Source organism: Musca domestica, unplaced genomic scaffold, assembly GCF_030504385.1.
Source record: "Musca domestica strain aabys unplaced genomic scaffold, Musca_domestica.polishedcontigs.V.1.1 57, whole genome shotgun sequence".
Lineage (NCBI taxonomy): Eukaryota > Metazoa > Arthropoda > Insecta > Diptera > Muscidae > Musca > Musca domestica.
In genome coordinates this window covers 4,220,556-4,471,266 of record NW_026712358.1, presented here as the reverse complement: position 1 = coordinate 4,471,266, position 250,711 = coordinate 4,220,556, and the positions used below count along the sequence as shown (strand labels likewise).

The window sequence follows — 250,711 nt, the reverse complement described above, 5'->3', positions numbered from 1 at the left end:
TTCTAAAGAGGAAAAATAGGTTATTTTAAATGGCCATAACTCCTTAAATATTGACATTTCGTGGTTTTAGCATGTTTTTAATTGCGAGTTTTTGCTAAAGAGAAAAATATGGTGTATTTAAAATGGCCATACTCCTTAATATTTTTACATTTCGGGGTTTTTAGCATGTTTTTAATTGCAGTTTTTCTAAAGAGGAAAATAGGGTATTTTAAAATGGCCATAACTCCTTAAATATTGACATTTCGGGGTTTTTAGCATGTTTTAAATTGCAATTTTCTAAAGAGGAAAAATAGGTATTTTAAATGGCAATAACTCCTTAAATATTGACATTTCGGGGGTTTTTAGCATGTTTTTATTGCAGTTTCTTAAAGAGGAAAAATAGGGTTTTAAAATGACCATAACCAAAGACATAGAGGTTAAAGATGGGACAAGACAGAGTCAAGATATGGCAACCCTGTGAAATACCTCTGTGTTATGATATCGTAACAACATAGTTAGCAATGTTAGCGATTAAAACTGCTTAGGCAATATGCAATTAACTGGGAAAGTCTATGGAGTAAAATTTTGAACCCAATTTTTGGATTTTTCAAATTTTTGTTTGTCTTATATTTCTATAAATGGGTTTTTTATATTAACATGGTCCTGTCCTAAGCTGTTTATCTGGATAGTAAGACACAACCATTTGCTCAAATGCATTTTGTCTAGTCTTTACCATTTTAGGTCTTTTGCCATAACTCCTTAATTTTGACATTTCGGGGTTTTTAGCATGTTTTAAATTGCAGTTTCTTAAAGAGGAAAAAATATGGTATTTTAAAATGGCCATAACTCCTTAAATATGACATTTCGGGGTTTTTAGCATGTTTTAAATTGCAGTTTCTTAAAGTGGAAAAATATGGTATTTTAAAATGGCCATAACTCCTTTAATTTTGACATTTCGGGTTTTTTTGGCATGTTTTAAATTGCAGTTTCTTAAAGAGGAAAAATAGGGTATTTTAAAATGGCCATAACTCCTTAAATATTGACATTTCGGGGTTTTTAGCATGTTTTAAATTGCAGTTTCTTAAAGTGGAAAAATATGGTATTTTAAAATGGCCATAACTCCTTTAATTTTGACATTTCGGGTTTTTTGGCATGTTTTAAATTGCAGTTTCTTAAAGAGGAAAATATGGTATTTTAAAATGGCCATAACTCCTTAAATATTGACATTTCGGGGTTTTTAGCATGTTTTAAATTGCAGGTTCTTAAAGAGGAAAAATAGGGTATTTTAAAATGGCCATAACTTCTTTAATTTTGACATTTCGGGGTTTTTAGCATTTTAAATTGCAGTTTCTTAAAGTGGAAAAATATGGTATTTTAAAATGGCCATAACTCCTTTAATTTTGACATTTCGGGTTTTTTAGCATGTTTTAAATTGCAGTTTCTTAAAGAGGAAAAATAGGGTATTTTAAAATGGCCATAACTCCTTAAATATTGACATTCGGGGTTTTTAGCATGTTTTAAATTGCAGTTTCTTAAAGAGAAAATAGGGTATTTTAAAATGGCCATAACTCCTTAAATATTGACATTTCGGGGTTTTTAGCATGTTTTAAATTGCAGTTTCTTAAAGTGGAAAAATATGGTATTTTAAAATGGCCATAACTCCTTTAATTTTGACATTTCGGGTTTTTTGGCATGTTTTAAATTGCAGTTTCTTAAAGAAAGGAAAATAGGTATTTTAAAATGGCCATAACTCCTTAAATATTGACATTTCGGGGTTTTTAGCATGTTTTAAATTGCAGTTTTTTAAAGTGGAAAAATATGGTATTTTAAAATGGCCATAACTCCTTAATTTTGACATTTCGGGTTTTTTGGCATGTTTTAAATTGCAGTTTCTTAAAGAGGAAAAATAGGGTATTTAAAATGGCCATAACTCCTTAAATATTGACATTTCGGGGTTTTTAGCATGTTTTAAATTGCAGTTTCTTAATGTGGAAAAATATGGTATTTTAAAATGGCCATAACTCCTTTAATTTTGGCATTTCGGGTTTTTTGCATGTTTTAAATTGCAGTTTCTTAAAGAGGAAAAATAGGGTATTTTAAAATGGCCATAACTCCTTAAATATTGACATTTCGGGGTTTTAGCATGTTTTAAATTGCAGTTTCTTAAAGTGGAAAAATATGGTATTTTAAATGGCCATAACTCCTTTAATTTTGACATTTCGGGTTTTTTGGCATGTTTTAAATTGCAGTTTCTTAAAGAGGAAAAATAGGGTATTTTAAAATGGCCATAACTCCTTAAATATTGACATTTCGGGGTTTTTAGCATGTTTTAAATTGCAGGTTCTTAAAGAGGAAAAATAGGGTATTTTAAAATGGCCATAACTCCTTTAATTTTGACATTTCGGGTTTTTAGCATGTTTTAAATGCAGTTTCTAAAGAGGAAAAATAGGGTATTTTAAAATGGCCCATAACTCCTTTAATTTGACATTTCGGGTTTTTTGGCATGTTTTAAATTGCAGTTTCTTAAAGAGGAAAAATAGGGTATTTTAAAATGGCCATAACTCCTTAAATATGACATTTCGGGGTTTTAGCATGTTTTAAATTGCAGTTTCTTTAAGAGGAAAATAGGGTATTTAAAATGGCCATAACTCCTTTAATTTTGACATTTCGGGTTTTTTTGGCATGTTTTAAATTGCAGTTTCTTAAAGAGGAAAAATATGGTATTTTAAAATGGCCATAACTCCTTAAATATTGACATTTCGGGGTTTTTTAGCATGTTTTAAATTGCAGGTTCTTAAAGAGGAAAAATAGAGTATTTTAAAATGGCCATAACTCCTTTAATTTTGACATTTCGGGGTTTTTAGCATGTTTTAAATTGCAGGTTCTTAAAGAGAAAAATAGAGTATTTTAAAATGGCCATAACTCCTTTAATTTTGACATTTCGGGTTTTTAGCATGTTTTAAATTGCAGTTTCTTAAGAGGAAAAATAGGGTATTTTAAAATGGCCATAAACTCCTTTAACTTTGACATTTCGGGTTTTTTTTGGCATGTTTTTAAATTGCAGTTTCTTAAAGAGGAAAAATAGGGTATTTTAATATGGCCATAACTCCTTTAATTTTGACATTTCGGGGGTTTTTAGCATGTTTTAAATTGCAGTTTCTTAAAGAGGAAAAATAGGGTATTTTAAAATGGCCATAACTCCTTTAATTTTGACATTTCGGGTTTTTTTTGGCATGTTTTAAATTGCAGTTTCTTAAAGAGGAAAAATAGGGTATTTTAAAATGGCCCATAACTCCTTTAATTTTGACATTTCGGGGTTTTTAGCATGTTTTAAATTGCAGTTTCTTAAAGAGGAAAAAATAGGGTATTTTTAAAATGGCCATAACTCCTTTAATTTTGACATTTCGGGTTTTTGGCATGTTTTAAATTGCAGTTTCTTAAGAGGAAAAATAGGGTATTTTAAATGGCCATAACTCCTTAAATATTGACATTTCGGGGTTTTTTAGCATGTTTTAATTGCAGTTTCTTAAAGTGGAAAAATATGGTATTTTTAAAATGGCCATAACTCCTTTAATTTTGACATTTCGGGTTTTTTGGCATGTTTTAAATTGCAGTTTCTTAAGAGGAAAAATAGGGTATTTTAAATGGCCATAACTCCTTAAATATTGACATTTCGGGGGTTTTTTAGCATGTTTTAAATTGCAGTTTCTTAAAGAGGAAAAATAGGGTATTTTAAAATGGCCATAAACTCCTTAAATATTGACATTTCGGGGTTTTTAGCATGTTTTAAATTTGCAGTTTCTTAAAGAGGAAAAATAGGGTATTTTAAAATGGCCATAACTCCTTTAATTTTGACATTTCGGGTTTTTTTGGCATGTTTTAAATTGCAGTTTCTTAAAGAGGAAAAATAGGGTATTTTAAAATGGCCATAACTCCTTTAATTTTGACATTCGGGTTTTTTTGGCATGTTTTTAAATTGCAGTTTCTTAAAGAGGAAAAATAGGGTATTTTAAAATGGCCATAACTCCTTAAATATTGACATTTCGGGGTTTTTTAGCATGTTTTAAATTGCAGTTTCTTAAAGTGGAAAAATCTGGTATTTTAAAATGGCCATAACTCCTTTAATTTTGACATTTCGGGTTTTTTTGGCATGTTTTAAATTGCAGTTTCTTAAAGAGGAAAAATAGGGTATTTTAAAATGGCCATAACTCCTTAAATATTGACATTTCGGGTTTTTAGCATGTTTTAAATTGCAGTTTCTTAAAGAGGAAAAATAGGGTATTTTAAAATGGCCATACTCCTTAAATATTGACATTTCGGGGTTTTTAGCATGTTTTAAATTGCAGTTTCCTTAAAGAGGAAAAATAGGGTATTTTAAAATGGCCATAACTCCTTTAATTTTGACATTTCGGGTTTTTTGGCATGTTTTAAATTGCAGTTTCTTAAAGAGGAAAAATAGGGTATTTTAAAAGGCCATAACTCCTTAAATATTGACATTTCGGGGGTTTTAGCATGTTTTAAATTGCAGTTTCTTAAAGAGGAAAAATAGGGTATTTTAAAATGGCCATAACTCCTTTAATTTGACATTTTCGGGTTTTTTTGCATGTTTTAAATTGCAGTTTCTTAAAGAGGAAAAATATGGTATTTTAAATGGCCATAACTCCTTTAAATATTGACATTTCGGGGTTTTAGCATGTTTTAAATTGCAGTTTCTTTAAAGAGGGAAAAATAGGGTATTTTAAAATGGCCATAACTCCTTAAATATTGACATTTCGGGGTTTTTAGCATGTTTTAAATTGCAGTTTTTTCTAAAGAGGAAAAATAGGGTATTTTAAAATGGCCATAACTCCTTAAATATTGACATTCGGGGTTTTTAGCATGTTTTAAATATGCAGTTTTAATGAGGAAAAATAGGGTATTTTTAAAATGGCCATAACTAGCCTTAAATATTGACATTTCGGGGTTTTTAGGCATGTTTTAAATTGCAGTTTCTTAAATAGGAAAAATAGGATATTTTAAAATTGGCCATAACTCCATAAATATTGACATTTCGGGGTTTTTTAGCATGTTTTAAGTTGCAGTTTTCTAATGAGGAACAAGGGGGTATTTTAAAATGGCCATAACTCCTAATATTGACATTCGGGGTTTTTTAGCATGTTTTAAATTGCAGTTTTCTAAAGAGGAAAACAATAGGGTATTTTACAATGGCCATAACTCCTTAAATATTGACATTTCGGGGTTTTAGCATGTTTTAAATTGCAGTTTCTTAAAGAGGAAAAAATAGGGTATTTTAAATGGCCATAACTCCTTAAATATTGACCATTTCGGGGTTTTTTAGCTTGTTTTAAATTGCAGTTTTCTAAAGAGGAAAAATAGGGTATTTTAAAATGGCCATAACTCCTTAAATATTGACATTTCGGGGTTTTTAGCATGTTTACAAATTGCAGTTTTCTAAAGAGGAAAAATAGGGGTATTTTAAATGGCCATAACTCCTTAAATATTGACATTTCGGGGTTTTTTAGCATGTTTTTAAATTGCAGTTTCTAAAGAGGACAAATAGGTATTTTAAATGGCCCATAACTCCTTAAATATTGACATTTCGGGTTTTTTACCATGTTTTAAATTGCAGTTTCTTAAAGAGGAAAAATAGGGTTTTTAAAAATGGCCATAACTCCTTAAATATTGACCTTTCGGGGTCTTTTGCCTGTTCCCAAATATTCAAATTTTTGCCAGAATATTAGTTTGTAGATACCGAATAGAGGAGGAAAAACACATTTTTTTTTATATTTATTTTATTCGATTTATTATTTCCTTTACAATGCTATATAGGTATTAACTATTAATTGTTTATATATTTCCTAATTTATACAAGAATACCTATTTGGAGTTAAAAATAAAGTCTAGCATGAAATAGATAATAAAAGTTCTTAATTAATTTCAAGAAAATCTAGGTTTTAGCAAGTCATGTATTTATTTTAATTTATATGGAATTTATTCAGAATATATATATTTTTTAATATATGATAAAATTATTTGCTTTTATATTTTTTTATTTTCTTTTCTGTTATTGAAATATGTTATATATTCGTTATATAAGGCTTTACATAAATATACATGCTTATATAATATTTTTACTTTTTTCAAATTTTTATTTCGTTATTCTAAATTATTTACAAATGACGTAGTTCCATAAATAAATGAAACATGGTTTTAATTAATGATACTTAAATTAATTGGAAATACAATATGCCAAAATGATCGACGGATATCTTCAAGGGAAAATAGATGCGAAAGAGCCGGATATTTTTTCGGATTTAATGATAATTTTGGTTATTCAAAATTTTGACCCTTTGTGGGAAGGTACCAGAAGAATGGTCCCGATCTCTACATCTTATAACAGATCTTGTATTGATGGAGATATCCTAAGTCTGAATAAAATCGGATCTTAATTTCACGTTTTATGAGCCTCATGGATATTCAACAATTTGACCTCTTTGTGGGTGACGGTACCAGAAGGAGTGGGACCATAATGTCCCATGTTCTCAGCTGATCTTGTGTTAGTAAAAACAATGGTTTGTCTGAAATTTATAGGAGACCTGATGCTTATTGCGGAGTTTATGATAGTTTTGGTTATTCAAACTTTTAACCCTTTGTGGGGAGGTACCAGAAGGAATAGTGCGATCTCTACCATATTTATAACAGATCTTGTATGATGGAAATATTTAGATATCCCAAGGAATCGGAATCATAATTATGGACTTCATGGATATTCAAAATTTACCCTTTGTGGGGGAGGTACCAGAAGTAGTTGACCGATATATCCCATATTTACAGCAGATCTTGTCTTAGTCAAGATAATGGGATGTATGAAAAATTAAGAGAACCGGATGCTTATTTCGAATTTATGATCGTTTTGTTTATCCAAAAGTTTGACCCTTTGTGGGGAAGGTACCAGAAGGAATGGTTCGATCTCTACTGTCTTTATAACAGATCTTGAATTGATGGAAATATTCAGATATCCCCAGCTTGAAAGGGAATCGGTTCTCAATTTTACGATTTATGAGCTTCTTGTGGGGGACGTACATGATGGAGTGGACCGATATATCGCATCTTCACAGCATGAGTTATTAAAAATATTGTGATGTGTGTAATTTGAAGACGATGGGATACTTACATCACATTTTATAAGATTTATAATTATTCAAAATTTTGACCCTTTGTGGGGGAAGTACTTGATGGAGTGAACCGATACTGTCAATTTTCGCACCTGATCTAGCATTGATGCAAATACTAGGATTTGCAAAGTTGGAGCAAAATTTAATTATGCTTTCCCTTTCTGTGCAGTAAAATATTTCCTTTGAAATTTCGCCCTGGGGGAGGTACCAGAAGGAGTGGACCGATATTTCCATCTCCGAACTTGATCTAAGTTTAATAACAATATTCCGATGCACGAAGTTTGGACTAAAACGAATACTTCCTTCGAGACATCGGACGGACATCGCTAGATCGACAAAAAATGTCCTGAATTGGATTTTGTCAAAGAGGCCTATTGCCTAAAATCGTTATTTCGATGAGGCACGTTTTGCCCGTACTAAATGATACCCTTCGTAGCCATATGGCTGAGGGTATAGAAAGTCTCCAACGTTTTTAAACATCATTTTGAAAAAAATAGTTTTGTTTTGATGTGCCCAATTGTTTTTAGGATCTCTAGATCGGATATTAATTTTAAATTTATTTTTTAGAGATTTGACTTTGACGATTGTTTTAAATTTATCCACCACAGTATGGAGGGATGTTAAGTTGTCCTTCTGTTTGTAATATCTCTAGATAAACATAAAGTATCTATAGATTTTAGCTATATTTTTCAACAAAATTATCTTAAACATGGTTTTGTGATTTTAAATTGGCACACCATCGCAGGCAGATATGGGATGTAAAGGTCCACGTTTTCCTATAACCCCATCACTTGATATTCGGATTTTTAAAATTATAGCGACATTTTTCAATGAAATGGTTTTTGCAATTACCAGGACCTTACAAATCGTGGAGAGTATTAAAGTTCAGACCCGGCAAACTTAGCTGTTTTTTTATTTGTTTCAAATAGAAAATTTAAAATTTTTGACAATATAATTCTCTTTTGTGGCATCAATTCGAATTTGTTGGTATATCAGCAGGTCAAAAATGTATTTGAAAACTCTAAACTAAAACTAAGCTTCTACTATTTTTTCAATATTTATATATGTATATTATTATATTATTTGGGTATATATTGTATTTATAAAATTTTATGAAGAACTAATGGGAAATTTAAAAAGAATTGGTCATTTTAGATTTTTTTATAGTTATTATATACAAGCAATTCAAAGTCGATTTTAAAACGTCTCAAATTTTTCGACCACCACTTTTATATTTTTGCGGAATCATGGAGAAAAGTATAAATTTCAAACATCAATAAGTCCATGACTTCTTTAACTTCCCTCGTAGCCATATGAAAGAAATGCAACATTGCTACCAACAATCATATTTAAGTCGATTACTGTTAAATTTTAACACAGTTCCGTCATTGTGGAATTGATATATACTCTTCTTCTCAATACAAGGTAAAAGAATACGTATTATACTCATTACTATTCTAACTCCACCATAAGCAATTTGGTAATTTAAAACTCCTCGGAATCTTAAATACCCTCAGTTTTTGTTATTATGCCCCATTGGTGCAGTTCCAGGGAGCCTCCTTAGGCGACGAATTCGACGATATTTGAGTGGGTGTGGTTGGTGGCGACAATTGGCTAGCTGTATGCATTTGTTGTTGTTGCTGCTGTTGTTGTTGATGCGTCTGATGCGAACTTTGATGCGATTGATATGTTGTTGGTGCGTTGTGGTGCTATGACTCGAAGGCGGCGATGTCGATGACGACTGATGATGATCCATCAGCGATGGCATCATATTGGCCACCAGACCATTCATGGTGCTCTGAGTCATATCCTGGGCTTCGTTCTTTAGTCGGACATTTGCCGCAGCTACAGCTGCAGCATGATGATGCTGGGCATGGGCATTGCTAAGAGAGCTGTGATGGAATGAGAGCGGTGGTAAGTGAAGTCCAGGGAATGCTAGACCGGCAGCTGCAGCGGCGTGTAAAGATTGCAGTAAGGCAGCCGAATGCTCTTGGGCTTTGCGTCGCAATTCGGCCACCGAAGATGAGCGTGGATCACAATGCTATGGGCCGAATGGGGTGGTGATTCGGGAGAGCTGTTCGTTGAAGAGCAAGAGACGTTTATGGAGCTTCCGGGAGCACCGGATCCTGTGTGATGCGGTTTTTAGGGGACAGCAGGCGCAGAGGCCGGGGAATGAGGGGACGCCTGGAAAGAAAAAAAATACACAACAAAATTAAAGATTAATTAATTACATAATTTTGGATATATAAAGAGGCAGCTTTTCAATTATTAACATTTGTGAAAAAAAAAAATTAAAAAAGTTCGGTTATTGAAATTTGTAACAATATATTCTAACTATGCCAAGAACTACTTTTAAGTTTGGGTATATAAGGAAAATTTCAAGTCCAAATCTGACTTTTGGTATGACTAGCATTTAGATTTTTCATAAATCCTCATATGCGTAATATGCACTCAGCAACAATTATATATGGTACCAGATATCAGACACAGCTCAGAAATAAGTGCCTAAAATTTTGTCAAGATCGGTTCAGATTTAGACATAGCTCCACATATATCTTTATCCGATTTCAGGTTAATTGTGCACCAAATAGCCAATATCAGTTCAAATGACCTGAATTTTGGCATATCCGACCGAATTCAATCTAGAAGCAAGTACAGTAAATTTGAAAAATCCGCTCAAATATAGCTATAGCTCCCATGTATATGTTTCATCAGATTAGGTGTTAAAGTCCCTCACACTCACTCCACAACAAGGATATTTGATATCGGACATAAGTTACAGCTCGAAAATACCTCTGCCAAATTTTATCGAGATCGATTCAGATTTTTATATACCCTCGATTTGAAGGTTATTGTTCACCATACATGTAATATCAGCCTAAATCTGATACATATTTTCATATTCACTTTTATATTTTTATATAATCCTTATCGAAGTCATATCATGCACTATACAGCAATGCTATTTGGTACAAAAGCCTCCGTCAAATTTGTTGAAAATCGATTCAGAGTTGGATATAATTCCCAAATTGTGACTCTAAAGCCATGATACGCATAGTCGGCCGCCCGACATTCGACCATTCCTGTTTACTGTTTTTATACCCTGAGCCATATGGCTAGAGAGGGTATATATCATTTGATACGGTCAAAAGGTGCCTAGACGAAATGAAGGTTTTAGACCCTAGGTCTCTTTAGACCAAATCCGTTTCAGGACATTTGGAGTCGATCTAGCGCTGTCTGTCTGGCTGGCTAGTGCGCAAGATAACTCTCGAAGGGCGTATGCGAACTTGGTACATCGTAATACTTAGATCGAGTTCGGAGATGGGCAATATCGGTCCACTCCTTCTGGTACCTCCTCCACAAAGGATCGCAATTTTCAAAAAATATATTTTCTGCACAGAAAGAGAAACGATTATTCGATTTTGCTCCAACTTGGCAAATCTTAATATTTGCGTCTGTGCAATGTCAGGTGCGAAAATGGACAACATCGGCCCATTCCTTCTAGTACCTCCCCCCAAAAGGTCGAAATATTGAATATCCACGAAGCTCATAAAACGCGAAAGTAACATTCGATTCCATTTAGAATTGGCCCATCTGAATATTTCCATTAACAAAAGATCTGTTGTAAAGATGATAGAGATCGGACCATTTCATCTGGTACCACCCCCACGAAAGCTTAACGTTTTGAATAACCAAACTCCGAAATAAGCACCAGGTTCTCTTTATATTTTACACATTCCATTATTTTTACTAACACAAGATCTGCTGTGAAAATGGGATATATCGATCCACTCCTTCTGGTACCTCCCCCACAAAGGGTCAAAATTTTGAATATCCATGAAGCTCATATAACGCGAAATTAACATCCGATTCCATTCAGGTTTGGTACATCTCAATATTTCCATCAAAACAAGAACTGTTGTAAAGATGGTAAAGATCGGACCATTTCTTCTGGTACCCCCCTATAAAGGTTCAACATTTTGAATAACCAAAACGATTATAAAATCCGAAATAAGCATACGGTTCTCTTCATTTTTGACACATACCGTTAGTTCTACTAATACAACATCTGTTGTGAAGATGATAATATCTGCGAACTCTTCTGGTACCTCACCCACAAAGGCTCACAATTTTCAATAACTTGCGAAACAAGTCAGCGATTCTATATCTAAATACTTCTATCAACCAGAAACCTGATATGAACATGGAATTTATCGGAATTTATGATTTCGCATAAAATTGGATATAAATATTCGATTTTCTTGTAATGTTGCCCATACCAATATTTTTTTCTGTACGCACATTTTAACATTTTCTACAAATTATTATATATCTCATATCAAGTGAAGGAAGTGACCAAAATAGTCCAAACCTGCCACGTGGCCAAAATAGTCCAAACCCTGCCTTATTAGGGTACTCCTTAAGACGGTTCATTTAAGAGGAGTTATGGTGTTCAAAATATTTCAACCGTCACACATTTCAATACCAAAAGGACTGGGTATAGTTGTGGAAATAGGTTGCCATTTTTGCAAGGAATTCGAGGAATATATATCAATTAAAATTCATTCTATAATGCTCGGGAACATTATGGAAGGGCTTATCCAAAATTTAGATTTTTCCGGTAACAACATTCACTTCTTGTTTCATTCCAACTGACATTAACCCTTTCAGTGTTTTTGTCAAATATATTTGACATTTAAAAGTACTCTCTTTCTTTGCCATTTTTGTTTTTCTTACGAACCGTTATTTTTGATATTTTTTAATAACAGACACGTTCGCTATTTAAAAATATTGCAGTTCTATTCTATTAGTTTCGTTTTCGAATTTCTGAGCACATTTTAGTAAATTAGTACGGAATTTCAGATTTTTATCTCGACAAAAATTTTCATTGACACTGAAAGGGCTTAGAAAAATTCCTACCACATGTTCTTCCGTCTGTCTAGCTAGCTAATTTAACTAAAAGCTTTAAAAATCAAAGGCTGTCAATTAGAATTTGTATCGGCAGCCTGTGCCTGGTTGTTGGGGGGAAGTGGGTTTGGGAAAGCCCTATGCGAGAGAAAAAAAAAGAAATCAATCGATAAAGCTTTTCTTTTGACGACATTAATTGCATTTGATGTCGTGGAAAGTTATCTATCCACTTTGATTGAGTTCGTTTGTCCCTGAGTGTGGTAGACAGACTGCCTCTTTGGCTGACTGGTTGGCTGGCAGGCAGGTTGTTTGTCTATTTCGAAATGCATAACTGATTGACAAATTTTACCAATCTGGGGTTTTCCATCATCCAACCGACGACGATGATGATGCTGCTGCTGATGACGATGATGAAATTTTAATAAAATCATTTTTCCCCTGCCGCTCTTTCCCCCCCATTCCTTTTTCTTCTATCATCCAAAAAGGCTGCATGTTGTGCCTAGTTGTTAGTCCTTGTTAGAGGGATTTTTTTGGCTTATATCCGTTCTACATGTCGTTTGTTCTAGTGGTCTGTATGTAAGTCGGGGTGTGTGTGCGTTTGTTGGTTGAAATGAAAAATCAAAACCATATCAAATTTCCATAGAACAACAATTATTACCTTTCAAACCGGGAAACAGTGGCTGCTGTGAAAATTGAGAGCTCAACGAGGCCAAATGTGGTGGCAAGAACAGCGATGGAGCATGATTGGCCCGTGCTGCGGCGGCGGCAGCGGCTGCTGCTGAGGCACTGCTGGCAAGGGATGTTGGTGGTGGCGGTACTTCATTTAAAACCGGTCGGAAACCACAATTACTGGAAAAAAGGAGAGAGAAAAAAATGAAATGATTTAAGTAAACCTTTTAAGTGTAGCATGTGTAGCTTTTTATACCCTACATCACAAGGTGGTCTGGGTATTATTCTTTGTGCATTTGTTTGTAACAGGCAAAAGGAAACGAGATAGACCCATAGTTCCTTTTGATGATCTGCATAGAATCACATTCTGAGTTGATTTATGCATGTCCGTCCATCCGTCTGTCCATGTATTTTTGTGAAAGAAGTACAGTTCGCATTTATTACCCGATCCAAATGAAATTTTGCACAGATCATTTGTTTGGCCCAAGGACGAACCCTATTGAAATTGGAGATAATCGGTAATAATTTAGATATAGCTCCCATATATATCTTCGTCCGATTTGCCTTTTATTGTGCACCAAACGTGTAATATCAGCCCGTATAGTATGAAATGTTGCACATACAACCAAATTAGGCCTGCAAATAAGTATGTCAATTTGATCGAAATCGGTTTAGATATAGCTATAGCTCCCATATATATTGTTCATCCGATTTGTTATTTTTGTCCTCCGCAGCCGTTATATTCACTCCGTAACAGCAATATTTGGGGAAATATATTAAATACATCTCAGAATCACCTTTGCTAAATTTTATCGAGATCGGTCCGGATTTGGATATATCTCCCACATATAAAATCGTCCGATTTACCTTTTATTGTGCACCAAACGTCTAATTTTGCCCAAATGGGATAAAATTTCGCACTTAAGACCGAATTGAGTCTAGAAGCTAGTATGTCAAATTTGGTGAAGATCGGTTCAGATATAGCTATAGCTCCCATATATATTGTTCATCCGATTTGTTGTAATTGTTACCCACAGCCGTAATATGCACTCCGTAACAACGATATTCAGGGTAATACAGCTCAGAAATATCTTTGCCAAATTTAATCAAGATCGGTCCGGATATAGCTCCCATATATATCAAATGGGCAATACAAGTCCGAACTTAAAAGATACAAATGCTTCGGCATATTTAGTCTTTTGAACTTTACTTTTTACTTTACTGGTTTGAATTTAAAAATGCAGGAGGAATATTATTTTATTTTCAAATATAAACTCACACAACCCATACCAAATATCAATTTTGAGGCCAATCAAAAAGTTCAAATTTTGCAAAAAAAGTGTACGATTTTTAGATTCCGGTGATGGGTCATATTTGAGAAAATATTCTCAAATTAAATAAATCTTCCCCGTATCGTTCCTCTTCATAACTTTATTAAAAAATTTCGAGAATTAATTAAATTTTGATTTTCAATAATTGAATGAAAAAATACAAATCACCAAACTCTTTTCAATGAATTCCATTCCTCCTGTGTCCCTCCCCTTTCTTCATCATTGCATAATTTCCCAAATAGGCCTAAATAATTCCATTAAAACTCTGTAATTCATCCATCATCTTCATTGATTTGCGCTTGAGAATATTTTCTTTTCTATCTGTTAATGGATATTACAACAGCTCATAACCCGCATAAAGCAACAACACAAACAACAATAACTTTTTCCATTGTTTCACATTTTTTATTTAAAAAATACTGAAAATAAAAAAACCCAATCCAAATCGTGTCAATTATAATGTTTCCAATTAAACAATTAAAGACACCCGTTCTTGTGAATTGGAAACTGGGCAGCAGGGTTTTGCATGCAAAGCAAACATTATGAAAAAACAACAACAGCAAGGAGAGGGGGATCCTTCTTACCACCATGTATGGATGATGGTAATCCCATATCATAGTTTTTTTGTTGTTATTATTTTTTGTTGCTATAATATGCTGCAATGGGGAGCTGTGTAGTTCAGCATTTCCCTTTGCAAGCCAAGCTGTTGGGTGTTCACTTCACTTTGGTTCGCTTTCAGTGTGACATGCCTCCCATAAATATCATTTGTCGCTCTGGTTCGGTCGTCCAAGTCGTTTTGTGTGTCTCTTAATTAATTCTTAATTGAAGAGAATTAAAATATTTTTACTGTCTAATTGTATTTATTAATAAACATATCGTTCATCGGTCATGCATAATCATTCTGTTGGGGGGACTATGGTGACGATGATGCTATGAAGCAACTCTTGTTCTTTTACATGATGGCAAGTGGCGTAGTAATAAAGAACTGAGTGAAAGGGGGAGTAATTGTGAAAAACCACGCCCTAGCCCGTTCAAGCCCTTTTGGCATTTTAAAAAAAAAATCTTTAAAGTTCGCATTTTCCCGGTATTTAATTACGAAATTTATGTTACTCCTTCAAATTGTTGAATTTAGTTGTTGCAAAATAATCAGGCTTAATCCCATTATTGTTGTTTTTATAAAAACAACGTTTGTTTATTGGTGGAGAAAGACAGCAATGTTACCAGGGGTAAGGCGGGGAATACCTAGGTTTCGGAAAGAGCCACCAATCCTCATCAGTTCCCTTGTTTTTTGTCCGGGATATTCCCCCCAGAAGTTATTTTAAAAATAACTACTAGACAAAATCTGTCTCCACTAACAAACAAAGGGCGTTTTTTTTTATAAAAACAACAATAATGGAATTAAGCCTGACTATTAGACAACAACATAATACTACGGTTTACCGAACAAATATGTCAACACTGCTCTATTTTTGAGTTTATGTCCTTAAAGACGCATAAATTTTTTTTTTTTAGATTGAAGGTTCTTTAATAAATCTAAAAGATCCACGAAATAAGGTCTTAAGGATATTAAAAAAATGTTTTAAAAATTAATAATTTAGGTGTTCATTAAAAATTCGATTTAGGACCTTTGCTGTTTGAAGAGATTTTTAAAAATTCACTGAAGAAGGTTAAAAGAATATCGGAAAATAAAAATCAGAATTATAAAAATAAAACACTGATGTTTTCAATTGACCTTAAGCCAACATAAAGTTAATAAAAATTCTTACAAAATAAAGATGTAAGACCCTGAGGCTAGTAAAAAATGTTTAAAAAACCAAATTTGATCCTCCTTAAGGAATTCATTAACAATTCGAATTCAAATACACAGTCTCAAAAAATACCAATCTTTATCCTCTTTGACCTTAGATTAAAAAATTACTATAATCGTCCTATAATAATTTGTTCAAACTCTACTTCAAAGTAAGTTAAAAGCGAATGTTAACCGTTCTGTTCCTACCTCAAATACCCGAATTTTAGAAATCCAGGATATCAGAGAATATGTACCAACCCTCCTACCCGAAAATGTCGATTGTCTCTTCTTTAATATAAATATCATAACACAATTCATCTTAAACTTATGAAGATAGTAACTCTATTAAAGAAAATACTGTTTACAAAAAACTGAGCTCAGCTAGAGTTATTGAAATTCCAAAAAGTGCAAGAACTTACACCGCAACAGAAAGAAAATAGACTCAAAAGAGGTAAAGAGTTTCTTCCCTTGGTTGAAAGTGGTGAACCACTGAATTTGGTTTCTCCGATGAGAAAATATTCGTTGTCCAGCTGTTTGTAAACAAACAAAATTATCGTGTTTACTTGCCAAAGAGGCCAGGTGAAAATGTGCACCTTTGGTTGGCCACCAGAACTCAAACGCCGGCCATGGTGATGGTGTGGGCCGCCATAACAGCCGATGGTCGCTCTCCGTATTAATCGACCGTGGCATCAGAATAAATGCCGAATATTATCGCGAAAATATTATGGAGGGTGTATTAAAGCCTTGGGCATGCAAACATTTTGGCCGCAGACCTTGGACATTTCAACAGGACTCAGCAGCATCGCACTCAGCACGCGCCTCCCAAGAGTGGTTACAAAATGAGGTTCCTCGCTTCATTTCCAGCGCACAATGGCCACCAAAATCTCCGGATACCAATTTGTTGGACTATTGTGTCTGGAGTATTTTGGAAAGCACTAAAAAATACCAAAGTGTCGATCACCTCAAGCAAGCGCTTCGCCGGGAATGGGCCAAAATGCCGCAGAGCAACATTCGGGCAGCGTGTGACGGTTTCATTGGCCATTTGAAGGCCATAATTCGTGCCAAAGGTGACCAATTCGAACAAATCTAACTTAATCTAAAGTTTGAAACTATTTCCGACATTTTTTGCTCTCTTTCCTACACTTTATACTAAATTTAGTACGATTTGTAACTTTTCGGACATTATATAGCACGCATTTCTAGAAACATCCCATTGTCCCTTTACAAAATTTCATAATTGCACCACTATTCCTAACCTCCATACCGAAGACAGTACTTTTCGTACAATTTAAAGAACGTTTTTTTTTCAAATCCGCCTTTCTATCTAAAAGCTCATAGTGATCCTTTTAGAAAAATTAACAATTTCCTACACTTTATACCCAAACTGTTCGGACACTATATGGAACGCATTTCAAAACCCAAACCATTATCTAAATCCTTCACATTCGTAGCGGATCCTTTACACAAAAAATCATAATTCCACAGTTATTTGCACACTCTATGCTAAAATTAGTACTTTTCGTGCACCGCACATCCTTACAAAGAGATACGGGGTCATAGTGACCCTCGGATCAAAATATCTACAACTCGAACTCTTTTACTACACATTTCCAAAAACTCCCCATTTCCTAAATCCTTATCACTCTTACTGGATCCTTACCGCTTAATTTGATATCCTTACATCTCCATTTCTACATTCTATACCGGATTTTATACTTATAGTATACTGTACAGTACGCAAAATGCACAACAGTACCAAAACTCACAACTCGAGTTTTTTTAACACTTTGTTCCAAATCTAGTAATATTTAGTAGAATATAGTTCGCATTGCCAAATCTACCTGCTTATCATAGTGATCGAAAAATATCGAAAATTAATTTGGACAATACTCGAAACCCATATGACATTTATAAAAAGCTTCACATTAAAACGTCAACCAAACCTCAAAAAATGCTATACTAATCCCCCTTAAATCACGTTGCAGATTTTCGCGTTTTTCTGTTAAGGAAATAAAAAAAAAACTCAAATAAATTTGTAATACTTCAGGAAACATTTAAGCCGCAAATGTAAATTTCATTTCGCGTAAATTCCACGGATTTCAAATGAAAGACACACATTTTCCGTCAACATTTCATTTCATTCAGTTTTTGTGTCCTCTTCTTTTTTTTTGATGGGTGATATTTCGTTTTCTTGTTGATTGCCTTGGCCACAGCATTGAAATACTTCGCGGTGGAAATTTTTTCCCTGCTGCTGAAAGTTATCATCATTTATCTTTCAAATGGAATTATAAAAAAAAAACAGGAGAGTTGTTGTCTTTCTCGCTGGCAGTTTCAATTTGGGGTATTTGGTTATGCAAGTGGCCGAAAGAGAATAACAAATGAAGTTTTGACTTGGAAAAAATGGTAATAGAAATAAAAAAGAAAAAATTGGTGGCCGACTTAAATTTTTGGGAAAGAAATTTAGTTATCTTTTTTTAATTTTAATAAAATTTTTATTTCAAATGACCATATGGAGCTGACTTCTATCTGTATTTTGTTATTTTTTATTGCATCCCCTTTTCTTACTTTTATTGTGCAATTTTAGATCTACCCTATCCAAGTCTCTACATTTAGACAATATAATTGCATTTGCCAGGAATTTAGATTTTCTGTCTCATAGAATCTCCTCTGTTTTTATTTCTGCTTCTATCCATTCTCTCCCAATGGCTGTCTCGTTGTGTGCATTTTTTTGCATTTTATATTGCCTTAAGTAAAAATCCGAGAAGGGTGGATGGCAGTTGGGGGGAAGGGGGCCTTACAAATGGTTGCATTTTCTCGAGACTTGAGAGTAAAAACGAAAATGTTATTTGCCTCTAATTAAGCACTCATCCTTTGGTTGTAATTAAATTTTCCCATGTGCACATTCACCATCATCCTCATCGTCGTCAGTAGCATCGTCATCATGGAGTATCATGGCCCATGGAGCAACATCACTGCATAGATAGCCTGCCTGAAACACAAAAACAAGTATCCTTGTCGCCATACTCGTGCCATATGCCAGAGCTTCTAAGCACACACACACACAGAGAGTCATGCAGGCAGTCAGTCCGCCAGCCAGCCAGCCAATGTCAGATAAAAACGTCTAATTTTTGCCTTAGGCCCAAAGTCAGTTGCACTCAAAACTTGAGTATTTTACTTTATAGACATAACATGCAATCACCATGTGTGTGGGAGTAAGTAAATGGTTGTGTGTGTAATGGGGGAGATAGTATTTGAGATTTTTTTTATGGAATTATACAATTTAAGAAATACTCTACAATAGTACCTAGGAAGATTTTCCAGAAAAATTTGAAAATGAGGAGCTTGAAATGAAAATGGAAACCAAGGGCAAAATTCAATTACGAGACATTTCTACTTTTGCCTTGTGAAAAAATGACGAATTGTGATTAATGAATGTGTCTAATAAGCGAAAGTCGACCTATGTTGGCAATAATAAATTAACATAAAATCGTTTCCTTTTCTTTAGCTCATTTTTTGGGAGTGTTGGCTGGTTCATAGCCGTCATTTCCCGTCCATCTCTTAAATCCCGTGTTGTAATATTTGACGTATGTTGGATCTCCCAAATTTGAAATTTTGGTCAAGGTCGCAGCCTTCGAATATACTTACTTTAAAGGAACTATACCTATGTGTAGGCATTTATATCTCATTTAATACCATGGTGGATGGTTTAAAAATTATACAGGATATTGTAAAAATCTTATCGATCTTAGTTCTGAAACATTTGTGACGCCCAAATAAGCCTAAAAACAACATTGCAAGGTGACATCGACGAAATATCTTTCACATTATCGTAGGTTGAAAAATAATTAGTTATTGCGAAGCTGTTTTTGAAGCAAATGACCTTATTGCACTCATTACCCAGTAATATATCTTAGGAAGTAAGTGCTTACCAAAGTGTTTTTGGCTTAATGGTGTAGTAGGAAATATGTTGTTGTCATAAAGTCTAGATGCCAATCAAGCTCCAATTTGCTCGAAAGCAGAAGTGCTCGTTTCTTACGAGGGTGAGATGAAAAAACTGCAACCTACTTCACACTGCTATCATTTCTAAGGCAATCGCCCGACAGCTATTAAAATTATTCCAGTGATAGCCCATTATATTGTTTACAAGCGTACAAAAGCATTTTGGTGAGAATTTTGCGGAAAAAAAAATGTATTCGTGATGGAATTTAAGTGTTATAGTGTGATTTCTTTATATTTGGCTGGAAAACTACAACTGGCTATCGTTAGAGCATTTCAGCATTTAAAGGTAAATAAATCTTTTGTGTCTCGTACCATCGCTCGTTACCGTGATACCGGTAGCGTAGCCCGACGTCAAGGAAGTGGACGGAAGAAAACAGCAACATCAACAGAAATGGTTCGAAAAGAAAAGAAGCGACCGAAAAATGGCTCGTAACCTGAACATATCGTAATTTTCCTTTCGCAAATATTGAAAAATGAGCTCGGGGTAATGCCATTGAAAGTCCAAAATGGGCAAGAACTTACAACACAACAGAAAGAAAATAGACTCAAAAGAGCTAAAGAGTTGCTTCGCTTGACCGAAAGTGGTGAACTGCCGAATTTGGGTTTCTCCGATGAGAAAACATTCGTTGTCCAGCAGTTTGTAAACAAACAAAATGTTCGTGTTTACTTGCCAAAGAGTTCAGCTGAAAATGTGCACCTCGGCCGATTGTCGCATAACAGCCGATGGTCGCTCACCGCTCGTGTTAATCGACCGTGGCATCAGAATAAATGCCGAATATTATCGCAAAAATATTCTGGAGGGTGTACGAGGGCCTTGGGCACGCAAACACTTTGGCCGTAGACCTTGGATATTCCAATAGGATTCAGCACCATCGCACTCAGCAGGCGCCACCCAAGAGTAGTTACAAAATTAGGTTCCTCGCTTCATTTCTAGCGCACAATGCCCACAAAATCTCCGGACACCAATCTGTTATACTATTGTGTCTAGAGTATTTTGAAAAGCAAGGTTGGCACTAAGAAATACCAAAGTGTAGATCACCTCAAGCAAGCGTTTTGCCTGGAATGGTACAAAATACCGCAGAGCAACATTCGGGCAGCGTGTGACGGTTTCATTGGCCGTTTGAAGGCCATAATTCGTGCCTAAGGTGAACAATTCGAACAAGTCTAAACTTATTCTAAAATTTGACGCTATTTTCGAAATTTTTTGCTTTCATTCGTTTGACTTTGTTGCAGTTTTTTTATCTCACCCTGTATATAACCTCATACAACTGTTCCGCCTGACATTAGTATAATGAAAGTTTTGGCCACATTTATCAAAGAAGTTTGCTATATTTTTGGTATTTGATGTTCTCATTGAGTAAGTTATCACCTTTCAAAAATGTTTGAAATCTGATCCACGCCCTCGTTAGAAGCAGTAAGTGTGGGCCTGGTATAGGCCCAATATAACTGCACCGCCCCTTGCTTTGGCAAGGATTTGACCACGTTTTCCTATCGCAATAGAAGTGCTGCTCCTTAGGATGTACGGAAGCTATTTTTGGTTGTCGGTGATTTTTTAGCATTCTTGTGTGAATTACATGAAGCCCACAAAGCATTTTTCTTATTAAGAAGCAATAGGTCTTCTGATATGATGATATTTTTCTAGGCCCCTACCGAAACTTCTATTGAAAGGATATAATGTTTATTACAGATTAAGGTCTATAAAGGTGGTCTCACATTAAGCGCACGATTTTCTTATATGAGAGGTCCGGCATTATCTATGCTTTTGAATTCCATCTTCGTGAAGAGCAAAATTATGGAAATGTTGAAATTACTTTATTCTGTCACTCTAGTGTCTATAGACAAAGGGTTAGTTGCCGAGGAGGATTAAAAAAAACATTTTTTTGTGTTCTTTTATCCCTACTTTTAAATGAAATCACATTCTAAAATTCACACAAGCTCTTTGTTAAAACAATTAAATTGAATTTCATAAAATTAACAATTCATTTCGCTGCCTGCACGTGTAAGACCCCAACGGAGGTTTGGAGTGGTAATCATTTTGATTTTCATCATTCCCTTAATATGTTGTCTCATTACAACAATTTCAGAATGATTCAATTTACAATTAAGGAGGCTCCATCAAAACCCCGAACAAATAAAAATAAATCTCCAAACTCATTACAGCCAACTTTGTTTTCTGCTCCAACATCTGATGCCCGAACGGCCGACCGACCAAGTGAGTGAGTGCGTTTCATTTCGTTTGTAACTGCTGTGCCGTTCGGATGCCGACATCGAAATTTTTAATAACCAAATTAAGCCAATATTTAATTATTCATTAAGTAATTAACAGAAAAAGCAGTCAATGGCGGCGCATCAGGACGACAGAGTGGCGTTGAAATGTAGGAACTTTTCTGAAAAAAGCAGAACTTTTATTTCTCGCCACCACCCACACTGAACGCCGTGGAGGAGTAAAAGAGAGCAGCAGGGACAGTATAAATATGCGTAAAGAATGTTGGATTTATGTTCTCGGCTGTGTGTGGGTGGGAGGGAGAGAGAGAGAGAGAGAGCAGGCGAACAAGTGAGTAGCAAGTGTGAATGGTGGGTCGTTGATGTTTTCAGCCATGAATATTCCATGAATTTCAACAAACGGAAATTAAATTTAACTCCCCTCAAACACGTAGCCACATACATGTGTGTGTGCGAGTGGGTGTATCAGTAATTCATATATTTTCCTCCTTCCTTTCCCCCTCGCCACTCCGCCAGCTTCCATTTCATTTGGCTGATTAACCATGTACTTGGCCTAAAGGCATTGCGGCGGTATATTTTTTAATTCTTTTTCCAAATGTTATTTTTTGTGCTATGTTGACGTTTGTTTGAGTTTTAATTTATTTTTTCCATCGTCCCATCGTTGGCTTGCCAAATAAAAAAATCTTTTTGCCAAAGTTTCGGCTTATTAGGAAAGTTATTGTGTGAAAATTTTTAATTTTGTTAATTAATTTGAAAAATAATGTTTTTTTTTTCAAAATAACTTTTTTTTTGGTGAAATACTTTTATTTCACAAAAGTTTGGTGTTGATTGCATTTGATTTATGATGTTGACATTTTTCAGAACGGCGGATGTTAACACAGTAATCTAGGACTGGAGAAGAGACAAAATTCCAGAAAGAAGACATTCTTAGGGGTTTCATTGCGAAAACAGGATTTGGAAAAAGTGGACTGTTTTTAAGATAAATTCGGCAATTTCGACATATGTTGTTTAAAAAAAGATTTAATATTTTAATTCTATGGCACATTTTCAAGAGAGAAATTCTCTCAACTTAGTTCTTAGAAGATTTAAGATTTTCTATCTCCTGAATATTCGCATGTTTTGAGCGAAAGCTAGAGAAATTGCCCACTATTCATTGTTTTCTTTTTGGGCAAAAGGATGAATATACATATTTTTTTAATTTTACAATTTATTGAGACCCAAACACTCCTCGGTCGGGATTTTTTTTCAAGACATTTGGAGTCAATATAGCCATGTCCATCCCTTTGTCAGCCTAGAGTATCAGCTTTAGTTCACACTTGCTACAATAATATTTTATTAATATTTTTACCCAACTTAGATTGAGTTCGAAAGCGTTCAAAATTGGTCCTCTACTTCAGTACCTCCCCACCAAAAATGAAAACTAAAATTAATTATAAAGCTCACATAGAGTGTAGGAAGCATTGAATTTGGGTTTAACTCCTTTAAATAATAATAAGTCTCATAATATGCTCTCTCACCACAAAAGGGCTAATTTTTCAAAAGATAACAGAATTTGCAATGGAAAACGAGGAAAGCATTCGATTTTCTTAAATATTTGCTCATCGTAATATTTATTTTAGATTTAGGTTTTTTTTTTTGTAGTTATAGTATTTTGCTGTTGTTTAAGAAACTGCTAAAACCAAAGTTCCTAAAGGCTCGCTCAGGTTCAAAAATAGAGCAAAATTTACTCGTTTTCGAGCAAGAGCGCTTCTGCGAATAAAAAACCCGAATATGTTTTATTCTTTTATGCAACTCTAATAAGAGCGAGTAGACTTTGATTGAGAAAAAATCCGCTCGAAGGCCAAGAGGTCATCCCTAAAAAGACAAAGATATACTCTTTAGAAAACCAAGAGGTCTTCTCCATGGAAGACCCTGAGTTCTTCCCAATAGAAGTCCCTTAGGTCGCCATAGAAGACCCAGGGGTCTTCCCCATAGACGACACTTATGTCTTTTCCAGAAAAAGATCCTAAGATCTTCTCCATAGAAGACCATGAGATCTTCTCCCTAGAAGACCCTGAGATCTTCTCCATAGAAGACCCTGAGATCTTCGCCATAGAAGACCCTTTTTATCGTAGAAGACCCCGAGATTAATCCCCAAAATACTCCAGAATAGAGGCAAAAGAGATCTTCTCACATGGAAGGCCCCAAGTTCTTCCCTCAAAGAAGTCTAGTCTCATAGAAAACTTTGAAGTCTCATCTTGAGGACTGGCGATGTGTTCTGTTGTAAAAGACCCGAATTTCATTTATCATAAAAGATAAAATAAGAGGATAAAGTCAACTCTCGTAGAAGACTTTCAGGATCAAGTTTCACTTTTCTCAAAGAATGAAGAATTCATATAAAACTCTTACTCTTCTCACACTCCCGTTCGCGAGTAAAAACAAGCAAATCTGTGCTCTTGTTCTACCACCAAGTCTGGTTTTGTTTTTATATCTAGAGCCACAAAACAAACTACCAATTAAGTTGAAAAATGGGACTAAAATCGGGCGGTAATTTCGAAAACTGGATCTATATTAAACACTTGCGAGGATATGTTCTATAAATTAAATTTTTTTTCAAATTCTTTCCAATTAGGCTGGAGGATGGGAAAAATACCTTCAAACTATTTAAAACGCCCGATTCCGCTATAAATGGTCTAGTCCGAATGAAAAGTGATATTAAAAACAGATTTTCCAAAGCACTTCTTACAATAGTGTGCCCTATGTCCTGATTTTAACAAACCGACGGACAAACAAGGCTAAATTGCCATGTAATTATATTTCGATTAAGAATATATACTTAAGAGTTCTCAGATGAATATTTTGATATGCAAACGGAATGACAAATGTAATATACCCCATCCTAAAACGGCATGAAGAAGCTCCCATAGCGAAATCGAAAGATCTCTTCCATTATTTTTATAGATATTTTGAGGTGATTTATTTAAACCCCTAATTTTTTCCTGTCCTTGTCTATGAATAGATTTAATTCAATACATGTATTTATACATACATTATTGAGGAATCCTTATTCCAAATATTAAAAGTTCCGCCAAATTTAAAACTGAATATATAACTAAATGTTCAGCCCACTTTCGTTTTTTTTTTTATTTCATGTAAAATATCAATTTATACTTAAAAAGTCACAAAACTAAATAGTTTTATTATTTAAATTAATTCCTGGCAAACAAATGATTTATTTGACAGCCGTCAAAATATAATTTACATACAGACATATGGACATATGACTGTATTAGGAACAATTTTTTTTCTTTTTTTTTCCGAATACAATTTGATAAATTATCCCATCAGAAATATTACAGACACAATATCATTGCCAATAGAAATATTGGGGGGAGGGATCTCCCCCTCAGTCTGACTCTGCTTGACATTCATTGAGTGTTTGTGGTTTGCTTTCGTCTCTTTTACTTTTTTGGCAAAATGCTACATTTTTCTCCGTCTTTGTGTCCTTTTTGCCGAGTCGAGTCATTAAATTTAGCAGCATCATTTTGTCATGATTGGATGGCAATTTTGTTTGTTTCGTTTTCCTGCCTACAACTATAACAACAATGGATCACAGCGTTTGTTTTTTGCCTTTTGGCTACGCATCTCCGGTCGCAGGCTGACGCCTGTCGTTTTGTTCTCATTTTTTTTTCGGTTTGGTTTTATTTTTTTGGAAGCAATGTCCTGCCGTGTTTTGGCTATTATGACGAGTTTTTTAGTGGCTTCTGGTGTGTGTGTGGGTCTTCCTGTTGGTTGACTGGATGGCTCGGACACCCCACTGTGCAGCCCAAAGGCGTTAAGTTGGTAATATATTTTGGGTTGTGTCGCCAACAACATCACAAACCATACGCATCACATCCGATTTGTTTGTATATCGTTAATGAATTGTCGTGTCAACCATCGAACCATGCATCTCCATTCAGCCATCCATCCATATGTACATATTTAGCCATGGACAATTTAATTCGTTATTTGCAAAAAAAAAAAAAAAAATGCTCAAATGTGTGGAAGTGTGTGTGTTGCTTCATTTCCATTTGAATAACAATTCTGTTACAATTTCGATTTGAGAGCGATAACTGCCGACGGGGGGGTTGTAAAATTGGGTGTTATCATTGCTTATTGATGAGGAGGATTTGTTTGTCATTAAGTAAGTGATTTCGTCCTCTCCCCCCTCTCCACTAATACGACTAGGGGTAATGTTATTACGTTTTTGGAATGTTCTATCTAGACCTATCGTTCTTTTAAGATTTATATGAAGCTATAACTTTGGAATAAAAAAATATTAAAAAGTAGGTAGAATATTTCAAGTAGGGATACAGATAGATATATGATCCAAAATATAGATATGAGATCAAATATATGATCAAAATCTGCTATTTTTGATTCAAAAAAATTATTTTTTTTTTTTGGAATCCAAAGTTGATTAAAATTGGTTTCGTGTTTCAATTCAATCATAGTCTAAATAATGAATACACGGAGGGACGAATTTTTATTTTCACACCAGAGGGCGCCACAACAGTTAAGGGCATTAAAGCCGCAATCAGCCTATATGATAGATAATTATCATTTTTCAAGAATTTCTTTCGTTTGTATGAAAATTTGTCGATGTTCTCATGTATTGTTTAGTTTATAATCGTCGATTTAACCATGTCCGTCTGTCTGTCTGTCTGTTCTAATCACGCTATCTTTCGAAAGAAATTGAGATAGAAGGCTAACATTTTACACACATGTTTATTTTTCTAGAAGGCAGGTTAAGTTCGTAAATGGGCCATGTAGGTCCATGTTTTCATATAGCCTCCATATAACGATACCTCCCGATATTCGGTATTTTGATGATTTTAGCGACATTATTCACCGGAATTGTTTCAAATTTGGTATTTGAAGTTCGAAATGGATGCTACAACCTAAGACAGAAAATTATCTGTGCAGGTCCACGTCTTCGTATAACCCCCATATAACGGTACCTTCGAATATTCGGTATTTTTGGTTTTAGCGTCATTATTCACCGAAGTAGTTTCAAATTACGTATTTAGAGTTCGTAATGGGAGCTACAGTCTGTGACAGAAAATTCTCTATGCAGGTTCAGGTCTTCGTATAGGCCCCATATATCAGTACCTCCCTATATTCGGTATTTTGACGATTTTAGGTACAATACTCACCGAAATTGTTTGAGATTTGAAGTATTTGAAGTTCGTAATGGATGCTACAACCTGTGACAAAAAATTGTCTATGCAGGTCCAGGTCTTCGTATAGCTCCGATACAACAGTACCTCCCTATATTCGATATTTTTTGATGATTTTTGGCTACATTATTCAAGTTTCGAATTTGAATATGACAATGGCTTATGACAAACAAAGCCTCTGTAGGTCCACATCGTATAGACCCCAATATAACGGCTATATTCGGTATTTTATAGCTTTTTAACAGAATTTTACACGGATTTTATTATTTTAAAATTTCCAAATTATTTCCAAATGGTTTGGGGTATTCAAAGTTCGGCCTGGCCGAACTTACTTAACTTGTTTAATTTGAATTTTTTTACTCTTCTAAAAATGTTCTCTGAAAAATCAAATCTAAGTCGAATAAGATTTATAGATTTTTTGACACTTAATCGTAGCATTAAAATGCGATCAAATATCGAAAATAAAAAAAAATCATTACGATAAATCGATTATGCGAGTATCAACTTCGATTTTTATGCTTTTTAATATAAAAATCGATTAACATAAAGTCGAATTTTGTATCTCTATATTATTTGAATTATAGCCTTTATATTGGATTTTTTTCTTAGTGACACACATGGGAATTTTTTATTGTTTTCCAGAGTGCCGAGTTTCGAAATTGGTCCAACAGACTTTGAAATAAAGATTTTTCTTTTTATTATTATTATTATTATTATTATTATTATTATTATTATTACTATTATTATTATTATAATTCTTATTATTATTATTACTATTATTATTATTACTATTATTATTATTACTACTACTATTATGCCAATATTATTTCGATTATACCCCTTTAATTCTGATTCTCTCATAAACACGACCAAATTACAAAATTGTTGTAATTTTTGTAAATTATTTTAGCAGCCCTCCTTCATTTAATGAATTTCTTCCTTTTTCAATTTTCTGCACAAAAGAAAGCTTCAGAACAATTTCTAATGAAGTTTCAAGAGCTAGTTAAACAAAGACATTAAACACAGCAAACGTTATTCCTTCCGTCGTTGTCCCCACCCCTTGCTTCCACACCCTCGCTCCATTGTAATGATGGCAAATAAATTTACAATAATGACCGACACTTTTAAGGATCAAAAACTGCACAAATAAATTCCTGAGAACCCTAATAGGCAAAAGGTACATTGGTGGCTGGATTTTAACATTGCAACACAAGCTAATTGTTGTTCTTGCTGCTGCTGCAAAACATGGTATCATTACAACACTTAACAATGTTTGTTTACAACAACAACAGCGGCGCAATGAATGAATACCACCCCAAAACCAGGCAAAGCCACCCAGAGAGAAAAAAAGGGAATTTCAAAAGAAAAACTGTAGCGAAATGTTCAACACCAACCAACCCACCAAACAATCAACGACTGAGTTAATAATGACATCCCTAAAAGTATGCAATGTCCAACAGCGCAACAAAGTAACAGCATTTGCTTTTGTAAACGTTACCGGTAATTATTTGAAAAGCATGAGGTGTGTGTGTGCGTGAGTGAATGTATGTGAGTAAGTGGGTTGTAAGTGATTCTCTTTGTTTGGGGGTAAATATTTGTTGTTGTTACTGATTTGCTTTGGTTTCTTCAACTTAAATTGAAATGAATCAATGTCACCCCACTTGAAGTGTATCATAATCGCCCTCACTCACACACACACCCATTGAATTAGTCTGATATCATTGTAAGAGTGTGGGATTATTGAGTATGAGTACCACTCTTAAGAGTTGTTGTTAATCGTTTTAAATTTTATTGTATGAGAGTTGTTATATTTATTGACTGTTTCAAATCAAATGAAAAATAGGGTGGTAAATTTACGGAAATTTGTTAATAACTTAAAAAATTATAATGGGTCATTTTATTTTGTAATTATTTGGTACTGAAATTGCAATTATTTGCAACAAATCATTTGAGCGCCAATTAGTTGTTGACAAAGCATAATGAACCAACTATAAAGAATTAGGACCTTGTTTATGGATGTATGTTGAAAGGAAATGAGTGCGAAAAAAGCACAGATTATTATAGTAAAAAAAAGCTTTATCACGTCATGTTCAAATATCAAAGATCTACGACAAACATAATTAACATAATTAAGTTATTTCAGAATTGTATGCTAATCACGAATATAAAAATTTAATGGGGACTCCGACAATATTTGGAGGTATTACAAGCGGATTGACAAATTTAATATATACGATTATTTCCTCAGGCTGGCTCCAATTTTTCTGTTCCCAAATTTATAAATTGGGCAACCTTTTAAGGAATTGGATCTAAGTGGGAAGTTTTATGGGTACGCAATTCAAATTGAAAGCTTTTTTGTTGTTGACTTAGAGACTCAGGTTTGTTCAGCTGAGCCTCTCAATCCAAACTATGACTGTATCAATTCATAGCATTTGTATCGGTACCAATATAACAGAGCTTCTGGTGGCCTAACCAGGTTTTCTCTCTTGCCTATTTGACTTTATGCTTCCAATGTAATATCCCTGACTCCTTAGTCTTTAATAATCCTACCACGAGGCTTTTTACGCTCAGTTAGAAATATCGCCATTTCTCAGTGGAATTTTGTCATAATTTGGGTCCTACTTTAGAAGTCCTCTGTGGATAAAATATTTAGAAGTTTTCTATGGTAAAAGGTTATATTACGGATAGAAGAGCCTCTAGAGATTATTTATAGGTAAAACGGCTATAAATGTTTCCAGGGATAGTAGAGCATTCAAAGATTTTTAACGGAAGGAATACTATTTATCGATGGAAGATCCGGATAAGGTTTTATTGGTAGAAGATCCTTTTATATTGCTCTATAGATAGAAGACCATTTAGAGATTTTTTATTGATATGATCCCAGCTAGAGGTCTTCCAGTGTTAAAATACCTTTAGAAAGTCCTTTGTGTATAGAACACCCTAAAGGCAATGTTTAGGGATAGAAAAACCACTGGACCTGTTCCAAATATAAAACCCTTTTTAATGTCTTCTATGAATAGAAGACTCCGTAAAAGGTGTTTACCTTTTTATATCCTCAGCAGTATGGCTACATACACGGCCAAAACTCGCCTCTGCATAGGTCTCTTTTGACCAAATCCGTTTTAGGACATTTGGAGTCTATCTAGGACTGTCCGTCCGTCTGTCTGCGAGGCTGGGGCGTACGTTAACTCTCGAAGAGGCGGCATCCAATTTGATCCAAACTTGGTACATCGTATTATTATTTTCAAACTTAAATCGAGTTCGTAGATGGGCGATATCGGTCCACTCTGGTACCTTCCCCAAAAAGTCACAATTTTTAAGAAAAAAATTTACCGCACAGAACAAGAAAAAATCATCGGATTTTGTTCAAACTTTACAAATCCAAATATTTGTATCAGTGCTATGTCAGGTGCGAAAACGTGAAATTTCGATCCACTCCATCACACAAAGGGTCAAAATTTCTCTTCCAATTTCACACTTTCCATTATTTTTCATTCCTTACAAGATCTGGTGTGATCACTCCTTCTGGTACCACCCGCAGAAATGACTCAAATTTTTGAATAGCTGTCAAGCTCATAATAGGGGTATCCGATTACTTTCAAAGATATATTATATCGGTCCACTCCTACTGGTATCTCCTCCACAAAAAAATCAAAATTTTGAATAACCATTAAGATTATAAAACTCAAAATAAGCATCCGATACATTCTAATATTACCAGTGACACAATATATGTCGTGAAGATGGAATATATCGGCCCACTGCTCCGGGTACCTCCGGCACATCGGATCAATTTTTTGAAGGACAAAACGCTCATATTTGCGAAAAAAAGCATTCGATTTCCCTCCAAATTTCACACTTCCCAATGATCGGTCCGCCCCTTCTGGTACCTCCCCCACATTTATATCAGACATAGGTCAGATACGAAATGGACAACATTGGCCCACTTCTTTAGAACCACCTCCATAAAGGGTCAACAGCACAAGTCAAAATATTTTTAAATAAACGAATAGTGGCAAAACCGACAGATACTCTTTAACTTGTTTTCGGTACCATTTAGTATTTTGCTCATTTAAGATCGGATTTCCAACTCTTGTTTTAAACTTTAACTCATACGAAGCTATGGACGTTACAATACACGGTAAAAATTGTTCTTCAAAGCAATATTAAGCCGTCTTTATAAACGATTTCATATTGTTCTTATAGAGTCTGGTTTTCAAACCTATAGAGAAGTTTCTCATATAAATATCTTCCACCGCAGTGCACCCAAAAATTACCCAATACTCTTCTCCCCAAATTGATTTATCAAAATTCCTGTGAATTGTTCCAAAAATCTTCGCAGCGGTGATTTTTGCCCAGACATAATTGTGGACTCGTTGTGTAAATGGTGGGCACACGTTCGCATTGTGTTCTTTGTTTCCTTCTTTTGTCGCAAAAATAAAAAAAAAACACGACAACAAAAACGACATGAAATCTATTGTCGTCCTGTGCGCGTGTGCACCCCGGCGTTGGACCATGTTTGTTTTGCCAACAAAGTCACCGAGTGTTAAAAAGTCTTTAAACGGATAACGTTCTTAGTTTTAGCGGAAACATCACTCTCGCCGGATACATTAAGAGTTTCGTAGCGACTGCTGCCGCCGCTGCTGGGTTTGTCGAAATGTAATGAGGCCTGAATTGTTTGGTCACGTGTTTCACATTAACGAACAGATAATCATTTTATTGATCCCCTTTCTCCCACCCACCCCCCACTCTCGCTTTATTCCATTCTATTTTCTACTTACGTTTCATTGTTATTGCCACCACTGCCATTTCCTCCGCTGGCATTTGTTCCTGCTGCCGCTGCGGCCATCATGGCATTGTTGCTACTGCTACTGCCGAATGAGCCAAAGATGTGAGTACCGAAATGATGATTCGATGCCGCTGTATTTAGAGTTGTCGTTGTTGTTGGTGCCGTTGAGGAGGCACTTGAACGTGTGGCCAATGATATTGGGCCTCCCACCTCAATGGGTGAATCGGTATTGCGTGAATTTGAAGGACTATTTGTGGGATTGCGTGGCGTTCGAGCCCCAGGTGAGGGTGACCCGGCACTAATGGATCCAATCGATTGGGAGCCAGAATGGCCGCTGTTCATGTGATTCGAGGACAAGGGGCGTTCATTGTCCGAATCAGCTCCTGTGCCATGGGGACTGTGTGACGACCCTGGTCCCGGGCTGTGGGAGCGAGGATGTGGCTCGTCGTCATCCATTTCACCGGTTATGTCCGGCGATGATTCGCGGCTGTCATGGAGCTGGAAATATTTAAAGAAATATTAGGAATGTAAGTTACTTCTTGGAGGGGATAGTTCCCTAGTTCTTGAATTTCCCTCCTGAGTTCATTCTTTAAAATATTCCTGAGAGATGTTGCCCTCATATGATATTTCAGATATTCACCCCTTTCGATATTGATTTGCCTCCCTTTAATATTCAATATTTAGCCCCTGAATTGTGATTTTCAAACACCAGTTTTTATTTTTTCTTTCACATATCCTTTTCCCAAGGCAATTATCCCCTTCCCTTTAGTGCCCATCAATTTTCCGCTACACATTTGCATTATTGTTGCAATGCGTATAGCTATCATCAATTGTTGTTGTTGTTGCTTTTTTATTTCCTATTGTTGTATTATATTTTTATTTACCTTATCCAATGAAACACTGCTGCAGTCGCCATTTTCACGCTTGCGTTGTTCATCCTTGAGGCGTTCCGCTTTACGCCATTTGGCACGGCGATTTTGAAACCAAACCTAAAATCGAAAAAAATGTTTTATTTGTTGATGGGTTAGCAAACAGACAAATTAGTTATTAAACAAAAAAAAGATGTTGTAATATTTTTCTTTTATTGAATGAAGAGTGGCCATTCTCGAAATCTAGTTAAATAATATCTCTTGTTCGTCCTTTTCGTATGTTTACTTTTCGGTAGCAGAGAAAGCCACAAATTGAGAAACAAAATTACAATTGTTTTCATTGCCTGACTGCCCCCGAGGCAAATAATAATTTTGTAGTCGTCATAAATTGAAAAAGTTTTTCGAGAATTTCATTTATTGTTCGAGTATGCGGAACAAAAAAGGATGCTGAGAACCTAAGGGAAAAATGTATTTCATGCTTGAATGAAATTAGTTACAACAGAGTGCTAGGGAAGAGGGGCTAGGAATGTGGCAGAGTTTAGAACGTGGTTTCTATAAAATGGAACTTTATGTCGTCCGGCCTTTATACACCATTTGAAAACTTCAATTATACCCAAATCAAAAATTCCTAAGAATCCTAAAGAGATAACATTACAGGGTGGATGGTCACGATTTGTTTATACTAAATATTTTCCCAAGTATTTCTACCGGCTACGAACCAAAAATTCCAAGTTCTGACTTATCACTTGAAATATTTTAATAAGGACCCTAAAGTAAAAATAACTGGAGAATGTCGTTAATAAGTTAACATGGTTCCATTCCAAAGGCCTGGATCTACACAAAAATATGTTTTCTACCATTTAAGATTTCCAATAATCAAATTTGGGTTGGGCCAGGACCTTTACAAATCCCAAAATCGGCCGTTCCAGCAAAATGGATCTTATGTTGGAATGAAAACCGATATGAAAAAATGTTCGTAGATAGAATTTAAATTCCATGAGAATCCAAGTTGCCAAATGATAGACAGAGTTCAAAAAAAAAATGTTCTCGTTTTCTAGCGAGTCAAAAATACTTGGGAACAGTAGTGCTCGAGTACGAGTTTTGCAAGAATGTTACTCGCCACTATTTTTTTTTTGTAAGAGCGCTCGCGAGTGCTCCTGTTTGAAAAAAAAAATCCGAAATGAGAGTAAAATCGACAGAAAAAAGGTACTTGGTCAGGTTCAGATGTTGCTGGGGACAGAGATTGTGAAGAAAACTAAGGAGAGAAAAACGTCAAAAGCAAAATATTGCAAGAGGCCGGATGTGTACAAAGCAACTGCAACTGCACTATCATGTGCATTATTTGTTGTAGTTCATTTTACCGCTTGGTGTTGGAAAAGTTATAGAATCTGATTTGAAGCGAATTTCACTCCTAAAACCATAAAAGCGTACTCGCTTTTATCGGAGTAGAATAAAAAACTGAGGATACTTCAGTTCTTTGCTTTACTCGCAGGATTCCTCCCGCTCAATTTCGAGGGAATTTTGCTTTTCTTTTTTTTTCTCTCTTCACGAATTCGAGCGAGGATTTTAGAGCTCTGGACAATTTTTTTTTTTTTTTGATAATTAGAGCTTATGCCTTCGAAGTATGGAATATGAGAAGCTATCGCGAATTGGCAAATAATGGTCCTGTTCTAGGAAATAATGTATTAAGGGCTTATATCGTCTTTAAACCTGAAACGCCAAATTAAAACTGATGTGTTTAGAAAATATATCTAAAATAAGAGGTCTATACCGGTTTGTAATCCAACATAAAATGCAAATACCAGCTCATTCGAGAACCTGGGAAAATATTCTTTACAAGTCCATTGTTGCATGTAATGGGGTATCCCATTGAATACTACACTGAGGGAAAAATCCCGTTGCGAAATCAAGCACGTATGTTGTCATTTTCGCAACGACCCGTTGTTATATTTTTCAACAACGGCTGTTGGTGAATTGTGCACGAACGTGCTCAAATTGACACCGAGACGTGGTCAACTTTCGGTACCAACAACAGCCGTGCTTAATTTGTCCATTTGTAATATTGGTAATTGCAGCCGATTACACACGAGTAAAAAATGACAACGGTGGTGCATGATTCACACACGGTCGTTGTCAATATGACACCGGTCGTGTATGAATTATGCACCACCACCTGCATAATGATGCACCACCGTTGTTACTTTGTACACCGACGTGCATGAATCGTACACGATCGTTGCCATTTTAGCAACTACCGTGTATGAATCATGCACCACCGTTGTCATTTTTTTTACTCGTGTGCAATCGGCTGCATATTTACCATTTTTTCCGTGTTATTGAAAGAGAAAGGACGCATTGTGCAAAAAATTTATTGAAAATGAATAATAATTCGCAAGATCCTCAAAATATCATTGGTGAGTTGTTAGAAATCGATGGCAATATTGTTGTGGTTCGCGATACAAACCATTGCAGCAGTCAAGATGCGGAAAACAATGAGGACGATTATATGTTAAGGGAGTTCTTAAAAGGAATAAATATGGAGTCGCTTTTTGAACAATTAAAAGGTAAGTAAATAAAAATGAATTTTTCAGTTAATCAGTGTAATTAACAAAGAATTTTCTTTTTTGTTCTTTTAGCATCACATGTAACATTTCGCAGCTTGCAGTACTTGAAAAAAGAAGATTTAAAGGAAGCAGTGCCACCATTGGGACTGCGTGTTGAATTCAGAGAAAAGCTCTTTGCTTGGAAAAAACGAAAGGTACGTATTATTTGTTTTACAGAGTTGAACTCAGTATTAATATTGTCATAACAATAGCTCGGGATTGATGACGAAACTATGTCAGTTCCATCTAAAATAGGTGAATGGTGGAAACGCAACGAGACACCTGCAAGTACTCCTGGTACTCCCGACACTACAGGTTCGAACTGCTCAAAAGCCAAAGGAATTTTGTCAGAGGTAAGGTAAGAGTAATATTTGTGTAAGCATAGTTAATGTAGTTTTTTTATTTAATATAGGATCTAACGGAATTGTTAACACATACCTCGAAGGGGAAACTAGCGCTTGAATGTAGTAGCGTTAATAAGAAATTAAGTGACGAGCAAAGAGATGATATAATTAATATAATTATTGAAGATATTTTAACCAACAATGTTACTCTTTACACTCAAGACTATATGCGCATATTGGATGAAATTTGTTCCGTTTTTCCTCTTGAAAACGAAATGAGGGTAAGATTAACAATATAAACAACGTATCTGATTATGTAGTTTCTTAACTTATAATATGTCTTTATTTTTAGGATTATTATTACATTTCAAGAAAAGGAAAGAACAACGCAAGCGGAAAACTTTATGCCAAGTATAGAAACAAGAAGTCCAAAAGAATAAAGCTTTTGATTTCCGAGCCTAGCACAAGCAAAGCAGCAACTCACACATCTCCTAATTTTTGTAACAAAGATGTTCCCGAAATTGATGAATCAGTTGAAAATTCATTGAAAGCTTCCTTACTAAGAGAATGTAATGATTGGGGATCGATCTGCGAAAAATGGAAAAGATCTTTTAACATACGGCAAAGAGATATAAAAAATTTAAGTAGCCATACATTTCTCCTTGAATGGACGAAGTTGTCCGATGCAAGAGCTTCAGAATTGGTAAGTAGCCATGAGCTATTTATTTGTATATGGATACTAATGTTTCGTTTTAGGTCAACATTGATTTCGATATTATGTATCCACAGAAAGGCAATCTTCTACTTTCTAAATGGGACCAATTTAAGAAAAAAATTTACAATTATTATGGGAAAAATATTCATAACGAACATTGCAAACAACTCTTCGCAAATGTTTTGACGGCAAGCAGCATAGGTAAATTTTAATTCCTGATTTATCATAAACATTAAAAGTAATATTTATTTTATATTTCGGTTGCAGATGCTCAAGATTATATATACGCAATACTGTTGAATTCAGTTTTACCATCACCTGCTAGGTTTAAATGTGGAAACGGTAAATTACGAAAAAAAGTAACAATAGCTGATTCGCAGAAAAGTTTCGTACTGCGACTACCGACAATTAACGATTATAAAAGGCAAATTGATACAGTCACTGAAAAGTATTACAATGCTGGATTAACTATACAGCCATTTATAATTGTGGAGGGTTTGTCCGATTTCAATATAAAAGGTTTTTATGTTTTTTTTAACCACAATTTGTTAAAATTTCAATCGTTCCTCGAATGTTTAGATACATGTTTTAAAATTTTTCATGCACTTTCTTTAAAATATCCAAATGCCTGCCAAATTCCATGGATTTTTATCCAAAAATATTTTTATGAAATTAATACTGTATATGATATAAAATCAGTTAATTTGACTTCACTTATTAATTTCTGCAACAATAATTAAAGTACAATTCAAAATGTATATTTGCTTTCGTTGCCGTAAGCATTTTGATAAGGCAAATCTTTTAATAGCTCATTTGAAAACAGACCATTTAATGTCCACTAAATTTTTAAAAGTACAATGCGTTCAGGACAACTGTAAGCAAACATTTACAAAATTTACGTCATTCAGAATTCATTTAGAAAAACTTCACAAGAATCACACAAAAGCTCCACCAATGGTTAAAGCCATTAATGTGCCAGTTGAAATGTCATCATCAAAAGAAAATGATTATACAAACAGTGAAACTGTTATTAACAACAATACAATAGAAAAGGATTTAAATGTTTTGAAAAAGAAAACCTTATATCTGTCTTTACAATTACATGGTCAAAGCTATATGCCTAGAAATCATGTTATAGAAATACAACATTCTGTTTCAATTCTGCTTTCATCCATTTCATGTACAATTGAAAAATATATAACTGATCATCCAAATTATGAAGACTTAAGGTACTTACTAAACTTTTGTAAAAATCCTTTCGAAGAAACTAGAACGGAATATAGACTTTTAAAAATTTTAAAAGAACTAAACTTTTATGATGATCCAAAGGTTTATGTAATTAGCAATCAAGTCTCGGAAATTGTTATCAGCGGAAATCCCAGTTTAGGTCCAAAGTTATCCAATATTTATATAATGCCACTGAAATTCATGATAAGTGCCCTTTTTAAAATTCCAAATCTCTTAGATTTGACATTAGAAAACTCCAAAAAATTCCTAAATTCACCTGTTTTACAAAATTTTACAAACGGTGAGTTATATAAAACTAAATTATTAAAATATCAGTACAATTTAGTTATTCCCTATGTCCTTTACATGGATGATTTTCAAATTAATAATCCTCTTGGAACCCATACATTTTCCATATGTGGTTGTTATATTAGCTTTCCTTCAATGCCACAGCACTTGTTGTCAAAACTTGATTATATATTAACTGCTGCGTTTATACCATCAAAGGATTTAAAAGAACGTGGAAATGAAGTTTCATTTCACAATCTTGTAGAAGAGTTAAAAATTCTAGAAGAAGGGGTTGAAATTTGTGTTCAACAAAGTGTTCAGAAGGTGCATTTTATTTTAGGTGTAATTATTGGAGATAATTTAGCAGTTAATAGTATTTTAGGCTACGTGCAATCATTTAACTCTAAAAGATTTTGCCGGGTATGTAGAAGAAAAAAGTCCCAAATGCAATTCGACGCAATTCAGCATTTAGATAGTTTAAGAAACCAAGAGAATTACAACTCAAATGTATTGGAAAATAATTTTCAAGAAACAGGTATTAAAAACAAGTGTATCTTCGAATCTTTACCAAATTTTAACGTCACTGAAAATTTTTGTTTTGATATTATGCATGACATTTTCGAGGGCATATGTGTCTACGATATGTCTAATGTAATTCTCGGGCTGATTCAAGAAAATATTGTTACGTTAGATTGTATTAACAGCAGAAAATCTTTATTCCAATTTGGAGAAATTGAAGTGGGAAATAAATCTGGACCACTAGATTTATGTAGATTGAAAAACTATAACTTAAAAATGACAGCTAGTGAAACTATGTGTTTTACTAATTTTTTACCTTTAATGGTAGGCGATTTAATTCCTTTCTCCAACGATCACTGGAAAGTTTTTATAATATTATTACAAATAATCGATTTACTTTTAAGACCAAGTTATATAGAAGACGATTTAATAAAATTGGAAGAATTAATTAGAGATCACCATTCACTTTATATAACATTATACGGTTCGTTAAAACCGAAACACCACTTTCTTGTCCACTATCCCACAGCTATCCGAAAATGTGGTCCCCTTAAATATCTCTGGAGCATGAGATTCGAAGCTAAACACAAGGAAGCAAAAGCCTATTTAGGAAATACTACATCAAGAGTAAATCCCTGTCGTTCATTATCTATTAAGTCTGGATTGAAATTTTCCAATTTTTTATTAAAACACGAAGATAACTTAGAACCAAATGTTATCATTAATACGCATACCATCGAAGATTTGGCAAAAGAGGAATATTGTTACAAAAAAAGTAAGCCAGTTTTAAATTACCAAAATTGCAAAGTGTCTGATGACATTTTTTTAAGGGAACTAGGTATAAAAAAAACTATTATTTAGCAACAAATAATGCCGCAATTGAACTTTTCAAAATTAAACATTTAATAATTGAAAATGAAAATGTTTACATTTTATGTAACCAAGTAAAAGTTAAAAACTTTGATTACCATTTACAATCGTATGAAGTTGGTTCTCTGAATGAGGATACAATTTTTTTAATACCAATTTTAGATTTTATTACTTACCCATTTCACTTATATCCTATGAATAATGGAAAAGTTTATTTCAGATTTAAGTTAATTTAATTTGTTTCTATACATTGAATATATGTAATTCGAATTGTTTTGTTAAATCAAATATGTATTTATATTGAATTTATGTAATTGGTTTCGTTCAATAAAATACTTTTCAAAAAATGTCGTTTCTTCTACTAAGGGTATAAAATGGAAAAGGAACGGATATCAAAAAATGACCACCATTGATTTCAATCTGACAACGGGCGTTGACAATCCGACAACGGAGCGTTGACAATCTGACAACGAAGCGTTGACGATCTGACAACGAAGCGTTGACAATCTGACAACGGGGCGTGCTCGAAATGACCACGTATGTGCTCATTTCATGCACATCTGTTGTTGAAATCGTTGCCAAAATCTCGGTGTCAAAATGACAACAGCGTGCTCATTTTGACACCAAACGTGGTTGATACACTATCATACACGGATGTGGTCATTTCATACACGGATGTTGTCATTTTTTCTCTGGGTGTACCCTCCAAACAAATGAACTAAAAATAAATTATTAATGAATAACCAAAGGACCTCACAGAGCTTTTTCTCCCTAGAAGTCCTCCAGGAGACCTCTATTTCTTCCCTTAAAATACCTCTAAATGGTCCAAAGAAGAATTAGAAAGGATACTCTATCCATCTCTTCAAGTCTTCAAGATGTTTTCAGTGCACAGAAGACCCTTTCAAACTCTTCCATAGATTATATAGAGATATTTTGAGGTAGGAAATAGAGGTCAACCGGAGGTCTCTATTTATTTCTTTAAAATATTTCTAAATTGTCCAAAGAAGAATTTGAAAGGATCCTCTATCCATGGAAGAACTTCTCAAGTCTACAAGAGGTTTTCAGTGGATAGAAGATTCAAATTCTTCTATGAATTAATTAGAAACATTTTGAGGTAAAAAATAGAGGTCTCCTGGAGGTCTTCTAAAGACAAAAACAATAGAACAAAAGCCTTTTTGATGGGGTTATGTGAGTAGAATGTTTGGACCAGGACCAGATCTTCTATGAAAAGAAGGCACTTTAAGGAATTTCATGGATTAAAGATCATTTAGACAATTTTTATGAAAAACCCCTGCTAAAAGTTTTTTGTTTTATGGATGAAATACTTTTAAGAAGTCCTTTGTGGAAGGTGTTCTATCCACAGAGGACTTCTTAAAGGTGTTTCATCCATAAAAAAACTTTTAGGCGTCTTTTAATAGTAGACCCACTAGATGTGTTCCATGATTAGCACATTATTTTTAATGAATAGAAGACTTTTTTGTTTGTTTTATTTTAGATGTCCCTCTTGAGATCTTTTGTATCCGGAAGAGGCTGGAGACAATTTTACTTTTTTTGGAGAGAAGACCTTTTCTATGGTTTCTTATATGTAGAAGACATATCTTTTTTTAGGCAAATCCTTTTGACACCTTCAGTTTTTTAGAAGTTTTTCATAGATAGATTATATATTTTGTATTTAAAGAACATCTCCCTGCGGCCTTCTAATGTTGTTATATTTTTCAAAAGACCTCTTCGAATGAAAGACAAGAGAAAAGAGATTTGTAGATATAGAAGACCCTATGAAACGAAGTTTTTATTGAGAGCTTCGGCGGATAAGTCGCAAGGTCTTCTTCTCTTTTGATATATACAATTATTTTAAGGGTCGAATTTTGGTAGAGTTGTAATTTTCGAAGTTTTAGTATTTTGTAATTTCCGTTGTATTCTTGTCTTTACGAGAATAAGATGAGTGGCAGGAAATATTATAATCATTTCCATAATTAAGATTTTCTCTAACAAACTAAAACAATTTCATTATGTACTCTGTCGTTAAACAAAGCAAATTGCAATTTGATGTGCGAATGTAAAATTTTACATATATACACACATAGATGAGAGTTACTCTGGCTTAGTGTTGTTAAAAGAAAATTCAATTTCGTTCTTGTGATTTGTAAAGTTTTCCATTTTATTGTAGATTAAGGGCAATTTGTGCACCATAGCATTTCCTCTTTCCCGACGCAATTTACCTAAGAGTATCGAAAAGTAATCACACACACTCTCTACTAAACTATAAATACACATCCATACGTATATGAAGTCATGTGGTGAGTGTATGTTAGTGCAAATCTAGTTTTTCGTTTTCTACATCACATCCCACATCCCTTCTCCCCCTTGACTAATGAGACAATTAGCTTTACGATTTACGATTTTATGCATGACAATATGATAAATTATCTTCCGTTTTTATTTTCCTTCTTCATCTACTTGGTCTCCGTTCAAATCTTGTGTCTGTGCTACCATAGCTGATGTGTTCGTTTTTTTTTGGTATCCTGTTTTTCTTGTCGATTTTGTTCGTTTTTCGGTTCTTGTTCTGTTTCCGTTTCCTGTAGACATGTTTCTTTAACATGATGATGGGCTGTTGGCTGTCTGATGATGATGGTGTGGATAAATTTTTGTCTAGTAAATTATGAGGAAAAATCAACTAAGATCTGAGAGTAGAAAATTAGTTTTTGGGATATGCGAGGAGGGAAAGAAACTATCAAATGATAGTAAAATTGATTGCAAATTTGTTTTAGTAATTTGCTCATAATGTAGTCTAATTATATAAAGAAGGGGGGAGGGGGGGGGGGGGGGGGGGGGGGGGGGGGGGGGGGGTTGTTATTGGTAGGATTTCTGACAAGATATTTAAAAGCAGATAGAGAATATCAGATGCGAAAATATCTCCTTAGTAAAAGGAAATTTATAAGGCAGAGTAAAAAATGTGTGAAGCATCTGCAATGCTTTGAAATATTCGTCAGAAACCGCAAAAAGTATATATAAGGGTACCTCCAGATTTTCAGTACTTCTAAGGTTTCTACCACAATTTCCAACCAAATCAGTTGATACTTGACAATTGGGGTTCTGGGCATGCCTTTTCTCTTCCTGCAAAAAAATATTCGCTCCAGGTCCACTAATTGGTACAACCACAATATAACGGTACCTCTAGTTTTTCGTTATTTTGACGATTTCTAACCAAATCAACTTAAACTTGACATTTCGGGTTTTGAAAGGTCTGTTATTTTCCTGCACAAAGAGGTCCACTAATTCGTAGAGCCCTCATATAACGGCACCTGAGGTTTCTCGAAGGGTTTTTTCACAATTTCCAAATAGATGATTATATAGATTTCGCTATTTGTGTTATTTTTATTTTAATTAAAACAGATTTATATTCTAATTTAGCACATTCTACTCTTCATTATTTCACTTTACTTTGAGAAACAAAGTGGTGGAGAGTATAAATGTTCGGCCCCGCTGAACTTAAAGCAGTTTTTACTTGTTTTCCTTTTAGAATATATAATTACGCTTTTTTATCCGAACATCAAAGTTCGTTCCCTAATTCTCTGAAGTTCACTGCTCAATTATTTGTGTTGAATCATCGGGAAGTGACTCTCAGTATTTAAAAATTTCCGCGGTTGTATGGAATTGTTCGAATCTTTAATGCAAAAAAATATGGTCCATTTCACCCGCTAAATATTATCCCATGACCATCCAAAATCGTAGGCTTTCTGGCTTTTTCTAAACTCTAATTGCACGAAAAATAACACTCCGATTGATCTTTAGTTTTGACATATAGAATGACTACAAAATCATCAATAAATCTGATGTTGGTCCATATTATCCTTTTGATATTTTGCCATTATCTCCACCAACAATAGACTCTTCTCTTCTGAACTTAATCCTATCTCCGTTCAAAATTTCGTGGAACGGACCACAATTGGGACTTGTAGCGTAATAAAAAAAAAAATAATATGGACAGACGGACAAATAGACACACAAAGAGCTAGGTCGACTGAGCTCGGTGAGATGGGAAGATAGATATATAACATCGTGGGTCCAGAACAAATATTTAGAGGTGTTACAAACTTTTTGGGTGAATAAAACTTATATTACCCCAACAAACAGTTTTTTGGACATTAAAATTGTATTATATTTTTTTTTTGAAGATAGTTCGATTTTTAATGGAATTTGAGCAAAATGTCATCCAATAGTGACACTAATGCAAATTTTCCCTATTTTAGCTTTAGCAGTTTCTTCTGGGCTTAGGTGTACGTAAAATGTTAAAAGTAACAAGTAAAAAAGCAGCAAGTTCGGCCAGGTCGAACTTTGAATATCTTCCACCATTTGGAAGAAATTGGGAAATTATCAAAAAAAAAAAAAAAAAAACTAGTTAAAAAGCAGTAAGTTCGGCCGGTCGAACTTTGAATACCCTCCACCATTAGAACGAATTTGGAAATTTCGAAAAAATAAAAACCGTTAAACATTCTGTTAAATTTTAAAAATACAGAATATAGCCGTTATATTGGGATTTATACGACGTGGAACTACAGTGTTGTCATATGCCATTACCATTTTCAAATTCGAAACTTGAATAAACGGTGAATAATGTAGCTAAAATCATGAAAAACCCGTAAGTAGGGAGATACCGTAACATCGGAGCTATTCGAAGACCTGGACTTGCATAGACAATTTTCTGTTATAGTCTGTATTGTATCTAAAATCGTCAAAATACCGAATATAGGGAGGCAGTTATATGTGGGGCCTATACAAAGTTTTGGACCTGCATAGACAACTTTCTGTCATAGGCTGAAGTATCCATTACGAACTTCAAATATAAAATTTGAAACAATTTCGGTGAATAATGCGCTAAAATCATCAAAATACCGAATATCGGGAGGTACCGTTATATGGGGGCTATACGAAGACGTGGACCTGCACAGACAATTATCTGTCTTAGGATGTAGTATCCCTTTGGAATTTCAAATACCAAATTTGTGAATAATGTCGAAATACCGAATATCGGGAGGTACCGTTATGTGGGACCTATATAGGAGCGTGGACCTGCACAGTCAATTTTCTGTCTTTCCTTTGGAACTTCAAATATCAAATAATTCCGGTGAATAATGCCGCTAAAATCATGAAAAAACCGAATAAAGGGAGGTACAATTATATGGGGGTTATGCGATGAAGTAGACCTGCACAGACAATTTTTTGTCATAGGCTGTAGTATCCATTACGAACTTCAAGTACCAAATTAAAATAAATGTCGATAAATCATCAAAATACCGAATATTGGGAGGTACCGTTATATGGGGACTATACGAAGACGTGGACCTGTCCTGACAATTTTCTATCTTAAATTGTAGTATCTCTTTGGAATTTCAAAAGCCAAATTTTCCGACGAATATTGTCGCTAAAATCATTAAAATACCGAATATCGGGAGGAACCGTTATCTGGGGGCTATATGAAAACGTGGACCTACATGGCCCATTGACGAACTTAACCTGCCTACTGGCAAAAAAAAAAAACATGTCTGCGAAGTTGTAGTCTTCTATCTCGATTCGTTCGAAGGATAGAGTGATTACAACAGACAGACGGACATCGCTAAATCGACATAGAATTTTACGCTGATCAAGCATGTATATAATTTGTTTGGTCTTACATGAGTATTTCGAGGAGTTACAAAGGGAATGACAAAATTAATATACCCTCCATAGTATGGTGGAGGATATAAAAAACTTTGGAATATACTGTTAAAATCATCAAAATACCGAATATAGTCTATACGAAGGCTGCACGGTAAGGGGTGGACCAATATAGCTCATTTTCAGTACCAAAAGTCCTGCAGACCAAACACACATCTGCGTAATATTTTATCAACCTACTTGAATTATTTCGAAAGCTAGAGTGAATTCCACAGACGGACAGGCAGACAGGTGGACGGAAATCGTTAAATCGACATAGGATTTTATGATGATCAAGAATATACACACTTTGTGGGGTCTAAAATGTATTCTTCGAGGTGTTACAAACGGAATGGCAAACTCAATATACTATCCTGGAGGTTATAATATATTACTATAACAATAAAAAAAAATACTTTTCGTATTTCAATAAAATTCCGAAATAATACTTTTTTATTTCAAATAAAAAAATAAATTGGAATGGGTGTTTATATTGCAATTCTATTAGAGGTTGTAATATTGGGGCAATCAACATGAATCATCTGCATATATTAAACAAAAAAGCCAGCAACAACAGCAACATATGACTTGAAGTGTTCCAGCCATCGTCCTCCATTGCCAGACCTGACTGACGACTGGCTGTTCATGTGGAAGTATTTCAATTCAATTGTTCGCCTTAAGCATGAAATGGTTGGCAGCTCAATTTGAAGCAGCCATGGCAGCAGTAGCTCCAACAATAAAGAAAATATCCATAAAAGGGCTTTATTATGCTCTTGTTTTTATAGAATAATGCAATCAAGTTGAGACCCTCTACAGTTGAAGCTCCCTAGATCACACACACACACACACAGCAGTAACTAATACATATACACAATGGATATACCTCCCCAAAATTTTTGGAGTGGAAGAGGAAAGGTTTCTCAAAAACAGAAACAAAACTTCCATACTTTTGTTATACGTGTATGTGTGTGTGCGTATATTTTTTTAATCACGTTTTCTCCTCCAGACTCTCAGTTTCTCTTTTTTGTAAAAATAAATTTAGTTTCCCTGTAGTTGTAACAATTTTTTGTTCCTTTTTTTCTGTTGTACACTCTATTTAAACGTCCTGGTGTGGGTGGCTTTATGTGTGTGTTTGTGTGGTTAAGTTCCCCTTTGGTTGTAACGCCCACCTATATTTTATCTCCTCTCCCGTCGTTTTTGGTCTTGTTTTGTCTGTTCTCCATAGAATGAATATCCTTTCAGGTTTCCTTTTTTTTTACTTTTGTATTTTGAATAATACATAGAGCCATGATGTCTGTGTATGTGTGTGTGTATATAGATTTTACTACCCCAACACAGATACATTTCTATTTTTTGGGGGTTGTTTGCCCGTTGTGCCGCGCATGATTCTCCCCCATTCGGTCGAGTTGTGAGAGTAAATTCAATGGAGTTTTTTTTTGTTTTTAGCCCCAAGGCTCCATTGTTGTGTGTTGGGGTTTTTTTATTTTTCTTCTTTCGGGTTTTTTAATGGCAATTTTCTTTCTCTGTGTCGTTTGGGAGGGGGGAGGTTGGATTGTGGAATGGGGGGGGGGGTGAAATGGCATTTTGTGTTGCCTTTGGGAGTCATCGATTTCAATTTGGTTAGTTAGTTACTTACAAAATGAAATAATCTTATAAATTACGTTTTATATTCTTATCTTCTTTTTTTTCGGAATAGATTTTCCTCGATTAGATACCGAAAAATGTTACTTCTCCTCCCTCCTTCTCCTCCCCTAACATCTGAGAATACCTCTAAGGGATTGTTGGATTTGCTGCCATTGCTCCGGTTTTTTGTTGTTGTTGTTGTTGTTATTAATTTTGTGGCAAAGTTGATTGGGTAATTTTGTTTAAGTTTTAATGACTGTAATTTTGTTTCTTCTTTGTCTTCTCCATCTTCTGCTGCTGCTGCTTTTGTTGAACTTTGTGGTTCAATGTGTAAACGAAAGGATACGTTGTAATTGAAAGGATAATCAATGAAATATGAAAGTAATTCAATGAAGGGGTTTTTTCTCTTTTCGGTTATAAATGATGAGAGATGATGATGATGGTAAAGATGTGAGTTTTTGAGAATTGTGTTGGGAGGGATAAATCGAGAATTTTAATTAAACATTTAAACATTTATTTGGATGGGATTTTATTTATGAAACTCTACGAAACCACAAAATTTGAGAGTGACTTGAGCTGACTGACCTATTACAGTGTAATATTAACAAACCAGCTTCTGCATTACCAGGAGATTGAAAATTACTTATATCTCAACCAATCAAAATAATAAAATGCTGCAAGATTTATGTGATAAATCGGTCCATGTTTTGGTAAAGCCTCCATATAACGGTTCAACCAGATGTATAGGTATTTTGCATGTTAGTAACATTACTTCGGCAGACTTATAGACTTATAATTTTAATTTGAAGATCTCATTGAAACGTGATTTTTGTACAAAACATGTTAAGAAGAATCAGTCAGTTTTTTCCCTCAGCCTTCATAATCATAACATTCAAACTGTTGACCCTTCATGGAACAAGGAGGGGGGGGGGGGGGTGTTCCGAAGGAGTGAGCCAATATTTTCCATTTCGTATCTAACCTAAGTGAGATATAAATATTACGACGTCTCAGATTGACTTCTTACATCCCTTTTTATGAGATGTGTTATGTTTTTTGATAAATGTTGAAAATCGAACATTTTTTTCAGTTTCAGGCGAAAAAATTATAATCAAAATGTTAAACTTTTGAGGAGAAGCTACCGGAAGATGTGGGCCGATAGATTCCATATTCACATAAGATCTCTAGTTTGGAGAGATATTTAGATGTTCTAAGCAGGAAAAGAATCGCTGACTTTTTTCGCTAGTTATGAAGGGGAGATACCAGAAAGAGAGGCTGATATCTACCATCTTCTCACCAGATATTTTGTTAGTATGTGTGAAGAGAACCGGATGCTTATTTCGGATTTTATCAGATACCTTCTTCGAGGGTTTTCGTGTGCATCAGCCAACCAGATAGATGGACGAATGGAGCGACGGACAGACACCGCTATATCGATTCCAAATATCCAAAATTCGTCCAAAGAGACCGTTATTTCGATGAGAAAAATTTTGAAATGAAAAAACTGCAGCCAACTTCAGACTGCTGTCATTTCTAAGCCACTTATCCGACAGCTGTTAAAATTATTCCAGTGACAGCTCATTATATTGTTTACAAGCGTACAAGGCATTTTGGTGAGAATTTTCCAGAAAAAAGTTATTCGCCAAGGAATTCATGCGTGATAGTGTGATTTCTTTATATTTTGCTGGAAAACCACAAGTCGCTATCGTTCCAGCATTTAAATGTGAATGAACCTTTTGTGTCTCGTATCGTAGCTCGTTACCGTGATACTGGTAGCGTAGCCCGGCACCAAGGGAGTGGCCGGAAGAAAACAGCAACATCAGCAGAAATGGTTCGAAAAGTAAAGAATTGACTTGATCGAAACCCGTGACGCAGTGGCTGAAAAATGGCTCGTGAGCTGAACATATCGCAATATCCCATTCGGCAAATATTGAAAACTGAGATAATGGGAGAGATAAGATGAGGGATAAAGCCATTGAAATTCCAAAAACTGCAAGAACAGAAAGAAAATAGGCTCAAAATAGCTAAAGGGTTGCTTCGCTTGGCCGAGAGTTTTGAACTGCCGAATTTGGTTTTCTCCGTGTCCGATGAGAAAGCATTCGTTGTCAAAGAGGTCAGCTGAAATTTTGCACCTCCGGTTGGCCACCAGAACTCAAACGCCGGCCATGGTGATGGTGTGGGCCGCAATAACAGTCGATGGCCGCTCTCCGCTCGTATTAATCGACCATGGCATTAAAATAAATGCCGAATATTATTTTATATTATATTATAATATTATATATATTATAATATTCTGGAGGGAGACCTTGGACATTCCAACAGGACAGCACCATCGCACTCAGCATGCGCAACCCAAAAAAGGTTAACAAATGAGGTTCCTCGCTTCACTTCCAGTGCACAATGGCCACCACCAATCCGGATACCAAGCCGTTGGACTATTGTGTCTGGAGTATTTTGGAAAGCAAGGTTGGCACTAAAAAATACCAAAGTATCGATCACCTCAAGCAAGAGCTTCGCCGTGAATGGGCCAAAATACCGCAGAGCAACATTCGGGTGACGTGTGACGGTTTCATTGACCGTTTGAAGGCCATAATTCGTGTCAAAGGTGACCAATTCGACCAAATCTAAACTTATTCTAAAATTTGATGCTATTTCCGACATTTTTTGCTTTCATTCAATAAAATTAAAAAATAAAATGTAAAAATTATGGCGTTTGACTTTGTTGCAGTTTTATTATCTCACCCTGGATATGTATCCATCATGTCATTATATGTGGCCTCTATGAAGACGTGACCTACATAGACAATTTTCCGCCGTAGGTTGCAGTACCCATTTTGTGCTTCACATACGAAATACATGAAGACTTGAACCTTCATTCGCCAATTTTTGTCATAGGCTGTTGAATTCATTAAAAAAATTTGAAACAATTACGAATATCGGGTAGAGGTTGAAGTACTCAGAAGGAACTCCAATTGTAGAATTTTAGACAATTCCATTAAAAAATGTGACTAAATTCATCAAAATACCGAATATCGGGGAGTGCCGCAAGGTGGACCTATATAGCCAATTTTCAATACCAAAAGTCCTGCAAACCTAACACACATGTGAATAAATTTGATCAACCTACTTCACTTTGTTCGGAAGCTATCGTGACGTTTATTTTTTATTTTCCAAGTCTTTTCCGATGTCGATCAAATAATGACATTGGAGAGAACAATTTTTCTGAACATTTACATTTTGCACACAAGTCTTATTTAATTATGCCAGGTTTTTCATGGAAAAATTACCAATATCTTGAGTCAAAAATTGTAACATATCTACTGCACAGATTATTGGAATTTTATATTTTTGTATAAGACTTCTATGGAATTGTATGTTCATATATGGCCTCAATGACTCGTTCTATACATCAAAATTTTCGAAATGATAGTTTCAATACTCGAAGAAGAGTCCTTTGTAACAGAAATGATACACATTGCGGTTATTCTTTGAAAATCTGCAATTAATACACATTAGAAGTTTACCTGCAGAAGAATACGAGGCTTAATCAATCTTCAAGTATTATTTCGACAAATGATAGTTATTTACCCATCTGTTGACATCCCAACCCTCAACTGGTTAATAATTAGACCTCTTATAACATAATTTGCCATTGTCATCAAATCTATAATTTTCCATTCTATACACCAAAAAAACTACTACTTTTCCTAACACCACCCCCTCCTCCCACTTTCCTCTCCCTGGTCGTTCATCCAACACCATAATTCAGGATAATACCCTAATAAACAAACGGATCATTAAACAATTTGTCAAATAACAATCATTGAAATCAGGCATGACTGGCAGCAGAAGCAGCAACAACAAAACAGAAAATATGTTACAACAACTACCACTAACCACAAACACCATACAGACCAGAAGACGGAATTCCTTGAGGCCTTCTAAGGCTATCATAGGAAAAAAATGTTTCAAGTCCTTTTCACCCGACGTTAAGTGAAAAAATAATAGTTGCTGCCTTCCCCAAGAACTTAATATTCATGAAACCAATAGCACGGCCTGAGGCCACACAGCAGAGGGAAAAAGGGGTTTGTCTGTAAGAGTAAACACACCCAGTAGCTGGTGCATGGCTGGCTGTTTGATTTTTGCTCCTTAGACTGGTTGTAAAATTTCTATTTTGTTTTTGCTGCACAAAACGGGAGAAAGTTGTGCCATTCCAACCCATTTGCTGTTTGGTCTGGCAGATTTGGATAATTGCATTTGGTGGAGTAATCCTTTAATGCCCTCTGTTGTGCTACTGTGCAGCGTACTACTGCTAGGCAAAAGGATGCCGATGTCGATGATGTTTCTTTTTTGTTCTTCCGAAACATGTTCATTTGATAAATACCCGAAGAAGGGGTGTCACAACTACCCCGCAATGAGTGTTTGTGGTTAGCCCATAACCCATACCACAGAGAGCCCGAAACGCCCAAGGCCATGCCAAGAAGGGTAATCGAGCTAAAGAGTTTGTGTTGTTGGCCGAAAATAAGCTTAGCATTAACACATCTGTTCTATTCACTCAACAATGCTGCCGAGCAGCTACGCACATTTGCCACTTTTGACACAGTGGCAAGCCGGACAAAAAATGAAAAAAAAAAGTTTGAAGTGTTTGTTTTTTTAAACGTTTCCTTAACACAAGACCCCTTCGATCTGGCCCTTAGAATAATCAGTTGTTTATTCATCATTGTAATAACATATTCACCCTCTCTCAAATTTTGTTTTGTTTTTGGTATTTTTTTGGTGTTCAATCCGCCTTTGTAATAATGTTGCACATTTGTAAACAGCAGCGATGATGACGAGGATGATTTGGCTGCGCTTCAATGCATTTGCAGCTCATTTTGCTGGAGGTGATATCGCTCTATTTGCTTTCCATATGCCATGAATTTTGAACAAATTGAAGACTTGTTATCGATAAGAGGTCCTTTCAATTGTTGGAGAATATGAAAATTTGAATTTGAATGAAAATATTTTATTTCGAATTTCCAGAAAGCGACGATGACTTGAAAGCATTGGCCAACTTGATTTTGAAAAAAGGAAGAATATGGTTGAACATAAATTATTAATTAATTTCTGAATTTTATTATAATTCCGAAATTCAATTTAATACAAAAAAAAAAAATTAATAAAAAATAAAAGTTTTCGTAAAATTTTTAAATAACGTGGCATTTTCTACCCCTTTCACGCGAAAAGTGATGCTCAAGTCAAGTTTTATGACATTAGCCACACTCCATCTCACTTAGTGCAATGTATACCTTTTTAGTACCAAAAGGGACAACTTTTTTGGTCAAATTATGTGGAATACCTAATCTTAGTTAGAGAAAAATAACATACAAATAAGTTAAAAATTATCAGTTTTGCCGACAATTGTATAACCTCAACCAATGTTCGAAGATTTAAATATATTTTGACTTCTGTTATGATTATTCGAATTGTTGACCCTCTATGGAGTCGGTTCCGAAAGAATGGTCCAATATTGTCCATTTCATATGGGACTTCAAAAAATATGATAAAAATATTGCGACGTGCCAGGTTTGGACTAAATCGACTACTTGCTTTACTTTATTTGAAATATGTGATAAATTTTAGAAAATATTGAAATGTGCGTGAGGTACCATACCCAGTGAATTGAAGTATTCCATTTTCACATTTCCTCTAACACATATACAAATTCTGGTATAGGCAAAATTACAAGAAAATCTAACATTTCACGAAATTAAAAAATTCCGGCTTTCTAGTTGAGAGAAATTTTTAGATATAGTAAGTTGTAAAGAATCGCTGACTTGTTTCGCAATTATGACAGATAAAAGTATTGAAAATTGTGACCCTTTGTGGTGAGTGAGATGCCAGAGGGGATTCTCAGGTATGTATCATCTTCACAACAGATCTTGTGTTAGCAAAAATGTTTGTTTTGTTATGTCGCTTTCTTTGATCGTTTTATTTTTCAAAATCTTGAACCCTATGTGGGAGAGGTACCAGAAGAAATGGTCCGATCTCTAAAAATGTTTACCCTTGTGGGGTAGGTACCAGAAGGAGTGGACCGATATATCCCATCTTCAGAGTAGATCTTGTGTTAGTAAAAAAAATGTGATGTGTGAAATGCGAAGAGAACCGGATGCTTATTTCGGATTTTATGATCGTTTTGGTGGAGGTACCAGAAGGAATGGTCCGATCTCTATCATTTTTATAAGAGATTTAGTTCTGATAGATATATATTGAGATGTGCCAAGTCTGAATGGAATTGAAGGTTAGTTTCGCTTTTTATGAGCTTCATAAATATTGACAATTTTTACCCTCTGTGGGGGAGGTACATGGTGAAGTGAACCGATATTTTCCATTTTCGCACCTAATTTAGCACTATGCTAACATTAGAATTTGCAAATGTTTACCAAAATCGGATCATCCTTTCTCTTTCTGTGCAGTATTTTTTTGTAATTTCGTCCATTTGTGGGGGAGGTACCAGAAAAAGTGGACCAATATTGCCCATCTCCGAACTCGATCTAAGTTTGATAATAATATTACGATGTACTAAGTTTGGACCAAATCAGATACTCCCTTCGAGAGTTGTCGTACACACCTGCCAGACAGACAGACGGACGGACGGACATAGCTAGATTGACTTCAAATTTCTTGAAACAGATTTGGTCCAAATAGACTTAGGGTCTGAAACCGCTATTTCGACTAGACACTTTTGACCGTATCAAATGATTTATACGCTTTCTAGCCATATGGCTGAGGGTATAAATATTCAAAATGTTGACCCTGTTGTGAGGAAAATACCAGAAGGAGTGGACCGATGTTACCCAACTCCGAGTTTGGACCAAATCTGATACTCTCTTCGAGAGTTTTCTTGTGAACAAGCCAGCCAGACAGACAGACGGTCGGACACCCCTAGAACGACTCCAAATGTTCTAAAATGGATTGGGTCCAAAGAGACCTAGGGTCTAAAACCGTCATTTTGGTTTATATTTTTGGTCGTATTGGTAGTATATACCCTCTGTATCCAAAAGGCTGGGGGTATAAAAATACAATGATTTCGGCTCACACCTATAATATGCAGCACTTTATAGTACCTTTTCGTACAAATTACATATAAAAGATAAATTTATTGAAATTTCTGAAACTCTAGCTCCTTTGCGCTTTTAGCTCTTTTTGTACCTGAAAAAGTTTTTGTCAATCGGATGCCGTAGGACTTTTTATCATCGTTAACAAGGACTATATTCTAAAATTAAGAATTCAGGACCTATTACTTTTGTAATTAGTACCTTTAAGTGTAATTTTCCAAAAACTCGACCTAAGCTCTTTAAATAAAATTGTGGTGTTATGATACAACTTTTTCATCCCTCCACACCAGAAGTTGTACTTAATGCAATTCGTACCAAATTTGTAGTGTTTGTAGTGTACCAAAAATGTAAGATTTCTTAAAGCATCTTTGTATAAAATAGACAAAACTGCACACAAAATTTTAGAACTCGGGCTTCGACTGAAAAATCGTAGTACTTTTTAGTACCCTTTCGTACGAGTCCCTTACAATTCTGCCATTCCTTAAAACTCTTCCACGCACCAGCATCAACCTACACCCGAAATTTCCCCTATCTAGCACTTAAAGTAGCGTTTTCATTACATTTTATGGGATTCGGGTCATTTATGTGCACTCCGCATCAGAGGTAACCTTCATGCCATTTTTTAGAATTCTTCTTCGCATATCCGAATCTACAGAAAAGAAGTTCAGAATTCTGGCACTCAAAATACCACAATTAGTACCCCTAAAAGTTATCGTACTATTTGGGATCTAGTGCTTTTAAGCACTTTTTTATACATCATTTTAACCACTTCTTACCAAAAGTGATTCTTAACCAAATTTCAGAATTTAAGATATATCTTTAACCTTTTGTATCAAAAGTGTACGAGTTTTTTGAAACAATTTAGAGAAAACTACTAACTAAATTTAAGAATTTTGTCTTTGATAGTACTATATAGCATTTTTTGGTACCTATGAGTACGAATCTCTAAGAGTAACACCTTATGGTGTACTCCGTATCGATAGTGATTTATGCGAAATCTTAAGATTCTGTTCAAAAAGCACAGATGTATAGTAGCAAAATCACATATTTTAGTACTTGTTGGTACATTTTAGTACGCATTTTCACAAACCTAGTCTTATTTCGAATTAACACACGAATTCACGTGCGAAACTTCAAGATTTTCGGCCACTCCAATTTTTCTTTTGTCCTTTCCCTTCTCTAGAAGCATTCCTTTCTAAATTTTAAATTTCGCATGTTCCTCGCTAAATATCATTCATAATATCCCCTGTTTTATTCCCTTTGTTCGTCAATATAACGTTACGTACAATTCCCTGTGGGAGTATAAACTCCAAGGTCTTCTAATATTCCATTTTTTTTTCCATTTTCCCGACCGTTAAGCTTTATTTGATTATATTTTATGAAAATTTACATTCTTAGATTATTTTAAATGACATATCATAACCAACACCCTGCTGCAGAAGAAATGCCTGCCACATTTGAGCAACAGTTCTCAAAACAACCCAAATATTTGGTGGCATGTTCGAAACAAATCCTTTGAGATTTCTTAAAATATTTTACAACCGAATCGAACATACACCAGTTACACATGACAGTTCACACACACAGTGACACACACTCGGGCAAAGGATAACCCATGTCTTGGTGGGAAAGCTCTCTGGGAGAGGTGTGGGAACATAAACTTTAATGTAATTGTTAACAATAATTTTGACACTTGATACTTTGAATTTAATTTGGATTTAACTGCGAATGTCAATTTTCATCCTTCGAACACGTGTTGCTGTCAGGTGGTTGGCAGGATTCTGAAATGGGACTGACTGTCGTCTACAACGACAAGTGCCAAGAAATTCGCTGGCTCGAGTCACTCTCGATTTTCAAGGAATTTTTGTTTAAGAAATAATATTCTGTTTTTTATGAATCCCCCATCTGGGATATACAGTCGACGTCTTTCCTTTGTTTTCTCCGAAATCCAACAATTATTTGTAATGGAATTTTATTTTCCTTTTTGACTGGCCATTTTGACATTATGCAATTATTGTACATTAAACTTGAGTCAATCTACCATTTACACTTCATCCTTGGACAGGCCACAGTCATGTTGGTCAAGCAAATCGCTGTAAATAGAGCATTTTATGAGCTGACATTTGGATGTTTTTTTTTTGGTTCTTCTTTGTTTTGGTCCTTTTTCACAATTTCTGACACAAAACGAGTGCCGACGTCCTTCGGCCCAAAACCAACAAATGATGGTATAACTGCCAAATTGTTGTTGTTGCCATATTCCCTCACGCAAAAAAGATTGACAAGGGTGTTCCACGTATGCCCGACTTCTTTTGTTCGCATTTTCCTCGACAACAAAAGTCAAGTGAGTTGTTGGGAAATAATTTGTGGCAGCCGTGCTTTGCGGGGGTTGGGTTGTGGCATCACTGAAATCATGAAAATTGTTTTGTGCGCTCTACGACTCGTTCGGAACTTGTTGGGAAGTTTTGTAATGTAATTTATGGCTAAACGTCTGTCTGAAATTTGATAGCAGGTATCATGTGTTTGTTCACTTTTCCATTTTTTTCAGCTATGTCAATTTCGGGCTTTCAATTACTCACTTTTCTTTGGCTTAGGAATCCACCCACCAATTTTAAAAATATTATTTTTAAAAGGATTATATGCGGAAGTTTCAAATTTGAGCAATTATTGTTGCGAATTTAGCTTTTGTGGTTTTATAAAAGAACCTTGGATTCGAATATTTGATATTGGGATTAAGCGTTTTTCCATCCTTAAATAAGGTATGAATTGCGAGTAATGATTTGTGTTTAAACTTTCTAAGCTATTTGAATAATAAATCATACAAAATTCAGTTTATTCCGGTAATGTATAAAAAATTGGATCCTAAAATAATTTTATGGAGAAGAAGAAGAAGAAGCACAACTATAATATAATTATTAATTCTGTCCTACAATTATGAAACAGCAATGAATGGGACTCCCTTTCTCGGGAAATTCAGGTTCTCAGAAGCAAAGATTTTCTTGTAAGATTTATTATTTACGGCAGAATATTTTAAAATCAAAAGAAGTAGGAGTGATACCCTACAACACTACAATATGTTTAAAGCCTCCTTATGTCAAAATCAAATTTGAAAGATTTCGCTTTTGAAATGATGTCATAGAGCCCAGCCCAGATGTTACCTTTAGCTTTTTGACTAGGGGCAATATTGTAATATTGTAATATTGTGTAATATTTGCGCACACTCCGTCGTGTTGTTAGATATTCAAAACTATTTCACACGAAGGTTGTAGTCCATTTTTCAACAAAATATAATCCAATGCTTATCCAAAACTCTAGACTTCTGCCCTGTCCTAAATACTAACCTCATGAAATATTCCGTGTCGATTGGTTTTTATGTCTGATCTATAAAGCGACTTATTTTTTGGTCCATTTGAACCCCTAAAATATGTACATCTTCTAAAACAAGAGTCTTTAATTCTAACTCAAACCCTACCCCATGCAAAATTTCGTGAGAATCGGACGATAATTGCGATCTGTATATAAAATAATAAAGCAAAAAAAAAAGTGACAAAAAATATTCTCTTTTTTACTGTCAATTTCTTTTTTATTTTCTGGCAAGAGACCATTCCAAATTGATAAGAATTGTGAAAATCAGTCCAGCGGTTCTTGTTATTAGCAGAATAACTAAGATATATTTATTTTATATATACAGGGTGAGATAAACAAAAACTACAACAAAGTCAAATGCCATAATTTTTATATATTTTTTTAAAACTTTAATAAATAAAAAGCAAAAAAAAGTCGGAAATAGCATCAAATAATAGAATAAGTTTTTATTTGTTCGAATTGGTCACCTTTGGCACGAATTATGGCCTTCAAACGGCCAATGAAACCGTCACACGTTGTCCGAATGTTGTTCTGCGTTACTTTGGCCCATTCCCGGCGAAGCGCTTGCTTGAGGTGATCGACACTTTGATATTTTTTAGTGCCAACCTTGCTTTCCAAAATGCTCCAGACACAATAGTCCAACGGATTGGTACCCGGAGATTTTGGTGGCCATTGTGCGCTGGAAATGAAGCGAGGAACCTCATTTTGTAACCATTCTTAGGTGGCGCGTGCTGAGTACGATGGTGCTGAGTCCTGTTGGAATGTCCAAGGTCTGCGGCAAAAATGTTTGCGTGCCGACGGCTTTAATACACCCCTCAGAATATTTTCGCCTTAATATTCGGCATTTATTGTCATGCCACGGTCGAACAACACGAGCGGAGAGCGACCATTGGCTGTCATGGTGGTCCACACCTTCATCATAGCCGGCGCTTGAGTTTTGGTGGCCAACCGAAGGTGCACATTTTCAGCTGACCTCTTTGGCAAGTAAAAACGATCATTTTGTTTCTTTACAAACTACTGGACAACGAATGTTTTTTCATCGGATAAACCAAATTCGGCAGTTCACCACTTTCGGCCAAGCGAAGCTACTTTTTAGCTCTTTTGAGTCTATTTTCTTTTTGTTGCGGTGTAAGTTCTTGCACTTTTTGGAATTTCAATGGCTTTACCCCGAGCTCATTTTTCAATATTTGCCGAATGGAATATTGCGATATGTTCAGCTCACGAGCGATTTTTCGGCCTCTCCGACGCGGGTTTCGATCAAGTCGCTTCTTTACTTTTCGAACCATTTCTCTGTTCCATTTCCTCCGTCCACTTCCTTGACGTCGGGCTACGTTACCAGTATCACGGTAACGAGCGAAGGTAGGAGACACAAAAGATTTATTCACATTTAAATGCTGGAGTGCTCTTACGATAGTCACTTGTGGTTTTCCAGCCAAATCACGCTTAAATTCCATCACGAATAACTTTTTTTCTGGAAAATTCTCACCAAAATGCTTTTGTGCGCGTATAAAAAATATACGAAGCTGTCACTGGAATAATTTTAACAGCTGTCGGACGAGTTGCTTAGAAATGACAGCAGTCTGAAGTTGGTTGCAGTTTATTCATCTCACCCTGTACATAGAAATACAACAAGGGTATGAATAAAACTTCAAGGGTGCTGGGCGTGTATAATCTGCTAGATTTTGAGTGAATTTTGCTCCTACTCAAGAATGAGGAAAACATGCGCACCCCTATTCAAGCGACATCGAAAAATTGAGTTTTGCTCCATTTTCTTTCTGCTCTTAGAAGAGCTCCCTCTGTAGAATGCAAGTGAGTTGAACACTTTGTATAAATTTGGGCGAGTTTTTCGGAGATCTGAGTAAAACCCTTCAAAAATACCTGAAATCTATGACTTATTCAAACGGGGCCCAATATCACACATACCAAATTAAGGACAATTTCGTTAAAAAAGATCTAAAATCGACCAGTACTATAATATGCTATAGAAAAATGGACCGATGTTTCCAATTTTTTATAAAGTTTTTCGGTACCTTGACTCTAATTGACCTCTATATGAGGTATATAGTTATATGTAGCATTCAAATGGGAAGCTAAGACCTAGCTCAGTGATGTCTGTTTAGTTCAAATATGAACTTCACTTGACTGCAGAACATCAATAGTATTGCTCTCCATCTTAGCTTTCCACCTTCGCTTAGATGCAAGGGTAATTACAACAGAAGAGCGGCCACACCTAAATCGACTTAAAATGTTACCCTAATTTTTTTTATTAGTTACTCAGATTGGAACACCCCAATACGCCTTCGGTGTTACAGTAGAGAGAATAAAAATAACATCAATTGTAAAATTTGAATTTGAAAACTAAAGAGAACCCCACTTGTAACTCTTCAAAGAACCTCTCCAAGTGGGGTGTTTCTGGCTAATGAGAAGAAAAACCATTTTCTTTCATTTCTTCAACAACACGACGACATACCACAATTCTCTAATTGTTAGTCCTTTGTCACAATTATAGCTATGTAATTATAGTAAATATTATACACTCACACACATACACAGAGACATCCTTCCCATATATGTGTGTGAGTGTGTGTCCACACTCCAACACACAATGAGCCACTTATCACTTGATGTTTTGAATCCAAGTACAAATAATTGTGCCGGAAATAGACTTAAAATCCACCACTAGAGAACCCTAATAGCTTTAGAGACAACAACAACAACAACAACAACAACAACGACGACGACGACGTCACCAGCTATAAAAGGATGAGAAAAGCAACGTAAATAAACTGCTTAACGCATTCTAACACGGATGTTTTAAGTGCTTCCAAAAGAGAGAAGAACAGAGGACAAAGTAAAGCAAAACACACATCGAAATGGCTGTAAGACTTGGCGAAGGATAATGGCTGGCTGTGAAGGCGTAAGAATTTTGTAGCTCGTTAACACGACAATGTTGGCAATTAAATGTAACATTTGTGTAAACATGTTTCGCAGATAATTCTTTTGAATTCGTATGTGTGTTGTGCTGTTTTTCATAATTGTTAATGGGGCACAGTGGTTTGTGATGTGATGTCCGTTGGAAATGCAATTTTCGAATTTCGAAAAAAGGAAATTTGTGCTAAATTGTGCTAGGTTTGTGCTGAGATATTCGAAGAAAGATTTTTTTATTTCGAAAAAAATTTGAGAGAATTGCATGTTTCCAATTTCGAAAAAATTAAAGTTGTGCTGAGTCGTATTCGGTTTGTGCCCATTTGTACCGTTAAAATTTTTACAATATCTCTTACCAATTTCGAAAGAAAACGACAATTTCGAAAGTATGTCAGAATTGCAATTTTCGAATTTCGAAAAAAATAAAGTTGTGCTGGGTCGTGCTTGATTTGTGCTAACTTGTGCCGTTTATTTTTTCTCAATATCTTCAACCGTTTTCAAGATATGGCAATTTCGAAAAAAACAGTATTTTTCAGAAAAAGTGCTGTAATTTTTGTAAAAATTCAAATATCGAGATGCGGTAAATTGTGCTGAGTTGTGCTCACTTAGCACAATTTTTCGTCCATGCATAACGAATTCCCACATCTACTCGTTACTCGCTAAAAATTAAAAAAATGTATAACTTTTGTAATATTTCGCCCATGCATGGAAAATTTGTATTTCCACTCGTTACTAGTTAAACTTGGAAAAAAACATATATAACGAAAAATTGCTAGTAACGAGAAATATAAATTATTTTTTTTTTCGAAATTCGAAAATTGCAATTCTGACATACTTTCGAAATTGTCGTTTTTTTTCGAAATTGGTAAGAGATATCGAAAAAATGTTAACGGCACAAATGGGCACAAGCCGAATACGACTCAGCACAACTTTAATTTTTTCGAAATTCGAAACATGCAATTCTCTCAGATTTTTTTGAAATAAAAAATCTTTCTTCGAATATCTCAGAAATTTTTTCGAATTTCGAAAAAAAAAATTCGGCACAATTGAGCACAAACCTAGCACAATTCAGCACAACTTTCCTTTTTTCAAAATTCGAAAATTGCAATTCCAACGGACACCACTTTGGTTTGTGTGAAATTATCCTTTGAAATTCTAATGAATCTCAAACGGCATAGGGGTATACTCGTCCTCCAAAACCACTGTAAAATGTTATTTGTATACCCTCCACCATACTATGGATTCCGTTTGTAACTTTGTCATTCCGTTTGTAACTCCTCGAAACACTCATGTCGGACCCAACAAAGTATTTAATTCTTGATCAGCGTAAAATTCTAAGTCGATTTAGCGATGTCCGTCTGGCTGTCTGTTGTAATCAAGATATCTATCGAACAAATTGAGATAGAAGGCTAAAATTTTGCACACATTTTTATTTTGCCAGTAGGCAGGGCAGGTTCGTAAATGGGTCATGTACGTCAACGTTTTCATATAGCCCCCATACCGATATTCGGTATTTAGATGATTTTAGCGAATTTATTCACCGGAATTGTCTCAAATTTGGTATTTAAAAGTTCGAAATGGATACTACAGCCGTATACAGAAAATTGTCTGAGCAGGTCCACGTCTTCGTATAGCCCCCCTATAACGGTACCTCCCAATATTCGCTATTTTGATGATTTTAGCGTCATTATTCGCCGGAGTAGTTTCAAAGTACGTATTAAGAGTTCGTAATGGGAACTACAGTCTGTGACAGAAAATTGTCTATGCAGGTCCAGGTCTTCGTATAGGCCTCATATATCAGTACCTGCCTATAATCGGTCTTTTGACGATTTTAGGTACAATACTCACAGAAATTGTTTGATATGTCGTATTTGAAGTTCGTAATGTATGCTACAGCCTATGACAGAAAATTGTCTATGCTGGTCCAGATCTTCGCACAGCTCCGATATAACCATACCTCCCTATATACGATATTTTGATGATTTTAGCTACATTATTTACCGTTTATTTCAAGTTCCGAATTTGAATTTGGTAATGACTTATGACAAACAATGCCTGTGTGGGTCCACGTCGTATACAACCCTCCATATTCGACGGACCCATCTGGCAACGCCATAACTTTTGACAGAGATGTCACATCGCTTAATGACATACCGCGTTTGAAGCATCAGTCAAGGAGATTTTTACCATGAACCAATACATGCGCTCTGAAATAGCTGAAATTTACATTCAACAGAAGAAATCAATTGCGAAAACTCAACGTGCTTTTTTATTTCATTAAAAAATGTGGGAAGTGCGCCTTCTAAGAACACCATTAAACGTTTATACGAACAATTTTCGACTGGTAAGGCTCTTTCTAATCCGAAGAGGCCATATAAAAGTCGACCAAGGCGATCGGCCGATAATATCGCTGCCGTACGAGCCAGTGTTGAGAGGTCCCCAAGAACATCCCAAAAACGCCGTTCTCAGCAGTTGGGCATGGCTCGGTCCACTTTACAACGGATTATTCGCATTGATTTGCATTTGTTCCCGTACAAAATTCAATTGACGCAAAGAATGCTGCCTGCGGACAAGCCTCGTCGATTGGAATGGGCCCAAAGAGTTATGGGTCCGTTGAATATGGGCAACCCTGTAGACACCAATATAACGGCTATATTCGGTATTTTTAAAGTTTTAACAGAATTTTTTTGAGGATTTTATTTCCAAATTCGTTCCAAATGGTGGAGGGTATTCAAAGTTCGGCCCGGCCGAACTTACAGCTTTTATACTTGTTCATAATTGGTAATAGGACACAGTGGTTTGTGTGCAATTATCCTTTGACATCCTAATGAATCTTAAACGCCATCTGGGCATTCTCGTCCTCCAGAACCACTGTAAAATGTTATTATTTTTTCCGTTGTCATTGAAAAAACATAAAAAGGATAATTTGTTTTTGCAATTTCGTTGTCGCTGTTGTTGTTGTGCGAACACATCCAACTAAAGAACCGCTAATGAACGCTTTGCCAGCAATGCACTACTGAGGAAATAACGTGCTAAAGAGCTTTCCGTCAAAATGCTCGTCTCGAGAAAAATAAAAACAGGAACCCTAGATTATGTCGAAGTAGTGCATCCTTTTTTTCTCGAGTAGTGTACATGTGCATGTGTAGGTGTGTATGTGTGTGTGTGGGGCACTTGTAGTGGGCACGTAATGCCGCTGCTTCAAACATTTTGTGTTAATTGCATTTCTCTGCCTCCATTCGTTTCTCTTTTTTTTTGCCGTTCCGCTGAACATAAAAATAGACAGAAAACAAGAAACCTCGACCACTTTAACAAGTTTAACGAAAGAGTGAGGAAAAAATGGAAGATTTTTTTCTTTCTGTTTTAGCTTCAATATGATTTGTTTGCCATGACGTTATTGCAAACCTTGAGAATGGGTAGCTGACTTCATGTGTCTCTGTGTATGTCCGGCCACGTAGGTGTATTATAGGCTGATGAAGAAATCTAGTCGCCGCTCATTTGCAAATGTCCAATAAATTTTAATAAGCATAATTTTACAAAATGTTTTACGCGAATAATAAACAAATTAGCCAAAGCTTAGCAGAATTAGAAACCAAAAAAACGTATCATTCTAAATTCGGCTTGGCCGGACTTGATTGTTGGGGCTGCTCACTTAAAATTTTGAATTTTCTGAAAATTGAAATTTACATCTTTTATTATTTCGCGTTTGTGCGTTTGTGTATCTCTTTCAGATCTCTTCTAATGGAAATTTAAGGCCGGCATCGGATTACTGTGAGCATGAAAACGGGGAAAAAAATTAAATGAAGATACCTTTGTTTTAATGAGGTGTTTTGTCAGACATTGACGTAACGTCTGATCTGCATACGTTTAAGCCAAATGGCCACAATTGGCCATTGGTCGAGTAATGTGAGGTGAGTGAATTTTCTTTATTGGCTTCTGAGGTCTGATACAATGTCATTTACCACAAGAGTGTTATAAATGTATACATCTTAGAGATCAGATTTCTTAGTAAATAGCGAAAATAATATTTTTTTAAATAATATTCAAATTTTTAATAAGATTAGACTTATGTCCAATTGATACATATTAATGTGACAAAAAATTGACCTCAAAATTAAAAGATATAAAATACCCAGGACAAGCAATAGCCTGCTACTTCGTTAGCGAAATGTCCACCCTAAAATTATAGATTCGTTCCAAGAAGTACAGGGTTTTGTATACTATTCAAGTCCTTTTTCGGTTTACCTTTTACACGAAAAAATTCTTAAAAAAAAAACAATTTTCTTGCCAAAACTATTTCAACGTCTTTATATGTAAACCCAAGACATCAACACAGATCTTAATATCAAATTGCGGGATACCAGCTCTATACATTCACTCAATACCAAATTTTGTAACATTTAGTACTATTCGTATAAATTTCGTATCCTTGGAAATGATTTCCACATCACAATGCTACACACCAATAGTTGTCGCAATATAACATTTCACGGTTTCTGTCCTATCCCTTCACCCCATTTCAAACTTAGCTCCATTTTAGTAAACTTAGTACCATTTAGTACTATTTTAGAACGCATTTCCAAACCACCGCCAAATCTCAAAAACAGATACACATAATAATACAAATATGAAATTTCAGAATTGTATATCTATCCGTTCGCCCAATACTAAATTTAGTACCATTCAGGTTTTGTACAATACCTCCATATGCCTAGGCTACACACGAACAGCGGCTCTAATACAATACCAAATTGTAGCAAATATAGAACTATTAAATAATTTTCGTGCGCTTGTAGTACAGTAGTACCAAAACCACTTCCATATTTCAATCCCACATGCCAACATAGACCTAACTATTAAATTTCGGGATTGCAGCCCTATCCCTTCACCCAATACCAAATTTAGTACCATTTAGTACTTTTCATACAAATAAAGGACGCATTTCCAAATCACCGCTACATCTCAAAATCAGATACCATCAATACCCCAATGCCAAATATAGTACCATTCCGCACTTTTCGTACAATTATAGTACATATTTCCGAAACCTTATGTTCAGGCTACACACATTAATACCGACCCTAATATCAAATTTCCGAATTTCAAGCACTATCTCTCCACGCAATACCCAATTGTACCAAGTATTGTACTATTAAGTACTTTTCGTGCACTTGTAGTACACATTTCCAAAACCACCTCCATATCTCAATCCCAAATGCCAACAGAAACCTCAATACCATATTTTGGGATTCCAAATCTGTCCCTTCTCCCAATATCCAATTTAGTACCACTTAGTACTTTTCGTACAAATATTAAACGTATTTCCAAACCACCGCCAAATCTCAAATACAGATACCATCAGTAATCTAAATATCAAATTTAAGAATTTTATATCTATCCCTTCACCCGTTTCCAAATAAAGTACCATTTGGTACTTTTCATAAAATTTTAATACACGTTTCTGAAACCGCCTCCATATCTCCAGGCTTCACTTGAACAGCACCTTAATACAAAATTACAGACTTCAAGCACTATCTTTTCACCCAATGGTACAATTTGGTACCATTAAGAACTTTTCGTGCACTTTTAGTACGTATTTCCAAAACCACATTTCAAAAACTACCTTTATCACAATTTCAGATACCAACAGAGACCTCAATATCAAACTTATTTTCTAACATTGATTTTCATACCAAATTTTAGGTTTCTAGCTCTATCCGTTCACATAATACCAAATGGTATATATGTATATATATACAATTCTAGAAGTTTATAACAATTTTAGACTTTTCCTAACCTTAGCGTTTGATTTTTTAAAAACCAAATTCCAAATTTCAGAATTCTAGCTCATTCCGTTTGCCCAAAACAAAATTTTACATTTGAAGTATTTTCCGCACCCTTTTGTTACGAATTTTCAAAACATCAGACTTATCACACGACTACTAACCAAGACCTATCCTCGAGCAGAATTTCAAGATTCTAGTCTGATCCTTTTCGTCTGAGAGCTGATTCTAGATGACTCAGTAAGTCAGTCAGTTCTTTTACTACTCTTTTGAATGTGCAGATCAAGCGTTACTCATATGTACACTTTCGTACCCATTTTGGGCGAAAGATATCTTATATCGTTTTATAATACCCAAGCTGATCTCTTACGAAATTTCAGAAGTCTAGGTCTAATTGTTCTTGTTAGGTATTTTAGTAGTTCTTGTGTCTTTTAGTAAAATGCTCTGAACCAGTTCTGCAACACGACTTTATTTGTCATTGACTAACCTACATACGTACAAGATTTCTAGTACTTTCAGTACTTTTCGAACATTTTTAAAACCAAATTTTTAAGACCCGTTTATTAGGTCGACCCATTCTTATAATAACCATATGAACACTTTTGTATCCTTTTATTCTTACGCCATTTGGTTTTCCATAGAGGGTCCCGGCTCTCACCTATGACTGAATACTAATGATTCAAATTTTTTTTGTAACATTTTACGAATTCTAAAAACTATTGTTTACCAATCTTCATACAAAAATTTCGAGTTGTTGCTCTTTCCATTGACCTTATACCAATGGTAAGATACTTAGTACGTTTTAGTACTTTTTTCATGTCTTTTTAAGTAAAAATTTCCAAAATTCGAAGTAATGTTAACCCTGCATCATTTTATCCAAACTCTAAGTACCTTTTACAACTTTCCGAAGCTTAGTACAAATTCCGAAAAAAATAGTTTTATGGTAAGTAATATTAAGTACATTTTGTACTGTTCGCACACTTTAGTACAAATTTCCAATAAAATTTTAAAATATAATTTTGTATTTCATGGACTATCCTAGCACTGAATTTATTACGATCAATACAATTTGCACATTTTTTTTGGTACCCTTTAGTACATTTCGTACATAATACATAAAATTTTAAGATTCCTGCTTTAGCTGTCTTCAGATGATCCTTCGCAATTATTCCATAGCTCTACAATGGATAATAGACCTTCTTTAGGCTTTCTATGGAGAGAAGGTTTCTAAATTTTGAAAGACCAAAAAAATTTTTAGAGGCTTTGGAAGAACTTTCCTTTAAGGATCTTCTATTGAGAAGAGTCTCTTTGAAGGTCTTTTGTAAGCAGAGCACATTTTAAGGGCCTATTTTTGTCCTTTATGGGCTTCAGAGATTGACGAAAAATTGCAGATATTTTATAGACAAAATCCAATTAAGGGGTTTTTATAAAGGCAGATGGATTTTAAAGGGACCTCTTCAGATAAAATTCCCTTGTTTCATAGACAGACCACCTCAGAAGAGACCTGAAACGACATTTTGTATATCTGGGACAATTTGGATAGATTATAGACAGAACACCCATTTTTTGTTATTTTTTTTTTTTTCTATCGGAGTCCTTAAGTAAATCTTTTGTATATAGAAGACCCTGGAAGATCTTCTGAAAAAACCCCTTTTTAGGTTGGTTGCGAACGTAAAAACCTTCAGGCCATTAATAAACCAAATTTTGTATGCATCACCACTCTTTCAAAATATCCTCTTTATTTGTTTGCTTTTTTTTTTTGAAATTCAATTTCAATAAAAATTTCCTTTCTCCTTTTAAAATATTAGCTTTTCGATTTAATTGCATCTACAACAACAAATACATTTTCTTTTTGTTGTTTTATTGCTTTAAATAATAAATAAATTGCATGAAATTTGAAAAATAAAAATGGAGAGCATTTTTATTTTTTCTTAAAAGAACAACTTTCATAAATCATCATCGTCTCAGCATTTATAATGGACGAGTTGAGACGCCAACGCCGAGGTGTAGCAGCAGCAACAGAAACATTAACAAAATTGAATATTCTTCAAAATACCGGAGACCGAGTTTGAATAAAAAAAAAAACTGAAAAATCCTTTTGATCAGAATGCATGACATATTTTAAAATAAAGAAGAAAAGAAGACTGAGATGGAAAAAACGAGACTCCAATCCATTTATGAGTCCTACAAAAGGACATGCAGAATAATAATAACAACAAAAACTGGCAAAACGGGATGTCTGTGTGTGGGGGAGTGAATGTGGTGGGCAGACAAAACGAAAGGGTCGTTATGCTTGATGGCAATATGAATGCATAATCCGAGTGGTCCACAAGCAACCAAAAAAAGTGAACAAATGAAATTTGATACAATTTTAGAATTCTTAACAAAATAAATGTTGCAAATGTATTTGGATTTTATTTTGATTTTTTTTATCACTCAGCCCCTCCTCTTTTTGAAGTATTTTCTTCTACTTTAAACTAATCCTTAAACATTTTGTGGCGGCCGGAAAGTACTCAATAATAATTTACTTTAAAAATATTATTTTTATGTGATCAAGTCATCTTTGATTTTGTATTTTTCTTTTTTCGTCAAGTTAGCCTTGACTTTCAGTTTTTGGTATTTGGTGACAACAAAATAATTTTTACATTTTCTAGAGAGTTCTATTTTGTCTTTTGGAAATTAAACATTAATTTTTTAAAAAAAATTAAATTGTTGTGGTTTTATTCATACCAACGCACAACAAATTGGTGACCCCGGACAAAAAATAAGAACAGCCAATTGAACGGAAATCAGACCTACTAATGGCAACCACCGCTACAAATTCTGGACCATCAATGGAAGTTTCGCGAGTAGCTGTGAAAGCTCCACCATTTTGGCGTTCAGACCCGCTGCTTTGGTTTAAACAAATGGAATCGCAATTCATTATGGCTGGTATTACGCAAGATTCCACAAAATTCCATACCATTGTCGCATCTATTGAAAGCAGTATTTTGGAGAAGGTATCAAACATCATCGTCGATCCTCCTGCGGAAAACATGTACGACAAGCTTAAGGAAAAACTTATTAGCAGTTTTTCGGATTCAGAGGAGAAGCGTCTCAAGAAGCTTTTGACTAACGTTGAACTTGGAGACAAGAAGCCTTCAGAGTTATTATCCGAAATGCGGTCTTTGTCTCAAGGTAAGGTTTCAAACGACATTTTGAAGCAGTTGTGGATGCAACGTCTTCCTTCACAAATGAAGGCGATATTGTCAGTTAGTGAAGATAGTCTTGACAAATTATCAACGATGGCCGATAAGATTGCGGATAGCAGTGAATCGGATGTGTGCAGCTTTTATCCATCGAGCACTCGTTTAGAGGAAATTGAGAAGAAATTGCAAACGCTCTGCACGCAGATAAATTCCTTCAGGAAGTCAAGAAGCCGTAGCAAGTCATCATCATCAAGGAATAGACGGTCAAATTCCGGAAGCAAATCAAAACCTTATTGTTGGTATCATTTCAAATTTGGGGAGAAAGCCAGAAAATGTCTTGCTCCATGCAATTATAAGCCTCCAACTTCGGAAAACTGAATGGTGCACCATCTTTGGTGACGGATGAGTGTACCCCAGATATATGTCGCCTGTTTGTTCGAGACATTAAATCGAAACCAGGTATTTAGTAGATACAGGGGCAGATTTAACGGTATATCCTGTGTCGCAATCCATGCGAAATCAACCTCCCAGTCAGCTTGTTTTGTATGCCGCAAACCAAACTCCGATTAGGACATATGGTACAAAAACCCTTTCCATAGATTTGGGAATGAATCGATTGTTTAAATGGAACTTCGTAATTGCTGATGTACAAAAACCTATTATTGGATCAGATTTTTTGGGGAAATATGGACTACTTATCGATATTAAGAATAATACTCTTATAGACCCCCACACCAATTGGAAATGTAATGGTGCTATAGCAAGTGTACAGGATTCCGCTATTAAATGCATTTCGAGATCATCTCAATATACGTCATTGCTGCGAGAATTTAACGACTTAACAAAGATTAATTTCAAATCTAGAGCAAAACATTCAGTTAAGCATCATATCGAAACTACGAAAGGTCCACCCGTTTTCAGCAAACCCAGACGTCTTCCACCTGAAAAACTACAAATTGTGAAGAAAGAATTCGAGGAAATGATTCGTCTTGGTATTTGTCGTCCATCAAATAGCAGTTGGGCTAGTCCGCTACATATGGTGAAGAAATCCAATGGTGAGTGGCGTCCATGCGGTGACTACCGTGGTTTAAATGCTCGCACCGTCCCAGACCGATACGCAGTTCCACATATTCATGATTTTGGTGCATTGCTGGATGGTAAGACAATTTTTAGCAAAATTGATTTGGTTAAAGCTTACCACCATATACCAGTGGAAGAAGAAGATATAAAAAAGACAGCAGTAGCAACACCGATTGGAAATTTGAATTTACTAGGATGGCATTTGGATAGTGCAACGCTGCACAAACATTCCAACGATTTATGCACGAGGTATGTAGAGACTTAGAATTCGTTTACGTTTATATAGACGACATTCTCGTGGCATCAGTAAGTGCGGAAGAACATCAAAATCATCTTAGAAGATTATTCGAGAAACTGCGCCAATATGGTTTAACTATCAACATCGATAAAAGTGTTTTTGGAGTTGCGGAATTGGAATTTCTTGGGTATCTCGTAACAAAAGAAGGGTTAAGACCTCTTCCTAGCAGAGTTCAGGTAATACAAGCATATAAGAGACCCAGCACTGTCAAAGATCTTCGTCGTTTTCTGGGTATGATAAACTTCTACAGACGATTTCTACCAGGTGCTGCAAAGTCGCAGGCAATTTTACATAGCATTTACAACGCCAATGTGAAGAACGATAACAGCGATATAACGTGGACTGAGGAACGGACACAAGCTTTCGAAAATTGCAAGAAAGAGTTGGCAGACGCAACATTATTATCCTATCCATGCGAAAATGCACCAACATCAGTTTGTGTCGACGCTTCCGATTTTGCCATGGGTGGTGTCCTACAACAGTATGTTAGTGGTGAGTGGAAGCCACTAGGATTTTTTTCTAAGAAATTGTCGCCTGCTCAAGCTAAATACAGTGCATATGACCGTGAATTGCTGGCAATATATTCCACTTTGAAGCATTTCCAGTATTTCTTGGAAGGTCGTCAGTTCTGCATTTTTACGGACCACAAACCTATAACATACGCTTTTAAACAGCGTCCGGAAAAGGCATCTCCACGACAACTTCGACATCTGGATTACATTGGGCAGTTCACAACAGATATACGCCATATCAGTGGTAAAAATAATGTGGTGGCCGATACATTGTCGCGTGTGCAAACAATCAGAACGCCCCATTGCATTGACTTTAAAGGACTAGCAAAAGAGCAACAATCCGATGAAGAATTGCAATCAATATTAAACGGCAAAATGTCCGGTCTACAGCTAAAACTTATGAAGAATGAAGGATTTGAGATTTACTGTGATGTATCAGGCTCTACCATCAGACCTTACGTAACACCATCATTTCGAAAGTTAGTTTTTGATACTATTCACGGATTGTCACACCCTGGAGTTAAAGGTACAGTCAATTTAATTCGGTCACGTTACATCTGGAAGTCATTAAAGAAGGATGTGAGCGAATGGGCTAGAAGTTGTATCGAGTGCCAGCGATCCAAAGTTCACCGTCATACGAAAAGTGAGTATGGTGAATTCAAACCACCAACTCAACGTTTCAAGCACATCCACATAGATATTGTTGGACCATTGACGCCATGTCAAGGTTATCGATATCTCTTAACTTGTATTGACAGGTACACGAAATGGGCAGAAGCAATTCCTCTGGCAGACATTAGGGCTGAAACAGTAGCCTCAGCTTTTGTCAGTCTATGGATTTCACGATTTGGTGTGCCATTGGAAATTATTTCGGATCAAGGTAAACAATTTGAGAGCAGATTATTCAGGCAACTTGCGAAATTATGCGGATCAAGAGTGAAACACACAACACCTTATCATCCTCAGACAAATGGATTGGTAGAACGATGGCACAGAACTTTAAAATCAGCTATAAGATGTACAAATAGTAATGACTGGGTAGGTGCACTACCGCTCATCCTACTCGGGTTACGAACCCGAATTATCACCGATACTGATGTATCTCCTGCTGAAATGGTTTATGGAAGTAGTTTAGCTTTGCCTGGAGAACTTATTATTGACACACAGCAGCTTTCAGATGAATCTGATTGGATAACATTATTCCGGAACAAGATGAATAGTACAAAGCCAGTAGTTACAGGATGTTACAGTAGTAACAAAATTTACATCAACAATCAACTGAAAACATGTCAATATGTTTTTCTAAGGTATGATGCAGTGAAGAAACCGTTACAACCACCATACACAGGCCCACATAAAGTTGTTTCAAGGAACGGAAAAATTTTCAAGATTCTTGTTGAAGGAAAAGAGAAAGTAGTTTCTATTGACAGATTGAAACCGTGTATATTATCTAATGAATTCAACAATCAAGGACAAAATCCAAAATCTGTAACAAAGAAAGTTCGTTTCGCTGAATGACAACGCTGGAGGGGGAGTACTGTGGCGGCCGGAAAGTACTCAATAATAATTTACTTTAAAAATATTATTTTTATGTGATCAAGTCATCTTTGATTTTGTATTTTTCTTTTTTCGTCAAGTTAGCCTTGACTTTCAGTTTTTGGTATTTGGTGACAACAAAATAATTTTTACATTTTCTAGAGAGTTCTATTTTGTCTTTTGGAAATTAAACATTAATTTTTTAAAAAAAATTAAATTGTTGTGGTTTTATTCATACCAACGCACAACAATTTCATGCAACTCATATTTCTTTTGCCTTCTTCATTCGCTTTTCTTTTGCTTTGAATTACTAACAAAATATCCTTTGTGGTTCATATTCTCTAGCTCTCACTCACCTGTACACGAGCTTCCGTAAGATTAATTTTCATTGCCAAATCTTCACGTGTGAAAACATCCGGATAATGAGTTTGGGCAAATGCAGTCTCAAGTTCCTCCAACTGCAACAACAATAGCAAAAAAGAAAAACAAAGAAACACCGATTTAAGTGAAGTCAAGTGTCGTGGAGAAACTTTTCAGCTTTAAAAGACCGTAAAAATATTTTCACATCAATTACCTGTTGCAGTGTAAACGTTGTACGATTTCGCCGTTGTTTACGACGCACAAAAGTTTCATCATGTATGGCAGGATGATACGAATAGCTGGTGTCTGTAACAAAGGTGAGAAAAATTTCGAAAATTAGAAATCATCAGAGGAAGAAAGTTTTTAAGCGTTTTTAGATTTTTTAAAGGATTCAATGTATTGGGGTGGAATTTAAAAAAAGTTTATATATATTTTTTTTCTAAAATATGTATGAAAATGGTTTCGACATCCTGGAACAATTTTTGGTTTTTAAAAATTTTCCTAAATATTCTTCTATTGAAAAAAGTTAAAAGATTTCAGTCGGTTTTCCGACAGTTGTATACCCTCAACCAAAGCCCGTTTACATAAATATTTATTTTAATAATCATCAAAGCCCAGACGAAACGACTGAAGCTAGAATCCTGAAATTTCGGGTGACGGTCACTATTGGCTCGAGACTGCATTTTTTTTTTTTGGGCTTCCATTGTATTTTACGAAGCAGTAGAGCTAGAACTCTTAAATTTGGAATCAGGGTCACTGTGAAGTTTATGATTGATGTACCAAAGGGTTTTTGGAAATTCGCACCATAAGTGAACGAAAAGTACTAAAATGTACTACATTTGGTACAATTTCGTATCATGTGAACGGTTAGATATAAAAATGGAATGGGAATCAAGTTTGAGGAGTAGAGTTGATATAAGGAGGTAGTTGTGGAAGTGTGTACCTTTGTATACAAAAAGTACTCAACGGTACTAAATTGAGTACAATTTGAATTTTGCGGAGAGTAGAAGGAAGTTTTCGAAATTTGTACTTATGTGCATGAAAAGTACTAAATGATCTAAATTTGGTGCAATTTTGATTTGGGCGAAGAATTCTATTGTATTTTTGAACTGAGGAAAGAGTAGTTTTGGAAATTCGTACTTAGGTGTTCTAAATGGTACTAAATTTGGAAAATTTAAAATTTGGTTTTGAAGAAGAGCTCGGATTAAAGCCATTGAAATTCCAAAAAGTGCAAGAACTTACACCGCAATAGAAAGAAAATAGACTCAAAAGAGCTAAAGAGTTGCTTCAATTGACCGAAAGTGGTGAACTGCCGAATTTGGTTTTCTCTGTCTCCGATGAGAAAACACTCTTTGTCCTGCGGTTTGTAAACAATCAAAATGATCGAGTTTACTTGCCAAAGAGGTCAGCTGAAAATGTGCACCTTCGGTTGGCCACCATAACTCAAGCACCGGCCATGGTGGTGATGTGGGCTCTCTACTCGTATTAATCGACGGTGACATCAGAATAATTCCGAATATTATCGCTAAAATATTCTGGAGGGTGTTTTAAAACCCTGGGCACGCAAACATTTTGGCGCAGACCTTGGACATTCCAACAGGACTCAGCACCATCGCACTCAGCGCACACCACCCAAGAATGGTTACAAAATGAGGTTTCTCGCTTCATTTCTAGCGCACAATGGTCACCAAAATCTCCGGATACCAATCCGTTGGACTATTGTGTCTGGAGTATTTTGGAAAGCTAAAGACACTAAAAAATACCAAAGTGTCGATCACCTCAAGCAAGCGCTTCGCCGGGAATGGCCAAAACACCGCAGAGAAACATTCGGGCAGTGTGTGGCGGTTTCATTGGCCGTTTGAAGGCCATATTTCGTGCCAAAGGTGACAAATTCGAACAAATCTTAACTTATATTAAAATTTGATGCTATTTCCGATATTTTTTGCTTTCATTCAATAAAATTTAAAGAAGGAAATATATAACAATTATGGCGTTTGACTTTGTTGCTGTTTTTTATCACACCCTGCAATGTTACCATGTGCTAAGTTTCAACCAAATTGGGTACTCCCTTCAAGAGTTATCGAACATACCAGCCAGTCAGCCAGACAGACGGACGGACGGACACCCCTAGATCTACTCCAAATGTTCGAAAAGGATATAGAGTCAAAAACCCTTATTGTTATGAGGCACGATTTAGTTATATGTCTAAGGGTATAAAAAAAACCTCAGTCCTTGCACCTGACACCTCATGTCCTTAAACCGACTTTTTTCTGTGGAAAAAATACCTCATCTTCATTTTGGGATTTTTTTTTTACAAAAATTGTTCTCAGGAATTGAGGAATTGTTTTGGTATCGGTTTTTAATGCCAACTATTTTCTATAGAAAAATCTTTCCATTTTTTTCTGTAGGAAAAAATACCTTATTTGTGTGAAGTCTGAATTTTTCTATAAAAAACATTGCAATTTCTGAGGCCGGAGGTTTTTTTTATAGTAAAGAAAAATCGTTCTCCCATTTTTGTTTCATTAATTGTGTATAAATAACTTGATAACTTGTTGTTTTATTTACAAATAATTAAATCATCACTGCTTTTGAACGCACTCCCACACACACATACACCTACATAAAAAAAATACAAACTCCGTCCATCAACTGTAACAAAATTTCATATCCTTATTTGCTCATTGTACATAATCTCCGAGTTACCCGGGGTAAATATGGCCGGTGTAATGATGGTAATGAGTGGCCAGCAAACACTCGCATTGGATGATGGCCGGTGATGACCTTAGGCTTTCATTACCAACCTTAAACACAATTAAAAATGTATATTTTTCACCTCCCACCAGGACGACGGGGTAGACAGACCACCAGGTTATGGACATTAGCAACAGCTCGAATTTTTATTTGGATTCGTTGTGGGGGTTGGGGGATGGTTAAACCACCTTCCAATAACCTTCCACAAGAGAAGGAAAAAAAGTGTTAACATTTATATTTCATCACCAGCATCATCGTCATTATAAATTTTGTGCTCTCGTTGAACTTCTCCCCGGCTCGTGCCACTCGTGCTGGCAAATTTCGGACTCTATGCGAAATTAATTTTCAATTTGTTTTAAATAAATAATGAGTTACAAATTGCAAAATTTAATTTTAATTTTCTCTGCTTTTTGGAAGGCTGCAGATGTTTTCACAATCCAATATGGCCAACACTTGTTTGGCCTGGTTTCAGAGGAAGCTGAAAAGAGAGTGTGTGTGTGTGAGAGAGAGAGGCAACCAATGGGGCCGGGGCCGTAAGTCAAGCATAAATGAGTGGCCCAGAAGTGAAGGCATGTGTTTTTGTTTTTCTTCCTCGGTCACTTGTTACCAAAAAGGTCCAACTGCTTCCCCACAGTCTTCTGTGGCCTCTACTGGCTACCATTCTGCTCTTGTCCTGATGATTACAAGGAAGCTAATGTTGTTTGTGTTCTTTTGTAATTTTCTGTTAAACATAATCCGATTAGAGATTTTATACATTTACAAACTCACACACACACACTCTCCATGTGGAGCTGTTGATATTTTATTTCGTTTTTATTTTGTGTTGGTTTGAGTAGCGAGGAAAAAAGTTCAAGCTGTTGTCCCACTTAGCAAGCATTGGCTATATTTCTGCCATGGCGGATTTCCATTAAAAACATACTTTTAACTCCTTTCCTCGCTCGGCCTCTTCGAGTAGAGCTGCCGCCTCTGTCCGCCTTTGTCCCCAGGGAATCCCTAATGCGCAGTAATACTGTTAGCTGCCAACAGCTACTTGTGTTGCTGTTGTTGTTGTTCTACGACTTTTTGCCAAATGAATGAGTTTGAGCAACCGAAAGCTCCGAAGAAAGCCAGTCGTGTGTGAAGACATAGCAAATGTAGCTATGCCTAAAACATGGCTACGGACCCAGATGCTGACTTAACTGTCAACTGCTGGCATTTCTCTTCGACTCTCTGGGCCTATTTCTCCCCTCCCTTTTTCTCCATTCTTTTTTATGCCATTCATTCATACAAATTGTGTTTTAAGTTCATCTTCACTTCATGTCTTTATTAATATTTAATGAAACAATTAATATTTCACAATTTCAGTTTGAGTTTTGTTTTGAGTCTGTGTGTGTATGTGTATGTGCTCTCAATCCAAATGGATTCAAAGATGGGGTTAAAGGGAGGTTTCACATACATATTTCTTTTTATAAAGTATAATTTGATATACCCTCACATTGAAGAGTGTAGTACTTATTAAATTAAATACAAAAAAATGTATTTTTTGCTTTACTAACCCTTAATTTCCTTGAGGTTTCGAGACTCGTTCCATACTCTTTAAATAAAAAGTTTCGTTATTATGGGCTCCAATCGAAAATATTTCACTTCTTTATTTTTTTTCGCTAACATTGTTTTGCCAAAACTATCATGGTCCTTCGTGGGTTTTCAGTGGCTTAAATGACCAACTAATGTACTGAGATGGCAACCTGAAGTAGTTTTAAGAGCGGCGTTATGACTGATCTAAGTACCTCTTCAATGCAGGCCATATTGGCGATTTATATCTAACCACAGGCTGATTTATCGTGTTATGAGAAGTCAGCCAGGTGTCTTTGTCTTCAGCCCAAATAATGTCGGCATGAGACTAGAGAACATTGAGGACATTTTTTTAGTGAAAGTCACAGCTTTGACTCCAACAGGTTTCCGGATGAGATTTTCAGAAGTTATGGGTAATTGGTTGCCGGAATTCTTTGCCCGTCGTCCTGCATATACTCATCTTCACATTCCATGGAGATTTGCATAAATCTCGCATCAAATAATGCTGCAATTTTGGTATGGACTTCTAGAAAATTCCTTTTTCTTCTAATAAATATATATTCAAGGAAGGCCCCGACTCCAGGTTGGTACAAAGGTACAAATACGTGTGACCTCTATACAGTTAAATATCCTTGGATTCAAAAAAGTAGAGGGACAACAGTACTAAAGACAGCTTTCCACAGATATCCACGAAACTCTTATTCCAGAATTCCACATGTGACAGGCGCCCAAGCAAATAATTAAACCAGTGAACAAAGTCTTAAAGTCGGGCGGGGTCGACTTTATGATACCCTACACCACTTTGCTAATTTAGTAGAGCTCCGCATAACAATTAAAAGTTTTTATGGGAGAATTCAATCATACACGCTATGATTATAATTACAATTTAAAGTTCAAAGGACTAAATATGCCGAAGCATTTGTATCTTTTAAATTCGGACTTGTATTGCCCATTTGGTGCACAATTAATTCGAAATCGGATAAAAATATATATGGGAGCTATATCCAAATCGGTACCGATCTCGATAAAATTTGGCAAAGATATTTTTGAGCTGTATTTGATATATATTTCCCTGAATATCGTTGTTGCGGAGTGCATATTACGGTTGTGGGTAACAAATATAACAAATCGGATGAACAGTATATATGGGAGCTATAGCTATATCTGAACCGATCTTCACCAAATTTGACATACTAGCTTCTAGACTCAATTTGATAGTAAGTGCCAAATTTCATCATATTGGGGCTAATATTAAACGTTTGGTGCACAATAAAAGGCAAATCGAAAGAAGATATATATGGGAGCTATATTCAAATCTGAACCGATCTCGATAAAATTTAGCAAATGTATTTCTGAGCTGTATTTGATGTATTTCCTCAAATATTTTTGTTACAGAGTACATATTACGGCTGCGGAGGACAAAAATAATAAATCGGATGAACAAGATATATTGGAGTTATAGATATATCTGAACCGATTTCGATCAAATTTGGCATACTTATTTTCAGGCCTAATTTGGTTGTATGTGCAAAATTCCATACTATTCGGGCTGATATTACACGTTTGGTGCACAATAAAAGGCAATTCGGACGAAGATATATATTTCAATAGGGTTCGTCCTTGGGCCAAACAAATGATTTGTGCAAAATTTCATCTGGATCGGGTAATAAATACAAACTGTACTTTGTTCACAAAAATACATGGATAAATCGACTCAGAATGTGATTCTATGCAGATCATCAAAAGGAACTATGGATCTATCTCGTTCCCTTTTGCCTGTTACAAACAAATGCACAAAGACATAATACCCTGACTTCCATGTGGTCTTGGGTATAAAAAAAGAAAGACGTCATATCTTGGACATCTAATGAGGAACCGAAAATTCAAGCTGCTCCAAACCATAATCGGTTAAACGATAGAAGGGAAGCCATCCAGATGACGGAAAGAAACATCATGGATTGGCAATATCCTAAAATGGAGCGGCATTGGAAATTTCTCATTCCCACTGAGTCAATCCAGAAATAGAGAAGCTTTTATGGAGATCAGAAATAATATATTAATATACCTTTAAAATTGTAACAAATGATGATATATAATTGTATTGGTCGCTTATATTCGGAAATCGAATAGGCAAATAAAGAAGAGAAGTGCTCGGAATTCATTGCTTAACTCCCTTCATATTCTCATTTTCAAATTCCAAGAATATTTGCATCATGAAATTCTGCTTCTTTGGTGAGGAGTTCTAAACCTAAGAAATATATATTCGAGGGGATGCCCCGATTTTAGGATCGTTCAATGGTACGAGTACTTGCGACCGTTAAGAGTCTTTGGATTCCAGAAAAGTGGGAGGTACGTGAGACATAATCCCACTTTGTGGAGGACTTTCGGTATCCACCGCTATCATGGAACCTCTTATTCAACCATTCCACTTGCGAGTGGCGCCCAAGCAAATAATTTTAAAAACGAATGTTTCAAATTTGACCTATAGAGTAGAGAACTCGAACTTTCTCGGGTGGCATAGGGACGATTTACAATGTCATATGCTACATTCTTCTACGACATGACCAGATCTGCTTAAGTAGTCGACTAAATTGTGAGGATAAGCTTTAAAATGCTGTTGTTTTACTCTCTGTGGTACCGCTGACGAAATCCAAGTTGATGTTCGGTTTTCAGTACTGAGGTTTGAATCATTGGCAGGAACCTCCTTTAAATTAGTTAGAATTATATTGAAACTATCTTGGTATACTCTACTCCCCGGTTCATGATTCCCAGTCCATGACGGTAAAAATCTGATATCGCACTGTCACCCTTGAAATGCTTAATAATCTAAAGGTTAAAATACGCGGTACTTTTTCGATTCAGTCGCCGTTAACCGTTGCAGAAAAAAAGTACTCAGTGCAATTATAATTTTCCCAGGATTCTAGAGCGATTGCGATTGCCCCCCAACTTTCTCATATCGGTCACAATGCTAAATAATTTCACTCTCGCGTCTCTGCTTAAAATTTCGGTCTATCTTCGGGTATTTCATCATAGCAAAATAATTTTTGCGATGGCTCGTAGTTTGGTATTATATGAATAGTATCTGGTATTATACTGGCGAGAGTACATCCGCTCGAAATAGAGTAGGGAGTAAAACTTGTCCGAATTCGAGCATTGCAGTACACTTTAGAGTATAAATAGAAATCAAGTTTTATACCACTCGGTGGGTTGGTTTGCTTCTCGAATGGAAGTACATTTTGCTTGTAAATCAGAAACCCGTAAATCAGAAAAAAAAAATAGTTTTTCTACTCGATTTCACTTTAAGAGTAAGTTCTTTCTCTATTACGAGCATTACCCACTACCACTCTATTTTTAAAACATGAGTACTCGCAAACAACTAAGAGTGGTTTTTACTCTCGGGTAAAATCTAACTATTCGAAACTTTGATTCTATGAGACTACTGCTATATAATTCGGGCTTAACACAACCCTTGTAGACGCTATTCCACGATACGAGTTGCACCACAAAAAACGAGGGCTCGTTTAGATTACCAAACCTTTAAAAGATTCTGTACTTTACAGAGTTCACTCCTAATTAGCATCGGCTCCTTAATTTAATCCTTTACCGGCCGACATTTACAGGTAGCAATTAAATACTGAACTGGACTGGCTGACATGCTACTCACTTGTATTTTTAGCTCCCTATTTATATATGAAAGTTTTGGGAATTTTAATCCAGATAATTCTACGATATTCCAACGGAATGACAATTACGTTTATTTGCATGTAAACAACAAAGACAATAGTAGTTATAATTACGAGTGTGTGAGGCCGGGAAGAGAGTCGTACAATTATGTTCTCTCAATTTTGTTAATGATTCAGAGAATGAAGAGAATTACTCTCAGTGAAGTCACGCGATGCCGCATATACCTGGCCCTGTTAGTTGTTGCTAGAAACTAATCTCAGAAAAAAGTTACTACTGCGAATCAGACGATGTTTCAACCGAAATTCTTTTGACATTGTCTCGCAAACGAATCTGAGTTTATTAAATCGCACTGAGGCAGACCTGTTGTGGATGACGTTTTGACATTTTAAACAAGACCGGAAGGTTTGTTCGATTCTCGGACCATAAGATTACGGAGAATATAAAAAACATACATATGTTTACTGGGGTGGCAGTCACTGGACATACTTGTTCTGCAATGAAATTCTACTTTTCTTGTATTCTTTTCCTCGGATAGCCACAGGAAAAGATATAATTTTTTATTATAACATATTTTTATATTTATCTTTAATTTCAATCAAAATTATCATCATTACCATAAAGTGTAATGTCATCCTGAAAACTCCCCTTTTCCCACAAAATTTTACCCACAAAAGTCGTTATCATCAATAACGGAGGATTACTGTGGACTTAAGACGAATGGGAAAATGGAACTTTACTGCAGCCACTGGCTAATGGAGTTATCATTGATGTTATCGTTGATCCAGCATTAAGACGATGTTATTTCTGATAATGATGCCAATGATGATTTCTGAGTGATTATCATTGATAGCATCGGCTACGGCAAGAGCAACAACTGCAAGAAGGTGTTGAAAAGGGAAGAACAATGCCTACACAACAAACCACCCACCACCCATTCACACACAACAAAAACAAGAGGAAACTCAAGTTTTCCTAGCCCATCTCTGACTCTCCTGTTCTGCCAAGACAAGACCGAGAACAACAAAAGCCGAAAACGTAAAGAAATCCTTTAATGATGGTTTTACCATTAAACCAACTGTCTGAAAATTGAATTATCTGTGAATTATGTGCTTCCTGCAATGACTAACGAACGAATTTCGTTGGGGGTGGTGGGGTTGGGTAGCTGCAGAAGTACATTGCTGTCACTTTGCAAAAACAGGGAAAAGTCTGATGCCAATAGAATAGATCACATAGGCAGGCAGAGAGACACGCAGACAGAGACAGGAACTGAAGTATAATTTTTGTTTTTGGTACTTCCTCATCTTTGAATACTTGACTTTTAAGGGTTGTTCGTCATCATCAGCATCAACATCAACGTCATTTACGAATCAAAGGCTAAGACAGGCCACCAACCAACCCACACAATTTGCTAGATACACAATGTATAGATTCCCCCCTCCCCACCCCCTTTCTTTTGGATTGTGTTTGGCAAGATTTTCGGCAAACGTTTTCCTTGCCTATCCCGGCAAGTGCCTGGAATGTGGAAACATGTCGATTTGATTCAATTTGCAAATATGGATTTGTTAAACTTTGTGTTCTTCCCTGACAAGTGTGGTTTGTTTGAAATCATGTTGTTGTTGTACTTACTTACATTTTTTGTATTGGTGTTGTTGTTGTGCTGTCATGTTTGTCTGATTTCTGGTATTTTACTCTGCCATTTAATCCATTGTTAAATAATAGACTTGGTGTGCCACACAGTGATTTGTGAGGGGAAAATAATTTTAGTTAATTCTCTAAGGAACCTTATTTATTTTTAAATAATGATGATAAAAATAAATAAAAAAAAAAATAATTACGGTCGGGTCGAACTTTTAATACCCTCCACCTTTGGGTAAAGAAAACATTTTTATATAAAAAATAGCTGAATGCAAACGTGTTTCAAAATGAGGCAGTTGTATGGGGGCCACACCAATATGGGAACCTCTATAGACAATGTAATACTTCAGGAAATTGTTATCTGCCAAATCTTCGTAAATAACAAAATTGAAACAATTTCGTGGGTAAATGTGACTAGGATTATCAAACTACAGAATTTCCAAGGGTATGATTATATGTGCGCTTTAGGAAAACGTGGACCTAAATATTCAACATTCTGCCACAGAAGCTAGAAACCATTGCGAACTACAAATACCAATTTTTAGACAAAAAAGTGTGGCATCAAAATACCGAATGTCGGAAGGTATCGTTGTATGGACCGATATACCTGAGTTTTAATACCAACCATCCAAGACATAATATACAATGTTGTGCCAAATTTTGAAGCTCTACAGGTTGAGATAAAAAAAATTACAACAAAGTCAAACGTCATAATTTTTACAATTTTTTTAATTTAATTAATTCAAAGCAAAAAGGTCGGAAATAGCATCAAATTTTAGAATAAGTTTAGATTTATTCGAATTATTAACTTTTGGCACGAATTATGGCCTTCAAACGGCCAATAAAACCGTCACACGCTGCCCAAAAGTTGCCCTGCGGTGTTTTGGCCGATTCCCGGTGAAGCGCTTGCTTGAGGTGATCGACACTTTGGTATTTTTTAGTGCCAACCTTGCTTTCCAAAATACTCAAGAGACAATAGTTCAACGGATTTGTATCCGGAGATTTTGGTGGCCAATGTGCGCTGGAAATGAAGCAAGGAACCTCATTTTGTAACCATTCTTCGATGGCGCGTGCTGAGTGCGATGGTGCTGAGTCCTATTGGAATGTCCAAGGTCTGTGGCCAAAATGTTTGCGTGCCCAAGGCTTTGAAACACCCTCCAGAATATTTTCGCGATAATATTCGTCATTTATTCTGATCCCAGGTTGATTAATGCGAGCGGAGAGCATCCATCGGCTGTTATGGCGGCCCATACCATCACCAGGGACGGCGCTTGAGTTTTGGTGGCCAATCGAAGGTGCTCATTTTCAGCTGACCTCTTTGGCAAGTAAACACGATCATTTTGTTTGTTTACAAATTGCTGGACAACGAATGGTTTCTCATCGGAGACAGAGAAACCTAAATTCGGAATTTCAATGGCTTTTTCAATATTTGCCGAATGGGATATGTTCATGCGATATGTTCAGCTCACGAGTCACTGCGACGTGGGTTTTCGATCAAGTCGCTACTTTACTTTTCGAACCATTTCTGCTAATGTTGCTGTTTTCTTCCGTACACTTCCTTGACGTTGGGCTACGCTACCAGGATAACCGTAACGAGCGATGCTACGAGACACAAAAGATTTATTCACATTTAAATGCTGGATTGCTCTAACGATAGCCATTTGTGGTTTTCCAGCCAAATATAAAGAAATCACACTATCACGCTTGAATTCCATCACGAATAACTTTTTTTCTGGAAAATTCTCACCAAAATGCTTTTGTACGCTTGTAAACAATATAATGAGCTGTCACTGGAATAATTTTAACGGCTGTCGGACGAGTGGCTTAAAAATGCCAGCAGTCTGAATTTGGTTGCAGTTTTTTCATCTCAGCCTGTATAATCAAACAGTAACAACTTTTTTCAAAAATTATACTGTACAACATCTCATTTTTAAAATATATATTCCTAAAAATCGGAATTAAGAAATTTTACCAAAGACGGTTCTTTCTTTAAAAAAGCAGTTTAGCCATAGAAAGCTCACAGAAACTACCACTTGGTATCTATGGTTTAAAATTGACAATAAGGGACTCATCTTTTTTTAATATTTTTTATATATATTTTCCACCCTATCACACCACTGTATTCCGTCCATCACTCAATACCATATCGTTTTGAAATTATCATTTGGGGGTTGTTTTTGACCTGTTTGTGTAGTATCATCACCACCATTACTGTCACTGTCAACATTGCCATTATCACCATCAACTCATTTGCCATTATTCCGAAGGGGGGGATTAACAATTCTTGGGATTTGCATGTCGTACAACTTAATTTGTTGTAATTAACCGGTTGACAGAGGGCTGTAAAAACACTTGACTGCGACGCATTGGAACCGAACGAAGATGAGACAATGCCACCCCATGCTGATATCCCTGCCAGCATTGACACACCCTCTTAATTTTCCTGTTGCCTTAAATTAATCTAATCAGCATAAATAATTATTAATAGTCTAACTTGGTAGTAATTGTCGTTATATGTACTTCCTTGGAAGTAGTCTAAATATCAGCTACTCAAAGGAAAATAAATTAGAAGTAATTTGCGCAGTGGTGAAATTGATTCTCTGGCACTGGACAAAAGAAGAATAGATATCACCATCACAATTATGAAATTACATTTGCCGTGATAATTCAATGATTGTTTTATAGTAATTTGAGAGCAAGGTAGGAGTTTCATTACATTCGAATGTAAATGCTTTATAAACTAAAATCTCAATTCCTTAGGGAGGAAGTAATCTATATGAAAATAATGATATCTAATCGATGTTAAGGAATCTATATGAAAAACAGTGCGAGTAGGCATCATAATTCAGTCGAGATTTTTAAATAATTATTCTAATTCTCTAGCGGCTATATTTACAACAAATTAGTTTGGGGACTTAAAGATTGCAAAGAAAAACAAGTAAAAAAAGCAGTAAGTTCGGTCGGGCCGAACTTTGAATACCCTCCACCATTTGGAACGAATTTGGAAATTTTCAAAAAAATAATATTCCCCAAAAATTCTTTTAAAATCTTTATAATACCGAATATAGCCGTTATATTGGGTCCATACGAAGACGTGGACCTGCATAAGCAACTTTTGTCATAAGCCAATACAATATTGAAATACGAAATTTGAAAAAAAAAATCCGTGAAAATTGTAGTTTAAATCATCAAAATACCGAATATAGGGATGTACTGATATATGGTGCTTGTACGAAGGCCTGGACCTGCATAGACAATTTTCTGTTACATTACCATTATATGGATGCTATACTAAGACGTAGATAAGCAATTTTTGTCTTATGCTATAGTACTCATTATTAATTCTAGGTACTCAATTTGAAACAACTCCGGTGAATCACGGCCCTAAAATCGCCAAATATCCAATATCGGGGAGTGGAGGCGATTGTACCGTTGTATGTGGGCTATACGATATCATGAACCTATATAGATATTTCTCTTCCAGGGAGTAAAATACTTGGAAAGAACTTCTAGTATGGATTGAGTTCTGGACAATTCCATTGAAAAGTGTTGTTAAAATCATCAAAATACCGAATATCGGGGGTTACCGTTGTATTGGGGCTTTACGATATCGGGCTATACGACCTATATAAATAATTCTCTACCAGAGGGTAAAGTACTCAGAAAGAACTCCTTGTGTGAATTTTCAGACAATTCCATTAACAAATGTGGCTAAAATCATCAAAGCACCGAATATGGGATACCGTTGTTTGGGAGCTATATGATATGGTGGACCGATATAACCCATCTTTGAACTTGACCTGCCTGCAGAACTCAAGCGGCGGTCATGGTGAGGGTGTGGGCCGATTTTTTGAAATGCTTTACAGTTCTGCAAAATGTAGTCTTGGGTCTACCGTTGGCATTGGCCATTTTTTAAGTCATGTGCCATGCTGATAAGTATTCAAAAAAATCACGCGAAAATTGTGGTCCATATCAACCTCGGAACATTATACGTGACCATTTAAATTGTCTAAACACTTTTCCCTTGGAGAATATCGTCGATTTAATCAGGGAATCTTTCTGTTGTTGGTCCATACCAACCTCTGAATACTTTGCTTTTCATCTCCAAAAACAATTGGCTTCTATCTTGACCCTAACCACACGTCCATGCCACATTTCGTGAGGAACGAGCCATAAATGCGACCTGTACCGTGATTACAAATTAACATGGATAGACCGATTCAGCTCGGCGGGAAAGGAAGATCTTTATACCACATAGTGGGTTTAGGACCAATTTTCGTCGTTTACAAACCTATTGGCCTAATCAATCTTATACTACCACCAACACATACTATTGTAGGATATGAAAACCATTGATGATAGTTGAGAGTCCTTTGACAAAATCAGGAGAGGATTCGAAAAAAAATTAAACAATTGACGATTACACAATTTTTTTTTAAAGTATTGCCAGCACTGTTTTCGTCATTTTTTGTTTCTTTGAAAAAAAATCAATAAAATCCTTTTTTCATCTCCGACATTAAAAACCCGTCACATCAGTGAGTAAACTCGGTGGCCACGATTTTTGATGGAATGTGTTTTTCTCTGTGAAAAATTTGTCATCCCACCAAAACAGTTAACCGAAAAAAGGACCTTCACAAAATGAAAACACATTTATTGAATCACCGAAATAAAATTCGTTAAGAGGATTACTTTTTAACGTCTGGTCAATTTTGGGTTTGGTAAAAACAAAAATGTCTACCAAAATCTGTGGGGATTTAAAAAAGCTAAAAACAATCAGAAATTTAAAAACAACGAGGGCGAGGACCTTAGTCGGCAATGTAACTAAGTGATTTTAAATTAAGACTGTCACTAAAATTTACTGTTTTTACTTTTACAAGGCACTAATTGCTCTACAGACTCCTTAAAATGTCTTTAATCTATTATGAAACACTTTAAATGAAAAATTAAATTTGCACACATTATATCCTGCAAAAGACCCTGATTATCCGCACCCAGCTAAGGAGAAATCCTCCTCTCTCTCTGTCTCTATTCATACCTTTGAAGTTGTCGTCCTCGTTCTGTTGCTAAAACTAAATCTCATTAATTGTAAGAATGAATATTTGTCTTTATTTGCAGAATTTAGAAATTCGCATGAATAATTAATGTTGATGGGTGTGTGTGTGTGTGTATGTTCCTTCCTCACATCCTGCCACTCATCTCCCCCCACACACACATACACATTGATAGTTAACGTTAAGAAGCAACATTATCCTGAAACTATGCTATTTGATTTGCCAACTAAAAACACCTTGAGTGTAATTTAATCTCGACGAATAGTTTTACTTTGAGACATAACTGACAGTCAAACTAACACACAGGCACACATACACACCCACACACATTCGATGCTTTCGCTACCCAAATGTGGGTGTAGAACTAATGTGTGTAGGTGTGCTTAGAGAGAAGAATACAGCATAAATGCTTGGTTAGAGTCCATTAAAAGGAACTTGAGACATGGCTAAAATTCTTCAAGGGTGTATTAGTGGATGTGTGAGTGTGCGGGTGTGTAATACAGGAAGAAACAGGACATGCTATACTAATAAATAATCGCATTATTATTATCATCTATTAGTAAACACAATCTATGAGTATCCTTGGATTACACACACACACTCACGCACGCACACCCACACATACACATAGCAGGTTCCGTTGCCTTGGGCATGTGTGGAGCAGAGTGCATTAATGAAATGTAATGCCTAATGTAAGTGTAGCTGATTTGATGTTAATATCTTTAGAAAGGTGTTATAAATTAAGATTTCATAGCATCTGACAATTTCTTGTAGAGCAGCAGCAGCAACAACAACAATAGTAATAGTAATAGCAACAACAAATTCTGAATCAATTTTCACCAAACTTTACAAATACATTTTTTAGCTTTTATACCAAATAATATGCTATTGAGTGCAGAGAGAAGGATAATATTAAAAGTATGTATATTGAAGCCGAGTTTCACTAAATGGAAACGTATGTCAGCCATTATTTGCACAATAAACCTGAAATCGAATTGACGACATATATAGGAGCTATATCCAAATCTAAGTCGATCTCGGTAAAATTTGGCAAAGGTATTTCCGAGTTCTATATATGAGATATCTAGTACCAAATATCATTATTGTGGGGTGTATATATCGAATGTGAGGGACTTAAACATCGGATGAATCATATATATGAGAGCTATAGCTATATCTGAACCGATTTTGATGCACTTGCTTCTAGACTGAATTTGGTCGGATGTGCTAAGATTCAGGTCATTTGGACTGATATGGGCCATTTGGTGCGCAATTAAACCGAAATCGGATTAAGGATATATATATGGGAGCTATATCCAATTCTGAACCGATCTTGATAAAATTTTGCAGAGGTATTTCTGGGCTGTATCTGATATCTTGTACCGTTTTTGTCAAGTGTAGGGTAAGTGTGCCTAAGTTCGGCATGTCCCAGTAGTCGGCACTTTCTATTTTTAAGCCCAGATAAATTAAACTATTATAACTAAATGTATTTTGTTTACTTCAAATATATTGTCAGCTATCTTTGTGTACAATTTCGCTAAGAAAAGATGATTTATTCTAATAAAAATTAAATTTTTGTCTGTTAAGGTTCTCAACAATCCATATTCTTTAAAAAAATTACAATAAAGACGTCGAATAAGTTTAACTAAACAAAAATATTATATTTTAATGAATTAATTTATTATTATTATTAATTATTCTTACAAAAAAGTTGGTATGCCGACTGTTGGAACATGCCATGCCGCCAATTGGCAAGTGGTGCCGACTACTGGCAAAAAAACATTGTTTTTATAAAACTACAAATTTACGAAATTTAATAAAAAGTAATTAAAACTTTATTTATTACTGCAAAAACTATACAAAATTTCAAATGTGAATTAATTAACTTTGTAATAATTGAAAAGTTCCACCCAGAATGGTGAGCGATTAAAAACGCGAAAATCCTAAAAGTGCCGACTACTGGTACACTTACCCTATATTACGAATGTAATTTTCACTAAATTTCATGTAATTGCTTCTAGACTTGTTTGGGTCGGATTTGCCACAATTCAGACCATTTGGACTGATATCGGCTATTTGGTGCACAATTAACCAAAAAACCGTTGATTACATATATGAGAGGTATATCCAAATATGAGTAGATCTCGATAAAATTTGGCAAAGGTATTTCCGAGCTCCATAAGATAACTGGTACCAAATATCATTGTTGTGGAGTAAATATTACGAATGTGAGGGACTTAAACATTAAATCGGATGAAACATATATTTGATGTACTTTCTTCTAGACTAAATTCGGTCCGATATATCAAAATTCGTGTCATTTGGACAGCTATTGGACACTTAGTGCGCAATTAACCCGAAATCGGTTGAAGATATACAGGGTGATATAAAAAACGGCAACAAAGTCAAATGCCATAATTTTACACTTTTTTTATATTTTATGAAAACAAAAAATGTCGGAAATAGCATCAAATTTTAGAGTAAGTTCAGATTTGTTCGAATTGGTTTCCTTTGGCACGAATTATGGCCTTCAAACGGCCAATGAAACCGTCACACGCTGCCCGAATACTGCTCTGCGGTATTTTGGCCCATTTCCGGCGAAGCACTTGCTTGAGGTGATCGACACTTTGGTATTTTTTAGTGTCAACCTTGCTTTCCAAAATACTCCAAACACAATAGTCCAACGGATAGGTATCCGGGGATGGTGACCATTGTGCGCTGGAAATGAAGTGAGGAACCTCATTTTGTAACCATTCTTGGGTGGCGCGTGCTGAGTGCGATGGTGCTGAGTTCTGTTGGAATGTCCAAGGTATGCGGCCAAAATGTTTGCTTGCCCAACCAATGCTTTAATGCACACTCCAGAAAACTTTCGCCATAATATTCGGCATTTATTCTGATGCCACGGACGATTAATACGAACGGAGAGCGACCATCGGCTGTTATGGCGGTCCACACCATCACCATAGCCGACGCTTGAGTTATGGTTGCCAACGGAAGGTGCACATTTCCAGCTGACCTCTTTGGAAAGTAAACACGATCATTTGGTTTGTTTACAAACTATTGGACAAAGAGTATTTTCTCAACGGAGAAAACCAAATTCGGCAGTTCACCACTTTCGGCCAAGCAAAGCAACTCTTTAGCTCTTTTGAGCCTATTTTCTTTCTGTTGCGGTGTAAGTTCTTGCACTTTTTGGAATTTCAATGGCTTTACCTCGAGCTTTTTCAATATTTGCCAAATGGAATATTGCGATGTGTTCTGCTTACGAGCCATTTTTCGGCAACTGCGACGCAGGTTTCGATCAAATCGCTTCTTTACTCTTCGAACCATTTCTGCTGATGTTGCTGTTTTCTTCCTTTCACTTCCTGACGTCGGGCTACGCTACCAGTATCACTGTACCGAACGATGGTGCGAGACACAAACGAGTGGAGTGCTCTAACAATAACCGCTTGTGGTTTTCCAGCCAAATATAAAGAAATCACATTATCACGCTTGAATTCCGTCACGAATACCTTTTTTACTGGAAAATAATCACCAAAATGCTTTTGTACGCTTGTAAACAATATAATGAGCTGTCAGTGGAATAATTTTAACAGCTGTCGGACGAGTGGCTGAGAAATATGTAGCTACCATAAAAATGAATTCTACTCTAAACAATTTGACTTTTTTTTTCGATCCCTCATCCAATGAAATTTTAGAAAGGTATTTCATATTCCAAAATTGTAAATAATTATGTAACACATTCAAATTAATATCATTTTCAAAATGTACGCAAAAAACTCAAAATAAAAGACCGCTGTTAGTTTTTCGAATTTTGATAAATTACCACCTAAGCTGTGATTGCCAAATTGTTACTTCACCTGAAATTAGCATTGTCGAAATTGCATATCAAAGCAAGCCGAATATAATTCCAAAATAAAAAAAAAAAAACAAATATTATACATAGAAATATTATTTTCATAAAAATATTTCGGTAACTTGAAAGTAGAGGAAAAATCAGTTTTAATAAATTCAATTGCAAAGCAAACCGAAACCATTTGCCACATTACAACAACTACAAAATACATCACGCTGCTGTTACTTCTGCCGCAGCGGACAAATTGCCAACGAAGCTAAGTTAACACACATTAATGGAAATTCAATAATCACCAAACCAAAAAATCGCTGAACAGATTGGCACCTGAGCTACAAATAAATCAATATTGCACGGTGGTGTGGGGTATGTATGTGTGCTCGTATGTATGTGTGTGAGTATCAAATGACGATGTTGATGATTCTGCTGATAGGTACCAAATATTACATTTATCCGTCTATTTGTCAAACATCCACCATCGATCAAAAACGCTGAAGCACTGAACAACAAACAAAACCAATAACAACTACAACAACAACAACATCAACTTCAATTCCAATCTCCATTCGGCTTCACTTTACATCGTAGCTCGAACATTGTAATTTACATTCCACAGCAGTTACAATCACAACACACCGATACTTCAACTGAATTCCCGAGGGGAGATGGAGGGAAATTGAAACATTTTTCAGCGATGGTGGATCGAAAATTCGAGGTGGAAATTTGTTGACGGTTCAATAGGTCCTGCTATCTAAGTACTTTTTATAAACAGAGTCGTTCAAAAATATATTGGTCAACTAGAGGTGAGAGGTCTTGCAAAAATGCTATGGAAATCCTAAGATTTGCATAAATGTGAGGCCAGGTGTGAAAATGAACAATATCGGTACACTCCATTAAGTACCTCCCCCACAAGGGGTCAACATTTTGAGTAATTATAACTCTTAAAAAATTTGATGTAAGTGTCCGATTGTCTTCAAATTACACACACCACAATATTTTTATTAACCCAAAGTCTGGTATGAAGATGGAATAAATCGGTCCACTCCTTCCGGTACCTTCTCCACAAAGGGTCACATTTTTGAATATTCATGAAGCTCATAAAACGCGAAATTAACATCCGATTGCATTCAGATTTGGTATATCTTAAGATTTCTATCAACACAAGATCTTTTATAAATATGGTAGAGATCGGACCCTTTGTATTGGAGGTGCCATTAACCAAAGCGATCATAAAATCCAAAATAAGCATCCAACTCTCTTCAAATTTCACACATACAATCATTTTTCCTAACACAAGATCTGTTGTGAAGATGATCTATCTGCGAACCCCAGCTGCTACCTTATACGATGGGTCACAATTTTCAATATTTTTATCTGTCATAACTTGCGAAACAAGTCAGCGATTCTTTACAACATGCTACAGGGTGAGATGAAAAAACTACAACCAACTTCAAACTGTGAAGTAACAATTTGGCAATCACAGCTTAGGTGGTAATTTATCAAAATTCGAAAAACTAATGGCGGTTTTTATTTTAAGTTTTGTGCGAACATTTTTGGAAATGATATTAATTTGAATGTGTTACATAATTATATACAATTTTGGAATATAAAATACCTTTCTAAAATTTCATCGGATAAGGGATCGGAAAATAGAGTCAAATTATATAGATTAAAATTCATTCTTTATAGTAGGTTTACGCTGTCTAAAATGTCACTTCCAGCTGTTAAATGTTTTCAGTGACAGCTCATTATATTGTTCAAAAGCGTACAAAAGCATTTTGGTGAGAATTTTCCAGAAAAAAAATTATTCGTGATGGAATTCAAGCGTTATAGTTTGATTTCTTTATATTTGGCTAGAAAACCAAAAGTGGCTATCGTCAGAGCAGTCCTGCATTTAAATGTGAATAAATCGTTTGTGTCTGGTACAATCGCTCGTTACTGTGATACTGGTAACGTAGCCCGGCGTCAAGGAAGTGGACGGAAGAAAACAGCAAAATCTGCAGAAATGGTTCGAGAAGTAAAGGAGCGACCTGATCGAAACCCGCGTCGCAGTGGCCGAAAAATGGCTCGCGAGCTGAACATATCGCAATATTCCATCCGGTAAACAAAGAGGTCAGCTGAAAATGTGCACTTTCGGTTGGCCACCGTAACTCAAGCGCCGGCCATGGTGATGATGTGGGCCGATGGTCGCTCTCCGCTCGTGTTAATCGACCGTGGCATCAGAATAAATACCAAATGTTATCGCGATAATATTCTGGAGGGTGTATTGAAGCCTTGAGCACGCAATTATTTTGGCCGCAACAGCACTCAGCACCATCGCACTCAGTACGCGCCACCCAAGAATGGTTACAAAATGAGGTTCCTCGCTTCATTTACAGCACACAATGGCCACCAAAATCTCCGGATTACAATCCTTTGGACTATTATGTTTGGAGTATTTTGGAAAGCAAGGTTGGCACTGCAAAATATCAAGGTGTCGATCACCTCAAGCCAGCGCTTCACCGGGAATGGGCCAAAATACCGCAGAGCAACATTCGGGCAGTGATGGTTTGGCTGTTTGAAGGTCATAATTCGTGCCAAAGGTGACAAATTCGAACAAATATAAACTTATTCTAAAATTTAATGCTATTTCTGACATTTTTTTTCTTTCCTTCAATAAAATTTAAAAAAAGTGTAAAAATTATGGCTTTTGGCTTTGTTGTTTTTTTTTTTATCTCACCCTGTATCAAATCATCAAATTCTATGTCGATTTAGCGATGTCCGTTCGTCTATAGAAATCACTCTAGCTTCCGAACGAAATGAAGTAGGTGGATAAAATTTTACTCAAATGTATATTATGTCTGCAGGACTTTTGGTATTGAAAATGGGCCATGTAGGTTTTGGTATAGCGCCCATGTAATTGTACCTCCCGATATTCGGTATTTTGATGATTTTAGCGGCATTATACAACGGGATTGCTTCAAATTTGGTATTTGAAAATCGTAATGAATATGACAGCCTATGACAGAAAATTGTCTGTGCAGGTCTACGTTTTGGTATAGCCCCCGTATAATGATACCCTATATTCGTATTATGACGTATGTTGACGATTTTAGCTACATTATTAATCAATTTTTTTTTTCAAGTTTCGTGTTTGAATATTGTAATGGCTTATGACAGAAGTTGCCTATGCAGGTCCACGTCGTCGTAAAAACCCTAATATAACGTCTTCATTCGGTATTTTTAAGATTTTAACTGAATTTTAAAGGATTTTATTTTTTAGGAAATTGCCAAATTCGTTCCAATTGGTGGACGGTATTCAAAGCTTGACCCGGCCGAACTTACAGCTTTTTTTCTTGTTTTAGAATATGATTTATTTGTTTTTGAAAGTCGTCAATTAAGTTAGAATACGGAGACAATGTGCAATTACGAAGAGTGGGTGGAGGTTTTTTGATTTTTTATAAAAACAACCTAAGCCTGACTATTTTGCAAAAACGGAAATTTAAACAATTATACTCTCCTCTCCCAAGGGTATGTATTTAGAAAAGCTACACTTCAAACCAAGGATGTCGAATCTTTACGACATTTTTACCATGAGTAAACGATCTGTGCGATTTGAGTCAAATATAATAATGCCAGACGTTTGTGAATTTTTGGGCCGCTTTTCCTAAAAATTAGCAGCAGTTTGATATTTTGGCTTAACTGAGGGCTGAAATACTCTCTTCAAAAAAACAAAAACTGAACTGCCTCTAATTTGACATATCGAGCTTTTAGGAATTCCAAAAATCGTTGTGAATATTTTTCCATTACTGTAGTAAATAGTGTCAGACTTTTCTGAAAAAAAAAAAAATTCAACCCAATGTTCATGCCCACCTCGTTAGCAAAAAACTTCAAATATGTTGCAGTACTTTACATATCTGCTCTCTATATAATTGTTTAAAAAGAATACCATACACCGTCAATATAAAAATCTCACAAAAAAGGTGGCACTCCTGCATTTTTTATGCGGACTCAGGTATTATTACTGGCGCAGCAGCAGCGGCAGCAGCGGCAGCAGGATTGATAGATGATGGGTAGATCCAGAGCAGTGATGACAGATAGTGTCGTCGATGACGTTTGATGTCATCGATGATGGCGATGTCTGTCGTTCATATGTTGGCTGGTGACATTCTGGCATTTGTTCGCCTGCCATGCCCAGGCAAATAAGAGCCATGGTTATTTTAAATCGAATCAAATCGAATCCCGTTCAATCAAATTGTTGGCAAATTACATTCTTCTCGTATTCGTGGAGTTTTTGCCTCACTTTGGCTGTTGTTCTAGATGTTGGCTTTAATTTTTTTTTTTTTTTTGTATTTCGAGATTTTTTTATTCATTCCGTCATCAATGCTTTGGTTTGTTTTTCGTTTTCGTTTTTTGATGGAGCACCACTCTTTGGTCTGGGATTTAGTAAATTGAAATGACAATTTCATTACGGCCACAACCAATTTTTGTTTTTAGTTTGAAAATTGAATTTTTTTAGAAATGTTCCATATTTTTTTCGTTAACGATTCTGTGCTCTGTGTAGTTGGACCATCCACTGTGGACTGTGGAGGTATGTTGATTGGAGCATGAATGTTCCTTGGAAAATTACATTTGAATTATTGGTGATATGATAATTGAATTGAAATAGGAGCGTGAGGATTGAGAACGTTTCTCAAATGGCATTTTTCAGTTTTAGTTACCGGCAATGATGTTGGATTTGCATAAAATCTACAACTCTAAAGTATCCAAGGGGGAATTTTAGACCATTTTTCAAAATTTTAGAGACAATTAAAAATAATAGAAAACGTTAACTCAATGATAGGTAGAAAAATACAATTTTGGACAAATTAAGGAAACGGATGATGTTAGGCCAAGAAGAGTTCAGGGCGAGATAAAAAAAAAACTGCAACAAAGTCAGAAGCCATAATTTTTAATTTTTTTTTTTTTTTTTTTTTTGTAAGTTTTATTGAATGAAAGCAAAAAATGTCGGAAATAGCATCAAATTTTAAAATAAGTTTAGATTTGTTCGAATTGGCCATCTTCTGCACGAATAATGGCCTTCAAACGGCCAATGAAACTGTCACACGCTGCCCGAATGTTGCTCTGCCGTATTTTGGCCCAATCCCGGCGAAGCGACACTTTGGTATTTTTTAGTGCGAACCTTGCTTTCCAAAATACTCCAGACACAATAGTCCAACAGATTGGTATCCGGAGATTTTGGTGGCCATTGATGCGAGGAATATCCTATGTCTGCGGCCAAAATGTTTGCGTACCCAAGGCTTTAATACACCCTCCCGAATATTTACGCGATAATATTTGGCATTTATTCTGATGCCACGGTCGATTAATATGAGCGGAGAGCTGTTATGGCGGCCCACACTATCACCATGGCGCTTGAGTTCTGGTGGCCAACCGAAGGTGCACATTTTCAGCTGATCTCTTTGGCAAGTAAACACGATCATTTTGATTGTTTCAAAAATGCTGGACAACGAATGATTTCTCATCGGAGACGGAGAAAACCAAATTCGGCAGTTCACCACTTTCGGCCAAGCGAACTCTTTAGCTCTTTTGAGTCTATTTTCTTTCTGTTGCGGTGTAAGTTCTTGCACTTTTTGGAATTTAAACGGCTCTGCCCCGAGCTTTTTTTTCAATATTTGCCGAATGGAATATTGTGATTTGTTCAGCTCACGAGGCATTTTTCGACCAATGCGACGTGGGTTTCGATCAAGTCGCTCTTTACCTTTCGAACCATTTCTGCTGATGTTGCTGTTTACTTCCGCCCACTTCCTTGGCGTCGGGCTACCAGTATCACGGTAACAAGCGATGGTACAAGAGATTTATTCACATTTAAATGCTGGAGTGCTCCAACGATAGCCACTTGTGGTTTTCTAGCCAAATATAAAGAAATCACACTATCACGCTTGGATTCCATCACGAATAACATTTTTTCTGGAAAATTCTCAGCAAAATGCTTTTGTACGCTTGTAAACAATATAATGAGCTGTCACTGGAATAATTTTAATAGCTGTCGAACGAGTGGCTTAGAAATGGCAGCGGTCTCAAATTGGTTCCAATTTTTCAACTCACCGTTTGTCGTGTCGTTTCGATGACTTTTTTCAAAATAGGCCATGAATATAACATATTTTTCTAATAATACTTAAAACATGGGTTAGAGTTAGTACCTCTGCAATAACTCTAATATTTATACCCTCTGCGATGATAATGATGAACAAGTTCCCAATTCACTGACCCTTTCTTCTATCTCTTTTATTTCGAAATTAATTAGCATCACTCTTTCAGTTATCAGAAAATGTAAATCTTTATGATTTAATATTTCTCAAAATCAAATCAAAATATGTTACATATAAACACGATACGATAACTATCAGACCTGCTTTTGCTAATACCAAAAGAACAAACTTCTCCACAAATTTTGAAACTCAATACCATGACAAAAAAACTACCAGCAGAGCAACAACCCTTAATCAATTAACCCCTCATAAAAGGAATCCCTTAGGAATTCAACTTCAACTCAGCAAAAGCCAGTAGAAAATTATGTGCCCTCAACTCCCTCCCCCAAGTGGGAGAGAGAGAGGCGAGGTAGTCGACTGTAATTTATCTTAAAATGGTAATCGGATATTTTTGTTTGCTTTCGAAAAATTCATACATTTGGCAAAAGCAAGAGATAGATATCTCTCTCTATGTACTGGTAGCATGTATGTGTGTCTGTAATGTGTTGGTTCGGAATCCTGAAAAAGGATGTGCATCTGTTAACAACAATTGAATACAACTTATCTAAGGCTTTTTATCTTTGATTTACACCCAAGATTGTTGCTCTTTTTGCTGTTGACATCCTTTTTTTGTGTGTTCATATCCGAATTTTGGGGGGAGGAACATGTTTTGCCTTCCTAATGCTAATTTATCCTCAGAAAGTGGAGAATTTTTTCCAATAAAAATATTTTTTTCTCAGTAATTCAATAACTGAGATTTTTCTTCTGGAAAAATATTAACAACTGCTAGTGAACGGATTCTCGGAAACATTAAAAAATGTTCGGCATCCAAAAAAAAATTTTATACCAATTATTGAAATTTGAACAGTGTTATTTCGCTTTTTATGGACTTTTACTTATTCAAAATCTTAAAACCTTTGTGGGAAAAGTACAAGCAGGAAGAGACTACAATCCCAACTTCACACCACATCTTGTAATGGAAATGGTAATATTGGAATTTGTGAAATTTGAAGAGAATCGGATGCTTATTTTGCATTTTATGTGAATGAAACTTATTATTATTCCCCGTTGTGGGGGAGGTATCAGAAGGAGTGGTCCGTTATATTCCATCTTCACACCAGATCTTGTGCTAATTGAAATATTGGAATTTGTAAAGCTTAGAAAGAATCGGAACCTTATTTTGCATTTTATGGGCGTTTTAGTTATCCACAGTTTTGGCTATGTGGGGGAGGTAGCGGAAGGAGTGGACCGACAATCTTCACACCAGATCTTGTGCTAATAGAAATATTGGAATGTGCCGAGTTTGAAAGGAATCGGATGCTTAATTAGCATATTATGGGCGTCATGATTATTCAAAATTTTGACCAGCTGTGGGGGAAGTACCAAAAAGATTGGGCCGATTTATCCTATCTCCATAAAAAAAAGTCTAGAGTTGGTAAAAATATTAGGATATGCAAAATATAAAGATTATCGGACTATACTTTATGATCTTTGTGATTATTCTAAATTTTGACCATAAATTTTATATATTATATTGTCAATTTTTGCACTGCACTGTAAAATATTCGGATTTGCAAAGTTTGAACAACATTGGATGATCTTTTCTTGTTCTATAAGGTAGATTATTTCCTTTGAATATTTTGGCCTTTTTTGAAGGGAGGTGTCACAAGATATTGCCCATCTTCGACCTCGAACGAAGTTTAATAATATAATTTCGATGTAGCGTGTTTGGACCAAAATGAATAATCTCTTCGAGAGTTATCATGCGCCCAGCTAGATCGACTCCAAATGTCCTGAAACGTACATGGCCCAAAGAGACCTAGGGTCAAAAACTCATATTTGTATGAGGTAAGTTTTGGCTGTATCAAATGATAAATATCCTCTAGCTACATGGGTGTGGGAGAAGAAACTGGCTCCAGTTCTTGAGGAATTTATTTCTATAAGAAAAAAATGACCTGAGTTCTGTGGGTATTTTTTGTAAGTGAAAAACAAAATAGAGATCAATTCTCTAGGTTTGTTTTCTATCGAAAAATCAGACCTCAGTTCAATAGGTATTTTTTTCTCTAGAAAAAAAATCGACCTCAATCCTTGAGGATTTGACCTCAGCTCTTGGGGTCATTTTTTGCTATAGAAAAAAAATCACACCTCAGTTCTTGAGGTCATTTTTGCTATAGAAAAAAATCCGACCTCAATTCTTGTGGTCATTTTTTGATATAGAAAAAAATCCGACATTTGTTCTTGGGAAAAATTTTTCTATAGAAAAAAATTGGGCCACAATTCTTGAGGATTTTTTATATCCTCAGCCATATGGCTAAAGAGGGAATATATAATTTTTGTAGAAAATCAGGCCTCAATTCTTGAGGAATTTTTTCTATAGCAAAAAATCAGGCCTCAGTTCTTGAGGAATTTTCTTCTATGAAACAAATTAGGCCTCATTCTTGAGGTCATTTTTTCTATGCGAAAAATCCGAGCTCATTTATTGAGGTCATTTTTTTTCTATAGGAAAAAATCCGACCTCAGTTGCTGATGTCACTTTTTTTCCATAGAAAAAAAGTCCGAACACAGTCCTCGAAGATTTTTTCCTATAAAAAACTCACCCTGAGTCCTTGAGGAGTTTTTCCAATAGAAAAAATCTGTCCTCAGTTTTTGAGGATTTTTTTCTATGGAAAAAAAATCAGTCCCCAGTTCTTGAGGATTTTTTTCTACAGATCTTGAAGATTTTTTTCTATAGAAACAAAATCAGTCCCAACATCTTGAGAAAAAAGATCAGCCCCAGTCCTAAAAACTCAACCTTAGGGGCTGAGGAACTGATTTTTATTTCTGATTTTTTTTAAAAGATGATTTTTATAAGGAAAAAATTACTATTTAGTCTTTGATACTTACATGGATGTGTTGCGGCAAAAGGATATTCCAGTGTTGGTAAACGTGGTGGATGTGGACCACATGGATGTAAAGCAGGCGGACATTGATAGCAAAACATGCCTCTTCCCGCGGCAGCAGGACCCAACTGAAAAAAGAGAATAAAAATATTTTCATTTTTAAATAAATTATTACATTGATATGGTATGTGTGTGTGTGTTTGTATGTCTATGGATGCATAACTTAAACAAGCTGCCTCCAATCACGCTTTCTAATGTTACCATTTGAATCAATAATAATTTGTATGCAATTCAATTGATATTCAATTACAAAAAGCGACTTGGCTGGCTGGCTGTCGTCGTTCGCATGGCTGACTGCCTGCCTGCATGCGGCAAAATATTAAAGTAATTTAGAAAAAATAAAATAAAAAAGAGAGTGGAAAAACAAAATTACATCAATAAAAAGGCGGCTAGATGCCGATATGCAGCAAACTCATAAAGGAAAGATTGAAAAGTAAGGGGGAGAAGAAAAAGAGGGCATGGAAGACGCCAGTAGATACGGGTGATGGCTGTACCCAAACCACACACAGAGTTCCAAGTGCGGACGAATGCATTTGAATTTTTTTTGTTCTTAAAGAAAATGAAAAGCGGCAAAATTTATGGCATACACTCATTTTTCTCGATACTGCCGATATGGTCGTTGTTGTTGTTGCCTTTTTCCATTCATTCGTTATTATCATCATCGTCAGTGAGTTAATATTGTCAATTGCACCTTTAATTCGATTCAATTAGAATCAATTATGGTCTCGTCTCCTTTGTTATTTCATTTTCTCTCTCGTCTCTCCGGCCTTTTTATACCCTACACCACATAGTGGTAAGGGTATTATGTCTTTGTGCATTTGTTTGTTACATGGAGAAGGAAACGAGATAGACCCATAGTTACTTTTGAGAACCTTCATAGAATCACTTTCTGAGTCGATTTATGCATGTCAGTCCGTCTGTCCGTCCGTCCGTCCGTCTGTCCATGTATTCTTGTGAACAAAATGCAGGTCGCATTTATTATCCGATTGAGATGAAATTTTCCAAACAATATTTTTTTGGCCCAAAGACGAACGCTATTGAAATTGGTGAGAATCGGATCAAATTTAGATATAGCTCCCATTTATATCTTCATCCGATTTCGGGTTAAATGTGCACCAAATGTCCACTATCAGTCCAAATTACCTGAATTTTGGCACACCCAACCGAGTTCGGTCTAGAAGCAAGTATATCAAATTTGGAGAAAATCGGTTCAGATATAGCTATAGCTCCCATATATATCTTTCATCCGATTTGATCTTTAAGTCCCTCACATTCCTACTATGCACTCCACAACCGTGATATTTGGTACCAGGTATTAGAAGGAGCACAGAAATAGCTGTTTTAAATTTTATCGAAATCGGTTCAGATTTGGATATAGCTTCCATATATATTTTCATCCGATTTCGGGTTAATTGACCACCAAATGGCCAATATCAGCCCAAATGGCCCGAATTTTGGCACATGTGACCGAGATTAGCCTTAAAGCAAATACAACAAATTTGGAGAAAATCAGTTCAGAAACAGCTATAGCTCCCATATATATCTTCATCCGATTTCGGGTTAAATGTGCACCAAATGTCCACTATCAGTCCAAATTACCTGAATTTTGGCACACCCAACCGAGTTCGGCCTAGAAGCAATTATATCAAATTTGGAGAAAATCGGTTCAGATATAGCTATAGCTCCCATATATATCTTTCATCCGATTTGGTGTTTAAGCCTCTCACAGATTTGGATATAGCTCCCATATATATCTTCATCCGATTTCGGGTTAATTGTGCACCAAATGGCCGATATAAGTCCAAATGGACTGAATTTTAGTACATCGGACCAAATTCAGCCTAGAAGCAAGTATATCAAATTTGGTGAAAATCGGTTCAGATATAGATATAGCAACCATATATATGTTTCATCCGATTTAGAGTTTTAGTCCCATACATTCGTAATATTCACTCCACAACCGTGATATTTGGTACCAGGTATTAGATGGAGCACAGGAATAGCTGTTTTAAATTTTATCGAAATCGGTTCAGATTTGGATATAGCTCTCATATATATCTTCATCCGATTTCGGGTTAAATGTGCACTAAATGGTCAATATCAGCCCAAATCACCAGTCTAGAAGCTAATACGTAAAATTTGGAGAAACCCGGTTCAGAGATAGCTATAGTTCGTAAAATGCACGATAGAATTAGATAGATTTTGATTTTGTACCAAATATCTCATAGAGCTCTGAAATGCCCTGTATAAACCTTTTTACGAGAGCTCTACTAAATATGCATAGTGGTGTAGGGTATCATATAGTCGGCCCCGCCCGACTTTTGAGCTTTCCTTACTGGTTTACATTGAGTTGTGACAAAAAAATGAAAACAAACATTGCTACCCATGACTGCCGTAATAATAACAAAGTTATGATTGCCACTGTAAAGTTTCGTTACAATCATTATTAAGATAAATGTAAAAACAAAATTAATAAAAGCGAGAGAGATACAAATCAACAGAAAAAATGCTGAAAGGGGGGAAGGGTGGGGAGAGACAGAGAATTTATGGTAGGGAGTAAGTCTCCATGGATGTGGAAAAAGGGTTGAGTTCTACACTGTTGTGTTCTTTAGTTATTGTCATTCAATTTTCCCTCCTCCCATCTCATTTGTAGTTGTTGCATTTTTTTTATTGCCGGACAATGAATTGATTAAATTGTCCTCAAACAAAGCAATTGCTTTAAATTAATTTCATTTCTTTTTCATATTGCAGTTGCTGCTGCTAGACTCTGTGTGTTGTTGTTGTTTTTATATGGAATTATTTATATGCATTTTATAAATATTTTACATTAATTTATTTACAATGGACGAAAAAGTAGGATTGGAGCATGGGGAAAAGTAGAGATATTCTTTTTTAATTCCAATAAAATAGTTTAACACAATTTTTAGATTTTGTAAAGGGTAGTAGATAACATAACCTCAAACCTGAAGAGGAAATTTTCAAAATTATGTAACTGTAACTACGATTGAAGATAATATTAGTTTTACCCTTGCACAATGGTTTCATATTCAAATTTGCGGCTACCTTCCCCACATCAGATTCTCCCCAAATTTCACATATCCCATTATTTCCAACAACACAAAACCAGGTGTGAAGGTGAAATATGTCGAACCACTCTTTCCTGTACCACTCCCACAACGGATCAAAATTACTCACCCAATACTAAATATAGTAGCATTTAGTACTTTTCGTACAATTATAGTACAAATTTTTGCAAAATAAACAGCAACCCACATACCAATTTTCAGATTTCAATCATTATCTGTTCACCGAATACCAAATTGTACCCATTATAGTACAATTTAGTATTTTTCCTACAATTATATAACACATTCCAAAACCATGTGTTATATCTCAAAGATAGATACCATCAGTAATCTAAAAATCAAATTTCAGAATTTTATCTGTAGCCCTTTACGCAATACCAAATATAGTACCATTCATTACTTTTCGTACAATTATAGTACAAATGTCCGAAACCATCTACATATGTCTAGGCTACAGCGATCCTAATACCAAATTTCAGCTTTCAAGCACTATCTGTTCACCCAGCACCAAATTGTACCCATTATTGTACTACTTAGTACTTTTCGTACAATTATAGTACACATTTTTAAAACTACCGTCGAATTTCGACCCATCATTGATGTAAATATCAAATTCCATAATTTTGTCTCTATCATTCACCCAATACCAAATATGGTACATTTCAGTACTTTTCAAACAATTATAGTACACATAAGACGTACCACCGCCAAATCTCAAACACAAATGCCATCAGTAATTAAAATATTAAATTTCAGAATTGTATCTCTATCTCTTCACACAATACCAAATAAAGTACCACTCAGTACTACACTCAGAATCAAGCAAGCAAATACCAAATTGTACCCATTCTAGTACTATTTAATACTTCTTGTGCACTTCTAGAACACATTTCGAAAACCACCTCTGTATCAAAAACTTTCTACTAAAAGGGACTCTAATACAAACTTTCCAAATTCCAGCTTCATCTGTTCATCCTAACCAACATTATTCAAATGTGGTACCATTTAGTACGGTTCGCACACTTGGCACAAATTTCCAAAACCACATTCACATATCAAAATTACTATCCAACATTGATTCTTGTACCAAATTTTAATTTTTTAGCTCTATCCGTTCACTTAATACAAAATGGTACCATTTTAGAAGTTTAGTACCATTTTTGAACTTTTCGTAACCTTAAAATTAGAATTTCCTTATAGCCTTTGGTACATCTCTCCTGCACACCATAAGTGACTCTCGTTTCAAATTTCAGAATTATAGCTCATTCCGTTTCCCATACAAAGTATTAAATTTTGAGTACATTTTAGTACTTTTCGTACCCTTTTCCAATATTGCCAAAGACACTGTATACCTAAAATCTATGAATTCCAGTGAAGGTTAATCCGAACAAAAATTTGGAAGAAGAGGAAATTTGCCCCCTCTACATATTTGGCTTACTCTCGGATGTAAGCTTCAAATACGCCGATACACGTTGTAAGTGTAATCGAAGCACGCCTTCGAAAAATATTTATATCAGAATCTGAATTTTAAAATCACCCCGTCCATATGATATTCTTTCTCAGTCTGGTTTAGGATTGAAAGGCTCTCTTTATATCATCTGAAAGAAATTTCCTTGAACACGTCTTTGAAAGACTCGCATCAAATCGCCTATGGGATACTTTCTTAAGCTCGTCTGTGACCGACCGCCATCATCTTCTTTATGAGAGACTCTCAAACCTTCTGGGAGAAACTCCTTTCATCTTCTTCTCCTTTCAGCTCTTCTGTATGATATGCTCCCTTAGGCTCATTTGTGAGAGCTTGCAAAAACCTCCTTTCACATCGTCTACAGACACTCCTTTTATTAGACCTATTCAGACCCCCTACTGTTTTGTTAGAAAAACTGACATTTTCTAAAAAAAAAACCCTTTTTAAGCCCGTCCAAAAAGTTAAAGTCTCTTTTATTAGAGACTCTTAAACTCGTCCAGGAAAAATTCTACCTCAGCTCACCTGTGAGAGAATCCCTTCAACTCGACTGTGAAAAACTATCATTAGCTCGCATTCGAAAAGCTACCTGTAGCTTCTTTCATCATCTACCAAAGGCTTTCCTCGGTTCGTCTATGAAAAACTCCATTGGATTCGCCTATGAAAGACTACCCTTGGCTCGTCTATAAAATCTAAATACCTTTCCCCTATAAGATCGAAATACCTAGAACTTTCCTGTAAATACCACGGCAGCTAGTCTATAGATATCTCCTTCCGACAGTTTCAGCTTTTCTGGAAAAGGCTCCCCTTATCTCGTTTAAAAGGGACTTTCTTGAGCTCGTCTCTGAAACCCCCTCTAGCTCTTCTATTAGCACCCCAATAGCACATGTATAACATCCTTTTTCATAGACATCCTCTAGGTTGTCTATGAAAGACGAATTTTATCTCTTTCTACAAAAAATAGACTCGTCTACGAAAATTGTTGTTGTTGAAAATACTTCCTATTAAATTTTCTTCAAACTGGTCATCCCTAAAGTATCCTATCCTCGTCTCCAAAGACTCCTTAACTCCTTTTTAAAAAAAATCGTATAAAAGGCTCCCGAAATAAACTACGAATACCATTTTAGTCACCCATTTTTAGACATTCCCAGAACAAATTGAAATCCATAGTATACATTCTTAAATACATACAAAAGGGTACCCCCTGCATCCCCTTCCAATAATACCCCTCACATGGGAACCACTGCCTAGAACTACTAAATCAAATTCCAAAGTATTTAAATGAAATAGACGTTCGACTGTAGTTGTTGCAATTGATTTGAATGAATGCATGGCTGTCATGGATGTACGGCGGATGGATATCACTGGTCCCATATAATATTCAACAATAAATTGGCATTACATTTTCGCTCAATTTCAATTTGTTGCGCTAATCGAAATGTATGTAAATGGGCATCATCTATTCATTTGAAATCAACTAAAAACTAATTGTTTAACACCTCACGAGAACACATGCACACAAACGCCAAACTCGTCGCCCCCCAACCCCCACCCCAGTCATGGACACCTGGTAACATTTGAAAAACGTCCTCTACCCTACCATGGGAAAATGTTTGCAGTCCAGCTGAGTCCGCCCTTAAAACGGGTGGGCAAAATAACAAGGGCGGCAATGGGCACTTTATCACTTTTGCCCCCCTCTTCCCCCCATCACTTCACCATAAAGCCAAGTATTGTGGTCACACGCCATAAAATTTACAAAAATAAAGCAACACCAGGACCATGGAAACAGGACCAGCATCAGTGCTCGTAGAGAACTTTTATTTTGGTTTCATATTACCAGAGCACCTGAGGTCCACAGCTTATTATGGTAGAGCTTTATATTTGGAGAAAGAGTGTGTGTGTGTGTGTGAAAAGTGTAACAGTATTAGTTGGGGAGTGTATCTGTGTGCCCGGCTGCCGGTTGCCTGGGTAGCCAGCCAACACCGGATAATAATAAAGGATATAAAATTCCATTAGAGTTAAAGTGTCATGTGTAAATTTTGCATAATTTTTACAACTACAAATAGTTATGGCATTTGGTTGGCTTATGTGGCTGGTGGTGGTAGTGGTGATGGTGGGGCAACTGCTAATGTTTTGCCATCATCCAGTTGCTAAAAGGACTCGTGGGGAAAGGGAATGTTGGTTGGGCTTTGTTGGTTGGCAAATGGATGTATTTTTGTAAAATTCATTAAACAAATGAATGAACATGAACCGAGTTTAATTTGTTGCAAAATGAAAATTTCATAATGTTTATTTAGATGGAGGCACTCACACATACACAGACATACACATAGATATCTACCTAAACTAGCATGGCTTCCATTATGGTGGACCATTAGAGATAGAGAGAGAACTACACAAAGAAGATCCATCCAATGTAATGGAATGAAGTGGTGTGGGGCCTTGCTCGAATGAGTCAGAATCAGCCTCCATTGTTATCCATTGACGTACATGTTGTTGCTCCGACTCCCAACGATTATTATGATGGCAAAGATGACGTTTTAATGACATGACATTTATTTACAGCAGCATCAACATCAGCACCATCTGAATTAATTTCCCATACATAATTTACCATCCATTATTCCAATGAACACGAAATGCCAAAATAGAAAAATATATTGCCAACAACAACTGGCAAACGAAGGGTGGGGTCGTAATCAAAAATTATTATTTATTTGGAAATAAATAATCGGCATTTTTTGGGGATTTTTATTAAAATTCCTGTATCATAAAAGAAGGAATTTTGTTAAATTAAAATTAAGAAGAAAAAAAAAGTTAAGACTCAAAAGTGAATTGTGAAGATTGTTAATTTGAAGGGTATTTGTTTCTAGACGAGGTGAAGAAAGACTTTTATAGATCAGCTGAAAGGAGCTTTCCATAGACGTACTGAAAGGGGTCTTTATAGACGATCTGATCGAAGAAGATTTGAAAGGAATATTTGTCAAGCTGATGGGAGTCTTGTACTCTGTTACAGAGCCTGCAAGAAACTACTATTTTTGCAATTTTTCGATATTATAAAGAGAAAATCGGTTATCGAAGTAAAAATTTCACATTTTCGCACTTCTGGAACAGACAGATAAGCTAACGGGAGTCTCTCATAAGCACGATGAAGAGAGTCTTTCATATACTAGCTGAAGAGAGTCTCTCATATACGAGCTGAAGTGAATTTCTCGTAGACGAGCTGAAGAGAGTTTCTCACATATGAGCTGAACGCAGTCTTTCACAGACGAGCTGTAGAGAGTCTCTCCGAGACGAGCTAAAAATAGCCTTTCTTAGGTGATCTGAAGAGAGTTCCCTCTAGGCGAGCTGAAGCTAGTCTCTCGTAGGAGTCTATCATAGACGAGCTGAAGGGAGTCTATCATAGACGAACTGAAGGGGATCTATCATAGACGAACTGAAGAGAGTCTCTCATAGACGAGCTAAAGGGAGTCTCCCATAGACGAGCTGAAGGGAGTCTCCCATAGACGAGCTGAAGGGACTCTCCCATAGACGAGCTGAAGAGAGTCTCCCATAGACGAGCTGAAGGGAGTCGTCTATCATAGACGAGCTGAAGCTAGTCTCTCGCAGACGAACTGAAGCTAGTCTCTCATAGACGAGCTGAAGCGAGTCTCTCATAGACGAACTGAAGCGAGTCTCTCATAGACGAGTTGAAGCGAGTCTCTCATAGACGAGCTGAAGGGAGTCTCTCATAGACGAGCTGAAGGGAGTTTCTCAAAGACGATTCAAAAGAATCTCTCATAGTGAGAGTCTTTCATGGGCGAACTAAAGCGAGTCTCTCATAGACGAGAGTCCCTCATAAAGGAGCTGAAGAGAGTCCCTCATAGAAGAACCGATGATAGTCTTTCATGGACGAACTTAGGAGAGTCTCTCATACACGAGCCGAAGAGAGTCCCTTATAAAAGAGCCAAAGTGGGTTTTTCATAGACGAGGTGAAGAGAGTCTCCCATAGTCTCTAGAGACAATAGACAATCAAAAGGGATTTTCAAGGACAAACTGACTGGTATCCTAGAAGAATGTAGACGATCAAAAAAAGAGGTATTTGTAGAACAGCTCTCTATTGTCGTACCCGAACAGCTCAGACCTCGAACATGGTAATATTTGGAAACGTAAATAGGTCAATTGCGAAAGTTGACAATATTGATCCACTATTTCGTAACTCCCCCACAAAGGTTTAACATTTTTATAAAAACTCTCGTAAAATGGGAAATCAGTATCCGATTTTTTTTCAAACTGAGCCCATTTTAATATTATGTTAGTGTTGGTGTGAAAATTTTATATATGGGTCCACTCTTTCTCGTACATCCACGACAAATTGGCAATATTGGCCCACTTCTTTTTTTTACCTCTGTCACAATTGGAGTATTAAGTCCCCTAAAAACAATGCCATATTTCCTTTTGTCTCTATTGGACCTTGGACTATTTTGATATATACCCCGCGAAAGGTAAAAAATTATGGGAAAAAGCCAAACAGATGTTTCGGAAGCTACGTGTTAGATCGTAAGTGTAATTTAGCTTATAACCCACCCTTGGCTCACATTCCCCAATTCCGACTTATTTAAATTTTAAACACCTTAAAAGTCTTCATACTTCGCCAAAATTGAACATTTTCCCAAAAATAAACTGGAAAATAATTTATCTAAAATTTACCCCGACATCCAACTGGCTTCTATGTATTCCCCTTCTCCCTACCACACCCCTCAAAAATATAATCCTCTGATGTGACACGTGAAATGTGCCGGGATGGCAGCACAAAAGGCAAAAGTGAAGAACGCGCTTTTCAATGATTTTTGATGCCACCAACCTTACTTCCCATTACAATGGGATTTTCGGCGGTGATGATGACGAGGATGATGATGGCGATGTTATTGCTGTTTGTGTTGTTGTTGTTGTTGGCATTGTCGTGGTTATAACGGCGTCCATTAACCAAATAAATGCAATTATCCAATTGTGATGCATTTCCGAGACTGTCTGACTGGCGTACGGGCTAACTGACAACAAGAGCCGTTGTAGCCCCCGTAAAACCAAAGCCGAAGACAATGCGCACACGCGAAATTCAATTATTGTGATTGTTGTTGTTGTTTTTTGTTCAGCACCCTCTGAACACACACACACACTTGCAGAGCAACTGAAAACAGAGTCTTTCCAAAAATCATAGCAATTTGTAATCGTGAAAAAATCAGCGATAAATATCACAGCTTATGAAGGTAATTTGAGGCAATAAAAACAGAAGTTGTGTATGTGCATGTATGCGTTTAGGACTCTTTTATGGGCAAACAATTGCTTGGTTCATTTCAAAGTGCATAGTAGCATTATCAAAATTGCAATTTGAAATTTGTTGGTATTTGTTCCATGATTATGGAGCAAATGTTTAGGGTACCGTACTGCATTACTCCTGCAAATTGACTATGTGCTGTGAATCTTCCTCTAACCCCTATTTTGGGAAGAAATACAGAAATATTTTCAAAGATAATTTTTTAAAAGTAGATTCTAAGCTAATAAATCTGATGAATGATTTATTTCAATATATATAACCAGCTGAAGAGTCTCTCATAGACGAGCTGAAGTGATTCTCTCATAGACGAGCTGAAGTGAGTCTCTCATAGACGAGCTGAAGAGAGTCTCTCATAGACGAGCTGAAATGAGTCTCTCATAGACGAGCTGAAGAGAGGCTCTCATAGACGAGCTGAAGTGAGTCTCTCATAGACGAGCTGAAGTGAGTCTCTCATCGACGAGCTGAAGTGAGTCTCTCATAGACGAGCTGAAGTGAGTCTCTCATAGACGAGCTGAAGAGTGTCTCTCATAGACGAGCTGAAGTGAGTCTCTCATAGACGAGCTGAAGTGAGTCTCTCATAGACGAGCTGAAATGAGTCTCTCATAGACGAGCTGAAGTGAGTCTCTCATAGACGAGCTGAAGTGAGTCTCTCATAGACGAGCTGAAGTGAGTCTCTCATAGACGAGCTGAAGTGAGTCTCTCATAGACGAGCTGAAGTGAGTCTCTCATAGACGAGCTGAAGAGTGTCTCTCATAGACGAGCTGAAGTGAGTCTCTCATAGACTAGCTGAAGTGAGTCTCTCATAGACTAGCTGAAGTGAGTCTCTCATAGACTAGCTGAAGTGAGTCTCTCATAGACTAGCTGAAGTGAGTCTCTCATAGACTAGCTGAAGTGAGTCTCTCATAGACGAGCTGAAGTGAGTCTCTCATAGACGAGCTGAAGTGAGTCTCTCATAGACGAGCTGAAGAGAGTCTCTCATAGACGAGCTGAAGAGAGTCTGTCTTAGACGAGCTAAAGAGAATTCCTCATGGAAGAGTTGAATGGAACTGAAGAGAGCAAGGTGTCTAAAGGAGCTGAAGGGAGTAAATCTTTATAAAGAGTTTACTAAACTAGCCGAAGGAAGTGTTATCCTAGACGAGAGGATAACACGGATTTTAATTACGTTTTACATTTTTTATTTTTTTTCTATTTAATCTTGGCAAATTTTGGCGTTTTAAGCTCTTATTTTGCTGAAAGGCTTCTTAAAAAAATTATCAATATAGACCCACTTTTTGCTACAACAATTATATAATTATATCCCTGGTTTTAGTAATGACAGGGGTCTTTGTCATATTTTCCAATCTATTTGACTGGAAATTAAGAGTTTTGCTTTTCTAACCCAATGACAACAAATCCACTAAAGACCCTCGAAATGAATGAAATCAATAGCCCATATGTGAATGAGCGCTACTCCAAAACATTGACCTACGTTGAAATTTATTTAAATAATTAAAAGTGTTCTACGGCCCAAGGAACCAAGTTTTCGAAGATAGTTCTTTAAATAGTTGCGGATATTTTAAATATTTTTCCTTTTTTTTAATTTTTCGAAGTCGATTTTAAGTCTATTAGTACAGATTTTTTTTTTAATATTTGGAGTTCTATGGCTTATGGAAAGTCCAAATTGGTCATATGGAAATGAATAATTTAGGAAATAAACATTAATTTGGATTATTTTTTTAGGTACTTAGTGCCTAAAAACCATTTTCCCCCATTTCCACCTCGAAACCTTCCCTCGTTATTTTGCCTCTCAATATCCCTCTGAATTCCCTAAATGTTTCTAACCCGCTTGTTTTCAAGATTAAATTTTGTGGCACACTTTGTTCACTTTGCATATCATCAACGTTCGCAGTAGCAGCAACAACAACTAGAACCTCATCATCCTCATCAACACCAAGAGCAGCGATGGCAAACGAAAAATCCGTGGCAATAACGACATGATGCTCTGCTCTCTAACTAATTCAAATGCAAATTCAATCAAAACATGTCCATCATCCAGCAACAGCAACAGGAACAATAATACCCGGAGACAACAGGGCAATTTGCTGGTGTTATTTGTTATCATTGCTACTGTTGTTGTTGTAGCATTAGCGATATTATGTGAATTGCCGGGGCTATCATAACACCAAAAATACAATCATCGCACATTAGCCAGGGTTTGGTGGCATCTACAACTCGAATTTCAATGTAAATTTTTAAAAAGGTTTCTGGCAAACACACGCTCCCTCGCAATGATGCCCACATACATTTAGAAGTGTGTGGTGCATATGCCTGTGTGTGTGTGTGTGTGTGTGGGTTTCAACATCCTGTTCGTTTGCTCGTTTTGGATAAATTCAACAACATCAAAATTCAAATTCAAATTGAAATTACATTTAGAATTTAGATAGCCTCTTAGCCCCGCAACCCACCGTTTTGGCCACACCATGTCATTGGGGGACGTCCTTTGAAATGCCCGTGTTTCCGCTATTTGTTGCCCCCCTTTCGTTGGCGTGTGAACATGCAATTAGATGTGGTTAGAATTTAGGCCTAAAACTATTTCAGCCAACACTCCGTTCATAACTATGTAACGTATGCACCTCAACATGATAGAGGCCATGAAATATTCAGAGGTATTCTAACAACATTCTAAGCGAGTCCAAATTTATTTAGCAATGAAAACATGGGAAAACAGGATGGAATTGTTTTGATGAAAATATTTTTTTATTATTTTAGTTCGAAAGATTGATATTTTAAAGTATAACCAGAGTATTTTGGAATCAAAGAAGAATAGCATCTCAGGAAAATATAACTTGTCCTGTAATTCTGGTAAAATTAGGGCAGGGAAAAATTTATGTATATTAGAAAAAAGATAAAGTGCATGACAGTGTATGAGGGTTTGTTTATCGTTATTCAAATCGAATCACAATCTATCGGATGGTTTGTGAGTGCGTGAGGCGAAAAATTTCGTCAAGTAGTTGAAATGGGGTACGTAGTCGAAGCCAAAAGACGACTTCTAGCTTTTATCTTCAACAAAAAAAAATATCCTTTTCAATCTAATTTTGATGGAGGCCCTATATAACTGTACCGCCAGATTTAAAGTGTTTTGCTTGTTTTAGTCATAGTTTTAAACAGAATTTTCTGTAGATTAATACATTGTGTGTAGGAAACATCTTTGCAAATAACTGTCCATATATATTCTAGTTTAGGATCTAGGATTCATATTCGGTATTTCGATGATTTGTGTTATATATGTCACCGGAATTTTATTAAATTTGGTATTTGAAGTCCGTAATGGATATAACCTACACTGAAAAAAATAGCTTATGCAAGTCCACGCCTTCGAATAACTCCTATATAACCGTACCTCCCTACATTTGGAATTTTGATGGTTTTAGCTACATTTTCCACCGAAATTATTTGAAATTTGGAGTTGGCAAAGGGTACTCCAATCTCCCATTATTCTGTATAGTGCAGATTTTAGCTATATTTTTTCAACAGAATTATCTCAAACTTGGTGTTTGGAGTTTGTAATAGGCACTTCCCACTACCATCAGTCATATGGCTATGTGCATTATCGAAATACCGGTTTTAGACCCTATGTCTATTTGGACCAACACCATATCAGGAAATTTTGAGTCGATCTCGGGGTGTCCGTCCGTTTCGCATATCCCAATATTTCTACCAACACAAGGTCTGGTGTGAATATGGATATATCGGACCACTCCTTCTGGTAACTACCCACAACGGGTCAGCATTTCGAAAAACAATATTTATTATAAAATGCCAAATAAGCATCAGATTCTCTTCAAATTTCACGTAAGTCAATATTTTTACAAGTTCCGGTGTGAAAATGGTAGTTATCGTCATAACCCGTCTGGTACCACTCCCACAGAGATTCATGATTTGCAGTACTTATATATCTCACAATGTGCGAAACACCAGATTATTCAAAAAAAGTAAAAAAAAAAAATTAAGTTCGGCCAGGTACCAGAGAGTGGGGGAGGTACCAGAAAGAGGAGTCCGATGTTGTCCATCTTCACAACACATCTTGTGTTGATAGAAGTATTGGAATGTGCCTAGTGTGAAAGTAATCGGGTGCTCATTTCGCGTATTTTTCAACGATTTCGTTTTACATTTTGCAGGAACCGGCCGAACGTAAGTGTTTTTGCATAGATTAATAACAACGAGGAAAGTCTATTCTAATTTTTATTTCCTTAAAAAAAAAAAAAACGTTCTTCAAAAATCATAATACATTTATATAATTTGCTTTGTAGAACTCTATTAAATTAAAATGTTCCAGCAGCTGTGTCCATGCATTCATAAATAATTACCTTTTTTACTCAACCAGACAGTCAGTGAATTATTGAATATTAATTTAAAATATCAGAAAAGGGTAAACCAAAAAAAAAAAAAGTAATAAACACAATTATATTTACATTTTGTGTCACATCGTGTGATCGGTGGACTATATAATGTCGACCAGAAAGCCCATCTGGCAACTAAGTTTGCTGTCAAAAGACATAAGTGTGATTTGAAATTCAAAGAGAGTCAAATCACAGTGTTGCAAAAACTACTTTATTTATTGTCAAATTGTTGTCAAAAGTAACCTTTTTGGCTGACCTGTAGAGAGATTCTCTAACTCATTTTTAGTTACGGAGAAAAATCGGTCATGTTGAAACCCAAAATGTTGATTTAAAAAATATCTTAAATTTGACGTCATTGGTACCTATCGGTAATTTAGCGACTATTTGATTTCGTCGCTTTCTTACCGTTAAATTTTCGTAAACTGCCGAATTTAAAAAAAATTTTAATTTTACCGACTTTTGTCGATAACTCAAAAAATTAGTAAGAGAATTCCACTACTGATTTAGGCCTTGGTGTGCTCTCTCAGAAGTGTAACGGGTTCATGTCGGAGAAATTCGAACGCAAAAAGTTTAGAAAGAGATTCCACTAACGAGAGAATTTCATTACTTACAGCATCGAAAACATTTTAAATCTGACTTCAAAATATTTTTGGCAAAATATAATAACATAGGCAGCATTTGTTTGGCATTTATTATTCATATTATTATTAATTTCTTTTTTTTTTTTTGAGTATTTGTTTTATGTTTAATGCATCAAATACCTGTGTGTTAAAAAGCATGCCAAACACAACATCATTTCGAACAAACCCCTTTTACATTGGCTCTATGACACTGGCATTGTCATCGGACTTTTAAATGTAGCACATACACTATCGGACAAAATAAAGTGCAAAAGACGAAAAAATATTTTAGTACATGAAAAAATTTTTTTTTTTTGGTTTTTTTATAAATTCAAATTAAACCACATTTATTTAAGTCATAGTGTATAGTATATAAAAAATATAAAACGATTTTTGGTAGTTCATTCAGAAACAGAAAAAACATAAAAACATAATTTCACCTCGTATTAGAGTTAGACAAAATAAAGTGCAAATTCATTTTTTGTTTTAATAAAAATATATTTTAATATTATTTAGTACTTTGTCGCTCGACCTTTGTTGTCTATCACTGCTTTAAGCCGTTTTGGCATACTTCGGACCAAATTTTTTAAAGTGTTACTCGGAATTTTTTTCCATTCTCTTTGCATTGCTTCCCAGAATGTTGTAACGTTTGTTCGCGATTCCATCGGTATTTTGGTATCTAAAATGGCCCATAGATGTTCGATGGGGTTAAGATCTGGGCTCTGAGGGGGCCATTCTTCCATAGATTTTTCTTGAAAAATTTTTTTGCAGTTCGGCTAGTATGTTTAGGATCGTTATCCTGCTGAAAAATAAACGATCCCAATTACATTTCTCGTGCACTTTCTTCGATATTTTCACTCAAAATCTTTACGTAGTCTTTTCCTGTCATTCTGCAATCAATTTTTACTAGGCGACCGAATCCCGTTGTAGAGAAGCACCCCCATACCATAAGGTTACCTCCACCATGTTTAAGGTATGAGAAGCTTCTTCGCAAAGAAAAAACCACTACTGCGCGCCGCAAATATAAAAAAAAAGACTTGTTCGCCAAAAAGTACATAAATATGCCAGAAACCTTTTGGGATAGAGTTATTTGGACAGACGAATCCAAATTTGAATTGAAAAATGAGAAAAGGAGGAAGCGGGTATGGTGCGAACCCTCAGAAAGGCTGAGGCCGAAGAATCTTATTCATACAGTTAAACATGGTTGAGGTAACCTTATGGTATGGGGGAGCTTCTCTACAACGGGAGTCGGTCGCCTAGTAAAAATTGATTGCAGAATGACAGGAAAAGACTACGTAAAGATTTTGAGTGAAAATATCGAAGAAAGTGCACGAGAAATGCAATTGGGATCGTTTATTTTTCAGCAGGATAACGATCCTAAACATACTAGCCGAACGGCAAAACAATTTTTTCAAGAAAAATCTATGGAAGTTATGGAATGGCCCCCTCAGAGCCCAGATCTTAACCCCATCGAACATCTATGGGCCATTTTAGATACCAAAATACCGATGGAATCGCGAACAAACGTTACAACATTCTGGGAAGCAATGCAAAGAGAATGGAACAAAATTCCGAGTAACACTTTAAAAAATTTGGTCCGAAGTATGCCAAAACGGCTTAAAGCAGTGATAGACAACAAAGGTCGAGCGACAAAGTACTAAATAATATTAAAATATATTTTATTAAAACAAAAAATGAATTTGCACTTTATTTTGTCTAACTCTAATACGAGGTGAAATTGTGTTTTTATGTTTTTTCTGTTTCTGAATGAACTACCAAAAATCGTTTTATATTTTTTATATACTATACACTATGACTTAAATAAATGTGGTTTAATTTGAATTTATAAAAAAAAAACCAAAATAAAATTTTTCATGTACTAAAATATTTTTTCGTCTTTTGCACTTTATTTTGTCCGATAGTGTATGTATGTGTTATGTGTGTATTGCATGTGTACCATTGTATGTCTGTATGTGTACGCGTTTTTCCAATGCATTTTAATTTGGTTAATTCAAATTTATTGAATGAAATTGCATTTTATTACGATGGTGATGATGTTGATGGAAGCGAAGGGGGTGGGAGAGAACGGACACCAATAAACATGCAAAGTCGAGGAGAGTGCCAACATAACGCCACTGGTAGCAGAAAGTGACGCGATGTAAAAAGTAACGTGACTAGAACAAGGGGTTGTGCATTTTTATTCTGCTTGTGGCTCCACATATGTATGACTGGAAACAGTTGAGGATAAAATTTTTCATATTTTTGTAAATTTTCAAATATGTCAGATTTAATTCCCAGAAAAATCTTTTTTAACAATTCGTCTTTAAATTAATTCGATTTTTAATTAAAATCAAAATTGTTGGGATACAAATTCTAACATCCATCTTCAATTTCTAAACACGCCAAACGTGTTTTAGCTTTTATGTTTATAATGCCCGAAAATCATGAAGTGATCTTATATTTGCTAAAAAAATCTAAATTCGACATTTGAGTTCGAAAGAAAAATAAATCGAAATTTGATTTTAGCTGAATATTGGTAAGACATTTTGAATATGATAAGGTTTTAAAAATCTACTTCTGCGCCACAGTGTACATTAAATGTGATCCACAAAAAACAAGAGAAATATGCTCTTAGAGTTGTCAACAATGTATGTCAATTTAATTTGATCTATTTTTATGTTTTAGAGTTTGCTCGAGACCTTCAATTAATTGTCTTGTCTTGTTACGGTTTCTATGCTGCTAAATATTCAAGACTGGCAAATTAAATTAGAAATTCTACGGTTTTTGTGTTAATAAATAGAATGTGAGAGAGAAATTATGTGGAGGAAACAAAGAGAAAGAGAGAGAGAGAGAGAGAGAGAAATTTGGATAACACTGTGCAAAAGTTAAACTTTTAAATCAGAGCTGAGCAAAATCGTAAAAACAAGTCATTTAAAAGAAAACTTAAATTACATTTTCATTATGTTTTTATATTTATTTCAACTATTTTCTTTCTCGTTAAAATTTGGCTGTTGCGCTAGAACACATTAGGTATGTCTGGTTACAATTGTAGCAAATTGTTATTGGAAGCATAGCACAGATTTGCCCATTTTCACTTGAGAGCGAAACTTGTTCGCGAGCAGGATTGCCCGAAGAGTGGGAGTTTTTTTTACGGAAACTACTCTTCGCTCTTTTGTGTTGTGTGACAACGCTCCTAAGTCACTCCAATTTGAAAAATTAGAGTGGGAGCATAATCGAACAGTGTTGGCTTGCAAAATGGTCAGGCTTAATCCCTTTGTTGTTGTTTTTATAAAAACAACGTTTGTTTATTAGTGGAGAATGATGGTAATGTTTACCAGGGGGTAAAGCAGGGAATACCTAGGTTTCGGAGAGAGCCACCAATCCTCATCAGTTTCCTTGTTTTTTGTCTGGGATATTTTCCCCAGAAGATATTTAAAAAATAATTTTGCAAGAACTTCCAACTCTTTTTCTCCCTTTTTATACCCTCCACCATTCTATGGAGGGTATATTAGCTTTGTCATTCCGTTGGTAACTCCCCGAAATATTCATGATATACTCTGCAAAGTATATATATTTTGGAGCAGCGTAGAATTCTAAGACGATTTAGCGATGTCCATCTGTCTGTTGTAATCACGCTGCCTTTCGAATGAATTGCGTTAGAAGGCTAAAAATGTGCGTATATGTGTATTTTCCCAATAGGCAGGATAAGTTCGTAAATGGGCTATGTCGGCCCAGGTCTTACTATAACCTCTATATAACGGTACCTACCGATATTCGGTATTTTCATGATTAAAGCGACATTATTGACCGGAATTGTTACAAATTTCGTATTTAAAGTCCATAATGGGTACTACAGCCTATGACAAAAAAATTCGAATGCAGGTCCACGTCTTCGTATAGGCCCCATATGACGGTAACTCCCGATAGTCAGTGTTTTGATAATTTCAGCGAGATTATTCACTGGAATCGTTTCAATTTTTTATTGGGAGATCTTAATGGGTACTACAACCTATGGCGAAAAATATTGTATGCAGGTCTACAATATTCGTATAGCCCCCATATTCCGATACCTCCCTATATTCCGTACTTTCATGATTTTAGCGACATTATTCACCGGAATTGTTACAAATTTCGTATTTAAAGTGTGCTACAGCCTATGAAGAAATGGTATGCAATCCAAATGCCTTGCCGACGTTTTGGGCTTGTTGTTTTTGTTGGTCAAAAGTTCGTATTGACATTAGGCAAATTTAAACTCTTATAAGACGATACCTCCGAATATTTGGTATATCTGTGATGTTCATAAAATTCAGAATCTAAAGCATTAATAACCCTTCAGTCTTCCCATATATTTTTTATGCCAATTATTGGTCCCATTCATAGCCCAATTAAAATATAAAAATTGCTCAGTTTTTTGGTCTGGCTCAATGATGAATCCTAGTGAAACAGAGGGCGAACCCTAGTGAAATTGATTGAGGATGGTTAATATTTGGACAAAACTCCCGACCAGAACTTTCTTCATATGCAAAATATATTTCCAAATAGTACAATGGGATTCTGGAACTTTCTCTGTATTCCCTTTAGTATGTGTACCCTCTGATCTTTCTTTTTGATCTTAATTTCCCCACTTGAGTCAAATTGTGCAGATCACCTTTATCTTCCTTGAATTTAACCCTGAAAATAAGTTTTTTTTCTCGATTTACTTTTCCAAATGAAATTGCATAAATTTCATTGAATGCATTCGCTCGCTGCTGGCCGTTGGCGATTCGTAAAATAAGAACTGAAAACACACAAAAAATATAAGTGTCTTTAACACGTGCTAAATCTATTTAGTGCGACTGCGGATGTTGGCACTTTTTTCGTTATTTGAATTTAGATGGACGTAATGAAATCAACGCTACACTTAATTTAAAAATAACGATGTGATTGTCGATGTCTGTCCGACGGCGATGGCGGCTGAGCGGCCGTCTAAGAACCCCCTCCGGCCTAGGTCAGCCAGTTGGACTGGGTTTTGCCGAGTAAATGCAATTTTCAGACCTAATTATCACTTACAGCACACACGCACACACTCACATACGTTTTAGTTGCAATTGCAATAGAGAATGAGAGATTCGTGTGTGTGTGTGTGTGTGGTCGGCGGTGGTGTGATGGTGGATGGATGGATGGATGATATCACTTGAAAATTTGCGACAAAATTTCAAAGTGATATCCAAATTGAACGGATGCAATTGCCAACAGCTTGGGCAGAATTGCGAAAAACACCCACCTCTACATTTTGACATACATTTTCAGACAATTACCAATGTAAACGTTTAGCGGGGGAGGTAACGAGCGGGTGGGGAGACACTTTCAGATTTGAAAATTCTGATTGCAAATCTGAGCGAATGAAAAAAAAAAACATTTTCCAACGATTGTCTCATTACGACACACGTAGTGGTGGTCCGACAGATAGACAGACTGTGGTGTGGTGACTTCAGTTTCCATCTCTTTCCTTTGCTGTTTTGCATTTTCCTACCAAAAAAAAAAAACGAGCGTATTTTTTGCGAATGAGCGAGTGAGTGGATGAATGAATGATAAGTGTGCTAAAATGGTCGCATCATACGATTTTGTTGGATTGCAACCAACTCGCTTACCGAGATTTAGAAGCTAAAGAAGAACACACAAAAAAACCCATTTCAAATCAAAACTACGACAACAACAACAGCACAAATCTAGCAAAGATCACGATTTCATTTTAAACAATTGTTTTGTAAATTCAATTAGCAAACGCTGGCATCACTTGAAAGCCAACGAAGAACTGACTGACTGACACTCTTGTGCGGACGTACGTTTGGATGTTACGCTGCCAAGCTAATTCAAGATTCAAAGCACACGTTGACAATGACACTAGCCAGCAATAAACGATGGCGATGATGATGACGGTGATGGTAAGGGCAAGAGCCGTGAATGCTATATGTGTAGTTGTGTGTGTGTGTGAGGCTTCCATAGTTGAGGGGTAAGTTTTGTTTGATTAGAGTCCTTTAGCTCTTTGATAAATCCTGTAGCGTGTAATGCCCGTATTGTTGTTTTTGGCAACGGCGTAACGTATGTTTGGACATGCGCTAGTTAATGTGCCCTTTGCTTGACTTGTGAAAACTTTGAAATGCCTTAATTTTCAGCGTAATTACACAGAAACAAAGGAATATTTATTGTTGAACGAATGACACTAGGATAATAGCAATTAAGGATAATCAAAAAAAAAATCGGAAATGGAGGGGAATTTATTATCTGAGAAATTCTACTAAGGCCTCGATAGATGAAAAAAGGAGTGATTTAATTCATTCAATTGAATTTCCCAAACCAATGCTGCAATGTCGTAGTGGCATTTTGTTAGTAATTGATCTTCTCTGAAATGCTTGGGGCGATTTTGATTCTGCAAACTTCCAACTGCCATGCGAAACGGCTGAAACTAGAATCCGGAAATGTTTGACTTAATGCTGGTTTTATTATTGATGTGTAGGAGTGAGTTGGGATTTTGGAAACTATACAGGGTGAGATTAAAAAAACTGCAACCAACTTCAAACTGCTGTCATTTCTAAGCCACTCGTCCGACAGCTGTTAAAATTATTTCAGTGACAGGCCATTATATTGTTTACAAGCGTACAAAAGCATTTTGGTGAGCATTTTCCAGAAAAAAAGTTATTCGTGATCGAATACAAGCGTGATAGTGTGATTTTTTTTATATTTGGCTGGAAAATCGCAAGTGGCTACCGTTAGAGCACCCCAGGATTTTAATGTGAATAAATCTTTTGTGTCGCGTACTATCGCTCGTTACCGTGATACTGGTAGCATAGCCCGACATCAAGGAAATGGACGAAAGAAAACAGCAACATCAGCAGAAATGTTTCGAAAATTAAAGAAGCGACTTGATCGAAACCCGCGTCGCAAAGGCCGAAAAATGGCTCGTGAGCTGAATATATCCCAATATTCCATTCGGCAAATATTGAAAAATGAGCTCGCTGTAGAGCAGTTGAAATTCCAAAAAGTGCAAGAACTAACACTGCAACAGAAAGAAAATAGACTCGAAAGAGCTGCCGAATTTGGTTTTCTCCGTCTCCGATGAGAAAACATTCGTTGTCCAGCGGTTGCAAACAAACAAATTGATCGAGTTTTCTTGGCAAAGAGGTCAGTTGAAAATTTGCACTGTGGGTTGGCCACCAGAACTCAAGCGCCGGCCATGGTGATGGTGTGGGTCGTCATAACAGCCGATGATCGCTCTTCGCTTGTATTAATCGACCGTGGCATCAGAATAAGTGCCGAATATTATCGCTAAAATATTCTGGAGGGTATATTAAAGCCTTGGGCACGCAAACATTTTGGCCGCAGACCTTGGACATTTCAACAGGACTCAGCACCATCGAACTCAGCCCGCGTCACCCAAGAATTGTTACAAAATGAGGTTCCTCGCTTCATTTCCAGCGCACAATGGCCACCAAAAACTCCGGATACCAATCCGTTGTACAATTGTATCTGGAATATTTTGGAAAACAAGGTTGGCACTAAGAATTCCGAAGTGTCGATCACCTCAAACAAGCGCTTCGCCTGGAATGGGCCTAAATACCGCAGAGCAACATTCGGGCAGCGTGTGATGGTTTGAAGGCTATAATTCCTTCCAAAGGTGACCAATTCAAACAAATCTAAACTTATTCTAAAATTTGATGCTATATCGGACATATTTTGCTTTCATTCAATAAAATTAAAACAAAAAAAAAATAAAAATTATGGCGTTTGACTTTATTTAGTTTTTTTTTATTTCACCCTGTATACACTTCTTGTAGCATAAAACTGAGTGAGCAATAAATACATTTATTGCATGGTATTGACCATTGAGAATCCTAATAGGAATTTGGAAATTGTGACTGAAACCTAAAAAATATTAAATATCGTACGTCATATGGGAGTGGTATTGCTAAATGTTAAATAGGAGGCAATTCGGTTGGATATTGTGGCAGAAACCTCCAAAACAAGTAAAAACTGGAGGTATCATTATATGAAGGCTATACCAATTAGTCGACCTTAATCGAACATCTTTTCTAATGAGATAGCATACCTTGAGCCCCAAATGTCAAGTTTCAATTGGTTTGGTTGGAAATTGTGGCAAAAACCTTCGAACAAAATCGAAAATCGGGAGGTACCGTTATATGGGGGCTATACGAAAACGTGGACCTGCACAGAAAATTTTCTCTCATAGGCTGTAGTATCCATTACTAACTTCAAATGCCAAATTTGAAACAATTCCGATGAATAGTGTCGCTAAAATCTTGAAAATACCGAATATCGGGAGGTATCGTTATATGGGGCCTATACGAAGACGTTGACATTCACAGACAATTTTCTGTGACAGGTTTCAAATACGAAATTTTTAAATAATTCCGATGGATAATGTCGCCAAAAACATTAAAATACCGAATATACACCTGCATAGGTAATTTTCGGTGGTAGACTGTTGTACCAGTTAAGAACTTCAAATACGAAATTTGAAATTGTTCCGGTTAATAATGTATCTAATATCATCAAAAAACCGAATATGGGGAGGTACCGATATATGGGTCAATTTTTTGTCACAGGCTGTAAACGTGTCCCATTTTCAATACCAAAAGTCCTGCAGACTTTTGACGTTTCAGACTTTCGGAAGCTAGAGTGATTTCCATAGACGGACGGACATCGCTAAATCGACATAGAATTTTATGCTGATCAAGAATATATATATACGTTGTGGTGTTTAAAATGTATATTTCGGGTGTTACAAACGGAATGACAAACTTAACATACCCTCCATTCTATGGTGGAGGGTATAAAAATACCTGAATTCGTGATAAGCCCTTATTTCGAGGCTGTACCAAAAAGTGGACCAATGGTTATTAAAGTAATTCAAAACTGTCTATACATTTTCAAAACTCTATACTGCTGCGAAATGTCTCCAAATATTGGCCAAGGATATATAAAAGTCTTAAAAAAATCCGAAATTCGTTTGGGGTTTTGATCTTCAAACCATTACTCCGACAACTTATTGAACAATAAACCCATTATTTGGTAATGGGTTTCTTTGCTTGGAAATATTTGATCAAAAATATTTTATCCTTTTTTGGATATTTGCATTCGGGAATACCTTCTCCTTTTTTTGCCCTCAGATATTCAGATACTGATAACAACATCTCTTTTTTCAAAGTTTCTCGCCCCTAAATGATTGTGTAGTAGTTGCTGTCGAAACCTCTCAAAAGTGTTTGAATTCATACCTTGCCAGCGGATGAGTGTGTGAAATTAAACACGATTGAAAATAAATTTAATAAAGCGTCCATTCGGGGTATGAAAAGAACACTTGAGAGGAGCCACTTGAAAACGCTTTTGAAGGACTTCCTTCGTCGGCCACAAAAACGAAATAAAAACAAATTCCTTTAAAATACCAGCACAACACATCCCAATGATCCTATTCACAAAGCAATTCAGTAAACAACAACCCTCCACGGAGCGCAGCATACCAAGGTACATCCAGCAACCGCAAACGACAAGCCCATTAATTAATTTGCAAATTTACCTAATTGATGTTAATTAAAACTTTATAAATATTTTTTATCCCTATTTGAGCTAATTGGTAAATATATCCACCCTGACCCTTTATATTTTCCATTGGCTTCCTTCAGAGTCGATACAAACTCCCTCATTACCAGCTCCATAAAATATGAATGCCCAGCATGTTGGGCCATCATCAAATTGATAAACCGCCATTAATATTTTGCAACGAGATCTCGTCTCCACCGCCATCATCGGCATCAGCTTTGGAGCCATAGCCTCATCCATTGCTGGAAATCAATATTGAATTATTTGCAATCAAACGTTTATTCTTTTCAATTTTCATTCCGTTTTTGTTGTTTTTTTTCATTTTTGGTTTCTGCGAACCACACATATTTGCCGACAAAACCCCCCCCATTTTTAGCTGTTAGCAGGCTATCGGCCCTGGTTGGCTCGCTTGGAACTTTCCGAATACGGCCACTCGATAGATGGATAGATACAATTATTATTGCATCCCTGGTAGCCATAGACTGGTGGCTGGTGGATCCCCGCCCTTTCATCAGCAGCGTTGTCATCAAAGCTGCGCCACCAACAACAGCAGCAACAACAAAAAAACGCAGTAAATTAAATTGATAAACCACAAATTAATTGAGAGAGGAGCTCTAATGGAGTGTATTCAATTTATTGTAGATCGAGTCAATGGTTGGCTGGTCAAATGCTGCTGCTACTGTTGTTGTTGTTGTTGTTGTTGTCGTCTTTATGCATTTGTGGCAGCCAACAAACATTTGATGCAACATGTGTGGCTGGCTGGCTGGCTGACTGTCTACCAGTTTTTTGTTGTTGTTGCTGCTGCTGCTGACTATTTGCAAAAAGGGGTCGCGATTAAATCTGTCAAACGGGGGAATAAAACCCCCTCTAGAAATGAAAAACCAATGCATTGATGAGACAGCCAGATAAACAACCATCCCCACCAAACGGCGAGCATAATGTGTGGTCTAAATTTGAAATTGTCGTTTTTTTTTTAGGTTAATAACCCAACATGCAAATCAATCAAAAATTAATTAACTTAATCGAGGAATTTAATTAGAGATGGAGTCGGGAAAAAATGGTGGCCATTTGATTTGGTTGCAGTTAGTAATGATGTTTGATTTCGGAGCATTTTTGTTCGTTCCCAACATTTGAACAAATGTATGTTTGTCTTAAAATTTTAATCATTTGTTTGTTTAATTTCAGGAAAAAATATATCTGATATAATTTTGCGGAACAATTGCTATTGTGTTTGGTAAGTATGACATTATATATAAGTATTTAATGGTGGTAGACTCGATTATCGGTTAACATATTTTTGACCATTAAACTATGCAATTGATAAAAAAATTTCCTATTCTAATTTTTGTGATTTTGCAAAAATGTTATAATTATTATCCTTAAAAATGTACTTCAAAAAATAACATTTAACATACCTATTTTTATAGTCTCGTATGTACATGAGACTAATTATGAGTTTTGAAACATATACCCATCAAAATTTTGGAACCGAATGAGAAAAATGGCGGGTTACATAACCTCAATTTACGTTAACTCTAATGTTGGTAAAAATATTTAATTTTATAAAAGTTAAAAATTTATCACATATTCATGTGGAATAAAATTCTGTTTCGCAATCATTAAGATAATATTCCATCCAAAGTAAAATTCTAAAACGATTTAGCGATGTCCGTCGGTCGGCCTGCCTGTATCTTAGGAACGAATTGACATGGAAGGCTGAAATTTTGTACACATGTGTGTTTTGCCAGTAGCCGGTTTAAGTTCGTAAATGGGCTATGTCGGTCCACGTTTTCAAATAGCCCCCATATAAATGTGCTTCCCAATATTGGTATTTTGATGATTTTACTGGAATTGCTTCAAATTTTATATTTGAAGTTCGTTGCCAAAAATTACATATGTAGGTCTACGTCTTCGTCTGGTCCCAAAATAACGATTTTTCCCGATAATCGGTATTTTGATGATTTTAGCGGCATTACTCCCCAAAATTGTTTCAAATTTCGTCTTTGAAGTTCGGAATAGGTACCCCCATGTAAGCGGTTTGATTTTAGAGGTATCTTTTACTAAAAATATTTTGTAATTTTTCAAGTTTCTTAAAATTTGTGGAGGATATTAAAAATAATTTTATTTGGTTTGTAACGAAGAATAAACGATTAGTTGTCTTTATTCAACGTACACACAGCCCCAATAGACTCTGCTGAGACCAGACGAAGGCAAGTGGCACTCTGCGGTCCGGACGATTTGTTAATTGCCGAAAAACTTCGTCACCTAAGTGGTCAATCCAACTCTATGGATGAAATCTTTTTTTTTTAGAAAATTTACAAAAAAAAATTTACAATCTTTGTTTATCGTGATGTTTCAACAACCTAGTGGACTTGACCCAACCCTTCTCTCAAATGTAGTATACTCTTTTAGTACCTTTCTAAGATATACAAGAATATACTACTTTTACTAGATTACTAAAAATCTCTTCATGAACCAGAAAATATATTTAAATTTGAGAGTAAATTGAAGAGGAAACCAGCTAAAAATTATCAGTCGGTTTTGCCGACAGATTTATATCCTCAGCCAATGTTCGATTACTTAATGTTTGACGCTGTATGGAGTAGATTCGGAAGGAATGGGCCAATATTGTCCATTTCATATCGGACTTAAATAAATATGATATAAATATTGCGACGTGCCATGTTTGGACTATATTGGTTACTTCCTTCACTATTTATGATATATGTGATAATTTATAAAATGTGCGTGAGGTACCAGATATAGTCGACCAAAGTATTCCAAATACAAGAAAATCGAACATTTATGTCCAATTTTATGTGAAATAATTAAATTCCATATTCATCTCAGGTTTCTGGTTAAAAAACAAATATTTAGATGTAGCAAGTTCTAAAACATCGCCAAAACAAGTCGACAGATAAAAGTATTGAAACTTGTTACCCTCTGTGGGTGAGATACCAGAAGGGGTTGGCAGATATATATCATCTTCACAACTGATCTTGCCTTAGCATAAATATTTGGATGTGTGAAGAGAGTTGGATGGTTATTTTGCTTTCTTTCTTTCGCGTTTTGCTTTTCAAAAATCTAGAACGCTATGTGGAGGAGGTACCAGAAGAAATGGTTCGATCTGTACCATCTTGGTAACAGATCTTGTGTTTATGGATATATTGAGATATACCAAGTCTTGAATGGAACCGGATGTTAATTTCGCTGTTTATGAGCTTCATGGATATTTAAAAGCCTTCGTGCGGGAGGTACCGGAAGGAGTGGACCGACATATTCCATCTTCACAACAGATCTTTTGTTAGTGGAAATAATGTGTGGAATATAAAGAGAATTTGATGCTTATTTCGGATTTTATAAACGTTTTTGTTATTTCAAAGGTTGACCCTTTGTGGGGAAGGTACCAGAAGAAATGGTCCAAAGGAGGTTCCAAAAGGAGTGGACCAATATTGTTCATTTTCGCACCAGACTAAGCACTGATTCAAATAATAGGATTTGCAAAGTTGGAGCAAAATCGGATCATCCATTCTCTTTCTGTGCAATATAATATTTTCTTTGAAATTTTCAACTTTTTGTGGAAGTGGTGCCAGAAGGAGTGGATCGATATGTTCCATCTTAATACCATATATTCCATTTTCACACCAAACCGTGGGTTTATAAAATTATTGGGATGTGTACATCCCATCATTGCATCACATTTTATAAGAGTTGTAATTATTCAAATTTTTGACCCTTTGTGTGGGAGGTACCAGAAGGAGTGGACTGATTTATTCCATTTTGGCACCAGACCTTTGGTTAATAAAATTATTGGGATGGGTGAAATTTGAAGAAATCGGACTCCTACATCACATTTATACGAGTTTTAATTATTCAAAATTTTGAACCTTCGTGGGGGAGGTGCCTGATGGAGTTTACCGATATTGTCCATTTTCGCACCTTACCTAGCACTGATAAAAATATTAGGATTTGGAGCAAAATCGGATTGTCCTTTCTCTTTCTGTGCAATAAATTATTTTCTTTGAAACTATTGACATTTTGAGTGGGAGGTACCAGAAGGAGTGGACCGATGTTGCCCATCTCCGAACTCGATCTAAGTTTGACAATAATATTACGATGTACCAACTTTGGATCAAATCGGATACTCCCTTCGAGAGTGCACACCAGCCAGACAGACAGACGAACGGACATCGCTAGATCGACTCCAAATGTCCTGAAACGGAGTTGGTCCAAAGAGACCTAGGGTCTAAAAACCGTTATTTCGACTAGGCACATTTTGGCCGTATCAAATGATATATACCCTCTGTAACGATATGGCTGAGGGTATAAAAATACGGGATCGTTTATATTTGTAAATAATTTAAAATTCAGTTGTGACAAAAAAATTATATTTTCGACGTTAGTTTTCAGGCTTTTTTTCCAATTTAAGAAATTTATGGAAAATTGTAAAATAATCAACACAAATTTTTGAGGGCTTTTCTCGACCATCCCCATCGCCACATTTCCCCGCTCCTGCCGACCAAGGGGGCCACCACTCCATAACGAAGGAAGCGCGTACATTCTATAGTCCGAAGTATAGTATATAGTATACTCTACTACAGAGTTGCATTTTCCTATTTTCTTTGGACAAAACTACTTTTCTGTTTGGCCATGATATTACCCATCTATACATATGTTATATGATTTTCCCGTCGGATTTTATGTTATATTTAAAATCTTTTTTTTTTACTTAGGTTCTCAAATTTCTACATTTCTTTTATTTCCAATATTTTGAAATTCAGCGAATTTTCATATTCCGACTCCATCATTATCTATAATTTTATGTTTATATTTTCAAAGCGATCTGAAAATTATTGTCATTTTCAAGTAGAAGATCCCGTTACTGCCTTTTTTTTAAAATGGCAAACCTCAAAAATAAATTTTTCTTTCATAAATTTATTTTTTTTTTAAATAATTAAAATTTCCAATTCTTAAAAGTACGAATTTTTGAGATTTTATGGTACTCATATATAATCAAAAAACAAATCTTTACCTTATTCCCGTCTGTGAAAATTTTGGCAGTAATTGTTTGGCGAGTTTCGTCAAGAAACTCAGCCGTCGTTGCAGCACAAATTTAAAGTCCTTGGGGAAGTAGACGAAGAATTGGTGGTTCTTGGTGAAAGGCTGGAGTAACTGAAGTCTTTCCGAACTATTTTCACTGACAAAACACTTTCCGTTTTAACTTTCGTTGAAGTTGATTGTTGTTTTTGTGTTTCTTTAAAAGTTTTGATTTTTCACACACACGCGCTTTTGAAGTTGTTGGGGTTTAATTATCCTTGAAATCGTGTGTTCCAGATGTGTGATACACTTTAAGAAGTTTCGCTGCGAGTTCTCTTCTATGAGCTTTCGAACAGGTGAGTTCAAATAAAAGAGCAAATTAGATTATAAAACTTTGTGGCGTTAAATGTTGGATACAGAGAGGCACACACACGCGAGCAGGAAACACTGGAAAATCAAAGATGCCAGAGATTCACTTGCACAAATTTTGGGTTGAGTTTAACGAAGTACCTATTCTTTTAATTTTTAATGTGATTTGCTTTTGGGAATTTTAATACACTTTTTGTAGAGATTTTCTCTCTCCCACAATTTTCACTTTTATTTATTGTTGTTATTTTTGTTTAACAAATCTCCGATTTTTGTTGTTTTTTTTGATTACACGTTACATTGACAGCGTACATGGGATTAGTGTCACCAATTAAGTCGTTTTTTTTTTGTAACAGGATTTTGTTACGCTTTTCTAACACGTTGTGATTTGTTTTATTAGCGTTTATTATTATTTTTTTATTTTCAAATTCTGTCGCAAGAATCGCGTGCACTTCGAAGCAAAGCCAGACAACGAATGATCTAACGGTTTTATTCGCACCATGCAGTACCACCACGCGGCGCTATTTCAATTGAGAAAGTGTGAAGTCAATTCAAGAAGGCAGGCAGTCGCTCGGTCAGGCAGCAGAACGAATTGCAGGCGACAGTCATCACCACCGTTCGACTTGTGGAAAAACAATGGCGACACTGATGTTTTGTTATGGCTCAAAGGGGGGTTTCCACACACAACACAGCCATGCCTCACCACACAGGCAGCCAAATGCCTGGCACTTGCAAAACCCGCCCCTTTTGCTAGACATTTGAGAGTGGCAGAGAGAATAAATTTCCCGTTATTTGCTTTAGTGCGCAGAATTGCCAAGATTCTCTTCCTCGTTCGCTCACTCTCTCTCTCTCTCTCTCTCATTTTATTTAGTTATTCAACTAAGTGATAGATTGAATTTAACTGTTTTCTGTTGATTGCCAGCCACCCTTTGATACACTCCTCCCCCCAGGATTTGCAAACACCAATACATTCCGGCTCAAATGAGTGTGGCTCTGCATGCGTGCTAGTGTGTGTGTGTGTGTGCGCCCGTCTGTGTGCAAAATGTCTTCATTAAAAGACAATTTTCTCATTTTGTGTGAATTTTCTTCACGTTTCGTTGAGAAAATTGAATTTCCTTTCTCCTCTTCAAGTTAATGAGGTTTGTTGAAGGTAAAGTTAGTTACTTTAACTGCTTGCTGCCCCGGCTGCATGGCTGCCATTAGGATGTGAATGAGAGTGCCTCATCTCACTCTTCCACCCCCTCCGCTTCTCTTATATGGCTGTTGTTGTTGCTGTTGTTGGGTTGGTTCCCTTTGGATCATTCGTTTATTTTTATTATGGCTAAAGCTGTATACTTTATTTTATTACCCACTTTGGCACAGGAGGTTTCTCCTAGTGGCAGTGTAGGTTCTTTTCGTATAAGGATTTACCGTTACTATGATACTAAACGAGAGAGAGAGAGAGTGAGAGAGAGAGAAGCTATTCACTTTGTATAAATGGGGGAGAGATTCACTAAAAATTGGATTTCCATAGCCAAACATTTATATTTTTAGCTATTAGGGAAGACAGTGTTGCCCACTCAGATGCTGGAATTGCAATAAAATTTGAGAACCGATCAGTAGTGAAATTATCTAACTCATGTTTTGAGTTACCGGCAAAAGTCGGTAAAACTAAAATGTTTATAATTTCGGTAATTAATGAAATTTGTCGGTAAGTTAGCGATGAAAGTCGCTAAGACTTACCGATAGATACCAATGTTGTCAACCTTAACTTTTTTTATAACATAATGTTGGGTTTCAAAGTTACCGATTTTTACCGGCAACTCAAAAAATGACTTAGAGAATCCCACAACAGATTTTTGGAGATTACATCTTTTGTGTAGTCGTCTGCTTCGTTTATCGATGCAGCCAGAATTGACAAATCTACTTTTCGGACATGGCCCAAGGACTATTCCATACAAAATGTGCAAAAAATGATTAAAAATTCCACTTTCCGTTCAGGGAAGCGTCCCTTATCCCCTGTCCCTGCTTGTAACTGTGTACAATTGTGACACATTTATGAAATACTGCTGGTGTGTTATTATTCGATAAAATAAGGTATTTCAGGGATTGTTAAAGGGATTTTGATATTCCTCTTAAGCCTTTTCCCGTTCGCTTTCCCCCTCTGTAGTACTCATTCCCTTTCCCGAAGTCTCTGACTTTAAGAAATGTAATTTATATGTTTAAAAGAACATAGTGAGGAGCGACATATTAACGTCCAGAAAAAATCGCTGTTGTTGTATAGCGTCGTAAAACCGTCAGTGTATTGCTTAGGTGTTCCATATGTCATTTTTTATACCCTCTACGATACTATGGAGGGTATATTAACTTTGTCATTCTGTTTGTAACTCCTCGAAATACTCATGTCATACCGAACAAAGTATATATATTCTTGATCAGCGTAAAATTCTAAGTCGATTTAGATCTAAGTCGATGTCCGTCTGTCTGTCTGTTGTAATCACGCTATTTTTCGAACGAATTGAGAAAGAAGGCTTAAATTTTGCACACATGTTTATTTTGCCAGTAGGCAGGTTAAGTTCGTAAATGAGCCATGTAGGTCCACGTTTTCATATAGCCCCCATATAACGGTACCTTCCGATATTCGGTATTTTGATGATTTTAGCGACATTATTTACCGGAATTGTTTCAAATTTGGTATTTGAAGTTCGAAATGGATACTACAGCCTATGACAGAAAATTGTTTGTGCAGGTCCACGTCTTCGTATATAACGGTACCTCCCAATATTTGGTATTTTGATGATTTTAGCGTCATTATTCACCAGAATTGTTTCAAATTACGTATTTGGAGTTCGTTATTGGAACTACATGCTGTGTCAGAAAATTGTCCATGCAGATCCAGGTCTTCGTGTAGGCCCCATATATATGTACCTCCCTATATTCGGTATTTTGGTACCATACCCACCGAAATTTTAGGTACCATACCCACCGAAATTGTTTGGAATGTTGTATTTGAAGTTCGTAATACATGCTACAGCCTGTGACAGAAAATTGTCTATGCTGGTCCAGGTCTTCGCACATCTCCGATATAACGGTACCCCCCTATATACGATATTTTGATGATTTTAGCTACATTATTCACCGTTTATTTCAAGTTTCGAATTTGAATATGGTAATGGCTTATGACAAACCATGCCTATGTAGGTTTACGTAGTATAGACCCCAATTCGGTATTTTTAAAATTTTAACAGAATTTTTTAAAGATTTTATTCATTGAAAATTTCAAAATTCGTTCCAAATGGTGGAGGGTATTCAAAGTTCGGCCCGGCCGACTTGTTAAATTTTAAGGTGTATATGATTTCAGACGTTTTTTTGGTATTCACTTATTTTATTTTCTGATGTCTGCTTCTATTTTAGAGATAAGCTTGAAAACATGCCAAATTTGGAAAAGATTAATAAAAAAATATAATGACATAAACAATTTTTAAATTTATTAAAAAATACTGGTTTAAAAACTTGAAAATTTTTTCCGTGTTATATAAATAATATTGCAATTGTGTCAATGGTGTAGATATAGAACGATTTTATTTAATTATCTATTCTAAAAACAGGTATCTAAAATCGTCCAGGAAAATATAAAAGTATCAGCCAAACATCAAGCAGTTCGAGTTTCAAATTTTGAAATAGCTTCAGCTTAAAAAAATCCTAATAGAATATGAAACAGATTAGTAGGACAATTCGGCAATTAGTAGGACAATTCGAGCTAATATGGTACAAATATCACATCGTATTTGCCGAACGGATGGGGTGCCGAAAGCATGTCACTTTAGATGTAAATCATTTATTTTGGAAAATCGAACTAAAAGCTTATAAAATTATAAATTTGTGATGTACCGCAACATTAAATGAATAAGTAAATCTAAAATTGTGAAATTTTGGAATCTGGGTTATTGTTGGTGTGGTAATGTTGGGCTCGGATATACAAAATGCTGCGATCGCGTAAAATTTGAATTCTTAATAGTGTAATAAAACCAGCTCGAATTCTATATTGTGAATCTGCGATCTTTTGTATCAGATTTTGGAAATTAGAACCAAATAAGTATTAGGGTCTTTGCTGGATGATAGAGATACTAAATGAACTAAGTGATGTAATAGGATTCAAGTGAACAGGGTAATTATATTTCTATTTGGGGTCAAAATAGGGAACTTTAGGGAAATGTGAGTCTCTAAACAAAATAAAAAATATTATCAATTTTCGTTTTTAATTTTCAACAATCTATCTCTAATCCTGAATTTGCTGAATTTTTTTAGCGTATTTCGGATGAAAGTTACCATTCACAGTGGCAACTCTGTGCCGATGTGTGTTGTTGCACGGGAGGCCTTCAGCCCACAAATCGACCATCCATTCATCCATTCGCCTGTTTATCCTTTAGCCTTCTGAACAAATTTTTTGGATATCTTTGAACTGTTTGTTGGCTCTCAAAACGATTACTCACCTAGGAATTTATTTCGAATATCATTTTTGACAACTCAATTTATTTTTATTAATTTTCCTCTCCTCGCCGCAAACGAACGAATGAGCTGTTCACTCGTTCAGGCATACAGACAGACCGACCGACCAACAGCCATTCACGTAAACGAAGTGTTTGTGCAGAGGAGAGCGGAGGAGCAGAAGCAAAGCATACAACAATCATTTCAAATTTTCAGTTTTAGTAGAAGCTTCTGTTGTCGATGCTGCTGCTGCTGTTGGGTGGGGTTTCCATTCGTTTTGCTGCCACAGCTACTGACGATGATGCCTGCCATTGCCGTCATGTTGTTGTTGCTATTGCTGTTCTTCAGGGGTTTTTTTTAATGCCACTCGTCGTAAGTGAATTCAGTTAATTTATTATCGGGTATTATTGCCTTTATTGTTATTGTTTCGTTTCGTTTTTTTTTTTGCTGGTGTTCATCTTGTTTTTGCCACACAAGCACATAATCATTTATTTCACTCAACTTATTATCCTGTCATTCCTTGACTCTCTCTCTCTCCCTCGCTCTCTTTTTGCCATCTTCAATGGAATTGCTGTTCATTCCAAAACTTTTTTTCTTGTAGCTAATGCGAAACAAAATATATCGAGATTTGTTGGGAAATTTTTTTCGAAGTTTGATGCTGATGCTGATGATTGTGTGGATGATAAAGTCATTTAGGGAAAGGAAAATGCCAATGAGATTTGAAAAGCAGAGCTGGCAAAAAAAGATAATTTGAATTAATTAAATGAAACAATAATTACTTTATTACTGGAAATAGGAAAAACAGTTGCAAGTTAGGTGGTGTTCTATGGCAAAAACAGAAATTACATGACTTGAATGTTTATACCAAGGCCCGTTAGATTATTAATTTTCATAAGCTAATGAGGATATGCAGAGATGTGTGCGTGTGTGAGTTTGTGTTTAGCACCTGCTGCCCTCAAAGTCCATTTCCTTCTCTGCCGTCTCTATTGTTAAATAAATAGAGCAATTAGTAAATGAATTCCAGTTGCTGTAAACTACATTAAGTCAGTTGCAAGTTGCTTAAAATATTTGGATTATTATTAGAGTAGGGAGGCCACTCTAAGGTGATAGTACCAAATTGTCTCTATTTTAGGATTAGCTTAGCGTAGCTTTAAGTTTTTATAATACCAGAGCACTTAAGAGAAAACAAATATCCTGTTTTATACCCTCAGCCATATATCATTTCATACTGCCATCGAAATAACGTCCCTGATCCAAATAACGGTTTTAGACCCCAGGTCTCCTTGAACCAAATCGGTCTCAGGACATTTGGAGTCGATCCAAGGGTGTCCGATCGAAAGGTGTATTCGATTCGGTCCACAATTGATACATCGTAATATTATTGTCACACGTAGATCGAGTTCGAAGATGGGTAATATCGGTCTACTCCTTCTGGTACCTCCCTCACGAAAATCAAAATTAGAAAAAAGTAAAATAGTATGACGGTTTTGCCGACAGATGTACGGGGTGAGATGAAAAAACTGCAACCAGCTTCAGACTACTGTCATTTCTAAGCCACTCGTCCGACAGCTGTTAAAATTATTCCGGTGATAGCTCATTATATTGTTTACAAGCGTACAAAAGCGTTTTGGTGAGAATTTTCCAGAAAAAAAAGTTATTCGTGATGGAATTCAAGCGTGACAGTATGATTTCTTTATATTTGGCTGGAAAACCACAAGTGGCTATCGTTAGAGCACTCCAGCATTTGTGTCTCGTACCGTCGCTCGTTACCGTGATACTGGTAGCGTAGCCCGACATATGACAAGGAAGTGGACGAAAGAAAACAGCAATATCAGCAAAAATAGTTCGAAAAGTAAAGAAGCGACTTGATCGAAATTCACGTCGCAGTGGCCGAAAAATTTCTCGAGAGCTGAACATATCGCAATATTCCATTCGGCAAATATTGACGAATGAGCTCGGCTTTACCATTGAAATTCCAAAAAAAGCAAAAACTTACACCACAACAGAAAGAAAATAGACTCAAAAGAGCCAAAAAGTTGCTTCGCTTGACCGAAAGTGTTGAACTGTCGAATTTCGTTTTCTCCGTCTCCGATGAGAAAAAATTCGTTGTCCAGCTGTTTGTAAACAAACAAAATGATCGAGTTTACTTGCCAAAGAGGTCAGCTGAAAATGTGCACCTTCGATTGGCCACCAGAACTCAAGCGCCGGCCATGGTGATGGTGTGGACCACCATAACTGCCGATGGTCGCTCTCCGCTCTTATTAATCAATTGTGGCTTCCGAATAAATGCCGAATATTATCGCGAAAATATTCTGGAGGGTGTATTAAAGCCTTGGGCACGCAAACAATTTGACCGCAGACCTTAGACATTCCATCAGGACTCAGTACCATTGCACTCGGCACGCGCCACCCAAGAATTGTTACAAAAAGGTTCCTCGCTTCATTTCCAGCGCACAATGGCCACCAAAATCTCCGGATACCAATCCGTTGGACTCTTGTGTCTGGAGTATTTTTGAAAGCAAGGTTGGCACTAAAAATTACCAAAATGTCGGTCATCTCAAGTAAGTGTTTCGCCGGGAATGGGCCAAAATACCGCTGAGTAACATTCGGGCAGCGTGTGACGGTTTCATTGACCGTTTGCGGGCCATAATTCGTGCCATGGTGACCAATTCGAACAAATCTAAACTAATTCTAAAAGTTGATGCTATTTCCGACAGTTTTTGCTTTCATTCGTTAAGTTTATAAAAATGTAAAAATTATGACGTTTGACTATGTTCCAGTTTTTTTATCTCACCCTGCAGATGCTAAAAAATCGACGTCCGTCCGTCCACTCTAACATTTTTTAATTTTTTTTGTGAAAGGACTCGATCGATTCACTGTTTCTGATACCTTCTGTGGGAGGATCATTAGCATTTTCTAAATAAATATATAGACATATCCCTTATAAAGTGGAGCAAGTAGTCTTTATAGTCCAAACCTGGTATGCAAATCCAATATTCTCAATAAATAGAAAGCAGCTCAAAATATATTATATTAAACGTATTTGGACTGAGGGTCGGCAAAACTAACTGATGCTTTTTAACTTGTTTTCTATTATTCTTCATATTTAACGGTTTATTTTATTGGTGTTTATAACCTCAGCTAAATGCAACAGAAAATATATATCATTTAATAGGTTTAAACACCCCTTGAAATAATGGTTTATCGACCCTAGGTCTCATTGGATAAAATCCTTTTCTAAACATTTCGAGCCGATCTGGCAAGATCCATCATTCCATTTTTTTTTTTTTTGTAAATAAATAAATTCTAAAATCCAAGTTTTTATGGGGTTCTTGACATATTTTCAACGTTCTAAAATTCCCACATTATGCAGTGTTTAAAAAGTTAGACCAAAAATATTGTGATATTTGATTGTGTCATAATAAGTTCTTAAGCCATGTTAACAAACCTTTGACCCACTCCAATATACCACCTGCATATGTATGTGTAATATGTATGCTCTCACACACATATACCCATGCCCATTTATACCACAATTACTTTATTCACAATGCATTCTTCTGTCATTTGCTTAGAGCTTAAGCAATCTCACCAACACATTTACCAATCCCAACGAATATCCTGCCTAATTCTCGCTTCACCTTCACCACCTTGAGTGCAAATTAATGCTTAGGAATTTCATTTGTCAGGGTTTTGGGTCGGAAGACACTTTAAGATAAATTCCATTTACAAAATACGCTTTCTAGCAGTTAGATAGATAAATGGCTGGGATAAGGAGGGAAATTAAATGCATTTAATTTTTAATAGAATGTGTTTTGTAGCCATTAGACTTTTATAGGAAGAAAATTTGCTGTAAGTCATGAGAGTGAATTAGGTGATGAAGAGGTAACAGTGGAATACCTTTGAAACAAGTTGGAGAAGTTGGGCCGGAATATTCTATTTTCACATTTCATCTAATAAAGGCAAAAATATTGGTATGGGCAAAATTACGAGGAAATCGAACATTTGTATCCAATTTTATAAGAAATCATAAATTCCATATTCATCTCAGGTTTCTGGTTAAGAAAATATATTTAGATATAGCAAGTTGTAGCGAATCGCTGACTTGTTTCTCAAGTTATGATAGATGAAAGAATTGAAAATTATGACCCTTTGTGGGTGAGGTACCAGAAGGGGTTCGCAGATATATATAATTTTCATAAGAGATCTTGTATTAGCAAAAATATCTGTATGTGTAAATTTGAAGAGTGTTAGATGCTTATCTCGCTTTCTTTGAGCGTTTTGCTTTTGAAAAATCTTGAATGCTATGTGGGGGAGGTTACAGAAGAATAACAGATCTTGTGTTTATGGTAATATTGAGATGCGCCAAGTCTGAATGGGATCGGAAGTTAATTTCGTGTTTTATGAGCTTCATGCATTTTACCCTTTGTGGGCGAGGTACCAGAAGTAGTGGACTGATATATCCCATCTTCACAAATGATCTTGTTGTAATAGTAAAAGTAGTGGGATGTGTGAAATATGAAGAGAACCGGATGCTTATTTCGGATTTTATAATCGTTTTAGGTATTTAAAATCTTGAAACCTATACCAGAAGAAAGGGTCCGATCTCTACCATATTTATAACAGATCTTGTGTCGATTGTAATATTAAGATATGCCAAGTCACAATGGAATCGGATGTTAATTTCGCGTTTTATGAGGTTCAAGGATATTCACAATTTTGAACCTTTGCGGGAGAGTTACCAGAAGGGGTGGACCGATATATTCCATCTTCACACTAGGCATTGGATTAATTAAAGTATTGTGATGTGTGTTGTTTGAAGACAAGCAGACTATTACATCACATTTTATATGAGTTATAATTATTCAAAATGTTGACCCTTTGTAGGGGATGTACTTGATGGAGTGTACCGATATTGTCCATTTTCGCAGCTGACCTATCACTGATGAAAATATTAGGATTCGCAAAGTTGGAGCAAAATTTGATTATCCTTTCTCATTCTGTGCAGTAAAATATTTTCTTTGAAAATTTCGACCTATTGTGGAGGAGGAACCAGAAGGAATGAACTTATATTGCCCATCTCCGAACTCGATCTAAGTTTAATAATAATATTACGATGTACCAAGTTCGGACCAAATCGGATACTCCCTTCGAGAGTTATCGTACGCACCAGCCAGACAGACAGACGGACGGCCGGACATCGCTAAATCGACACCAAATCTCCTGAAAAGGATTTGGTCCAAATAGACCTAGGGTCTAAATCGTTATTTTGATGAGACACGAATTATGGCCTTCAATCGGCCAATGAAACCGTCACGCGCTGCCCGAACGTTGCTCTGCGGTATTTTGGCTCATTCCCGGCGAAGCGCTTGCTTGAGGTGATCGATACTTTGGTATTTTTTAGTGCCAACCTTGGTTTGTAAAATACTCCAGACACAACAGTCCAACGAATTGGTATCCGGAGATTAGGTGGCCATTGTGCGCTGGAAATGAAGCGAGGAACCTCATTTTGTAGACATTCTGGGGTGGCTCGTGCTGAGTCACGTTGGAATGTCCAAGGTCTGCGTACCCAAGGCTTTAACACACCCTCCAAAATATTTTCGCGACAATATTCGGTATTTATTCTGATGCCACAGTCGATTAATACGAACGGAGAGCGGCCATCGGCTGTTATGGCGGTCCACACCATCACCATGGCCGGCGCTTGAGTTCTGGTGGCCAACCGAAGGTGCACATTTTCAGTTGACCTCTTTGGCAAGTAAACACGATCATTTTGTTTGTTTACAAACTGCTGGACAACGAATGTTTTCTCATCGGAGACGGAGAAAACCAAATTCGGCAGTTCACCACTTTCGGCCAAGCGAGGCAACTCTTTAGCTCTTTTGAGTCTATTTTTTTCTTTTGCGGTGTAAGTTCTTGCACTTTTTGGAATTTCAATGGCTTTACCCCGAGCTCATTTTTTAACATTTGTGAATGGCATATTGCGATATGATCAGCGCACGAGCCATTTTTCGGCCACTGCGACGCGAGTTTTTATCAAGTCGCTTCTTTACTTTTCGAACCAATTCTGCTGATGTTTTCTTCCGACCACTTCCATAACGTCGAGTTACGCTACAGGTATCACGGTAACGAGCAATGGTACGAGACACAAATGATTTATTCACATTTAAATGCTGGAGTGCTCTAACGATAGCCACTTGTGGTTTTCCAGCCGAATATAAAGAAATCTCACTATCACGCTTAAATTCCATCACGAAAATTTTTTTTCTGCAAAATTCTCACCAAAACTTTATGTACGCTTGTAAACAATATAATGACCTGTCATTGGAATTATTTTAACAGCTGTCAGACGAGTGGCTTAGAATTGACAGCAGTCTGAAGTTGGTTGCAGTTTTTTCATTGAAAATAATCAATTTAGATGCAGATATAACCATTCAAATGTCTAGTGTCTTCCCTAAAATTATCGATTACCGCAAACATAGGACAATCTGTTTGGCCATAGAAATGTTCTGCATCAAAAGCTGCAATGTAGACGCACAGCACATCCTTATTATCCGAAGGAATCTGAAGAAGCCTATCAATGACCCATCCCATTAATAGATTCACTTTTATTTATCCAATTTCCTAAAAAGCTTTCACCAATAAACCCCTTTAAATGACATGTAATTTTATCCCGCCCATCGACCCAGGCGAGCAGTCGAATAAAACATTTCGAAACACACTTTTTTGGATACGCAATTATGAATGAAATGTTACTTCAACGAAGTGTAATAAATTTTATATTTTTGGCTACCATTTACCCCCTTAATGCCCCCAATTTTCCCCAATAAAAGGCTTTGTTAAGGACCATGCTAACGCCCATTTTGGCGAACAACGCGCGAAGGAGATGCGAAGGGGTTGGCAATAAAATTTATGCTTTAATCCTTTTTACCTATTGCGCTAATATCATAAATATTTCAAAACCTAATTGAAATTTGAACTGAGCTGAATTGAATGCCAGCCATGGCAAGGATAACAGCCAGCGACCATTCCAACCAACAACAAACCATTTATTTAGAGTCATACAGCAGCAGCAATAACAACAACATTATGGCGAATGCATTATTACCAAGTTGTAGAACTGAAATGGCCGCTCAAATACTTTTTCGAATAAATTGTCAGTCATAAATAACCTGAAAATTGTAAAATGAATGGCTTTTCTCTGCGTTCGGTTCGCTTCGGTTGGGTAGCTGAATTGGGAATGTGAATTTGTTTGGCCACCGTTTATTTTCGGTTCTAAGTTGTATTACCCTTTTATAGCTGCATATTAGCCTGCCACTCTCTCTCTCTGTCTCCTTGAAGTGTGTGGGTTTTTGTTTGCCAACTGGCCATAACCCAAAGTGTCCCCCACCAAAAACCGAAAAAAGAAGAAAATGATACCTCCATAAGGATGAGTATGATGCTGATGGAACCAACAAAAAAACAAACGGAGATGGCGACCGCAATAAAATTTAAACGAACATAAACGTTTTACCAGCAAATGCCCGTACAATTTGCCCTCCCCAAAAATATATCTTCCATGCCAGCCGCCACCAGCAGGCATAGGTACTCCAAGCAGAGACAGCCATAGCCAGCACACTCACTCAAACAGTCTCAACGTGTCTTTTTTTGTCTCCCAAACCTCTGAAAGAATATGGCAGAAAGTCATCGCTGGCTGGGCGGTGTTATGGCCCAAATGCCATCAGAGCTGTGCATTTTAGATGCGAATGTGAAAGATACAGAAACATTTCTATTACTCAGCAGTGGCAACAGCAACAACAACAGCATCTGCTACAACCTCCCAAGCAAGCAAAATAAACAGGCATCAGATCTAAAAACAAGAAAACATTGGTAGGTTTATTTCTTAATTCGGAGGAAATCATTAACGAGGGAGTTCCAACTAAGTTTTGTTTTGTATTCGATACTAAGATTGACTCAATATCTTTCAACTATTGAAATTTTAATAAAAAGCTTGACGAAATAAATCCTGTAACTAAGTATATTGCTCAAAGCACACAATATCCGAATAAATTGTCTATCAATCTGTTAATGTTAGGAAATTTATTTGCTTCCTAGCCAAACTTAGAATAACTTGGCCATAAAACGCAATATATATTGTCATAAAAAATGAGAACTACCTGAAAAAGAAACTTCTTTAAGTTCCCATCAACCCAGCTGGTGGTTCGGATTTAGATGTATCTCCCACAAATATGTTTCACATAATTAAAAATGATTCTCAAAACTTTTGTTCGAAGTATTTAAGATTGTGAATAAAAAAGTTTATCGGTGAAAAATATAGGTTCGGCAGATTTCTATTTAGCAGTGACTTTATTTGAATCTTTTTTATACCCTCAGCAATATGGCTACAGATGGTATATATCATTTGATCCGGCCAAAACGTGCCTCATCGATATGATGGTTTTAAACCCTTGGTCTCTTTGGACCAAATCCATTTCAGAACATTTGGATCCAATCTAGCGATGTCCGTCCGTCCATCTGTCTCGATGGCTGGTGCACACGACAACTCTCGAAGGGAGTATCTGATTTGATCCAAACTTGGTACATCGTAATATTATTGCCTTAGATGGAGTTCGGAGATGGGCAATATCGGTCCACTCCTTCTGGTACATCCCCCACAAAATATCGACATTTTCAAAGAAAATAATTTACTGCGCAGAAAGAGAAAGGATGGTCCGATTTTGCTCCAATTTTGCATATTCTAATATTTGCATAAATGTTAGGTCAGGTACGAAAATGGAAGATGGAACACTGGTGTGAAGATGGAATATACCGATCCACTCCAAAGTGTCAAAATTTTGAATATTCATGAAACTCATAAAAAACGAAATTAACATCCGATTCCATTCAGACTTGGCACATCTCAATATTTCCATCCACACAAGATTTGTTATAAAGATGGTATAGATCGGATCACTCCTTCTGGTACCTCCCCCACAAAAGGTTACATTTTTGAATAACCAAAACGAACACAAAATCCGATATAAGAATCAGGTTCTCTTCAAATTACTCACATCATAATATTTTTATAAGCCCAAGGTCTTGTGTGAAGATGGGATATATCGGGCCAATCCTTCTGGTACCTCCCCCACAAAGGTTTAACATTTTGAGTATCTAATAGGTCATAAAACGCGAAAATACCGTCAAATTCCATTCAGACTTGATACAATATTTCCGTTAACACTAGATCTGTTATAAAAATGGTAGAAATCGCACCATTTCTCCCCCACACAGGGTTTAAGATTTTGAAATACAAAACGTTCAAAGAAAGCGAAATATGCATCCAACTCTCTTCACATTTCACACATACAGGGTGAGATGAAAAAACTGCAACCAACTTCAGACTGCTGTCATTTCTAAGCCGCTCGTCCGACAGCTGTTGAAATTATTCCAGTGACAGCTCATTATATTGTTTACAAGCGTACAAAATCATTTTGGTGAGAATTTTCCAGAAAAAAAGTTATTCCTGATGGAATTCAAGCTGATAGTGTGATTCTGTACATTTGGCTGGAAAACCACAAGTGTCTATCGTTAGAGCACCCCAGCAATTAAATGTGAATAAATCTTTTGTGTCTCGTACCATCGCTCCCGATGTCAAGGAAGTGCATAGAAAAAACAGCAACATCAGCAGAAATGGTTCGAAAAGTAAAGAAGCGACTTGATCGAAACCTGCGTCGCAGTGGCCGAAAAATGGCTCGTGAGCTGAACATATCGCAATATTCCATTCGAAAAATTGAAGCTCAAGGTAAAGCCATTGAAATTCCGAAAAGTGCAAGAACTTACACCGCTTCGGAAAGAAAATAGACTCAAAAGAGTTAAAGAGTTGCTTCGCTTGGCCTAAAGTGGTTAATTTCCGGATTTGGTTTTCTCTGATCGTGGTTACTTGCCAAAGAGGTTAGCTGAAAATGTGCACCTTCGGTAAGCCATCAGAACTCAAGCGCCGGCCTTGGTGATGGTGTGGGCCGCCATAACAGTCGATGGTCGCTCTCCGCTCGTATTAATCGACTAAATCAGAATAAATGTCGAATATTATTGCGAAAATATTCTGGAAGGTGTATTAAAGCCTTGGACACGTAAACATTTTGGCCGCAGATCTTGGACATTCCAACAAGACTCAGCACCATCGCATTCAGCACGCGCCACCCAAGAATTGTTACAAAATGAGGTTCTTCGCTTCATTTCCATCGCTCAATGGCCACCAAAATCTCCGGATGCCAATCCGTTGGACTATTGTGTCTGGAGTATTTTGGAAAACAAGGTTGGCACCAAAAAATACCAAAGTATCTTTCACCTCAAGCAAGCGCTGCGCCGGGAATGGGCCAGAATGCCGCAGAGCATCATTCGGGCAGCGTCTGACGATTTCATTGGCCGTTTGAAGTCCTTAATTCGTGCCAAAGGTGACCAATTCGAACAAATCTGAAGTTATTCTAAAATTTGATGCTATTTCCGACATTATTTGCTTTCATTCAAAAAAATATAAAAATTATGGCGTTTGACTTTGTTACAGTTTTTTTATCTCACACTGTAGATCTAGAGACGCCCTATTACTTGGTCCGATCCTCACGAAATTTTGTATGGAGTAAGGTTCAAATCAGATGCCTAGTTTATTAGCTTGTTTCTCTTTCGATCGAAAATATTCGAAGAAATGGAGAGACAACATCACAAACTCATCACTAAAGCCAGATACTGGAGATACAGCAAAATGTTTAAGATCTAAAGAAACTTTACCGAATATAATAATGGTGTAGAGTATCAAATAGTTGTCCGCTCTCAACTATGGCCGTTGCCTATTTGTTCGAAATAATTTCTATAGGAAAGATGGCTTTTTTTCATATCCTTATTCAAGGATTCACTTATTTCCGATGCCATTCATAATATTTTACATTGTGTTACATAATTAATATGTAGTCTAGATTTTCTGGACGAGTATTGCGAAACAGCAGAAAAGGACAATGAAACCACGAAAAACATATATAATCTTTTGAAAAATATTTTTTTATAGATTCAAGAAAAAGAACGAAAAGTACAGTGATTTGAGTTAAAAGATCGAAATTTTCTACAAAAAATACTGAAGCCTGAAGAAATATTATCTGGGAAATCAAATTTAATCGTTACACTGGATCACCAGAACCAATGCATCACGCACAACTCATTCCTAACTTTATTCATTCGCAAATTTCGCGGTTACTATTTTACTCAGCAACAGCTTTAATTTCCAAAATGTTTTTTGTTCCCAGTCTTGACCACCATTTCCCTGCAAAGTTTCGTAAATATAAATTTTTGTCTGTCCAGACCACTACCTCTTCCAACTTACCAAACCGCTCATACCACCTCGGTACACCTTCACAAACGTATAATGAATATGAAAAGCGGAAAAATAAAAATGTGAATAAAATTTTCATAATGATAGCCTCTCATTAAGCGCCAAATGTAATACATCTTTTTTTTTCTGCTGAGGAGAGACCACTCCAGCGGAAGCATCAGCAGCTTTAGTTGGCATAAAAGCTATGCAAGACGGGTCTAAAAAATTTACTAACTGAAATTTGGGAAAATGACGACATCTGGGTGGGTGAGTGAGTGAGCAGAGGCACAATCGTAAAATGCATTAATACCCGAAAACTTGTGGTTGTTGGCTGGGATGGATGTGAGTGGGCTTTGAGCTGTTTAGCTGGTTTTGGAAGATGATGATATTGGTGGTCTTGCTCGTCGTCGTTGGGGGGGGGGGGGGTATACAAACAACACACCGACCGCCATACACACACACACTTATGTCGACCGCTGGAAAGCAATTTTAAAACAATTTGCTAAATTGAAAGCAAAATATGCCCCGATAAAGATGGTGCATATGCACTCCCATCCCACCACCAAATATTAAGGATGTGACCATTTCAGGGGGGGGGGGGTGGTGCGGAGTAAAAATGGCCTCAAAAGGAATACAGATGAATCGTTTTGGCTGGTCGTTTGGATGGCTGGTTGGTTGGTTGGTGGCAATCGTCGCAATGCAAACAATTTTTAATTTAATGTTCTGCTGCCTGGTAAAGAGAATAGTTGGTTGGCATCCCGACTACGGCTGGTTGCCTGCCATTTGCTATAACTCATTGGCCGGCCATCAGCCATGTTGGCACAAATGTTGGGCTTCCTAACCAAGTTCTACCCACTCCCAAAAAAAACCTGGCGTGCCTTTGCAAATTTCATACAAATCAGCTCGTTTCTCCATTATAATGTTCCAGCAGCATCAGCAATAAAATGAACATGACCACTCCTGGTTGGGCCTTCACCATCCAGCTCCAGTTGAAAATTAATTATTTTCCATTATAGCCAAGTTAAGGCTGCGAAAGAAAACTTCCACGAAAGGCAATTTAGCGCGTCAAGTGCTCATATAAATAACATCAATTTCATTTTCTCCATTTATTTTATATTCCTCTGCATGGCAGGCCGCACCAGAACATCCCTCTCCCCTCTTCCTCGGAACACGAGAAGAACGCCACACATTTCATTTGATATTCAGAGAAAGCCCAGCTGGCTGGCAAGCAGGCAGAACGGATATGGAGGAGAAGGTAACTAAAACATATTAAACGGCAAACGGAAATGGCAACGAAAAAAACGTATCTTTACACACATTCATACCATCCCACAAGGTCCATCAGGTGGAGGGGTGGTAAGCAGTGTGTCCATGCTACCATCCATCCACTGCAATCATTCTTCATGCCTTCGTTATTGATCGCGCCCACCCACCACTCACTACCCTTCGTCATCCTCGCTTTATCTCCCGAAAAAAGTTTGGTGGAAAGTAAAATAAATTTGTAATAAAACCGAAATTGTATACACACGCAAACTAAATAAATGTAATAATGGAGAGAACCCACGAAAATAGCACCTCACACACACACAGGCACACACTCAGAACGGTTTGCGAATTCCATTTGAGAGGGGAGGAGCAAACGAATTTCTTTCTTCCTCCTTTTTTTTTGCTGGTTTGCTGTTTGGCATATTAAAATCAATGGTTATGACCGGCATGTAAACCAAGTTAAGAACTCCTATTCATATCCTGCCAAAGGACAACAACACTAGTCCGCCTAATGATGTGCATGCCAATGTGCTGTAATCAAAGATAATATCGGAAATTATTCATGATATGGTCGAAGGAGGGAGGGAGATAGCGAAATTTTGGGTAGATTGAAATGTATTTCTTCCATATTTACGGGGGAGGGGGCCAAGTGTAATTGGGATCCAACAGAATTGTAAAAATGTAATAATAATTATTCAGAAAAATAATTTGGGCGGATTTGTATGTGAGAGAAGTTAGTGAGATCGGAAATCATTATAGATTATAATTGTTCAAAAATATTCAATAACGTTTCACATAGGTAATGAGAGGAAAGTTTTGGATTGGTCAGGACGATGTCAATGATGTAGGTAAAATATATATGCTATAGAAGGAAAATTCACTGCGTTAGTTTATATAATCCGACCGATACCTCTAGATGAATCAGTTGAATAAACCATATTAAATAACTATCGTGTATAGTTATACAAGATTCAAACCTTTCTGGCTATGTCCAAATTTCCTGACATATCTGCCCATACCTTTGTTGACAGTCAATCGACGCTCTACTAGCTCTATTACAATGTTGCAGCCAGAATTTTTGAAAAATGCCACAAATGTTGCTCAGAAAAGTAATTTTTTTTAATAAAAAGCGAATAAATTTCTTGTTAAGAATTTTAATTCAAACGAAGAAAAATTTAAGGAACAAGTTTCTCACAGGGGTTTCTCTATTTCATCATTTAGCAAATGAAGTACTGAGAACCTAGACCTACAATTTTTTTACCTTTAACCCATTAGTTAATTGTTGCTCTCGTCAGGCCTAATTTAAAGAACATTCTATAACACAAATGCTGCTGTGTAGAAAATTTAATACACGAGCGACAATTTTGTACAGATGTTGATGTAAATCTTAAAACATTTAGCTCTTTATCGTCGGCAGTATCTCGTCAAGGAATTTGAAGTAGAATTTTAAATATAATTTTCTTTTATTTAAGTTGATACGATTTTAAAACTAAGACCTAACCCATAAGACCTAAAATATATAAAAATAATTTAAAAAAAAGGAAATTTGCAGACGACAACCCTTTCTGAATATTACAGGGTGAGAGAAAACAAACTGCAACAAAGTCAAACGCCATAATTTTTACATTTTTTAATTTTATTGAATGAAAGCAAAAAATATCGGAAATAGTGTCAAATTTTAGAATAAGTCTAGATTTGTTCGAATTGGTCACCGTTGGCACGAATTATGGCCTTCAAAGGGCCAATGAAACCATCACACGCTGCCCGAATGTTGCTCTGCTGTATTTTGGCCCATTCCTGGCGAAGGGCTTGCTTGAGGTGATCGAAACTTTGGTATTTTTTAGTGCCAACCTTGCTTTCCAAAATACTCCAGACACAATAGTCCAACGGATTAGTATCCGGAGATTTTGATGGCTATTGTGCGCTGAAAATGAAGCGAGGAATCTCATTTTGTAACCATTCTTGGGTGGCACGTGCTTAGTCCAATGGTGGAATGTCCAAGGTCTGCGGCCAAAATGTTTGCTTGCCCAAGGCCTTAATACACCCTCCAGAATATTTTCGCGATAATATTCGGCATTTATTCTGATGCCATGGTCGATTTATACGAGCTTGATTTCTGGTGGCCAACCGAAGATGCACATTTTCAGCTGACCTCTTTGGCATGTAAACACTACCATTTTGTTTGTTTACAAACTGCTGGACAACGAATGTTTTCTCATCAGAGACGGAGAAAACCAAATTCGACATTTCACCACTTGCGGCCAAGCGAAGCAACTCTTTAGTTCATTTGAGTCAAAATTCTTTCTGTTGCGGTGTAAGTTCTTGCACTTTTTGGAATTTCAATGGCTTTACCCGAAGCTCATTTTACAATATTTGCCGAAGAGAATATTGCGATATGTTCAGCTCACGAGCCATTTTTCGGCCACTGCGACGCGGGTTTCGATCAAGTCGCTTCTTTACTTTTCGAACCATATCTGCTGGCGTTATTGTTTTCTTCCGTCCTCTTTTCACATTTAAATGCTGGAGTGCTCTAACGATAGCCACTTGTGGTTTCCAGCCAAATATAAAGAAATCACACTATCATGCTTGAATTCCATAACGAATAACTTTTTTTCTGGAAAATTCTCCCCAATTACTTTTGTATGCCTGTAAACAATACCTGCCACTGGAATAATTTTAACAGCTGTCGGACGAGTGGCTTAGAGATGACAGCAGTCTGAATTTGGTTGCAGCTGTTTCATCTCACCCATAAGTTCCATTATGTATGGGGTATACGAACACGTGGACCTGCATAGATAATTTTCTATCGTAGGTTGAAGTACCCATTAAAAACTTCAAATACCATATTTGAAACAATTCAAGCAAATAATGTCTCTAAACCATAAAAATTCCGAATATTGGGAGGTATCTTTATATGATGGCTATACAAAGACGTGGACCTGTGTAGGTAAATTTTTGTCACAATTTTAATGGGTTTGAATTTGATACGGCAAGCAGATTTTAATGATGATTTGAGCCATGTTTTATAATCTTATTCTTGGCAATGGAGTGATATTCCCCACGTAGATCCAAACAATAAGTTATAGTTGTCTTTAAAAACGTTGACAAAATTCTCAAAACAAAAATCCTTTTGACAGCTCCTTGTTTGATCGACACATTCCTCAGGACTCAACCCCAATGACTTCATTCCCTTCGTAACTTATATTAAAAGAATTCTGGATTCTTAGGATAACTTCGATATCCCGGGGTTCCATCCTGATCTTCATTTCAAATATTGACTTAAAAATTGCGTTTGTCAAAAACTAGTAAATTTCATAGCTCAGTCTCAATTCGTAAAATTGGGTTATAACTCCCTCCCCTCGACGACAAGAAAATATGTATGTTTTTAATTTAATTCCAAAAAAAAACTAACAAAAAAAAAAAAACAAAAATAATTATTATTAATAAAAATTGACAATTTCAATTAAAAATTCAATTGAATTATACATTTGTGAATTTTGTGGAGGAGCGACGAGAGCCCATGCAAAATAATGAAAAATAAATTTCGTTATTTTTGATGATAAATAAATAAAATTAAATCATCCAATAAATGTTGTTATAATCGAATAGCCAGTTGTACAACAAACGCCAACAACAATGTCAAATTAAATAAACAATATCATCGAAAACGGCAGCAGCAGCAGCGGAGCAGTAAGGTGACAGCATTCTCAAAAACGGTATGGAAATTGCGACAAGAAGAACAATGGGTCTAATGAAATTTTAATAAAATTCCAAAAGAAGAGAGGAGGAGGAGGAGGAGTAGAAGACACAGCATCCCAAATTTCTTTTCGCAGGCACCTAATTTCATTTTTCTTGGGAGCCCTTAAAAGAATTAAAAATGATAGGGGGTTGGTATGTGTAAATGTTTGATTTAAACTTCCCCTACTTGTCAGGCACTTAACTTTAATACAACAACTGCTAAGCAATTTGAGAGAAACAGAATTCCAACAAAACTGACAGCCAGAGTAATGTAACAACAACAACTCGGTGTGCCAAAAACAATGGCAACATTTGTTCCTCTCATTTCGGTAATTTAACTTTAGTGGCAAGCAAAGCACAAAATTGCTTATGACACTAAATCATCGCCAAGACAAAGTCATCCAGCTCTCATCATTCCAACCAACATTCATTTCACTGCTAAATTGCACTCACACCCACACCACACTCATACACATACACATGCCAAGCAAATTGTTTTCAGGATAAAGAAACAGAAATCCTGTAATGAAAAAGCGAACAAATTACCAAATATGAATAAAAATTTTGCTGATGTCTGTTGTCTCCCCCGAAAACCATCATCTGTCTTCCTCTTGGCTTTCCTCGCCCTACCCAGCTCTACCATCCAGCAGCAGTGCATTTGGCATTCTGAATGTTTTTGTTTGTGTCGTCCGTCGTGTTGTGATGTTGATGCTAAGATTTAATAAATGAAATTGGTGTGTGATTAAAAACACAAAAACCAAACGAAATCCATCTAATCAACTTTTGTTCCCCTGCTCCCCAGCAAATGACAGCAATGCCAGGCAGGCGACACAGGCACAACAACAGCGACGCAGTGGCAGCGGCGGCAAGCGACGAAAACATTAAAACAAATTGTGGCTCCAACATCTGCCACAATGGCAAGAAGAACAAACGACGGCAGTTGCAGCAGCAGCAGCACCCATTCAATTTATTTGAAAACTCTTGGCCTGTCCTATGCCATTACACACACACGCACACACACAGAAAACTCCAACCACCCACAAAAATAAATTTCCACCCACTTTAACAACCGGAAACAGGAGCCATTTGCCTCAACGTTAAACGCAACGTACATCACGTGTCAAGAAAGAGAGCGAGCACCAATTTTGGGAATGGTGTCTCAGTTGGGTGGCGGCCACCATCAAAACAAAACAAACAGCAACAAAAAAAGAATATGAAAACAAGTGAACAACAACAAAGACTTTCATCACAACACACTCACACAATGCCCAGCGAAGGAGAAAAAGTGGTTGTTTTATGTTGATGGGGGATTTTCTCTCTCGGAGAACTGCGTTAACTGAGTAATGGGGCGGAGTTTGTTGCAGTGAGAAAGATAGGGGGAGAGAGAATATAGGAAAAATAAAGGTATTACAAATAACGGGAGATTTATTAAAAAAGTTAGGGGTATTTTTTGAGTTATGCCACAAACCCATGAAGTGGTTGTCTTGAATAAGAGCATAAATATCCCTCCTTTCAATAATGCATATTATTTAAAATAGATGGCGCTAGTTTATTTTCGTGTAAGAACACAGATTTGTCCGTTTTCATCGGGAATGAAGCTTGCCCGAAATGTGAGATTGTGTATGTACAGGGTGAGATAAACAAACTGCAACAATGCCAAAAGCCATAATTTTTATTTTTACATTTTTTTTAGTTGTATTGAGTGAAAGCAGAAAATGTCGGAAATAGCATCAAATTTAAAAATAAGTTTAGATTTGTTCGAATTGGTCACCTTTGGCACGAATTATGGCCTTCAAACGGCCAATGTAACCGTCACACGCTTCCCGAATGTTCCCCTGCGGTATTGATTCTGATGCCACGGTCGATTAATACGAGCGGAGAGCGACCATCGGCTGTTATAGCGGCCCACACCATCACAATGGCCGGAGCTTGAGTTCCGGTGGACAACCGAACGTGCACATTTTCAGCTGTCCTCTTTGGCAAGTAAACACGATAATTTTGTTTGTTTACAAACTGCTGGACAACGAATGTTTTCTCATCGGAGACGGAGAAAACTAAATTCGGCAGTTCACCACTTTCGGCCAAGCGAAGTAACAGTTTAGCTTTTTGAGTCTATTTTCTTTCTGTTGTGGTGTAAGTTCTTGCACTTTTTGGAATTTAAATGGCTTTACCCCGAGCTAATTCTTCAATATTTGCCGAATGGAATAATGCGATATGTTCAGCTCGCGAGCCATTTTGCGGCCACTGCGACGCGGGTTTCGATCAAGTCGCTTCTTTACATTTCGAACCATTTCTGCTGATGTTGCTTTTTTTCTCCGTTCCACTTCCTTGACGTCGGGCTACGCTACCAGTATCATGGTAACGATCGATGGTACGAGACACAAGAGATTTATTCACATTTAAATGCTGGAGTGCTCTAACGATAGCCATTTGTGGTTTTCCAGCCAAATATAAAGAAATCACACTATCACGCTTGAATTTCATCAGGAATAACTTTTTTTCTGGAAAATTCTCACCAAAATGCTTTTGTACGCTTGTAAACAATATAATGAGATGTCACTGTAATAATTCTAAAAGATGTCGGACGAGTGGCTTAGAAAAGACAGCAGTCTGAACTTGGTTGCAGTGTTGCCATCTCACCCTGTATATATATATGTGTGTGTAAGGACAAATAAGTTTTTATATTACTGCAGGACAGGGGGTGATCGTGTCCAAAATCAAAGAAAAGATAACAGCAGAAGCAATAGACCAATCAATTTTGTGCATAAAATCAAAAAAGAAAAAAAAAAACAGTGCTACCACATGCTCTGTTTTATGCTCCATTTGTTTTTGTAGGAGAAAATACACATACATAGAATCTGCTCGTTTTCAAACGAATTTTGCTCCAGCTCTTAATCGAGGGAAGCATGATCGGCCTTATTCGACCGAAACCCAACAATGTTTTGCTCGTTTTGGTTTTTCTACTCCCAGGCGTTCTCCCGCATCGACATTGACTTTGATCATTAAATAAGATTTTAGTATTGGGTAGCTGGCCCTGTCAAGCGTAGTTATGAAATCTATCCATTTCCTGCCAGACTATGAGTTAATAAGCCTCTAAAAATTCTGGCTAATTAATTATCATAGAGCTTTCCGATTCCTTTCTTTTTTTTTAAAAATTTATTCAGAGTTAGTCTTTGTAGGTTTACTGGATTATGTTTGCATTAGCAGTATCGACCAAACTAAACGTTGTCATGTTTTGGCTAACTTTGTCATCCTCTGCTAAAGGATTTTTTGGGTTCCGTTTTGTTTTAGCGGTACGCCCCTCATATTCAAGTAATTGCCGTCGGGGAATACCACGCAGTACAATAAATCAGAAAATGTTACGTGGTTTTCTCGTCTCCCCCTAAACCTTATGAAATAGAAAGGGTACATATTCCCTTTCCTGTGGTGTAAATCAGATGTTTGGAACATTGGAATGTTTATGTTTAGATCTTCTGCGAGGGATCGAGGATTCGTGGCATACTCATTCGGTACAGCGGTTCATTGTAGAGATATTTTTTCGAATTCGGCATCTCGCGGTAGGTAAGTTCGGGGACAGATGTCCAGGCTTTCTAAGATTGATCGGAACTTGTTCGGTTTTATTCGTCTTTTGCGAGAAATCGGGGACTCGTGGTATAATCGTTCCGGTACGGAGCAGGTCGTATATGTCATTTATGTCTTCGGGAGAAGATGGCCAGGTCGTCTCAGATTTGCGGATTCCGCAGCTCGCATTTCGTATGTTCAGGCCTGTTCAGATGAATCGGAACTCGTTCGTGTTCGCAGCTCACTGTAGGTATGTTCGGCAGCAGATGTTTAGGCATACTAAGAATACGGGTTCGGCAGCTCACTATGAGTATGTTCGGACTTAGTCTACGATGTCTAGCAAATCATAATAGCACTAGCTAGCACACTAGCACTGTGGTTTATGACTACATTTAATTCATTACCAATGTTTGAGCTCCTTTCGGAACAACGCACCGAAGGTCGTGTGGAACAATGATTTGAAGCCTCTACTTAATGAGAACCAGTTCAAAAGCATTCCCAGCTAACGATTCTGGTTAATCGGAGGACAAGAAATTATTCAAAGAATCACAAACTACCCCTCGACAAGCCCCCTCCCAGTAGAAAGCATCTCATGGTAAACCAAACAGTATATGTGATATTTGGAGGTGTTACAAACGGAATGACAAACTTAATATAGCCTCTATACTATGGTGCAGGGTATAAAAACAGACAACACGAAAATTGAATGAAATACTATGATATCTTATTTAAATATTCTTCTAGATATCTCTTCAGATTTATGTAGTCACAAAAAAGGTAAATTTTATCCATGCATACAAAGGTTGTAATAACCCAGCTAACAAAACTTTGCGAGCTCGGTCCGACTTCGATCGGAAAGTTGAATGAAACTTCCGAATTCGGATGTGTTTTCGGGCCGACTTCTGACCGAAATTCGAGTGGTTGACCTGCTGTCGGTCCAAAGGGTCGGATGAAAGTCTGAAGTTTTAGCTGACTTTCTAACCGAAGTCGGACCGAATTCGCAAGAATATTCGTGGGGAATTCGGAAGGGAAATGAGAGGAAGTGATATCGTGCACATTTCTGATATTTTTGCCGACTTTCAGGTTTCGGTACTAATTCTCGGAATTAGAAACAGAAAAGTCTTATGAAATTCTAATGAACAACTGTCATAACGTATTGACAAAAGCAAATATAAATAAAACAAGTGAAAAAGCCGGGCCGAACTTTGAATACACTCAACCATATGGAGATTTTCAAAAAATAAATAAAAATATAAATCGTTATAAATTATGAGGAAATCTTAAAATACCGTATATAGGGAGTTACCGTTATTTTGGGGTTTATACGAAGACCTGCAATTTTCTAGGCTTTAGTACACATTACGAAGTGAGATACGAAATTTAACAATTCCGATGAATAATGTAGCTAAAATCATCAAAATACAGAATATAGGGAGGTACCAATATTTAGGGGCTATACGAAGACCTGCTTAGACAATTTTCTGTCACAGGCTGTAGTTCTCATTAGGAACTTCAAATACGTAATTTGAAACAATTCCGGTGAATAATGACGCTAAAATCATTAAAATACCGAATATCGGGAGGTACCGTTATATGGGGGCTGTGCGAAGACAATTTTTTGTCTCAGGCTGTAGTATCCATTACGAACTTCAAATACCAAATTTGAAACAATTCCGGTGAAAAATGTCGCCAAAAATATCAAAATATCGAATATAGGTAGATACACCTAAACGTGGATCAATATAGCCCATTCTCAATACCAAAAGTACTGCAGACCAAACACACATTTGAGTAAAATTTTATTAACTTACTTCAATTCGTTCGGAAGTTAGACTGATTTCCACAGACGGACGGACGGACAGACAGACGGACGGTCATCGTTAAATCGACATAGAATTGTATGCTGTTCAAAAATATATATACTATAATGTATATTCCGATGTAACACAACGGAATGACAAACCTAATGTACCCTCCATACTATGGTGGAGGGTATAAAATTCAGTTAGCTAAATATACTTCAGACAAATTGACCATTTTAGCGAACGGGTCGGACACCGACATTTGGTGCCATGGGTCTTCTTTGATTTTGTATAGTTCATAAATGGATAATATTCGCCTACTTCTTCAGTGGTCTATTATTGTTGTTATCCTGTCATAAATATCACTATCAATTTGCCGTGAAATTTCTACGATCGATACCAAGAATATGCCCACATAAAGGGATTTAAACATTTTCATAGTAGCCGAATATTCAATTATGAAAGAACCCATGGATAATTTTTTCCGCATTTCCGCAAAACATTACTTTATACTGAATTTTTTAACAAATAATAATTCATATATTATGTATAAATCTAAATAAGTCGTATTCAGTTTTCCCACGATTTTTTTTGACATGAAAACGTGGAAGGCGACAACACTGTTACTAACTCCAATGATCTTTCTTTTTCTCAACCAAACAAATAAGCGCAATTAAGTGAGCACTTAACCAAAGAAGAGATAGTTGCATAGATTAAGAGAATGGTTGGAGCCTAAAACAACAGACCCAAATGGGAGAGAGCCCTCACAACACACACACACACACTCAAGCGCCCACGATTAACTTTGGTATTCTCGACTCGGCCCCAAGCAGCAGAGGAAGAATTTCAGGCGAGTTCAGTAGACAACGGCTCTTTAAACACAACGTTCGAGTGTTAATGTGAACGGGTCCAACTGTAACGCGCTGTGACGTGTGGAAAATTCTATTAGACACCGAATAAAAGAACAACAATAAATTAAAAAAAGAAAATAACAAAGGATAGCAAATCGACAACTGAGAAAATTAAATAAAAACAACAAAGAAAATAATATTAAATTTAAAAGAAAAAAGAAAATAAAAATTACAACGTTTTTTTAGTTAGTGTCATGCAAAAGCACAACGTATTAACAAAATAATAAAATAAAAAAAGAAAGAGAGCAAAAAAACAAAATTGCCAACAAATACAAAAAAGTGAAGAAAGAATAAATAAATCGTGTAATTCAGAGGCAAAGTTCATCAAAAGTTTGAAACAAAGCCAAGTGTGAATAGAGTTGAAAGAAATTTAGCTAAAATAAAGGAATTAAATGTGAGTTTTATTAGAAAAAATAAAAATTATAATTAAAAAACGAGAGCACAACTGGGTTTTGGTGGCTCGCGAGTGAGAGAAAATCGTGAGAATATCTTCTACCTTAGGTAGTAGATTACACAAGCCAAGCGAAGCGAGGCAAAATATCGGTGAAAACGACGAAAAAAAAACAAGAAAAACAATAAAGTGCCCTTAAGACCGGCTATAAAGTGTTGTCGGCCAATCTGTTCGGGTGTGAGTGCGTGCGTGTGTTTGGAAATAAAATCAATCAATAAAAATAGTGGTCGCCCGCCCGTCCGTCCCTCCGTTTGCAGGGAAAAGGCAACAACAAATTAATTTCGTTTCAAGTGACCACAACAAAAGATAAAGAAGTGCCCTCCACGAAAATTTTTGTTAAAGTGTCGTGTATTCAGATTAAAAATATATACAACAACAACAACATCAACAATTCCTCTCCCTCTCTATTTCTCGTCGAACGTACATATCTTATCTTTTGTCAATTGTATTGTTTTTATGGGGTCCACTCTCTCTCTCTCTACCTTTCAATCGTGGGGTGTAAGCAAACTCTCCTAATCTCTCCGTTGGGGACACTTGTTTCAGTGATGCCAACTGAATAAATCGTTAATTTGTGGATTTTAGATATTTCGTGTCTAAATGAAAAATGTCTTTGAAAAGTGACAACAAAATTCGAAAATAAGTTTTACTGAAAGAGGGTTTTCTCAAATAAAAAAAATAATAATAATATCAATGAATTCACAACTAAACACAGTTGCCGTGGTCGGCTAAAAATTATAAAAATTCTGGAACCGCTCAAGTATAGTAACAACCATCGGTTTTTTCTTGCAATTTTTTACTTCGACTTAGTAGATTCATGTCTATCCCGGATCCGAGAATTTTTACTAAATTAAACTTGTTATTTCTGAATTTTTTAGCTGGCCAAGGCAAATTGTATATCATTGTGAAGCATTTGAAATCCTCTGGGAAATTTTTAAAAAAATCCGAGAGTTTTTAGTAAAATAGAGAATTCGAAGAACGAAAATTATTTATTCAGAATTACACAAAATATCCGCGTTTGGGTCGTAAACGAGACTTTGGTTGGTTGGTGCGAAGAGAGTATATGATATGGCCCAAACTCGGTGCTTCGTAATATTATTATCAAACTTGGATCGAGTTCGGAGATGGACAATATCTGTCTATTCCTTCTGGTACCTCCCTCACAAAGGGGTCAACATTTTGATATTTAGAACTCTTTTAAAATATAAAATAAGAGTTTCACAAAAAATAATCGAGTGGTGTCAAATCACACGAACGCGAAGGCCAATTCACCGGTTAATTTATCGAAATAATGTTGTCGATGAAATGTTCTTTCATAAGTCCATTGTTTCGCCCGCAATATAACAAGTGGCAACTGTTTAAACCACATTTCGTTTACATCCATCTCTTGAAGTTTTGGCTACTAAACGTCAACAAAATTGTACGGAAAGTCGGTAGACAATGTCCACCTTCTTGCGCACGTCGATAAATCGATAAAGAAAGGCCAAAGTCGCACTGGGCCGACTTTATGATACCCTACACCATTTTGCATATACAGGGTGAGATAAAAAACTGCAACAAAGTCGAATAGTTTCTATTTTGTTTTTAATTTTATTGAATAAAAGCAAAAAATGTCGGAGATTTTTTCGAATTGGTCATCTTTGGCACGAAATATGGCCTTCAAACGGCCAATGCAACCGCCACACGCTGCCCGAATGTTTCTCTGCGGTATTTTGGCCCATTCCCGGCGAAGCGCTAGCTTGAGGTGATCGACACTTTGGTATTTTTTAGTGCCAACCTTGCTTTCCAAAATACTCCAGACACAATAGTCCAACGGATTGGTATCCGGAGATTTTGGTGGCCATTGTGCGCTGGAAATGAAGCGAGGAACCTAATTTTGTAACCATTCTTTGGAGGCTCGTGCTGTGTGCGGCGGTGCTGAGTCCTGTTGGAATGCCAAGGTCTGCAGTCAAAATGTTTGCGTGGCCAAGGCTTTAATACACCCTCCAGAATATTGTCGCGACAATATTCCGGATTTATTCTGATGCCACGTCGATTAATACGAGCGGAGAGCAACCATCGGCTGTTATGGCGGCCCATATCTTCACCATGGCCGGCGCTTGAGTTCTGGTTGCCAACCGATGGTGCACATTTTCAGCTGAACTCTTTGGCAAGTAAACACAATCATTTTGTTTGTTTACAAACTGCCGGACAAAGAATGTTTTCTCATCGGAGAAAACCAAATTCGGCAGTTCACCACTTTCGGCCAAGCGAAGCAACTCTATAGCTCTTTTGAGTCTATTTTATTTCTGTTGCGGTGTAAGTTCTTGCACTTTTTGAAGTTTTCAATAGCTCATTTTTCAATATTTGCCGAATGGAACATTGCGATATGTTCAGCTCACGATCCATTTTTCAGTCACTGCGACGCGGGCTTCGATCAAATCACTTCTTAACTTTTCGAACCATTTCTGCTGATGTTGCTGTTTTCTTCCGTCCACTTCCTTGACGTCGAGCTACGGTACCAGTATCACGGTAACGAGTGATGGTACGAGACACAAAAGATTTATTCACATTTAAATGCTGGAGTGCTCCAGTGATAGTCACTTGTGGTTTTCAAGCCAAATATGTAAAAAACATACTATCACGCTTGAATTCCATCACGAATATCTTTTTTTCTGAAAAATTCTCACCAAAATTCTCTTGGACGCTTGTAAACAATATTAGTTTTTCTCCAAGTATCGTTGTTACGTATGCGCTCCGTTAGGGTTGTGGAGGAGAAACTTGACAAATCGGATGAAGAATATATATGGGAGCTATAGTTGAATCGATTTCCACCAAATTTGATACACTATATGTGCTAAATTCGGGCGAAGTTAATTTTAACCGATTATCTAGAAATTTCCTTGGACGAAACAACTGATTTGTACAAATTTCATCTCGATAAGGCAATAAATGCGACCAAACTTTGTTTACAAAAAATACATGGACAAACGGACATGCATAAATCGACTCAGAAGTCACCTGAGCAGATCATCAGACCTTTTAAAAATTATCTTTTTTAACAATTTAAGACAACAATCATATTTAAAAAATTTAAAATAAATTCCAAAATGCTATGAAAAATGCAATTTTTTATTCTTTTAAATAATCTTTTTATATGGTTTGGTCTTTTATGCCTCTGGTCTAAAATTATTATTTGAATGAGTTACATTATTTATGACAGAGGTTAAAAAAAATCGGGTCACAAATTTTCATGGCGATTTTTCACACTGGAGAGTAGGCATCATTGTGCAAATTAGTGAGGGGCACTCTATATCTCTCTCTTCTCTTTTATGAGAACAATGATGGGTATTGTTCTGTTAGCAGTACCGTCATTTTGCCTGCTGCCCTGCTGCTCTCCAAAAAGTAAATTCCCCAACGAGCGGCTTGGCTATTGTTACCCTGCTGTGCAATGAAAATGCACAAATTATTGCTATATTTTATAGTTATTTGAACAGAATTTAACAAAACAAACCAATAAATTTGCATTACATTAAATGCGAGATATGGCGGCGGTGGCGGCGTTGTAAAAGAAAGAACGCAAAAACACGCTACCACCAATCGCCCACAATTCTATAAGAAAAAAGAAAACAATAAAATAAATAAATCACAAAAGCAAAAAAAAAAACAACAACATTCTTGTAATCTGTAAACAAAGCTCTGCCAGAACAACCGAGGAGTAACAAAGTCAAGCTGCTCACTTAAAGAGTCAAGATTGGCTGGCCTCCTTCACAAAATCCAAAAAAAAAAGACGAAACAAACGAACGCCAATTTTAATGATTAAAGACGGGTGCCACAGCGTAGCCTCCTTCTGTATTGCACAGTGTATGTGTGTGTGTGCGATCGTGTGGCGTGTAAATCGCATTAAGAAGGAATTTATTTATTTATTAAACATAATTTTGTGTTCCGCCTGCATTCTTTAGAAATAACTACCTAAATAAAAAACGGCAAATATTGCCCACGCTTCGGAGGGGGAGAGAGACAGAGGGGGAAGAAGCCATCCACCATACTCTGTGATTAATTGACAAAAGATTGCATTTCCTGCCTGAATAACTAGTTACTAGTACTGCTGTACTGCTACCACAACTCCATACAGATTCTCCCACTCCCTCAAAGCTGTGTCCTACTTAATAACCTATTGCAATAATAAAAACGAAAACCAACAGCTACAACCTATCATTGACTGCATTTATAATCTCTGAACAAAAAAAAAAAAAAAAAAAAAAAAAAAACGAAATAAAATAATAATGAACCACAATTATTGTCTTCAATGAAACGCAATTGTATTATTACAAACCATACATCTGTCTATCTATCTACCCCGCAGCTACCACCAACATCATCAATAATACAACAACTGTTATCAATACCAAAAGTGATCAATACCCATAGCAACAACAATACTAACTGCAATTGTTGTGGCGTTGTGCGATTCTAACTAGGCAAGTGCGGATCCTATCCGATCCGACCCACCCATCCATCCATATTCATTCCACATGCATATGGGGAAGTTGTGCAAATATTTAGACAACAATAACAACTAAGCCTACCAAAAAGCAAACGCGGAACTTGTCATCGCGTCTCCTCAACACAACCACCGAATACCGGCCAAATCATCACCAAACTCAACACCTGCTGCCTATCAACCTCTGCTATTTGGCTGCTGCTGCAACTAATTTTATTATCTTTCCCCCCGAACCCCAACATTATCGTCATCATCTTCCAGTTTGACGTTTCATATTAATCTGTCATCTGTTAAACATGTAAGTTTTGTTGTTTGATTTTATCTCTCGCTCTCTCTTTTCCTCTCTCTCTCTCTGCCTCTCTTTTTTCTTTATTTCTTTACAATATTTGTTTTATTTTTTATTGCCTTGTTATTTTTCCCCACATAGCCATAGCCATAACCCCATAACACCCCACTCGATTACTGCGACAGCTTTCCACTGATATTGCACAAAAATTTTCCTTAATGACTTGCCAAAAGAGCAAAACAAAAAAAAAAATAAAAAAAAAGAAACAGACAAACAAAACAGAAATACCACCACAGCAAGTCAAAGAAAATAGACCTATAAATTTTTCGCTAAATCGTCTCTATTTCTAAATTTTTTTTTGCAGCCGCTGCTGCTGTTGTGTTCCTGTTTGATTTGTGGTATTTGGTGACAGTGATGCCAATGGGTGTTCATATAATGTGGACAAGTTTTTGGTAAAATTGAGACAAGCAATGAAGCAAAAATTAGGTGGAGTCGAATTTTTAATGTTCTCATAACTTCGGAGTATCGGAGTTCAATATTAGAAAGAGTTTCATGGAAACCACCGTGGAAATGAGGGTATATTAATTTTGTCATTCCGTTTGTAACATACCTGAATATTCGACGTAGACCCCATACAGTATATATTCATTATCTGCATAAAATGCTTTGAGGATGTTTGTCTGTCTGTTGAAATCACGATACAACCCACGTTATTTGGCGTAAAGCTTTGAAATTTGGCAGAATATTTTAAGTTGTGTTTAGGATGATTGGTACATTGGTAATTGATATAGCGCCGATATCTCCTGATATTCGGTATTTTTATGGTTTTAACCAAATTTGTTAATAGTTTTGTCTAAAAATTGACATTTGAGGTTCGTAATGGGTTTCAGGACAGGATAAAAAAAAACTGCGACAAAGTCAAACACAGTAATTTTAATATTTTTTAAATTTAATTATATGAAAGCAAAAATGTCGGAAATAGCATCAAATTTTAGAATAAGTTTAGATTTGTTTGAATTGGTAACTTTTGGCACGAATGATGGCCTTCAAACGGCTAATGAATCCATCAACCGCTGCCCAAATGTTGTTCTGCGGTATTTTGGCCCATTCCCGGCGAAGCGCTTGCTTGAGGTGATCGGCACTTTGGTATTTTTTAGGCAAAGCGAAGCACCTCTTTAGCTCTTTTGAGTCTATTTTCTTTCTGTTGCGGTGTAAGTTCTTGCACTTTTTGGAATTTCAATTGCTTTTATCCGAGTTCATTTTTCAATATTTGCCGAATGAAAAATTGGGATATATTAAGCTTACAAGCCATTTTTCAACCACTGCGACGCGGGTTTCGATCAAGTCGCTTCTTCAATTTTCGAACCATTTCTGCCGATTTTGCTGTTTTCTTCCGTCCACTTTCTTGACGTCGGGCCACACAGCCAGTATCACGGTAACGAGCGATGGTACGACACACAAGAGATTTATTCACATTTAAATGCTGGAGTGCTCTAACGATAGCCACTTGAGGTTTTCCAGCCAAACACAAAGAAATCACACTATCACGCTTGAATTCCATTACGATTAATTTTTTGGGAAGTTCTCACTAAAAAAGAAGAATTGAACCGACATATTCCATATTTACATTACATCTATGGCTTATAGAAATGTATTTAATTTCCCTTTTGTGGGGGTAGTACCTGAAAGAATGGTCCGATGAATTCCATATTCACACTAGAACTAATGTAGGTGGATGTAATGTATCGCGGGAAGTTAGAAGAGACATCGAATAATTATTAATTTTATGACACTTGACTTATTTACAATTTTGATCCCCTTTTGTGGATGTATCAAAAGGAGAGGGTCGTAAATTCCTTATTCTAGGGTTATAAGTAACCATATTGTCGCATATATACCATATTTACTCCAGATCTTGTGTTGACATAACTTCACACAATATCTTGCGCGAAATTTGAAGACAATCGGTCTCTGATTTCTCAATTTATAGGAATTATGATTTTTCAAAATTGTGCGGAAGGTACTTGATGAAGTGAGCCGATAATGTCTATTTTAGCTCCGAAGCGTAGCATTGATGAAAAATATTAGGATTTGCAAAGTATGAACAAAATTATAATTTTTTCTTGTTCTATTAGATAAATTATTTTCTATAAAATATTGACCTTTTGTGGGGAGGAGCCCTGTTGTAGATGCGCACTCTTTGTAACGTAGTTGTGTGAATTTTGTACATTTTTTAGTAAGCCCACCTTTTGAAGTTTTTACCGTTCGACTACAGTAAACCTTCTCAGTCAAATGCATTCTTAAAAGTCCACAGTTTAGGTTTAGTTCCTCTGCAACAATACCACCCGATTCCAGGACTTTGGAAAGTTTCACCACATTTTCTACCGGAATTGCCTGCATGTGCCAAATAATTGAATTTTTTATCAATTTTGGGCATTCCTTAAGACGTACAAATCTACCTACTCCAAAATGTTATGCTTAAATATGCCCCCATTTTTGTACTCTTCGGCGGATAGAATATCATTTTGAGTGACTTGAATGTTTTCTGATCTGCTAAATGAGTAACTTTCACATCTTCAATCAAAAAAACTTGTAGATCAAGACTGGTATCTATAGGAAAACACCACTTAGTCTTCAAATCAAGGTCTCTTTTATATGAAAGACTTTGCTACTTTTTATAAGTTTTTCTGATCCAGTTTAAACCTCAAATGAAAGTTAGTTCTGTTCACTAAAACTTAATGTATTTTACTACTACATTTTTGTGTAATTCTCCTCTCTATATTTCTAAAAGTGCTTTTCGGCCTTTTTTTAGAAGATCTGTCTCTTACAAAGGTGCATTTTCAACCTTCTCTATGAAGTCCCATGTTGGTTTCCTTTGAGGATCTTTATATCAAGATCGCTGTGATCCTCTCAAAAAGGGTGATGACATGGGCTTCTATTAGCAGACTTTTCAGATCATTTATAAGTAGGCAATTCTTGACTTCTTTAAGGGATCAAATGTCTTCTTTAGGGAAAAGACTAATGCCATAACAATAATTTTCATCTTCTTTAAGGCGAATCTGATCATCTTCAAGGAGGGCGTTTCATATTCTGGAAACAACGTCTCTTCTATAAGAAGACCCTTTTTCCACTCAACAAAATAGTTGGATGTCGCATAACCCATTACAAAATAATGTGAAGATGTCAAATCTTACATTACCAATCAGTTGAAGAATAATAAGTGGTCCGTTAATAATTTACAAAACAATGCTCATATATTCTATTTTAGACATTTCAAGTAATGAGTGGCAGTATGCGGGTGTTTGACTTCCGAATTGAGGAAATTTAAAATTTAGCATGATTTGATGATGAATATTTCCAATTCGTATATTTCCAATTCGAACCACCGACCTTTGATTTTGTAGTCAAATGTACCGCCGCCGTTTCTCATTTCTTGGTAAGATAAAAGTAAGTTATTCTGGCTTGAATAATTACCCATAATATTTTAATTTCCAATGCTTTGTTCTCATTACTTTTGGCCTACTGGTATGTAGTGTGTAATAAAGAAAGTATGTAGGTGTCATTACTTGAAAATTAAATGGCACATGAGCCCACATAATTTCTGGGTATTCCCAATTGTCTTAAATTGATAAATTTGGGAATCCTTCGTCTCTAATCCATTTCGATTCTGTCTCAATTTAACGAAGGCACAACGGCAACTCTGGTTGGCCAGTTTTAACTCTCTTCTGTTATTTGTCGACGATTTTGTTTTAACTTTTTTTGCGGCTGTTTTGTTAAAGCTGCATTTCATTCTACGTTTACAGACAACCACTTGTTTCTATTTTTAGATTAGCGTTTTTTTGCGGTTGCCTGTTTTTTTGTTTTATGCTGGTGCTGCTGTTTTTATTTATTTGTGTATTGTTGTTGTTGCTGTTTGTTCTGTGCCCTTTTGCGCTCTCTTAACCGAACGACCGAACGACATGCCGATATTTCAGCTGGCATTTCATTCCGCCTTTTTCTTCTGAGTGGTGCCATGGGTGATTGGGTGGGGGTCTGTGGAGAATTGTGTTGCTCGTTGTTGTCTACCTTCCGTACTCCAGTCGGTCGACGATATTCATTGATTGTGTCGCGCCACTCCACTCAACGCCACCAACAGGTTATGACGGAGAGGAATGTCTTTGTTGAGATTTGATTTGTTGTGGTGTTGTTCAGCAGTGGTTTGTTCTGTCCGCATGTCTGCTGTTGGCGAATGACGCATAACTGGTGCTGAATTGAAAGGGGAGGGGAAGAATTCCCACCCGCCCTGTCCACCCAACAAAATCATCAACAACAATAGCAACGCGAAAAAATAAGAGATGACAACATAAACAAAACGTGTTTTTCTCTCTTGAGATCTCCTCCGCACACAAATGACAACAAAAAGGCCAAACATGTTGCGCGTGATCCACACATTTTTGTTGCTCTTTAAACTTGGGAGAAATATTTAAAATTATTTGGAAAAAGAGTAAATCGGAACACTTATTTTCAATTGAGACATTTTATATCGTGTTTACCGCCTTTAGTTACATACAGTCATTTTAATTATAGCCATAAAAACGTACGACATGACTTTAAACAATAGTTTGGTGTTTTATAGGAAGGTTTTTACATCTACCCACTACCATTGGAACCTGGAAAGTTCGTTAGAACTATCTCCAACTACATATTTCATGACCATAGTTGTGGGAGTGTTTTAAAAGAGGACCTTAATCTTCCATGAGAAGTCTCTCTAGTCTTCTATGAGCGGACTTTCTGATATTTTATGTATTAAGCCTCTGAGAAGACCTTCTGGTCTTCTGTGAGAAGATCTTCTGCTCTTCTATGAGAAGACCTTCTCTGTTCTTCTATGAGAAGGCCTTCTCTGGTCTTATATGAGAAGGCATTCTCTGGTCTCCTATGAGAAGACCTCCGGTCTCCTATGAGAAGACCTTCTCTCTTCTCCTATGAGAAGACCTTCTCTGGTCTACTATAAGAAGACCTTCTCTGGTCTCCTATGAGAAGACCTTCTCTGGTCTCCTATGAGAAGACTTTCTCTGGTCTTCCATGAGAAAACCTTCTGGTCTTCCATGAGAAAACCTTCTGGCCTTCTAGGAGAAGACCTTCTGGACTTCTAGGATAAGATCTATGAGAAGACTTTTTGGTCTTCTATGAGAAAACCTTCTGGTCTCTTATGAGAAGAACTTCTGGTCTCCTATGAGAAGACCTTCTGGTCTCCTATGAGAAGACCTTCTGGTCTCCTATGAGAAGACCTTCTGGTCTCCTATGAGAAGACCTTCTGGTCTCCTATGAGAAGACCTTCTGGTCTCCTATGAGAAGACCTTCTCGTCTCCTATGAGAAGACTTTCTCGTCTCCTATGAGAAGACCTTCTGGTCTCCTATGAGAAGACCTTCTGGTCTCCTATGAAAATACCTTCTGGTCTCCTATAAAAAGACCTTCTGGTCTTCTATGAGAAGATCTTCTGGTCTTCTATGAGAAGACCTTCTGGTCTTCTATGAGAAGACTTTCTGGTCACAATTAATCCGAAATCGGTTGAAGATACATATGGGATCTATAGATAGAATTCGTTCTTGGACCAAACAAATGTTGTTTGCGAAATTTCATGTTAATCGGCATGCGACCTGCAGTTTGTTCACAAAAATACATGGACGGACTGACATGCATAAATCGACTCTGAAAGTGATTCTATGAAGATCCTCAAAGGTAACTATGGTTCTATCTCGCTTCCTTCTCCATGTTACAAACAATTGCACCAAGACATAATACCTTTACCTCTATGTGGTGTAGGGTATAAAAACGTTTAGATTTTTTTGAGAGCACATGATGGTCATCCGTAAGGTTATTTGAAAATACATTTTCTCATATTTTTCTTTAAGTGCTGTCTTTTTCAAAACTTGCGATTTCAGCTTACATATTTGTTTTATTTCAATTTTAATAAAACAATAGCAGCAGCGCCAATGTAAAATCAAAAGCAAAACACTTCTGCCGGCAAATAAAACGATTCGGATGAATATTCAATGAAACGCAAATAGGCAAGTCATAGCCGGTAATAAGCATTAGTCGGCAATTGAGGAATTTTATTTCGAAATGTCATTCGATATTTCCGGAATCGTTTGCCAAACGGTGCCGCCTTACAATGTTGCACAAAGTGCAATAGATTTTTTTATGAATTTGGGTGTGCATGTGTGTGTATAATGATGGGTATGAGAATTCGCTGAATATTTAAATGCAAGCAATTATGCAGATTAGGCTGTATCGATATCTGATAAAATTTGATATGGTCAAAAAGGGTTTCCGAAAACTTGTGGCTTCTTTCTGTATGGCGACACATAATTCAATTCGAGAGAAGAATATCAAAAATTTTACTAAATATCTATTATTAAACTTAAATAGAAATCCATAAAAAATAGGTGTTTTTTTTCTTTCGAATACTCTTTCAAATCGTCACACAAAAAAAAGGTCATTAAAGTAAAGAACCGAACAATATAAAATATCCTTTTTAAGACCCTGATCCTGATTTAATTGTAATATCCTGATTTAAACGTTGTTTTATATAAAAACAACAATAATGAGATTAAGCCTGACTATTTTGCAACAACGAAATTCTACGGTATCCCGAACAACATGTCAACACTGTTCTATCCTGATTTTATATTATTCAAATATTATCTTTTATTTTTATTGTTGCTTTTTAAGAATCAATATATTGCTAACAACTGAAACCACACAAACTTGGCACACCTATTTTAAAATGTGAAATTCAATATCTGTCTATTGGCGATTTCAATTATTACTAAAAGTGCCCTAGTTTGATTTTCTGCTCAGTGTCCTACTTAGTTGGACAGATACATGACATTTTGTGTCAAAAGAAAATTAAATATACTTAAACAAGATTTGTTATAGCATATTTGGCACGGTTATGCTTGAACGTATTCAATATGAGGGTGATGCCACATTGTGGAAATAGCCTAATCGACCAAAACTAGAGAAGAATATTTTATGATTTTTTTTAGTAAAAATGTGAAATGTGTACTACATAGAAGGATGTAATTTGATATATAGTAATAATAAATTAATGTATGGACCCAACCGGTTTCATATGGGAAGTGACAGAAACCAGGTGGATGTGATCCAATTAGGTCAATAAATAATACCTAACTTGTAATTTGACACATCCCATATTAAATAAGGTGGGGAAAATGGACTTGGGCTACACAAGAACGGGAAGTGCCCATATTTAATACCAAAGATTCTAGAAGTTAACCTCATGTCTCCATTGAATTTCAAAGCTCAGTTTTAAATATTTTGAAGAATATCGCAATGCTTTTGAATTTTGCTGTACTGAATTAATACTTGGAACTTGTCAAATCCAGACAATATCCCTTAGGAACTTGGATTTGGAATTTACATTCAAAATCTTCGTAAGAAGGTTTTCTGCCCCATTATAGAAACCCAAAAAAAGTCTCAACAAAATTGGTTGGAAAATATGTTCAAGATTCTCGAAATAGCTAAAATCCAGACATTGATCAAGATTGAAGAATGTGTTCTAGCCTCTCAAAAATCAAAATGCCAAATTTTAGCCAAACTAATCGAAAATTTGCTCAAGATGTTAAAAATAGCCTAAATCATGAAATTCGATTACGTGTATACCACACATAATATCGAATTGTATTAATAATTTTTTGTAAAGAGGCTGAAACCTAAAAACTTTAATTTGGCGAAGTTTGTGAAATTTATGGCTACAATTTTAAAAATCATGAAGTAGTGACACATTCTTAATTGGTGTCTTCTTGAAAAAAATTGGACCGATTTGACCTATTTTTTTAATAGCAATAAAGTAATCCAAAAGTCTTTATAAAAACAAAGCTATATTCTAAATCTTGATCTTGGGGAAATTTTGGGTATGGTAAATGTTTTGAGAACCAAAAAAAAAAAAAAATTCATGAAACTGGCTGACCCATTCATGAAACTGGCTGACCTTAATAGCCTCACGAATTCCATCCTTAAGATCTTAAATCGACGCTGGTTTTTTTTAGCGTAGACCTTATCTTTAAGTTTGCCTCAAAGGAAGAAGTCACAAGGTGTTTAAGATCTCCCTAACAAACTGTGATCACCTTTTCTAGAGATGACATGGTTCGGATACATTAGACGTTAACCTCACCAAACAATCTCCGTTTAGAATGAAGAGGTTTCTCAAAAACAAATCTGCAAATGGTTTTTATCCCTTGAACCTTATGACTTCAAAGGGTATATATCACTTGATACGTCCAAAAAATGTCTCCTCGAAAGAACGGGTTTAGACCACAGGCCTCTTCCATCGCAAACCGTTTTAGGACATTTAAAGTCCAACTAGATATAACATTCTGACCTTTTCTCTGGCTGGCTCGCCGACTTGTGCAAAAAATGTCGTCGAAAAATACGGTTTATATTAAAACTGTTATATGGGGGCTATACGAAGACGAGGACTTTCATACGCACTTTTTTGTCATAGGCTGTAGTACCCATTAGGACCTTCAAATACGAAATTTCAAGCAATTCCATTGAATAATTTCGCTAATATCATCAAAATTACCGAAAAAAGGGTGGTACCGTTATATGTGAGGTATACGAAGACGTGGACCTGTATATAAAATTTTCTGTCATAGATTTAAATATCCATTAAGAACTTCGAATACGAAATTTGAAATAATTCCGGAGATTAGTGTCTCTAAAATCATACTAATACCGAATATTGGGAGATATTGTTTTATGAAGGGATTATACGAACACGTGGACCTGCATAGAGAATTTGCTGTCATAGGTTGTAATAACTATTACGAACTTCAAATACGAAATTTTAAAAAATTCCGCTTAATAATGTCGCTATAATCATCAAAAAACCGAATATATAGAGGTACCGTTATATGAAGACTACGAAGACGTGGACCTGCATAAGTAATTTTTTTTCATAGGTTTTAGAATCCATTAAGATCTTCCAATACGAAATTTGAATCAATTCTGGTCTATAATGTTGCTAAAATCATCAAAATACCGAATATCGACAGGTTTCGTTACATGGGGGCTACACAATAGCGTGATTACAACAGACAGACCTGTTGGTCGCAACGTTGACCAAGAATATGACATGAGTGTTTCGTGTAGTTACCCTCCATAATATGGTGGAGAATATAAAAATGTGTACCTCCCCAGCAAAGCTCAAAAAAAGAATTTAAAAAATCGTAGAGCCTTATTCAACATTATAAGTTTTTCCACTTATTTACATTCATGCTCTATTTTGAGCTCCCACCTTAATTTGGCAAACAGGAGTGACTCGGGAGTGCTCCCACATAAGAGAAAAGAGCGAAGAGTAGACTTCGTAAAAAACTCCCATTTTTCGAGCAATCCTACTCGCTCCCGAGTGAAAATTAGTAAATCCGTGCTCTGTTTAGTACCCATAATCAAGCTTGAGCGCTACAATTAAAAAGTTCTTGGATACAATACTGGCTTGGACCTCATGGCTTTAGTCTTTACAAATAAATAAAATAATAACAAATTATTTCATAATTTATATAAATCCGCTTCTTTATCCAGAAATAACCACCAACATTCCCATTTGTTGTACCCCCCCCACCAGACATAACCTACACAAATATTTTTGATGTTTATCAGTTTTGCGGCTACAATTGACTGATTAAGACCTTTCCAGTCACAGCTATCCGTTAAATTCTCAAGTTTGTTTAAACATTCACCAGTTCTCCATTGTGTCCGACATTCTGTTTACTTGGCTCTTGTGATCTGTGTGAAACGTTTCATTCAATTCAATTGAAAAATCAATCATTCCAGATAAACACTTCTATTATTTATGTGCTAATTGTAAATAAGTATAACCCTATTAATTATAACCTTTTTGGTGTTGGCCCCTCCACCCACCTCCTCAACATCAATTGCAACCGCAACAGCAATCGACGGTAATTTCTATTCAATAATAATTATCACATTGTCAAAACTGACTTGAGGCGCTGGCGAGCGAGCAAACGAACGGGGCGAGAGAGATTAGCTATACCAGCTGTACCCAACCAGCCAACACACCGACACACCCGACCAACCACACAATAAGACAATTCAGTTTAAAAATATCTCCGAACGAAAGAGAAATTAAGAATGAAACCAAATCAAATAGATTGAAATGTGAATAGAAAAAAATGCAAAAAAGTATTTTTAGACTTCACATTAAAGCGATCTCCGACTAAGCGTGCGATCATCGACATTAGCAGCAGCGGCAGCGGCAGCGACAGCTAGTCCGTCAGCTATTGATTGGACAACAATAGCAATGCGTTGCCATTGTTTGCCCAATAAAAGCTAGACCCGAAGCCAAGATCAAGATCTGTGTAAAAATCAATTTATTTGCACATCACATTGCCAGTCAGCCAGTTAGCCAGCCAGCTGATTTGTCTGATTTGTTTGCCACTTCGTCGGTTGGTTTTGTTGGTGCTGTTGCTTTGTTGTTATTGCCTTCGTTTTCATTTATTGCCAATTGCCATTTGGATTCGGCCGAATGTCTAATAAATATGCATTTTTATGCACCGCGTATGCCAGAAATAAAAACTATTCAGACGTAAACTCTTTTCCTGATTATTTGTAGTTATTGTTTTGCAATTTTTTTGTATTGCTTAGAAATGATCTCAGCTGTGAAGAGGGTTGCCATTTGGCGATTTTATGGCATCACAAAGATTTTTATACTCTCCACTATACTATTGTCATTCCGTTTGTAACGCCTCCAAATTCTCATATCATATCTCCATAATTTTTACATTTTTATACCCTCCACCACAGTATGAAGGGTATATTAACTTTGTCATTCCGTTTGTAAATCCTCGATATACTCATGTCATCAGCGTAAAATTCTAAGTCGATTTAGCCATGTCCGTCTGTCTGTCGTCCGTGCGTCGGTCTGTCTGTTGTAATCACGCTATCTTTCGAACGAATTGAGATAGAAGGCTAGAATTTTATTTTTCCAGTAGGCAGGTTAAGTTTGTAAATGGGCCATGTAGGTCCACGTTTTCATATAGCCCCCATACAATGGTACCTCCCGATATTCGGTATATTGATGATTTTAGCGACATTATTCACCGGAATTGTTTCAACTTTGGTAATTGAAGTTCGAAATGGATACTACAGCCTATGACATAAAATTTTCTGTGCAGGTCCACGTCTTCGTACAGCCCCCATACAAAGGTACCTCCCGATATTCGGGATTTTGAGGATTTTAGGAACATTATTCATCGGAATTGTTTCAAATTTGGTATTTGAAGTTCGAAATGGATACTGCAGTCTGTGACAGAAAATTGTCTATGCTGGCCCAGGTCTTCGCACGGCTCCGATATAACGGTACCTCCATATATACGATATTTTGATGATTTTAGCTACATTATTCACCATTTATTTCAAGTTTTGAATTTCAATATGGTAATGGCTTATGACAAACAAGGCCTATGTAGGTCCATGTCGTATAGACCCCAATATAACGGCTATATTCGGTATTTTTAATATTTTAACTGAATTTTTTAAGGATTGTATTTTTTTAAAATTTCCAAATTCGTTCCAAATGGTGGAGGGTATTGAAAGTTCGGCCCGGCCGAACTTACTGCTTTTTAACTGTTTTTTATTGAATGAAAGCAAGAAATGTCGGAAATAGCATCAAAGTTTAGAATAAGGTTAGATTTGTTCGAATTGCGCCTCCAAACGGCCAATGAAACCGTCACACGCTGCCCGAATGTTGCTCTGCGGTATTTTGGTTCATTTCCGGCGAAGCTCTTGCTTGAGGTGATCGACACTTTTTTATTTTTTAATGCCAACTTTGCTTTCCAAAATACTCGCATTGGTATCCGTAGATTTTGGTGGCCATTGTGCGCTGAAAATGAGACGGGGAACCTCATTTTGTAACCATTTTTGGATGACGCAGTTTTAATACACCCTCCAGAATATTTCTCTTTAATAATATTCGGCATTTATTCCGATGCAACGGTCGACTAAAACGAGCGGAGAGCGATCATCGGCTTTTATGGCGGCCCACACCACCACTATGGTCGGCGTTTGAGTCCTGGTGGCAAAACCGAAAGTGCACATTTTCAGCTGACCTCTTTGGCAAGTAAACACGATAGTTTTGTTTGTTTACAAACTGCTGGACAACGAATGTTTTCTCATCGGAGACGGTGAAAACCAAATTCGGCAGTTCACCACTTTCGGCCAAGCGAAGCAACTCCTTAGCTCTTTTGAGTATATTTTCTCTCTGTTGCGGTGTAAGTTCTTGCACTTTTTGGAAATTCAATGGCATCACCCCGAACTTATTTCTCAATATTTGCCGAATGGAATATTGCGATATGTTCAGCTCACGAGCCATTTTTCGGCCTTTGCGACGCAGGTTTCGAGTCACTTCTTTACATTTCGAACCATTTCTGCTGATGTTGCTGTTTTCTTCCGTCCACTTCCTTGACATCGGGCTACGCCTATATATCCTACGGGAAGACTTAGAATTACTTTGGGGCTTTGGTTTGGTGCTGGCCAAAGACATTTTTGGTCCCTTTTTTTAAAAAATTGTTTTTTTTTTGCCAATTTTGGAATCATCATTAAAACGGCAACCCTCTTTGGTATCTCAGTGAGAAAAACGTATAACAACCAACTACCTCTTCTCTTAAATACTTCACAATTTGATTTGTTCCATTGAATGGTTGATTAGTTATTCGCCAAGATCGCTGGGGGAAATGTTAACACTTGTAAGGAGCGGGAATGTAAAAGAAGGAATGCAAGATCAGGCATGACTAACAAGTTTACATTCCATTGCAATATTAATTAAATGCGAATATATATGCGGTAATTGCAATTTTTACCAAAGGACAAGCAAGGCAGGGAAGATCATGGGTTACTATATGAAATAAAAAGAAGTGAGAAGTAAGTATCCGTTCAGTCTAAATCAGGGAAATCTGCAAAAAACTATTCCCTTACAAAAGGCCAATAATGTAAGGGAATAGTTTTTACAGTTTTGTCCGATTTAGTCTGATCAGAGAGGCAATGGATTGTAGGTTGTATTCTAATGAACGGAAAATGAATATCGATGAATAGATTTGTTGCTTGAAATCTTCCAATTAGATGGCTTCCAGTGGGTCAAATTCGGCATTTTTTAACAGATAGGTAGAACCAAACTGTTTAAGGGTATGTTGAGGCATTTAAAGACAAACTCTATTCATTGGATTTGTATGCCCTTATTCGTATGACTTAAAGAGAGGGTGTGTATCACTTGATACGACAAATATTTTTGTCTGTGCGCAATAATTCACAAAGAGAATTTACGATTTGGTTCAAACTTGGCAAATCATAATATATTTATAAAATTTAGCTTGTCTTTGGACAAGGACAATTTGGGTCTACACCTCATGGTACTTTTCCCAAAAAAAAAGATTAAAAACTCATATTAAGCGGTGGGAGTAACCAATATAGTTCAAAGTTTAGATAAGACAAGGGCTAGGTGGACAATATTGGCCCACTCCTTCTTGAGCCTATCCCACAAAGGGTCAATATTTTGAATAATAATAACTACCAAAATGTCACATCAGTATTCGATTTTCATCAAACTTACCAAAACCAATTATTTTCATGTATTAGAGCAATGGAATATATCTGTTAACCCTTAAAAGTATTGTAATTCCATATTTGACCGAGGTCCGAGATCCACTGCAAATGCCAGTGAAAATGCAGGCAGATACCAAAAAGAGACCTCAATATGAAATTGGGGGATTCCAGCCCTATTCATTCACCCAATACCAATTGTAGTACCGTTTGGTACTGCAAATACAGGACGCATTTCCTAACCCCGGCCAAATCTAAGACACAGATACTATCAGTAATCTAAATATCAAATTTACCTTTATTCATTTACCCAATACCAAAAATATTAGACGTTTCTGAAACAACCTGCATATGTCCAGACTGCACATGAACAGCAAGCCAGCACTACTTGCTCACTCAAAATACACATGTCCAAAACTTCCTATATATATGAAACTTACTTTCCAACCTTGATTCTCAAACCAAAATTCAAGTTTTTGGCTCCTTCAGTTCACAAAATACCAAATGATACCATTTTACATTTTTTCGTGACCTTAAAATTTTAATTTCCAAAACCCTATCTCGCGCTCCATCAGGGACTCTTATTGAAATTTTCAGAATTTTAGCTCATTCCGTTTGCCAAATACAAAGTATTATATTTTTAGTACATCTTAGTACTTTTCTAACCCTTTTAGTACGAATTTTCATAAAACTCATATCAAACGCATGAAAAAAATCAAGCTTCAGCCGTTTCCTCTGAACGTTGATTCTCGATCAGATAAATATGTGACGCGACGGTCCCCTTCTCCTGGTTCCTCTCCCACAAAGGGTAAAATTTTGGAGTAAACTCAATTCTGATAAAATGCAAAATTATTCCCCACTACTCTTCAGAGGTCAAACATTGTAATATTTTTACTAAAAGTATATTTTGTGTAAAGATGGGATATGTAGGTCCCAATCGCGGTGGTAAGTCTCTCAAGAAAGGTTTACACCGACTAAAATTTTTTTTTTAATTTTTACTTTTCCTTTGAATTTTAATCTTTTAACTTCTTGTCTGTTTTTTAAAAATTAAAATAAGTATATTTAGTCTAAACAAGTCACTTTCAGCTACATCCCTGTAAAAATTCCAAAAATTTGGGGGTCAAAATACACGTTTTCATTCTTTGATTTTTTAATGATAAATTAACTATGTTAAAGCCAATGCTGCCTAGAATTCCCAAATGAAGCAGGATTGTAGCATGTTTATTAGGATTATAGCTTTTCTGCATTTTTTAAAAATATAAAAAATACCTCCACATAGCCGTGCAAATCATGGAAATATAATGAGAAGTTATTTTTTCCCCAGCGATAAAAAAGAATCCGCAAAAAATTCAAAACTGAAGAAAAACGTAATTAAAAAATATATTTTTAAAAGGAATTGAATATTATTGGACACGTTTAATTAAATTTAATGCACGATCTTCCCTAATTCGCGAAATCAAAAAAAAAAATGAAGCAAAAAAACAATAAGGAAAGGTCGAAGTCGGGCGGGCCTGACTATATAATACCCTACAACAAAATAGTTAATATTGGGAATACATGTGAAGTAGATCATATCACCTATGAACCAAATAACATTGCTGTATAGTGCATCATCCTTCAGCCAAACAAATATTGTTTGGAAAATGTCATTTCAATCAGATAATAAATGTGACCTGCACATTGTTTAAAAAAATGCATGGACAGACGGACGGACGAAAAGTTGGACTGAAAAGCCTCAATTGTCTAAGAAAGTGATTCTATGAAAATCCTCAAAAGTAACTATGGGTCTATTTTAGTTTTAGTTGAAAGACCTATGAGCTTTTTGGTTGCTATCCTTCTGAAAAATCAATAATATTTCCAAATTAAGCATGTGGCGGAGAACCAAGCTGACATGATGTTAAATAGTTAAAATCCTTCGGCATTCTTGTCTGTGTAAACGTCGTCAACGACAATTCATTTTTTTAATGGAAGATCTGAACTTTTAAATTGTTTTATTTTTAAGCAAATAGATCCTGCACCCATAATTATCTGTCATCGAACTACATACTAATTCTCTAAAGTGTACTCACTGCACCACACACAGCGCAATGTTGTAAGTATCCTCATTTCGTTGTAATTGCCTAATTAGGGACAGGCCGGCAAGCGGGCCAACAGCACTGATTAACGGCGGCGCTACAATTGTGCCGCAGTATCCCCCAGACTTTTGTTGTAATTGTTGCTGAAATTCTTGGCAATTTTATGGTGGCTGGCTGTCATGTAGACGTCGTCATTTTCGCCGACCAATTGTTCAAATTACATCAATGACTGACAGAATGACAAACCGAGAAGCGAAGCATTTCATTTGTAATTTTGAAAAATAAAACCAGGGAACGAAAAACGAAAAGAAAAACAACTGAGCTTGCACATTGCGTTTCCTTTGTTTTCGTTTTGTAAATGCCAAAATAAAAAAAAGTAAATTTTGTTTGTTGATCATTAATTATTTTTCTCTTTCTTTTTGATTTTAATTTCTCTTTTAATTTATACAACTCTCTTAAATTTACCCTTAAATGTATGCTTTGTAAGAGAATATTTGCTGAATAAAGAGTAAATGGATAGCACAGCCAACAACCAGTGAATTCCGTTGATTTCTGTTTATCCAAGCCTAAAACCCATTAAAGAGTGTTAATGGGTCCGACTGATACGATCGGTGTGAATGGAAATGTGCCAAGCAATAAAGCAAAAAGCAAAGAGGCACACACAAACAAAGCAACAAGCAAATTGCACTGCATCGACATCTCGTTAAATAGTATTCAATTTGCGCATATTTTCCGCTAGCATTTTGCTTTGTTGCTTTTCTTCCTGATGGCTACAGTATTTCGGTTTCTGATTTGTCCTGGGTGTGCAAAGGGGGGAGGGAAGTAGATCGACAGTGCCCAAGAAACGTAGACACAGCGGGCGACTCATTAACATAAACACTTGCATTTATGCACTCTGTATTTGGGCTAACTGAGTCGTAAATATTTCTAATAAATCAAAATGTATTTCATCCTTAGTGTGCTGCGACCTCAATGAATTAACATGTAATGACAATTTATTATTTTTCTTCTTCTGCAATGTTAAGACGAATTTTGAATAGGTACATCTAGCAAAGGTATAAAATGCTTTATTTCCTGCATTTGTGTGAGGGTATATATCACCCCCTATTTGCGGAAATTTAAAATTAATGATGTAGTTTGTTTGTTGCAGGTTGTAATTAAATATAAAAACCCTATTTGTAACCAAACAAGTTAAAAAGTATCAGTCGACTTAGCCGGCAGATAGGGTTTACATCTGCCAATGTTCGATTTGTAAATAAATTTTGACTTCTGCTATGAACCTAGTCTATGGAATAAGTTCTAAAGAAATGATTTGGATTATATTGGTTACTTCCTTCACTTGGATGCTTATTTCGCTTTCTTCGAGTATTTTGTTTTTCAAAACTTGAATACTTTGTGGGGGAAGTACCAGAAGAAATGGTCCGATATCTACCATTTTTATAACAGGTCTTGTGTTGATGGAAATATTGGGATATACCAGGTCAGAATGGAATCGAACGTTAATTTCGCGTTTTATGAGCTTTATGGATATTCAAAGTTTTGACCCTGTGTGGGGGAGGTACCAGAAGGAGTGAACCGATATATTCCATCTTAGCACCAAATCTGGGGTTTGTAAAACTATTGGGATGTGTGAAATTGCAAGACAATCGGATTCTCACATCACATTGTATAAGATTTATAATTATTCATAATTTTGACCCTTTGTGGGGGAGGTACTTCATGGAGTGGACTGATATTATGCATTTTTGCACCTGACCTAGAACTGACACAAATATTAGGATTTGCAAAGTTGGAGCAAAATCGGATTATTGCTTCTCTTTCTGAGCAGAAAATAAATTTTTTGAAAATGTCGATCTTTTGTGGACGAGGTACCAGAAAGAGTAGGCCGATATATTACATCTTAACACCAGACCTTGGGTTAATAAAAATATTGCGATGTATGAAATTTGTGGGGGAGGTACTTGATGGAGTGGCCCGATGTTGTCCATTTTCACACCTGACCTAGCACTGACGCAAATATTAGGATTTGGAAATTTGGAGCAAAATCGGATTATTACATCCCTTTCTGTGCAGGAAATATATTTTTTGAAAATTCCGATCTTTTGTGGTGGAGGTACCAGAAGGAGTGGACCGATATTGTCTATCTCCGAATTCGATCTAAGTTTGACAAAAATATTACGATGTACCAAGTTTGGACCAAATTGAATGCTTCCTTCGAGAGTTATCGTGCGCACCAGCCAGCCAGGCAGACAGACAGTCAGGTCGGACATCGCTAGATCGACTCCAAATGTTCTGAAACGGATTTGATTAAAAGAGACCTGGACCTGGTCCAAAGAGACCAAATGTGTTCATACCTTCCACCATACGATAGATGGTATCTTCAAAATATGCACCATGTTCGTCTGTCTGAATATCCTAGCTAGTGAAAATCACACTAGCTTCCGAACGGAATGAATAAGCCGACACAATTTCATTCATACATAATGCAGGTTTTTTTTTTTTTTTAAATGGGCTATATAGGTTCACTCTTGGGCATAGCCCACATAAAAATGGCAGATTTCAGGTGTTTTGACGGACCTTCCAAAAATTCGGTATTTAGATTATTTTAGCGAAATTTTGTTGAAAATAGTTGTTATCTAATCTGATAGCAAATTATCCATAAAAGACCGCCATAGCACCAAATAACTGTACCTAACGATATATCAGGTATTTTGCTGAAAATGCCAATTTCTCCCACTGTTGTTTTTTATTTTGGTATTTGGAGTTCAAATTAGTTACCACTTCTTACGACAGAAAAAAATCTATGAAGGTCCACATGTTCGTATATTCCCATTATAGTGGTACCTTCTAATGATCGATGTTTTATAGATTTTAGCCACAATTTCCAATGGAATTATCTCAAGACTGGTATTTGAGTTCGCAATAGGCCTTATCTGGCAGATAATTGGCAACCAACTTCGGACTACTGTCATTTCTAAGCCACTCGTCCGACTGCTGCTCAAATTATTCCAGTGACAGGTCATTATATTGTTTACAAGCGCACAAAAGCAATTTGGTGAGAATTTTCCAGAAAAAAAAGTTATTCGTGATGGAATTCAAGCGGTAGAGCACTCCAGTATTTAAATGTGAATAAATCTTTTGTGTCACGTACCATCGCTCGTTGCCGTGATACTGGTAGCGTAGCCCGACGTCAAGGAAGTGGCCGGAAGAAAACAGAACATCAGCAGAAATGGTTCGAAAAGTAAAGAAGCGACTTGATCGAAATCCGCGTCGCAGTGGCCGAAAAATGGTTCGTGGGCTGAACATATCGCAATATTCCATTCAGCAAATATTGAAAAATGAGCTCGGAGCGGATTTAGCGTTGAAATTCTAAAAAGTGCAAGAACTTACATCGCAACAAAAAGAAAATTGACTCAAAAGAGCTGAAGAGTTGCTTCGCTAGGCCAAAATTGGTGAACTGCCGAATTTGGTTTTCTCCGTCTCCGATGAGAAAACATTCGTTGTCCAGCAGTTTGTAAACAAACAAAATGATCGTGTTTACTTGCCAAAGAGGTCAGCTGAAAATGTGCACCTTCGGTTGGCCACCAGAACTCAAGCGCCGGCCATGGTGATGGTGTCGGCTCTCCGCTCGTATTAATCGACCGTGGCATCAGAATAAATGCTGAATATTAACGGAGGGTGTATTAAAGTCTCAGACACGCAAACGTTTTGGCCGCAGACCTTAGACATTCCAACAGGACTCAGCACCATCGCACTAAATAAGATTCCTCGCTTTATTTCCAGCGCAAAATGACCATCAAAATTTCCGGATACCAATCCATTGGAATATTGTGTCTGGAGTATTTTGGAAAGCAAGGTTAGCACTAAAAAATACCAAAGTGTCGATCACCTCAAGCAAGCGCTTCGCCTGGAATGAGGCAAAACACCGCAGAGCATTCGGGCAGCGTGTGACGGTTTCATTGGCGTTTAAAGGCCATAATTCGTGCCAAGGGTGACCAATTCGAACAAATCTAAACTTATTTTAAAAGTTGATGCTATTTCCGACATTTCTTGCATTCATTCAATAAAATTAAAAAAAAATGTAAAAATTATAGTGTTTGACTTTGTTGCAGTTTTTTTATCTCTCCCTGTATGTACTAAATATCTGGTAGGTACCAACAATATTTCAACCTGTTGGAAGAGATTAATCGACTCTCAATTGAAACTAAAGCACGCCTCAAATGCAAAAAAGCTTACCTTCTTCAGTATCCTTAACGGAATTCGAATCGTTTTATATTTTTATGAAACCTGTAACTTAATTCTAAATCATTAAGATGCTTCATAAAAAAGCTGCAAAGCAAAATATGACCTCAGTTTTAGTAAAAATTTAGTAAAAATCGAAATTCCCCTTTGTAAGGTTTTTTTCAAATTGTTCAGGAATCCGAATTGTTTTTTCGATACTATAAGAACAACGACCCTTGACGATTTAATTGAAAGTCTTCTTATACCTTACCGCACAATGCTGTTGCTAATTTAAAATATCGGTTAAAGTCAATGGCCACTTGGATGAGCATTCATGAAGGAACCCTTTATTGCCCCAATTGACTAACGTTGTGTAAGAGTTTGAACAGTTTGTGAAATAAAAGTATTTCAAGCCGTCCATAAAAGGAGTGGAAACCCAAAAAAAGAAACCTGAATTCATTTTAAGCCAACTACAGGCCTTTAACATATTCTTGATGCATTCATCAACTTCAAGAGAAACGCAACATAATGGCCAAATAAAAACACACATCATTAACAGCATTCCAGAGGCTGTAGAGAGTGAAGGAATTCCCAAGAAAACCTGGAATCAAGGCAGTGCTTCAAATCGTTCGATACAAAAGAAACAACACATCATTCACGTTCGTTTTTGTTGTATTACATCCCAGACCCAGATACACACAATAAAACATCCTTTATTGCGTAGCTAAATCAGCCACAGACAACTGGTCAATGTTCATGTCCAGGGCACAACGTCCGCGACGACGACGACGATGAATGGCTGTAAAATCTGCAAACATTTTGCCTTTTTAAAATTCATTTCATTTCTAGAAAGAAGAAAGTTTTCCTCTATTCAATTAAAATCTAACGCCCAAAAATGAATTTATTATAAACAAATAAAACGAACGAACGGAACGGAACGAAAAAAAAAATATGACAATAAATAAAACTTGAATATTGTATGCGAAAGAATGCAGGGGAAAGAAATAACAGGGAGGTAGAATTGGAATAAACTAGCAATGCATTTTACAACCCAGCCGGCAGCAGCCAGCCAAACAGCCACCCAATAAACTTCCAGTCTGTCCGTCCGTCCGTCCGTTGTTGTTGTTGGAGGTGCTGTAAACAAAAATGAAAAAAGCAAAGCAATAACAAAAACATTGATACACCCCTTGCCGATCTGCAACACCGTTATCAAATTGACCACTACCATCACTTGATGAGAACTTGTGGAGGAGGAGGCGAATGAGGGGGCCAACAAGTTGCTGGCATATTTCAATTACAAAACTGTAACATTCTGTTATTTTATTTTTTTTAACTCGATTCCGGCGATTTTCAAAACAATTTCAACAATTTTTTTTGAACTCGTTGTCATTCTCTACCGTAGCCCGTTTGATATGCTGCCGAAACGTCCGACATGCTATATATTACATTACACAGTAGGTACTTCCTTGCTACGCAAATCGGGCACGCAAACCCATACAGCTACAGACACATACACGTACGTATGCACGCACACACCAATCTAGGCTTGGAAATGTCCATGATCTTCACTCATGCGATTGCATGACAATGTCATTGCACAGCCAGTGGTCGGGGAATTGGTATTGGTTGGCGGATTTTGAATTACACTGAAGAACACAACAAATAATTACTGGAAAAATTCAGCAGATTATGAAAGAAGAGCTAAAAAGAAGACACATACATCGGCGTTTTGAAAGTTTACATCCCAAAGTAACCTAAATAGAGGTGCAAGTTCTCCTCCACACTTTTGGAAATTTTCGTATTATGTTTCCTCGGAATCCGCGCATTTTAGGTGTATTGTGTCTTTGTCAATGTTGAAGATAAAAATACAAGTAATATTTTGGCCGACCATTTTAACCCTCAAACGAGTCACAAAAGGGTATTTTGATACTTTTCTAGAAAATATTCCCCTTAAACGGGATGAAAGCAAGTCAAGTGTTATTACTTATTATTTTTATAAAGGGGAATTTTGATTCGAAAATTAGCATTAAAAACAGGAACACATAATTTTTAATTTTAGTAGATATATTTGAAATGTAAATTTCATAATTACTATTATACCTAGATATATGGTTTATTCGGAGAAAACTCGAAAAACATCCGACTAAAAATTGACTAAAAAATTAGGACATTTTTTAGTCAATTTTTGGGAACATTGGGGCAACGAGTTTTTTTTTTATTTGATATGGTATGGAAATATTGATTTCTCGTGCTTTATGACTTAGTAAAATTTTAAGAAGAATATTAATTAACCCTAACCGAAACAGAATCTTAATCCGAATATGTCAAAAAATGTGGAAGAATGGGGAATTTGTCCCCTCTTCCTTGCTATGTACAGTGTGAGATAAAAAAAAAACTGCAACAAATACAAAGGCCATATTATTTACATTTTTTTTTTTTAATTTTATTGAATGAAAGCAAAAAATGTCGGAAATAGCATCAAATTTTAGAATAAATTTAGATTTGTTCGAATAGACACGAATTGACTTTGGCACGAATTATGGCCAATGATAAAAATTAATAAGAGTTTTGTCCGGAATTCCTTTAAATATACAGGGTGAGATAAAAAAAACTGCAACAAAGTCAAACGCCATAATTTTTACATTTTTTTTTTAATTTTATTGAAAGAATGCAAAAAATGTCGGAATGAGGATCAAATTTTAGAATAAGTTCAGATTTGTTCGAATTGGATTTGGCACGAATTATGGTCTTCAAACGGCCAATGAACCCGTTACACGCTGCCTCTGTTGCTCTGCGGTATTTTGGCCCATTCCCGGCGAAGCGCTTGCTTGAAGTGATCGACACTTTAGTATTTTTAGTGTCAACCTTGCTTTCCAAAATACTCCAGACACAATAGTCCAACGGAATGGTATCCGGAGATTTTGGTGGCCATTGTGCGCTGGAAATAAAGCGAGGAACCTCAGTTCAGCGATGGTGCTGAATCCTGTTGGAATGTCCAAGGTCTGCAGCCAAAATGTTTGCATGCCCAAGCCTTTAGTATACCCTCCAGAATATTTTCGCGATAATATTCGGCATTTATTCTGATGCCACGGTCGATTAATACAAGCGGAGATTGATCATTGGCTGTTATGGCGGCCCACACCATCACCATAGCCGGCGCTTGAGTTCAGGTGGTCAACCGAAGGTGCACATTTTCAGCTGACCTCTTTTGCAAGTAAACCCGATAATTTTGGTTGTTTACAAACTGGTAGACAACGAAAGTTTTCCCATCGGAGACGGAGAAAACCAAATTCGTCACTTAACCACTTTCGGCCAAGCGAAGCAACTCTTTAGCTCCTTTGAGTCTATTTTCTTTCTGTTGCGGTGTAATTTCTTGCACTTTTTGGAATTTCAATGGCTTTACCCCGAGCACATTTGTCAATATTTGCCGAATGGAATATTGCGATATGTTCAGCTCACGAGCCATTTTTCGGCCATTGGGACGCGGGTTTCGATCAAGTCACTTCTTTACTTTACGAACCATTTCTGCTGATGTGCTGTTTTCTTCCGTCCAATTCCTTGACGTCGGGCTACGCTACCAGTATCACGGTAACGAGCGATGGCACGAGACACAAAAGATTTATTCACATTTAAATGCTGAAGTGCTCTAACGATAGCCACTTGTGGTTTTCCCGCCAAATAAAAAGAAAATTCCATTAAGAACAATTTTTTTCTGGAAAATTCTCAACAAAAATTCTTTTGTACGCTTGTAAACAATATAATGAGTTGTCACTGGAATAATTTTAACATCTGTCGGATTACTGGTGGCTTAGAAATGTTGGTTGCTGTTTTTTCATCTAACCCTTTATATATGAGCCAGATTTTCAAATATCAAGGCATCCGGGTCCGTCCCTCAAGAAACAAATACTTTCCTGGAATCAGGGTATAAATTCCTACCTCCAAGAAAATAAAAAAACGAGAATTTTAAATAAACCAGAGTTAAGCCAAAATTTCTTGGGACAGTCCTTAAGAAATTATTTTCAAATTCACTTTTTAATTTGGACGTTTTTTGTTGGGACAGTCTCTAAAAATTTCCATTTAAAATCCATATTTTGTAATTCAGCCAGTCATTAAGAAAAAATATTTAAAAATCGAATTTGTTTTTTAGGACAGTTCTTAAAAAAGTCCAAGTCCTAGAAAATGGTTTTAAATAATAAGCGATTTTAATTCGGACAGTCCTTAAACGAAAATCGCGGATAGGCCTTACAAATATTCTTTAAAATTAACTTTTTGAACTCGGAGAGTCATACAGAAGATATTTCAAAATGTTCCGTTTTTCTTTCGGACAGTCCTTAAAGATATTTGTTTTTCCACATTTTTAACATGTACCATTAATAACTAAAAAAATCACGTTCTCAGAACCTTAAAAATATTCTCAAAAATCGGCTTGTATATATTTAAAAAAAATCGTCATTACAGCCCAGATGGAGACCATCTACTAATAAAAATATCAGCAAGTATAGTTCAGAGTAGTATTGAAAAAAAAAATCGGAAAAAATCACGATCCCTTAAAATTATACCGATTTACATGAAATACATGATTTTTCCCAAGTCATTTCTTACGAAAGAAATTAATAGAAAAATCCACTACTTTTGTTTAAAATGCTTTTTTAAAAATTAATCGTTCAAATTTTGGTACTCAGACAGTCCTTGAAAGTCTTTCTTTAAACCTCAATATTTTGCCTTAGATTTCTTGACATTTTTTTAAACAATTCACAATTATAAAACAGAGAGTCCTTGAAGAAATATTAGCAATAAAATAATCAATGTTGTTCTGTGTTTCCGATGTGAGGTTGATCTTGCGATATTCGGACTGGAAGTTGGACACACAATTCACTCAGCCACTGTTCGTAACATAAATTGTAGTTTACCAATATTTATGTGCGTCTGCAAATTCTTCGTATTTTCTTATTTCTTTCTTATTTATTTTCTATTTATTTATTTCTTATTCCTTGGATCTGTGGAGACATGGTTTGCAATGTGAATTTTGTGGAAGTAACTCATTTTTTTTCTGGAAATGCAGGAGGTATATAGTAGTCATTATTTTTGGCTTACTGGTAATGCAGAGGGTTGTAATTACCAGGAATGCTAAGAGTGGTATGTGCGCCTACCGAGGTTTTACTAATATCTATACTTCTCATAGTGTGATATTTATGAATTTCTTTTAAAAAGAGAATTGTCAATCTAGTACCACCTCTTGAAAAAATTCGCATCGTGATTCGATTATTGCTTACCATTAACATGTAGTATTTCAAAGTCCATTGGCTGTGCTGACTGACTGATTGATCTCCTCGTTGGGGATATTTGTTTGGGGGTAAAAAACGAAGCCCAACTAACACTATCAACTCACACACACTCACTCACATATCACAATTACCGGGTATCATTTCCACAACACACACACACGCACACATACACACTCACTTGATTGGTATGCCAAAATCTCAAACACTTCTCGGAGCATTTCACAGGCAAGCGAAAACAACCAACCAGCTAGACAGCCAACCAACCATCCAGTCATACCAGCCGATCGATAACTTCGTTGTTCGACTCTCCACAATTCAATACGAAAACAAAAACAGTATAGATTTAGCCCTCCTCATGAACACATCGTTGTTATTTCAAACGAAAAAGAAAGAAAATAAAGTTATCGTTAAAAAAATAAATAAATATATTTATATAAAAGAAAATAAATAAAGAAAAACGCGAACGCCTGTTGATCGCTCGCCGGAAAAATCGAAAAGGAAAGAAAAAGAAGAAAATCTATTACATAGTTTATGAAAAAAGGAAAAAAATAAGAAAAAGAAAAAATAAATATAATTTTTAAATATTAAATGCTCAAATAAAGAAAAATAAAATATTAAACGCCAAGTTTTTTTGTTTAGTTGGTCTTACGTGCTAAATGCAAAACAACAACAAGAAAAATACGGAAGTTTTTTCAGCTAGTGTTGTTGTTGTTCTTCTTGTTCTAAATTAGAATTTGCACAAGTTTGTGTTCGATCAGTGTTGAATATTGTATGCAAAAATAAGTAAAAGCTAATTGAAAGCGAAAAAAGAAAAAAAATATTAAAAGCATTGCTCTGAGAAAGTGCTCACATCTGCGAAAAAGGATATACCAGCATTAGCAACGAAAGTCCTGTGGGCAAGGCTCAAAGGTATAGTTTTTCCCTCCTTTCCTCCAGTGGACATGCACTTTATTTTATAATTAGAAACCAAAAAACGATTCTTTGCCACCTGACAGGGCGACAACAGAACTGTGATTTTTCACATTTCAAGTGGCTGTGTGTGGTGTGTGTGTTTTCTTGTTGTTGTTTTTGTGTATAAAAAATAAACAAAAGAAATTTTAATTTGATAAGTAATTTAGTTTAGTTAAGCTTTGCATTTGTTTTAAATCGACTGCATTATTTGAAATAAATATTTTATTGTGCGGATTTATAATTACTGTTCTAGGAACAATATTATTAGATTTTTTTTTTTTGCATTTTTATTTTGTATTGATGATCATGTGACTAAATGTCATCGGCTATGCCATCTTTATTGCGGAAAAAAAATATAAACATGGCGTTGCAAATCGCATTTATATGAATACAATTAAAATTACTATAAATAAATTGACATCTCAGCAATGCAAGAGATCTCTATCATGGTCGAATTTAGAAACCTTAGTCATTTTTCTTTCAATGGTCAAAAATAGCATCGTCTTATGGGGACTTCATCTAGACAATGTGTGTTTGCAGGTTTGATCGTATTGACACGAAATTTGTTAAATAGACATAAAAAAGGATTATTTTACCCTCAGCCATATGGATATAGAGGATATATATAATTTCATACGGCCAAAAAGTGTCTCATCGAAATAACGGCTTTAGACCCTAGGTCTATTTGGACCAAATCCGTTTCAGGACATTTGGAGTCGATCTAGCGATGTCCGTCCGTCTGTCTGCCTGGCTGGTGCAAACTTAGTACATCGTAATACTATTGTCAAACTTAGATCGAGCTCGGATATTGGCAATATCGGTGCACTCCTTCTGGTACTTCACACACAAAAGGTCGACATTTTCAAAAAAAAAAAAATTGCTGCCAATTTTGCAAATCCTAATATCGACATTTTATTATAATTATAACTCTTATAACACAATTGTTTTTATTAACCAAAGGTCTGGTGTGAAGATGGAATGTATCGGCCTACTCCTTCTGGTACCTCCCTCAGAAAAGAGTCAATATTTTGAATATCCATGGAGCTCATAATACGCCAAATTAACATCCGATTCCATTGGAACTTAGCACATCTCAATATTTCTATCAACACAAGATCTGTTATAAAAATTGTAGAGATTGACCATTCCTTCTGGTACCTCCTCCATAAAGGGCCAAAGTTCTGAATAACCAAAGCGGTCATAAAATCCGAAATAAGCAACACTCTTCAAATTTCAACCATACAAACGGTTTTGCTAACACACGTTTTGTTGTGAAGATGACATATATCCGCGAAACCCCTTCTGGTACCTCATACACAAAGGGTCACAATTTTCAATACTTTTTATTTGGCATAACTTGCGAAACAAGTCAGTGATTCCTTACAACTTGCTATATCCAAATATTTCTCTCAACCAGAAACCTAACATGAATATGGAATTTATGATGTTCGATTTTCTTGTAATTTTGTCCATGCCAATATTTTTATCTGTATTAGATGAAGTATGGAAATGGAATGCTTCGATAGACTATATCTGATACCTCATGGCCATTTATATATTTTCTAAAAATTATCACATATCTCATATAAAGTGAAGGAAGTAACCAACATTGTTCAAAACTGACACGTCACAATATATCATATTTATATCATATTTATTTAGGTCCGATACGATGGAGAATCTTGGTCCATTCCTTTGAACCTACACCCTATAGAGGGTCAAGATATATTTATATAAATATACAGGGTGAGATGAAAAAAATGCAAACCTACTTCAGACTGCTGTCATTTCTAAGCCTCTCGTCCGACAACTGTTAAAATTTTTTCAGTGATAGCTCATTATATTGTTTACAAGTGTACAAAGGCATTTTGGTGATAATTTTCCAGAAAAAAAGTTATTAGCGATGGAATTCAAGCGAGATAGTGTGATTTCTTTATATTTGGCAGGAAAATCACAAGTGGCCATCGTTAGAGCACTCCAGCATTTAAATATGAATAAATCTTTTATGTCTCGTACCATTGCAAGGTTGGCACTAAAAAATACCCAAGTATCGATCACCTCAAGCAAGTGCTTCGCCGAGAATGGGACAAAATGCCGCAGAGCAACATTCGGACAGTGTGTGACGGTTTCATTGGCCGTTTAAAGGCCATAATTCGTGCCAAAGGTGACCATTTCGAACAAATCTAAACTTATTCTAAAATTTAATGCTATTTCCGACATTTTTTGCTTTCATTCAATAAAATTTAAAAAATGTAAAAATTATGCCATTTGACTTTGTCGCAGTTTTTTTATCTCACCCTGTATACTTTAAGGAATTCCGTACAAAACTCTTATTAATTTTTTGGAACTGTGGATTTTTGGCCATATTCCAAGACCTCCTTACAATATGGTTCGAGCATAGGAAAAATTTGAAAGTCCATACATATATCGGCGAACTTTTTGCAGAAATCGGATAATGGAAATCATAGATACCTCCAGACTATTCTGTAATTATGAGATTTTTTTCATACCAAACATCAGTAACGTCGGCAGGTGCAAAATCGAAGGTCTTTGGTAGGAATCACCGTGTAGGAAAAAAATACAAATATATGAAGTGTTTGCCGACGCACAAGTATGGATTCAGAAGATCGCCGACTATCATTCAGAACATCGCCACTTCAATGTTAACCTTCAGGCAAAGTAGAGTATACAAAGCAAAAAAAGGGAGTTTATTAATGGGCAATTCCAGTTTCTCTGAAGCTCCTCGTATAATGTGAGATTCCCTAATGGCAGTACTATTTACTTCATATACGCTTCGCAGGCTTAATGAGTGTGACTATTGTTTTGTTTTTAGTACTCATTTTTCAGCCATCCGTACCGATTTGGTTTCGATGAATTTTGATATGTCCTGTGTTCCCCCAAAGTATTTGCTATGGCGATTTTTGATTGTAATGCTAAGAGAGCCGCTTGACTATCGCCAAATATAAGGAAAATAAGCACATTGCACCCGAACCGAGCTCGGATTTGCTCGTTTTTAACGACTTTAACACGGAGTTTATACATGGAAGCGATCGAGAGTTGCTCTTGCATAGAGTATACTCGATTTCTTTTTTCACTCTCAGCAGTAATCCCGCTCGAATTCGACTTGAGAGTGAAACTCGCTTATAGCATAGCGCTGCAATCGAACTGTGTTTCTAACTTAATAAAAATATAATGTTTGATGTCCATATCTAAAAGTGAAATATCACCAATGTAATATTCAATACTTTTTGTCATATTGCCGGACTGATACCATTGTGAATTATCTGATAAGTGCAAGCCCAAATATTGTCTAAAAATTCTTAACAGCAAATAAAGGCATTATTAATCATATTTTTGCTCCAGTTACTCCCATTATTTTAATAAAGGGGTGCGGAGATTTCAATCGGCAACTTTGGGTCTTGGCATGGTAGAAGAATATAGGTAGATGCATCAACCTTTGGGAAAATTGACATGTTCAAAAATAAGTAGATTTGTATTTATTTTTCTACATGACGCCAATCGGTGGTACGCATTTCTTGAACAACTTTTACAAATTTGAATAATTTTTCATTCAGCAGCTGTGTCGTTGCGACTACCTGAAGTCTTGGTAAGACAAAAGTATGTTGATCTCCCTGTAAATGTTATAGAATAACTTATTATTATTTTATCTTCCTGGCAATGTGATTGGTTTGGTAGTAATGACACTAAATTTTTTTTACTTTCTCATAGATTAATTTTACCTCTTACTGTAGTTTTTGGTAGCAGCCTAATTCAACCTTTAGCCTATTTAGGCATATCACCTATTTGATACCATTCAGGATGATGGAATGCATCATATCTTATCGATTTAGGTTGATAAGGGGCTAAAATGTTGATTTCTGTTGAAGAAGTGGCTTTCTTACTTCAATAACTGCAGACTACTGTTTAGATTCGACAAACTTTGGCAGTGACATTTTGTGGTAATAATGTATTAAGGATTTGATTGGAGATGACATGCCCTTGTAATAATAATGGGTTAGTAAGTGGATTTGTAAGTAGATAAGACTGCCGAAAATTGCTAAGGAAACTTGTTTTTTTGGTAATGGAACTTTTTGACGGGTAGTTATTGTGTTTTTTTTTTTAGTCCAGAAATAGACGAGCTTTTAACAAGTAAAAATAATCTAAGTTCGGCCTGCCGAACTTTTAATACCCTCCCACCCTTTGGAAGGAACTTGGAAAACTTTAAACAAATTTCGTCGATAAATATAGTTCAAATGAAAGCCTAATATGGGGACTAGACGAAGGTCTGCATACGCATTTTTTATCATAGGCTGTACTACCCATTAGAACCTTCAAATTCGAAATTTAAAACAATTCCTTTGAATAATGTCTCTAATACCATAAAATACAGAATATTGGGAGGTACCGGTATATAGGGGCTATTCGAAGGTGTCGACCTGCATAAGTAATTTTTTGTCATAGGTTGTAGTACCCATTATCATCTTCCAATACGAATTTTAAAATGATTTCGGCCTATAATATCGCTAAAATCGTCAATATACCGAATATTTAAAAGTACCGTTCTAAGGGGGCTATATGATATGATTCATTTTCGAACTTTACCTGCCTGCTGATAAAATACACGCGTGTGCAAAATTTTAGCGTGATTTTAACAGACAGTCAGACGTGTTTTGCTTAATCGACTTGGAATTTTACGCTGAGAATATACCCTCCATAGTATGGTGAAAGGTATAAAAAGGGCAAAGTGAATTTCAAAACATTTAGAAGAATCCGTTTTTTTAGTATTTATTTTTCTAATAATTTCTAATGTATAATGATTTTTCCTTGAACTACAGGTTCTGTTTTCTTTTTGAAGACTTACGGCCTTCTTAGAGCTAATCACAAAAATTAATCTATTTCCTATTTTGAAGACATTGTAACAAAAGATTTAATTACTGGAACGTTTTTTATGACTTCATACCGCCAGTGATCTAAATATAACTTTATGTCTCAATTAGTTATTTTTCTGGACGTGACATCAAAATCGAAACAGATCTTGTGATTGTCATTTTCAACCAACAAAATGTCTAGCCATTAAAGGGTTAATTATTTGCAATTACCTTCATTAAAACAATTGTTCATCTCGTGATCAAATATTTTAATTTTCCAATTTTCGTTCATTGAATTCACTTCCTATTCGTTTTATCGCCACACCGATGTCCTCCATCGTTAATTTGTGTAGGACAGTGTAATTGTTGTTGTTGTTGTTGTCGTGTTTGTGTTTATTGTCAGACGCCAGTTAAGATGTGACATTAACCGGCAATGATACACAAAACAATGCTGGCTGGCTGGCACGAAACGCTAAATGGATTGATATTTGGTTGGAATGGATGGTTGTCTGGTTGGATGTTTGGTTTGGTTTGATAGACAGCCAGGCAATTCATTCATTCATTCGTATTGACTTAATCAGTAATGAGTTGTTTTTTTTTGGATGTGGGAGAGAGGAATGTTTGACAGTTTATCTCTCGGTCGATATGACATTTTTCTGCTAAACGATCGTGCAAATTGTCAACAACAGGCAGGCAGGCAGACTGATGATTCCACAACTTTGTGGTTATGGTGGGGGTTTGATGGTGGCAGCACTTTATGGCAAGGAAATTACAAAAAACAAAAAATCATATCTCCAGAAACAAACATGTTTTATCTAAGGGGTAAGGGGCGGTAAGGGGGAATACCAGCCACAATTTATTGTTTACCAAGAAATCTCTATCGATCATTGATTTTGCGTGACACGGTGGGTAGTTGTTGCCTGGCGCTTTCTGTTGTTTATTTTTCTTTATTTTTGCCAATCAACCAACCAACCAGCCAACCGGCCGGGCCAACCACCATCTCCATGCGTTTGTCATGTGCTGCTACACACGCTTTAATACCTTTAATTAAGTTTTCCAAAACAACAAAATAAAGCCAACAAAAATATTATAGATTTATCGGAAAGATTTTCCCTGTCAGTTGTGGTATTAAAATCTTAATTATGAAATATGTTTGGTCTTGGTTTTCGGTTGTTTTCCTCTTTTTTATGAAAATTATTTTTTTCCTCAAGTGTTCGGTGTGCGAGGGTTGTTGCAAAATGGAATTAAATAGTCCGATACTTTTCGTGTATGCGTAAGGGTGAAGTAAATTGACTCAAGCGCCATTCGATTAAATGAAAATAAGTTTTTATTTTTCTGGAGGTTTAGTCGCTGTTGTGCCTGTGATCGCAAAAGTCTGCAAAATGGATTTTTAATTCTTTGAGATTTGATTTAAATCCTCGAAATACATGGTATGTATTTATGTTTTAGTAAGGATTAGTGTCATGTCATCGGTAATCTTGAGGGGTGTTTTTGTGGATTAGTGTGTTTTAATAAATTAATGAAAATGCCTATTTGTATTTAATGAAAGTGGGTGACTTTTGTGGTGATTATGCATTCGAAGATCGAACGTTAATTTCAGAAACTAGAATAAACACCAAAATTTGTGCAACAAAGAAGATTTCGAAAAACAAGATTTTTAATTCTCGTCCATTAATCATAAAATATGGAAACTTGTGAAAATTTAAAAATTAAATTTTACAATGCCTGTATTCTATTAAATTATTCAAGGTGGCGGGAAAGTAATCCTCTTATCAGATCATAAATTTATAGCATTTTCTGATAGGAGGATCACTATTGGGCCACTTTGAATAATTAATAGAATACAGGCATTGTTCGGTGTGTTTGACATACAGTGTTCAAACTTTCGGTTAAAAATGTAAACTAATTTAAAATACTGGGTGAGATAAAAAAAACTGCAAACAACTTCAGACTGCTGTTATTTCTAAGCCAATCCTCCGACAGCTGTTAAAATTATTCCAGTGACAGGTCATTATATTGTTTACAAGCGTACAATAGCATTTTGATGATAATTTTCAGAAAAAAAGTTATTCGTGATGGAATTCCAGCGTGATAGTGTGATTTCTTTATATTTGGCTGGAAAACCACAAGTGGCTATCGTTAGAGCACTCCAGCATTTAAATGCGAATAAACCTTTTGTGTATCGTATAATCGCTCGTTACCGTGATGCTGGTAGCGTAGCCCGACGTCAAGGAAGTGGACGGAAGAAAACTGCAACATCAGCAGAAATGGTTCGAAAAGTAAAGAAGCGACTTGATCGAAATCCGCTTCGCAGTAGCCTCGCAAGCTGAACATATCGCAATATTCCATTCGGCAAATATTGAAGGATGAGCTCGAGGTAAAGCCATTGAAGTTCCAAAAAGTGCAAGAATTTACACCGCAACAGAAAGAAAATAGACTCAAAAGAGTTGCCTCGCTGGCCGAAAGTGGTGAACTGCCGAATTTGGTTTTCTCCGACGAAAAAATATTCGTTTTCCAGCAGTTTGTAAACAAACAAAATGATCGTGTTTTTTTGTCAAAGAGGTGAGCTGAAAATGTGCACCTTCGGTTGGCCACCTGAAATCAACCGCCGGCCATAATGATGGTGTGGGCCGCCTAACAGCCGATGGTGGCTCTCCGCTCGCTTTAATCGACCGTGGCATCCGAATAAATTCCGAATATTATCGCAAAAATATTCTAGAGGGTGTATTAAAGCCTTGGGCATGCAAATCTTTTGGCCGCAGACCTTGGAAATCCCACCAGGACTCAGCACCATCGCATCATCGCACTCAGCACGCGCCACCCAAGAATGGTTACAAAATGAGGTTCCTCGCTTCATTTCCAGCGCACAATGGCCACCAAAATCTCCAGATACCAATCCGTTGTGTCAGGAGTATTTTGGAAAGCAAGGTTGGCACTAAAGAATACCAAAGTGTAGATCACCTTAAGCAAGCGCTTCGCCGGGTATGGGCCAAAATACCGCAGAATAATATTCGGGCAGCGTGTGACGGTTTCACTGGCCGTTTGAAGACCAAAATACGTGCCAAAGGTGAACAATTCGAACAAATCCAAACTTATTCTAAAATTTGATGCTATTTCCGACATTTTTTGCTTTCATTCAATGAAGTTTGAAAAATGTCAATATTATGGCTTTTGTCTTTGTTGCATTTTTTTATCTCTCCCTGTATATCATTTGATAAGGACAAAACACGAGTCATCGAAATAGCGGTTTTATACCCTATGTCTTTTTAAATAAAGTCTGTTTCAGGACACTTAGAGTCTATCTGGGGGTGTCGGACCTTTTTTCTATCTGTCTTTCTGGTTGGCTGGTGCGCATGATCTGGTTAATACTTGGTACATCGTAATATGATTATCAAATTTAGATCGAGTTAGAGATGGGCTACTTCGGTCTACTCCTTCCGGTACCTCCCCGTCAAAAGGTCAACATTTTTAAAGAAACTAATTTATATCATTTAAAGGGAAGGAATCATTTGATTTTTGTCACTTTTAGGGCGGATGTGGAAATGGTCAATATCGACCCACTCCATGAAGTACATTCCCCATTAGCCGTTAAATGAGCACCATGGTCATTCATATTTGTATCAGCGCTAGATCTGTTAAGAAGATGATGATGGAATAATTTCAAGAGCTATCTGACAAGTGGCTTGGAAATGACAGCAGTCTGAAGTTGGTTGCAGTTTTTTCATCTCGCCCTGTATACTGAGCTTGACTATTTATTCAAATTTTTTATTGCCAGAATTTTTTTATTCCCATTCTTTGCCCATAAAGTCTGTATTTTAAATTTGGACTATAGTATTATAACATTTTCGAGGAAAGTAAACCAATCATTCTAAATTTCAGAAAATTGTCTATGATCGGGAAGTTGCTCCGAGAGTTTCCGTGTATACCGACGTTGTCTGTGTCATTTTTATGATTGACTTTCTTCTTAGTTGCTTTATCACTTTATCTTTATGTGTTTTTTTGTTTGAATTTTGCCATTACCACAAAAAATGTAGATCTGTACCTTACTTTGCTCGATTTTTTTTTTCTTGGCCCTACTGTACCTGTGAAGAAAATTTTTGCCAGTGATGGGCATGTCATTAAGTAAATCATGTTTATTTTCTGTAAATCGAAATTTTACCGTGTTTGTATATCATAAAATACATACATATATGCAGGTGTATATTGGGCGTTAAAGCAAATTTCTTCAAATTCCAATATAAACAAATGTGTTCGATAAATTTGGCTACAATTTATCATTTCGGCAAATACAAATAAAATGGTTCGCCAAATTATTACCTTATGGCTGCAATTGACACGGCCCTGGGGTTTGCTTTCGGACTTTGTTTTCCCTGTTTTTTTTTTTTTTCATAAAAAAATATTGTTTTTTTTTTTCTACCAATTTGATTGTTCCTTGCCGACAGATATAATTTAAATGATTTGTTTGGATTGCTTACCTTTTGGTTTTTTTTTTCTTCTTTATTTTATTTGGCAATTCTATGAGTCTACTCGCATGTTTATTCCCAATAAATAATGGAATTTTTTTCCTACCTTTGATTTAATTAATTCATAAAATAGATCATAAATCGAATTTTACAGTTTTGGTCGGCCATAAAATAAAAGAAATTCTTCCAACAAAAAAAAGTAACTCCTAAATGCAGTGTCTTTGTTCTTTGGGGGTGGGCAATAAATTCATAAATGAAATGAAAAAAAAATTGAAAATTAATTTAATTTTATCGAAAAGTTTCATATTTTTGGATAAAAAAATATATATAATAATGTCAACTCAATGTTAGTGAGGCGTGTCAAATAAATTGCAATCAATTAAACAAAAACAAACTTGGCATCGATTTTTTGTGCGTTTTCGTTTACATTTCAGGTGTTTCTGAGTTTATGAATATGTCTCATTGTTGTTTACAAAAAATAAATAAATAAATAAATAAATAAATAAATGGGGAAATGCCCCAGCCCACAATTTTGTATATAATATTGATTTTAGAAGTTGTATTGGAAATTAGATTAATTTCATTAGTACTAAATATTTATGAAAAGTAGTGTAGCAAAGTGTCATTTAAGAGAAATCAGATAAATAAAATGTGGTTGACATTGAAAATTTATTCTTTTTCTGTTAAGCGGAACTTTCTATTGATTGTGCTAATAAAAAAATTATTTATTTTATTTTTTTTTTTGAAGTCATTGTTGTTCTCCCAAGAATTTCTAAGAAAAATAGCATGGGAATTCAGTCCTGCCAAGCTGCAAATAAAATGAAGATATTACGTTTAATGTCGAGCCACCCTGGCTGAAGGGTATTTTCAACCTATCATTTTGGTCTTTAGTGTTAGAAAACTTTATTTCCCAATCGTTTCTACTACTAATTTGACTCCAATGACGGTTCATCCCTCAAGAAATATTGCCTGTAGCCTAAAAAATAGAAAAACTTGAATAGATAAAATTATGGAATTACAATTTAAAAAGTATCATTCGGTTTTGCAGACAGCTAATGTTCGTTTACTTTTTACTTGCGTTCGTGTACTCAAACCGTTGGCCCTTTATGGGAGAGGTTCCGAAGCAGTGGCCCAATATTGCCAATTTTGTATTTTACCCAAGTCTGATATAAATTTTGAAACGTGCCAGATTTGTACTAAATCGACTACTTCCTTCTCTTTATATGGCATATATGATAATTTTTGGGAAATGTTGAAATGCGAATAATGTACCAAATATAGTGGACCGAAGTATTCCACTTCATCAAATACTGACAAAATTATTGGGATACCAATAATTGGTAATCAAGATTTTAGCTTTTTATTGAGGAGGTATCAGATGCAGTGCACCGATAAATTCCAAATTCACATAAGATATGTGGTTGACAGAAATATTTAGGTATATCAAGTTTGAAGAGAATCGCTGACTTTTTTCGCAAGTTATGGGAGATATAAATATTGAAAATTGTGACCGTTTATGGGGGAGGTACCAGAAGGATTAGGCCAATATCGAACATCTTTTCAACATATATTGTGCAAGTAAAAATATTGGAACGTGTGAATTTTGGTATCAATCGGATGCTTATTTCACATTTTATGAGCGTCTTGATTATTCAAAATGTTAATCCCTTTGTGGGGAGGTACCACAAGAAGAAGCCGACCGATATATCGCATCTTCATGACTGATTTTGTGATAATAAAAATATTAAGACGTGTGAAATTTGAAGAGAATCGGAAGCTTATTTTGTGTTTTATGAGAAATATAAATATTCAAAAAATTGGTCCCTTGTTGTGGGACAGGTAACAGAAACAGTGGGTTGATATCAAAAATTATCACAACTGATCTTGTGTTCGTAAAAATATTGGAAGGTGTGAAGTTTAGAATCAATCGGATGCTTATTTCGAATTTTATTTATTTTTTGGTTATTCAAAATTTTAACTCCTTTGTGGGGAAAGTACCAGAAGGATGTATCCAATCTTCACAACAGTTGTAGTAATAACCAAAATATTTGGATGTGTCATATTTGATGAGAATCGGAAGCTTATTTCGTACTTTATGAGAAATATAATTACCGAAAACTTCGACTCGTTATGGGGAGCCTAGCCTAGCACTGTCATGAAAAAACTGCAACCAACTTCAGACTTCTGTCATTTCTTGGGCACTTGTCCGACAGCTGTTACAATTATTCCAGTGACAGATTATTATATTGTTTACAAACATTTTGGTGAGAATTTTCCAGAAAGAAGTTTTTCGTAATGGAATTCAAGCGCGGTAGTGTGATTTCTTTATATCTGGCTGGAAAACCACAAGTGGCTATCGTTAGAGCAATCCAGCATTTAAATGTGAATAAATCTTTTGTGTCTCATACCATCGCTCGTTACCGTGATACTCGTAGCGTAGCCCGACGTCAAGGAAGTGGACGGAAGAAAAAACAACAACAGCAGCAGAAATTGTTTGAAAAGTAAAAAAGCGACTTGATCGAAACCCGCGTCGCAGTGGCCGAAAAAATAGCTCGTAAGCTGAACATATCGCAATATTTCATTCGGCAAATATTGAAAAATGAGTTCGGGATAAAGCTATTGAAGTTCCAAAAAGTGGAAAAACTTACACCGCAACAGAAAGAAAATAGACTAAAAAGAGCTAAAAAGTTGCTTCGCTTGGCCGAAAGTGGAAAGAAAAAATATTCGTTGTCCAATAGTTTGTAAAGAAACAAAATGATCGTGTGTTTACTTGCCAAAGAGGTCAACTAAAAATGTGCACCTTCGGTTGGCCACCAGAACTCATGCGCCGGCCATGGTGATGGTGTGGACCGACATAACTGCCGATGGTCGCTCTCCGCTCGTATTAATCGACCGTGGCATCAGAATAAATGCCGAATATTATCGTGAAAATATTCTGGAGGGTGTATTAAAGCCTTGGGCACGCAAACATAGTTTGGAGGGTATATTAAGTTCGTCATTCTATTTGTAACTCATCGAAATAATAAGTTTAGATCCAGCAAAGTAAATATATTCTTGATCAGCGTAAAGTTCTTAGACGATTTAGCCCTGGTCGTGAATCCGTCTGTTGCAATCACGCTGGGGTCAAAACAAAGATATCTAACATTTTTCAGCCTTTTGTGTTCGAAGATGGGCTATATCGGAGTTCTTATATAGATGGGCTTTATAAGAAGTTCTCTGTGAGTACTTTACCCCCTGAAAGGGAATTTTCGATATAAGTCCACGATATCGTATAGCCCCCATACAATGGTATCCACCTATGTTCGGTATTTTTATAATTTAAGCTACATTTTTCAATGGAATTGTCTCCAAACTCCTGCAAGAAAATTATCTACCCAAGTCTACGTTTTAGTATAGCACCCATATAACGCTACCCAGAGATATTCGGTATTTCCAGGATTTTCACAACATTATTCAGCGGAATTGCGTCAAATTTCGTATTTAAAGTTCCTGTTGGGTACTACAATCTATGACGGATAATTGTCTGTGCAGGATGTTAGAGACATTATTCACCGGAATTGTTTCGAATTTTGCATGGTGGAGTGTATATAAAGTTCATCCCGGCCAAACTTATCTGCCTTTTTACTTGTTTTTGTTTGAGCCTTCCCGAAGCACATACTCCGTCAAAATTTGTATGGATTTTGAGTTGGCTATAACTCTAATGTACATTGGTTCGTTCTGATTCTAATTTATAAGTGCTGAACAGCTAGATTTCACAATGAGTAATACACTTTAAAAAAAGTTTCATGGGTGGTATGATCTACTTCATATAAATTTTCAATATAAACGATTATTTTTTACAGGTAGATCTACCAAATAGGCATTGCGGTAGTTTAAGTTAATCATTCCATCATTTAGATGTATTAAGGTGTTTGATCCTAAATTTTAATTTTTCATACATTTATTACAAATTTCAGTAACATGGCATGCTGGGCCATATTTATCGTATTTAGTCGTGTTACATTAGCCTTATTTGCTACCCCCTAATGTGATGAGAACAGATAATACACGTGGCTATTAACAATTTTAACTATGTTTTTGTTATTACATTGTTCACTGATTAAACACCACAATTAATTAAAATATCTTCATTAACAAAATTCCGCAAGAACCCCAGTTCAACAAACCCTTGATAAATGACTTTTGAGGAAACTTTCTCAAATACCCTCGCCCTGAACTTTGTTTTTTTTTGTCTTGTTTTTATTTTTGATTTATTGTCATCGATCATTTAAAAATAGAATCGACCGAACGATCGAACGATCGATCATTTTTGTTTGTTGGTCAATTGGGTTGTCCATGTTTATAATTTGCTAACAAATGGAGATTTTTGTCAATTTAAAATGCAATTTGAAAGAGATACTCGAAAAAAAAAAACAAATGACAACAAAACGGAATATCACAACAAGAGCAACAACAAACAGTTTGATTCAACACCTACACTTGAGTTTCTGGCATTTTGTAAGCGAACTAGTCCGAAGCGCCTCAGGCCGGCTACTTTTTTTTTTTTGGTGATGACAATGAATAACGACATTCCTGTCAATGCAAAGCACCGTAGCGCCTTCAATGATACCAACAACCACGACGACGAAATCAACAACAACAACCACGAATTCATGCGGCAGGTGTGCAAAAATAGTAAAAACCGAACATAAATGTGGTAATAAAAATCGTAGCTTGCTACCATCTTTTTTCTCTATATATGTTGTGGTTGATGTATTTCTGGGTAACGGAGTATGTAGCCTTCTTTCTTCCCACCACCCCGGCTGCCTTATACTCCCGCAACTATTGGTTGTTTATAGTGTTTTTCAAATTAACCAGAAGCAAACGATCAGAGAGTACATTAGCATCTGTTTACGTTTTATGCACATCTATTATGGGATTTTTTTGCGGGGAGTTTTTGTTCCGAAAGATACGAGGGACTGTTGTAAATGTGTCTTCGAAGATATTTACAGAATGTATTGTTTTTGTGGTGAAGTTATGCACGACTCACAATCACCTCCGAAAAAGCTCAGTGGCAATGGACTAATCAATTTTTATAAACCACAATATTTGTTTATTTATCGAATACTACAGGGTGAGATAAAAAAACTGCAACGAAGTCAAACGCCATAATTTTTACATTTTTCTTTTTTAAATTTTATTGAATGAAAGCAAAAATGTCGGAAATAGCATCAAATTTTAGAATAAGTTTAGATTTGTTCGAATTGGTCACCTTTGGCACGAATTATGGTCTTCAAACGGCCAATGAAACTGTCACACGCTGCCCGAATGTTGCTCTGCGGAGATTGGTGGCCATTGTGCGGTGGAAATGAAGCGAGGAACCTCATTTTGTAACCATTCTTGGGTGGATCGTGCTGAGTGCGATGGTGCTGAGTTCTGTCGGAAGGTCTGCGGCCAAAATGTTTGCGTGTCCAAGGCTTTAATACACCCTCCAGAATATTTTCGCGATAATATTCGGCATTTATTCTGAAGCAACGGTGGATTAATACGAGCAGAGAGCGACTGTTTTGGCGGCCTAGATCATCACCATGGCCGCCGATTGAGTTCTGGTGGCCAACCGAAGGTGCACACCGAATGGAATATTGCGATATGTTCAGCGCCAGAGCCATTTTTCGGGCACTGCGACGCGGGTTTCTATCAAGTCGTTTCTTTACTTTTCGAACCCTTTCTGCCGATGTTGCTGTTTTCTTCCGTCCACTTCCTTGACGTCGGCTACGCAAGCAGTATCACGCTAACGAGCGATGATTTTATTGTAGATTTTATAAAATACCAGAAGTCCTGGTCTTCTCGTAGAAGACTAGAAGGTCTTCTCATGGAAGACCAGAAGGTATTCTCATAGAAGACCAGAACAGAACACCAGAAGGTCTTCTTTCAGATTACGAAAAGGTCTTCTCATAGAAGACCAGAAGGTATTCTCATAAAAGACCAGAAGGTATTCTCGTAGAAGACCAGAAGGTCTACTCGTAGAAGACCAGAAGGTGTTCTCGTAGAAGACCAGAAGGTCTTCTCATAGAGAAGACCAGAAGGTCTTCTCATAGAAGACCAGAATGTCTTCTCATAGAAGACCAGAAGGTGTTCTCATAGAACACCAGAAGGTGTTCTCATAGAACACCAGAAGGTCTTCTCATCGAACACCAGAAGGTCTTTTCATAGAAGAGCAGAGGGTCTTCTCATAGAAGACCAGAGGGTCTTCTCATAGAAGACCAGAGGGTCTTCTCATAGAAGACCAGAAGGTCTTTTCATAGGAGAGCAGAGGGTCTTCTCATAGAAAACCAGAAGGTCTTTTCATTGAAATCAGAATGTCTTCACATAGAAGACCCGAAGGTTTTCTCACAAAAAAACAGAAGGTTTTCTCTCAGTAGACCAGAAGGTTTTCTCACAGTAGACCAGACGGTTTTTCACAGAAGACTAGAAGGCCTTCTCGCAGAAGACCAGAAGGTCTTCTTGCATTTTTATATAAAAGACCAGATAATCTTATAGAAGGTCAGGAGTTCTTCCTATATAATACATTATATTACACTAGAAGATCTGTCCATAAAAGACCAGAAGGCATCCGAATAGAACATCTGAAAGTCTAGAAGGTCGTCTTGGAAGAATAACAAGAAGATCTTTTTCTAAAACCAGAAAGTTTTCCTGTAGAGAACTAAAAGGTCATCGTATGTACCAGAGATAAAAACTGGCTTGAAAATATCAGGAATTGTTGCGCGTGTCAATGTATATCCACTACAACTTCGCTGTGAAGTCTCTCAGATATATTTTTTATTCTGTAACGTTTGGAACATTAATTAATTTTATTTTCTGCCAATCACAAGACTTGATTATAGAAAACACTGTTCGCTAGGGCGTATAAGTTATGCCATTAATCATACATCACCTTTCGAATGGATGATTCTTTGAATTATTTTGTAGAATAATTTCAGGGTCAAGTGAAAGCAGCAAAATCTTTAGAAAAGCTTAAGTTTTCTTATAATTACGTTTAATTGAATTTTTAAATGAAAAAAATCTGGTTCATTTTCTCAGTGGTGTTTTGTCTTTATTTAAAAAAATCAAATTTATCACCCATTATTAATTTGTATATCATTACACCACATTTACAAGAAATAATGTGTTGTTGATGTAGCCTGTCAGCGCCTCGTTCATAGATCCCACTACCTCAACATTTAACTCAACTTTATTTAAACATTCCAACGTTCCACCAACGATTACAAATCTTTGAAAAGAAAAAAAAACATATTTTATGTTTTGATGATTTAGTAGCTCCTTGTGCGACGTGATAATATTCGTGTTGGGCTTGCTCCGCTTTTTGTCATTGCAAATATTTTTAACAATTTTTTTCTATTAGCAAGAGTCCTATACCTCTCACCTCCTTTGGCTACCTACCATACGCAAGCGTTTAAGGTATTTTAACTTAGCACGGGTTTTCCACTCGAACACGATCATTTGTCATTGTTTCTGGTTGTTTAGTCGGTCTACCCTAGCTGGCTGATAGGCTGGATCGTTGGCTGTCCGTCCGCCGGCCTGTTAAGTTCCTTTAAGCTGTCTGCGTTTCATTTTGATGTTGTTAATAACTGTTACCAGAGTTGTAGTTGTTATTGCTGTTGTTTGCCATATTCTCGTGCTCGGTGTTTGGTTGGCAGATAAACGTTCAACACTTTTTTTCGCAGTGAGTTGTCATGTTTTGTAAATTCCATTTTTTTCTGTTGCAGCTAAACAAGTGTTACTTTTTTCGAGAGCTATTTTTAAAATTCTGTTGCTATTTCTATCATTTCAACTTTGTGTCTGGCTGGCTGCCTGGCTGACATTTGCTATTGGTTAAGTGATCAAGTGTTTAAATTTAGTGGTGATTGGCTTTTCATAATTCTTGGAAGTTGTTGTATTATACGAATGTTGTTTTATAATCGCTTTCGAAAAAAAACAGTGGTTTCGAAAGGGAGATAATCTAAAAAAGAATTAGATATTTCGCATAAAACAAAAATCTATAATTATAAAAGATACATATGTTATATATCAGTTAATTCCTCGTATCAATTTAGTTTCACATATTAATCTAGTATCCAAAAAGGGACTTTGTGGCGAATGGTTATTGCCATGGATTATACGCACTACTAACTGCATGAATATGTCATTGTAATGCACTTGGGGAAATATATTCTTTTATTTAAAAAAATATTGAAATATTCTTCTTTCAAAACATATCAAATATTAAAATATCAAGAAAATATTAATACAGTTTGTAGTGTGTATGATTTATAGTAACAAACATACGCCACATAGTCCTTATTTCCATTCAAACATGTATATGACACCCTTATGCAAACCATTATCTTTGCGTATGATGAACAATATCAATCATACGACCAAAATACCGAAGAATTGCACACCTTTTTTAAACACTGTATTGTCATTATTATTTTTTTTAAATCATCGTTATCCACTTTAATTTGCAACGTCTTTGTAATTTCAAATCGACAAGGGGCTTTTGTTTTTTTTTTATTTCAATTGTATAACAAAATCTGCTTCGTCTCTTGGCTCTTGCGGTGATGATTTTCACAGCCACGAATGTTTTATTAATAATAAATAACACAATTAATTGGTTATTTACTCACAGCTTCCATTTGACACATAACTGAATAATGAATTTCGAGGCACTTTCGCACACACATTCATATGAGTATTTAGAATGTATTCAGCTAGCAAGTATATCGATACGTTTTTGATATTTATTTAATCAATGTTGCCATATTTTGGTATTTCGACCAAAAATTGCCAGCAAAATGTATAACCTCATCCTTATAAGGCTACGTATTTAAAACGCCCAAAATGGGTCTTTTTTTGAATAAATCATGTTTCGTTGGAAAAGTACGTATCAGTATATTGGGAGTCCATTTAGCCAAGTTTGTCCGGCTAAGGTGTACTTCAACTCTCTTGGTTGGTCATCATTTGTATATTTCAATATCTTTATATCACACAAGGAGTTATAGGATGGGCAATATCGTTGTAGTCCTCAGGTACCTCCAGCACTCGGTGTTAACTTTAAAAGAAAGAAATCTTCAATTCTTCATGCCTCTAGTGTGAGGATGGGATGCGCCGGTATTTTACTAGCTACGCATTAAAAAAAATGGGCCCATCGAGTGTGTCTAATTATTCAATATTTGTTGACAGTTCGCCAGGTTCTGATATTAATTATATGATTGGACATAGTCTGAGGATACACAGGGTGAGATAAATTAAAATTAAACAAAGGCAAATGCCATAATTTTTACATTTTTCTTAAATTGTATTGAATGAAAGCAAAAAATATCGGAAAAAGCATTAAATTTTAAAATGAGTTTAGATTTGTTCGAATTGGTCACCTTTGGCACGAATTATGGCCCTAAAAAGGCCAATGAAACCGTCACACGCTGCCCGAATGTTGCTCTACGGTATTTTGACTCATTCCCGACGAAGCGCTGGCTTGAGGTGATCGACACTTTGATATTTTTTAGTGGCAACCTTGATTTCCAGAATACTCCAGACACAATAATCCAACGGAATGGTATCCGGAGATTTTGGTGGTCATTGTGCGCTGGAAATTAAGCGAGGCAACTTATTTTGTAAACATTCTTGGGTGGCGCGGGCGATGGTGCTGAGTCCTGTTGGAATGTCTAAGGACTGCGGCAAAAATGATTGCGTGCCCAAGGCTTTAATACACCCTCCAGAATATTTTCGTGATAATATTCGGCATTTATTCTAATGCAACGGTCGATTAGTACCAGCGGAGAGCTAGTATCGGCTGTTATTTTGGCCCACACCAACACCATGGCCGGCTCTTGAGTTCTGGTGGCCAACCGAAGGTGCACATTTTCAGCTGACCTCTTTGGCAAGTAAACACGATAATTTTCTTTGTTAACAAACTGCTGGACAACAAATGTTTTCTCATCGGAGAAAACAAAATTGGGCAGTTCACCACTTTCGGCCAAGCGAAGCAACTCTTTAGCTCTTTTGAGTCTATTTCCTTTCTGTTGCGGTGTAAGTTCTTGCACTTTTTGGATCTTCAGTGGCTTCACCCCGAGCTCATTTTTCAATATTTGCCGAATGGAATATTGCGATATGTTCAGCTCACGAACCATTTTTTGGCCACTGCGACGCGAGTATCGATCAAGTCGCTTCTTTACTTTTACCGTTATATGGGGGCTATACGATATCGTAGACCGTAAATAGCCCATCTTCGAAGTTCGAACTTGACCTGCCTGCAGACAACAAAACTGATCTGTGCAAAATTTTAGCTTCCTTTTTTTATTTCTTTTTAGCGTTATTACAACAGACGGATGGACAGGGCTAAATCGTCTTTGATTTTTACTCTGATCGTGAATATATATACTTTGTTATGTCTGGAATTGTTATTTCTATAAGTTACAAACGTAATGACGAACGTAATATACCCTCCATACTAGGTATGGTGGAGTGTATAAAAGCGGCAAGACATGTGTTTTCCCTTTTTCGATCTTCTATCATTCTGTGGTTTCAAAATATACTTAACAAGGTTGGAGTTAAACAATTACACAATTTATGGAAAATATGAAAGAAGGTCAAACTAAATGTAATTTTAACTCCCAGATTTTTACAATATTTTAAAAATTTGGTCGGTTAAAGAAAAAAAAATGACAATACAAAAATTGTTAGTCTCTGTTCATTAAAGTCAGCTAAGTTAGTGATATTGTATTGTATCTCCAGTGTACGTTTGTGTGTGTTCACGATTTTCATGATAACTAAATACAAAATAATAGAAACACTAACACCAACACCACCAACAAACAAAATAAGCAACTAAATTGAAATGCGAAAAAGTACTGCTGCTGCAGCAGCAACAGCAGCGGTCATCGCTTTGCGCCGCTTGTCATTCAATTGATTTAGTGTAATATTTGTTGATTTTGATTGGCTTAAATTGTTTGTGTTTTCAATTTCCAATTAAAACCCGGCAGCAGAAACAATAACCGAGCAGTGACAACAGCAACAACAAAAAAATATACTTTTTGTTTGTTTTCCATTTTATATTCGCTATAAATAACTGAAAAAGTAAAACAATAACAAAAACAGCAGCAGCAACAAATTAAGATGACTAGCGAGTGAGCCAGTTATAGTCAATGATGATGTTGACTGACGATGATGTTGCTGTTTATTTTTTTCATCCCTGATAAATGCCATTGGAAATGAATCTTCTCCTTAAAAAAGCGGAAGTTATTAGAATATATGTGGACGAGAAATTTCAAATACATATTATTGTTGAATTTAAATGTTTTTGATTTGTTATTGAAATTACAATTCAATGAAAGTTCTCAAATGACACGTTACACAAATATTTATATGTAATAACACTGTGTGTAATATTTGTTAAGTAAACAATTATTAACCATATTCGCATCTTGATAGAAGACCACCGATTCTCCTTATCTCATCCACATTTGCTGTTATGCAGACTCAAAATTTGGGACCTTTATGTACAAAGGACACATTTTGGAAACTCATATATTGCAAACTGATAGGAATTTTTATTCCCTTTCTGACACAAAGTTACATGTATTGCCATACAGACAAATATTGTGTAGACATAAACACAAAATTTATATACTAGGTTATACCAAGAGATTGGAACCAGTTTTTCAACATTTTCATTCTTAAATAACCTTATTCCATATAAACTACGAAAATATTCCAAAGTTCTCAAGAAACAACTTTCTAAAGCATATGAGCTATCTGAGAACTGTTCTTGAAAATCAAAATGGCAAGAAAAGTTAACAAAAATTCTTAGTTTGTATCCTTCCTTTCCCTGATCGTGGTCTATGGATAGCAAACCGTTAAAAAGAGATACAAATTACTAACTGCAAAATTATACCTATGATCTCAATACAAAACTATCTAGAATATAACATAATATTATCTTTAAAATGTTTAATTTGTGCCTTATGCGCTATTAGTTCTATTGTCGTTCTTTTTCTATACCCTCAGCCATATAACTACAGGGGGTATATATTATTTGATACGGTCAAAACTTGTCTAATCGAAATAACAATAAATAAATCCGTTTCAGGACATTTGTTTGCTGGCTGGTGCGCACAATAACTCTCGAAGGGAATGTCCGAATTGGTCTAAACTTGGTAAATCGTAATATTATTATTAAACTTAGATCGAGTTCGGATATGGGCAATATCGGTCCACTCCTTCCAGTACCTCTCCCACAAAAGAGAAAGAGTACCTCTCCCAAAGAGAAAGGATAATCAAATTTTGCTCCACCTTTACAAATCCTAATGTTTGCATCACTGCTAGACCAGGTGCGAAAATGGATAATATCGGTAAAACTCCATCAAATATCTCCCCCCACAAAGTGTCAAAATTTTGAATAATTATAACTCTTATGAAATGTAATGTAGCAGTCCGAATGCCTTTAAATTATACACTTCACAATATTTTCATTAAACCACGGTATCTCCGCACAAAGGGTCAAAGTTTTGAATAACCAAAACGATTATAAAATCCGAAGTACGCTTACTGTTCTCATATTTCACACATCCAATTTTTTTCTCCTTCTGGTACCTCCACCACAAAGGTCAATATTTTGAATATCCATGAAATTAACATCCGATTCCATTTAGACTTTGTACATCTCAATATTTCCATTAATCCAAAATCTTTTACAAAGATGGTAGAGATCAGACCATTTCTTCTGATACTTCCCCACATAAGGTTCTAGATTTTGAAAAACGGCAAATATTGAAAAAAGAGCTCGGGGTAAAACCATTGAAATTCCAAAAAGTGCAAGAACTTACACCGCAACGGAAAGATACTAGACTCAGAAGAGCTAAGGAGTTGCTTTGCTTGGCTTAAAGTGGTGAACTGCCGAGAAAACATTCATTGTCCAGTAGTTTGTAACCAAACAAAATGATCGTGTTTACTTGCCAAGATGTCAGCTGAAAATGTGCACCTTCGGTTGACCACCAGAACTCAAGCGCCGGCCATGCTGATGGTGTCTCTCCGGCTCGTATTAATTGAACGTGACATCAAAATAAATGCCGAATATTATTGCGAAAATATTCTAGAGGGTGTATTAAAGCCTTGGGCACGCAAACATTTTGGCCTCATATCTTGGACATACTAACAGGACTTAGCACCATCGCACTCATCACACACCACCCAAGAATGGTTACAAAATGAAGTTCCTCGCTTTATTTCCAGATCTCAATTTTCGGAAGCAAAGTTGGCACTAAAAAATACTAAAGTGTCGCATCGCCAGGAATGGGCCAAAATACCACAGAGCAACATTTGGGGAGCGTGTGACAGTTTCACTGGCCGTTTGATGGCCATAATTCGTGCCAGAGATGACCAATTCGAACAAATCTAAACTCATTTTAAAATTTAATGCTATTTCTGACATATTTTGCTTTCATTCAATTAAATTAAAAAAAAAAGAATGTAAAAATTATGGCATTTGATTTTGTCGCAGTTTTTTTTTTATCTCACCCTGTATATCCTCACTCACAAAGGGTCACAATTTTCATAATTCATAACTTGCGAAACAAGTCAGCGATTCTTTACAACTTGCTATCTATATATTTCTCTCAACCAGAAATCTGAGATGGATATGTGATTTATCGAAATTTATTGTTTCGCGTAAAATTGAATACATGTGTTGGATTTTCTTGTAATTTTGCCCATACCAATATTTTTATCTGTGTTAGATGAAGTATGAAAATGGAAAACTTCGGTCGACTATATCAGGTAGCTCATGCACATTTTTAAATTTTCTAATAATAATCATATATCTCAAGGAAGTAACCAATCTAGTACAAACCTGACACGTCACAATATTTATATCATATTTATTTAGATCCGACACGAAATGAGCAATATTGGCCCATTTCTTCGAACCTACTCATAGAGGGTTAACAATTTGAATAAGCATAATATATATCAAAACATATTTAAATAATCGAACATTGGCTGAGGGAAAAACCGACTTATACTTTTTAACTTGTTTTTATTATATATTTGATCATCCTTTAAAAAGAATAAAGGCTATAATTCAGGTCCACATTTTTATAGATATCACCTAAATTATCGATTCTGTGATAAAAAAAAATTCCCCACATTCATTTTCGTATTGGCATCCAAATGTCATTTTATTGCATTGAATTTTCCATTGTGTTGTAAAAATCCATTTATACAAACTCCCAATATTTTCCATCCTCCAATCACAGACCACATTACCAACGCATTTCAAACTGCAATTACAACGCCTCAAGTCGAAAATAAACAACAACAGATTTGCATTTCATTGAATTGAATGAATTTGCATTTGATTGATGTTTGGGTCGCGTTTAAAATTCAAATATTCAACCCCAAATCAGCCAATCGAACGACAGTAACTTCAAAATACTCGGAGCTGATTGGATGCGGATACAATGCAATTATGTGTCATTATTCGTACATTTGAACATAAATACATACCTACAGACATAACAGCCAGTACGTTGGAGTTGCTGCTGCTGTCGCTGTTAAAAGAGTGTTGGTGCGACGATGTGGAATACCTTGTGACCGAGCATTAAACGGACATTTGGCCAACCAAACAAGGTTCGGGTTGTTGTTTGTTTCCAACTTTATTGCGGCACGAGAAAATTGTGTGTACGTGCGTGTCTTAAAATACAATGTACGGCGAATGTTTAACACTGCAAATTAAAAGTTTATTTTGATTTTGTTTAAACGACTGTATAAATAACTTTAAAAACTTCTGTTCCTCACCGAAGATTTTTGACCTCTGACTGTTAAACATTAAGATAAAAATATATAGAAAGCGGAAATTTTTTTTATGCGTTTGTATCAACCTAACCCCACTCATAGAAGGCTTGAATTTATTAATATGCCTTAATACTTCAGCAGAATATATCTAATTAAAATTGTTATGGATTTAAAAAGAATTACTGTCTAAAATTTTCAGTGACTATAATTATTCAAATTCAAAGTTGAGAAACATTAAATGTTGCTTGGATCGTATAATTGGTGTATTACGTATGCGCCTTGGGTTTTAATAATAATGTCTGAAGTCCTGTCTTCAATCTTAGTTTAGGTGCTGGAAAGCGGACTGAAACCCTAAAGCTAGAACATTGAAATTTGGTATGCGAATCACTGTTGGGTTTTGGAAATAGGAACTAAAGGGTAATGTTGTGTCATGGTATGTAGCGAAAGAATACGGGTGAGATGAAAAAACTGCAACCAATTTCAGACTGCTGTCATTTCTATGCCACTCGTCCGACAGCTGTTAAATTATTCCAGTGACAACTAATTATATTGTTTACCAGCGTACAAAAGCATTTTGGTTTGAATTTTCCAGAAAAAAAGTTATTCGTGATGGAATTCAAGCGTGATAGTGTGATGTCTTCACATTTGGCTCGAAAACCACAAGTGGCCATCGTTGCAGCACTCTAGCATTTAAATGCTAATAAATCTTTTGTGTCTCGTAGCCTTGACTTGCCTTGACTTGCTAAAGACTTGCTTCGCTTGGTCGAAAGTTTTGAACTGCCGAATTTGGTTTTCTCCTTGTCCAGCAGATCGTGTTTACTTGCCAAAGAGGTCAGCAGAAAAAGTGCATCTTCGGTTGGCCACCAAAACTCAAGCGCCGGTAATGGTGCTGGTTTGGGCCGCCATAACAGTCGCTCGTATTAATCGACCGTGGCATCAGAATAAATGCCGAATATTATCGCGAAAATATTCTGGTGGGTATATTAAAGCCTTGGGCACGCAAACATATTGGTCGCAGACCTTGGACATTCCAACAAGACTCAGCACCATCGCACTCAGCTCGCGCCACCCAAGTATGATTACAAAATGAGGTTCCAAACCAAAATCTCCGGATTCCAATCCGTTGGACTATTGTGTCTGGAGTATTTCGGAAGCAAGGTTGGCACTAAAACATACCAAAGTGTCGATCACCTCAAGCAAGCGCTTCGCCAGGAATGGGCCAAAATACCGCAGTACAACGTTTGACGGTTTCAGCCGTTTAGCCGTTTGAAGGCCATAATTCGTGTCAAAGGTGACCAATTCGAACAAATCTAAACTTATTCTGAAATGTGATGCTATTTCCGACATTTTTTCCATGTAAAAATTATGGCGTTTGACTTTGTTGCATTTTTATACCCTCCACCATACTATGGAGGGTATATTAATTTTGTCATTCCGTTTGTAACTCCTCGAAATATTCATGTCAGACCCAACAAAGTATATAAAATTCTAAGACGATTTAGCCATGTCCGTCTGTCTGTCTGTTGTAATCACGCTATCTTTCGAACAAATTGAGATAGAAGCCTAAAATTTTGCACACATGTATTTTTTCCCAGTAAATGGGCCAGTTCGTAAATGGGCCATGTAGGTCCAAGTTATCATATAGCCCCCATATAACGGTACCTCCCGATATTCGGTATTTTGATGATTTTAGCGACATTATTCACCGGAATTATTTCAAATTTGGCATTTGAAGTTTGCAATGGATGCTACAGCCTAAGACAGAAAATTATCTGTGCAGGTCCACGTCTTCCTGTAGCCCCCATATAACGGTACCCCCCGATATTCGGTTTTTTGATGATTTTAGCTACATTATAAACAGATTTTTCTTCAAGTTTCGCATTTAAATATTGTAATAATTTATGACAAAAGTTGCCTATGCAGGCCCACGTCGTCGTATAAGCATTCGGTATTTTTAAGATTTTAACAGAATTTTTAACGGGTTTTATTTTTTGGAAATTGCCAAATTTGTACCTTACAGCTTTTTTACTTGTTTTATCTCACCCTGCATTGTGCCTGTTTTTACTCTGCAAGCGTACTGAATTTAAAAATGCATGTACACTTTTTACCGCCAGTGTAAAAAAAATGCGTAAGCCCACAATCCGCTGATTTTAAATAACTTATTAGGTGTTTTAAACGTTTGCATTCTAGGCTCGATGCGTTGTTGCTGTTGTTACTTTTGAATAGTTGTTGAACACAACAACAACACGAAGCTAAAAATTAACGCACTCCATTATAAACGCTAGACCAGTAGGAGGGATGTCGTTTTTCTTCTATTTTTTGCGCTCGCTTTGCATTCTGCAACGAAACGTTTTGTTTTGTCGCCGCACAACACAAAATTAACGATAATCACATGGAAATGTTGCAACAATTACGGATATCTAATGGCATGACACAGCATGTGGTGGTGTCGGAGATTCAATGCTGGGGCATTGGAGCCGGCTCAGGCGGCCTCAGGTTTGCTGGTGCTTGGCATTTCGTTTGCAACGGTTTGTTAGGAAATAAAAAGCCAACCAGAATATCAAATGTCGAATGCCAGAACCACCTTTGCACCACATAAAATTAGCAACTAAATGTGTGACTGCGGGGCTGGCCCGGCAGGCCCATCGCAATGCAAGTTGGCTTGCAGACAGACTGATATCCATAGCGAGAAACCGAGACAGAGATCACCATAAAGATGTCTTGTCTAGATATTCTGAACAAAAATTTGTCAACGAACTCTGCAGGCCACAAACATTTCTGTTTTACATCGTGGCTGGCTGGATGGATGGCTGGCTGGATTTTCTTGCCAAGCATTGCTCGAAATCCCAGCCCAGCTACAAGTTGTAATTTTGGGTCTAACCCACTGTTTTTATCGCTTGATTTGATAAACGCTATTCGCCGGTTTTTTGTGTGCTACGATGAGGGAAGTATTGAATTATTTTTATCTTTAATTAAATTTATGTAGATTGACCAAATATGGCCGAAAAAATGCAAGTGCATGCATTTGATTTCGGTTTATTTTTATTCATTTCAAATTTTATTTTTTGGAAAATAGTTTTTATTTTGTTAGGTGCATGACATTACAATCACCATTTTGAAAAATTCAGGTATTTCTTGGCAATGTGAAAACAGTTTTATGAGGTTAATTGGGGTTATAAAGTTTAATTAATACAAAAATTATAAAAAAATTGAGCAGCAAATTTGATATTTTTATTACACCGCGAATTTTTTGATTTTTATGTTTTGGCTTTCGAACAACTTCATTAATTAACAGTCTGCCGGCAAGATTTTTTTCTTTTTTTTTCTTTTTTTTTTTTGTATTGAAATTTTTTTCAAATGAGTTGTATCTTTTTTGGAATTTAGTAAAGTTGCCTTTAAAAAACAGCTCAATTTATTTCAGCCCCATTTACACTTGACGTATTTATTGAACTTTATTGTTCGAAGACGTCTAAGGACCTAGGAGATATTTCACATGAAGATATATGAAAGTGTTCTTTTTCGGCAAATATAAAAATTTATTCCACCCAGACGCTACCCTTTAGCATTTATCAACAAAAAAACATAGCTTTCCCAAGAATAGATTTTCTAAGGAGTGTTAAAAAAACTGCAACAAAGTCAAACGACATAGTTTTTACATTTTTTTTTTTAAATTTTATTGAATGAAATCAAGAAATATCGGAAATAGCATCCAATTTTAGAATAAGTTTAAATTTGTGCGAATTTGTCACCTTTGGCACGAGTTATGGCCTTCAAACGGCCAATGAAACCGTCACACGCTGCCCGAATATTGTTCTGCGGTATTGTCGCCCATTCCCGGCCTAGCGCTTGGTGTAGATGATCGACACTTTGGTATTTTTTAGTGCCAACCTTGCTTTCCAAAATACTCCAGACACAATAGTCCAACGGATTGGTATCCGGAAATTGTGGCAGCTAATGTGCGCTGGAAATGAAGCGAGAAACCTCATTTTGTGACCATTCTTGGGTGGCGCGTGCTGAGTGCGATGGTGTTGAGTCATGTTGGAATGTCCAAGGTCTGCGGCCAAAATATGATGCCACGGTCGATTAATACGAGAGGAGAGTGATAATCGTCTCTTATGGCGGCCCACACCATCACCATGCGCCGGCGCTCGAGTTCTTGTGGCCAACCGAAGGTGCACATTTTCAGCTGACCCCTTTGGCAAGTAAACACGATCATTTTGTTTGTTTACAAACTGCTGGACAACGAATATTTTCTCATCGGAGACGGAGAAAACCAAATTCGACAGTTCACAACTTTCGGCCAAGCGAAGCAACTCTTTGGATCTTTGGGTCTATCTTCTTTTGCTGTTGCGGTGTAAGTTCTTGCACTTTTTGGAATTTCAATGGCTTTACCCCGAGCTCATTTTTCAATATTTGCCGAATGGAATATTGCGATATGTTAAGCACACGGTCACTGTCCAATGCGATGCGGGTTTCGATCAAGTCGCTTTTTTACTTTTCGAACCATTTCTACTGATATTGCTGTTTTCTTCCGTCCACTTCCTTAACGTCGGGCTACGCTACCAGTATCACGGTAACGAGCGATGGTAAGAGACACAAAAGATTTATTTCTATTTAAATGCTGAAGTGCTCTAACGATAGCCACTTGCGGGTTTCCAGCCAAATATAAAGAAATCACACTATCACGCTTCAATTCTATCACGAATAACTTTTTTTCTGGAAAGTTCTCACCAAAACCCTTTTGTACGCTTGTAAACAATATAATGAGCTGCCACTGGAATAATTTTAACTGCGGTCGGACGAGTGGCTTAGAAATGACAGCAGTCTGAAGTTGATTGCAGTTTTTTCATCTCACCCTGTATTTAGTAATTTTCGTGCATTTGTAGGACACATTTCCAAAAACACCTTCATATATCATCATACCAAATTTTAAGTTTGTAGCAGTACCTGTTCACATAATACCTAATGGTACCATTTTATATTTTTTTATTATTATTTCCCAACCTAAAAGTTTGGATTTCCAAAAACCCTTTGGTACGTCTCTCTTGCACCAGTGGCTCTTATTCCAAATTTCAGAATTCTAGCTCATTCCGTTTGTCCAATACAAAATATTACTTTGTTAGTACATTTAGTCCTTCCGTACCCTTATAGCACGGATTTCAAAATACCCCGCCATGTATCGACCGAGCCACACAATAGGTGATCCTAATACCAAATTGTAGACTTACAATTCAATCGCTTACCCAAATACCAAATTTAGTACCATTTAGTACTTTTTGGTGCGTATTTTAAAAACCATTTCCAAATCTCAACCCTACACACAATTTAAGCCGTATTATTTTAGGAGATACCAAATTTAGTATCATTAAGTACCTTTCGTACACTTGCTGAACATACCCAGCAACAGAGACCCCAATATCAACATTTTCAATTTGTAGATCAATCCGTTCAACCAAAACCAAATTGAACCGATTTTAATACCATTTAGTACAGCTGTTGCAGTAAAAATATATTTCCCAAAAAATCAACTTATATCCACACCACTTCCCAAACTTAATATTTATACCAACTGTCAAGAGTTCACACAATACCAAAAGGTACGAAATTTAGTGCTTTTAGTACTTTTAATGCACTTCAGGTCCAAATTTCCATAAGCCCAGTCTTATCTAATTCCTATCCACCAACATTGACCCACTTGCAAAATTACAAGATTCTAGCTTCAGCCGCTTCGCCTGAGCGTTTATAAATCAGTCAGTCCCTCATTATTTACTCTTTCATATGTATATAGATAATGTCGGCCCTGCACGGCTTTTATACTCTCTTTACTTGTTTTATTCGCCTTTGTAGAACATATTTTTTATTACCGTAGCCAGTTTTCTATGTAATATTCTTCGTGCCTTGAAATAAGCTCTTTCTTCTGGACATAATTGAATTAATCAGCCTCCCATATTCCTTGTAACCCAAAAGCTTCCATTGTTTGACGATATAGAAAAGCTACTGGACATTTTAAGTCTCCGGTTCCTCCTTTTCTACCACAGCCTGCTAGAAAATCTCAATTTTTCATTACAGAAAATATGTAAAAATGTCTAAAACGGTTTCTATGCTTTTTATATTTCCGTGGATATTATATTATTATCGTTTTTCTAACTGATTCCAATAGAAATCCACTTCATATTCGTAACGGCTGATTAAATTCCTTTAACGGTTTCACTGAATGAAAAACATATCAAATTTTGGGCGGAATAACTTGACAACAGCCTGAAGTGATCGTATTTTGTCTTGTCAATGAGCGGTGACATTTCACAGAACACTGGCACCAGCCTAGCCGGTAGTCACAATTCTTCCGCCAGCTAAACATTTCTATTTCTGTTATTTTTTTCATTTTCCGATCTAGTTTCATTCAAGTTGACAATGTTTAGATCATGCAGCGAAGTTTCACTGTATTCAAAAATAAGTTATATATGCCCGATTATGTGTTTGGTTTGTACAACAACAACAACAACATTTGGTAAACACAACAAACATGTTCTATGTAAACGCACGATTCCCATGTACAGATCACTTGGAACATGTCGAGAAAAATAAATACTTGGATTGTGTTTCGTTCGGGCCTATCACTATTTTTGTTGTAAATTTTAAATATGCGAAATTTTCATGTAGTTCTTAGTTGTTGTTGTTGGAATCTGTGTCTATAAACAACAATATTTATTTAAACGTGTACAACGAGCGAACGAGCCAGCCAGCCAGCCAGCCAAAAAGACAAACAAATAAAATTCGATTTTAAATTGTTTACAGGCACCGTTCTCAGGTCGGGGATGTAATGTAACGACACTTGTGAACGCCTCTGGCCTTAACGTATTCAAATACAATTCCTCAAAACAAAACAGCCAAAACGTAAATTAAACAACCAATAAGCAACAACAGCAACAACAAGCTCGGCTTGCTCGTTACATCGTCACAGTGATTACAACAAATTACTACATCCACTAATTATGGTAATGGGCCAAGACATTGCCATTAAAGCGTTGTCGACGAATTTTTGTGTGTTTTCGATTTCCTCCAAGCCCCACAAGTGTTCGGCAAGGCGGGCTACACCACAACACACAATAATGATTTTATTCATTCATTGCGATTTGTGGTGGTCGCTGCAGCTTAGCGGTGTATAAACAAGTTATTTTTTTTTTGTAAATCAAAATTTGTTTAAATATTTTAATTAACGTTTTATGTCATTTAGATATTTTTGTTAAATTTAAAATATTTTAGGATTTATTTTTTTTTTTTTTTGAAAATTTATGCAAATATTGGAATCTAATTATTGGAGATTTATAGAAAATCAATCAATTTCCCATAGGAGAACAATAGAGATTTATAGAAGGTGTTCTCCTGGAAGATCAAAGGGTACTCGCATAGAATGTCGGTAGAAAATGTCAGAATGTCCCAGAAGAGCAGAAGATCTTTTCATAGAAGACGAGAAGGTTTTTTTCGTAGATGACCAGAAGGTCTTTTCAGAGAAGGTCTTCTCAGAAAAGGTTTTCTCAGAGATGGCCAGAAGGTCTTCTCAGAGAAGGACATAAGGTCTTCTCATAGTACAAAATGTCTCCTCATAGATGACCAGAAGATCTTCTCAGAGAAGGCCAGAAGGTCTTCTCATAGAAGGCCAGAAGGTCTTCTCATAGAAGGCCAGAAGGACTTCTCATAGAAGGCCAGAAGGTCTTCTCATAGAAGGCCAGAAGGTCTTCTCATAGAAGGCCAGAAGGTCTTCTCATAGAAGGCCAGAAGGTCTTCTCATAGAAGGCCAGAAGGACTTCTCATAGACGGCCAGAAGGTCTTCTCATAGACGGCCAGAAGGTCTTCTCATAGACGGCCAGAAGGTCTTCTCATAGACGGCCAGAAGGTCTTCTCATAGACGGCCAGAAGGTCTTCTCATAGACGAGCAGAAGGTACTCTCATAGACGAGCAGAAGGTATTCTCATAGACGAGCAGAAGGTATTCTCATAGACGAGCAGAAGGTATTCTCATAGACGAACAGAAGGTATTCTCATAGACGAACAGAAGGTATTCTCATAGACGAACAGAAGGTATTCTCATAGACGAGCAGCAGGTATTCTCATAAACGAGCAGAAGGTATTCTCATAGACGAGCAGAAGGTATTCTCATAGACGAGCAGAAGGTATTCTCATAGACGAGCAGAACAGGAGAAAGTCTCATAAAAACGAAATATCTCTCAACACATAAAGGTCTTCATTTTTAGAAGACCGCAAGGTCTTCATTTTTGGAAGACCGCAAGGTCTTCTCATAGAGCATGAGAAGATCTTCTGTAATAGAAGTTGATGTATTTATATAAAAACACTGTTGTTGTCTTTTTTTAATATGTCAGATCTCAATAAAAACCGATAAAATCCATAAAATATTCTGCTCCAACACATCCTTTCTGTCTTAAATAGAGAGATTGTGCTCTCCATGTCCAAGCTGTTGCTGTTACAAGCATCGGATCATGTCAAAATTAACACGCTGAGATCAGGAAAAAAATAAAAACAATAATTTAAAGCCGCTGTCTTGGACCGCCACATGTAGCTACAATCTATAATTAAGAAATCTCAATTATTATGAAAAAAGACGAAAAAGAACCACAACAACAAGAATTACAATAATTATTTCAAAACATGACATGAACACACAGATTGCACTTCTTAATGCAATAAGCGTCAATGATGGCTCAAATGCAAGTGGAGGAATATCGAAACAGGTCTGCCCATCCGCAGATCATTAACGCTACATTGTATGGCATTTTATTAACTTCCCCGTCTTCTAGGCTTATTCAACCACCAAGGCACTTGGTCCCCATGCGGCTGGTGGCATTCACTGGGGACGGAAATACTTTAGCTTGGCATTGTTTCCATTTACAATTCGATTGACTTGTAATTGTCAGCAACTGAAAATGATCATCTCGATCAAGATGCCGCCGCTGTCGTCCGAACGTAACGACGCTGACAGTTGAATGAACGCCCTCTGAATGTCGGCCAATTAATTCAGTTTAATGAATTAAATTTTTGTTCCGATCGAAGATGAGATGATCATGTGGAAGAGCCATGATGGGAGATGTCTGAATGCTGCTGCTGGTGGTGGTGGTGGTAAATTGTTGTCATTTAATTGCCAATAATGGAGGAGACAGTTTGTCTCGGCAGCTAATGGTGATGATAAATGAATTAATTCGTTGCTAAAATATCATTATTATTAATGCCGTTGTCGTTGTTATTTTGTTTTTCTATTCTCAATTAATCGGCAATAAACAAAAAAAAAATATGGAACTCAATTCAAAAATATGAGGGTCAAACGTGGAAGTTGTGTAACAAAACAAAAATATTATCTGTTAAAATAATCGGCAAGGAGATGACCAACATAGCTATTGTAATGGAACATAAACTTATGCTTTATCTCCCATTCCAATATTTTCGTCGATATTACAAAAAAAATCTTAAAATGCCAATCGAAAATTCTCTGAGAGTGTGGAAAGTTCCTTTTGGAAATAAAAGACCTTGGTGACCATATAAAGACTCCGAATGACAGATTATCTTTGTGAGTCGATATTCCGTGTTATATCGTGATGATATTTTTCTTGTGACCCTTGGCTTAGATAATTTTTGAAAATCCATGTCGTCGGTCAAAAAGGAATATTATGTGGAATGCTTCGTCCTTCTAATCCAATTGCTTTTATGAGAATTGTGTCCATTATTTTTCGAACCTGAACCGACATCAACATTTTTTGCGACAAGTTAAAAAATATCAGCCGGTTTTGTCGACAGATGTCTGTTTTGTAAAATATATTTTGAGATGCAATACGATTATTCAAAATGTTAACCCTTTATTGGGGAGGTATCGAAGGAGTATGCCAATGTTGTTCATTTCGTATCTGACCTATGTCTGATATAAATATTTCTACGTGCCAGGGTTGGATCTAGATATCCTATTGATTAAAATATTGAGATAAACGATGTTTTTCGCATTTATAAGGTTAATAATTATTCAAAATATTGACCCGCTCTGGGGAAGGTGCCAGAAGGATCTTGAAAACAATCATTCATTTTTATTTTGTCTTTAATAATGGTAATCGTTATTTAATATATTGATTCGTTGTGGGAAAGGTACCAGAAGTAGTAGTCCGTTCTATCCGTTCTTCATACCAGATCTTGTGTTGGTAGAAATATTGGAATGTGCGAAATTTGAAGGCAATGGGGCTCTTATTTCCCATTTTTTAAGCGTAATTCAAAATGTTTACCCTTAATAGAGTAGAATTATCATTCTAACAAGATCTGGTATGAAGAACGGATAGAACGGACTACACCTTCTGGTACCTTTCCCTACCTTTGTTCAAAATCGTATGATCCTTGTTCTAAAAAATAAATAATTATTATTATTTTTTTTTTTCTTGAAAATGTAGACCTTTTGGATCGATCTTCGAACTCAATCTAAGTTTGATAAAAATATTACGATGTACCAAATTTGGACTAAATCGAATTCGCCCTTCGAGAGTTATCGGACAGACGGACGGATCCTAGATTGTGCGATTTAACGCCTATAGACAATTTTTTGTGTGGCTATATTAAAGTCCATCTCTCTACAGACGAACCCTATTCAATTGACGCATTGGAAGACAACAATGGATCATTTATTCGTGAAATATCAACCGACTCTTTGGGACGCAGTCGCGGCCATAATTTTAAAATTTTGAACACCAAGTTCCAATATTAGAAAAAAAGTGAATATATCGGTTAATATTTGGAAAAAACTAATTTAACAAATCCTAATATTTCTATGTCAATTGTATGGAAAGCATAGACATATAAAGTATATATTTATTCGTTTACCTCATCCACCAGCGACAATTTTGTTAAAAATCCTAAGACCCATAAGAATGAAGTAAAAAATCTAAAAAAAATTGCCAAGAAATGTTAAGAGTATTTCAGAAAAATTTACGATTATTCATCAGAAAGGTCTTGAAAAATTGCAAAATATTCTTGAGAAATTCCACAATTTATGTAGGGTAAGTGTGCCTAAGTTCGGCATGTCCCAGTAGTCGGCACTTTTTATTTTTAAGCCCAAAGAAATGAATCTATTATAACTAAATATATTTTGTTTACTTCAAATATATTGTCAGCTATCTTTGTGCACAATTTCGCTAAGAAAAGATGAATTATTCTAATAAAAATTAAATTTTTGTCTGTGAAGGTCCTCAACAATCCATATTCTTAAGAAAAGTACAATAAAGACGTCGATTCAGTTTAACTAAACAAAAATATTATATTTTAATGAATTAATTTATTATTATTATTATTTATTATTCTTACAAAAAAAATTGGTATGCCGACTGTTGGAACATGCCATACCGACAATTAGCAAGTGGTTCCGACTACTGGCAAAAAAGCATTGTTTTAATAAAACTACAAATTTATGAAATTTAATAAAAAGTTATTAAAACTTTATTTATTATTGCAAAAACTATACAAAATTTCGAATCTGAATAAATTAAATTTGTAATAATTGAAAAGTTCCACTCAGAATGGTGAGCGATTAAAAACGCGAAAATCCTAAAAGTGCCGACTACTGGTACACTTACCCTATAGCTGAAAATTATTTTATTTATATTTCTAAACAAGTACGCAAAAGCTATAGCCGTGGTGCGATGCAGATCATGTGATACCCTACAACGCTATAGTATATTGGAAAACCTCTTTGGTCTACACCCAGTTTGGGTTATTTTTTAAATAATGCCTTACAGTCCTGCAAAAGTGTTACCTTTGGTTTTTAATGGCGGCATTTGCCCTATATTTTTGAACTCTGTAGTGTTGATAAGTATTCAAAATAATGGCCATCTGAAATGCTAGATTTCTGCCCTGCCCTGAACTCGTTTCCTTAATTGTGGAGCGATTGCAAAATCAGAAAAAAATTTAGTTTATGGTTCATTTCATCCCCTAAATACTTTGTGACCATCTTCAAAAACAATAAACTTCTATTCTGGCCCCCATGAAAAAGTCTGTGAATATCGGACAATGATTACGGCCTGTATGCAATACATCAACATAAAGTTTTGAAGGGTTAGAAGATATTGGTAAAAGATTTACTGGCCAAGTATCTTATATCACGAACCACTTGGTCAACAATATTTTTTTTTTTTTTTGTTACGAAAATATTTTCAAGGACCTTCGGATTAAAAGTCGTCGATTTTTTGGATATTTGTAATAAAATATATTTTTTAAATGAAGTATGGAAAAAATTGTGAATTTTTCAATATTCTCTTTTAAGGATTTTATGGTTCTAATGCATAAGGAGAAAAACGGCCTATTTCTCACTTATAGTTAAAAGATGATATTTCTTTATCGTTTAAATTGTTAAACAACACAAATTAATAAAATATAGAGAAATCTTCAAATTACAAAAAATATATATTAGAAAACTATAGATAATATTTCATTTTTTGAGGATTCGGCAAGATAAGAAATTCAACAGAAAACAATCTAAACGTACTGTTTTAGGTATTATTACTTTATGTAGAATAATCGAGCCTTTGTCCGGTGAAGTCCTGGGAATTTATCGTGGAGTTAAAGGATTTTCTTCAAGAATTTCTTTCAAAAAATTTTACGATTTTTTATGAAACTTCCTGGCCAAAAATATTAAACTATAATTTTCAAGGTCCTTCTGACAAAAAAAGACGTTGGTTTTGTACTATGTGAACAATTTTATTTATTTATGATAGGATAACAAAAGTTTGACAATAAATATGGTAGTTTAAATGTATTAGGAAAGGTATTATTGTATAAAAAAAACAAAATTTTGGGGAAAAACAATAAATTATTTTAAATTTTACAAATAAATTGTAAATTATATTGAAACATTTTAAGTGAGTAACGAGTGACTGATGTTAAAAAAATGTATTAATTACAGGTAGTGATAATACATACCAAGCGGTCAGATCATATATTTCAATTCTGAGTTATTTTTAAATCATTTCAATAAATCAATCATAAAATTACGTTTCGAAAAGTCAAATACAAATGATTGTGGCGAATCTGATTATAAAAAACAAATAAATGTATTTTATAATAAATGGGCGCAGTAAATTTCCACTTCAAAACTGCCGGGTGTTTTTGACGCGTTTTCTAACCGATACTGGCACCGTGACAATATTATGTAACGCCCAAAGCAAGAACAAAAAATAAAATGAATTAAATGAAACATCATCATCAGCAGCGGCAGCAAGTGTCATTTTTTTGTTATTATCAATTGTTTTCATTTTTAATTTATTTGAATTGCGCGTTTCATTAGAACTCGGGAAAAAGTACTAACCTACCTTTTTTAGCGGCTTCGTCATTTCTGGGACGAATGCACTCCAATTTTAAACACATGTTTCGCCACGCATTAATGGATTCAATGCAAGGCATTTAATTGGCTGACCCGCATTTAATCGATGAGCGAAACAAATTAAATTTTAATGCATCAACCATTTATTTAAAGTCTAAAATCTGTAGAATTCTTAGCAGAGTAGAAAAAATGCCGAAATAGTATCATTATTCTGAGTAATCATATGAATGCTTAATATCAGTTATAAATCAGGGACACGATCCGTTTATTTTGTGATATTTATTTTAGCCGGTATCAGGGTAAAGCATTAATTTGTTAATTCTGATTTATGAGCCGATTATCGCCAATTTTGATAAGAATTTAAATTGTTAAAATGTCAATTTATGGGAAAGTAAAATAAATTAGTCAGGGATTAGCCACAAGTTCATTGAAGAGAAATTGATTTCTGATGATATAGAAATCATAATTTTAAATCATTTGTATGAATTTACAATATATAACAGCCTTCATGAATACAAGCTCTTATATCTTTTGAAGAACTGATTAAGCCATACTGCAACTTAAAATCTGCAATGGACTTACTTATTGGAGGCCATTTAAGCTTCTTAGAGCATAAAAACGTTATTTTGTCTATAGCTGTCCTGTTATTGATCTTCATACTTAATAAGAACATAAAAATTGGTCTATGTTTGAGAGACTTCTAAAAGGGGACCTATCAAGAGAAATCCTAAATTTTGCAATTCGAAAAATACAAGAGCATAGCGTACGTTACTTTTTTAGTAAATGGAGAACCGACATATATTATTACTTCTCTAGACCTAACTTGAATAGAAATATTTAAATAGTTCACAGAATAAAGAGAATCGGGGGCATTTTTCCAATTTTTAGAAAATTATGATTATTGAAAATTGGATATAGCCGAAATGTTGCAGGGTGCAACGTATGGGTACATTAAATATTCATTCTCTGTATAATTATGTTTTTTATACCATATATACCATACTATGGAGAATATATAAACTTTATAATTCCGTTTGTAACTCCTCAAAATACTCATGTCAGACCCAACAAACTATATATATATATATTCTTGATCAGCGTAAAATTCTAGCGATGTAAGTCTGTATGTCTATTGCAATCACGCTATCTATGGAACGAATTGATGTAGAAGACTAAAATTTTGCACAAATGTGCCAGTAAGATCTTAAAAGGCCCAGGTTGGTCCACGTTTTCATATATCCCTCATATAACGATACCTTTTGACATTCGGTATTTTCATGATTTTAGAGACTTTATTCACCAGAATTGTTTCAAATTTCGCATTCAAAGTTCTTAATAGGTACTACAGCATATTACAAAAATCGCGTATCCTGGCCCTCGTCTTCATATAGCCCCCATATAACGGTACCTCTCGATATTCGGTATTTTTTTAAAATTTCGAATTTGAAGTTTGGAATTGGTACTAAAGGCCAAAAAAATACTCATAAAGGACCACGTCTTTGTATAACTCCCACATGAGGGGTTTCATTTGAAAGGTATTTTTTTACTGAATTTTTTTTAAATGTTTAATGTTCCTTCAAAATGGAGAAGATAATAAAAGTTCAACCCGGCCGAACTTAGCTGCTTTTTTACATGCCATTTTTGAACGCTTTTTGAACCCTGTGGTAAACGTACAGGACAGAATGTATCAATATTTCCCATCTTAAAATTCAACATGAGTTTGATGAACAATGTTTTCGACAGACTAATAGATAGATGACCAAGTACTAATGTCCTGATACAGATTAATACCAAAGATAGATGGCGTCTGAAACCATTATTTTGTCGAGGCACATATATGAGCTATCGAAATCATCTATACTCTCTGTGACTATTAGATCGGCGGTAAGAACTTACAAAATTTTAAAAGTAACTTAGTGAAGCTGCTCTGAGTTGTACACCAGTTTTTTCCAGTCCAAATCAAAGAATCTCCTACTGTAAAACAGGAGACCCTCATTTCCATTCAACTCGAAAAATGTTTCCGAGCTCATAACTGGTCAACGTAGCCTTGAAGACCTCTAGGAATGAAACTTGTGGACCCGTCTGCTTTACGGATGGGGTGTAGAGCCATAACGTTAGCCAATAAAAAGGCATATGCCACAATTGGTCTAATCACCTGTGTAAAAGTTAGATGAGAAAGCAACAACTCGGATCGGGTTCAGTACCAAATCTTTCTGTCTACGAGGACTAAATTTTGAGAGAAGAAACCAACCGCTCGAATTGAGTACAGTTCCGAATCTCTAGTCTTCTACAGTAAAAAATGTAACACAACCGCTCATTTGGATTGTTGTCTCAAATCGCGATTGAAGGACAAAACGCTCAAATCCGTTTTTTATCTTAATCAAGACCAAGATTTAACTGTATCCGAAATACAGACGTTTGACCCTGCATAGGACGTAGCCTATATGACGGAGACAGGCGATCCTCTCCTGAAATCTAGCACCGACCGAAACTGCTTACATTTATGCTAAACTACGCCCAGAAGACCAAGGATGGTAACACAAAGCCTTCATTCAACATTGCGCGCCATCTAATGAAGTACCAATTTCGGGCATGGGGTATTGGTTAGCAACCCTATTGACCGACCTAGCAAGACAAAATTTAGCATAAGTCAGGAAAAGACCACCAGATAAAGGAGTCAGGATGTCAAAGGAAAAGATATTGTAAAGGGTGATTTTTTAGCTATCATATTTTTGGCAACACTAGCATAAACACCTCACACATGGTTCGTGTTTTTCACTGTCAAACGTCTTCTTTGGTCTTTAATTTAACCACGAATCGCCTTGTAAACGAAAAATGATTGCAAGTCATTGCATTTTATTATCAAAATGTGTGCTCCCTTAAGAAAGCTCGTTAATTATGTTCCGCGGCGAAGCTCATTTTGGCTCAGAAATATGAAAAAAAAAACTTTCTGTCTTTCAAAGGTCTTTTTTGCTTGAAGCAAAAATCCGTAGATACTAGGGACATACTCATAGAGACGCCCTGACTCTTATGAAATGTCTAATCTTCCTTCATTTTTTTACATTTTACAGGAATGGTTATTTTTTATTTTACTATAAAAGGTTTCGCTATGGTAAATAAATGCCTCTATATGTGAGATTTTTGAAGGGATGCTATATATTGTTAGAAAGTCTCCGATGTACAATACTCCTATAAAAGACGTTCCACAAAATACCTACCTTAGAGGTTTTAAAAGAGTGCGATCTTCTATCTCAAACTGGAATTGAAAATAATCCTCATTTTGCCAGCCTTTCCCACCCACAGGTCTTACCCAAAGACATAACCCATTACAAGTCATTGCGATAAGAATTTTTTAATATTCTCAATCATGTGCCTCACACCGCCAAACATATTTATATTTTTTAATATTGCAGTCAACAAATCGATTGTTCAATAGGTCTTAATGGCGCTATCTAACTGATAACCTGAGAATATCGACTTAATTCATTACTTATCTCCCCTTTTGCCCCGCTCCATCACCCTACCTCCCATTACAACAATTACATTTGTATTCCATATCAATTAACAACTATTAATAACGTGGTATTATTATTTTTGTTTTGTCTCTTTGCAGGGCTTTTGTGGAAATCGTTGTGATAAACGTTTTTGCGGTTGAACGTCAAAATCGCTTGCATGCGCATTTGTTTTGATCGGCTGTGCTTCGCCAGAGAGAGGCCAGCCCAAACAGATAACAACAGTGCCAATAATGCTACTTTCCAGCGAAGGCCGGAACATCAACTTCACACCTATGCCGATATTGGCAAGCCAAACAACAATAGTACCCCCGCAACACCAGCAGCAGCGACAACAACAAATGCTAAAACAGCAACAACCACCAGTGTCATCACCACAAGTCCTACCTGTACCTACCTTACAACAACAACAACAGCAGCAGCAAAGAGCACAGTCACAACACTAGCACCTCGCCAACAAGCACCAGCGACAGTCGCCACGACATACACAACCGTTGCCAGACTGGGACCAACGAATGGTGCCTCCATTAATGCCCTGGATCCGCCGTCAGCCTCAGCACTTGTAGACAACAACAATAGAAATAACAACAGCAACAAACAAAATAATTTAGATTTAAAAGATCACCATCATAGTCAGATCGGCTCGTTGAGTTCCGCAACACGTGTAGTGGAAGCAACGAAGGCTACACCAACAGCAGCAGCAACGACAGCGACAGAAGAAAGCAAAACACCCACGCCCCAAGTAAATATTTTGGAAAAACAATCTTCAGGCAGTCCGGCGGAAACGCTTCCAACTCAAAAACAACAACACAAAACACCTGACGAAGATATTGCCAAGAATCATCATCAAAAAGAACAACAAACCATTAGTCAAGAAGCAGACAGCGTAGCTCCGAACAAAAACAACAGCAACAACAACAGCGAAAGCGATAGTAAACATCGAGAGTCGCAGCCACCGTTGGCCAACGGCAAAGCCGTCGACGAGGACAACTCATCACCAGCCGACAGCGCATCTAACGACGAGGCAGCCGAAACATCATCAGCTAAAATGCAGCAAGAACCAAATGCCAACATCCAGTTCCAACCCGATCTGGGCCTCGTGAACAACAATAATTTGCAAGCGCTCGGTGGCGCACTAATCGATGGTAGTACGGGTGCCGCCATACGTCTGTCGTTGCCATTGAATCCCACGGACGTGCTAACGCACACGCTCATCTACGGTACCGTGCCCACGGGGGCCCAACAACTGAACACCGATCCCAATCTCCAGGCACGCAACTATCTGCACCAACAGGAGTTGCAACTGCAGCAACGCTACCAGCAACTGCAACAGTTGCAGGCTCAGACGCAGGGCCTCTTCGCCACCGCTCCATCCAGCACACCGATCATCCTACAACAGCCCACCAGTGCCACAACGCCTGGCACAGCGGTTTACGCCGCTACCACACCCACCGATTTTTGTGCCCAACAAAAACTCCTGGCCGCCCAGATGCAGGGTCTGTGTATCTCGACGCCGAACGCCACGGCGACCACAGTCAGTGCGGGAACTGTTTTGGACCCAACCGCAGGCGGTGGTGGTTTCAATCTACACAACAGCAATACCAGTTCATCCTATGTGCCGGCCACACCTCAGGAGGAGCGTCTGCTCCAGTGTATCCAGGCCAAGGACCTGAAGATACAGGAAATGCAACGAGCCCTCCAATACAAAGACAACGAAATAGCCGAACTTAAATCTCATCTGGACAAGTTTCAGAGTGTTTTTCCGTTTTCGCGTAGCGGTGCCTCGACGCCGTGTGGCGGTGTGGGAAGTGTGGGCGGAGCGGCGGCGGCCGCCGTCATTGTCGGCGGTGTACGTAAATCTGGTCAATCGTTTCAGCGGCAACGTGCTCAGGGTATTTCAGCTGAGCCGCAGAGTGAATCGTCGGTGCTGTTGAATAATGTCACGTTCCCCAAATACGATAAGGATGATAAGTAAGTAAAAGATTGAAATGTACTTTCTTGATTTTATTTAAATACTCTAGTCCAATATATATTAGGTTAGTTTAGGGTCTTAAATGTATAATATTTGTATATAGGTGATATTATCAGGATCTAACATAACCAATATTAAATCATAAATGCCTGAACTCAAAAGCACCAATACTTTTGAAAGTGTAGCCATATTCTTTCATTATTTTTCTTGCATCTTTAAACATGGATGACAAACTGTAATCTCTCTACGCTTCGAAATATACTTTCCACAAAAACTAATGTAATATATTTAGTTCCGTTATTCAATTTATTTTATTTTTCCATGAGTTATTCTATCGAAATTTTCAATTGTAATACTTTTTTCTTGTCCTATATATAAAAAATTTCAAAAACCCTGTAAAGAGGTTGAATCTACAAAATAAACAAGATTTTTAGTAACTAAAAGGAAGCAGATGAACCGTGGAACTAGTTCCGTAAATTCGTTTCACGGAATAATTCATTTGAAAGAATTTTTTAAGGATCGACACTACACTAAAGTTCTTCGCTAGTTCCGACTTTCTATCTTTGTCATGTCCAAATTGTACTTCTTGTAATAATTTCTAATAATGAGGCACGCCATTTAAGTCTTAACTAAACAAGTTAAAGAGTATTAGTCGGTATTGTCGACAGATGTATACCCTTAGCCAGTGTTCGATTATTTAAATACATTTTGACCTCTATTATGATAATTCAAATTGTTGGTCCTCTATGGAGTGTGTTCCGAAGGAATGGACAAATATTGTCCATTTCGTATCGGACCTAAATCAATATGACGACTTGCCTGGTTTGGACTATATTGGTTACGTCCTGCTGTTTATATGAGATATGCGTTAATTTTTAGAAAATGTTAAAATGTGTGCGAGGTATCAGATAGAGTCGCCCGAAGTATTTTTCATATTTAATCTAGTGCAGATAAAAATATTAATATGGGCAAAATTACAAGAAAATCTAACATATATCAAATTTTATGCGAAATCCTAAATTCCATATTCATCTCAGGATACAGGTTGAGAGAAATATTTTGTTAATTTGTTTCGCAAATTAAGACAGATGAAAGTATTGAAAATCGTGACTCTTTGTGAATAAAGTACCAATAGAGATTCGCAGATACATATCCTCTTCACAACAGATTTACGAGTTAATGGATATTCAAAATGTTGTCCCTATGTGAGGGAGTACCAGAAGGAGTTGACCGATATATCCCATTTTCACAGCAGAATTTGGGCCAATAAAATTATTTTGAGATGTGTGATTTACAGGTAATCGAACTCTAATATTACATTTCATAAGAGTTATAATTATTCAAATTTTGACCTTTTTATGGGAGTGGTCCTTGATGGAGTGGACCCATATTATCCATTTTCGCACTTAACGTAGCATTTACGCCAATATTAAGATTTGCAAAGTTGAAGTAAATTTGGGTTATCCTCTCACTTTCTTTGCTCTAAAATATTTTTCTGAAATAGGGCTGCCCGTTCGTTTATCGAGGGTAATATCCGATTTGATCCAAACTTGCTACATCGTAATACTATTGTCAAACTTAGATCGAGTTCGGAGATGGACAATATCGGTCCACTCCTTCATGTAACTCCACCACTTAAGGTCAAAATTGTCAAAGAAAATGATTCGCCACATAGAAAGACAAAGGATCATTCGTTTTTGTGGGAAATTTGTAAATCTCAATTTATTTGTCAGTACTAAGATAGGTGCGAAAATGGACAGTATCGGCCCACCCTCTCTGATACCTACTCCAGAGAGGGTCAAATTTTTAATAGCCATGAAGCTCGTACAATGCAAAATAAGCTTCCGATTCCTTTCAAACTCAGCATATCTCAATATTTTTATCAATGCAAGATTTGTTGTGAAGATGCTATATATAGTTACCTTGTGGTAACTCGCCCACAAAGGGTCACATTTTTGAATAATCAAAATGATCATAAAAGTTGTACTGAGCATCCAATTCTCTTATAATTTCACACATCCCAATATTTCTACTACAACAAGTTCGGGTGAGAATATATATAACCGCTCCTCCTGGCACCACAAAGGGTCAAAATTTCGAATAGCTATGAAACTTATTAAAAGCGAAGTAAGCAATCGATTCCTTTCAAACTCATCATACCCCAATATTTCTATTAACACAACATCTGTTGTGAAGATGTCAGATATTGACCCATTTCTTCTGGTATATCCCCCACAAGGGTGAACATTGTGAATAGCCAAACAAGCTAAACAAGCATTCGATTCATTCTTAGCTTCACACATTCTAACATAACACAAGATTCTATGTGAAGATGGAATACATCGGTTCACTTCTTCTGGTATCTACCCCATAATGGATCAAAAGCTTCGATAATCATCACACAAGTCAATATATAAACGAACAGACTATGGATGAGGGAATACATCTGTCAGCAAAGTCGGCTGATACTTTTTGACTTGTTTTATTAATTTTTAATAAATAAAATTTAGATACATAAACCATTATGCATTGCTAACTGAAATGTACGTGTTTTGCCATTATTTTTTAGTAATGCAAAAAGTGGTATTTGTGCCTACCAAATAAACCAATTACAGAGAATTTTTCTCAAGATTTCCAGAGGAATTTTCTCAAGTTTCATGGAACTTATACTAACTGCGATTTATTGCACAGACAGTTCTTTCTTTCTTTCTACCATTCGCAGCCATTTTTATGGTTCATCTAGAAGTGCTATTAAAATTAAGCAGTCACCCAAAAAAGAAGTAAAGCTTCAAAGTAAAAAAAAAAACAATATTTTTTAATCTAAACAAATATCCACGATTTTATTGATTTCGATTATTTTATTTCTCATCCCCAATTTGTTTTTAATTGTTTTAGGATGTTTTCCCATTCCATTTGTTTTTTTTTCTTGTTCTTTTTTTAAATTTTATTTAAAAAATAAACAAATAGACCATGAACGGCAATTTATTTCTTCGTCTGTGATGGCCCTGAGCTATCCAAATGAAAATAGCAAAATGTAGAAATGGTTCAACATTGGCAAGAATGTCTTTTTTCGCTTTTTCAATGGCAACGTGAAGCGAAGCGAGCCCAGCTGTTTCAAAGAATATTTTCGAATTTGTAAAGCAAATTGTAAATGATCGACATTTAATTGACGTCATTAATCGAGTTGTCGCGTAGAATTTTTATATTTTGTCTTACCCCTCCTCCTGCTTCCCCTCCCCCACGAGACGGCCATTAAAATAAAAATATTTACCAAAAAATTTTTAGTAAAAAACAAACACTCATATCATTTAGTGGCGTGGGCGTTTACACACCCTGTCTGTCTGTCAGCGGCAAGTGAATTACCCGGAATAGGTAACGATATTAGGCGCGAACAAGTCGCGAGACAACCAAAGGAAAATAACCGATTATTATGCCATGCCAGACAGAGTAACGTCAGTTCATGGTCTAACCAATGAGCCACGGCCCATAAGTAGGTGCGTAATGGGTTCCTCCCTCCAAATTGTTATGGTGCCTTATTTAATGCAATATTTGTCGTCGGTGTGTTGTTGCTGTGTTCCTATTGACAGACCAACTGTCAATTGATTGCATTGCATCTGTCAAACGCGTTCATGTTTGTTTTTCACACATTCTATGTTAACGTCAAATGTTATGCCAAAGTCTATAACTGTCGGGTCGCCTGCGATCATTGGACTGATTTATACGTTTGCCATAACTTTGACACTTGCAAATTGAGATTTTTATTACGACGTTGCAGCCGCAGCAGCAGCTGAGTAGTCAGCCAGCTAGGGAAGCAGACAACCAGAAATGATGGACAGACAAGTGGCAAATCACATCAATTAAAACGGTGGGTAGAGGCGACGCCGTTGGGACAGTAGTTCGGAAAATGTTTTCAAAATAATCAAAATTTGAGAAATATTTGAGTCATTGTTATGGGGAGATCTCCAAATCATTAGTATTTTTTCCATAACTCATTACTAAATAATGGGTTTAGTAAGTACATATTGGCACTGGTAACTACTTACCAAACAGCCTACAAACTCCTTATTTTATAGCAAATAAGAACTTACCAAAGGAGCATTATTATACATTATAGTTTGCCTACTGGAAATGTTGCAGGAATGTACAGAGTAAGAGAAAAAAACTGTAACAAAGTCAAAGGCCATATTTTTTACAATTTTTTAAATTTTATTGAATGAAAGAAAAAATATCGGAAATAGCATCAAATTTTAGAATAAGTTTAGATTTGTTCGAATTGGTCACCTTTGGCACGAATTATGGCCTTCAAACGGCCAATAAAACCGTTACACGCTGCCCGCATGTTGCTCTGCGGTATTTTGGCCCATTCCCGACGAAGCGCTTGCTTGAGGTGATCGACACTTTGGTATTTTTTAGTGCCAACCTTGCTTTCCGTAATACTCCAGACACAAAAGTACAACGGATTGATATCCGTATATTTTGGTGACCATTGTGCGCTGGAAATGAAGCGAGGAACCTCATTTTGTAACCATTCTTGGGCAGTGCGTGCTGAGTGCTCCAGAATATTTTCGCGGCATTTATTCTGATGTCACGGTCCATTAATACGAGAGCGGAGAGCGATCATTGGATGTTTTGGCCGACGCTTGAGTTCTAGTGGCCAACCGAAGGTGCACATTTTCAGCTGACCTCTTTGGCAAGCAAACACGATCATTTTGTTTGGTTGCAAACTGTTGGACAACGAATGTTTTATCGTCGGAGACGGAGAAAACCAAATTCGGAAGTTCACCACTTTCGGCCAAGCGAAGCAATTCCTTAGCTCTTTTGAGTCTATTGTCTTTCTGTTGTAGTGTAAGTTCTTGCACTTTTTAGAATTTCAATAGATTTACCCCGAGCTCATTTTTCAATATTTGCGAATGGAATATATATCGCAATATTTAGCTCACGAGCCATTTTTCGGCCAATGCGACGAGGGTTTCGATCAAGTCGCTTCTTTACATTTCGAACTATTTCTGCTGATGTTGCTGTTTTCTTCGGTCCACTTCCTTGACGTCGGGCTACGCTACCAGTATCACGGTAACGAGCGATGGTACGAGGCACAAAAGATTTATGCACATTTAAATGCTGGAGTGATCTAACGATAGGCACTCGTGGTTTTCCAGCCAAATATAAAGAAATCACACTATCACGCTTGAATTCCGTCACGAATAACTTTTTTTTCTGAAAAATTCTCACCAAAATGCTTTTGTGCGCTTGTAAACAATATAATGAGCTATTACTGGAATAATTTTAACAAATCTCGGACGAGTGACTTATAAATGACATTAGTCTGAAGTTGTTTGCAGTTTTTTCATCTTACCCTGTACATTATTATAGTTGTCATTTTTCTTAGCCTGCTGGTAATGCAAATTAAATGCAGTCATTATTACTCAGTGTGGCCTCCTAATTTTTTCTGGATAAGAAGAAATATCTTTCGACTTCAGAAAGTTAATTTATCTCTTCAAACATTCAATCTTCAATCCATTTTCTCGCCAAATTTCCCAATCTGTACCACTGTCAGCCTCTCTTCTGCAGTCGATGCCTTCAACATTGTTTGGGCGGAAAAGAAAAAAACAGACGGAATTTTAAACGATCTCAGTTATGGCTAATTTTGTCAGATCAATATTTTAAATTTATTGTTGCAGATTTTTCTGGCTTTTTTTTTTTAGCAAAGGTGCAGCAGTCAGACACTTCGACGCATAATCAGTTCCCCGTTTGACAGTTGCGTTAATAATTGGATGCTGCCGCTGCCGCTGCCGTTGCTGCAGCCAAAGTAAGCAACAAAAGCTAAGAAAAACAGCTTTAAATTTTCTTGACGACTGACGTATTGACACGTGGATAAATATTTAATCATATGTTCGTTGTTGTTGTTGCAGCTTTATTTTTTCAATGTGAAAAAATAATTGTCAATTCAGTTAACGGGGATTTCCATTAATATTTGACAGTTTCGAATGTATTTTGTATTTTTTTTTAGATCAGCAACCAAAAAGCCTCAGGAAATGAATGGTCTATGGCCAATTTTCTTTATTTATCTTTTTTATTGGCCACAATTGTATTGTATGTGTGTAGATGACAGCCTCCAGGGCATACAATTTATATATTTGACACTTGTTCTAAATAAATAATTACAAAGCCCTACAGGAATTTGAGACACAGTAGTTTTATTGGGAAGTAGGTTTACTTGATAGTTTTGGAATCGCAAAAGAGAGGTCTTGATAAATTACCTCCGGAATGGCAAAATTATTCTACAGAAGTTTGGGTTTTGCTTCAAAGAAGAAATTATGAATTTATCTCTTGGACATTTTCAGAGTTCTTTAATGGTCTGTTTTTATATCCTCCATCATGGCATGATGGTTAAGTTTATAATTTTGATGGCAACCACTCGAAACATTTTAGATCCTACAAAGTATATATAGTCTGGATCAGCATAAAATTCCATCCCAATTTAGCCAGGCTCGTATATCTGTTCGTCTATGGAAATCACGCTAGCTTCGGAACGAAATAAAGAAGGTTGGTACAATCTTACTCAGATTGAATCTTACTCAGGTATTGAAAATGTGTCATATAAGACCACGTTTTGGTGTAGTCCCCATATAATTGTACCGCCAAAGTTAAGGTGTTATGGGCGCTTTAGTCGCAATTTTAAAGAACTGTCTATATAGTCCCAAGTTTTGGTATAGTTTCTATATAACGGTTGGTCTGTTCCAGAACCTGAAATAAACTACTACTTTGCAAATTTCTCCGATATTATAAAGGAAAAATCGGTTATCGTAGTAAAAACTTTTACATTCTAGAAATTCCTGAACAGGCCAGGTGTCTCCTGAAAATTCTGTATTTTTTCGATTCCTTTTTCTTTTTTTCTTTTTTTTTTTTTGATTTTTGAAATGGAATTCGAAAAGCGTACTGCTTCCTGTGACAACAAATCTTCTGTGATGGTCCGCATCCAAATGATGATATTTGGTACCTTTTCCAGTTTTATTACAGTTTTTAAAGGTATTATCTTAAAATTGGTATTTGGAGTTCGCAATAAGCCTTCTCTGGCATATAATTGACAATACAGCAGCTTTTTTAATTGTTTTCAGCTGAAATGTGAGAGTTAGTATTTTTCCATATTCGGTCCCTAAGTCGTGATTTGCTTCGCGACATTTGGAGTGGATCTAAAATGGTCGATCATTTTTTTTAAAATAACATTAATATTATTTTCATTGTATTTTTAGCCAATCTATGCTTAAATGCCCTCTGACATGAAATTTTAAATCTCTAAATCTATATTTGAGACAATTTACCCAGCTCTACGCTCCAAAATATGGAAGATTGTTCTTAAAACTCATCTTATAAGTAAACGAATTTTGAACAAATTTTGCTCCACTCAAAAACGAGGAGAACATGCTCACTCCTATTCGAGTGACATCGGAAAAATGAGTATGCTCAGATTTCTTCTGCTCCTAGGAGCGAACTTGCTCGGATTCGAATGAGTTTCACTCTTTGAGCAAAATCGTGCGACTATTTCGGAGGTTTGATCTATTGTATAAGATATTTCCAATGTAAACGAAACTACCGTACCTCCCCAACAAAAGTTCGAAATTTTCAAAAAATATTTTACTGGACAGAAAGAGAATGAATTATCTGATTTTGCCCCAGGTCAGGTGCGAAAATGGACAATATCGTGCACTCCATCAAATACCTCCCCAAAAAGGGTCAAAATTTTTAATATTTATAAATTTTATAAAATGTGACAAAGGAGTCCGATTGTCTTCAAATTACACACATCACTCTATTTTTATTAACCCAAGGTCGGATAGAAGATGGAATATATCGATCCAATCATTCTGGTACCTCTCCCACAAAGGATCAAAGTTTTGAATAGCCAAAACGATTATAAAATCCGAAATAAGCAACCGGTTATCTCTTAATTTCACACATCCCATTATTACTAGTAACACAAAATCTGCTATGAAGATGGGATATATCGGTCAACTCCTTCTGCTACCTCCTCCACAATGGGTCAGCATTTTTAATATACATGAAGTTCATAAAACACATATCTCAATATTTTTATCAGCTTAAGATCTGTAATAAAGATGGTAGAGATCGGAACATTTCTTCTGGTACCTCCCCCACATAGGATTCAAAATTTTGGAAAACAAAACAAAATATGCATCCAACTCCTTCAAATTTTTATATACAAACATTTTTGTTAACACAAGATGAAGATGATATACATCTGCGAACTCCTTCTGGTAACTCGCCCAAAAAGGGCGAGTCAGAGATTTTTCTAAAAATTATCACATATCTCACATAAAGTAAAGGAAGTAACCAATATAGTCGAAACCTGTCACGTCCCAATATTTATATCATATTTATTTAGGTCCGAAACGAAATGAACAATATTGTTCCATGCCTTCGAAACCTACTCCATATAGGGTCAAAGATTGGAATAACTCTTACTGCAGTCAAAATACCTTTAAATTATCGAACATTATCTAAGGGTATACATCTGTCGGCAAAACTGACTGATACGTTTTAACCTGTTTTAACATACTTTGATCAAGTTAGCAGATCGGCTACAATTACCTACTCTCACCAGTAAGTGTTCAGAATCTTGAAAAATCATAAATTTCATGCTAGGCAATGTAGGTCGTTGATTTACCATTAACATGTAACATTGTGGACATTGTAATATTTCTACGAAAATTGGATTAAGTTCGAATATGAGCTATATCTGTTATTCTACTTTAACAAATTGATGGAAGCTTAGATTTGTTCCAATATTTTCATTTTATATTTCTTTCGGGCTTAAAATTTAGTTAACTTAGATATTTTTATATTTTATCTGTAATATCCTTTTTCGCTTTAATTTAACATTTAGGACATCACAAGCTCCCCACACACGCAGCACCAAAATTTTGTTCAATTAGTACTTGATTTGATTACCTGATTCGCATACGAATTACAAAACCGTACCCAAAGCCGTATTTGTAGATCGTAATAAAATATCTTCCTGACAATCGCCGACTACAAACATTCCGTTCACATTCCATCAGAATACTAGACAAATTATCCTCTAAAAATCACAGCCCGGACAAAAAAGCTCAAACAACAACAACTTTGATTGATTAGCTCACTGCACGTGGTGAACCAAAAAAAGTGACAGCCAAAGTGACTTTCAGACAGCAACAACACCAAATACAGTTACCGAGCAGTGGTTGCAACAAAAAATGATTGCAATTGCTCATTGACATGACGCTCCGTTTAATTGATCCCCCAGAAACCACAGTAAATATCACAGAGTCTGTCATGTCATTGTCAGTTGTAGAAAATCGAAGATAAAGCAAAAATATAACAAAATATTGATTTGATATTTTTCTGAGATGAAATTGCATATATTTCTTGAAATCAATTAAATCAAAATCCAAAAAAAATGAATTTGTTTGCTGAACTCCCAACACAAATGTAACTGGTTCGGTCATAAATAGTGTCCGACATGTTAGCAGCATGCCAATATTTTTTTTCGTATTTCGAATGCTCATAAATTGTTGGCCAGAAAAATTGTCTCGAAATATTTGCCACAAATGATCCGTCGTTCAGAAATTACAATTGGCCACCATAAAAATGTCCATTTAACAAAACCACACCTCCACAGGAGTTTCGTTATCGTTGCATTTATCAATTTCCAGGCAACAGCAGCATTCCAAACTAACCTCCATAGCCATGGCCGAAAATGTGGGCATGTGTGGACGTAAGAAACGTACGCACTTTTTTGTTATTATTTAGATCAATTTGTATTACATTGTGATTGGGTTGATAAAACGATTTAGGAGATAAGTAACAAATGCTGGGAAATTATGTGCCACATAAAATTGCAGAACGAATTGATACGGATTTAAAAGATACAAGTTAACAAGGGAACTAGTCTTTGAGAAGGTGTGAAAAAATCAGATTTGCTCTCTTATATAGTTTTTTAAAATAGGTAAAAGTATTTTAAAAGAGGTAAAAAATAGTTCATGTCTGGTTAAGGTTCTGAAGGATGGAATGTTATGCTGTATTCCAAATATAAATTAAAGTAGGAGAAGAAGACTTGTTATTCGGAGTTTAACATTTGAAATAAAATGTTCAAGTTTCTCCCGACATATAAAAATATCAAAATAATTGCTTGTGGTTTATGGAGAGAATGCAGGGAGACAAATAAAATAAATACCTTGCAGTGAGAAAGCGGTTGGGGTGTGGATGTTTTACGTGCGCATATTTGTGGAATGAGCATTTAACATAAGAAGCATTTTTTTACTGACAGAGATTTAAACTATTTTAACGTATTACTGACTAATATCACATTGCAACAAGAAATAGGAAATAATTCGCACTCAATATATAGGGTGAGATAAAAAAACTGCAACAAAGTCAAAAGCCATAATTTTTAATTTTATTGAATGAAAGCAAAAAATGTCGGAAATAGAATCAAATTTTAGAATAAGTTCCGATTTGTTCGAATTGGTCACCTTTGCCACGAATAATGGCCTTTAAACGGTCAATGAAACCGTCACACGCTGCCCGAATGTTGCTCTGCGGTATTTTGGCCCATTTCCGGGGAAGCGCTGGCTTGAGGTGATCGACACTTTGGTATTTTTTAGTGCCAACCTTGCTTTCCAAAATACTCCAGACACAATAGTCCATCGGTGGCCATTGTGTGCTGGAAATAAAGCGAGGAACCTAATTTTGTAACCATTCTTGGGTGGTGCGTTCTGAGTGTGATGGTGCTGAGTCCTGTTCAAATGTCCAAGGCCTGTGGCCAAAGTGTCCAAGGCCTTAATACACCCTCCAGAATATTTTCGCAATAATATTCCGCATTTATTCTGATGCCACGGTCGATTAATATGAGCGGAGAGCGACCATCGGCTGTTATGGCGGCCCACACCATCACCATAGCCGGCGCTTGAGTTCTGGTGGCTAACCAAAGGTGCACATTTTCAGCTGACCTCTTTGGCAAGTAAATGAGATCATTTTGTTTGTTTACAAACTGCTAGACCACGAATTTTTTCTCATCGGAGAATAACAAATTCGGCAGTTCACCACTTTCGGCCAAGCGAAGCAACTCTTTAGCTCTTTTGAGTCTATTTTCTTTGAGTCTTTTTTCCGAGCTCATTTTTCAATATTTGCCGAATGGAATTTTGCGATATGTTCAGTTCACGAGCCTTTTTTCGGCCACTGCGATGCGGGTTTCGATCAAGTCGCTTCTTTACTTTTCGAACCATTTCTGTTGATGTGCTGTTTTCTTTCGTTCAATTCCTTGACGTCGGGCTACGCTACCAGTAACGGCAGCACGGTAACGAGCGATGGTACGAGACACAAAACATTTATTCACATTTAAATACTGGAGTGCTCTAACGATAGCCACTTGTGGTTTTCCAGCCAAATATAAAGAAATCACACTATCACGATTGAATTCCATCACGAATAACTTATTTCCTGGAAAATGCTCACCAGAATGCTTTTGTATGCTTGTAAACAAGATAATGAGCTGTCACTGGAATAATTTTAACAGCTGTCGGACGAGTGGCTTAGAAATGACAGTTGTCTGAAGTTGGTTGCACTTTTTTCATCTCACGAACCAAAAATTTTAGAATGTACCATGTTTAGCTCCGAACTTGGTACATGTTAATATTTTTATTGAACTTAGATCGAGTTCGAAGATGGTCAATACCGATCCATTTCCCTATTAAATCACAACGTTTTCTCAGTCAGTCAAAATTTTAAATAATCAGAACTTTTATAAATCGCAAACTCACCAATTTCCTCCAAAAAATTTAATAATAATTTCAGTAATGAAATGTGAAGTTATTTTTTGAGTTTCTTTAACATTCGCAAATCCCAAAACGCTATGTCTGGAACATAGTAATTTTTATCTAAAATGGACCACATAAGACCATTTCCTCTGATAAAAAAAACAAAAACATTTAAAAAAAATAATTTTAAAAATATTTAAAAATTTTATTCTTTGACCAAAATATGTGATTTAAGCTATTTTGCCTTATATTTTCCGACACGCCTTTGACGTCTCCTAACACTTACATATGCATGCATAACTTTTTAATTTCAAATCTATTGCACCTTCGAAAATAATTTATATTCCATGAAATGAATTTTTCATGAAAATTAATGCAGTACAACAAAATCGTATTCAATAAAAGTCTTGTGTCCGACCATTCTGCAGCTGCATTCAATTTATTTCATTCATCTCCACACTCTATTGCAAGAAGTGTGATCCCATGGCGGTGCTATTTTGCAGAGTACGGCACATTTTCTCAGAGATTAATTTCACTGTCCAAATGAAGTGTTTATGATCGCATCTAAATCATTGGGGATTATTTGCCAGAGACTGTTGTTTCTTCGATCGTTGTGGCCAGCTAAACGTTTTCCATTGGGCTATTCCAGCACACAGCTTCTTCTTAATTCTTGCATCAGCGGGATTTGTTTTACAAATGACCAGTTGATCGCTTGCCTGGCCACTGAATGTTTAACAGTTTGTGTTTTATCTCCATTAAAAGAAAGGAGACGTTGTCACAAATTTGCCACATTTTTTCTTAAACGAATCTTAATTTTTTGCCATGGTCATAGATAAGCAGGTTCCTTCTCTTGGATTTGGTACGCTACAGTACTATGCGATCGACTTACAAAGTATGATAGACTTTCCAATAAATAATCCTTACATTTGTAGTTGGAAGTACTTATTTTGTGCTGGTGTGTCGTTACTCATTACTAGGAAAGCATCATAGGAATAAGTCATTATTTTTTGCTTACTGGTAATGTCGAAGGTATGTAGTAATGCTAAAAATTTTCTGGGTTGGTTACATTTTTTCCTAGTTAAATACCAGAACATTTCAGCAAAGTCTAAAGCATTTCATTTGCAAAATTTTAGAGGTCGCCGTGGAATTTTTACGAAATATCGCAATGGTTTGATCCACCCAAAGGACCACATTTATTAATTTTGAAATTAATTCAAATTTAAAAATCCGACATAAATATCTTTACAAAAAATCCAATTCTCACAATTTCATCAGTTTCCTTGATGCTATTGTAGGGCATATGGAGTTCTACTTCGCCACTTCCAACCTATTCTTTGCATGTTTAATTTTTTTTGGAAAAGGCCTCCTTTTTGGCGCACAAAAGTGACTGGTTCCACATGGTTCGATATTATTTATGATTGTGCCCGGACGGCACTGCGTTTTTCATTCATTTCTGTAATTTATTGCCGATTCATTCTAGTTTAGGAAGTAATTTATTGAGTCTTTATTGAAGGTTTTTAATGGCGTTTTCATTATTTTATGAATATTTCAGGCCGCAACGAACTCGAGTTGCAATGCCTACCAGTGTGTGTGTGTGTGTGCGTGTGTGAGTTCGCACACAAGTTCTGTGCGATTTAGTTGTCTCCCGTTGTGGACTATTTTTGTTGTTATAATTATTTAATTTTGTTTTATTTATAAAATACAATTTTTGTGTGCAGTTATCTCACAACTAAGCTACACAAATTTACACCCAAGGCGGGTTGACGGACAAACGGACGGACAGGCGGTGTGACAAACAATCAATTGAAAAAGAATGTTGACTGAACGATTATGACTATTTCTAAAATCAAAACATGTGTCTTTTTTCTTATCTGCCAAAGTGTTAGAGGTAGTGTTAGGTTGGTAGGTAGGTGGGTTCGAAAGGCATTTATTCTAACAGAAAAACGCGAATATTAGCCAAAGTGACAATCTTATCTAAATTGACAAAAAAAAAAAATATGGAACAGGGGATGATCGAGAACCCAAGAGAGAGAGAGAGAGAGAGAAATTTTTAGATGGAAAATTGAAAGTAACTTCACTCAGCAATAAATAAATATAATTTTTTGGTTTACTCTATGATTGGCAAACATTATTCATCGAGACCCTGAAAATTTGTTAACTAAGTAATAAACAAATTAAAAGTACATGTTAGTTTGCCGACAGATACCTAACCTTAGACTATGACCATTGGAAAAGAAATGGAAAACAGACTTTTTGGGTTTGAGGCAGCAGAAGAAATAGGCGTACGTTTTAAATTTTGAACCTAAGGAAAATGTATGTTTTGCTCAACAGGGAATCTACTTTCGTTTCAAGAATTTAAAAAAAAATATATATATTTTTTTTTAATTTTACTGGTTGTAGGGAATTTTCCATGAAATGTGGGCTGATATTGCCAACCTTTGTAGTCGATATAAATTCGATATTATGATGAGGAATCACACACTGACGTATGGAGGCTATATAAAGGCCAACTGTTTTGAAACGAATTAAGTCTAAGGAAAGACCCATGTGTTGATCGTAAGAAACTAAATTTTCCCTCTATGGCCAAAAGCCTGAAGTTAAACAAATTGTGTCTCTTTGTGGGGAGGTGTCACAAGGTGAGGTGCGTATTTAAAGAAAATCACATGCTATGGTAGTTTTTATACTCTCAGCCATATGGCTAGAGAGGGTATGTATCATTTGATTCGCTCAAAACGTGCCTCATCGAAATAACGGTTTTACACCCTAGGTCTCTTAGAACCAAATCCATTTCAGGACATTTCGATCAATCGATGTCCGTCCCTCTGGATGACTGGCTGGTGCGCACAATAACTTTCGAAGGAAGTATCCGATTTGATTCAAAGTTGATACATTGTAATATTATTATCAAACTTAATTTGAGTTCGGAGATGGGCAATATCGGTACACTTCCTCGGCCCATTCCTTCTGGTAACCACAAAGGGTCAAAACTTTGAAGATCCATGAAGTTCTTAAAACGCGAAATTAACATCCGATTTAATTCATAATAGGCACCCGATTTAATTCATCTCAATATTTCTATCAAAACAAGATCGGTTATAATGATGGTAGAGATTGGACCATTTCTTTTGGTACCTCCCCTACAATTGGTCAAAGTTTTGAATAACCAAAACGATTATAAAATCCATATAAGCATCCGGTTCTCTTTATATTTCAAACACCCCATTATTTCTACTAAGGTGCGGAAAATTAAAATAAAAAATGACAATATCCTCCAATCATTCCCTATCCCTTTGGAACTCGGCATTTCCCAATATTTCCATCAACACAAGATGTGGTGGAAAGACGTGTTTTAAAGGACCACTCCTTCTTGTACCTAACCCACAACACGTCAAAGTTTCAAGATCTGGTGTGAAGATGGTAGATATCGGTTCACTCCTTCTGTTCATTTATGTTCCACCAAACTTGCATAACAAGTAAGCGATTTTTTCAAACTTGGTATATCTAAATATTTCGCTAAACCAGAGATCTGATTTGAATACGGAATTTATCGGCTCACTCCATCTTACACCTTCCCCACAAAAGGTTAAAATTTTGATTAACAATTATTGGCATAAAATCTAAAATAATTGTTCGATTTTCTTTACATTTTTGCCCAGTATTGTTACGAGTATTCCCAGTATTTTTATGCGTATTCGATGAAATTCAGTCCCCATTTCAACATTTTCCAAAAATTATTACAAATCCCATATTGAGTTAAGGAAGTAGGCACGTCACAATATTTATATCAGACTTATTGACAATATTGGTCCAATCCTTCTGTGCCTCCTTCATAAAAGGTCAAGAGTTTGAATAATCATTACGCAAGTCAAAATACATCTGTCGCAAAGCTGGCTGATACTTTTGAACTTGTTTCATCCCATAGTTATATTTTATTTTTTTTTTAATTCTAAGTATTTTCTGACTAAGCAGCAAATGCATTTTTTAATCTAGTCATGTTTTGGGTGCTGTCTGTGTACACGTTTCCTTATAAGCCGTTTTGAATTAAGGAACTCCATATAAAAAATAGAAAAATTTAAATTTACCTCATATTTGGAAGCGTCAATTCGATTAACTTTAACTGTAAACCGAATTAACAAATGAGTGCAGTTTTTATTTGCTTTAAGACAATAGTGACTGTTATTGTTTAAGGAGGCATGTATGAATATTGAGATATCATCATTGATTTCTTCTTCAAGTGTGCAAAATTTTACATGCAGAAATGACGACATTAGAACACATAATTTTCTAAAATACTTCGATACTTAGTGGAGTTTTTAAACGTTTTGAAAAAAATATCAAAAAGACCTTTATAATTTAAATGACCGTCCGTTATGTACCTTAAAAGCTCAGATCCTTGGCATTTTTACTCGGAGATCTTCAAAAAAAAAAGTAAAAACGGGACTGAACTTCCCCGCCCTTTTTTGCTTACTTTCCAATGTAAACTTTCAAAACGCGTACACGTACCTCATTTTTTTTGCTCTACTTTCATTATTTATTGTCGCAAACTCAGTTCTCTACGAAGTTCTCACATGCAGTATTTATAACAATAAAGTGTGATTTTTTATTTGACGACAGTGGTTTTCACACTTCGAGTTTTGTTTCACTGTTCAACATCGTAAGTTTTGTCTATAATTCAGCTGCTTGCAAATCATTGAAATATATTACAACAAGTTAAAAGGTATCAGTTGGTCTTGCCAAAGAATGTATACCCTCAGTCTTTTATTATACCCTCAGTCGTTTGGCTAGAGAAGGTATATCCCATTTGAAACGGCCAAAACGTGTCTTATCGAAATGATTTTAGACCCTAGGTCTCTTTTTGGACCAAATCCGTTTCAGGACCTTTGGAGTCGACCTAGAGGTGTCCGTCCGTTTGTCGGTCTGTCTCTCTGATTTATCCCCAACTAGGAACATCATATTATTTTTATCAAACTTAGATCGAGTGCGGAGATGGGCAATATCGGTCCACTCCTTCTGGTATCTCCCCCACAAAAGGCCGAAATTTTTATTGAAAATATTTTACTGCACAGAAACAGAAAGTAGTATCCGATTTTGCTCCAACTTTGAAAATCCTAATATTTGCATCAGTGCTATGCCAGCTGCGAAAATGGACAATATCTGTTCACTCCATCAAGTACCTCCCCCACAAATGATAACAATTTTGAATATTCCATTCCTTCAGGTACTTTCCCTACAAAAGGTCCAAGGTTTGAAGAAATCAAAAGGATTATAAAATCTGAAACAATCATCTGGTTCCCTTTATATTTCACATATTCTATTATTTCTACTAATACAAGATCTGCTGCGATATATCGGTCCACTCCTTCTAGTACCTATCCCAAAAAGGGTCAACATTTTTAATATCCATGAAGCTTATAAAACGCGAATTTACAGTCCGATTTCAATCAGACTTGGTGCATCTCAATATTTCCATCAACGCAAAATCTGATATAAAGATGGTAGAGACCTTAAGTTCTGGAGGCCAACCGAAGGTGCACATTTGAAGCTGACCTCTTTGGCAAGTAAACACGATCATTTTGTCTGTTTACAAATTGCTGGACAACGAACGTTTTCTCATCTAAAAAAACCAAATTCGGCAGTTTGCCACTTTCGGCCAAGCGAATCAACTCTTTATCTCTTTTGAATATATTTTCTTTCTGTGGTGGTGTAAGTTCTTGCACTTTTTGCAATTTCAATGGCTTTACCCCGAGCTCATTTTTCAATATTTGCCAAATGGAATATTGCGATATGTTCAGCTCAAGGGCTATTTTTCGGCCACTGCGACGGTTTTTGGGTTCGTAAATGTTAGAGATTTTGAAGGCAATGGTTACAAAGGATATAACAGTTTTGTGCTGCGTTATTTTTTTTTTATTTTTTTGCAATTATTGGCATTTGACTGTATCTAGTGCACTATTAAATTCTAGTCATATACATATCGTCCAGATATAAAATATATCATATCTTGTAAATGCGATACATGCAACATGAGATCCATATCATAAAGAAAAAGTTAATTAATTGTTGTTGGCTGCCTGCTTGCCACTGCTGGTAAACTCCCCTCCGAGCCAGAAGAAAAAGGCAAAAGAAAATCAACAACCGTTCTTAATAGCATTGTTATGGAAACCAGTTACTTGGAAAAATAGATCGCTGGAGGCATTTGGCAAATTGCAATACATGTAACAACAACAACAACAAACCGAGAACGCACTTTAATTTCCGCATTTTTCGTTGTGGCGCATACTCAACGGCGTCTAACATTTTTTTTTTTTTGTTTTTTTTTTTTTCTCAGAAATCGACAAGTTACTCAGTTCTAAAACGTGGCTAGTTGGGTGTCTACCTGGTATCAGCCTTTTCTCCCAGCCACCAAAGCGAAATGCATTGCACGAATCAACGCAACTTTTTAAGCGGAAAAACATGCTGAAATGTTACGCCAACACACAAACACACATATAAACATACAAAGCTAGGCGGGCCTTATTGATACATTTGACTGGCTGACATTATCTGTGGCAATGTTCTGGTACGCTCAGATAATCTCAATTAAAACTTTTGTTCAAAACTACAGGTGTTGCATGCTGTGGCTTGGATGTTTGCAATAGCTACTGCTTGTAGTTGTTGCTGGTGGTAGTGGACAATATGTTCACAAAGGTTCTGGTCTTTGAAAAAAAAGGTTTGAATTTCGATTCAACCTAGGTGCCAACACAAGCTGTGATGTTTTCGTGTTTTGGGCATGCGACATGTTTGTCGAACCAAATTTGTTCGAATTCCGTGTCAAAAGCGTTCGCAAATTGCCTTTAACACCACCAGCATCGCCACCTAGCTGGCCGTCCTAGCAGCGTTTAGACTTTTTTCTTGGCTTTTCTTTGTCCAATTTTTCTCCTTTGGCTAGTAATTAATCGCAAGTGTGCAAGTTGTCAATTTTATTTGTTAGCG

At 36.2% G+C, this 250,711-nt stretch overlaps 2 protein-coding genes and 2 long non-coding RNA genes across 6 annotated transcripts in view; 2 read left to right on the top strand and 2 right to left on the bottom strand.

Annotated features, from left to right (window-relative positions):
- Positions 1-8,667: 8,667 nt before the first annotated feature.
- Positions 8,668-131,122, bottom strand: LOC101896102 (paired box protein Pax-6-like). Its single transcript, XM_059128681.1, is given in 10 exon segments — positions 8,668-9,191; positions 9,194-9,294; positions 9,296-9,338; positions 12,721-12,911; positions 32,056-32,561; positions 32,948-33,052; positions 72,948-73,049; positions 73,166-73,257; positions 100,587-100,710; positions 130,130-131,122. Coding segments are annotated over 9 exon segments (1,761 nt in total). The 5' UTR covers positions 100,684-100,710; positions 130,130-131,122.
- On the bottom strand, positions 49,940-51,933 carry LOC131805513 (uncharacterized). The gene is made up of 2 exons (XR_009343699.1): positions 51,551-51,933; positions 49,940-50,308 (listed from the first exon to the last, which is right to left on the bottom strand). It is a non-coding gene; the product is annotated as an uncharacterized LOC131805513 (long non-coding RNA).
- On the top strand, positions 91,589-93,127 carry LOC131805514 (uncharacterized). Its single transcript, XR_009343700.1, has 2 exons — positions 91,589-91,839; positions 91,907-93,127. It is a non-coding gene; the product is annotated as an uncharacterized LOC131805514 (long non-coding RNA).
- A 26,401-nt stretch (positions 131,123-157,523) lies between the features above and the next one.
- Positions 157,524-250,711, top strand: part of LOC101891319 (cGMP-dependent protein kinase, isozyme 2 forms cD4/T1/T3A/T3B) — a 156,417-nt gene continuing 63,229 nt past the window's right edge. The window contains exons 1-3 of one of the 3 annotated variants that reach the window (XM_059128762.1): positions 157,524-157,977; positions 162,377-162,812; positions 230,059-231,928. In XM_059128762.1, the coding sequence (XP_058984745.1) occupies positions 230,118-231,928 (1,811 nt within the window). In that variant the 5' untranslated portion in view covers positions 157,524-157,977; positions 162,377-162,812; positions 230,059-230,117. Of the gene's footprint in view, positions 157,978-162,376; positions 162,813-188,467; positions 188,909-230,058; positions 231,929-250,711 lie in introns of those variants that run through there. The other 2 variants (XM_059128764.1, XM_059128763.1) reach the window with 2 other exon arrangements.